Source organism: Schistocerca piceifrons, chromosome 8, assembly GCF_021461385.2.
Source record: "Schistocerca piceifrons isolate TAMUIC-IGC-003096 chromosome 8, iqSchPice1.1, whole genome shotgun sequence".
NCBI classification, from domain to species: domain Eukaryota; kingdom Metazoa; phylum Arthropoda; class Insecta; order Orthoptera; family Acrididae; genus Schistocerca; species Schistocerca piceifrons.
The window spans coordinates 408,338,911-408,597,041 of NC_060145.1; the positions used below are offsets into that span (position 1 = coordinate 408,338,911).

The window sequence follows — 258,131 nt, forward strand, 5'->3', positions numbered from 1 at the left end:
TATACTGGAACTGACGTGTGATTACATTTTCACGCAATTTGAGTGCATAGATCCTGAGAAATCAGTATCCAGAGCAACCACCTCTGACTGTAATAACGGCCTTGATACGCCTGGGCATTGAGTCAAACAGAGCTTGGATGGCGTGTACAGGTACAGCTGCTCATACAGCTTCAACACGATACCACAGTTCAACGAGAATAGTGACTGGCGTATTGTGACGAGCCAGTTGCTCGGCCACCATTGACCAGACGTTTTCAATTGATGAGAGATCTTGAGAATGTCATGGCCAGAGCAGCAGTTGAACATTTTCTGTATCGAGAAAGGTCCGTACAGGACCTGCAACATGCGGTCGTGCGTTATCCCGCTGAAATGTAGGGTTTCGCAGGGATTGAATGAAGGGTAGAGCCACGGGTCGTAACACATCTGAAACGTAACGTCAACTGTTCAAAGTGCCGTCAATGCGGTGACCGAGACGTGTAACCAATGCCACCCCATATCATCACGCTGGATGATACGCCAGTATGGCGATGACGAATACACGCTTCCAATGTGCATTCACCGCGATGTCGCCAAACACGGATGCGACCATCACGATGCTGTAAACAGAACCTGGATTCGACCGAAAAAATGACGTTTTGCCATTCCCGCACCCAGGGTCGTCGTTGACTACACCATCGCAGGCGCTCCTGTCTGTGACGCAGAGTCAAGGGTAACCGCAGCCATGGTCTCCGAGCTGATAATCCATGCTGCTGCAAACGTCGTCGAAGTGTTCGTGCAGATGGTTGTTGTCTTGCAAACGTCCTCATTTGTTGACTCAGGGATCGAGATGTGGCTGCACGATCCGTTGAAGCCATGCGGATAAGATGCCTGTCATCTCGACTGCTAGTGATGCGAGGCCGCTGGGATCCAGCACGGCGTTCCATATTACACTCCTGAACCCACCGATTCCATATTCTGCTAACAGTCATTGGATATCGAGCAACGCGAGCAGCAATGTTGCGATACGATAAACCGCATTCGCGTTAGGCTACAATCCGACCTTTATCAAAGTCGGAAACGTGATGGTACGCATTTCTCCTCCTTATACGAGACATCACAACAACGTTTCACCAGGCAACGCCGGTCAACTGCTCTTTGTGTATGAGAAATCGGTTGGAAACTTTCCTCATGTCAGCACGTTGTAGGTGCTGCCACCGGCGCCACCCTTGTGTGAGTGCTCTGAAAAGCTAATCATTTTTCACATCACAGCATCTTCTTCCTGTCGGTTAAATTTCGCGTCTGTAGCACGTCATCTTCGTGGTGTAGGAATTTTAATGGTCAGTAGAGTAGATGCAGATGGTAGCCAAGCCTGCAAGTTGCTTCGTTGTATTTGATCACTAATGCCACCTGTGCAATATCCTCAATATGTTCCGAGTGACCGAGCGATGTGGCGTAGTGGTTAGCACACTCTACTCGCATTCGGGGGGACGACGGTTTAAACCCATGTCCGGCCATTCTGATTTAGGTTTGCTGTGATTTCCCTAAATGGCTTCAGGCAAATGCTGGGATGGTTCCATTGAAAGGGCACAGCCGATTTCGTTCCCCATCCTTCCCTCATCCGATGGGACCGATGACCTCGTTGTTTGGTCCCAACCCCCAAATCATCCAACCAACCAACGTTGCAAGTGTCAGTTCGTGGTCAGAAGAGTGTTCTGTGTAGTTGTGAGTACATTCTGTCGGTTCTAGGTTACTTCCGACGTGCACAAAATATTGGAGCTTGTGCATCGGGTGCTTTCGTAACCAAGATGTTTCGTATCTCAAGAGGTATCGCAGATTTACACCGAATACAGGGAAAACGGTAAAACACGGACAAACGTGTGTATTGAGCGGTCTTGACGGACAGTCATTCAAGAGGACGCTGACGAAAAATGTGAGAACGACAGCTACAAAAGTCGCTGCAGAATTGAATGTCACGTCGCTAAACCTGTCAGCACTAAAAAAAAAAAAAAGAAATACGAAGGGAGCTCCATAAGCAGGATACTGGAGGGCGAGTTGGAATTCTAAAACCATTCATCAATGATGCAAATAAAACGTGGTCCTGGTGTGGATCGATATCCACGATACGACGGCGTAAATACAACTTCTAAAGTTTGCACTACGACAGATTCCGACGACTGCGCACTCTAGCCGTAGCGGGAGAGCTCTACGAGCTCTGCTCCAGATTCTGCTCATTTGATCAAGAGCAGACGGCCAGGACACTTTGTTTGCTACTAAGATTATGTACTACTCACCACGGGTCTAAGACTTCGCACCTCATTGTAAAGTTATGTATTCTTCTTGGTAGAGTAAAAGTGATTTAAATTCATATTGCAGTTCAAATGGTTCAAATGGCTCTGAGCACTATTCGACTTAACTTCTGAGGTCATCACTCGCCTAGAACTTAGAACTAATTAAACCTAACTAACCTAAGGACATCATACACATCCATGCCCGAGGCAGGATTCGAACGTGCGACCGTAGCGGTCGTTCGGCTCCAGACTGTAGCGCCTAGAACGGCACGGCCACTCCAGCTGGCTCATACTGCAGTACCGACGTGTTTTACCTCACCTGCTCCTACTCGCTTCCTTCATTAGGCCAACCTTTCAGTTCTCAGGAGCAGACCCACGCGCCGCCTTCCAGGCGGGATACAAAAACCTGGACTATGGAGCATCTAAGAATTTCATTTGGTCGGATGAGTCTTGTTTCATACTGTTTCCAACTTTTGGCCGAGTTTACATCCCTACAGCGAAACATGGCGGAAATTTGGTGATAATTAGGGCAGTCATACCGTGAAATTTCATGGGCTCCATGGCTACTCTGCAAGGTCGGATTACTGCAAAGGATTATACGACCATTTAAACTGGTCAGGTCCATCCAGCGGTACAGTGCTTGTTCCCCATTGGTTACGCTGTGTTTCAAGTCGGCAGAGCCTTTGTTCACACAGCTCGCACCATCCAGAACTTGTTTTGTGACCATGTTCCGTCGTCGTTACAGTCACCAGCTCTCACTATTATTCAGCCTTTATGGTCTATATTACAGAAGGCTGCACTATCTCTATCCACCGCCACCATCGTTAGTTGTACTTGCAACCAGTTTGGAGGAAGAGTGACACACTGAAGCGCCAAAGAAACTGGTATAGACATGTATATTCAAATACGGAGATATGAAAACTGGCAGAATACGGCTGCCCTTGGCGACGTCTACATAAGACAACAAATGTCTGGTGCAGTTATTATATCGGTTACTGCTACTAGAATGGCAGGTTATCAAGATTTAAGGGGAGTAGGACGTGGAACGGGCGGCCTTGGAGCAGGAGAGGCACCACAGGACATTTTAATTTGTACTGTCTATACTTTTACAAATAAATTCATAAAACTTTGTCAGCATGACCAGGAATGATTCAAGATTCACACTCATAGCAGTGGAAGTTCAAACAAATAACAAAACAAATTTTTTTACATGTGAAATTTCATCGTTTTTTCACTTAGTATTGGCTGCATTTGTTGCTGTAGGTCCACTTTTCTTCATAAGTAAGAAAGAATCTTCGATGAAATTTGCACAGCATACAAACCATACTTACAGGTGTATGAAACTCTAGAATTTCCCAAATCTGTTAAAAACTGTGGTAAAAATTTAGATAATTAACTATAAAATTCGAGTTTTCTCTAAACACGAAGTTTAAAATTTAACAGCCCATTCACTTTCTCATAGATTAAATAAATTCTAGAGTTTCATGCACATGTAAGTATGGTTTGTAAGCTGTGCAAAATTCATCGAGGAATCTCTCTTACTTATGAAGAAAAGTGTACCTATAGCAACAAATGCAGCCAACAGTAAGTGAAAAAAACATGAAATTTCACTCTTAAAAAATATTATTTTTTCATGTTTTTGAACTTCCACTACTATAAGTGTGAATTCTGAATCCTTCCTTGTCATGCTGACAAAGTTTTATGAATTTATTTGTAAAAGTATAGACAGTACAAATTAAATTGTCCTGTGGTGCCTCTCCTTCTCGAAGTCGGCCCGTTTGACGTCCTACCCCTGTTAAGTGAGTTTGAACGTCGTGTTATAGTCGGCGCACGAGCGATGGCACACAGTATCTCCGGGCTAGCGATGAAGTGGGGATTTTCCCGAACGACCATTTCGCGAGAGTACTGTGAGCATCAGGAATCTGGTAAAACATCAAATCTCCGACATCGCTGCGTCCGGAAAAGGATCCTGCAAGAACGTAACCAACGACGAATGAAGAGAATCGTTCAACCTGACAGAAGTGCAACCGTCCCGCAAATTGCTACAGATTTCAAATCTGGGCCATCAACAAGTGTCACCATGCGAAACACTCAACAAACATCATCGATATCGGCTTTCGGAGCCGAAAGCCCACTCGTGTACCCTTGATGACTGCACACACAGAGCTTTACGCCTCGCCTGGGCCCGTCGACACCGACATTGGACTGGAAACATGTTTCCTGGTCAGACGAATCTCGTGTCAAATTATATCGAGCGTGTGGATGTGTATGGAGACAACCTCATCAGTCCATGGATCCTGCACGTCAGAAGGAGACTATTCAAGATAGTGGAAGCTCCGTAATGGTATTGGGGGGCGCGTGCAGTTAAAGTGATACGGTACCCCTGATACGTCTACATACGATTCTGACAGGTGACTCGTACGTAAGTATCCTGTCTCATCACCTGCATCCATTCATGTCCATTGTGCATTCCGACGTACTTGGACAATTCCACATACCTCACGTCCAGAATTGCTACAGGAACACTCTTCCGGGTATAAATACCTCCTCTGGCCACCAAACTCCCCGGACATTAACATTATTGAGCATATGCCTCGCAACGTGCTGTTCAGAAGAGATCTCCACCCCTTCGTACTCTTACTGATTAATGGACAGCCCTGCAGGATTCATGGTGTCAGTTCTGCATGCTCGCGGGGACCCTACATGATACTGGACAGGTGTAGCAATTTATTTGTCTCTTCAGCGCATTAGAAAAGACTTTTTGATGTTGCTGACCAACAGTCATACAATAATTTTTAAACAAACACACCGCCATTTGTATTGTTATTTATTTAATTACGACCTAGGTTTCGGCCTTTTAGGACATTTTCAAGTGATTGAGTTTATGTCATTAACATATATTGCAGGACAAGCTCAAAATTTAAAATTCAGATTCTGATGTCCTGCAATATATGTTAATGACATAAACTCAATCACTTGAAAATGGCATAAAATGCCAAAACCTGGGTCATAATTAAATAAACAACAATAGAATAAAATGGCTGTGTGTTCATTTAAATATTTTATTAGATTCCCTTGAAAATCAAAGAGGGCCTGTATTTATCCATTCCGAGACGAGTGGAAAGTGCTTTGAATGCTAACTGTTTTCCTGCGCCGTGTTAAGCATGGTAATGTGTTGCATTTTTGGTCTTTCCATATTTTTATGCACACTCTGTACCCGTGTCTCTGGACAGTCCTTGACAGTTCTTCAGTAGGTACAACTCAATAGCTGTAGGTATTAACCCAGTGGTAAATTGTAAATGAATACGCAGCGGTCTAAAATAATGTGACTTTGTTCACAAATTATACAGGTACGCATTTTTAGTAATTAGCATGGGCTACCCGCAAAACCAAACGTGAGTTGTGTCCTAAATACAGAGACCAACGCCTTCACCTTACTCAACCTAAAACCCAACAAATTTCACAAATGAAAATCTGTCAGTTTTGTTTCCACTGATATCGAAAAATCTTTGACGATGTTGATGCACTGGTCTAGTCTTAAAACGACAGATGAACTTGTGGCCAGTCCATTCTGTCTGTTCAGTAGCACCATTACTCCAACATCGTCCTGCACCTTGCAATCAGTCATACCTGTCCCTGCATCTTTCACGCTTCAGCTGACATTCCTCAAGGATTGGACGCTTCTCCTGTACTTTGTATACTATGCACTACAGATATTCCTGCTCCCTGCCTCTTCGTCTTCTACTTCTTCTTCTTCTACTTCTTCATCTACCTTTCACAGAGTAGACACATCGAACTGTTCTGGCCTTATATCCATCTTTTAACTGACCCTTCTATGTCCCTCTTTCCTTTGGGTTTTTATTGTAAGGCCATCTTAGGAATTCTGTCAGAGCCGACAAAGGACATGGAAGATCAATTAAACATAATAGACAATGAGTTTAAAAGAGGTTATAAGCTGAGTATCAACAAAAGTAAAACAAAGGTGAATATACACTCCTGGAAATGGAAAAAAGAACACATTGACACCGGTGTGTCAGACCCACCATACTTACTCCGGACAGTGCGAGAGGGCTGTACAAGCAATGATCACACGCACGGCACAGCGGACACACCAGGAACCGCGGTGTTGGCCGTTGAATGGCGCTAGCTGCGCAGCATTTGTGCACCGCCGCCGTCAGTGTCAGCCAGTTTGCCGTGGCATACGGAGCTCCATCGCAGTCTTTAACACTGGTAGCATGCCGCGACAGCGTGGACGTGAACCGTATGTGCAGTTGACGGACTTTGAGCGAGGGCGTATAGTGGGCATGCGGGAGGCCGGGTGGACGTACCGCCGAATTGCTCAACACGTGGAGCGTGACGTCTCCACAGTACATCGATGTTGTCGCCAGTGGTCGGCGGAAGGTGCACGTGCCCGTCGACCTGGGACCGGACCGCAGCGACGCACGGATGCACCCCAAGACCGTAGGATCCTACGCAGTGCCGTAGGGGACCGCACCGCCACTTCCCAGCAAATTAGGGACACTGTTGCTCCTGGGGTATCGGCGAGGACCATTCGCAACCGTCTCCATGAAGCTGGGCTACGGTCCCGCACACCGTTAGGCCGTCTTCCGCTCACGCCCCAACATCGTGCAGCCCGCCTCCAGTGGTGTCGCGACAGGCGTGAATGGAGGGACGAATGGAGACGTGTCGTCTTCAGCGATGAGAGTCGCTTCTGCCTTGGTGCCAATGATGGTCGTATGCGTGTTTGGCGCCGTGCAGGTGAGCGCCACAATCAGGACTGCATACGACCGAGGCACACACGGCCAACACCCGGCATCATGGTGTGGGGAGCGATCTCCTACACTGGCCGTACACCACTGGTGATCGTCGAGGGGACACTGAATAGTGCACGGTACATCCAAACCGTCATCGAACCCATCGTTCTACCATTCCTAGACCGGCAAGGTAACTTGCTGTTCCAACAGGACAATGCACGTCCGCATGTATCCCGTGCCACCCAACGTGCTCTAGAAGGTGTAAGTCAACTACCCTGGCCAGCAAGATCTCCGGATCTGTCCCCCATTGAGCATGTTTGGGACTGGATGAAGCGTCGTCTCACGCGGTCTGCACGTCCAGCACGAACGCTGGTCCAACTGAGGCGCCAGGTGGAAATGGCATGGCAAGCCGTTCCACAGGACTACATCCAGCATCTCTACGATCGTCTCCATGGGAGAATAGCAGCCTGCATTGCTGCGAAAGGTGGATATACACTGTACTAGTGCCGACATTGTGCATGCTCTGTTGCCTGTGTCTATGTGCCTGTGGTTCTGTCAGTGTGATCATGTGATGTATCTGACCCCAGGAATGTGTCAATAAAGTTTCCCCTTCCTGGGACAATGAATTCAAGGTGTTCTTATTTCAATTTCCAGGAGTGTAAAAACATAAAACAAAGTTAACGGAATTTAGTCGAAAAATTAGAATTAGATTAGAAAATGAGATACTACAAGTAGTCGATGAGTTTTGTTATTCGAGCAGCAAAATAACTGTCGATGGCCGAAGTAGAGAGAATATAAAATACAGACTGGCAATAGTAAGAAAAGCATTTCTGAAAAAGAGAAATTTGTTAACAACCGATTTTTTCTAGGCATATTTGTATGTAGTGAAGCCTTATACCAAAGTGACATGTTGACGGTAAATAGTTCAGACATGAAAGAGAACCGAAGTTTTTGACATGTGGTGATACACAAAAACGTTGAAGATCAGATGGGTGAATCGAATAACTACCGAAGAAGTACTGAATCAAAACTGGTAAAAAATAGAATTTGTGGCACAGCATGACTAAAAGAAGGATTGGTTGACAGGTCACATCCTCAGGAATCAAGTACTCGTCAGTTTGGTAGTGGCAGGAAGTGCGAGTAGGGTCTGTTGTAGGAGACCAGGGCTTCGGCACAGCAAGCAGGATCGAATGCATGTAGGTTGCACCAAAAATGCAGAGATAAAGAGGCTTGCGCAGAATACAGTAGACTTGCGTGGAAAGTTGCATCATACCAGTCTAAGTACTGAATACCACAACAATGACAATGTTTGCATAAAAACTGCATGTGAGCATTATACGACTTTTATGATTTTTAATATTTTGAGTGTGTGGTTATGTTCCAGGAATGTGGTACATTTTGGTCGAAATTCTCGATGTATCATTTGCTTCTCGACTTTCTGTGTTCATTTACGATGATGTTATTGTTTAGCCAGATCTGTGGAAACACGTTGCAAGAAACCCCCAGTCGTACTATACCTCCAGAAATGTCTCAGTTTCGCCGGTGAGCCCGTAGGTGGTAGCATAAGGGGCGTACAGTATAACTGGCCTCGCTTTCCCACCCGAGTTTTGCGACGAGTAAGCCATTCCGTCCTCGAACCGACTTAGTGAGCCGCCACGTAGGAATTCTTCCTAGCTGTTACGTGGAGATGCTCTCGTTGTTTTACGTCCCCTTGCAGAGCCGTGCAGCGCCGTCGGATTCTAAAAGTGCAATACCACCATCTAGGAGTTACGTAAGGGAAGCAGTTTTTTTTTTACATGGGACGCCATTATGGTGCGTTTATTTAAGAAACACCGTAAAATGAACTTGTTCACGCTGATTATAAGCTAACTATTAACTGTACGGGGGCATGGTCTATCATATGGCTAGATTTAAAAGCAGCCTATCGACGACTGCCGATTATGGCGCACTTTCTGTAACTTGGCCGTACAGTCGGTATCGTTCGATTAAGATCGTCCATCTTTAGTTATGCAAAATTATTTATTTATTTACTAATATCAACGTTTCCTTGCATTGTAAAATTACTGAAAGACAGTATTATGACACATGGACTTCTCCTAATGACTGAGTGGCAAAAGGCAACTTTCGTTAGCAAACATTTATTTAAAAAAATACTTTATTCGTGCCATAATAAAACTATTTTCCCTACATATCTCTTTGCTCTAGTGATTTCTGCATCAGCACTACATCCTACTGGTTATGAAAGCGCTAGATGGCCAACCGCTTCTGCTATCTAGAGTCGGAACCTGCCGCTCGCTCCTTCCTCTATACGTATTGCAAGGCTGACACATTCACTTCACATGTGAGAAATACCAAAAGTGGAAATAAGGCAAAATGCGCTCTTATCTGCAAATAATGGGTACCTTACAACGGACAGTATGCATAGTTCCACGTAAATATCAGGTAAGGAAGCTAATCCAACTAGTAAAACGATGTAAACGAAGTACCAGTTATATATTTCTTACAGCTTTGCACCGTTCAGGTAATGTTTGGCAACGAGCACAAATCAAACGGAAATGACGAAAATACAGAAAACAGTTGAAACTGTGGAACAATAATTTCACATTTCAGGCAATTTATATATTTATATTATCCTTCTTTAAAGATAGAAACAAGCGTAGTTTAGTGCAACTTTGACAAGAAAACTGCGCGTTCTGTTTCCACAATAACTTTATAACAATCACTCGAATATTATCATTGGTGTCATACTGATATCAACGAAGACAGTTTTTTTAGTTTGAGTTTTGCGGTGTACAGGTACTGTACTGAATTCCAGCTCTCTTACTCAGTCCATATATGAATTAACGGTGTTCTGCTGCAACATCACGTTTACATCTACATCTATACTCCACAAATCATCTTATAGTGTGCGGCCTAGGGCACTTTGTGTACCGCACTCACTTGATAAAAAGTGGCAACGGCATTCCCTGCTGTGTGGTTTGAACACCCACTATCTTACCCCCAGCCCTGACCGTGCCTAACGCGTCGGATTCTTCCCCTATTACAAGTGTGATTCCACTTCTTCTTCACAATCACAGTGCATAGATTAAGGACAGAAGAGGATTTCACAATTCTACTTAAATAACAGTCGGCCATAGGCACAATTAGAAATGTATATTTCTATAAAGACCCACAAATATATCAGGTTGGTGCGTAAGTTCATAGCCTTTTAAGATAAGTTCAATATGCGCAACAGATACACATAACAGAGAGTTTAGTCATCAATAATGTATTCTCATTCACTATTTACGACAGTTTGCCAAACTTGCGGCAACTTTTAAATTTAGCAACTGTAAAAGTCACGTAGCTTTGAGGCGAAGATTTCATCGAGCTATGCTTGGAGCACATTATCACCCCGAAAGGAAGTTCGTTGAAGATTTTTCTAAAGAGATCGAAAAAGGTGAAAATCTGAGAGCGCAAAATCAAGCGAATAAGGTGGGTAACAGAATGACTTCCCAACCCAGCTACTGTATAGTGTTTTTTTTGTCAGACTAGCAGGATGCGAGCAGGAGTTACCATGGAGTAGCATAATTTCACGCAGTCTTAGTGCACCACAGCATCGCTGCTCCACCAGATGCACAACATTATCTTTTGTAGATGCGCTCATGTCTTTGTACGGGAAGTTGCTGCTTCGTTTGGGCTCAACCATTACTTTCTTTTCCTTTTGCCTCCATGTCTCGTCACCAGTAGTAATACAGAATAGAAATGGTCGGTATCATTCACGAGCAAATTGATGAAGAGCAAGCGAAGATGCACATATGGCCACTCACTGAGTTTTTTGACTTTGGCTTAGAACACGTTGAGGCGTGCGTGACTCGTGTTCCCGCCATCATGTATTTTACACCCTGTTTTTAACGTACTTCCACCTCAATGCGTTAATTTAAATTACTGCTGTCACTGAGTTGCTGCATTGCCTGATCGAGAACGGCGCTAGCAGCGCTTATCGATATGTCCCCTCTCGTAGTATCTTTACTCGACTGCTATTACTTCCCAGTCGTTGTCTGTCGTAAGGGTGTTCCGGTATGCCAGTCAGTTGGAACGCGTCTGGAGCGCAGTCCGGACCTGCCAGTCGGGTAGTTGCAATGCGGCACTAGTGCAGTCGGGTTGCAGCAGCAGTGAGGTCTGCGTCGACATGACTCGCCCGACCATTCCCGCCACAGTCTTGATGGATCGTCGGTCGGTCGTCCTTTCGGACGACGCGTTTTGGCTCGCCGATCGTTCATGAGTTGGCTGTGTGTGTGTGCATCGACTCCCGATTTGTCTTCGTGCGTGCTTAGTTACTGTTGGGTATCGTTCAGGTCTTCGTGCAAGTGTTTGTCAGGTTGTGTGTGTACTTGGTGTTACTTCCACTGACGACTATTTTGGACGTTGTCGGCATTCTGCGGCCAGTCGGTCGGTTGCTGCGGACCAGGGAAGTTATCTCCGCGCGGTGCAGTCGGCTGGGTCCGCTGGCGGTCCCTGCGCAGTGTCGAAAAGCGTGTGTGGAGCTGTCAGATCGCTACGAGCGTCGAGGTTCACCGACCCAGGACGTCAAAGTTGGGTAGTAGTTTCAACTACCCAAGTCACGTGTGTTCATGTTGTGTGGTTCGTTTCGGTGCTCCGCTGTTGGAGAGGTTTTCCTGTGAGCAACACTGAGTATTTGTATTGCTGAAATTTAGCAGCCATGCACTGGAATTAACTATATTGGTTGGCTGCAATTCAAGTGCACCAGCGGACTTTTCTGCTTTGTGGCCGTTAGTGGTTTGGTTACCTGCCCTGGCCACTAACATAATTTCAGGCAGTGTCCTTTCCTCACCTGTTGTCACTGTCCAACACGGTGTGTAGTTTTGACAGCTTAATTCATGTAAGTATTTGATTGTGGACAATTAATTCCGTAACATTTTGTGTCTGAGTTTTCATGTACAGATCGGTGGCAAGCAAGCTGTTTTGTCGATCGGTCCGTGGCTGTCCCTTGGTTGGGTTCCGACGGATCAAGTGTAGTTGGGCTCATCACCTAAGTGAACGAAGGCAGACCGACCCCCTGGAGGCTTCTGAGTGCTGTTGTCTTTACTGTCTTTCTCACTGCTGTGTAATTGTCTGTTTATAATCTATCATCGCAAATGATAAAAAAATTCTTGGTTTTACGGTGTTTTATGTAAGTAACTTTGAATTCCGGCAAGTGGATATTTGCTGAAAGGTTATTGCCGTTGTGTTGTCTTTTCTTTTAATCCGGTTTCAGCTACTTAAAACTTAAGGCTTATGGTTATATTTTTTTTAATTTTGGAAAATAGTGGTCCTTCATTCTTGGAACCTTATTTTTAAAATTACCTTTCAAGCTTAAACATTGCGGCCTTCTGCCTCTGAAAGGTTATGGTAATTTATTTTAAAATCTTGAAAATTTTATTGTGGGCCTTCAGCCGTTTGTATTGCATCTTGTTTGTGTTTGTCTATCCATCCTTGCCTTGAGGCTTTCACCCTAGCTGTGATATACATCTATTTTCATTATTTTATTTGTAATTGTAACTGCGTGTTTTCAGTCACTTGAAATACCTTTTTGATTTTTAAGATTTCTTGTTTGGAGGCCTTCAGTCGTGAAGTATTTGGAGTTTGAAACTCGTAGTTGTAAAAGTTCGGCTATGTGTCGCTTTGGTTGTAAATGTGTTATTAAATTACAATAAATTGCAATTTTAAGGGAAAACTGGCCCCAACCTTATTTGGCCCCTCCCACAATCCTAATCACCTGGTCTGCCCAGCGGGTTTAACTGGCGTTTCACATGTGGTGACCACTCACCCGATTTTTGAACCTTTCCCATTGCATGCAAATGTCGCGCGATGGTGAAATGATCACAGTTCATCACATTTCCCAATTCTCTAGTACAATGATGTCGATCATTGTGGATTAATGCGTTAAATATTTCGATTTCTCCACGAGACACCATATTTTCTAGCGTCCGCAGTTCCACTATCTATCTCCAAATAACAAAATGGCAATATGTAAACTCAAATAGCAACAGTGAACTATAAATCCAAAGCGACAGTCGATAAATAAACCCGTAGTAATCACAATACCAGCATGCAAAACAAAAACGCTACAAGCACACTGAGGGAGAGCGAGGTGGATACTAATAATGGCAGATTACCTCAGCACCAGCACTGGAGCTGCAAGTTTCCATCGTAGTTCCAGAAGACTATTAACAGTTTCTCCGACTAACCGGCAATATATTAGCGGTCCTTCTGGTGCCTGTAAGTCTCAGTTTAACTGTCTCGAGATGGTAAGACCCAGCGGAGACTATAGCTGAATGCACAAGAAAAGGGGGAGGGTGGACTCCCAGTGAGGATGAGCTCTTGCTGTGGGTTTCGGATAAAGTGGCCAACTGCGCTGAGGGGCACTGATTTTCGTAGCCTACCTAACTGTGCTCGAAAGACACTGGTAAAGTCTGCGGTTGTTTATAGATATGTACTTGGCTGTGCTCATTTGCACAGTTTTTGCCAGATTGCTCACTTGATTTGCGCTACAAGACTCTGACTTCTAACGACCAAAACCGCTTCTACGGAAAATACGCTCTCGGAGCTTTAACGATAATCCACAACTCGGTGCAGAAAGCCCCTCTTGCAGCATCTGCCACTGGACTTGACTCAGGATCTCCGTAACACTTTCGTGCTTACTAAATGAACGTGTAATGGAACGTGCTGCTCTTGTTTGGATCTTCTCTATCAACTCTGTGTGGATCCCAGACATACGAGCAATATTCAAGTTTTGGTCCAACGACGATTTTGTAAGCCACGTCCTTTGTGGGTAAACTGCACTTCGTGACGACTCTTCCAGCGAGTCTTCGTCTGTCATCTGCCTCACCTGCGATTAGTTCTATGTGGTCATTCCATTTTAAATCGTTCCATATACATACGCCTAGATACTTTATGGATGATGTGTCTTTGTATTGATGGACAACACATATTTGCTTATGTTGAGGGTCAGCTACTAATCCCTGCACCAAGCGTCAATCATCAACAGGTCTTCCTGTATTTCGCTACAATTTTCTCGCGTTGTGACTTCTCCCTACATAACAGTATTAGCCGTGAAAAGCCTAATGGTACTTCCAACACTACCCACTACCTCATATATATATATATATATATATATATATATATATATATATACAGGGTGTTTCAAAAATGACCGGTATATTTGAAACGGCATTACAAACTAAACGAGCAGCCATAGAAATACACCGTTTGTTGCAATATGCTTGGGACAACAGTACATTTTCAGGCAGACAAACTTTCGAAATTACAGTAGTTACAATTGTCAACAATAGATGGCGCTGCGGTCTGGGAAACTCTATAGTACGATATTTTCCACATATCCACCATGCGTAGCAATAATATTGCGTAGTCTCTGAATGAAATTACCCGAAACCTTTGACAACGTGTCTGGCGGAATGGCTTCACATGCAGATGAGATGTACTGCTTCAGCTGTTCAATTGTTTCTGGATTCTGGCGGTACACCTGGTCTTTCACATGTCCCCACAGAAAGAAGTCACAGGGGTTCATGTCTGGTGAATAGGGAGGCCAATCCACGCCGCCTCCTGTATGTTTCGGATAGCCCAAAGCAATCACACGATCATCGAAATATTCATTCAGGAAATTAAAGACGTCGGCCGTGCGATGTGGCCGGGCACCATCTTGCATAAACCACGAGGTGTTCGCAGTGTCGTCTAAGGCAGTTTGTACCGCCACAAATTCACGAAGAATGTCCAGATAGCGAGATGCAGCAATCGTTTTGGATCTGAAAAATGGGCCAATGATTCCTTTGGAAGAAATGGCGGCCCAGACCAGTACTTTTTGAGGATGCAGGGACGATGGGACTGCAACATGGGGCTTTTCGGTTCCCCATATGCGCCAGTTCTGTTTATTGACGAAGCCGTCCAGGTAAAAATAAGCTTCGTCAGTAAACCAAATGCTGCCCACATGCATATCGCCGTCATCAATCCTGTGCACTATATCGTTAGCGAATGTCTCTCGTGCAGCAATGGTAGCGGTGCTGAGGGGTTGCCGCGTTTGAATTTTGTATGGATAGAGGTGTAAACTCTGGCGCATGAGACGATACGTGGACGTTGGCGTCATTTGGACCGCAGCTGCAACACGGCGAACGGAAACCCGAGGCCGCTGTAGGATCACCTGCTGCACTAGCTGCGCGTTGCCCTCTGTGGTTGCCATACGCGGTCGCCCTACCTTACCAGCACGTTCATCCGTCACGTTCCCAGTCCGTTGAAATTTTTCAAACAGATCCTTTATTGTATCGCTTTTCGGTCCTTTGGTTACATTAAACCTCCGTTGAAAACTTCGTCTTGTTGCAACAACACTGTGTTCTAGGCGGTGGAATTCCAACACCACAAAAATCCTCTGTTCTAAGGAATAAACCATGTTGTCCACAGCACACTTGCACGTTGTGAACAGCACACGCTTACAGCAGAAAGACGACGTACAGAATGGCGCACCCACAGACTGCGTTGTCTTCTATATCTTTCACATCACTTGCAGCGCCATCTGTTGTTGAAAATTGTAACTACTGTAATTTCGAAAGTTTGTCCGCCTGAAAATGTACTGTTGTCCCAAGCATATTGCAACAAACGGTGTATTTCTATCGCTGCTCGTTTAGTTTTTATTGCTGTTTCAAATATATATATATATATATATATATATATATATATATATATATATATATATATAGTGAAAATTAACGTTCCTACAACACTCTTTTGGGGTACTCTCGAAGCTAGTTTAACGTTTGAAGATTTCCATCCCTTGAAAATATCAAGCTATGTTTTGTTTGCTAGGAACACTTCAATCCAATCACACAGCTGGTTTGGTATTTCGTACGCTCTTATCTTGTTCGCCAGGCGGCAGCGTGGAAATCCACCAAATGCCTTCTGAAAGTCAAAGAACATGGCATAAGCGCGGGCAGCGGTATCGATGGGTTTGTAGACCTCGTGGACGAACAGAGTGAGCTAGATTTCACATGAACGTTGTTTTCAAAATCTAGGTTGATTCCTATAGAGAAGATTTTCGCTCTCAGGAAATGTCACAATATGAGAATACAAAACTTTCCAAAATTCTACACCAGATTTATCTCATTGGCCTATAATTTTGTGCATCTGTTGGACGACGCTTCCGGTAAACGGGAATGACTTGCGTTTTTTACCAATCACTAGGAATGCTTCGCTTGTCCAGAAACCTCCGGTAAACTGCTGCTGAAAGACGAGCAAGTTCTTTTGCATACTCTGCGTAGAATGGTGTTGGTATCTGATCAGGTCCGGTGGCCATTCTTCTCTTGAGCAATTATAGTTGTTTTTCCATCCCATGGTCACTAATTTCGATACCTACCATTTTGTTATTCATGCGACGATTTAAAGTAGAAACCACAGAAGGGTCTTCCTCAGCGAAACAATATTGGGAAAGGAATTTAGCTTTTAGGCCTTTCGTCATCCGTTTAAATTCCATTGAGGTGTTGCACAGTAGATCCAATTCCCTGGTGCGCATATAAACTTTTAAAATTATTACTATGTGCTGATGGCAGTGAATCAGGTCTAGTTCATGCCATATTCACAGTGAGTATCTGGAGCATGCAAAGAATGCCACTGTTGCAGAACGCATGACTATTCATAAGACAATGCCACACGGAGCCGAGCCGTAACCGAGGAGTGCTAACTGTACAGTATGACAGCACCCAATGCGTCATTCTGTGAGCCATGCAATACAGCATTATGTAACATGCAACATGCGGACTATGTCGCTCCACGGCATCCTATCACTAGTGGAAACTGTGTAGGCAAGGGGAAATGCCAATAATATAGACAGTACGGTGGGGACAAGTCGGCTGACACATTCAGATAATGAGGGCGAAGGATCGCACTGCCGGCTCTGACGACGTTATGTCCAACTTAAATACCCTCGTTTCAGAAGCCTCACTCTCACTGTCTTGTCATTCCATCTGCATCTCTGATTCTGAGGTAATGATAGTTTAGCTAGTTACAGGATAACTGCCGGCCGGAGTGGTCGAGCGGTTCTAGGCGCTGCAGTCTGGAACCGCGCGACAGCTACGGTCGCAGGTTCGAATCCTACCTCGGGCATGGATGTGTGTGATGTCCTTAGGTTAGTTAGGTTTAAGTAGTTCTAAATTCTAGGGGACTGATGAGCTCAGATGTTAAGTCCCATAGTGCTCAGAGCCATTTGAACCATTTTTGAACAGGATAACTTGGTTGGCGAATCGTGAAGCGCTGGCTGTTGCCTGAGTGAAGACTTCACCTCTGAGACTGGAGCCGGCCGGCTGTAGTGGGACTTCCACATTCCAAGCTACCATTGCTCTCTGACCTTTCCCTGGCAACGGGCCATAACAATTGGGTGCAAACTACCATCTTTGACCTGCTGGGTGAGGCACGTGAGTACTGGCTCCTTCGCTGTATGCTGTGTTGCTGATTCAGCTCCTGGTTTTCCACCTTTATGATATCTGTCATCCGTTATATACTACTGGTACATGCCTAAGAGCATGACCGTCTTCAAAACCGCTGTGGTGGGCCGCATGAGTTGCTGAGTCACTGTAGGTTTGTGCCTGAAGGCTCCATATCCGGCTATCCACACGGTATCACTGTTGGGTACAGAGTGCTGCATCCACGTTCTTGTAACGCATTAAAATCTATGATGTTAAAAATGTGTTTTTGTTCCTTATTTTTTGTGCAACTATGATGTTAGTAGGTTCCACTTACATGGATGTCTGCCAATATATATTTGCAACTCATAAAGGTTCGATGCTTTTCCGCAGAAATTTCTAGACGTACACATGTCCGGTGCGCTAAACATTTTTACGGCTATGTCACCTGGGACAAAAACTGAAAATGCGGCTGACCGTATAGCGGCCGATACCGCAGTAAGTACAGTAGTTCTGCTCTATTACTTTCAAAATCAAACTTTACACTTTGTTCATTAGACATTTTTGTAACAGATTTTTTTCTTTCTTCCATAGAGACGAAGAAACAAACGCGGAGTCTACGATCTTCCTGTATTTTTCGAAATTTCTGTATGCGAAATTACTTAAGTTTAAGAGTAACTCGCCATCTATAGTTCAAACCCTGCTGATCTCTAGCGGCCTACTGTTCTTACTGTGTTTTCGTAATACATTACAAATCAGGAAAGTAGGAAAAAAAGTAAATTGCTTCAATAAGAGACACCAACAGTTACAAAAATGAAATAAAAAAGACAGGTAGTTTAACATACATGCAATAGTGTTGTGAGACAACACGTCACATCACTCAACTACAAAGTAGTTGCCGGTTAGGATTTTCAAAACAGCGATCACTTTCACATTCTCTGGCTGTCGGGCGGTTTTCCGCCACTAGGTTCGATTACATAGCATAGTTTCATTACATAATGGAAAGGAGTGCATTTTATCACAAAACTGTTACTCCCTCTAAAATACGAGCTATTATTATGAATCCAAAGCAAAACGTGGGTCATACTGCATCACCATAAAATATTTAGTTCCACTGCAATCGCATCGAACAATTATCGCAACAGTTTTTCATGTGAATGGTGTCACATACATTGATGTTTGGAAGAGTGGAGGAATAAAATACAGTTTGGTATACAGATACACGGGGAACTTTATAAAGGAGTTAAACAACGCTTGAAACTGGCAACTAATATTATGCTGATATGAACCGTCGTTCTCCCGAATCCGAGTCCAGTGTGCTAACCAATGCATCACCTCGCTCGGTCACTTGGGACGTATTGAGGATATTGCACAGATGGCGTTGGTGATCAAATATAACGACGCAACTTGCAGCCTTGGCTACTACCTGCATCTACACTACTGGCCATTAAAATTGCTACACCACGAAGATGTGCTAGAGACGCGAAATTTAACCAACAGGCAGAAGATGCTGTGATATGCAAATGATTAGCTTTTCAGAGCACCCACACAAGGGTGGCGCCGGTGGCAGCACCTACAACGTGCTGACATGAGGAAAGTTTCCAACCAACTTCTCGTACACAAACAGCAGTTGACCGGCGTTGCCTGGTGAAACGTTGTTGTGATGTCTCGTGTAAGGAGGTAAAATGCGTACCATCACGTTTCCGACTTTGGTAAAGGTCGGATTGTAAGCCTATCGCGATTGCGGTTTTTCGTATCGCGACATTGTTGCTCGCGGTGGTCGAGATCCAATGAGTGTCAGCAGAATATGGAATCGGTGGGTTCAGAAGGGTAATACGGAACGCCGTGCTGGATCCCAACGGCCTCGTATCACTAGCGTCGAGATGACAGGCATCTTATCCGCATGGCTGTAACGGATCGTGCAGCCACATCTCGATCCCTGAGTCAACAGATGGGGACGTTTGTAAGACAACAACCATCTGCACGAACAGTTCGACGACGTTTGCAGCAGCATGGACTATCAGCTCGGAGTCCATGGCTGCGGTTACCCTTGACACTGCATCACAGTGCCATGGTGCACTCAACGACGAACATGGGTGCAAGAATGGCAGAACGTTATTTTTTCGGATGAATCCAGGTTCTGTTTACAGCATCATGATGGTCGCATCCGTGTTTGGTGACATCGCGGTGAACGCACATTGGAAGCGTGTATTCGTCATGGCCCTACTGGCGTATCACCCGACGTGATGGTATGGGGTGCCACTGGTTACACGTCTCGGTCACCTCTTGTTCGCATTGACGGCACTTTGAACAGTGGACGCTACATTTCAGGTATGTTTCAACCCGTGGCTCTACCCTTCATTCGATCCCTGCGAAACCCTACATTTCAGCAGGATAATGCACGGCCGAATGTTGCAGGTCCTGTACTGGCCTTTCTGGATACAGAAAATGTTCGACTGCTGCCCTGGCCAGCACATTCTCCAGATCTCTCACCAACTGAAAACATCTGGTCAATGGTGGTCGAGCAACTGGCTCGTCACAATACGCCAGTCACTACTCTTGATGAACTGTGGTGTTGAAGCTGCATGGGCATCTGTACCTGTACACGCCATCCATGCTCAGTTTGACTCAATGCCCAGACGTATGAAGGCCGTTATTACGGCCAGAGGTGGGTGTTCTGGGTACTGATTTCTCAGGATCTATGCACCCAAATTGCGTGAAAATATAATCATATGTCATTTCTAGTATAATATATTTGTCCAATGAATATCCGTTTATCATCTGCATTTCTTCTTGGTATAGCAACTCTATGGCCAGTAGTGTAGCTGGAGAGGGTAGCTATCATACGTCTGAAGGCCCCAGTTAAACAGCGTTGTCTGGAAACGTATTTATTACTCGTGATTTTACAATGCATATTGTCTTCTCCGACGCGGCGGAAGCCGCGCTGAATTGCACTAACTTTCACTGTTCATTACGTTCCTATGTGGCAAGGATGTGCTACCTAGGCATGATACATTATTGACAATTTAAATTTATTATAGAATTTCCTGATAAAATTCGAACTGCTCGCCGCCACATCATCGCTTTCGTAATGACTTCACACGTGTTACAGCTCGTTTCATCTCTGTGATGGTAATGTTAACGCGTGATGCCCCGGAGGCACTTGTTGCCTGCCAAAGAGTGTAACACCTTTCATTGCCCATTTTATAGCATTTCGTTTGCAGGGAAGGTTCGCTCCTCCCCTCTCACTCGCTTGCATAATTTTTGCGTAATGGTAAAGGATGTCCTTACAAAAGTTATCATACAGTGACCTATTGACTAAATACGTACTGCGTACACCAAACCAGTACAATGGAGAAGACTTGTCGCTTGTGGAACCTACTAACACCTTAAATGACCCAACACAACACGTGTACAGAGAGGTACGATTACACTGTGGAGAACCTACGATATTCAATCGAGTATTCTCTGCCTGTGAGATCAGATGGAGTATTTTCACCTGTAACGTACATTTTCATTCACTAATGTTCTATTGAATAATATTCTGGGGCAATTTATCACTCAGACAAAAAGTATTCATTGCGCAAAATAAAGTATCATTAATTAAATCATGCGAGGGTACACTTATGTACATTTCGCAGGCATCTATTTAATCAGTTTGGAGTATTAACTACACTTCCACAGTGCATTTATTCAACAATGAAATTTGGTGTCAGAAATCCATTGCAGTTTGAAAGGAATAGGAGTATTAAAAAGTACTATATTAGAAAGATAAATGATCCACACTTCCCTCTAATTAATTCACATTTGGCAAGTTACCAAACAGAGGAGCGAGGTGGCGCAGTGGTTAGCACACTGGACTCGCATTCGGGAGGACGGCTACCTTGATTTAGGTTTTCCGTGATTTCCCTAAATCGCTTCAGGGCAAACGTCGGAATACTTCCTTTGAAACGGCACAGTCGACTTCCTTCCCCATCATTCTTTAATCCAATGCAACCGATGACCTCGCTGTTTGGTCCCATCCCTCAACTCAACCACCCAACTAACCGTCTTACAAAGTTGTAGGGTGCATGTGTACACCGGGGAGAAAGTGTGTTGAGAACAATACTGAGTACAACGCTGAGCTACTTTCTTACTAACTGTCAATAGTTTGGAGTACGCTATTTAATTAATAACAAATGCGAACATCAAAATGCGTTTTCCTCAGCGTTAAAGCTTACTTAAAGTAATTTAGTGATTAGTGTGGGGCGTTTGAGCAGTCTTTTCTGTAGCAAGTAACTGACATGTTTACGTCTACTTAGCAATACCTTCTTCCAGCTTAACTAATGATAATAGAGTATTTCAAAATACGTTTAAGAGAATTATATAATTTACAGTTGACAGCCAGAAGCACACAACTAACGTCGGGTAGTTTTAAGAGACTTATTATTATTATGACAATTTAGCATGACAAGAACTGATACGCGAAATGAAAACTTATAACATGGACTGTTCAATGTGTTGTTACTTGTGACCCCGCCGTCACTCCGTTTACAGAAGTGGCTAGTGGACCTATCGAGATACTGCAGCCTCTAAGCCTTGCCTTAAAGCCGCGTTTGCATAAGCAGCCAAAACATGCACATATATCCTCTCACAACGCCCTCCGAGATCGGTAACTATTTTTAATAGTGCGAACTGATTTCTTACTGTTACTCGAGACAGTATCTACTTAAACAAGTCGCAAACGCACAAATGTAATTGTGCAAATTTTAGCTCGAGAGCTCGCAGAAACCACAAGGAAAAGACTATGGTCCTACTAGTTACGTGTATGAAAAGGATTTCATGTAGAAATAACGTCGTGGTTTCCTATATGCTCATAAAATTATTGTAAAAGGACTAAGACTAATTGAAGTAAATGAATGAAACAAATTAATTCTGAATTCCTTTTGAGCTATATTATTATCCGTATACGGAAGTCAGATATACGTACACGAGATGACATGACATTTCGCCTTACGTTTACTAGTAACTCGAAAGAAATTCGGAAAATGCTGCAGAAGCATGGCTGCTGCCCTCTCTGTTCGAAAGTAACCCGCAAATGACAACAGACAACGGTTAGTAGATATTCGTGCGCCTGCGAAAAGATCTAAGCGCGAAGCATACAACTGCCAATACCATACCTTAGCAAAGATCTGTCAGAGAACCCAAGAAAATTTTTGTCCTATGTAAAATCGCTAGGCGGGTCTAAGGCTTCTATCCAGGGACTCGTTCACCAGTCTGCTATGGAAGTTCGTTCACGAAGGAGAATCATGGAAAAATTCCCTCGTTCGACCATCGCACAGACTCCCGATGGACGAAGTAGTTGAAAACAAGTAAATCCCCAGGATTGGATGCAATCCTAATTCGGTATTACAAAGAGTACTCTACAGCATTGGCTCCTTACTTAGCTCGCATTTATCGCGAATCTCTCGCTCAGAGCCCGAGCGATTGGAGATAAGCGCAGATGACTCCTGTACATAAGAAGGGTAAAAGAAAGGACCCGCTAAATTACAGACCAATATTCTCAACATCGGTTTGCTGCACAATTACTGAAAATATTCTGAGATCTAATATAATAAATTTCTTGAGAGCTGGAAGTTTATGTACACGGATTATCAAGTTTATAGAAAATATCGCTCGTGCGATACTCTGCTTGCCCTTTCCTCACCAGATACACTGCGAACTATGGATGAAGGGCAACAGGCAGGTCCCACATTTCTAAATTTCCGTAAAGGAGTGGACACGGTGCCCCACTGTAGACTTTTAAACAAGGTACGAGCATTATAGTGTGTTCCCAGATACGTGAGCGGCTCGAAGACTTCTTTAGTCCGCAGACTGTTAACGAATATACAAACATATAGAATGGGTTCCCACATACGTGAGCTGCTGGAAGACAAGTTATAGAACGCAGTATGTCGTTCTCGAAGGCTACTGTTTATGAGAGACAAAGGTATCGTTAGGAGTGCCTCAGGAAAGTGTGAAACAAACGGGATTGTTTTCAATATACATAAATGGTATGGCGGACAGGGTGGGCAGGAATCTGCAGTTGTTTGCTGATGATGCTGAGGTGTACGGGAAGGTGTCGAAGCTGAGTGTTTGTCGCAGAATACAAGATGAGATAGACAAAATTTGTAATTGGTGTAATTAATGATAGCTGGTTCTAAATGTAGAAAAACGTAAGTCAATGCGGATGAGTAGGAAACAAACCCGTACTGTTCGGTTACAGCATTAGTAGTGTCCTGCTTGACACAGTCCCGGCGTTTAAATACTGTATCTGGCCGCGACGTTGCAAAGTGATATGAAATGGAACGAGCATGTGAGGATTGTAGCAGAGTAGGGAAATGGTTCGACTTCGGTCTATTGCGGGAATTTGGGGAAAGTGTAGTTCATCTGTAAAGGAGACCGCATACAGGATGCTCGTGCGATTTATGCTTGAGAACTGCTCGAGTGTTTTGGATCCACAACAGGTCGGATTAAAGGATTACATCGAAGCAGTTCAGAGGCGGGCTGCTAGATTTTCTACGTTTGAACAACACTAACTATTGCAGAGACGCTTCAGGAACTCAAATGGGAATCCCTGGAGGAAAGTCGGCGTTCTTTTCGTTAAACATTATTGAGAAAATTTAGGAAATCGGCATTTTAAGGTGACTACCAAACGATTGTACTGCCGCCAACACACATTGCGCGTAAGGACCACGAAGATAAGATACGAGGAATTAAGGCTCATACGGAGGTATACAAACAGCCGTATTTCCCTCGCTCTATTTGCGAGTGGAACAGGAAAGTAGCGGTAGAGGGTACTCACTGTCACGTATCGTACAGTGGATTGCGGAGTATTGAACCTTGGATTTATTTTCAAAGAATATTCTTAAAAATTTATTTTATTTACTAGTGACTCATCAAGAACATTAATACATATAATCACACTATGTGAGCGGAGAAGTAGTTGCCAGGGAGTAACTGATGAAATCGTAACCAAATTGCTTTTAACAAATGGGAATTTATTTACTTTAATAGTGTCTACAAGCATTTTTTAAAAGAAACAGAATTAAAATTATAATGAGAAAGCACCCTCCAAGTATCAAGCTACAATTCATTCAGAGACAGAAAGAAACAAGTTTTGACTGTATGAGCTTCCGTGCAGAGAACCTTGCCGCTCCCTTTTGACTCGGCCGTAGTTACGACCGCTCACAACAGCCTCTGAAAGACTACACTCGTGTAAATCTGCAACACACCAGATCACTTTAAACTAAACGTTTTAACAATTTACACAAGCACACAAACTATGCAACCCCGTAGGAGGGATGGAAATGGTACAAAACACTAAAATTAAAATATTAACTTTGCCACGGAAGGTGCAACTTGATTTCAACTTCTAAGATAAGTCTTACGGTGAAAGGGTGGCAACTTTATATACTAAAATGATCATTTAAATAAAATCCCATGAAATGCAATCTTATATGAAATTGTACAAGGTTGGCCAAACAAGCTAAAATGCTCTACAGTACACAGATACCGCCTCTCAAGATGATAGGCAAGATCAAAATATATTTCAGGAATTAGGCCGTTACACTCCAAGCAACAAATTCGTTAACACACCAAATCCGACAAACATAACAGAGGCAGCTCCGAACGACAGACAGACACTAACTGCGTAACAAATACGGACGAGAGACAGACGAGCAAGCTAGGGACGAGAGACACCAAGAAAACAAGTAGGAGTAAATCACAGAACATATCACCAATCACTTAACTTCTAATAAACTGCGGTTTCTCGAGAAGACCTGGCGCAGCACCCCCAAATCACTCTCTCGAACCGCCCGCTGCCAGCCGCTTCAACGGACGCAGGAAGGCGCGCCGATCTCCCGTCTTTCCTGGTCCGCACCAACCGACGGACTGCCCGCTGCTGGTGCGCCTCCCACTCACTTCCAGACAGACGACGGCGGAAACACTGGCTCGGACCCAACCATGCAGAGGAAACACGCCCACTGGCAAAACGACATCCCTGCACCAGGAAAGGACCGAGCCAAGCTCCACAAGATGGTACCTGAAGGGGCCCAGAAGCGCTCGGAGAACGAGATACACCACGGCGTAACAGCTCGCACCAGCCAGACCGATGTCGTGGGTTGACTCCTGTTGCTCTCGTGTCGACTGCGAAGCCGCTACCCCTCGCTATACGGGGCGGCCCACTGGACTCACGTGGCGACCTCACATGCGCCGACGCTCAAAGCGGACAAGTCATCTTGTGTCTCAATGTGCGAACGACCAACCGATCGATCCAACCGCCAATGACCATTGCCCGAGCAACTCGAGCAGACTGGCGGCCTAACGCGCAGACTCAGATGCAGGAACTAAGTCCCTACCGGCGACCACTTACTGGCGGAGTGGAAAGACACTCATTTATCCGGCTTTAAAGGTTGATCCGAACGAAAGACATACTAGCACTCCGGACGACAGACAGACAGACACTAACTGCCTCACAAATTCGGACGAGAGACAGACTAGCAAGCTGGGAGCGAGAGACTGACCCAGACTGACTCCAGACAGACTCTGGACTGGCGAGCTCGTAGTGCCCCTTAAATGCACGTGAACAGGCAACTTTTCCCCTTTCCCGCCAGAGGGAGACACCAAACCTGCGAATGCCACAACGGCGCCACCGCCAGAAACGGTGGGCGACTGCTTCACATTACGCACTGCGGCGGGCCCTTCAAAACAGCAATTTTTATAACGGCTCAAGTATGTATGCACATGTAGATGTAGGCCCATACGCAGCAACATTTACTGAAAGGTCGTTGAAGAGACAGTGTTGATAGCCCCTAGGTTCACCTGGGCGGTCAGTTGCTATTCGCCCGTACACATCTCTGCAGGTGTCGTTCACCCCTGTCATCTATGGTCCATGGTGCACCACAGTTACCTCAGCTCCAGTTATGGATAGCACCATCTTGCCATCACAGTAACTTCCACCCTTTGCCCGAAAGCAATAATCACGCCCTTTTTGGACATCGGGTAAATTGCTCCGTTTCCGCGTTTCCCTGATACACTTTATATACCCGCCGCTGCGGCGTCCTTAGTGAGGAACTCCATTGAGAAAATTTAAAGAACTGGAGTTTGAAGCTGGTTGAAAAATGGTTCTACTGCCTCCAACACATATTTCTCGTAAGGGCCACGAAGATAAAATACGAGAAAGTAAGGCTTATAGGGACGCATATAGACTATAGCTTTTCCCTCGCTCTGTCTGCGAGTGGAACAGGAAAGGAAATGACTGGTAGTGGTACAGGGTACCCTCCATCACGCACCCCAGGGTGGCTGGTGGAGTAAGTATGTAGATGTAGAACTCTGGGACACCTGACACGTTGACACCTTATTATCATTGTAGTACCCTTACTGCAATGCTAAATGCGCAATCTTTAAATATTAATGTGAAATTCTCGCTGTTATTTACAATGCCCCCAACGTGTATTAGAAAGAGAGGCTTTTAACTAAACCATTGTGGTTTAGCTTTTATTTTTAGAATTGTTCAGTATTTCAGTTGCTCACAGATACTGTAAAATAACTGTTTCTTTACTTAATGCATAATCCAACTTTGTATTACTGTGCAAAACCCGTCTTTTGTTTGGTGATTGCACCATTGAGAACACTATTATATTTACATGGGATTTTAACTAGTTCAAAAGTAGCTTTAAGTCTCTGCCGGCACAAATAAATTTTCTGTTTCCATTTAATTGTAATATTTACCTTCGATGACTAAAGTAAAAACTTATTAACATTACACTGACACGAAAATAACTTTACAATACTGAGCGTTCTGCAGTAATGTGAACATCAGTAAGTCCATAACCTCATTACAACATTTTTTGGAATGCTTTGGTTATTTCATATGATGCTGTAATACTTTTTAGATGTAAGTGATTGTAAGGAATTAATGAAAGCTAAAATGAGATTCCTATCTCAAGGTTTAAGAATATTTTTCCGCTTTACAAAGTATTTCTTTACTCAGTAGAAGGCGAAGTCCAACATTCTGTATTAGACTAATTGCTCACCTATACAAATAAACGATTGGAGATGGGCGCCTCTCTTCATCTTGGTGAATGCTGTAGCTCTTAGACGATGGCCCGCATCTCGTGGTCGTGCGGTAGCGTTCTCGCTTCCCACGCCCGGGTTCCCGGGTTCGATTCCCGGCGGGGTCAGGGATTTTCTCTGCCTCGTGATGGCTGGGTGTTGTGTGCTGTCCTTAGGTTAGTTAGGTTTAAGTAGTTCTAAGTTCTAGGGGACTTATGACCACAGCAGTTGAGTCCCATAGTGCTCAGAGTCATTTGAACCATTCTTAGACGATGGTGGGAGGAAAGGAGTTTTATCTTTTCTGCTTCTTATGCCAAATGGTAGGGCAGTGAGCCAGTAGGGTGTTTCTCCAAACGTCTTGCTTGGTTGGAACATGGATGGAGGGTACATGTTTAGTTACTTATTACACTGTAACCTATTATCTAATTTAAACACAGGCTGTATTCATTCTCAAACAAATTACTACTGTCAACAGCTATTTTTTCATATGCATTGACAACTAGTGATACAGTTTGCATTATTACAGCCATCACAATACTACTTTCCATCACCATAACTCTTTATTCATCCATTCATTCATTTCGTATAGGCCGTCTTTGGACTACGTTATTTCAATAATCTTGCTTTACGAGTGCTGATGTTTGCCCAGTGCTCCCGTATTCGTTCTCGGTGTTGCTCCTTCCTCTCCTGGTTCCAAGCCTTTCCTGTTTTTAGTTTTGGTTTTCCTTGGAAACCCTGCCACGCCATAATGTCTCCTTGAGTGGGACACGCTCCAAGATGTCATCACGGATGATCCCCACTTCTTTAAAAGCTTTCTCCACCTCTGTGAACCACACCCATTTTGTTTTCTTCTCCTGAAAGTAGGTGATCATGCGACTGGTGAGTCTTCCAGGGCTCATTCGGGTCATATGTCCACAAAATATAATCCGTTTCCTTTTATCTTCTCTATAAGGGAATATAGTTCATGATTATGACGTCTTCTATATTCCACATTCTCTTGGATGAGACCTAAGATGTTCCTCAAAATCTTCCTTTCCTTGGCCTCCAGTTTTTCGATTAGGCCTTTTTTGTTCATTACTAGGCATTCAGAAGCGTACAAGACCTCCGGACGGATAACACTGCAGTAATGCCTTAACTTTGCATTGAACGATACTGATCTTCTGTTGTAGATGTTTTTGGTTAAATGGAATGCCATTTGCATTTTGTTCACGCGTGATATGAAGGCTTATTTCTCTGATAGGATGGCTGTTATCCATTTTCAGAAATGCATGACCAACGTTTTCGGAATACATGTTGAGTGACATGGCGATTCAGTTCGAGGTACCTCATTATGTTTGAGCTCAGAATAAGTTCTAACATTTTACAACAGATGGCTCTTGATGATACTTCTTGATAGTTCTTTGTATCACTTCTACTATCCTTCTTGTTGATGGGTGTAAGCCGCACTCCCTTCTACAAGTTAATACTAGGTTCAGTGCCTCCAGCACCTGGAACCTTGGTCTGTTGTAGTGATATCAGCTACACTGCACCCGTGAATTCTACTGTAATAAATAATTACGATAAAATAAGAGATTAGAAGCTATCTTTAAACGTTTCTTGTAATTATAAATATAAATATAATTACATTAGTGTAAGTATAATTATATTAGTGTATTCTGGACCCAATTTGCACTTAAATGAGGTGTTGAAGTATGTGATACCACTAACGACACGATCTAAGATGGTGGCCACCTGAACTTGAAAGTGCAAGTGTTAGTCTACATGAAAGTCCAATCTCATCAGTGACATCTTCCTCCTTATCAGTGATGGCACCAATCTATGTCCCCTCTCACCCCTCCCCTCCTCTTTTTCCAACCAATCACAATGCAGTGTTAAAAATGAGTCACCCAAAGAAAAATACAAGATGGCAGAAGTGGCTTAATAAATTATGCTTTAAACTCCATTCCTGGTTCTTCTTCATCTCCAGCCAAGCACAATGATGAAATACTAACATGAGTAAAAATGGTGTTAAGTTACACTATTTCTCTGCTCATACTTACCTCAGGCACAAAAATAGTGTCAAGTTAAATAATTTCTGAAAGAATATTATGAAAAGGAAAGTTGTTACTCATCATATAACAGAGATGCTAAACTGCAGATAGGCACAACAAAAAGACTGCCACAAATCATAAATAAAGCTTTCGGCCAGTAAGGCCTTCATCAAAAATAGACAAGACACCTCCCCCCCCCCCCCACACACACACACTCATGCAAATGCAAATGCAGTCCCAGGCTACTAAAGCCACAATACGAGGAATTGCACCAGAGCATGATGGGAGTGATGACTGGGGATAAGGAGAAGGCTAGGGCGGGGAGGGGAGGGATGATAGGGTAGGGGTGGTGGACAGTGAAGTCCTGCTGGAAGCGTGCAGGGACAAGGTGGAGAGAGAATAGGGCAGCTATGTGCAGTTGGGAAGTTAGACAGTGGGTAGGGGAGAGGTGGGGAGGGGGGCAGGTATTAGAAAACGTGAGAAGTAAAAAAACAGGGTGCGATGGTGGAATGAGGGCTGTGTAGTAATGGAATGGGAACAGATAAGGGGCTGTATGGGTGAGAAAAATGACTAAAAAAGGTTGAGTACAGTAGGTTATGGGAACATAAAAAATATTTCAGGGAACGTTCCCACCTGTGTAATTCAGAAAAGCTGGTGTTGATTGGAAGGATCCATATGGCACAGGCTGTGAAGCAATCACTGAAATGAAGGATGTCATGTTTGGCAGCATGCTCGGCGACAGGGTGGCCCACTTGTTTCTTGGTGACAGTTTGTCAGTGGCCCTTCATGTGGACAGACAGCTTGTTGGTTGTCATGCCCACATAGAATGCAGCACAGTGGTTGCAGCTTAGCTTGTATACCACACGATTGGTTTCACAGGTAGCCCTGCCCTTAATGGGATAGGTGATGTTTGTGACAGGAGTGGAGTAGGTGGTGGTAGGAGGATGTATGTGACAGGTCTTGCATTAGGTCTATTATAGGGGTATGAGCCATCAGGTAAGTGGTTTCGAGCAGGAGTTGTATAGGAATGGATGAGCATATTGCATAGGTTTGGAGGATGGCAGAATACCACTGTGGGAGGGGTGAGAAGAATATTGGGAAGAACATTTCTAATTTCAGGGCATGACGAGAGGTAGTCGAAACCCTGATGGAGAACGTAATTCAATTGCTCCAGTGCTAGGTGGTACTGAGTAATGAGGGGATGCTCCTCTGTGGCTAGACGGTGGGACTTTGGGAGGTGGTGAGAGAGTGGAAATACAAGGCACAGGAGATGTTTTTGTACAAGGTTGTGAGGATAATTACAGTCTGTGAAGGCTTCAATGAGACCTCTGGTATATTTGCGAGAGGGACCGCTCGTCACTGCAGATGCGACAACCAAGGGTGGCTAGGCTGCATGGACGGGACTTCTTGGTATGGAATGGGTGGCAACTGTCGAAGTGCAGGTGTTGCTGGTGGTTAGTAGGTCCGATATGGATGGAGGTACTGATGTAGTGGTGGAGGTCAACATCTAGGAAGGTGGCTTGTTGGGCTGGGTATGATCAGGTGAAGCAAACTGGGAAGAAGTTGCTGAGGTTCTGGAGGAATGTGGATAAGGTTTCCTCACCATCGATCCAGATAGCAAAGACGTCATCAATGAATCTGAACCAGGTGAGGGGTTTAGGATTCTGGGTGTTTAGGAAGGATTCCTCTAGATGGTCCACGAATAGGTTGGCATAGGATGGTGCCATGTGGGTGCCCATAGCCATACCCTGGATTTGTTTGTGGGTAATTCCTTCAAAGGAAAGGTAATTGTGGGTGAGAATATAGTTTGTCATGGCGACTAGGAAGGAGGTAGTTGGTTAGGCGTTGGGAAAGGTAGCGATGAATAGCGGTAAGGCCATGCGCATTAGGGATGTTAGTGTAAAGGGAGGTAACATCAGTAGTGACGAGCAGGACACTGTGTGATAAAGGGACAGGAACTGTGGAGAGTCAGTGGAGGAAATGGCTGGTGTGTGTGAGTTGCGTTTTCGTGAGTGTGTGTGTGTGTGTGTGTGTGTGTGTGTGTGTGTGTGTGTGTGATCAATTTTTGACGAAGGACTTACTTGTCGAAATATTTATTTGTGACACTCTTTTTGCTGTGCCTATCTGCAACTCGGCATCCCCACTATATGGTGAGAAGCAACTTTCCTTTTCGTAATATTGTTGCATTCCATCCTGGACTTTCAATTGTTTAATTTTTGAAATATATTTATGTACCACTTTTCTAACATAAAATGATGTGTAGAAATGGTGTAAAACTACATTATTTCCCAAGTCAAAAATATTGGTGAAAAAATTATGACAAGTTGCATTACTCCTTTGAAAGTCAAAGATATTTGGATAAGACATTTACCACTGAATTTAATACAGTAATACACAGCACAGTTGAGACAGGCTTTTTGCATCTGAACTAGTGCACAGGTAGCGGCCAGAAGGTGGCGTCTCAGTAGAGATAGCAAAAAAGCCTCTGTCACCATGGAAACCAGCGAACACATCTGCAGCAGTCCAAGGATCAAGAGACTCACTAACGTTGTGTTGTGTGAACCATATTAATTATAGATAGGCCGAGAAGGAAAAATCTAAAACAAAAAATACTTTATACATAAATTTATTATATTTCTTTTTACTCATAATGTTTCTCATCTATTTACGTTATTTAAATTTTTAACAGGTAAATACAACATCCACATTACATTTTTACAGATATTTACGTTTTTCTACTTTTTTATATGCAATTTACAGGTACACTATGTGATCAAAAGTATCCGGTCACCCACAAAAACAAACGTTTTTCATATTAGGTGCATTGTGCTGCCATCTACTTCCAGGTACTCCGTATCAGCGACCTCAGTAGTCATTAGATATCGTGAGAGAGCAGAATGGGGCGTTCCACGGAACTCACGGATTTCGAACGTGGTCAGGTGATTGGATGTCACTTGGGTCAAACGTCTGTACGCGAGATTTACACACTCCTAAACATCCCTAGGTCCACTGTTTCCGATGTGCTATTGAAGCGGAAACGTGAAGGGACACGTACAGCACAAAAGCATACAGGCCGACCTTGTCTGTTGACTGACACAGACCGCCGACAGTTGAGGATGGTCCTAATGTGCAATAGGCAGACATCTATTCATACCATCACACAGGAATTCCAAACTGCATCAGGCTCCACTGAAAGTGCTATGACGGTTAGGCGGGAGGTGAGAAAACTTGGATTTCGTGGTCGAGTGGCTGCTCATAATCCAGTAAATGTCAAACGACGCCTCGCTTGGTGTAAGGAGAGTAAACATTGGACGATTGAATAGTGGAAAAACGTTGTGTGAAGTGACTAATCGCGGTGCACAATATGGCGATCCTATGGTAGGGTGTGGGTATTGCGAATGCCCAGTGAATGTCATCTGTCAGTGTGTGTAGTGCCAACAGTAAAATTCGGAGGCGCTGTCGTTATGGTGTGGTCGTGTTTTTCATGGAGGGGGCTTGCACCCCTTGTTGTTTTGCGTGGCACTGTCACAGCACAGGCCTACATTGATGTTTTAATCACCTACTTGCTTCACACTTTTGAGTAGCAATTTAGTGATGGCGATTTCATCTATGAACACTATCGAGCACCTGTTCATAACGCACGGCCTGTGGCGGAGTGGTTACAAGACAATAACATCCCTGTAGTGGAGTGGCTTGCACAGAGTCCTGACCTGAATCTTATAGAACACCTTTGGGATGTTTTGGAACGCCGACTTCGTGCCAGGCCTCACTGACCGACATCGGTACCTCTCCTCAGTGCAGCACTCCGTGAAGAATGAGCTGCCATTCCCCAAGAAACCATCCAGCACCTGACTGAACGTATGCCTGAGAGAGTGAAAGCTGTCATCAAGGCTAAAGATTTTTGCTCCTCACGACTATGGCGGAAATAGCTAGCCAACGAATCCGTTAATCGAAATGGTATGACTTGAAAACCGAGAAGATTTTATTCAATTTTCCATGTGTTCCCACATAAATTTCAATCTTTTTGTACTACCGTTAACATAAACTTTCATTATCTATTTTAATGCCAACCGCAAATGGTATTTTTTAAAAGTTTTCTTGTGATATTGGTTGAATTCCATTCACTGATGTCACAGACAGTGATGAAGGAGTGTTCTTGGTGTTCATATACATTTTCCCTAACCTCATCTGACTTGGGCAATAGGAACCTATGGAGTAATGAGGCATTTATGTGAACTGGTCTGCTCTTCTCTGGCATTCCGTTGGTGAAAAGCGGAGACATGTGGCAATAAACTGACTGGAATCTCTGAATTAAATCTGCCTGCCCATGATGTCAGTACATAATCGATTTTTAAAAGCTGAATCCAAACAAACGCACTCTACACTATAATTACTTCGTAGAGGACTCACCCATCAGTCAGAATTATACAAAGTACTACTTCACTTAGTCTCAAGCTGACAATGACGACGACGACGGAAAACATGATGGCTACTATGTTAAACCTACTGAAATCTTCTTTTTCTTCCTCTGCTTCTGCAGATTCTACACTGCTGCTTCTTGCAGATCTTCCGGCTGCCCGATCAGGAGATGAGGGTACCAGACCACAGATTTCCGCAGATTTTGTAACACTAAGTAAAAAGGAAATATGTCTGAGTTGCATTCATAGATATGAACATGTATAATAAACTATGTCCTAGATAAGAAAAAGAAGACCTACATTTTTGCGTCGAATTTCCGACTCTCTCACTGCTCGCGACGTAGATAGCTATGAAGATCTAACATAAATGACTTCGACAAGTTGAAAGCGCTGCTTGTGGAAAGTGGATTATCCATAAATTTCATTTCTCGTGAGAAACTCATAATAAATATGTTGCTACGAGTTTCCAAACATTTTCAAACCGGAAAGTTGGGGAAACGGGGCTTTCCCGAAGCTTCTTATCAATTCCTGTTTGATCATAGCTTGTGCAAGCACATTCTCGAAGACGCCAGTTTTCCACACCAAGCATCCTTTGACAGGAAAGTCCGACTCTTCTATCATCTTTCGGGAAACAGATAAGTGCAGCTCACATTTCTGTGCCCAGGTTTTTTGCGGGCTTACTGGCTCAACTGTCACTTGAAGCTTCCGGATTCGAAGCAGAACAGGCATTCTGCGTTAAATTAAACACCCACAAAGAATTCCAGAGAAAATAACTCCATCATGATAATGTACCATATGTTGTGACATTATTAAGCAAAGATAAGCTACGGGCGTGTTTCGTGAAAAGCATAATTAAATAATGTTTGCCAACGTGTCATTCGCAATAATGACAGCAGGGGTTCTCTGTATTTAAGAGGCATAGTGTAAGCTATATTGTCGTTTGCTGTTTGGATCTTGAGCGAGAATGAGTGTTTGAAGCCGTAGTTCAGTTCACAGTCAATTGCCTCATACTACTGATTATATAGCATCAAAGTAAGCCCTGCTTTGCATTACATAGTTGTTGAATGAAATAAAGCGTTCAGGGTAGGCACTCACTCACTCATCATCCTAACAGTAACCATTTTCATTACGTTTGGAAGGTTAGTAAATATATAAGAGAGTGAGAAGGAGCTAAATTGACTGCAGAAGATTTGAAAAACGTGAAACGGTTATTTCCGGAGTTTATCGATTAAAAAGGCTACTGAAAAATGTAAAATACCTCGTAGCCCACTGCAAATCAGATTAAAACGTGGGAATATTCGAAGCCGAGGGTATGCACTATTTTGCATCACACAGTTGTCGAACAAAGCCATGTGGTCATCCTGTAAACTAATCTTATCCATTTTTTACGTTTCAGACGGGTAGAAAATGGACTCCATAAGATTTTAAAAAAGCGAAATTAGCTGTTGAAAATTTTGAAATACGTCGTAGAATACTGCAAATCAGATTGAGGAGTGGAAATGAATTAGATCCGAGCCTAGGAAGGAAATGTGTCTTTTCTACTGCACACAACCAAGCTATAGCTGAACGTGATAAAACATCTGAAGCTACAGTGTGTTTGAAAACGTGATCGCCCCCAAAATGCAATTCAGTGTAAGTTCGATTTTATTAAGGTAGTTGCAGCTGTTAAAACTTGTTTACCAGTACAATGATTCACATGATAACGAAATGATACCTATTGAAGAGGACACTGACTGTTGCCTAAAGCTAGCGATATCTTACGCAAATAATAAAGTGAAAGATTCGCTTGCAGACTGGGTTGTTACATATGAAAACATTCCATCGGCTGAAATTCATCCACTAAAAAGTCTTTTCGAAATGTCGGAAAGAGTCTACAAAATTATTACGCGGAATTTTGCAGATTGAACAGCACGAACTAGATTATGAGAACAGAGAGTGAGGGATCATATTCGCTTCTGCAAAAAAATTGAAAATATCGACCGAATAATAGAGCCAGTACTACGTCGGCAGTGCTCAGCTAGCAAGTAAAAGCGCCTGAGAAGTAATGCCCAGGTGGACACGCAGTTTTATCTCGGAAGGTTACCAACAACTATTAGACTTGTCTCACCATATCACAAGATGAAAAGCAACCTTGAATTTTTATGCGCACTACAGATAGTGCGAAAACAGAAAAATACACGAAAATTGCAGAGGGCAGCGATGCGAGCTCTTTTTATCTGTTCCCTAGTCTTTGCGCAGGAGATTCAACAGGCACACGCATGAGAGAGATTGAATTTCCTGGAGGGGGCCGGAAAGGGCGGGGTATGTCTCGGACTTCGAGCTTGTATTCTCTGGAAATACCTAATAAACGAGAATAAATGCTACTAATCACATGTTTTTATTAATAATCATACTTTTGCCTGATGAGTCAGCATGGTGGCGTACTATAAAATTTGTAAGACTCAGAGCAATAGCTCAGTCATTGATGAAGTACCATGGGAGACGACACAATCGTAATTGTATACGCCGTCTTCGCAAAAGTGTAGGTATAACATTCACTACTAATGGAACCATTCTGTACATTTTTCTTATCAATTACTTACTGTAATACATGAAATCGGGAATTCCGTGTCACGTTCGTCAAGGGCGGGAGCGCAGTATTGCACTGTGCAAGTGACGTCGTTGAAGAAGCGGCGGCGACATCCAATATTGTATGCGAGACAAGCAAGTACTAAACTTGGAGTTGCGGTGCTGATTCAGTTGAAAGAGTGCAAGATATATTTACCCTCCAGTCTCTTGACCCGCCCATCTTGACTTTCTCAACAATGGCGTCATGTGTATGACGTAATGTTGAACAACTAATAACAAATACAGTGTCGATTTCGAAAATATTGTCGCCATTTTTCCCGGTGCATGGGCGTGAGGCGACTACGAAGATGGACACTGTGTTTCCGTTACATCCTGATGACGTGGACGACGACTACATCAGCCAGGTGTCAACCAGAGCTGATGAAGCTCGGCAGTTAGCTCAACTCCGCACGCTGCAGGCTCAAAAGAACGATCGCCGAAGGAATGACGCGATCCACCGCCCTGCTGTTTACCAGCCTGGTGACCTCGTCTGGATCTTCTGTTCGGAAGGTTGGTCTCTCTGAGAAGCAGCTCAGGGGCTACTTCTGACCATATAAGGTTGTAAGACAGTTGTCTGATGTTACTTATGGAGTTGAAGATTTCGACCCCGACACAAGACGACGAAAGATCAGAGATACGGTCCACGTCCTTCGAATGAAGCCCTACAAGGATCCTGCAACCCAGGGTAAATTCGAAGCTCCAACGACAGCCAACAAGCGGAAAAGTGACGAAGAGCGTAGCGGCAAAAGAAGGTCTAGGAAGATAACCGCTAGGGCAAGCATCAGTCATCCAGAGTCGGAGTATGTAGGACCGATGAATTCTTCCCGGACTAGGACGACGTAACACCGAAACGCTGTTCTCTTAAGGATGGAGCAGTGGGACACATAAAGCTGAGAAGCACCGTTGTGTAGCGGTTATGATACTAAACTGTTGCATGTACTGTCGTGAGTTTAAAACACACCTGTACTGTGCAATTTTAATTTATATATTTGGTTTGAGTAGATTCTAGAAGTATCCACAGATGTCGAGAATCATTATACTGGAATGTTCTGTAGCTGTATATATACTGTATGTGTTCTGGCGGGAGGCAGTTCGCTCCACGCTCTTCTACGTGCAAGTGCTGAACAAACCTTCGTTAAGTGAAGTTAGTGTTCGTCATTCATCTAATTACACCTTCTTCTACATGACAACATTATTACGTAATATTTGTGAAGAAAGTATAATTTTCTATTCACACAGTATCTATCAGTGGACGAATAATGGATATTAATTTTAGATGCGTAAAAGAAGGCTGTTGCGTCTTCTTGTTTAATACGCAAATGCCTTTAGTTCTCATATAAAGTCATTGGCGATCTAAAACCTTTTACAGAAGTGAATGAGAAAATAATTCACCCGCTGAGTGAGTGAGTTACAAATTCTGAGCACTCTGTTGTTTCTGTAGTGTAGATAGATATGATTGCTTTTGTTGTATAGAACAATTCCTGTTCCAGTGTCCGTCCCCGTTAGCTAAGAGGTCAGCGCGGCGGAATGTCACGCCAAAGGACCCGGGTTGGATTCCCGGCTGGGGCAGGAGATTTTCTCCGCTCAGGGACTGGGTGTTTTGTTGTCATCATCATCATTTCATCACCATCTCCGACGCGCAAGTCGCCCAATGTGGCGTCGAATGCAGTAAGTACATGCCCTCGGCGGCCGAACTTCCCCGAATGAGGGACTCCCGGCCCACAATACCGTGCGCTCACTTCATTTCTGTTCCAGTATAACAAGCTAGATGATTGTTACATTAAGAATAAATTATTCATATTGCATACAGTTTTCCTGCAAACTGCAATTCATTGACATTTTTATTTTATTTAGGCAAATACAGCAGTCAAAACTTGGTTGGGTAATGGGATTTTATCAAATATTTACTCAGATTTTTCAAAAACTACTGTTTGCAGTAGGTGATGTTCTAAAAAGTGTGAAAGACAATTTAGAATGAGTATTAAATTCGTATATTTCAAGTGTGTGTGGCAGGAAAAATTTGCTATGAAAATTTGTTATAACAAAATTAATTTTTGTTTTCATTACCTCTGTAATCCATACATATTATGAAAATGTATAATATATTTGTGTATGCATATGTGTGTGTGTGTGTATGTGTGTGTGTGTGTGTGTGTGTGTGTGTGTGTGTGTGTGTATGTATTTCAGTTCCTCCTAAGCCACTGGACCAAATTCAACAAAACTTCGTACACATATCCGTCAGGCAACAATCGCTGTCTGGGTGAGAATCACCCACCTATCAAGTTCCGGATAGAATGCGTGAAAAAATACCAAATGACGCATGGCTTTTAGTTTTGTGCTACTAACTCAATTCACAATAAATTTCGCAGTAGATATCCACATATGTCGCTAAATGCACGTGCAAAATAATATCATGGTACTGCACATAGCGTCATAAACACTGAGACGCGTGAAAAACTGCCGCATCCTGTACGACGTCTAAATTTATTGCTTCTTTACTACCAACTCGATGCTCAACACATTTTGCAGACAATATTCGTGTATGACGCTGAATGCATCTACAAAATTATATCATTGTATGACACATAGATTAGGAGATATAACGTCATTAACACTGAGATGCATCAGAAACTTCCGCATCCTGCAAGGTGTTTAAATTTATTACTTCTTTGCTACTAACCGAATTCTCAAGAGATTTCGTAGACAGTATCTACATATACCGTTGAATGAATCTTGACCAAAGAATCATTGTGTGACACACAGTTTAAGAGATATGACGTTATAAACACTGACATGGGTGCAAAAATGCAGCGTGATTTATGAAGTTTTAGTACATGAATTCTTTACTACTAAGACACTCCTACAGTTTAATAAACTTAAGGAAATCCCTGACCTGGCAGTACTTTTGGCAGCTTTTCAACGGTGAAGGGCAAATGGCTGTAGGTGGGAACAATAGCCCTCTATAGAACAACCAAGAGGCGTTGCCATAGACTTTTACAAAATCACGTTGTAGGCACGCGAAGCAGTTGTAGTCTATTTATATATTTTCAGATTATGTAAATTTCTTTGTGCTACTGTTTCATAATTTTAAAGTCGTTTTCACGAACGCATGGAAATGAAATTTTTTCTATAATTGACTACAACACACTTCATTTTTTGATTTCGTTTCTTATAGAAAATTGGCAAAATGAATACCGGCCAAAGCTAGGTTTGTCAGCTAGTATATTATAATGATGGGGCATATGTAGAGAGAGAGAGAGAGACAGACAGATAGAGAGAAAGAGGGAGAGAGGAAATTATTACTTTGTATGAGAGAGACCACGAGTGTAGAGTATTTAACGTGAGAAATACAGAGGTGTATGTGTGTGTGTGTGTGTGTGTGTGTGTGTGTGTGTGTGTGTGCTCCATTTTTACGCTGATTAAATACAGAGTTGCGTACCTATAGGCAACACATATTTTTGACTCTGACACGTTATTCTAATGTTACGCCAGCAGCATGCTTGAGTAGGCAACTTTATCTAAATTTCATGGAAATAATATAACTTGACATCATTTTTGTGCTTCATTTTAAATTACGCCAGAAGTATCCAAGTGTACTAAATTTTATATAAATATCAATGAGATAATGGAACTTAACACTATTTTTATGTTACAAATAAAGATTTGTATAGAAATAATGTACTTTGACGTCATTTTCACGCATAATTTTAATACTTCACTGTGACTGATTGGAGACGAAGAGACAGGGTGGGGTGGAGTATAAAACACAACTAAGATAGTTCCGCCACCTTGGATTTTTGATTGGGTGTTTCATTTTTATTACTATGCTGTGATTAATCGGGGAGGGTGAGGAAGGTGGCGTGACTGGATGATGTCACTCATGAGGATAATTACGCCACTGATAAGATTGTGGCGGCATTTAGACAAGCAACTCTAACATTTCCACTTTTAAGGACAAGCTGTCACCATCTTCCATTATGACGTCAGTGGAATCTCATATTTCCAATACCTCATTTAAGTGCAGATTTGCTCCGGAATGCCCATAGAATCCCTACATATAAGTGTTTCGTGTCGTTCGATACATGGTAAAATGATGCAAAAGGTGTATTTTTCTTGTTGCACATACAATAGACATTTTATTCTTGCTATACGAGTGAGAACCGTACAAAAAGAATGTGTCATTGTATTATCGACAGCAGATGTGTGATATGGATAAAGGGGCACAAGCTCGTTTCCAACTTCGAGTGAGGCGACATCTAACACGAGTCTTTCAGGAGCGATGGCTGGGTTGTGGAGGGCCAATACCTTGTCCTGCTCGATCTCCTGAATTTAAACCTATGGAGTTCTAACTTTGGGGAAATGTAAAGGCCTTGGTTATGTGGTCCCCATAAATAATGCGGCTACACTCTGAGAACGTGTACTCAGTGCCTGCGATGCAATCGGCAACAACCAGCACTGTTCCAACGAAGGCATGATTCCATGAGACGTAGGGTGGAAGACTGCATTGCAATGGATGGTGGTCGCATCGAGTACTTTTTGGGAAGAGTGGCGCAGAGTCATGGTGATCATTGATAATAGTGGTAGTAGACCATAGCAAGTAAGATATGGGGTTTACGATGAATGTTTATAGAAACTTTTTTCCTTCTCTTTTTGTTTATTACATCCTCTATAATATTGGAACCTTTTCTGCCGAGCACCCTATATAATGTTCTTAGTCACCTATGTACTGCTTGATTAACTCATGGTAATTTCCCAGAAAAATTGAACTATTCCATTGTTAGAACTCTCTATAAAAAGACTGATTCCAAACACATCGACAACTACTATCAAGTGTCTTTACCTCATTTTCTATCATTTCTCGCAAAGTAATATACTCCATGGTTTCATCCACTTATGCAGCAACGGAATATTAGCTAACAGCAGTTTGAATTTCAGATGGGCCATTCTACTGTCAGCTATTTATACATTTACTGAGCACATAATAAAATCTTTACATGATGAGATATCACCAAGTGAAGTCTTTGGTGACTTACCGAAGGCATTTGGTTGTGTCAGTCATAATATTCTGTTACGGAGGTTGAGTCTTTACAGAATACGTAGATCAGCAAATTCCTCATTTAGTTCTTATTTAAGAAAGTTATCCTAGGCTGTTAGAGTAATACAAAGAGGGACGCCACATCATCTGTATGGGGACAAATTGCAATATCAGTCCCACGGGGTTCGATCATTGGCCCATAACTGTTATTTCTTTATTTTGATGATCTGCGATTTTATTTGAATCAGAAGCAGAACTACTCGTGTTGGCTGATGATACCAGCATTGTTTTGAAGTCAAGCCAAGAAGCATCCATAGAAAACATAGTAAATGAAATTTTTGTTAGAGTTACTTAAAAGTTTTGCACAATTGTGCTAGCTTCAAACTTTGAAAAGAGGTAGTTTAATTAGTTTTGTACTGTCAACAATATTCCGCCTCCGGTTAACCTAGTACGCCAACAACAAATAATAAACAGGGCCGAAAGCTGTAAGTTTTTAGGTATGTATTTTGATGAAAACATAAAGCGGATAAACCTAGAAGACATGCTAAAACGTTTAGGTTCGGCTACTGCGGTCATAAGAATAACTGTCAACTTCTGGAGTATGGAAGCCAGTAAGTTAACGGATTTTGTCAATTTTCATTCATTGATGTCTTATGGGATAATATTCTGGGGTAACACTTCACTTGGGCAAACAGTACTCATTGTATAGAAGAAAGTAATTAGAATTAAGTGCGGAGTTCACTCACGTATATCGTTCAGGAATCTCTTTAAGTAGCTGGGAACAGTAACCACAGCCTCAGGGTACTTTTATCCACATATAACATTTTGTTCTCAGTAATTCATATAAGTTTGAGAGTAACAGAGATATTCACAAGTACAACGATGGAGGAAAAACTCAGCTGCATTACTCCTTAATGAATCTAACTTTGGCTCAGAAAGTAGTGAAATATGCAGCTAAAAAACTCTTTGACAACCTCCTGATGCAAATCTAATGTCTGACAGATGGCAGAAGTGTTTTCAAATGCAGATTAAAGATGTTTCCATCTTCACTGCTGCTTCTATACTATAGAGGAATTCATGAGTAGAGGTAATTAGTCATTTAGAAAAATAAACCTGTAAACAGCCAGCATATAGTCATTTAAGTATTTTTTTGCTGTATATTAAGTATTCTACGTTTTTTTTCTATTTCACATTCCACACCATAATGTTTATCGTGAATTTGATCTATGTAACAAGTGACTAATTCAGCTCTTCCTCAAGGCCACTAATTCTCGCGTTACAGTACTTATGTATATTCCTCTGTAAGTGAACGTTTGAGAGAGTTTAGCTTTTGATTTGTTATGCTCAGCTACAGTTCTTATGTAGTTCGTGAGAGTCTGGGCACAAACTTTGGCTTAATTAACAGTGTTAACATATGCCCAGAAATTATTTGGTTTAATGAAAGAACCGTCGATTATGATTTGCTTCAGTAGTCCTAGAAAATTTCGTATATTTCGCTTTTAACACCCAAATGTGTTTCACTTAACATCTCTCTGCCTGAGCACCATTATTTGTTTTAAGCCCATTATGCAATACACACTGTTTCTTTAGAAGTTTATGTACAGGGACTGTATACCAGTACTGGGTCAGTCATCCTTTTAAACTGCACGCACTAGCTCAGAGCGAAATGGTTCGACTTCCATTGTGAGATACTTATCTTTATCGAGTTTGCTGATCAAATTACCCCTCCTACTTCTTTTATTTAACCATTGTAGAGTTAGTGGACTACTTTCTATGTTCAGATAGCAGAAAGTCAACTGTTCGATCAAAACAATGTCTCATCTAAAGTTAAGCATTCCGAAGCTTGGTTAAGTGAGTTAAAAACGTATCGCTTACACTCAAGCAAATTAATAATAAAATATCTAGCTACTCCGCTATCTACGGAAAAGATGTTTCTTTCCGTAGTAGAAGATGCGTTTGCTAGCATCATACCAGTTAGAAACCGATAGTAGTCATATTTATCCTTAAAAAAGTGGTGTTGTTAGTGAGTTATCTACCATATAATCACGTTTGGACATCCTTTTTTCCAATGTGTATTTTATAAAATTGTTTGCATAGATACTATCAGAATACGGCACGTTACTCGGTGGGTGTTAATATTTCTCACGTATGACTCGAATATGGTGCATATTCAATTTAATTATGTGTTGTTTCTAAAACAAACGTGGAGACACGCATTCACTGTCGCATAGATACAACAACTAGAGTTGTCCAAAGACAGATGTTTAGCAGATTGAGGTCACGTGTGGAGTAAACGCAATTCATACGATTTCCGGCATTCAGCGTGTGAAGCAGGTGTGAATCCTGGGCTTTCATCGCTGTTAGCTACGCTAGTCAGTACCCTCGCCCGGGAAAAAAAGAGGAGCGAATTACGTAATACACGGTACGAACACGGAGTGAAAGTTGCGGACGATGACGTTGAATCACCTGCAGCCTCATATGCCCGATGGGCAAGGAGAAAGCTTTGATTCCCACCTCTCTCTCTTTCTCTCTCTCTCTCTCTCTCTCTCTCTCTCTCTCTCTCTCTCTTCTGTCTCTCTGTCCTTCTGCAATACGCCACAAATGGGAGGTAACAAAAAATCTGTGATAGAATACATAGGTAGGTCAGCGAACAAAACAAATCTCGTTTATTAATCTGAAACGAGTCATTTTCTGCTACAGAATGACGGAATTACTTTACAAACATAGTCCTACTTGCTTTACAAAACATGCACAATAATCTCGCCGATGCTGCTTATTCAGATAGGTTCCGAGCGTTCTACAACATATTTTGAAATAATTGGTTCAAATGGCTCTGAGCACTATGGGACTCAACTGCTGAGGTCATAAGTCCCCTAGAACTTAGAACTACTTAAACCTAACTAACCTATGGACAACACACACATCCATGCCAGAGGCAGGATTCGAACCTGCGACCGTAGCGGTCGCGGGGTTCCAGACTGTAGCGCCAGAACCGCTCGGCCACCAGCGGCCGGCTTGAAATAATTCCTTATGCAGAATGTTCATTGCATGCGGTATGTCTTTAATTTACCACACAGACGAAATCCATATTTACAACTTTGTAACAGATTAAAACCTGACACCTACAAGGCAAAACCTCCGCCTATTTGAGTTTCATATCTTTTGTTTCTTTGTAGAGATAATTTTCTATTATATTTTGACACGAACAACTATGAGTCCAACTGGTCACTACTATGGATTCTCGATGGTCTAGAAGAGTCTCTGAAAATGGTGTTAATCGTCTCAATGACGTAAACGTCTTTAAATTTTCAGCGACCCTATCTACTGAGTGCATTGTTTTCAATAATTGCTCATAATAAGTGCCTTTTCTCCGCATCCTGGCAAGATGGATATGCCCTTAAATTCTGTAAAATAATTTTTTCTTCGCGTAACTAGCCAGAACCGAGGGCGGTAGAGCAGTGGCTTCACATTTGTGATAAGCGGAATTCATATTCCACTAGTGATCATCTTCATTTACTTTTTCCGTAGTTTCTCTAAGTCATTTGCCTTAGACATTTGGAATTATTTCCAGTAATATAATCTTATGTCATTATTCTAGTTTTTGCTACGTACGCTCTATGTCCATTGTATGTGTTCGAGTAATTAGCTTAATAAACATTCTAACGAACATGCACTTTATATTGAATCGTGCATACTTCGATTGCGTTGGTGTCGAAGAGACGCACGCTACCGCTATAGTCACAGTATACATATCTAAATCAAAATACGTAGGGAACACAAGGACAAGGTGACGATAATAATGGTTAACCATTTCTAATAACTTCTTTTTTGAAGATAATTTGGATTTTTTATTTTTTGTAGATATTAAAAGAAGGTCTTTTATCGTATAGTAGCTATTTGTCTATATATTTCTTATAATGTATTTCTTATTGAACGACAGCTTTCCCCATCCCACTACGTGTAGTTCTTGCGACACTATCGGGTCTGCTTGTCGAGGATCAACATAGACCTCATTACATGCAGCACACAATACTATGTCTTTTGAAGTTTTTCTTTGTTGTTTCAAACGTTCTTGATCCACCTTGTGTGCAAGGAACATGAGACCCGATTTAGGTTGAGCTTATTAAAACACTTGCGGTTTAAAATCAATAACACTTTGGCATCTTTCTGCTTTATGGGAAGAGCATTTGTTGAAGATCTTGGTTCTTCATTTTCCTCTACCTGACGTTCATTAGTGTGTCAATCAGGAATTTCTGTCTGTTGGCAACCTCTGCAGTAGGCTTAGTTCTTGCGCGATCCATAACAAGATCACGATCAGTGGTGTTCATCAAAGCGGAATGATGCTCCCTAAACAGAAGTGGGTCACAAAATTCGACCTCACACTCTGGAGACCTTTAACTCTGTTAGCTGCTGCAGCTGCTCGGTAGATGACGAGACCGTCAACTTGCCGCACTCAACTTGCTCCAGTCAACTTTCCCCAGTTAACAAGAATAATACATGAACAAATAGTGACTGTGTAACACATATTATTTGTTCACTCACCTATAAAAAAAGAGTAATCAAATTTGTTACTTGTATTCCTCCAGAACTTACTTTGAATGGCTTGAAAATCATAACACGTCAAGCAAAGTACATGACAATTATAAATCGTACACTCAACTGTAAGCAGCGGTTTCACTGTGCAAACTTTTAGTGTCTCACCATATGAAGCGTTATTAGCATCCAATTGGTGCTGGTAACTGGATGTATGAACCTAGACAGTGGTGCGTGATTAGCCATGTTATCCCACCATCAACTTGCTCCGGTCTCCCCTAGAAGGTGCCCTCATTACTGGACCAAAGTATAATTGTAAACATACATGTGTAGTGCCACCTTTGGTCACGACCTTCAGACAGGACGGTCATGCTCCTCTCCTCAAAACAAGTCATTGTTACAACGGATTCACTGGCTACCAGGCAGTCTCTTTAACCTGTCAGCCGGCCGAAGTGGCCGCGCTGTTCTAGGCGCTGCAGTCTGGAACCGCGAGACCGCTACGGTAGCAGGTTCGAATCCTGCCTCGGGCATGGATGTGTGTGATGTCCTTAGGTTAGTTAGGTTTAACTAGTTCTAAGTTCTAGGGAACTAATGACCTCAGAAGTTGAGTCCCATAGTGCCCAGAGCCATTTGAACCATTTTTTCAACATGTCAGGGCGGCTGGAATGAACGAGATACCAATCAGATCTGACTAGATAAGTGTGGCATCGGCTCTTAAAATCCAAGCAGCTTTGATGAAATGTCTTTGAGTGCCGGCGCGCCAAGACATCCAACAAAATTAGTAAATCGACCTGCTCGCAAAGAACACAACGCACAACTGGTACTAGCTTATTCCCGATTCCTATGCATTCGTTCGAGTCCTAAATGGAAAGCGAGCTTATATATGGCATGGAAAGAGCAGTGGGATGAAACAATGGGGACGTCGGCAGCACTCTAAGTGGCAATTATCTCACTCCCCCTTCTTGGCCATCGGCCCCATTGCACTCAATCTAGAAGACTGTGGTTTGCCGATTACACATGCAGCACATGGCATCAAACATCCAACATAAAAATGCATTTCCATCACATGCAAGGTTCCTACTCACCTCCTCTGAACATGCGTCAGTCTCTCCTCAAGTTATTCATGTGACTCAGTGTCAGAAGGTAATTTAAATCATGTACATTCCTTGTGTGAGTGGTTGAGAGATTGCAGGGAACTCTCACTTCTGATTCGGTGTCATGCCGCTTAATGTTCTTAGGGAAGAAGATCTTTATTACGATCTGACTTCATACAACGTGATGAAATGGTGGGCAGTAGATAACGCTCTTGCTTGTGTGCTCTAGTGAAGGAAAAGTGGTAAGCTTTACCTGCGTTCAAAGGAATAGGGTGCCGATTTAAACGACTGCAGTAGAAGTGTATAGCGACTGAGGGCCGAGGGGAGCGCGTTTCTTCTGCAGAACCTGGGTGAAAACATTTCCGGATGGCCGAGCTCCTCGGTCTCATTGTGCAGACATTTTGGATGGCACCAGTTGGTCGCCGGTCGCACCTAGGTAGGCTGACTAGCGCCGAGAAGTCGCCGCTGCAATGGGCATAGCTTTGAAGATCGGCAATAAAGCAGAGGATTGGCCCTTGTTAGGCAGGAAGTCGATGAGACGACTGTGAGTTTTCTGCAAATAGTCGTGGGACAGGTCACTGGCACCCAGATGTCCAGACTCTGTTACAAAACATATTTGTGAAGGCACGAGGCTTTTAGCAAGTTTATGGCCGTTGTTTGGAAACTTCCAAATGGATGCAACAGGGGAGATAACGATCTTTTTATGGAGGGCTGTGGTTCCATCCTGGTCATGTTGTTAGCAAAAGACATGGTGTAAACATGTGGGAAAGAGGCCGCAAAGTTGAATCTTTTTTCCTTTTCTCTCAATCCACTGGGGTTTCAAGGGCTCGTAGGGAAGTACCTGCGTTCCGAAATAGCCGAACGCGAGACCGCGTACTTGCATTTTTCGGGCGTGCGCCGTTAATAATAGATTGCTGCCGTCCACGGCTCCAGTCGCCGAAAGCATCGTGGCTCCTGACCAGCAGGAGAGTTAAGTATTCGCTACTATGGCGAAAGGCTGCAATATATGTTTCTCAGCACCCTGTTCTTTCGAACCATATTTTTCTTTTTGGAATAGTAGAGAAGCTTGATGGTGGCGTAGTTTTTGTACCATACCCCAGATTCACGTGTATGAAGTTAGATAAAGCGATTAGTGTTCTGGTTAGTGTAGTGTGTCGATCCCCAGCTGATCACATTGACCACAATAGACCCCATATTAGTGAAAGCGTTTGTCAAATAAAAAAATGTTTGTGTAACGTTTCTTTAGCCATTTTTTTGTCTTCTGATGTTAAGAATTAATAAATATATTGGATTTAGATCACAACTCCTCTCTGTGTTCTGATTAACATTACCTTTACCAGAATGAGAGCACTTGCCCGCGAAAGGCAAAGGTCCCGAGTTCGAGTCTCGGCCCGGCACACAGTTTTAATCTGCCAGGAAGTTTCATTACCTTTACCATTTTTATTAAATTCCAGTTTATAAAAGAAAGTAGAATCTTGCATGCTATCTCGGTCAGCAAGTCGCTATGTGCAAGTGAGTGAGCACTTTGCAACACCACTTTCCCCAAAATTGTCATTAATGGCCTCACAACAGGAAATATAACTTATAGAATCATTATGCACAATTAAGAGATTTTAACCTTCATCTATAGTTGAGTATCTGTTGTTACGGAGAACTTTTGTGCAGTCTCATCGATTGCCGTCAGGAAAAAGTGCGGCATCTGCGAATTTCTGAAAGAATCCATCATATGACCACAAGGCAATGGTGCAATTTTGCTTCAGAACATATTAGTGTATTTCTACTATTCTCTACTTTCCTCCTGGATAATCAAAACAAATTGTATGATAGCTAGTTTTTTCTTCAGGGTTCAATCGACCGCGAAATTTAAACCACAATAAAAATAAAAAATGTCTTATTTGAGACATTTAGCTACATCTTGCAGCTATATAAAGTCGCTGCTCCGACTTAGACGTTTGAAGTAACATGGATCAGCTTTCCAATATCCTCATAACAGAAGGCAGCCGCCTGTACTTTCTGACAGTTCTCTATGACAGTCTGCGACTTCTTGTCTATGCCAAAATGCTGTCCTCCCCTTGAGGGTCATGTGAACCAAGACATGAAAATCAGAGGGAGAATGTCCAGGCTGTATGGTGGAGGATCAAACACTTCCCGTCGAAAACGCTGCAGGAGTGGTCGCGGCTGCAGTGTACAGCCGATAACTGTCTTGAAAATGACAATGCATGAAGCACAAATTCCTCTTCGCTTGTTCTGAATTGCGCTTCGTAGACCATTTTAACGAATCGCCTGATCCACCCTCTGAACAAGATCTGTGGTTGACGCTCGCTTTTCTCCCTGACCCCCTGCATCATAAATGTCTGTACATCCTGCTTCAAAGTTCCTGCACCATTGCTACACTTTGCTTTCACACGTTATGTGGTCCGCATGAAATCAGGCGCAACTCCTAACCATGAAGAAATCGAATTGAAGCACAATACACATTTGCTGGAAGACCCTATTGTTCTAGGTATCGTTACGTGCCTATTGCGCCCTCTAAACTGAAAAGCGTGACATGACACGATCGACAGGTATACTATACAGTAAGCAACACATTTTCACAAAGCTGAATCAGATTTGCACTATGGTTATAATTTCGCGACCGACTCGACGATAAAACCAAAATAGCTCTCATACTTTTTGCCTGATACCTTACCATGTTATTATCATCTGTTTCCAGTCTCTCTGTGCTCTGTATGCACTTATACAACATAATTTTAAACAGAAAGTGTGTCATTCATGTAACACGATGTTAGGTGTATGGCATGTACATGCCAATAAAAAATTAAAAAATTGTAAAAGTGATTGCAAAATGCTAACTCTTTGATGTGATACAGTGATACACAAGATTTCAGGCTGAGACTAACTTCTTTTTAAAAGTTATTGGAAGTGAGATGAAATAAACATGCTGAAAATGTTTGCGTGGATGTTCATCCAAGGACATTATAACTGAGTTTCGCTTTATAAAATAAAATTACTCTTTTAAAGAGTCTTTGATCACTCCTCAGCACAGGAAAACGATAGCAATGCAGATTATCTGAACAGGATTCTTCCTGAACAGGAAATCAATGTCAAGTACGCCACCATCTCAGTCGATGTGTTTTAGAACGTAAATGTGAAACTACTGCTTGTGATCTTGGAGTATGATGGCGATGATTTTATCCTGTTCGTGTGGGCAAACTTTACTTTCCATTGTCCAAACAAGTCAAATTATTTATCACTTAAAGTCGTTTCCAAACAATCTAGAGATCAGGATACAGAAACCCAAGAAGGTAAGCTGGGTGTGGAGGGGAAAAACATCATAATTGGAGTATTGCACGACATATTGAGCAAGCAAGCATTAATATCGAAGATATTTATATCAGAAAGAGTCGTTTCCTCTTGTTTAAATTGCAGTGATAAATGAATGGGAAATTCTTCCACTTCTGCTTTATTTATTTTGTTGGTACCAGACTAGTTACTGTATTTTATGACATTTTCACGCGATTTTCTGCGTTGTAAAAATGTAACATATGCACCAAACTGGCAGCGTCATTAAATTTACGCATTCCATTCGTTTTGGTTTACGTATATGATGCCTCGATGGTTTGACAGCTTCACATCTTAATAAGGCGTGAAATAGTACAGTGTCAAGCTGTCAAACCAACAAGACGTCAGATGTGTGCTCCAAAGCGATACAACACACAAATTTTGAAGGCGCTGCAATTTTAATGTATATGGCACGTCTTTCTACTGCAGAAATTCACTTGAAAATGTCCTTAATGGCAGAAACCAGTGGAGTACCAATAAAATAAAAGCAGCAAAAGTGGAAAGATGCCACCTTCACCTGACAAATTTCTTGCTGTTATATCCACGCTAAAGAAAATTGCAGTGTTAGTTTCCCTGGTTCACTAGTGGTCTAGGATTCTAGCACGTGGGTTTTTCAAACTCGACATTATGAAGTTTGTGTGGTTCTCATCTTGAAGAGTATGGGAGCTCCTGTTTCATCTGCTAGAAATGTGGAACCCTTTGTAATGAGAATGTATCGTTTATATCTAACAAACAACAAGCAGTCACCTAATGAATTGTTACATAAACATAGAGATATTCGATAAATGAGATTCGAAGGATCGACAAATTCTTGATAAAACACAATCAAGATTTATAATAGCATACCTGAGGAACGGGAATGAAAAATGTCGCCCACTCTGCGACGATGCACGAAGAGTTTCCCTACGTCTGAATGAAACTAAAATAAGGTACTTTCTACGAAGGAAATAGACTTCCTCAATGGCCAGTCGTCTTTCCTGGCGGGTTAAAACAATACTATAATGATGCCCCAGATACCATGTTTGCCTTTTCCGATACATATACACCGATCTCAGATAAGGTTAACACCCGTCATGACAGTGCTGTACCGTAAGAACACCCGATCGCCTACTGTTTTAGGTGCACACATGTTGATTCTTTCGCCAAGCGACCACGTTAGACATCGATTTGCCGCAGCTACAGACAACTTAAAAGATTACGCAGACGAATTAAATAATGGCTAAGTAAACCTAAAGAGTGAGAAAAGTTCAGTGTCACATACTAAGACAGTAGGACAGCACTGGAAATGTATGAGTACGAAAAAGAGATAAGGTCTGGGCTACTGAAAAATAGCGTATGATTGATTCAGAAATGAAGATTGCCCTTTCACATTTCTGACAGGACTATGATGATCGTTTGTCCACTTCTTTTCCTCAACATTATTGTCACTTCGTAGGTTTGCTAAATACAGCCTAGATTTAACATTTATTTAAGCACTGACACCAGATCTTCTTCGCGTCACGATATCACCATCTTAACAGAATGTCACGCACGATGTATCCTGCCAGTTTTGTGTGTTTTTGCTTTTTAACTGACTGTTTACTGTGTTTCTGAGCCGTAAGTTGGGAAACAGAACGTCAGTTGCTTAGACTGTTTTGGGAAATCGCCTAAGAAACATAAACAGATTAGAGACCAAAAGACTGTAAAGTAGCAAAGTCGCACAAAAACTCAAGGAAATATGAGTAATCCGCTGAATTACATACCCATATCGCTGACGTCTATTTTCGGTAGTATTCTGGAACATATACTGTGCTCGAACATCATGAATTCCCTCGAAGGTGACGTCTATTGCCACATACTGACACGGACTCAAAAAAAAAATATCGTTCTTATGATCACAACTTGCTCTTCATTTGCACGAAATAAAGAATGCTATCGACAGTGGATCTCAAATTGAGTCCACATTTCTAGAATTCCAGAAAACTTTTAACACCGTTCCACATTCTAATCAAATTCCGTGCCTATGGAGTACGGTTGCAGTTGTGCGACTGGATTCGTGGTTTTCTATCAGAAAGACCACAGTACGTAGTAATCGGCGGAAAATCATCGCGTAAAAGCAGAAGAAGTGATATCCGATGTTCCCCAAGGAAGTGTTATAGGCCCACTGCTGTTTCCAACATTTATAAACTATTTAGGAAATAATACGAGCAGCCTTCTTAGATTGACTGTAAATGCTGCTGTTATTGTCCAGAATTTCGCTGGACAATTTCAGAGGAGTTGCTCCTCCGCTGACTGGTCGGACGTCTGAGAACGACATTCATACGGTAGAAAAAAGAGCGTGGCCTCTGTTGCAGGTGGTTATCAGAGGTGAAGCCTGACAAAGACGTTTTAGTTATGAGACAGACCGATGGAAGTTTGGAACATGAGGTTTTTCGAAAACTAACGCACACATATAGATATTTACATAAGAACCCCAACCACCATCCACAACAAAGGAGAAGTGTCATTAACATTCTCGCCGATAGAGCCAAAAGGATTTGAGCGACGGAATACCTGGCTTTCGAGAAAAATGACTGCACTAGGAGAAAAGCGAATACAATTCTACAACCAAATAATGGAAGACCGAAGGACAAGCATGAAAAACAACGATGGAAGAATATAATTCCTAAGTCTTTTATTAAAAAAAGTAACAGATCAGATCGAAAAGATTTTATAGAAACATGACGTTAGGCCGGTTTTTAGACCAACACCCCGATCAGTAAAGGATAAACGCTTTCCTCTGTCAGCATGTGGCATATATAGAACTCCGTGTGCCTGTAGTAAAGTTTATATTGGATCAGCCAATGCACAGTTAAAACAATTTTTTTAGAAACGTTTGAAATTACGAACTAATGCAGACTTAAAATTTTTATTATTTATTACGCAATACTGCACTGGTTACTATGTTTATTTCTGGATTCATTTATGAAAGAATAATCGAAAGTAATAATGTAACAGAAACTAATAGGAATTTATTTGTTAAGAAAAATTGTAAACCCTTTGGAGTATGGTTATTTTCATAAAGTGTGAGAATTTAAGCATGTCTCTCATGTGATCGGAAGTATTTTTGTATTTTGGGCGAACAATGTAATTTCGGTTTTGTTAATGTGAAAAATCAAAAGACTGCATGGTATACTAAAATGTGAGAAAATAGATTTACGTAAAAAAGAAAATCCTGCAACAACAAATTTCGAATTTATTTTGATCAATCAGAACGTCAGGGTCTAAGATGTGACACTTTCAGCTTCAAAAATCAGCCTCCTAGACAAGAAGTACTGGAGCCAACTCTACATGAAAAGCTAAGTAAACTAGAAAGTTTATTTTAATTTTCGCTCCTCACTAATCTTCATAAAAGACTAATATCGACGATAGATGGAATTAGGAAAGAGGGGGGGGGGGGGGGGAGGGAGATTACAGCGACTAGGGAAAATAGACAAGTCGGCTGCAGCAGAGCATGCTCGTCAGTCAGGAAGTCATGAAGTGAAGTTTCCTCAAACAAAAAATTTTATCTAAAACGACGAACTATTATCTGCAGCAATGTAGAGAAGCCACTGAGATATATAAACATAAGGATCATTTTGATGGGAAAGAGTAGATCATGAAAAAGTGATATATGGACAGTAGCTCTGCAGAATCACTACAATGTTTTTTATTTGTGACGACTATCGATAGTTAAGTTTTACCTTTGACGAGGATCGTCCCTTTTCGTACAGTATACATCTCTCTGTCCGACGTCCGAGACGTCAGTCAGCAAGACTCAATGGAGGGGCAACGCCTGTGAAGACGTACCGCGCAATCCTGAACGAAAGGTTAGGAACAGAAGAGTTTCGTGGAATACGACCTTACACCCCGAAAGGTTTACCAGCAGCAGTGCCTCCGACTCATCTGCAGATTATTTCTCTACTGACAGAATGAAGGCTTTCATTTTATCAGTAGAGAAATAGTCTGAAGGCGGTTCGAAGAACCCTCTGCCAGGCACCTAAGTGTGAATTGCACGGTAGTGACGTACTTTCTATACGTAGATGTAGAATCGGACAGATCGGTGTATCAATCTATCCTTCATCAACACGGTGCGAGCACCACGTACTGTGTAGTCCATCCATGTGGCTGGGGAGAAGTTGTACGAACCCACAGCTAACTAATGAAAAACAGCATAAACCGCTGCTGAAGTGACGACTGATGCAACGGCCATGAAACGTTTCCCACATCGTCCACGCCTGCGAAATGGCTTCTCACGAGGCTTTCCCATTGTCTTTACTACGCGCTTATGCAAATGGGAATGGTGTTAATTCACATATACGTAATGCAATCCTCAGTTGCTTCAAGGAGCAGTCGGAGTTGTTTTCATTTACAAACAATGTGCGTACTTTTTATAGAACTGTGTAAGGCCTTGCAACTGATAATGTGAACAGAAACGAAAAAGGCTCAAAATGGGAGCTGAGTGGGGAAGTAGAGTTTCTTTCCATCTTGGGAGAAGAACGCCACGACCGTTTGTAAGTTTTTTCTGAAACAAAGAAAAGCAGTTTTGTTGTTCAAATAGTTTGATTGTACCTCAAAATATTAGCCTTTAGAAAATACACACTTATGCATGCATTAGAATGAATTCTGGAAATTTTTTTTTACTCTGATGTTGGTACCTCAAAAAAAGACATCTCGAGGTGATAAAAATTGCTGTCGACGAATATTTTACAAGACATAAGGGAATTAAAAGGAATCTTTAGATGAATTAGGCGAGTGCGGGAAGAGAGTCATTAATTTCAGGTTTCTCTTGGTCAAGAAATGAACAATTCTTTGATGTGTTATGTAAAAGCTGGCTTTGTTATTATGAAAAGTGAGAAAAGATTTCTATTGTTTTCCGTGATTTCATGCATGATATTTGTCGCCTCTGTACATTAGTTCTAGCTGTTTCACTATTCAATCTAAGGGTCCCTCAGTTAAGAACATAAACGTAACCAGCAGAAAAATGCTCCTGTTGGAGCATAAAAAAGGCGAATACGTTCCTCTTTAAAAGACTCTGAAAGAAAAATGGGGAATCAGCTGCCTCAATCCTCATTCCTTCTTCCTCACAAAAAGTTTTGACATGCGAACATAATCCCCACGCGGAACATACTACACTCCTGGAAATGGAAAAAAGAACACATTGACACCGGTGTGTCAGACTCACCATACTTGCTCCGGACACTGCGAGAGGGCTGTACAAGCAATGATCACACGCACGGCACAGCGGACACACCAGGAACCGCGGTGTTGGCCGTCGAATGGCGCTAGCTGCGCAGCATTTGTGCACCGCCGCCGTCAGTGTCAGCCAGTTTTCCGTGGCATACGGAGCTCCATCGCAGTCTTTAACACTGGTAGCATGCCGCGACAGCGTGGACGTGAACCGTATGTGCAGTTGACGGAGTTTGAGCGAGGGCGTATAGTGGGCATGCGGGAGGCCGGGTGGACGTACCGCCGAATTGCTCAACACGTGGAGCGTGACGTCTCCACAGTACATCGATGTTGTCGCCAGTGGTCAGCGGAAGGTGCAAGTGCCCGTCGACCTGGGACCGGACCGCAGCGACGCACGGATGCACGCCAAGACCGTAGGATCCTACGTAGTGCCGTAGGGGACCGCACCGCCACTTCCCAGCAAATTAGGGACACTGTTGCTCCTGGGGTATCGGCGAGGACCATTCGCAACCGTCTCCATGAAGCTGGGCTACGGTCCCGCACACCGTTAGGCCGTCTTCCGCTCACGCCCCAACATCGTGCAGCCCGCCTCCAGTGGTGTCGCGACAGGCGTGAATGGAGGGACGAATGGAGACGTGTCGTCTTCAGCGATGAGAGTCGCTTCTGCCTTGGTGCCAATGATGGTCGTATGCGTGTTTGGCGCCGTGCAGGTGAGCGCCACAATCAGGACTGCATACGACCGAGGCACACAGGGCCAACACCCGGCATCATGGTGTGGGGAGCGATCTCCTACACTGGCCGTACACCACTGGTGATCGTCGAGGGGACACTGAATAGTGCACAGTACATCCAAACCGTCATCGAACCCATCGTTCTACCATTCCTAGACCGGCAAGGGAACTTGCTGTTCCAACAGGACAATGCACGTCCGCATGTATCCCGTGCCACCCAACGTGCTCTAGAAGGTGTAAGTCAACTACCCTGGCCAGCAAGATCTCCGGATCTGTCCCCCATTGAGCATGTTTGGGACAGGATGAAGCGTCGTCTCACGCGGTCTGCACGTCCAGCACGAACGCTGGTCCAACTGAGGCGCCAGGTGGAAATGGCATGGCAAGCCGTTCCACAGGACTACATCCAGCATCTCTACGATCGTCTCCATGGGAGAATAGCAGCCTGCATTGCTGCGAAAGGGTGATATACACTGTACTAGTGCCGACATTGTGCATGCTCTGTTGCCTGTGTCTATGTGCCTGTGGTTCTGTCAGTGTGATCATGTGATGTATCTGACCCCAGGAATGTGTCAATAAAGTTTCCCCTTCCTGGGACAATGAATTCACGGTGTTCTTATTTCAATTTCCAGGAGTGTAAATCCATTTACCCAGTCTCTCTTTGTACTTAAGCCCTGATTCTCAGTGTATCTCACCTATACAAGGTGGAGAAAAATTGTGTCATGAAATTTTAACCCTGGATAGCTGATACCAGTAGGAACCAAAATTACTAATGTTGTGTAAGTCGGCAACCAACCATCTTGAAACTACGGAAACTTGGCGCCACGCGCTCCGATTTGCCGAGGGATTGCCCTGTTGCTATTCGTCAGACGGGCAGCGCTATGGTTGTCGGTTCACACATACAAACATCCATCGCCCCGTCACTGCCCCATCGTGATACGCATACGTGTCGAATAGGTCTTGGTGTTTGTCTCCATCTCACGTCAGAGGCATTCACACGCAAGCTTCGCTTCGGAGCACACACACGTCGCCTGCGGTTTAGCCATACAGTAAGCATGGTGGCACATGGTTTGAAGAACAACGACATATGGTTTTCGTTTATGGACTAGCCGACGGTAATCCGCATGAAGCTCGACAGTTGTATGAGGGGCGGTACCCAGCAAGACGCCACCCACACCCGCAAACGTTTGCAGCAACTCACCGGCAACTTGGCGAAACGGGTTCGTTAGCGGGATATCATGGTGATGCTGGAAGACCTCGAACACGACGTGATGCTGCATTTGAAGAAACTGATCTCCAGCACTTCGAAGAAGCACCTACGACAGGCACTCGAGCGGTTGGACACGACATGGGGGCCATTCAACGGTTACTCTGGGAGGTTTTGAGGGACGGCGGCCAGCATCCATTTAGTTTCCGCCCTATCCAAGACCTAAATCCTGTGGCGGACTATAAACACAGGCAATGGGTTTTGCCGGTGGTTTCTGCGACGTCTTGCACGATATCCCGACTTCCCCGCCATTGTCTTGTTTAACGACGAGTGCACCTTCCATCGGGATGGCCTTTACAACACTCGAAACGTTCATTACTCGGCAAGGAGAAATCCTCAGTCACGTACGTCCGCGGACGCCAGGAACGATTTCGCTCAACATTTGGGTAGGCATTGTGGGTGACCGTCTGATTGGACCAGTCGGTCTACCTCCTCGACTTACCGGGGCAAATTACCTTCACTTTTTGCAGGAAACTCTACCCAGCCTGCTGGAAGATGTTGCCGTGGACATACAGGTACGCATGTGCTTGCAGCATGATGGTGCGCCCGCACATAATAGTCGTGCTGTGCGCGGATATTTAAATGAACAAGCTGCGACACTGTCGCGAAAAAACAGTGACTCGTATATGTAACAAGTTTCCTTTAATTTACGTCTATGGTCACAAACTTTTTGTTAACAGATTTCCGGTTTCGGTCTTTAATGACCATCATCAGGTCTGTTTCATAAAAGCAAAGTCCTAATGTACTGCAGCCATAGTGGCATCGTCAAATGTTAAATGCGGGATCAGCACCAGCATCGTCAAATACATATGAAACAGATCTGATGATGGTCATTAAAGACCGAAACCGGTAATCTGTTAACAAACATTTTGTGACCATAGACGTAAATTAAAGGAAACTTATTTAAATGAACTCTGCGGCGGCCGGGTAATTGGCAGAGGTGCTCTTACGACATGGCCCCCGCGATCACCAGACCTCAGGCCACCGAATTTCCTGTGGGGTTCTTCAAGGTTCTACTCGTAGTTCACCTACCCAGACGCGAACCACCTAGAAACGAAGAGGAATTAATGGATTGCATTCAACACACTGCCAATCACAAAACACCGTTCGACGTTACCAAGCTTGTGTCGCGTCATAAGGTCGCCAGTTCGAGCACCTGCTTTAATTAAACAATGTCCTAGCTATAAAAAAAAAGGCCTTTTTCAGGGCCGACACAATTTATAAAAGTCTTTCCGTACGCGAACTAATAGCTGTTGACAGGTTTGTTCCCTGTACGTCTTATGCTGAAACTACAATGGATGTGTCGGGACCCCGGTGTTGTGCGTTGTCGACCTCCACAACATTAGTAATTTTGGTTCCTACTGGCATCAGATATCCAGGGTTAAAATTTCGTGACACTTCTCCACCCTGTATACCTCTCTCTCCCGCTGTCTGCTTTTCCTCCCATTACTTTACAGTACATCCCATTGCCACTGTTTCCTCTCTCACTTACACTGTCTCTTTTTGTTATCCTTTCCCACTGCCGCTGTCTCCACCATACCACGGCAGCTCAAAACCTCCTCGGAGTACAACTTACTTTTTCCTCCATACAGACGTGTTCAAAATTTCAGTCCAAATTATATCCTCAACCTATACTTACATGTTAAAATTCGACGGGCTGGGTGGTCCATACCCTCAAGCCTATTTATGGTCTCCACTCATCAGTATTTTTCGTTTTCACTGTATTCTGTCTCTTTTGCTCCGACCAACATCTTCAAAAAAATGGTTCAAATGGCTCTGAGCACTATGCGACTTAACTTCTGAGGTCATCAATCGCCTAGAACTTAGAACTAGTTAAACCTAACTAACCTAAGAACATCACACACATCCATTCCCGAGGCAGGATTCGAACCTGCGACCGTAGCGGTAGCTCGGTTCCAGACTGTAGCGCCTAGAGCCGCACGGACTCTCCGGCCGGCCCAACATCTTCACTCTCTTTGGTTCCCACTGCTGTTGTCTTATCCTTCTCTCTATCTCACTCACTGCCACTTTCTCTCACTGTCTCCTCTGTCTTCCAACGCCGCTGTCTCTCCCCCACTCTCTTTCAGCACAAAGAAGCCAAAATTTTTGGTGACTAAGAATGAATGAGGATTGAGGCAGCTTATTCCCCGCTTTTCTGTCACATCCTTTTAAATAGGGACATATTCGCTTTTTTGTGCTCCGACGTGAACATTTTTCCGTTGGTTCCCTTCTTTTCCCTGCTACAGCAGGCTATGCTACTTATACAAAACTAATTCTATAAGTCACTAAACTTTTGACAGTTTATTTATATACGTCATCACATTTATATACGTTGACACACATAAACAACAAATAAGTCCGCATAATATAAGGTTAACACAAAATCGTTTGCTTCATATTTTTTCTGAATACTTTACTTATCAATGTCAATTCACCGAAAACGCCCGGCTTATGATCTGTATCTTAAAAGAGTTAAAATGTTATTAGAAATATTTTACTGAATTTGCAGTTTTTCCAGTTTTACATAATTTTTGGAGGTCATTTTAAGTTCATTCACGCACGTTCAGATCCTTTTTAGCCCATTTTTGTCACTACAGCACCGCTTAGGGCAGTTTGTATAGGTGGGAAGTGCCAATTATACATAAACTTTTACTGGTAAAAAAAAGCTGATTTAAAACATAGTTTGGCAACTACAGAGCCCTTGAGATGACCAACTACCCTTACGCCTCAGACCGGATATTACGTGCATAATTACGGTAACTTCGAACGTCTGGATCTCGATGAAGTAATGGTTTCGAAATTCCCCGAGAATATCATCTTAAAATCATATGGTAAAAATTTTGACGACTTGCTGTAAATAGAATTTATAGAATTGGTGGCCCCCTCAATTAGAGCATTACGTACCCAAAAATCATGGTGTTTCGCGGTTTTCTCAGGAACGGCCCATGAAGAAATGGTACTTTCATAAGCCGCCCAAGGTTCATCCTAGACCACGACTAACACTACAGAACCAATCGATCTGCTCCATTTTCATAGGCTGGAGGAACTGTGCAATGTTTAATTTTTGACATGTACTGTAGGATAGCAACAGTATGCCCTTGCTTCCGATAGGTATACAAATAGTCGCTAGGCCAATGACTATCCAAAACTATTGATCACTTATCTCTGTGATAAATGGGAACCGAGATATGACAAGCTGAAAATCGTATTTTCGAGCGCGGCTTTTTAGAATACGTTAGTACCGTGCACTGTCGTTGCAAGGCTTTTTATGTGTTTGTATGTTGGTAGCGCTATGCAGCGACCGTAGGAGTCGCGCGGTTCCGAACTGAAGCGCCTAGAACCGTTCGGCCACCGGATAAAGAAGAGCTTGAGGCACAAACTGCACCTGAAATATCACCGCTGAAGTCGTCACTTTGGCTTGAAGGTAGGTTTACTAAAATAAACTGGCATCAGGAGCATTTATCCCAATTTTTTCCAATTTTGTAGTCATATAAGGAGGATATTTGCTACGACGATATTGTAAAATATCTATGTATAGTTTGAAGTGTCTTGTTGTCTCCATTGTGTGACAGCGTAAATTAGCGTTATCGATGGAAGATGACAAATGCTTTGAATTGCAAGATAAAGAGTTTAATTTCTCGAGGAGTCGCTATAATGTTTGGGGACGTTGAAAACAAGTTGAAATTGAATAGTTGAAGGCATAGTAACACTAGTTTCTTACCTATAAGAGTGTGTATTACTTCTGTTCCGTACACTATTTCATCAGAATGTCGTGTAGTGCCCACTGTGTGACAGCATAAGTAAGTCCTTGACAAAGCCCTTTTAATCTACAAGTTGGGTCAGTAGTACCAATAAGCAAGAAGCATGCATTTTGATAAATAGTACAGAAAATCTTTGTTTTCTTTAAATTTATTTCAGGTCAATAATAAGTGCACTACCTCCATACATTTCACGCTAATGTACATATTAAAATATTTAAATGCGTCTTTTCCTATGATATTTTGATAACTCCATAAAAAAAGTACACTCGCCATGCAAAAACTCTTTTTCTGAATAACAAAGTTTTGCACCATGGCTCTAGCTATACAATGTTGTATCCTGTGCACCTATTATTAGCGCAAAAAAAACAAAAACGCACTGTTCATAAGCCTTGATCAGTATCTCGTGTTCTATTCCGTCCCCTATAGTGTAAACGCTTGTTCGCAGATACAAGCGAATGTTTATTAACTCTGTCGAATTTTCTACAAATGATCGTTCGCTTTTTGTGAACTATGAACTGTTTTTTTTTATTTGTCTCATAACGTAATTGTTTCATGTAGAGGCGACACGTCCAATTGTGGTAAAATTTCACCATAAACAAAGAATAGCTGATGTTAACAGACAGCATCATAATAATAATACAATTTTGTTATACATACATACAATAAAATCTGACATTTAATTAGCCCTTACTCAAATGATCATTTCATCCCCTATAAAGTCTTCTCTTCAATAGCAGTATTTCTCCCACATAATCTGCTGTAGTCTCGTTTTTAAAATTTCTGGTTTCATCTTAAATATGTTTTTGCCTATTAACTTGTCGTATATTGTCATCCTCATATACTGTGTGGGTAGCATAAAATTATTTTTATTTCTTGTGTTATATGTATGGTTAAAATGGTTCTCCTCAAATAATTTTTGTCTGCTGTGTAGGAAGATTATAATTTCATAAATGTATATAGCGGGAACAGCTAGAATTTTCAGTTGCTTGTGGTAGCTTTCATTCGCTGTGGTGTAAACCAGGACAAGTCCAACAGTTGTATGACCAGAGTTCATTTTAATTAAGGTTAGTGACAAATTAGCTCAGTGATATTTTTGAGATCCTGTTTTACATTTATCCATTTAATTTTTAAGTTCAGCCAGTGTCACTTTATAAAAGGATTGTCTAAGACGTTTCGACTCATTTCTGTGAAAAATATTCAGTGTTTCAATGTTTAACACTTTCAATTCTCTAAGTGCTCTATTTCCACCCTCCATCCCTATAAACACAAGGCAGATGGGTTTTCACAAAAAGAAAGTTTCACTTTGTGGCATAGTTGTAAAGACTGTGTGACTAATCTCTTTATAAGGATACTGTATGTCACATTTTGCTTTTGAACGTGAACTTCAACGAGTTCCAAACCGATTTCGAGACAGTATGTACAAGCCCGTACCCGTATGAGTAGGATACTACCACATATTCTTACCAACTGGTGGTAAAAACTTGAAAGAGTGATTTTATCATTCTTATTGGTTAGTGTCATGGCCTAAGCCAATAATAGCCCAAAAATTAGATTTCAGTTATATGATAGTGAGACGTATTATTCGAAAAACGCAAGCTACTGTTCAAATTAGTGAAATTAAATTTTATTTTGTGTTTTTTCATGTTTAACAGAAGTGAATGCATGCTGATTACAGGCTGCCACAATTCATCAGTGCTATGGGCTCCGTGCAACCTTAAACTGATCCTAATTAGAATGAGTTCCTATAACTTGAATAGCTGGAAGCAGTGCGACTTCATGCCAAGCAGCGTAACCCACTGCAGAAATACTACCATATGATTCTTCAGTCTAATTGTCCAAGCATAGGCATGCAATGCGAATTTTCAAATAGAAACAAGTTGCAATAAAATGAAATAACAATAATAAGTAAACTGAATGTATTGTACTGAATAACTGATGTAGACAACACCAAAGCGATTTAATTAAATTAACTGATTTATTCAGTCAGACGAATACAGAAATTTCGTTGATAATGCTGGACGCATGCATTTAAGTTCACTTCAGTTTGTAATTATAATGGTAGCGTATTCTACAAATACTAGTTAAATATCACTGGTATGTGGAAAACAAAATCCTTTAATGTTAAACTGTTGTTGTTGTAGTCTTCAGTCCTGAGACTGGTTTGATGCAGCTCTCCATGCTACTCTATCCTGTGCAAGCTTCTTCATCTCCCAGTATCTACCGCAACCTACATCCTTCTGAATCTGCTTAGTGTATTCATCTCTTGGTCTCCCTCTACGATTTTTACCCTCCACGCTGCACTCCAATACTAAATTGGTGATCCCTTGATGCCTCAGAATATGTTCTACCAACCGATCCCTTCTTCTGGTCAAGTTGTGCCACAAACTTCTCTTCTCCCCAATCCTATTCAATACTTCCTCATTAGTTATGTGATCTACCCATCTAATCCTCAGCATTCTTCTGTAGCACCACATTTCAAAAGCTTCTATTCTCTTCTTGTCCAAACTATTTATCGTCCATGTTTCAAGTGTTAAACTAAATACAAGTATTCGTCAGCTCAAAAGTCCACTATCGTGATCGCCATATTAAAACTCTCGAAATCATGAGCAGATTCTCGCGTTCTAACTAGTATTAATCCCAAATCCAACCGAGATAAGTTAAGTCCAATGCTACACTTCATCTAGCAATCAACTCTCAGAGGCTAAGTCTCATTTGGCTCGGAATATTTCTAAGTGTGAAAGAATATTGAAGTACCTATGCAGTCGCCTGCCAAAAAAAATTCTATCACTTCTACAGGTATGAAGACATATTATCTGCTTGCCAGCACTTTACCTCAAGACTGAGGCACACAGGCCGAATGATAGATACGGAATGACCAATATGACGGCTCGCCTGTGGTTTTAAACCTTCGAGTCCCCCTTCAAAGTTCACATCGTACTTAGAATATTAAAAAGGAACACCATTCAGAATATGCAAGTGCATAAATTACAAATAGATCACACGTGTTAAATTAAAGGTCTTTCTCTCCTAGTCCCCCTCAGACCATACATATTATTTTATATATAAAAGTTCAAGCATAATCAATTAAAACACGAAATTTTGCAGATGCACAGTTCGAGAAATAACGAAAAAAAGTTACTAAAACATCTAAAACAATAAAGATGGCCTCGTGCATCTTTTTACACTCTATTCAATGGTGGCATCAAATCATATGGACAAATTATTGCTTTCAAATGACAGATGTCTTCAACACAGGCTGAAATAATATTTAATTAAATAAACTAGAAATTAAGAAATAAAGTAGACATAAGTTACGTGATTAAGTAGGGAGATGTATAAGGATTGCCATTCTGCGTTCATTGCTATGTAACTGTAGAGAACACAATGATCTGAGATATTTACATAATAAATAGGATATAACTCAATAAAATATGTACAAATTTGTGGCTTTCAGGGATGACACTTAATATCCTAAGCTATCATACAACACCTTTTTGTCAAGATTGCATGAAGCGTTCAGCACTTACTAATTTTTAATATCTTTTGTAAAATTATTCATTTCTTCTGATGGCCTAAATTATGTAGTTTTCGTGATATTAACAACATGAAAGTGTAAATACATGCACCTCATCGCTGTGAATATGCTGATGTTGGTTTTGTACTACAGCGAAACTGTAAATTACTACTGAATGTCGAAGTATTTAAAAATGTGAATATTCTGTCATATTGTGAATTCCGCCATTTCTGGAGCCACTTAACGCACAGAGATCATGCTTTCAGATGAATAATCATCTCCCTCAACTCCTGCTACAGAGGTGCATGCTTCAGTAAGTCTTACTTGGCAGACAGCTCGCCTGCACATGCACCATGTTACAGAAGGTAAGACACCGTCGAGTAGCTGAGTTTAGCAGCTGCAGATTATTGTCAGTCATTTCCAGCCACTCTTTTTCCCACCATGCATGGCTCTGTTCTACAATAGAGAAGGGACGACATTTAGGAGTACTGTGTATTGTGTTGCTGTATTACCTATGAGGGGTGGTCATTTAGTCGTTAAATTTTAATCATAATAGTAATAATAATAATAATAATAATAACTTACATGTATAATATTTTGTTTGTTTGTTTTGAGGTGCTTGTCTGCAGTCCTGGTTAACGATGAAAGCCCCGTCATGTGCTGTGCCATTTTGTTTTGGCTTGTGCATTGGCACACAAACTTATATAGCGAGGAGGTGATTTCATAAACAAAAGACGCATCGGTGAATACTGACGTGTACACTTCATGATAAAAAAATGAAGCACTCAAAAGACACGGTCGGATTCGTATGTCCATGTCACTTCGTACACATACACACAATCACCAAGTTCGTAAATGATTAGAGTTGCGATAATGATGGAAGCAGAAGAAGTGAATTAAAATTTGTGCCGCGGCCGGGACTCGAGCATACAAAGCAGAAATGCTAACCATTACACCACCGCAGCATTATGGTCATCCTTACTGCACTAAGTACCCAAGTCGCTGCCCTCCCCTACACAAACTTCAATTCACATCTTCGGCTTATTTTTCCCCCTACATTGTCACTATTGGCAGGGGAAACTGTAATTATAAGATCTATAATATCACCTATGGTACAGGACTTTCCCATTACGTGCAACGCTCGGGTGCTATTCCAATGCCGGTGAGTCCTGGCAATAGTGACATGTAGGGGGGGGGAAAATAAGCTGAAGGTGTGAATCGAAGTGTGTGTTGGAGAGGTCATTAACTTAGGTAGTTCGGGCAACACTGTCGACCATAGTGCTGCCGTGGTGTAATGGTTGGCATTTCTGCCTATAACGAAGAATACCTCGGTTCAAGTCCTGGCTGCAGCACAGATTTTAATACACTTCTTCTGCTTCCGTCATTATCGCAGGTAAAGATGAGACTTAAATGTCTCAGGGAAAATTTTTATTATAAGTTCTATAAGATTAGAGCTGCAATTCTCTGACAGGTAGAACGGCTACCAGAGTGTATTAGTATTGTTGGTGTTTATTGTGTACCACCTCACACACAACAGTAAGGAGAGGTGGGATAAAGAGCGGTGCAGCAGCTGTTGTCGTAGGGAAGCTGGACAGGAGCAGAAATGATTAGTGAACATGTATTAGAATGGTATTCTGCCTTACGACAGGTCTTGTCGTGGATTAAGCCTCTTCCACTTTTGTCTATCCATAGCCAGTCCTTTCATTTCTGGGTATTTGTTTCCTTTGATATTGTCCAGCATTTGATATCTTCTTTTTCCTCTTTCCATTTTTCCCTCCACCATTCCGTCTATTTCTTCCTTCAGTAAACAGTCCCTCCTCAAACAATGTCCACTCCAGTTCCATTTTCTCCTTCTGACGACTTTCAGCACGTTTCTTCAGTTTTAGGCTTCTGTAACTAAGGCACGAGTGAACTGTCGAAGGATGACTAATGTTGGAGACGGCCGAAGACTGCGACTAAGACTGGGCCGTGTAGCTGCCGCCAGTCATCCCGTATCACGGTGGCGGAGGACAATCGTAGTCGAAACCGCTGGAGGCACGGCTCAGCGTGCGCGCATTATTAGATCCACCAGGTCCCCACGCGACCGCTGTTGGCGTCTGTCAAAAATGTGCATTTCAATTGCTGACAGTGCGACGCCTATGAGGGTGGTATCAATCTATGATAAAACTGTGTTTAATGTTGTTACCAGGCCTAGAAGACTAGACAAGGGCGTGAACAGCGTCAGACGTTCAGTAATCATTGTGAAGGACACCAAGGTGCCATGTACTCATGTGAGACAGCATTATCAGAAGGTGACCTCATTGTGGGTCTCCACTTGGCAACTGATCGAATCATGTGATATCCAGATTTGTGAGGCATGACATGATTGTTGAGCTGCATGGGAACCTGAGGGCAGGCACTCACAAGGGAACCTCCCCATCGCACCCCCTTCAGATTTAGATATAAGTTACCACAGTGGATACGCCTTGAAAAATTGAACACAGATCAATCGAAAAAACAGGAAGAAGTTGTGTGGAACTATGAAAAAATAAGCAAAATATACAAACTGAGTAGTCCATGGGCAAGATAGGCAACATCGAGGTTATTGGAGCTCAGGAGCGCCGTGGTCCTGTGGTTAGCGTGAGCAGCTGCGGAGCGAGAGGTCCTTGGTTCAAGTCTCCCCTCCAGTGAAAAGTTTAATTTCTTTATTTTCGCAAAGTTATGATCTGTCCGTTCGTTCATTGACGTCTCTGTTCACTGTAATAAGTTTAGTGTCTGTGTTTTGCGACCGCACCGGTAAACCGTGCGATTAGTAGACGAAAGGATGTGCCTCTCCAATGGGAACCGAAAACATTTGATCGCAAGGTCATAGGTAAACCGATTCCTCCACAGCAAAACGCTCTGATATATTCTATACGACACTGGTGACAGCATGTGCGCCACATGACAGGAATATGTTACTGACCCACGTAACTTGTACACTTGGCGAATGGGTAAAAAGATTCTTCTACCTTACCCGATTTCGGTTTTCTTGTGGATGTGTTAATCACTCCCAAAAAAGTGTTGAAAACATAAGAGTTTGTGACATAAACTGAAAAAAAGAAATTAATGTTTTCACTGGAGGGAAGACTTGAACCAAGGACCTCTGGTTCCGCAGCTGCTCACGCTAACCACGAGACCACGGCGCTTCTGGGCTCAAATTACCCTTGATATTGCATATCTTGCACATGGACTACTCAGTTTGTATATTTTGCTTATTTTTTCGTAGTTGCACACAATTTCTTCCTGTTTTCTCGATTGATCTGTGTTTAGTTTTTCAAGGCCTATCCACTGACCAAACTTATAACTAAATCTGAGGGGGGTGCGATGGGGAGGTTCCCTTGTCAGTGTCAAGGTTCCTGTCGACCACGTCTGACCACTTCAATGGACGATCGCCATATTATGCTCCAATCACATCACTATCGCTTCACATCGGCGCCTGGCGCACATGGACATGTAATGGAATCCTTGTAATATTCTATGTCATCCCACATCACCGGTCAGAGTCTAGCAGCAGCTGGACTACGGAATTACCATGCCATGCATAGGCTGCCGTAAACACCACAATACAAACAACTTTGGAGTGGTGTCGCGACCAGGAAGCATTGACTGCTGATTAATGACGTCTCATTATGTCCAGCAATGAATGGCAGTTCTGCACTGAGATAGATGACCACCGTCGGCGAGTACCACGGTGCCCTAGGGAGAGGCCACTGTTCTGGAGAGGCACAGTGGCGTTACTCTTTGTGTCATGGCGTGATGAGCATGCACACTGCAGCCTACATCCTTTTGAACTTGTTTGCTGTATTTAGCTCTTGATCTGCCTACAAAATTTTTATCCCCCACATTTCCCTCCAGTACTAAATTGGTGATCCCTTAATGTCTTATACTATGTATTCTCAACTGCTCCCTTCTTTTTTCCCGAATTCTGTTCATTATTTTCTCATTAGTTACTTGATCTACTCACTGATCTCAACATTCTTTTGTAGCATCACATTTCAAAAGCTACCACTCTCTTCTTGTCTGCACTGTTCATTGCCCATGTTTCATTTCCATAAAAGGCCTTTTTCCTGGCTAGTTTGAGGCGGCTCACCACCAGTTCATCTCCTGTGGCAACCTCTTCAGCTCTGAGTAGCACATGCAACTTACCTCCTCAAATATTTGCTCGATGTATTCCAATCTCTGTCTTCCTCTACAGTTTTAAGCTTTACTGCTCTCTCAGATACCATGGAAGTCATTCCTTGATGTTTTAACAGATGCTCTATCATCCTGTCCCTTCATCTTCTCATTGTTTTCCATATACTTGTATTTCTTTCAGCTCCGATTCTAAGTAGAACCACCTCAATCCTTACCTTATCAGTCCACATAATTTTCATTTCTGAAAGTATTCGTATGGAGTGTAGCCATGTATGGAAGTGAAACATGGACGATAAATAGTTTGGACAAGAAGAGAATAGAAGCTTTCGAAATGTGGTGCTACAGAAGAATGCTGAAGATTAGATGGGTAGATCACATAACTAATGAGGAAGTATTGAATAGGATTGGGGAGAAGAGAAGTTTGTGGCACAACTTGACCAGAAGAAGGGATCGGTTGGTAGGACATGTTCTGAGGCATCAAGGGATCACCAATTTAGTATTGGAGGGCAGCGTGGAGGGTAAAAATCGTAGAGGGAGACCAAGAGATGAATACACTAAGCAGATTCAGAAGGATGTAGGTTGCAGTAGGTACTGGGAGATGAAAAAGCTTGCACAGGATAGAGTAGCATGGAGAGCTGCATCAAACCAGTCTCAGGACTGAAGACCACAACAACAACAACAACATGAAGTTCATTCAGTTAGACAGCTGATATAATGTTCATCTAAACAAAAATCAATAGTACACATGGTATCGGTTATTTCTACAAAAAAATTTTTTAATGTTTCTATAAAAAAGTTACTGTTAGAAGAGGGTGACCCATTGTAATATCCCCCTCACAAAATTTAGAAATAGGGTGTTTACAATATTTTGTGACAGACAACAAGGTTTGCCAAACGATGTACATGCCCAGGATGGCAGATATGAGTATAGAAGTATCTGATACATAACATATTACAGAGAACATAAGAAAAATATCTACTATATAAATCATAATTTATACAAATATCAGGATATGAAATTCTACACTTTTTTTGCAGTGTTTTATCAACTTTACTGGTATCATATCGTTACTTTGGTTACTCATGTTGTCAGGTAGAGATTGAACACACCGAATGGATTCCACAGCATAACTAACATCATTTATTACAGAAGGAGCACAAAATATATTACTGTCAAAATTACATTTCCTACTTAGGTCTTCTTTCACTTCATTCCCCCAATTTGGATACAAATTTTGATTAACCACAGCTAACTTATTCCAGAATGCACATTTATCTATGTTATCATGAGTTTGGTCCCAAAAAAATCAAAAAGTTTTCAACTTTATTCTCTAGGCTTACAGATAACTCAGCTTTACTGTTTGGATCATTACTCTACATGACATTAATGAAGAACTGCTTTGATTGGACTGGTATTCCATGACTCTCATTTACATCATTATCACAAACATCTCTTACCTTACCTGTATTCGCAAGTAATTCGGAAACTTAATTATTCTTAAACTCCACAGAACCGGATCATCATCATCATATTCTTCCAAAATTACTTCATTAACAATGTCATTAACAACACAGGTTTCATCTCCATCAAAGTCCCTCACCTCACCTACATTCATTTGCAATGAACTACCAGTCTCAGACTTATCAACCTCAGTCATTTCACATCTCTCATTCACATCTATATCAAAGATACCACCTAATTCAGATCTGATACAGTTATCACCTGTTTCACGTACATCAATAACGCTGTTTTCTACCAAGAGAAGAAATCATTAGTACACACATCATCAAAATTTTCATTACTCTCATATTCTGGTTTATAATTAGTACCTACATCATTATAATTAAACATAGTTTTCCAAAACTTTTGATCAAAACATAAACGAGATCTCTGATGTTCCTTCTGTTCAACTGCAAATACCTGTGTCACATTATTAATACTGTTATTATTGTAAGTGTATATTGGGTGTCCTGTACTTGTCGTATTTCCTCACCCCAAAACTGTGGACCTTCATTGAGGCGCAGCACCGTTTCCTGAATAGTTGGCCTCTATAATTGTTTTTCATATTATATTGCCCATAGTTATCCCCATTGTTCCTATTCTGCTGATGTTCAGAATTTCTGTCTCTATTACCATTTTGACTGTGATTGAAGTTACCACTATCTCTATTTCTGTAGTTGTTACCATCGTGATCTCTATCATTTCGGTTATTAAGGTAAATGGTTCTTTCTACTGCCCTATCCAGCCTGTCTACATATCATAAAAATAGTTCTAGACAATCATCAGGTCCATGTACTAAACCCCACAACCACATTTTTGGTAATCTTCTTTTATAGTGCATCAATTAATGTCATTTCGTCAAATGGCCTGTCAAGGTGTGCTAATTTTTAAGTTGATCCTTACAAAATTCTTTCAGTGTACTGCCCCTATTCCTATAATTCGGACCATTCAGAAATTCATTTTTAATTCTCCATTGTTAAGCTTTCGACCAAAATTTACTTAAAAACCTTTTTTTTTTTTTTTGAAACTTTAGTATGTTTCCCACTGACTTAAATTTAGATTTACCCATGACAGAGTTTCACCTTCAAGACGCCTTTTAACAAATTTAATCTTTTGGTCATCACTCATGCCCAACACAAAACTATCTCTCCAGTTGTGTAGAAACTCCACTGGATGTAAATTGTCTGATGGAAAACTTTTGATAGGAATGTTGGACCATGCAATACCATTATTCGAATACAGACTGTTGTGAATACAATTTTCCTGAACTACTGAAATTTTTTGGTCTAAAACATTATTTAGTATACTGTTTTCAAGATTTAAAATTTTTTGATCTAAACTACTAAAGTTCTGTTACATTTTTTCTGCTACGGCTTTCTGTTCAACTCTGATGTCATCAACATTCTTCATTTGTTGTGCAGACTGGGCCACGAACTCAATTTCCAAAACAATAAATTTATTTTCTAATACATCGACTTTTTCATTCACACTTTTTAATCCCTCTTTTAGTTCTGAAACCTGATTACTAAGTTGGTCTATTTGGTATTGTACCCTGTCTATTTTGTCATTGTTCACAGCTTGTGGTCTCACGGTCGTGTTCTCGCTTGCTGAGCATGGTGTCCTGGGTTCAATTCCCGGCGGGGCCAGGGATTTTCACCTGCCTCGAGATGACTGGGTGTTTGTGTTGTCTTCATCATTTCATCATCATTCATGAAAGTGGCGAGATTGGGCTGAGCAAAGGTTGGGAATTTGTATGGACGCTGATAACCGTGCAGTTGAGTGCCCCACAAACCAAACATCATCGTCATCATCATCTATTTTGTCATTGTTTTGTTTTCAGTTCATTTAATTGTCCTTGTAGTGAAGTAAATTTTCCCGTTAACTGATCACTAACCGTACTAAATTTGTGTTTGTTGTATATCTTCATTTTCTCTAATTTTACTAAAATCAACTGCGAAATATTGGTTTTCACTGTTTGCTGACTACACTTTCACTTGGTTCAAACATGTCTAGCCTGTTTGCTACAGCTTTCACTTCATCACCACTATCCTCATCTCTTCATTTTCCTAGCAATTACCCAAGTCTCAAAAAATTGATTTCACAAATGATATTTTCTCATGTCCTTCGTCATAGATGTAAAGTCCTCTTTCGACTGATCCGGTCCATCATTATTGATATTATCTCACTGTTGATACAACTTTTGGGCAGTTCTCAGAACTTCTTTTGTTGAGTGATTGAAGTTCATAACTGCAAATACATAAATCCAAAATCCATTCTCCTTCTGCAACGGACAAAACTTTGTTATCAGTCAACAGATCGTGGCTGATGCTCACACTTATAATCTTACACTCCCACACATAATTATTATTTCTATTAGTCTGTTCATTATTTTCAAAAGCTTTGAGAGGTGTAAGATACACAAAAGAAAAATTTTTCACTTATCTTCATTATTCATTATTCACTGTTGTTGTTGGCTCTAATTCTTGTTGAGTCTATGGTTACATTCTTGAGGCTGTAATTTTATAACATTGTGGGATCCTTGAAGGCGAAATAACTCATGAAGATTTGCCTGGTGCTATGAATATCTTTTATTTTATCTCATTCTTCTAAATCACGATGACTTTACAATTTTCACTTCTACTGCACAACAAATTACATTGTTGTTGACAAACTTAAAAAAGTCTACTTCCATCTGAGGCATGCCCAATACTCTGTACATTCTGCGGCACTCACATTATTCCAAAGAGTTTACAAACTTTCATGATACAAAAACAATAATCACCAAGATGTAACATAAATTTAATAATTTGTGTTTAGATTGTGAAACTAATAATATGAATTTAAGCATACCAGAAATTTCATAGTTTCAAATATTTCTAAAAGAAGAGTAATTTTAACTGCACATACAGAGTACTAACAAATTGATTTTTTTTGCATATTTTAGCCTGAAACATAACACATCATATACAAAATCAAATGAACTTCATTCAGTTAGACAGCTGATATAATTTTCACCTATACAAGAATTGATAGTATTCATGGTATTGGTTATTTCTATAAAAAAAGTTAATGTTAGAGGAGGGTGACCAATTATACAATGAGACAAGCTTTTGAATCGTGTCATTTGCTCTGACTCTCTCAGTGTCCTTCGAAGTCTCTATGTGCTGTACACCACTCATCCCTTAGTGCAATGGGTCCAGGAAAACTGTCACTTGCTCACTCTTGATGGAGCCACTGTGATGTTTATATGAGTTCCTGGTCATGTTAGTCTGGCAGGAAACAAGGCTGTTGGTGCTGCTGCCAAGGCTGCAGTCCTCGTACCTCAGCCCACTAGATCTTATATTCCCTCTGATGATCTCTGTGTTGCCATCTGTCAGGAGGTGGTGTCACTTAGACATTGCCACTGGTCCTCCCTTCATGGGAATATAAGCTCCAGATTATTAAACCTCTCCCAGTGACTTGGCTGACCAGCTCTTCGCCCTCTCGCTGCAAGGAGATCATTTTTGGTAGGTTGCATATTGGGCAATGTCGTTTTGTTAAGTTATAATCCCCCAACACCTTGTCCTCATTGCCATCAACCTTTGTCGATTTGCCATTTCCTGGCTAAATGCCCATTGTTAACCACTTCTGCTCTGATGTATGTTTGTCATCTTGAGTTATCGGCCATTTTAGCGAACAACACACTGGCTGTCATCTGAGTTTTACTTTTTATCCATTGTAGCAATATGGTTAAGGATATTTTATTTTTAGTTCCGAACCTCCTTTGTCTCTGCAGTGTATTTTGTGGAGCTTTCTCCAAGAGGAAGACCTAGTTATTAGTTCTCTTCTCGCATTGATTGGGCTTAATGGGTAATCATTTTTAGTTTCTTTTCCATATTAGTGTTCTATGTTTCTGACATGGGTGCATATGGCCTTCGGCCTTTGTTGTTTTTACATCCTAAAACAGACTTTTTATTGAGTGATAAATTCTATTTTGCAGTTCGGGTAAATATGCAGCTGTGCACAGGTTGTATTAAAGAGGCTAAAAACAGATTTGAGCATGACTTTCTAAACACCATCATGAATTACTAAAAAACCACACAAGAACTATAAAATAACTCTTTCTTTTGAATGATAAATGTTATTCAAAACATGTTAAACTTTCACATTTACAACCATGAAAAACATTCCTCTCGGCATTTGTTTGTACTGCTATAAGTCATAGATAAACTGATTGTTTATAAGAAAATATTTCTCCACTGCTATATGATGATCCATGAAACAATATTTCACTAATAAGTAATCTTTTTCTATCAGAATTCTATGCAAAGTTGACTCTTTTCAATATCTTTATGGTGTTAGTATTTAAGGCAAAATCTACATATTGTCTTTTGTATGTACAAAACTTGTCACTGAATACTATACTACACCCCTTCAATTCACTAAACAAAATCAATATTTATCATCATACTGTTTTCCATGTGTCTAACTGATTGTATCTCTCTGAGTGAACAAGAGTAGAAATGTGGATGATGCCACTTGTTCAAGGTCAGCATCATATTTTTGTCAAAGAGCTGGAAATAATGCTTTTCCATCTACCTTTGTTCAGTAGACTTCAGTCAGGATTTCATACACACATCTGACATATTGTTTTGAAGCTTTCCTCCATAGCTTACCTTCATGTAGAATTGATACTAGCTTTCTTAAGGACACTATAAGAAATTAGCTATTTGTAGTTTACAGCACATGAGAAGCATCTCTACTACTTGATACTTTTATTCTCAATGGTAGCAACTTACACGCACTCAAAGAAAATGTCTTTCAGTATCAACAACAACATGGATATACATTACTTTAATAATATCATGTATTGAAAAGTCTCTCCCATATGGTCTCCTCCCCTCTTCCTATCCCATCTGCATCCCACTGTAGATGGTGCATCTGTGGTGATGAACAATCCCTTGCCCATTATGCTTAAGGTGTTACTAAGGCCTTCACAAACAGGCATAGAATTCATACCTAGTATACAAACAGATTTCCCGTGCCATGTCCATATATGCCCCCAATTGTCTGATCACCCTTATGAACCAGCTACAAAGAAGCACTCCTCTCGTTAAACAATACCACCCTGCCTTAGATTAACTTAACAATACCCTCTGGCAGGGCTTTGATTACTTATAATGCCAACAAAAATGGAACATTCTACTCCAGTGGAAAACTCTGGTGCAAGACTTATCCTATACACCCACCAAACATATACTGTTCTAGTCCCATCAGTGGCGTATACTCTCCTCTCAGAGGCAGGGCCAACCATGAAAGCAGTAATATTGTATACCAGCTCTGCAGTAACTTCTGTGGTCTTTTATGTGGGCATGATCACCAAACAGTTGTCCACATGAATGAATGGTCTTTGCCAAACTGTGGCCAAGAACAGAGTTGACTACCCGATGGCAAAACACACTGCTAAGCACAATATATTTAGCTCCGATGACCACTTCACAAACCATGACATCTAGACCTTCCCCTCCCCTCTCCAATCTTTCCAGCAATATCCCTTTATCTGAATTATGTACATGGAAGTTATGCTTACAACACATGCTTCTACATTGCAAGACCTCAGTCCCCACTATGCACGACACCCACCTCCAACTTTGTCCCAGCCCCCCCCCCTTTCCCTCCCCCCTCCCCTGCCATGGTCTAAACTCACCCCTCCTCTCTGCAGATGACCACTTCCTCTGTTCCAAGTACCCCATTCAGTCCAACCCTTTACACTGTAGTGCATATTCCCCCTCCATTAGTTACAACACATGTTCTGAGACATCAAGGGATCACCAATTTAGTATTGGAGGGAAGGGTAGAGGGTAAAAATAGTAGAGGGAGACCAAGAGATGACTACACTAAGCAGCTTCACATGTATGTAGGTTGCAGTAGGTGCTGGGAGACGAAGAAGCTCGTATAGGATAGAGTAGCATGGAGAGCTGCATCAAACCAGTCTCTGGACTGAAGACCACAACAACAACAACAGATCAGAAGTCCTCTTTATCCTGCCACCGAACTAATCCGCACTATATTTGATTTGACCATATCGATTTCCCTTTTCAAATTTTCTAACTTACCTACCCGATTGTTGTTGTTGTGGTCTTCAGTCCAGAGACTGGTTTGATGCAGCTCTCCATGCTACTCTATCCTGTGCAGGCTTCTCCATCTCCCAGTACCTACTGCAACTTACATCCTTCTGCATCTGTGGAGCGTATTTATCTCTTGGTCTCCTTCTACGATTTTTACCCTCCACGCGGCCCTCCAATACTAAACTGGTGATCGGTTGATGCCTCAGAATATGCCCTACCAACCGATCCCTTCTTCTAGTCAAGTTATGCCACAAATTTCTCTTCTCCTCAATCCTATTCAATACCTCCTCATTACTTATGTGATCTACCCATCTAATCTTCAGCATTCTTCCGTAGCACCACATTTCGAAACCTTCTATTCTCTTCTTGTCTAAACTATTTATCGTCCACGATTCACTTCCATACATGGCTACACTCTATACAAATACTTTCAGAAACGACTTCCTGACACTTAAATCTATACTCGATGTTAACAAATTTCTCTTCTTCAGAAACGATTTCCTTGCCATTGCCAATCTACATTTTATATCCTCTCTACTTCGACCATCATCAGTTATTTTGCTCCCCAAACAGCGAAACTCCTTTACTACTTTTAATGTCTCATTTCCTAAACTAATTCCTTCAGCATCACCCGATTTAATTCGACTACATTCCATTATCCTCGTTTTGCTTTTGTTGATGTTCATCTTCTATCCTCCTTTCAAGACACTGTCCATTCCGTTCAGCTGCTCTTCCAGGTCCTTTGCCGTCTCTGACAGAATTACAATGTCATTGGCGAACCTCAAAGTTTTTATTTCTTCTCCATGGATTTTAATTCCTACTCCGAATTTTTCTTTTGTTTCCTTTACTGCTTGCTCAATATACAGATCGAATAACTTCCGGGATAGGCTACAACCCCGTCTAACTCCCTTCCCAACCGCTGCTTCCCTTTCATGCCCCTCAACTCTTATAACTGCCATCTGGATTCTGTTCAAATTGTAAATAGCCTTTCGCGCCCTTTATTTTACCCCTGGCACCTTCAGAATTTGAAAGAGTGTATTCCAGTCAGCACCTACCCAATTAAGGGGTCTAATATTCCACGCTCTAGTCTATAGAATGACAGTTCTGTTTTTCATAGTGACATCTTTCTGAGTAACAGCGACCGGAGATACGAGTGGAAGACTGTTTTACCTCCGGTATATTTTAGCTTAAACGGTATCAGCATCATTTAACCATACGGTAGAGCTGCATGACCACGGGAAAAGTTCCAGCTGTAGTTTCTTCTTGCTTTCAGTACCAGCACAACAGGGCCATTTTGGTTGATGCTATAAGGCCACATCAGTCAATCATGCAGACTGTTGCCCCTACAACTACTGCCGGCCGTTGTGACCGAGCGGTTCTAGGCACTACACTCTGGAACCGCGCGACCGCTACGGTCGCAGGTTCGAATCCTGCCTCGGGCATGGATGTGTGTGATGTCCTTAGGTTAGTTAGGTTTAAGTTGTTCTAAGTTCTAGGGGACTGATGACCTCAGATGTTAAGTCCCATAGTGCTCAGAGCCATTTGAACCATTTGAACCTACAACTACTGAAAGGGTTGCTTGTCTTCTTCAGGATCCGCTTGTTTGTCTGGCTTCTCAACAGATACCCCTCTATTGTCACTGCGCTTACGTTACAGCTATGTGTATCGTTGAGGCATGCAAAATGGTTCAAATGGCTCTGAGCACTATGGGACTTAACATCTGTGGTCATCAGTCCCCTAGAACTTAGAACTACTTAAACCTAACTAACCTAAGGACATCACACACATCCATGCCCGAGGCAGGATTCGAACCTGCGACCGTAGCAGTCCCGCGCTTCCTGAGGCATGCAAGCTACCCCATCATGACAAGGCTCCTGGTTCAGGTGGTCTCTTGTACGTTTCGTCATTTGGAGCTGTATCACTGCATTACCCCTTATGATATATGGTGGAGTATGTTACGTAATTTATTTCAATTTTGTTACATTAAGTGTCGTTCTCAAATTATTACCAAGTCTTTGTGCTCTTTTTTATTTGTTATATGTTCAGTGCAGAGTCGTGGCACTAGCAGATGGATATTCTAGAGCTATATGTGCAGATTTCTAGGTGCCGGTCCGAGTTACGACCTGATAGCGATTCCTCGTGAGGAGATGCTGTTCCGTTGTGCTAAGAATAGGACTGATCATAATTAAAATTGAAAAAAAAACTGATGCGATGTGTCAGTTCTTTATCAGCTACATCTGCCTGCACATAATTGTTAAATAATGTAACTATATAAAGCCTGTATAAAGTGAATGTGAAAAGATTATTTGGAGTATTGAAACGCGATATGTGTTTCGTGTGATGAATTTTAATGGGAAATCCTTATCTAAAATTACTCAACTTGTTCTGTTGTAAAAGCAATTCTTAATGCATTGTTAAACCAGAAGCAAGACTCACGTCCAAACACGACGGCAGTTTCTGACGATTTTATTATCTCTGCTCTTAAAACCTTCCGGTGGCTTGCACTTGCGACAAAAGATTTTGGCGTTAGGGACATAAAAGATCTACGATTTTATTGTTAAGTAAAGTTCGACGTTTAAGTACTTGAAATGTAAGAAGCAAAAAGAAATACACTGGGGTGACAAAAAGTCATGGGATAGCGAGACGCACATGTACAGATGACGGTAGTATCGCGTACACGAGGTATAAAAGGGCAGTGCATTGGAAGAGCTGTCATTTGTACTCAGTTGATTTATTTGAAAAGGTTTCAGATGTGATTATTGCACGACTGAAGTAAACTGAGTTTGAACGCGAAGTGCTAGTTGGAGTTAAGAGATGTGGGACATTCCTGTTAGGAAATAGTTAGCGAATTCAATATTCCGAGATCCACAGTATCAAGAGCGTACCGAGAGTATCAAATTTCAGGCATTACCTCTCACCAGGGGAAACGCAATGGCCAAACGCCTCCAGTTAACGACCGAGAATAGCGGCGTAGAGTTGCCAGTGCTAACAGACAAGCAACACTGTGTGAAATAACCGCAGAAATCGATGTGGGACGTACGACGAACGTGTCCGTTGCAGCAGTGCGGCGAAATTTTGCGTTAATGGACTATGGCAGCAAATGACTGAAGATCTTTGCTAATAGCAAGACAATGCTTGCAGTGCCTCTCCTTGGCTCATGGCTGTATTGGTTGGACTCTTAGACGATTGCAAAACCGTGGTCTGGTCAGATGAGTCCCAATTTCAGTTGGTAAGAGCTGGCGATAGGGTTCGAGTGTGGCGCAGACTCCACGACGCCATGGACTCAAGTTGTCAACAAGGGACTGTGCAAGCTGGTGGTGGCTCCATAGTGGTGTGGGTTGTGTTTACATGGAATGGATTGGGTCCTCTGTTCAGCTGAAACGATCATTAACTTGAGAAGGTTATGTTCAGCTACCTGGAGAGTATCTGCATCCGTTCATGGACTTCATGTCCCCTAACATATCGCCAGTCACTATTGTTCGCGACTGATTTGAAGAACATTCTGGACAATTCAAGCGAATGATTTGGCTGCTCTGACCATCCGATATGAAGCTGGGCTAACATTTATGGGACATAATCGAGAGGTCAGTTCGCGTACAAAATCATGCACCGGCAACAGTTTCGCAATTATGGACGGCTGTATAGGCAGTATGGCCCAATATTTCTGCAGGGGACTTCAAACGACTTGTTGAGTCTATACCACGTCGAGTTGCCGCACTGCTCCAGGGAAAAGGAGGTCCTACACGAAATTAGGAGGTACTCCATGACTTTTTAACCTCAGTTTATTTAAAAGTGGAAAGACAAATTTGAGTTCATCTGAACAATAAATTTAAACTCAGAGATTATTTGAAGTCGTTGCGCTGAACTCATTTATTATCTGTGGTTCTCATGGCAATTCAAAAAACAACAGAAACTTCTTACACGATGCTGATAAAAAATTTTAATTGGAAGAAGGTGGAAATTATTTTATCCCTAATTCTCTTAACGAGATCTGAATTCGAACCGGCGCCAGTTACTTGTTTTCGAAAACAGTGTGTCATATTGACACATCTGATGGAAGCAAATCATTAAGGAGCCCTCACACGTAGAATATTTAGGCCTGCTGACATTAATACTGTCAACAATATATTGTCAAACCTTCAATTTATTTTAGTGACTCCTCAACCCCCATTTTCATTTGGCGTTACAATTCTGTGAAGACAACACTTCAAACAAGTAGAAAGCGTGTACCATAACTACATTAGAATTGGCTGGCAAAAACAGACAATGAAATAGGAGAAATGGGTTCGTGAGTAGTTAGAGAAAGGGAATGCCTTTTCACACGTGGATCTGTTGACGGAAATCCGAACCACTGACCCGAAAGATTTCTTAAACTACATTAAAGGAAAAAAATCGTAACATTAAAGGATTAATTACTGCAGAATAATGAAATTTTGGAAAAAAAATTGTGTAGGTGATGTATTTAAGTAACATAGCAAGATCATAGGTTAATGTAAGTGGCACTGTAAATGTGAAATGCTGGTACCTTAATAACCGGTGTAAGTGCCCGAATGTTGAATGTAAGCATGCAAACACCCATACATTGTGTTGTACAGGTGCCTGAAGTCAGTTTGTGAGTTGGAGTACCATGCCTGTTGCACTTGTTCGTTCAATACAGGGACAGTTAATGCTGTTCGTGGATGATGCTGGAATTGTGAAATGATACCCCATATGTGCTTGATTGGAGACAGATCTGGTGATCGAGGAGGCCAAGGCCGCATGTCACCATCCTGTAGACCAAGATGCGTTACAACAGCAGTATGTAGGAGAGCGTTATCCTGTTGGGAAACAGCCACTGGAATACTGTTCATGAATGGCAGCACGACAGATCGAATTATCAGACTGCAGTCATGGTGCATACGATAGCCACAAGAGTGCCCCTGCTGTCATAAGAAATCGCACCCTTGACCATAACTTCAGGCGTAGGTCCAGTTTGTCCAGCACTTAGACAGGTTGCTTGCAGGCCCTCAACTGGCCTTCTCCTAGCCAACACACGGCCATCAGGGGACCGAGGCAGAACCAGCTTTCATCAAAAAACACAACAGACCTCCATCCTGCGCTCCAATGAGCTCTCGTTCGACACCACTGAAGTCGTAGCAGTGGTTTGGGGTCTGTGGAATTCAGGCTACAAGGCGTCTGGCTCGGAGACGTCCTTGAAGAAACAAATTTTTAACAATTGATTGTGTTACCGTGACGCCAACTACTGCTCAGATTGCTGTTGCAGATGCAGTACGATGCGCCAGAGCCATACGCCAAACACGATGGTGTTCGCTCTCAGCAGCGCCATGAGGCCGTCTGGAGCCCGATCTTTTTGCGACCGTGCGTTCACGTGGACACCGCTGCCAGCAATCCAGTACAGTGGCTACATTTCTGTCAAGTCTTTCTGGAATATCATAGAAAGAACATGTTTCTAGCAGCCTTATTACACGACCTCGTTCAAACTCAATGAGGTGTTGACAATGGCATCTTTGCCGCCTTAAGAGCATTCTTGACTAATATCAAGCCAACATGTCCAATTGCAAACGTACCAGCGCTCACGTTGTTTACACCGTGTATTTAAAGCAAACCTGATTTGTATCTTCATAGTGGCGCTACTAGCGCCACTATTATGCGACTAGAGCGAAATTTGAATATTTATTAAGATGGTATCTGTTCTTTCGGAAAGATTGTCCGAAAGAACAGATACCACCGGTGACCAAGCAGCTCGTTAGAATGAAATTACAATGAAATGAACACCCTTAGCTGCTTACAGGCGTTGACATACGTCAACGGGAACAGATGAAAATGTGTGCCCCGACCAGGACTCGAACACGGGATCTCCTGTTTACGTGGCAGACGCTCTATCCATCTGAGCCACCGAGGACACAGAGGATAGCGCGACTGCAGGGATTTATCTCTGACACGCCTCCCGCGAAACCCACATTCTCAACGTATTGTCCCGCACTACATCCGAAAGAACAGATACCATCTTAGTAAATATATAGGTAAGGCTCACCGGCCACTTGACCATCTTCTTCTTCTGTGCGTACACAGAAATAGTGCCCGAACTCTTACGGGAATCGGCAACGCGCCGCGAGTACTGAGTATAATGGGCGGGGGCACTACGAATGTAGTGCGGGACAATACGTTGAGAATGTGGGTTCCGCGGGAGGCGTGCCAGAGACAGCCGGCATGGTAGCTCAGCGTGTTCGGTCAGAGGGTTAGCTGCCCTCTGTAATAAAAAAAACTGAGTTAATCGATCAACAACAAACATAAACGAACAAAAGCGAACAAAATGAGATTTAAAAAAATAAAAAATAAAAAAATAAAAAAAAGATGGATAGAGCGTCTGCCATGTAAGCAGGAGATCCCGGGTTCGAGTTCCGGTCGGGGCACACATTTTCATCTGTCCCCGCTGACGTATGTCAACGCCTGTAAGCAGCTAAGGGTGTTCATTTCATTGACCTTTGAATAGATTTCTTTCAGATGTAGAAACACACCTACCAACTTTCGTATATGTCACACAACTCCTTCTTCATGTTACAATTTTTTTCCTTCAGTGTACTTTCAAATGAGCCCTAAATCATATGAGAAAACACTAATGGTGGTACGGAACAAAACCTAAACACAAAATACAATTATGATGGTGCCACATATGCCTCTGTGGCAGTCAGGAAACTAAGCTCGCGGTACTTCGGAGCATAGAGGTCTGACGTTCCTGCACCTGAGCGATGGTACCCTCCGCTTTTTCGGCCTCTTCCGGAAATTTGTTCGCAGTATATTAACTTTTTTTCACGTCTTCTATTTTCGCTTCCGGATATTGCAAGCGATAAATGACTAATAACTGCTGATAGCCCTCAAGCTATTTGTTCCGGTCCATGTTTTACAGCCGCAAACAAAGTTGACACTCGGCGTGGTGGCTGCTGGGAGTTACCGTAAAGGCATTTCCCATTTACAGTCGCTCCCATCAACCACCGCGCCGAGTGTCAACTTTGTTTGCGCGTGTAGTAATCTGTTGACCTTTGATTCCATAGCCAAGGATTATTCCTGTAACATTCAATAAACTGCAACATTAAATGCCCGTGCATTTCTCTGTCTGATTCTCAACGTGGATTCAAGACCAACAGGAAGTGCTGATGCAAACAGAAGTTCTGCGATATGCGCTACCATCTTGCGACTGTTTCGCGAAACGCAGTAAACAACCGAATAGCAAATATTCTTAAATCGGAGAATATTTTTGGGCCCATCAACATTGCTCTGTCAATATTTTCAGTGCCGACAATACGTCGATACTCACTTTCAGATAGTCAGTATATTGGCGCATTGTCAATATATTGACGATAGTACTGAACATGTGAGGGGCTCTTGATATATGTGGGACCAGTTCGGACGTCAATCAGGCACATTGTTGGTGTCGACGATATCAAGGACCAATTGCAACAACTGTGAGACACCCTTCCCACCCATTAGTGCACGCATTCTTTCCAGAGCGAGTGCGTCTTACTGCCAAGTAGGCTGATACCGTCAAGTTCTTTATAAATTTGACTCGATTTATATTCGCGTGATACCTTCTCGACTCGTGAAGTATCATTTCATTCCCTCCTCACGTTCTAGCCTCTTCAGATTTTTTTATTTTTATTTTTTATTTTATTTTTTTTTTATTTTTTTTTATCAGGCAGTACACTAACCAGAGCGGCAGTTGGCTCCCACCCTAGATAAGAGTTGTTAATTATCTCACAGCAAGTGCCTCGTGGTCATTCTTCCCACGGATCCTTGATGGCCTCGTGGCGGACAGCCAGTTTACGAAAACTTGTTTGATGACAGATTGGTTATCCATCTTGCATCGTGGTCATTCTCGAACAATCAAGAATCTGTGCAGCTAATGCCCCATCAGTAGCTTCAACTGAATGCTAAGTGGCGACCTCCCATCCTCAGCACTGAAGCTTGGTATGGAGCTTGTCTTTTAAGCACCCGTAGCCAATCTAACACCTTCATGGTGGACAGCATCGATGGTCTCGAGATCAATGAAGTCTGCATTCATAAAGTACTCAGGATTGCCTAACCATTTATAACATTTCAACAGATGCAACTTGTCTACTCCCCAAGACCAGAATATAAGGCGCTTTAAGATATTCATGGAGACTTGGTCTTCGGGTCTCATACGTGTGCTCATCATGATAGATTCGGATCAAGTACAAGATCGAACAGTTGAAATGTACAGACACACCAGGCTCTTTATCTGATTCCTCCAGCTGAGCAGTTGTAAGTTACAATTGGCGCATTGCTATTCCAGAGTTGGAGGAAAAACAAGAATTTGAAAAACTACATGTAAACAAAGGGCATTATATTAGTCTCCCTACCGAGGACATTGCATTGTTTGTCGCAGTTATGAAGGGAGCTTTAAAATACAACATCAAAAAAAGTTCTGCATCATCCCAGTTTCCAGAACTTCTGAAGATAGACGTTGACTGTGGATATTGTATCACAGACACCGTCCGTTTGACTGTTGAGAGATGTCACTAAACGCGCCCAAAGATGTAAACAACCATGCATGACCAGCGTCTGTTAGATGGAGGGGTCCGACAGCTGACCAGTTCCAGTCATGCAAACAGGTAGGAGGAACACAGCTCGTGTTGTCTGTAGTTCAACCATGCCTAGACGGTCAATACCGCGGTTCGATCGCGTCCGCATTGTGACTTTGTGTCAGGAAGGGCTCTCAACAAGGAAAGTGTCCAGGCCTCTCGGAGTGAACCAAAGCGATGCTGTTCAGACATCGAGGGGATACAAAGGGACAGGAACTGTCGACGACATGCCTCGCTCAGGGCGCCCAAGGGCTACTACTGCAGTGGATGACCAGTACCTACGGATTATGGCTCGGAGGAACCATGAAAGGAAAGCCACCATGTTGAATAATGCTTTTCGCGCAGCCACAGGGCGACGTGTTCGACTCAAACTGTGCACAATTGGCTGCTTGACGCGCAACTTCACTCCCGACGTCCATGGCGACTTCTATCTTTGCAACCACGACACCATGCAGCGCGGTACATATGAGCCCAACAACATGGCCAAGGGATAGCTCAGGCATCACGTTCTCTTCACTGATGAATCTCGCATGTACCTTCAACCAGACAATTGTCGGAGACGTGTTTGGAGGCAACCCGGTCAGGCTGACGCACTGTCGAGCAGCAAGGTGTTTTGGGGTGGCATTATGTGCGGCCGACGTACGCCGCTGGTGGTCATGGAAGGCCCCTTGACGGCTGTACGATACGTGAATGCTATCCTCCGACCGATAGTGCAATCATATCGGCAGCATATTGGTGAGACATTCGTCTTCGTGGACTACAATTCACATCCCCATCATGCACATCTTGTGAATGACTTCCTTCAGGATAACGACATCGCTCGACTAGAGTGGCCAGCATGTCCTTCAGATATGACTGTCGAACATGCCTGGGATAGATTGAAATGGGCTGTTAATGGACAATGTGACCCACCAACCACTCTCAGGAATCTACGCCGAATCGCCGTTGAGGAGTGGGACAATCTGGACCAACAGTGCCTTGATGAACTTGTGGATAGTATGCCACGACGAATACAGTCATGCATCAATGTAAGAGGACATGCTACTGGGTATTAGAGGTACCGGTGTGTATAACAATCTGTACCACCACCTCTTAAGGTCTCACTGCACTGTGGTACAATATGCAAAGTGTGGTTTTCATGAGCAATAAAAAGGGCGTAAATGATGTTTATGTTGATCTCTATTCCAATTTTCTGTACAGATTCCGGAACCGAGGTAATACAAAACTTTTTTTGATATGTGTATTTATTTGAGGGACAACATTGTCTTGCTTAAATCTGTTAGACAATTAGCAGCTCTGAATATAAAACACCGCTTTTATGGGAAGGATCGTGTGAACGGCATTTCAGATAATCGCGAAACCAGCAAATGGGTTGCCCAACAACACTGTGTCTCCCAGCAGATTGGTGCATCTTTCCCACGTCAAAAAATGCTTATTAGGTGCTCTGTCTTCGTATAAATTCTTACTGCAAAGCCATCTCCCGCATGATCAGGTTATCGTTGGCGACTCAATCCTTGCTGGACCTACATCGAGTACAGCTGCAGAGCTTCCCAATCTCAAGGACTCTGACTAGGTGGCGAATGAACATCAGCGCCGCGGCCTTTCTTACACAGCTAGTTAAGGGGGGATGTAACGGAAAATGTAAACATTTATTTAATAAATCAGTACAGCCGTATTTATTAATGTACAAATCTAAAATTTTGCATGTGTAAAGCAAAAGAGCTGTGTTTTAACGGAAAAATATAATAAAATATGCAGGATTAATATTTTGCCAGAATTTTGAATTTTTAATTCTTTTATTGTCTCTCTTATAAAAAGTCATAACTCAAATTCCAATCACGGAATGAATCTGAAAATTTTATTGTAGTGTCCTGTGAAGGTTATAAGACCATTGAAGTACAGTTATTAGTTTATGGTACAAAGCATAGCATTAACAGAGTTTTTAATTTTGCACATCCAAAATTAACTTTTTTTCTACATAGTCATCTAAAAATCAGAATGTAATTGCAGTATCCTAAAAATTTCATAGCATGAGTGCAAATACTTTTTGAGAAAAGGTTTCTAATAATATAAGAAATGTAAAACAGAGAAAATGAGGTTCAAAGATTTTCCTCTCATAATTCTACATATAATAAGCTTACCTCACTTTTAAAATTACTGATACTCCTCATCCTCCAGGTTCCTTCTCTCCCCTCTTCGAATCTGCCAGGCGTGTATTTAGAGGTAAGACACTGATCTGTTAGCTTTCTTGACCCTGCTCTCGTTGATGGTGTAAAATGCTTTCGTTCTAAACACACGAGAATCTATACTAACTCTCTTCAGAACTTCAATTCTGCCATTATTTCCGTTATTGTAACATAAAACTGCATCATAGACACCTATTTTGAGTACTTCAAGTCCACAGAATGTCCTTTTTGAGCATCTAATCCAAATTAAGTTAATGAAGCTTTCATTTGCATTTTGTGTCTTTCTGTGAAGACACTGCCTCAGTAAATTAGGGTTTGCAAAAAACCCGAATGTGGGATTAATTGCATACATAACAGGTTCTGGTAATGCTTGTTTGAATAGTTAGTGGAAAAAAATTGCTCACACTGCATGCCTCATTGCCTCTACATTATGTGTGTTCTTCCTGCTTGCTCACCCACAAAATAACCGAAGAGAATCAATTTCGTTCAGAGTAAGCTTACCTTTTCCTCCTAGCGGTTTTCCATTCTCAAGTGCTTCAGCTTTCTTCTGTTTCAACAAGCGACGAAGCCTACTACCAAGCCTCTTTCGGATGTGGCCAACACATTCCAAATTTTCTATTCTTGTTTTGTACGGATTGTTATCTGTTACAGCTTTGAACGTATTTAGTGTATCTAACACCATACTGGTCCTCAGATCTGGAGAACATCTTCACAACTGCAGCAGCCTCCATACCACCACTTAAGCCACTATAATTTTTAGAGCAGGCTACTGCATCCTTTTCTTGCCATGGTTTCTCCCTGTCTTCATTGTTGGACACTGGTGGCAGTATTTAAACAATTTATACATCTAAAACTTTACCTGAGTCAAAACCATACAGAGATGTGTGACCCCTTTTCATCCAGGTCTCATCTACAGACACACACAGGTCAGTAACATTTGAAGGAGATTCACTGTCATGATTATCTACCCCAGGATCTATTTCTTTTTGGTTTGTTTTCACCAATTCGTTCACTTTTTTCTTCATAGAAACTTTGGCAGTATCGCATACAGCATCAGACATTTCTTAATTTATTTCTTTCAAACCTTGCACAATTGCTTTCATAGGTACCAGTGTCAGTTTTTTTGGAGGAGGAAAATGAAAATTCATAGCCACACAAATTATAACTTAATTAAAATCACAAGCTATTCCCACTCTTCTTTCTTCAACAACAATCATGTATTCCGTATTTTTGCAGCTAACACATGAGCATGAAAACTTTATAGCCTGGCACAGAACCTCTAAATCAATAAGTCAGAATTCAGTGGAATCCACATCAACGTCAATCACGCAACTGTACAATTCTCCTGTCCCAAGTTTAGATGCTGAAGCTGAGAGATTATGTTCTTAATTTTGAGCTGCTTTCTCGTTTTTGTTGGTTAACCGATTTTCATGAAACCTCCATTTCCTAAACACAGTTTATCCACCACCCATTATGCATAATTCTTGACTTCCGCTTAAAGGTTTGCGAATTCAGCCATCCACCTACTAATGTGTGTTCGTATTGTCAAAACGTAAATAAACCATATGCAAGAAAGTTTTCGGGGAAAGATATAGATGACACCCAGAGATATAGATGTCATCCTTAGGTATCGAAAGAAAATAGCCTTTAAATTGACAAACAATTTCCGCTGAAGCAAACAGTTTCCCAGATGTCGGGAAAGGTGGCAGTGGCCGTCATGGCGGAGTTAATGAGTCTAACAACTTAAAGGCATTTCAAAAGCTGCTGTCATGATAAAATTCCCTCACAAAACCTGAAGGCGACACTTCGTAACTAGTGGAGCTGTACGATCCTTCCCTGGTTTGAGGAGGGGCCCCAAAATTGTCAGTTTTTTCTATTGAATAAAGACGTCATCTATGCCGCAACAGACTATTATACAAAACTGGAAGTAAATTTATTCTTGAAGGCTTTTAGAAAATGTGAATCTTCTTAGATCAAATATACTGTAGTCAATGCAAATCGTATTGATGAATAAACTTTTTTTCAAGCAAAATTATTTATTATGTTTCCTTTGAAATTTGGCAGTTGAGCCCCAATACAAACCTTCTTCTGTGCGGTTTCACTCAAAATAGCGACGCTCTTTACAAACGTTAGCGTATTTGGTTCATGACCAGTCTATTTTATACATTTTTTGTTCGATCTATGAGTATGCTGAATAGAAAAGAGGCGAAAACACTTCTTTACTGGACACGGCTTTCAAACTACAGAAAGGAACCATCGAATAATAGCGAAAGGTAGTAATAAAGCTCATTGTAAATACTGGAGATCTTAATTGCATCACCTGAGTATATTTACCAATCAGTTGTACATCTCAAAACTGACATTGCACAAACAGCACTGTCCACGACCGTGGACCAAGAGATATAGCGAATTTACATTTACCAAGAAAGAACAGACATAAATCTCGAATCAGCATTTTCTACCAAGGAATAAAACTGTACAGTAAATTACTCAATGAGATTAAAGAGATGACTAAAGCAAACTTACGTAAAAAAGCAGTTAAAATGTACTTGCTAAGTAATACAATCTACACATTGGAGAATTTTTAAACACAGAATGGAGATTTTGGTAAAAAATGTAACATACATAAACGATATAAAGTGGAAACAAAGTGCGATACTACCTAACTTAAGTTGCAGTCGATATTTCCCTGCCAAGTTTAGAACCGAACAGAAAGTTACAGACTGTGATTCAGCTCTTGACAAAACCAATCTGACTCCTAATTTGACGCCTAAAGAAATTTGACCTAGCTAGTGTTCAAATCCGATGGCCAAGATAGCGACCGATGGACTTCAATGAAGGGCTTACCTGTTGCTTGAACACTGCTGTGCATCTCCGCAAACTCCAGATGCTTATAATAAAGAACTCAGTTTAGATAGATTACGCTGAATGACTCTGGAGCACGGAAGATCCTAGCGACGATGGAGACCTCAATCTCAATTTCCGCCTGTGCAAACTCATGCTTGTACGGCTGAAGGTGACAGGTGTGGCACAGGACGAGTAGGCCCAGAGTGGTTGTGATATAATGCACCATGTCATGGCGCATCTCACAAGAGGTGCTGGAAGGATGGTTGAGGAGTAGAAATACGAAAGGAGATAGACGAAGGGACTGGAGGAGGATAGTTGTTTGATAGTAAAGTGGTGGTAGCGTATTGACATCAGCATATGGACTCGGTCTTACCTGCGTGCTTCTGATTGCCAGATGGGCATGGGACAACGCAGATGTGCACACTAGCAGCCGTCGTGTAGGGGAGCACTGTAACCGTGTGAGCCACGTGAATAGCGCCCCTGGGCCGCGCGAGATTCGAGAGACACGAGGGACTCGAATACCCAGTCCACTAGTGTGGCGCTAGAGTCAGTGTTAGTGTAATCCTTCGTGATGAGCGCTGTACGGGTCGCAGCAGACAAACGTGAGTGCCTGTTCTGAACTAAGAGCTTGCTTGGCAAGACAGTTGGCTCAGCTAGGGCACAGAGGTGTTGCAGGAGCTAGGTAGGTCCCTGTCGGAGCATTCCTCCAAAGTGAACAGTGCCTGAGCGTGCTGCATCTTGTAAGAAGCTATCTGTGTGATGAAGTGCTCTTTTAACTTTGTGTAGCTACCATAGTGTGGAGGATTTGCAGTGATATCGCGATCCTCTGTCGTGACAGTGGGCTCGATTTTCGCAATAGTCATAGTGAACTTTACTGTGATTTTGAAGTCAGCGAAGGTTTCCTCAGCAGAAGAAAACCAAAGGTGTGGGTTGTGGGCATTGAATGCCAGGAGGTGAGCAAAGATTCTGCTCGGCTGATGTGTTAATGAAGGGGCCTGTGCCTAAGGCATAGTGACACTCACTAGATCGATATAAAGCTGGTTTAACCAGGCCGCCTCTGCCAGGAGTGGTCAGGAGGAGTGGATGCAGTATTCTGGCCATGTTATCAGCGCACTTGTGTTTGCGGACTGTTCTGGCCATGTAAACCAGTCACATACGCTGGGGGATTGGGAGGCGTGGGCGCGGATTTCAGACTAGTCGAAGAGTGTACTGATGCAGATGACACTTTGGTAGTGCATTCAGGCTGAATCTTACTGAGAAAGGGCTACGTTTATTGCTCAAAAAGTAGGCTCGGGGTGAAAGTGGTAATTGTTAATGTCGTGCAGAACTAGTGGAGCGACACTTGAAGAGTTGCCTACTGGGGTAGATACACTGCATGTAGCATTCAGGGAACAGGAACGGTAAAAGAACGATAGGCTTGCAGACGACATTTACCCGCCAAGTTTATAATCGAGTGGAATGTGATTGATCGTGTCTCAACTCTTGACAAACCTAACTCCTAATGTGACTCCTGAATAAATTTGACCCAACCAGTGCTGAAATTGGACTGCTGAGCTGCCAACTGATAGAGATGAACGAAGGTGTCACCAGGAAAATGATAGGGCTTACCTATTGCTTGAACACCGCTGCACAGTTCCATAAACTCCAGATGCTCATGCTAAAGTAAACTTAATTTGGATGGATTACGCTGAATGACTATCTCCTCGCCTGAGAAATGGTGCATAGTCGCCCCAGGTCGTCCGATGAATAGGTTTCAGCAACTATCTGAGGCTGATAATTTCCCTGAACCAGATGCAGATGCTCCCCTGTTTCAGAGGAAGCCGCTCGGCCTGCAAGGTCTGGACAATCAAAAAGGAAGGGGGGAGGGGGTTGCTAGTAATTTGGAGTTCCAACGTTAGGTGTGGAATGGGGTCCCTTAGGCATATGGCTGCAGAGGAGGGGAGTCCAGTGAGCACTCCATGTGCATACCTGGTGGAGTCATTCCAGATGTGGAAATGGTCCTTCCAGATGCTATGAAGAGCACAGGTTTCAGCCAGCTGCGGGTGGTGGCTCATGCTCATACGAACGAAGTATGTCGCTTCAGATCAGAAGAGATTCTCTATGGTTTCGGCTGGCTAACTGAAGTGGTAAGGACAGACAGTCTTGCTTGCGAGATGAAGGCAGAGCTCACCACCTGCAGTATCGTCGACAGGACGAACTGTGGTCCTTTGTGAACAGAGCCGAGTGAAGGGTCTGATCAGAGGCTCAGGCGGTTCTGCGACTGTGTAGGCGCAGATTCCTCGACTTGCGTCATCGGTAGGTGGCTTTCCAGGCTACACTTAATAGGTCAGGAGTCCACTACACACAAGAAGCGGCTACACGAGAAGCGGGGGCTGTGTGGAAAGGACTGGGCGATATTTTAGGTTGGAGGGTCTCGGGACACTACAGAAAGCATGTCAGGCCAGAAGGGGGCAGGGCAAACAAAGGCAAATAGAGAAAGGAAAAAAATTGAGACTGTAGTTGTAAATTGTCGTAGCTACGCTGGGAAAGCACCGGAGCTCCAAGCACTAATAGAAGGCATTGAATCTCAAATCGTTATAGGTACAGAAAGCTGGCCAAAGCCGGAAATAAGTTAAGCCGAAACTTTTTCAAAGGATCTAATTGTGTTCAGAAAGGATAGATTAAATACAGTCGGTGAAGGAGTGTTTATTGCTGTCAGAATTAGTTTATCTTGTAGTGAGATTCTAGTAGACAGATCCTTTGAGTTAATATGGGTAGATCTTATATTTGACAACGGGAATAAATTAATAATCGATTCGTTTTACCGACCCCATGACTCAGATGATGCAGTTGCTGAACAGTTCAAAGAAAACTTGGGTCGCCTTTCAAATATGTACCCCACTCATCCAATTTAGTTGGTGGTGACTTCAGTCTGCCCTTGATATGTTGGGAAAAATACATGTTTAATGCCCGCGTCATCCGAAATTGTATTGAATGTTTCCTCAGAAAATTAGTTCGAACAATTAGTTCAGGAGCCCACTCGAAGTGTAAATGGTTGCGAAAACATACTTGACCTACTAGCAATAAATAACCCTGAACAGATAGAGACCATCATGACGGATGCAGGGATTAGTGACCACACCGCAGTTGTAGCGAAACTGAATACCGTAACATCCAAACCTACCAAAAATAAATGCAAATTACGTTTAAGAGAGCAGATAAAAATTCGCTAGACGCCTGTCTAAGAGACAGTCTCCACTCCTTCTGATCTGACTATGTAAGTGTAGGACAGACGTGATTTGAATTCAAAGAAATTATATCTAGAGCAATTGAGAGATATATACCACATAAATTAATAGGCGATGGTACTGATCCCCCCTGGTACACGAAAAGTGTCAGAACACTCTTGCAGAAGCAACGAAAAAGCATGCCAAATTTAAAAGAAAGCAAAATCCACAAGATTGACGAAATTTTGCAGGAACTTGTTTTAGCGCCAACTTCAATGAGAGATGCTTTTGTAGTTTCCAAAACAAGCGTCTGCCTCGAAATCTGCCAGAAAACACAAAGAAGTTCTGGTCATACATAAAGCACACCAGTAATAAGACGCAGTCAATACCTTCACTGCGCGATAACAACGGTGAAGTCACTGATGACAGTGTCACTAAAGCAGAATTATTAAACATGGTTTTCCGAAACTCCTTCACCAAAGAAGGCGAAGTAAATATTCCTGAATTTCGATCAAGAACAATTGCCAAGATGAGAAACTTAGAATTAGATATCCTCGGTGTTGCAAAGCAGCTTAAATCACTTAATAAAGCCAAGGCCTCCAGTCCAGATTGTATACCAGTCAGGTTCCTCTCAGAGTATGCTGACACAATAGCTCCATATTTAGCAACTATATACAACAGTTCGCTCATAGAAAGATCCGTACCTAAAGACTGGAAAATTGCGAAAGTCACACCAATACTCTAAAAGGGAAGTAGGAGTAATCCGCTGAATTACAGATCCATATCACTAACATCGATTTTCGGTAGGATTTTGGAACACATTCTGTGTTCGAACATAATGAATTATCTCGAAGAAAACAATTTATTGGCTAATAGCCAGCAAGGATTCAAGAAAAATCGTTCTTGTGAAACACAACTAGCTCTCTATTCTCACCAAGTAATGAGTGCTGTCGACAGGGATCGTCATATTGATTCCGTATTTTAGCTTTGCAGAAGGGTTTCGACACCGTTCCTCACAAGAGTCTTCTAATCAAATTGTGTACCTATGGAGTATCGTCTCAGTTCTGCGACTGGATTAGTGAGTTCCTATCAGGTAGGTAGTAAGACAGAAGTAATATCTGACGTTCCACAAGGAAGTGTTATAGGCACTCTGCTGTTCCTGATCTGTATAAAAGACATAGGAGACAGTATGAGCGGCCCTCTTAGATTGTTTGCAGATGATTTTGTCATTTACCGTCTTGTAAAGTCATCGGATGATCAAAAACAACTGCAAAATGATTTAGACAAGGTGACTGTACTGTGAAGAGACTGGCAATTGACGCTAAATAATGAAAAGTGTGAAGTTGTCGACAGGAGTGCTAAAGGAAATTAATGTTGTGGATAAAGCAAACCAAAGACTACGATTTTTTGGTAGAGCACTCAGAAATAGGGGAGCGAGTGCAACGGACATGATGTGTGAATTAGGTGGCAATCATTAAAATAAAGGCGATTTTCGTTGCGGCAGAAACTTATCGTGAAATTTCATTCACCAACTTCCTCCTCCGAATGCGAAAATATACTGTAGGCTCCCACCTAATACTGAGAAATGATCATCATGATAAAACAAGAGAAATCAGAGCTTGCACAGAAAGATTTATATATATGTGTGTGTGTGTGTGTGTGTGCCGTCGGAACTCCTTCCCAGTTAACTCGGACGAAGGTTTCAATGTCTTTTATGTTGGCAGGCTCATCCTGTTATTTATGTTATCAACCAGCTACTTCAGCGTTATCCACATTTAATTAATACTGTTTACGTTTGACAGCGGTATGAATAAATGTACTGGAGACTATGTATGGAATTTTGTATTACTGTAGCTTTAGTTATATGGCCTCCATTGTTCGTTTTAATAAGAGTGACTACTCATCTATCAGTACCGCGACCTTGCGATGATTTAGCACCCAACAATTTTGAATCCATCCTTCCATTCGAGCAGACTGCTTTGTATTCTTGAGAGTGGAGGCTCCAGTCTTCATCCAACCATTCTGATTTAAGTTTTTCGAGTTTTCCCTAAATTATACTTCAGCTAAATTCGGGGATGGTTCCTACTATTAAGGCATAAATTTAAATTTCTGTATATAAGAATTACGTTGTTTTTGTTGTTCCCAAATTGCCCCACATCCTTGTAAAAGTGATTTATAGATGAATAAAGCTATTACTGCTATCATAGAGCCTGCCCGGCTAGCTGCGCGGTCTAACATGCTGCTTCCTGAGCGGGAAGGTGTGCCGGTCCCCGGCACAAATCTGCTTGCCAGATTAGTGTCGAGGTCCGGTGTGCCAGCCAGCCTGTGGATGATTTTCAAGGCGGTTTTCCATCAGCCATGTCGAATGCGGGCTGGTTCCCCTTATTCCGCCTCAGCTACACTATGTCAGTGATTGCTGCGCAAACACTGCTCCACGTATGTGTACACAATAATTACTCTACCACACAAACATTTGGTATGAGACGTTCCTGGGGGGGGGGGAGAGAGTAGGGGGGGGGGGGGTAGGGGGGGGGGGTTCCACTAGGGACCGAACCTCACACTAACTCTGTGTTCGGTGTGGGGTGGCAGTGGGGTGGGTGGACTGCTCTGGCCTGTTGTGGAGTTGTGAACCACTGAGGGCTACGGCAGGACAAAGCCTCTCCATCGTTTCTAGGTCCCAGTTTAATACACAACACACTATCATAGACTTCAAGTTTCTCGTAATGACTGCATTATCTACTCATATAAAATGAAATCCTAATAACTTAGGCACTCTAAGTCAAGGAAAGAAATAAAATTTCCGAATTGTCTCATTTCTTTTAACTGAAGACATGCACATGAATAAAATTTCACAACCACAGTAATGCTGAATGCCAAATCTTCTTCATATGTAATACTCTAAGAAATCTCCACATAAATCCAGATTTACAATAAGGTTGTAATGAGTTAGCAATATGAAGTAGCTAAAAAATAAGCATCACAAATGGTATAACAAAAAATACTGCCCATAAATAATAAGACACATGCATGTTTAAATAAAACTTCAATGAAAACGCTCAAACTATCTGTATTAAAATAACCCACAGGTTTGTATTAGCAACACTGAGTATTGTAAATATAAATGCACAGAAAGACTCAGACAAGAAGAATTTTCACCACCTGACTCCCATACATGATGCCTGAGACCACGTACAGGTTTTACTGGATACCATCCAGCCACACATTCGAGGAAGCTGCTGTAGTCTACGTTATGTATTGCACAGGTGTGGTAATATGCACACCATTCATCGCAGTGATCTACAGAATACAAGCCACTGTATAATGCGTCGAAGTAGTGTTTGAAGTAGCTTCCATCCTTCTGAAATGAAAATTTAAACAAATATACGACCTACAGTCAAAATCTGAAAATTCATTATGGATTAAAACTTTTTGGTAAATTAAAACTACTTGTTGGTCCACAATTCTAAGCTAGATCATTGTCTCCTACGTCAGGGCACTTACAAATGTAGCTGTTTTCCATATGCATCATGGTCTGACTGAAAATTTCACTGTGCCAAAAACTTTCTTTGCGGAGGTCAAAAGATTAGAGAGTGCTTTTGCTGAATGGAAGCCATCTAGCATGCTTGGATAGCTGATCTGGCAGTGCAGTACTGATTGCAAAAGGCAAGCTTCTGGATCTGAGTGTCATTCTGGCACGCAGTCTAATCTTTGACAAAGATCAGTTACATTTACCATCCACTGATAAGTGATAGAATCACCTTGAGGATGAGGTGAATTTCTTCAGAAAGTTCACACCCTCTTTGTAGGCTTCATCAATAAATGTGTTTTCAAGATTACACCTTGAGCATAAAATTTTTTGTCGTTCATCGTTTCCCCATGCACTTCTTGGTGACGCTTCAGTGCTATTGAAAGGTTTCCCTTTATTTCACTAGAAAAGGCATTCATTGCGTTGAGATGTGATGTTCGTCAGGAAAATCACTATTTGTGTCCATATTTGCTTCAACAATGAATACTTTCTGAGCATTCCACCTTGGGCTAGCACAATTTCTTTCGACATAAATAGTGAGCTTTCTGCTGAAAATCACCACAAGATAAATACCTAAATGCCAGCATAGGTGTCCGCAAGATGGGACACATGTCCCCTGATGGGTACAGAGATTATTCGTTTCAAAATTCTCACTCTTTACTACCAACTATTGGAGCAGTGCTTAAGTTCAGATTCCCAACAGCCAAGGATAATGGGCAACATTGTATCTTCAGCAAACACTGTATACTTTGGATTTGTTAGGTTGTTACGTCAGTCACGGGATATACTGGTGTTTCGTTGCTGCGACGGCTGTTTTGGCAATCATTTGCAGTTAAGATGAATGCAAACCACTGCAGAACATAGCGGAAATAATGTCCGAAAAATTTTCTTTGTCACTTCCCCGCAGACCCCTTATCAAGGGGTAGAAAAGAACTGGTCCAACACCATGGCACTGATATCCAGACATCATAAACATGTTATACCTGGCCCATATCCATCCAATCCCCGAAAAAGACATCCCTTCCTCTTCTTGCACAGTGAAATCATAATGGGAGATTACCATTTGTCTACACACAAGGAAGACCCCTGACAGTTTATTGACTACGCATTTAGTTACACGCGGCAGAGATACTGCATAGACACTGAAGAACATGGCCACGCAACTACAGGGTGTTCAGAAATTCCCATTACAAACTTCGAGGACTTGTAGTGAGGAGTGAGTACATAATATTTTGAGTAGGAACTCATGTCTGGAAATGTACTGTTTCCGTTCTGGGACAGTTTCAGCTCACATGTGTAACGCTTCCACGTCTGCTGAGGGAGAAACTAAGTCTCAGAGTTGGCTGTCCTGCTGTGCGGTAGGGTAGACTGGATGACATGTACTGCGTCAGACAGTTACATGACGTCTGCCTTGAAAAATTTAATTACTAGACACCTATAGAGACCAGGGAAGATCTGCTGGCTCGAGTTATGGACGTTGCACTAGAAATTGAAGAGACACGAGTTGGGATGGAGTGTGTGTACCAGAACATGCTTCGTAGGTACAATGACTGTAACAAAGTTGGTAGTCGCCACATTGAGCCACTTGCAATGCATCAGTACTGTTCTGTGCATATGGTATGCTGGGTTCTTTTTTGTTTTGGAATGATGTAAACTCTTAATGTTTAAGCGGTAGCACAAACAAATGTGCATAAGTGATAAACAGATGCTTCGTTATGTTTCATTTTGAATTGTTATCTAATAATTGCACTGTGTTACGCCTAATCCAGTTCATCAAGCAGAAGTGGATGAGTTAAACATCTGAATTAAAACCATCGTAGAACAGAAATGGTAGATTTCCGGACATAGGTTGCTATTCAAAATATTATCTACTCAGTCCCCTCTACAAGTCCTAGAACTTCGCAATGGGAATTTGCTAACACACTGTATATAGTTCGTCTATGGACACAAATGCATCAGTCAGGAAGAGAGAAAAGTTGTAAAATTACGTGGGAGAAAAGATGTTTCCTGCATGAACTGGAATCATCTCAAACTCTATAGGTTGCAACCTGGCACAATATGCAATCACAGATGAGTAGTAGCAAATTTTCCAGTCCAGGTGGCATGGCTGCACGGTAGAATGACAAACGAGGACTGCTTCGGTTGAATCGTAGGCTTTAAAACTCGATTATAGCGGCCAGTTTCATATTGATTTTGTGAGGGTTGCTACTGTTATCTAGTTGAAGAACCAAAAGTTGTAGCTTGGAAGATACATTTCGTTCAACTTCAGTTATGCTAGTTAACATTAAATAGCAAAAAGCACGAAAATGAAGTAATAAATTCTTTTAACATATTTACATGTGAAATATTGTAAGCAAACAAACTTATAATTGACATCACAGGTCAATGTTTAAACTCCTAACTGTGATATTGTGTACCTATCAGAGCCCATCAAACATCCCTAGAGCATAGTGGCTAACTTTGCACTTGATAGGCAACAGTCATGGAAAATGTCATATGGATTTTACAACTTATATTGCCTATGATGAAACAATAACTAAATAATTCCAACTTTGAATAACTTGCACAGTAACTACCACACAAGGCATTACAGTAATTGTTTCTCTTCCCTTTGCTATCATGGAACAATCTCTAGTGCCCAGCAACTTGCTCTGAGAATGATATTTTCAACACTCATCTAAAGGTGAGCCTAAAATGGCATGGAAACTAGTCACAGCATTTAACAATATCCATAATGGATTACCTTAATTTGATTTTGTTGTGACAATGCAGTTTAGTACACATAGATTTAAGCCCTTGTGGTTCCCTTTTAAAGTAACATGTGAAGGGAAAAAAATGTATAAAGTTTCTTACCTTCTACACATCTTTGAGGAACATCTCACTTAGAAACAGTACTCACTTTTCCGTGGATGTTTATAGAATGATATTTGACTTTTTTGTGTTACCTTCAGTTGTCTAGTGAAAGTATGATTGCATAATGCTGTTTCGTTGGTTGCAGAAATGTCCTGGTTCAATGCGTTTGCCTCATTTTTAGTGCTTCAAATACCATTTTTCCGAATGTGCTTCCTTCTTGATGTTTATATAAAAAAGCAGTAGAATAACTCATTTTTTCTGGTCACTTGCAAATTATTATAATGGGGACCTGTACATTGTTCCACCGTCACACACCGAGTGTTCAGTGTTTACTCATTCACTACCGACTGACTACAGTCAAAGATGACTCCAGCGTCAAAGACATTTCACACAACACACAAGCTTCCACTTGTATCCAGTCTCTTTGATATTATTTGTCACATCTACTAATATTAATCAATATGCTGTCACTCTCGAACATATAAGCAAATAAGCATAAAATAAGGCAAATTGCAATTCACAAAAAATATTCTGACAAAGATATAAGAAAACATTCACAACCTCCCTCATTAGATTTGGTATTGACAAATTTGGTAGAAAATAACACATCTCCCAGATCCATTACAACTTGTTCATTTACTCATTTGGTAGAGTAAATACATTTCCAGCAAGTGTACTCATCAGTTGTTACCACACTGTCACCATACCCTACATCCCGAAAATAGTGCATCATAGTGACAGTAAAGTCAGCTCTCTGCATGACAGACACATAAGCATTGATACCCACACGTTCCCTAGGCTAAATACGTGGTGACGAACTTTCATCAGTGTGAGAGATAGGGAACTGTTAGTGATCTAACAATTACATCCTCATATATGAAGAGTGAGTTTGTTAACAAACCATTGTGAACTAGGCACTAAAACAAGATGATGACACCGAGCGAGGTGGCGCAGTGGTTAGCACACTGGACTCGCATTCGGGAGGACGACGGTTCAATCCCGCGTCCGGCCATCCTGATTTAGGTTTTCCGTGATTTCCCTAAATCGCTCCAGACAAATGCCGGGATGGTTCCTCTGAAAGGGCACGGCCGACTTCCTTCCCTGTCCTTCCCTAATCCGATGAGACCGATGACCTCGCTGTCTGGTCTCTTTCCCCAAAACCAACCAACCAACCAAGATGATGACTTTGAAAGAACTGTAAAAGAAAATAGAGGAGCTGCTAGCATGCAAGCAGAGAGTGAGCAACAGGCACTCTCCACATGCACAGTCTCTGCCTATCTGGAACCAGCTGAGGAAAATTTCAGGGCACAAGGCATGGCCACACTGACACCTCCCACTGTTATGGGAGCAGCAACAAGCACAGGACGTGTTGGTTGGGCTGTCATGCTTTTGCACCTGTGACACAATCATGTGGTTCAGCCAAGTGTAGGTGGTTTTCCTGAGCAACATAACCTTCAACCTCACTAAATTCAGACATATCTTGAGTCATCTGAAGTGCAGGACATAATCACCACCCCACTGATGCAGTCTTCATATAAGTGACTAAAAGAGGAGTTGATCCAGCAAATTTCATCATTGCAGGAACAATGGGTGCATCAGCTGCTGTGCCCAGAGGAGTGCGGTGACAGGAAGCCGTCTCAGTTCCTTCACCATCTGCAGAGCCTCACACAGTCTGGGGATGGTCCCACACCCTGTTGTGAGCTATTTGGATGTGCAGCCTCCCACCACAAGTGCAAGTGGTCATTGCCAAGCAAACGGAAATGCAGCTGAACATCTCTGCAGACTTGGTTGATGTGCATAATGTGCTGGCAATGGCACCCAATACCGCTGCTGTGGCAGCCTACAATGCCGTAGCCGTGCCAGGTAATATGACTCTTTAGTGAAACGCTTCTCCTGCAGCCACTGGCATAGAAGCTGACCTGCCTCACCTAGTGCAGGACTTGGCCCCACAGCTGGCAGCACTCAGCATGCAGGTCAACTGTGTAGTGCACTCACAGACAATAGGGCAGCAGGTGCTGCAGTGGCAGCAGATCCCGACACTGTCGATCCGGCTTGAGCAACAGGAAGCGCAGTACCAGCTGTTCTGATGGTACACCAACATTGTTAGAACATTGACTCAGTGGGTTTTTCTGGTATCATCCCCACTTCAGCAACGAAGAGGCTGGCCTCGCTGCTTGTATCCAAATGCCAGCTGCAACCAGGCCTAGGCACACCCAGCTGCAGTGCAATATCCAGGCGTCTCTTCATAATCTGTCTAGTTCCCCCCGATTTACGCTAAGAGACCACCAGACGACTCAGGCACTGTCTCTTATGGTGGCAAACAATTCAACAATAAAATGTACACCGCTTATCATCAAAATTTGGACTTTGGACTACATCACATATTCTCATGGACATTTACTGTGGCTGATACGGGTGAGGATTACCTTGGGCACTACAACTTATTAGCCAATATCATGAACACTTTGCTGATTGATTCTACAGCAAATTTGAAAACAGTGAGACAGTGACGGCCAGGGCCTTCTTCAGTGTTAAACCAGTGAAGTCCCTCGGACCATAAACGGCTGTACTGGACAAATTGCCAGAGCTCACTTGCCCACCTGGTGCACCAAGGGATGTCAAACATTTGATAGTTCACCACACTGTGATTACACCCAGCCCACCTACCTCGCGCCGTCCATGTCGACTTGCCCCGAGTGACTTGCTGTTGCAAAGGCTGACTTCAAGGCTATGTTGCATCAGGGCATCGTGCAGCCCATGGTCCTCTTCCCTGCACTTACTACCAAAGAAAGATAATTCATGGTGCCAATGCGGAGACTATCATGCTCAAACAATACCGGACCGAAATCTGGCACCTCACCTGCAGGATTTTAGCTATGCCTCAGTGGGCTCAGTTATATTTAGCAAACCTGACTGCTCAAAGGCATTCACACTGATCCCTAATGACACTTAAAGACATTTAAAAAAATAACAATTATCATACACTTCAGGCTTTTCAAAAGCTTATACATGACATTCGGCCTCCGGAATGCTACCCAGACCTGTCAGCATTTCCTGGATGACATCTTACGAGTCTCACTGTGGCATTCACATACCTTGATGGCATCCTCATCTATTCGAAGTCACCTGAACTCCACCACCACAACCTAACGACCATCTTCCAGCACCTAAGTGCGTCCGGCATAGTCATTACCCCCCGGAAAAATATATTTGGGGTCACAAAAATTGAGTTTGTAGGGCATTTAATCACACCTAGTGAATCCACGCCACTACCAAGTAAGGTCAGGTGATCTTGAATGTTCCACGCCCACAGATGCACGACGACTTATGCTGTTATCTTGGTATGATAAATGTTTATTGGTACCATCTGCCTAATGCCACCACAGTGCTGGAACCCTTGACTGTGATGCTACATGGCCCTACCTTGAAGGGAAGAACTCCTGTTAGCTGGATGGATGCAGAAGCAACACTGCTCACTCCCCTGGTGGACGCTGAACTGGCCCTGGTCATGGATGTCAGCCAGACAGCCATAGGTGCAGTGTGTTAATAATGTGTCAGTGGCAGCTGGCAGCCACTCAGTTTCTTCTCATACATATGCTTTTATAGCTGCAACACGTATGGAACCCTTATGATCGTGAGTTGCTTGTGGTGTTCAAGGCAGTAAGATACTTCCAGCCTTTGGTAGAAGCTTGTCCATTCACAATTTTCACTGACCACAAGCCTCTAACTCACACATTTTGGAACAATAATACTGAGTGTATGCTGGGCCAATTCCAGCAGTTGGAGTATGTGTCACAGTTCTTCACAGACACCCATCATATTTACAGAATTGACAATATCATTGCTGACTGCTTGTCCCACACTTGTGCTATAATCTCTCCTCCTGTGAACTTCAAAGACATTGTCCAAGAACAGGAGAATGATGAATAACTAGACAGCCTTTGGCTACGATATCTCCAGTGGCCTACAGCTTGAGTTAGTGCCCATTCCCAGCTCTGCCTGTAAAATTTGGTGTGACATTTCAACAGGCATGCACCATACATTTCTCCTGGAGAAATTCAGGTGCAGAGCTTTTGACTGTGTCCACTGACTGCCACATCCTGGCATCAACACCACTGTGTCACTCATAGCTGTACGTTCCATCTAGCCAGGACTATGGAAAGAGTGTAGTCAATAGACACAAATCTGCCAAAAATGAGAGGCACACCTATGCACCCATTGGCACTTACCTGATGCGTCGCACGGTTTTGCATGTCGACATTGTGGGCCTGCTCCCTCTGTTCCAAGACAAGCATTATCTGCTGATGATGGTAGACCACTTCACATACTGGCCAGAGGCAATATGCATAATGGATGTCGCCACCAAGACCATCGCCACTGCCTTCATTGACATCTGGGTGGCACACTCCGACTGCCCCAGTCATGTCACAATGAATCGTGGCTGCCAGTTTGACTGTGCACTGTTCATACAAGTCACACAATTCTGTGACATGCAGTTACACAGAACTACAAGCTACCACCTGGTGTATAACAGCACAATTGAGCAGCTCCATCAAACACTAAAATCCACACTAACTTGCCACAATTCCACCTGGATGGAAGCTCTCCTACTGGTAGTGCTTGGCCTGTGAGTAGCACCAAAAGAAGAAAGTAGCACCTTGTGTACAGACAATCTCTTTCCATCTCTGGTGATTTTATTTAGGATGTACCACACCGTGTGATGCATGAGCCCCTGCATTGCCAAACCAACAGCACATCCACATGGCCCAGCTCCAACCACACACACTGAGGTGGCATGGCACTGGCAAAGTGTTCGTACATGCCAAATTAGTGCTGTACACATGACATGCTGTGTACTAATGCAGTACAGCCACCACTCTGGCCGTCACACTCAGGTCCACACTGCATATCACCCACTGCAAGAAAACAGTTCACAGCAAGAACAAATGCAAATCAACCAAAGTGTCAAAAGAACAGATCACGCTGGCTTGCATCTCGACCACTCCCCCCCGCGTTCACTTCATTGACCCAGCAGAAGACCTGTTAATGGATGATGCTTCCTCTACCACCAATCAGACAGAGCCTGCACCTGTGACTGCAAATGACTCACGCATGCCACCAGCGGTCATCATGCCTCCACATACACCACAGCCCCACCCCACCTTGACCAGCCAGCTGGCTCAGCTGCCCAAGCCACACTCACCACAAGCACCCGGGCCAACCCCACCAAGCTGCCAGCAGACTACATCACACGCTGCAACCACTGTGTCCAATTAAATGCCCATGCTGCATCATAACAATGCCCCAGTCATCACCTGCTGTAGACACCCTGTCATCAGTGAAACATGTCATCAGCGCATCATCTCGATTCAAGCTCCAGAAACCATCTCCTGTTTTAACGGGCGGATTGCCTGTTGCGACTCCTGGACTCTCATTCATGTCCCTGAGCCTCTGCCCCATCGAGCATTGAGACCGGATTAACTTCCACAATGAGTTTCCATGTCCTCTCCTGTTGAGCTCTGGACTTCTCCCTCCACACTGCCAGGCTTGTCCATCACAGTTGCAGGAACCACGTTCATGCAACAACAACAACATATTGATGTGAGTGTAGGCACTTTACATGATCGCTGTACCTCTGATTTGCTGAAGCATTGAGCACACACTGAATCTAGAGCCATGCTCCTGTGATTGAGTATGCCTGTGAACTTTGAACAGTGAGACTCATTTTGTTATCTTTTATTATCAGCGGTTTTTTTTTAATGAAAGATGGTACTTTTTCATGTAACTCACAGCCAGCAGTGCCTGCCACTACTGTCACTAGCCAGCTGTGCGAGGACACCACCCACCATTCACCCGTGGGGTGACTTCACACACTACTGCTCAATCATGCCCAATCACCTCCATCATGCTCATGCTGATGTTACACTGAAGCGTGTGAAACCCAAACATCTGTCACACAAGCTGGACACCTGCATCTTCTCACAGCTTCCGAGCTCTGCTCTCCAATGGCGCATCTGTGTGGCATGTGTGCTGCAAAAATGTGTGAACAGGTTGGAGACGCTCACAGCCAGCCCAAGCTAGCTGTAACAGATGTCTGTCAGCATGCATACCTTCTGAAAGGCAAAATTGTGGCAACATATCACGTACACAGATGCAGGTCAGCAGAAAAAGGAACAGCAGTGAGAACTGAGCCACTGTACAGTACAAAGTCTATATTTGAGAGTCTATAATTTCAATCCATGGACCCTGATAGGTTGAGCTTAATGCAAGCTCCTTACTGATGCACATGGAAGTTTGCTCGGTGCCCTCCATTCATTTCCGTCTTCACTTCATCACATCTGCAAAATTCATAGTGCCCCTTGATCATGATAAGAAGGTTCATTTCATTCTGGATGTATGTCCACTGTTCTTCCATGCTCATGTGATCTGGTATCCCACTCATCACCGAGAGTGTACAACCTCCGGTGTCGGTATTCAAGTGGAAATGTTATGTAAAGAAAGTTAACACTATCAACAGTTAATGGACATCATGATCTGATTTCATTTTTGTCATCTGTTCATTTATTCATTTGGAAGAATAAAGACATTTTTGGCACATGTGCTCATCAGTTCTTATTACCACACTGTCACCATACCCTACATCCTGAACAAAATGCATAGGTGCAACAGTAAAGTCGCCTCACTGTACAACTGATGTGTAAGCAGCGATACCTACATGTTCCCACTTCAGTACTAACGCTAAGACTGAAACATAATTTTGTAGTATCAGAAACAATTATGAGCATTTTTAGTAATAACGATACATAGAGTAGAAACAGAAATGCAGAAAATTAGCTTTTTGGTATGCTTTTCTTATGTAATTCCTTTGTTTGAGTTGTAAATAAAGATTTTCACATTTCTGGGACTTACAGTACACCTTAATATAAGTTGTTACTTCTGCTATGAGCACAATTTTCAAATAAGCCATTCTGGGATTTACTTACATAAAAGTATTCTGGACCTATTCCTCCATAACACAGGTACAATTTGTGCACTTATTATGAGGATTCATTGTGAGAGTCCTTAGAACATGTAGTCCATCAACAAAGGAGGTGGCTTACAAAACAGTTGTTTGACCTATATTTGAGTATTGCTCATCAGTGTGGGATCCATACGAGGTCGGGTTGACAGAGGAGATAGAGAAGATCCAAAGATGAGTGGCGTGTTTCGTCACAGGGTTACTTGGTAAGCGTGACAGCATTACGGAGATGTTTAGCAAACTCATGTGGCAGACTCTGCAAGAGAGGCGCTCTGCATCGCAGTGTAGCTTGCTGTCCAGGTTTCGAGAGGGTGCGTTTCTGGATGAGGTATCGAATATTTTGCTTCCCCCTATTTATACCTCCCGAGGAGATCACGAATGTAAAATTAGAGAGATTCGAGTGCGCATGGAGGCTTTCCAGCAGTCATTCTTCCTGCGAACCATACACAACTGGAACAGGAAACGATGGTAATGACAGTGGCACACAAAGTGCCCTCCGCCACACACTGTTGGGTGGCTTGCAGAGTATAAATGTAGATGTAGAACAATTGATTTAAAGAAATGCATTATAAGAGTGTTTATGATGCAGAACCTGTGCCTGCTTCACAAATACTTGTTAACATCATGTACACCACACATTGGTATCACACTCACACTGCCTGGTGAGGAACTATAATGAACTTTTTTTTTCAACTTTAATACTTCCATGAATTTCATGTCTAATACTTATCACTGTCAGATAATTGTGCTACTCAGAAAGGCCACTTTGACCTGACAACCAGTTGACTCAGGCTTTCTTTATTGTTTATTACTTTGCTGTTACTTATCATTAACCTAAAAATCAGTTGAAAGCATCACCCTCATACTTGATTACAACATCCTTCCAACATTATATCTGAATTAGAGTTCTTTCACAGTGAATTGTGTATGTTGTAGAAGTTTATTACATCCAGCACTATTTTTCTGGTCTTCCCACTCTTCCCATAACTTTGTAACTTTTTAAAATTAAAAGTTACAGTGGCCTACGTAACTGCGTCTCTATGATAAATAAGTACAATAATGCCCTTTTCAATATTAATGATTACTGTAACTAATCCTTTATTTAATGAGGTACATTAAAATTTTCATTACCTGAAAATGGTCTGTCATCAGCTTTAGGGAAAGAGACGAGATGTTCTGCATTTTATAGTATTTACTGAAAGAATAAGCCTTCTCCCAGCACTTTATCTCCTTAATATGACATTCTGTCAAGTTTAGAGAGAACTGTGTGTAATCTAGTACCTGTAATCAAATATCTTTATTATCTCTGCTAGATGTAACTCAATAATTTCTACTATTTACTAAATCTTAATCTTAGCCATTATTTCTTGAGTTACTCTATAACCTTAATTAATAAACTCCAAAACAAAGCAAATATGTATAAAAAGTCACTAGATTTTGATTATAACTAGTTTTTAATAGAGTGCTTCATTTGCAGGCACCTATTAAGTAAGAAGTATCCGTTAATGAGCATCTTCATGAAACTTCCTGGCAGATTAAAACTGTGTGCCGGACCGAGACTCGAACTCGGGACCTTTGCCTTTCGTGGGCGAGTGCTCTACCAACTGAGCTACCCAAGCACAACTCACACCCCATCCTCACAGCTTTACTTCTGCCAGTACCTTGCCTCCTACCTTCCAAACTTTACAGAAGCTCTCCTGCGAACATTGCAGAACTAGCACTCCTGAAAGAAAGGAGCACTTGCCCGCAAAAGGCAAAGGTCCCGAGTTCAAGTCTCGGTCCGGCACACAGTTTTAATCTGCCAGGAAATTTCATATCAGCGCACAATCCACTGCAGAGTGAAAATCTCATTCTGGAAATGTCCCCCAGGCTGTGGCAAAGCCATGTCTCCGCAATATATTCTTAGTTCTGCAAGTTTCGCAGGAGAGCTTCTGTAAAGTTTGGAAGGTAGGAGGCAAGGTACTGGCAGAAGTAAAGCTGTGAGGATGGGGTGTGAGTCATGCTTGGGTAGCTCAGTTGGTAGAGCACTTGCTCATCAAAGGCAAAGGTCCCGAGTTCAAGTCTCGGTTCGGCACACAGTTTCAATCTGTCAGGAAGTTTCATATCAGTGCACACTCCACTGCAGAGTGAAAATCTCATTCAGCATCTTCATGTTTTTGCAGAACACTGGCTTATCCATTAAGTTTCAGGTATGTAGCAGCAGAAACTTCATTTTTTCAATTTATATTTCAGCAGTATACCTTTGGGTCATTTCCAGAGTGAGCTGACAAACTGAAGCTGCAGCATTCATGTCTATTCTTTTACACCTGAGTGACATGCCACTGCACATGCAGCCACAGATGCAAAAGGGTCAGGGATGTTGTTTGACAGCAAAGAACTTTGTATTAACTACCACCAAACAGCATCTCTGGTCCTTGTGTGTCTGTGGCCAGAGGTTGGTTAAATTTATGGATGTTGTAATATCAGACCACAACTCACTCAGAAGATGGCAAGAAGTTATATGAGGAAATGGATGTTCTGTGGCTGCACAGTAGAAATCTAATGGACCAGTGTTCATTAATGCTCCATAAGTGAAATGTTCTGTGACTGCTGAGAAGTTCGAGCTAGACTTCCACATAGAATCATTTGATCATCTGTGGCTTTTCATATGACATAACCATCTGTAGAATTAAGTCGTTAAAGTTACCTTTTACTTCAATTTCTGGTTTTACTCCACTACATCAATTTCTGTTAAAGTATAGGTGACACCTGATATATAATGTTTTATTCTTTTTCCCTTACTCAATTATAAAAGGTCCATTTTACAGTAACCTTACTTTCAAAGCAATATTAAACCCTGTTCTGGAAAATGCCAAGATTTACTTTCATTTATATGTCTCATTCTGTACCTCTCATTATAAATTATGTTCTTCAGGCATATTGAACATGTCAGAGAATACATTAATAGAGAGAAATATCTGTAGAAATTAATTCAGATAGCGGTGCTGATAACTGATAATCATTAATCGATTTACTATACTTGTGCTTAACAAGGATTTAAACAAAGAGAATAAAACTACCATGAAAACTACTACTGTAAAAATAAACTGCCATCATTTTAGTGAAGCACTATTGTGGAACACCCGTTTTGAATATTTACAAATTTAACATTTGTTTTTTACATATTAATGACTGTAGTAACATCCATGATTTTTGTAGTCTTCTTATCATCATCATCATCAACAACATCATTGTCAGTGTTGTCAATGTCATTGTTACAATAATAAAAATTATTTGTTTTGTTCCTCAAACATTCATGAATAGAACTACACCAAGTCTGTTTAAGGCAAATGTCGCCACTTTCTAATCTGAGATTATTACCTAAATGGACTTCAAAGAGTTTTATGTGATGTGTTTCATGTAGCATATTCCCACTAATGTCTACTCTTGGTGATAACAGATCATTATTACCAGTCTGAAAATGCATAATCTCAGTCTCTGTGAGATTAAGACAAACTTGTAACATAGCAATTGCATTGCATAGTAATGTGTAAATGTCTTCTCCTCTATTTTCTTTATACTTTCATTAAAAGCATCAAGTAATTTTTTGATAATAAGAGTACTAGCTTAAAAGCTTCACCAATATCCAGAGTTTCACATGAATAAATTATTTACTTTGGACTCCACTTAATGTAAGAGGGATAATGTAAAATGACTCCCAGATGGATGCCTGGATACCTGGAGGTCACATATAGAAGGTAACGAATTGTTAAAAGGGGGAGGGTGTAATACTACCACTGCCATTAGTTATGTGGGTGTGGTACTTGCAAAGGAAAGTGGAGAACATCTCAAAAGTTTCTAGAACAATGTTTGCACAGATACACATTTCTGACAGCTTAAAAGCACATAGAATGGCTATATCAGAGAGGATTCCCAATACTGGTCTACTATGCAATAGATCAAGATATTGCAAAAGATGTAAAATATTTTCAGGAGTTCTTAACCTTTCAGGTTAGGAACTATTTAAAATTAAAAGAAATTTAGTTAAGAACTATTTATTTTAATAGAAATCTAAAGGATGTAATAGAGGACAGTAACCATTGAGTAAGATTCCTCTGTTAAAGTTCATAGGTTTCATTCATTTTTGGACAGTAGGCTTATACCTAATGTGTCACATGAGTGCAGAATCATATGATCAGTGGAAGGGGTCCCAGCTAAGGTGATGATGTGCACAAAATAATGAGTTGCTAGTGGGCTGCCTTAGAGGCAATATTTATTCTGTATGAGTGGTAAATGACTTTGAATGTGTGTGCAAGTATCATTTCCAAATGTGGCGATCTTTAAAATGATGGTACAAATGTGTTTCCTAGTCATTATACTGTCTCAGTATGATGGGTAAGTGATTTCAGCACATGGCTTTGCACTTGCAAGAAGATTTTGTTGATATCAAAGGGCTATCAGTAAATTCAGTAATAATCTTTGATAAGGTGCCTACAGTAACTTCCAGGAAACAAGACATTATTGCCAGGGTAAAAAAAAAAAATCACATACCAGATGATTATAGGAAAGGTGAATTACTGGATCTCATGGCTCAGAGTATACCATTTCTTCCTCTACATGTTGTAGATGAACTGGCACAAAAATATGGCCATAGGGTCCTGTCCTCAGACAACCATCACACTCCTGCCATTTCTACTTCATTAAACTTGTGTGGCCTCAACTTGGGGATTATGTGGCAAGGAACAACAAAAAATGTGATGGCAGAAGTGGAAAAATTGACAAAGGATGATACAAATCAAACTTTGTTGTCAGATTGGCATAATGTTATAACACACTGTGCATCCATTGTTGGTATGATATACAAAAAATTTAGTTCTGCTCACTTCTTACAATTTTATCTGTTTATTTAGATAATTTGTTACTTTTTTGTATGTGTCTGACTGAATACTCATGTTATTGCTGTTGTTCACCTGTAACATGTGATTACAGCATCATAACACAGCATTGTGCTACTATACTCTATTTTCTATGGCTATGCTTACAGAAGCTGTGACTCCCAATACCTCACTCTCTATCACCTACAAAGACAGTATCAACAGCCAGTCAGTCACTTATTTCTTTTTTGCTGCACGTGCAACTATCCACATGAGCCCATGGCATGTTGTGTACAAGCCAGCAACGCTGTACCTCACTACTGCCAGCTGCCAATCTCAAATTAATTTTAATCACAATATAATCATTTAAGCCGTGTGTACTTCCATCTTTCCATGGCTCATTTCCTGAGCGTCGTGTGGAGCCAATATTTTTGGTAATCGACAGTGTTTAGGCGCGATCGGGCTCTAGCATCTTGTTGCTGTCTTTTATTGCTTCGCTTCTATTTTGTTTTTCCACGGTTGTCCAGGGTTGGTCTTTTATGAAGCTCTTTCGTTTGAACTCCCGCTCGTAGTGTACCCACTATCGATTGTGAGTTCTGTCTTTGGTTTACTTAGAAACCGTAGGTTGGTGACACGACTGACTCACGTGTTTACTGCAGTAGACTCTTTGGCCTGTACTATTTATAGGTGAGCGTGGTCACGCTGGAGGAGGTTGTTGCACAGTGGCCTTTGTGTCTGCTCTGGTGATGTCGATATCCTGCCTTCCGCGTACGGGTGTTGTTATAGAACCCGCACTTCTACCCATGGAGGAACGCTGGCCTGGTTGGGCCCCTCTGTCTGCTCTTTGCTGGGTGTCCATGGGAGGCAGATGGCAGTCTAATCATCACCTGTGTCAATGAAGGCAAACAAACAGTAACCATCATGGGGCGGTGGAGCCGCCGTTCGGCGAGGGGTTGAGTCCGGGAACAGTTTGGCTGGGTCGGTGTCTGCCGGGACAACTAGGGATGGCTCAGAATTGTGCACAGCAGTCCCAGACAAAAGACGGAGTATGCCGAGGGAAAGGAGAAAAGAAGTTAAGTGTAATTGTTTCAAGTTGAACGTCCTTTGGGATTGAGTTCATCCAGTCGTCTTTCCCGCCTTGTGGCCACCGCTGTGGCAATCCTCTGTTCTATTCGTGATGCAATTCTGACAGTGCAGATTCCTCCACGCATCATTGCTAACCAGTGTAGTGGTGTATTTTGGTAGTTATTTGTGTACGTTTGCACTTCTGTGTTTTGGTAGTTCATCCTCCCGCTCTGAGGTTGCATAATTTCGGGTGGGGAGTTTGTTCCTTGTCTCCCAAGACCTAGTGCTGAATTATTAAGGTTAATTCTAGTTCAGTCTAGTGTTCTGTTAATCCCTGGGTATATGTGTCCACCATACTATTTGTGCTGTATTTATTCTAAGTGAGTTGCACTGACAGTAGTTGGGAGTTCGAGTCCTGTCACGGAGCTGATAGGGGGTCACATTGGTTTCGGCTTGTCAGTTGGAGGGTGTTGCCTTAGAGGTTTGTTAACATTGGCATGTCAGCATTGTCTAGTGCTACCAGGACCTAAAGAAGAACATTGTGCTGATTAGTGAATGTTGTTACACGTTCTTGTTTTCATTTTGATACCTGTATTTATGAAGGCAACCACACGAAGTAAGATCTGTTCTGAAGCTATGCTGGATCTTGTGTTCTTGGGATTTTTGGTTTTGTTTTGATCCCGACTATTTGGGTGTCAGGAATATGGAACTGTGTTGTTAATGTTTGGCTTGAACAGCAGATACGCAGCTAGTTTAGTCTGTGTGTAGTGACATGGCGTCCCCGTGAAGGCGTTCCCGCTAGATTGCTATTGCGTCTCCTCAAAGTGTAATTTCCGCCTTACTAAGACCCCCTTGTTAAAAGGGAGGAAAGAAACCTTTAGAAATACCTTCTATTTGCATTAACTATCTTACCTGTTGCTTAAGTAAATATCTGCTCAGTGATTAAGCTAATGGGAGCACCTATCCTAAAAGCAACTAGTGCACTTCTGTTATGGTGGCCCTCGTGCCTATTTTGGTCTGAAAGATTGTATAAACAGGCTTACGTGCTCCGTATCAAAATTCTGATGTTGTTTTTTGAGTGATTGTGGATTATTAAAATTTATTATAGTGCAAATGTTGGTATTTTACCAACTGTGCTTACAAGTTATTAATGTGATTGGCTGGACTGTAATACGAAAGTTTTAGGACCATAGGTTGTCCAGGTAGAAATTTTGAAGCCATGCTGTGTTGTGAATTCATGTATTTATGTTTTATATTGCAATGAGAATTTAAATGTGGTAAACCCAAGCTTTGTGATTAATAATTAAAGATTTAAGAGTGCGTTCACTTAGCACTTACTTATGTGTGGTGTTATTATTATTTTTAAAAATTATAATAGGCGTTTTAGTTTCTTAAATTAAAGCCTTTCCAATTTGAAAGTGGTGGCCCTCCCATTTTGGACAATTGTAAGCAATGAAGCAGGATTTACGTAGTTGGTGTTATGTATTGTATGTTATGAATAAATTATTTATGTGTTAAATCACGTCTGATATGCCAATACCTTGGCCCCCTCCACGCCTTGGTCGTAGTCTTTTAATATTAAATGATCAGACCACCGTTCCAGCTGGTAGCAGAGTGTGGTTCTGATCATTGTCTAATTCTGTGACTATCAGACGTGACTGATAAATTGGTTTAGTTATAGAGTTGTCATTTTGTTTCTGCATAGTGGAGTTTTGGAATCGAGCTTCTTGGTCTTGTTTGTATATTCCAGGATGGTTGACAGGATGACAGTTGAGGCAGTTAGAAGGTGTCCCGGAATAGGCTTCTTGAAACGTGAGCAGTTGCTGCATGAACTAGCAATACGGCGCCAATCAAAGGAGGGCAGTGTGGCTGAATTAGCAACACAATTGCGAGCGGCATTGCAATTGCCAGTGGAAATTACACCGGAAATTATTGGTGAGACAAAAATAGCGATTGAGAATTTATTTAAAGCTATAAACATGTTAAGAGAGAACATCTCGTTTTTGGAAGGTTCACAACCTAGTAGTAATCAGTTGGAAAGGTTAAAGGCGCAGATTGCTCATTTTGCAAATTGACTGACAGACCTTACTAAAGTTAAGTTAGATGAATTGGATAACGAGTTAGTTAAGGAATTGGGGGAATTGGTTAATACATTACAATTGGAAGTAACATGTTTGGAATTGGCGGGTAGGAAGTTGCTGGAGCAAGGAACTGAAAGTGGTAGCCTGGTTGGTGGTAAACAAACCCCAGGTCAATCTAATAATGAAATGTTTGTGAAGTTTCCAAATCCGTTGATTAATGCATTTAAGGATTTAAGACAGTTAGATGTTAAGGATTTTGGACAAACCAAGGAAGTGCTATGGCTGCTAGTGCCGAATGGAAGCACATACCCGCGCATTTGGGGTATCACATCAGATGATACTGGGAATTCTGTACTCACACGCCGTGGGAGAATTTGGACGGTTGTTGTCAGAGGCTGTGGTCGGCCAGTGGTCACTTTGGGTTTTATGGCAAGAGGTCATTAATACAAGGTTGAGCCCAGGTGTGTGCAAGCAGTTGAAATATGAACATATTTGGAAGGTCCAGCAGCAGGGAGAAGGGTTACAAGAGTATATGGAGAGAGTGCAGCTAGCATCCTCGGCGTTATTGACTGATATGCCTAAGCAAGATTTAGTCTCAGCGGTGCTAGCAGGTATGCGCTCCATTGATAAAGCCCAATTTGTTTTCAGCAGTTGTCCGTCTATTGGGAGGAACTTAGGAAAACTGTAGTGGCCATTTCAGCCTTACAGATTAAGGGTGAAACGCAGCGGTTGCAGCCAAAGGTTGATAAGGAACCTAGAAGTAAGGGGGCCAATGGGATGTAAGTGAGTAGAATTAATAAAGGGCAACCTCAGTGATGTTTCAGCTGTGGCGCTGTAGGCCATTTGATCCGAGATTGCTCCCAACCACGGTTAGTGCGTTCAGATAAATTATGCCAGAAGATGAGGCGCAAGCCCTTACGTTAGAACAAATCTTGGTGTGCTCGGATAGTAGCTCCATCCTTGATAGCGTCACCCTATATTTGTTCCAGAATAGGTGGAGAACCGATCTGTGCACTGCTTGATTCGAGAAGCTCGTTTTCCTTGTTAAATCTTAACTGGTTTTTGGAATTTCATCATATTTTGAAGCTTGGGACAGTACCGGATCCTGCTCAGAGATGACGGGTCGCCAATGGCCAATGGTTACCTCTGCAGGGCTGGGTCCAGGGCAGTCTTTCTGTAGATGGATTTTTCTGGTTGCTATGTTTTGTCTTAGTCAAAGATTTACCATTTGACTTAAATCTGGGATGTGGCTTTATCAATCAGACGGGTCTGGTATTAGATTGTTCAGGTCATACCTTTTTCTTCAAGTTTGCTCCTGGGCAGAGGTTTAGTCTCTGCGAATGTGAATGGTGTATTAGAAGACCAGGATTCGCTATGGTGATCCATGGAAGCCAGCAATTTGATTTAACTAACTTATCCTATCAACAAGGTGTTCAACTGGGGAAGGTTTTGGAGGAGTTCCCCGAGTTACTATGTGATCGTTTGGTAGTCACTCAGGTTCTGGGATATCAGATTTGTTTAAAAGATTTGTCCACTGTCAGGCAGTCACCCTATAGGTTATCCCCTCCAAAACTTAGGATTTTGAGGTAGAAAATAGATAAGATGCTTAGTGAAGGCGTAATTAGACCTTCCACGTCTGCCTATTCTTCTCCAGTTTCCCTGGTTCCCAAGGGTAAGGGCAATGATTTCAGAGTAGTTATTGATTATCGTAGGCTTAATGAAAAGGTAGTTCTCGAGTCAGTACCCTTACCCAATCTACATAATGCATTTACCTGGTTTTCTGGGGCTAACTGGTTCACGGTAGTTGATCTCAACCAAGCATATTACTAGATCCCTTTGGCCGAACAGTATAAGCATGTGACCGCCTTTTGCACAGACTGAAACCTGTTTGAATTTAATCGAGTTCCCTTTGGGCTTGCTACCAGAGCGGTTGTATTAACGAACCTTCTTGAGAATGTTTTAGGGGATCTAAAGTTGAAGTGTGTGTATAATTATTTGGACGATTTGGTTATCTACAGTCATACCTTTCAAGAACATCCAGAACATATTCAACAGGTTTTCAAGCGTTTGCAGAAGGCTGTGTTAACAATTAAACCAAAGAAGGTTACCTTAGCTAGAGAGCGGGTCTCGTTTCTGGGACATATTGTCTCAGAGCATAATGTCCGGATCGACCAGGAATGGACTAAATCATTAAGAGAACTGCCAGCACCCAGGGATAAGAGGGGAATTGCTAGATTCATTGGTGTGGCGAATTATTTTAGACGTTTTGTACCTAATTTTGCCCAGTTAGCGACTCCCTTAAATGAGTTACACCGTAAAGGGGTGCATTTCGTGTGGGGACCTTCCCAGGAGGCTGCCTTCCAGCAAATTAAACAAGCCATAGCTAATCCCCCTGTTTTGGGAGTACCTGATTTTTCTACGAAGTTCATTGTCCAGACTGATGCTTCAAATATGGGTATCTCTGTGGTCCTACTTCAGGAAGTTGAGGGAGGTCGGCAACCCTTGGCGTATGCTTCGCATAGATTGAGTAATACCGAGCGTAATTATTCAGTCTACGAATGCAAGGCTCTTGCAGTTCTTTTTGCCTTGGAGCAATACCCCTTTTATTTAGAAGATAGGGAATTTGAACTTGAAATGGATAATCAGGCCCTGAGTTGGGTGTTGGCAAGGCCACACAAGACCAGGCGATTCGCTAGGTGAGCCATACACATTTCCACCTTTCAGTTTAAGGTGAAACATATCAAGGGAGCAGATAATAAACTTGCTGATGCACTGAGCCATATGTTTAATGAGTCGATGGATCAGGAGTCTGCACATGAGGAAGAGGTCGAGGAAGGAGCTAGCTGTGTAGTATTAGGTGGGATACCACAACTCTTTGATAACCTGGAAACTCATCAAGAGAAGGATCCTAAGTTGGGTAGATTTAAGAAACGCCTCGAGAGCAGAGAAAAGTTAAATAACTATGTCATTAAAAAGGGCATTGTGTGTGGAAGGCTTAAGCATTTGGAGGCATTTAAAATCTGCATTCCCGAGTCCTTAAGGTGGCCCGTTTTCCTTTATTTTCATGATTTTTTAGTGGGGGGTCACCTGGGGGTTTATAAAACCTTGCAGAAAATTAAGGAACATTTTATGTGGCCATCATTAGATCATGATGTAAGACAAATGGTGAAGCAATGAAGCAATGTCAACAATGTTGTGTGGCCAAACCCAAGAACTCTAGACAACAGGGATTTCTTACCTCCGAGCGTGAGCTGTATCCTCTTGACAAGCTTTTCATTGATTATGTAGGCCTCCTCCCATGAACCAGGAAAGGCAATCAATATATATTGGTAGTTATTGATGCCTTCTCTCGTTTCATATGGCTAATCCCCAGTCGGAGTATGACAGCTTTAATCACCGTGGCCCACCTAACTAATATCTTCAGTAGTTTTGGTCCTCCCAAAAAGCTGGTTAGTGACAATGCTCCAGCATTCTTCTCAGACCAGTTTAAGAGATTCAGTTTTTTAGCGGGATAAAACATATCACCACAACCCCGTATTGTCCCCAGGGATCGTTCGCAGAGCAGGTTAACCATAATCTAAAGTCTGCACTGATAATTTATCACCAAGATTCTCCAGGGAAGTGGTATGAAAGTCTGCTGTGGCTGAGTTTCACCTTTAATACCGCCAGGCATGAAGCCTTGAAGGCCACCCTGGCTTCTGTGATATTTTCTTATTCCATCAATTCGCACCTCTCTAATTTGTGGGAAATACAGGTGTTGTTCCCAGATGCTATTACTCATAGAGTAATTAAAAGAAATTGGAATCGGGCAAGGCAAAATATTATCTTGGCCCATGGTAGACAAGCAATTCGTTATAATCATCATAGACGTAAGTTTGAAGGAAAGCTTGGGGATCAAGTCTACGTTAGAAATTATCCGGGATGGGAGAAGTGAACAGGCAGGTTAAGTAAGTTTACTGCTCGTTTTTTGGGTCCCTGTACCATTGTAAGGATGCTGGGTCCAGTCACCTTGCTGGTCCAGGAAACTGCTTCCAGGAAGCAGTTCCGGGTCCATCTTAGTCAGATTAAAATGGGTTAACGAGCTTGCAGTTACTCACGTCTACCCGGGGGTTATGGTTTGGGCGGGGGAGGTTTAGCTGTGTGTACTTCCTCCATCTCTCCATGGCTCGTTTCCTGAGTGTCGTGTGGAGCCAATATTTTTGGTAATTGACAGTGTCTCTTATTGCTTCACTTCTATTTCGTTTTTCCGCGGTTGTTCAGGGTTGGTATTTTATGAAGCTCTTTCGTTTGAACTGCCACCCGTAGTGCACCCACTATCGATTGCGAGTTCTGTCTTTGGTTTACTTAGAAACCATATGTTGGTAGCACGACTGACTCACGTGTTTACTGCAGTAGACTCTTTGGCCTGTACTATTTATAGATGAGCGCAGTCACGCTGGAGGAGGTTGTCGCACAGTGGCCTTTGTGTCTGCTCTGGTGATGTCACATCCTGCCTTCCGCGTATAGGTGTTGTTATCGAACCCGCACTTCTACCCGTGAAGGAATGCCGGCCTGGTTGGGCCCCTCTGTCTGCTCTTCACTGGGTGTCTGCAGGAGGTGGATGGCAGTCTAATCATCGCCTGCATCAATGAAGGCAAACAAACAGTAACCATCGTGGGGTGGTGGAGCCGCCGTTCGGCGAGGGTTTGAGTCCGGGAGCAGTTCGGCTGGGTCGGTGTCTGCCGGGCCGACTGGGGACGGCTCAGAATTGTGCACAGCAGTCCCAGACAAATGACGAAGTATGCCAAGGGAAAGGAGAAAAGAAGTTAAGTGTGAATGTTTCAAGTTGATCGTCCTTTGGGATTGAGTTCATCCAGTCGTCTTTCCCCGCCTTGTGGCCACCACTGTGGCAATCCTTTGTTCTGTTCACTGGTGCAATTCTGACAGTGCAGATTCCAAAGATGGTGGTTTGCCAGTAATTTTTATCATGCTTCTAATAATTATTAACAATCAGTCTTCTGTAAGAACATAGGAGCTAGTATGTTCTATGTTAAAGCCAGAGATCTGTATGCAAGTACTTGCTTCTAGACCTAGATGCAAGACCAGTCCCATACATTCCCCCACCACCACCTACTCCAGCCCAGTCACAAACATCATCTATCCCATCAAAAGCAGGGCTACCTGTAAAAACAGTCATGTGATCTACAAGCTAAGCAGCAACCAATACACTGCATTCTATGTGGGCATGACAACCAACAAGCTGCCTGTCCACATGAATGGCCACTGACGAACTGTGGCTAAGAAACAAGTGGACCACACTGTTGCTGAGCACGCTGCCAAATATTATATCCTCATGACCGATTCACAGCCTGTGCCATATGGATCCTTCCCACCAACACCATCTTTTCTGAAATGTGCAGGTGGGAACTTTCCCTGCAATATATCCTACATTCCTGTAACCCTCCTGGCCTCAACCTTCATTAGTCATTGTGCTCTCCCACCCAGCCCCCTCTCTGTTCCCATTCTGGCACTACACAGCCCTCATTCTACCATAACACCCAGTCTTTTTACTTCTGTCCTTTTCTGATATCGCCTCCCCCCCCCCCCCCCCCACACATCGCCGCTGCCGTCCGTCTAACCTCCCGACCCTCTGTCTAACCTCCCGAACACACATAGCTGCTCTACCCACCTTCACCACGTCCCTGCATGCTACTCAAGAGGACGTCACTGTCCGCCACCCCTACCCTACTATCCCTCCCAGCCTCCTCCATGCCCCCCCCCCCTCCCCCAGTCACCCCTCCCATCATGCATTGGTGCTACTGCTCGCAGTGTGGCCTCAGTTGCCTGAGACTGCAGTCACGTGTGTGAGAGTTGCATTTGCATGAGTATGTATGTGTGTGTGTCTGTCTTCTAATTTTGATGAAGGCCTTACTGGCCGAAAGCTGTATTTATGACAGCCTTTCTGTTGTGCTCTGCGACTCAGCATCTCCACTATACAGTGAACAGTAACTTCCCTTTTCATATTAATGTTAAATATTCACCTTAATGACGTTCATATTATTTTGTTTGCAGTAACATAATGATGAGATGAATGTTAATAACTGCTCTCATAATCTTACCATTAGGTGAGAGATGACTGCAGATTAGAACTGTTGAGGAATTATTGTGAGAAGATGCAATTATAATGATGTGTTATGATTCTTCGTGAATTAATGTGTTGCTCATGATGACTGTGAATTATTATGAGATATAAAGAGAAATAACAATAAATAATATGATGGTGAAGTTATGGTTGTGGATTAAATATCATGAAATCTAGTGCATTATGTTCATAGAATCATATGGAAATGCAATACATAATTAAGTATGTATGATTTTATGTGAATGTGTGACATTTGCCTGCTTTATTTCTTTGTTGATTTGTTGATTGTCCTCAGTGTCGACGTACTTTGTTGCTATACTGTATACTGGCCGAAAAATGAGGTGGGGGGGGGGGGGGAGGGGGGGGGAAGGTCAACACTAACTACTTTTAATGACGTAGCCGACAGGTGCACACATTTGTGTTTGCAGTTCTTTACTTTCACTGTTCACAACCCCCCCCCCCCTCCCCAAAACATTACACAGTTATTTGGCCATTTTGATAAGTCTCATTAATAGGTTACAGGCAAACTTCAACATACTGCTACAATATTTTACTGTTGAACATCTACGAGCAGTAAAAACCTAGCTACACATTTCACATTCTTTCAAATAAATTGAACAGACACTTTCACTGTTTTAACACATGGCATATTAGTGTTACAGTTATTTCACATTTAAGGTAATGCATTGTTGCTGATCTAACTAATACAGGTTCCTCGCCTCAAATTCAGTGGTGGACTGACTGACTGAGGACCAAAAATTTGGCCCTTATATATCCTCACAATAATAGGCACTCTAACTACACATTGTTTGATTTAATTTACAGAAATTACAATTAGAACTTAATTCATTAAATTAACGGAGTACTTTGAAAAATTCCGTATTTTTAACAGTTTCTTCTTCTGCAATAGTTAGGCTAAATTATTTGTTTAAATGCTGAAATTAGCAGATATCATTATGCAAACAATACTTTTGACAAAACTGTTAATTACTTTGGGATTAATTAAGAGATAGCTTTGCTAACATGTTTTCGAATAGAGCCAAATAGATCTTTTAAGAATACTATTAGTTGTTCCTCCAGATGTTTATAATTAGTACATAATTTATATTTGATTATAAGTCAACATTAGAATTTAAATTACGAAATAATTACTGATTTCACCCTGTAACAAAAGATACTAACTAGGCATAGTCAAAATAAATTAGAAAATTAATTACATTATAAAACTAAGCACAAAATTAGACCTGGTGTTATATTATTTAAAACTGAGGGCCAACCTTTCTCCTTTATGAAAATGCAGGTTATACTCATGTATGTTAATGGGAATTAGAAATGAAAAAATGAATTTTAAGGAGGCAGATGGCAAAACAAGAGGGGAAGTGAAAATATCCCCACTCGCTTTGTCACAAGTGATTAAAAGCATCATCAGTGACATTACAACATGAAATGTAATACTAGTGATCAGTGGATTTTGTTAATAAGAAAGTGTATCAATGCTTGTACAAAACTGTAAACTTTCTTTTGAGCAGAAGTATATGGGATAATGATTCAATGTTAATTTTAAATATAATGTAATTTCATGTTATCCATTTTGGACTGTTGTTAGGAACGGTGACTGTTTACGACAATAAAAGTTTAAATAAAATAATTGTTCACGCCAGTGATCTTTTATTTCATCCCACAATGGATATCAAGAGTCTACACCCTCATCTTCAGGTGAAACATTGATATCGTGCTACACATTTGTTAGCTGTAGACAGCAAGCTGCTTGTTGTGATTTCATTTTGAACTAGTTCCAGTGCACAGAGGCCTATGTTTTGTCATGAATATAGATTTTTATCTTTATTTTTCTCACAACCAATAACATTAACAAACCATAACATCATTATAATTTTTGATTTGTTTATGGGAACTCATTAATGCTGTAGTGCCACCACCATAAAGGATAGGTTAAGTTAGTTTTGTACGATATTCAGAGTACAAGTTACAGCCAGGTGCAGGCTGGATTGCAGTGAGTTCGCATACCAGCAGTCATGAAGGCAAATAGAGGCCACAGGGGCGCAGAACTGCTGGAGAGGGCACACACAGCAGTTTTCATGGCGCAAGTCACAGGCAGAAGGGGCCCACTGGCCAACCTAGTGTCTTATGTGTACGTGATGAAGTGGCGCATTTGGCAAAAACAGAGGCACACTGCCGAGTATAGATAAGTGCTGTTTTCTAACAAGATTCATTCAAGTGTGGCAGCTCTGCTGGACGGCAGGGCATGTCACACCACTGGGCTACACGCAGCAACAGATGGGGTGCCAGTGTCCCAGTCCACGTCAGGTTGTTGGTTCGAACCTCTGAGGCCGACATGGGGTCCACCACAGCCAGCCAGTGGCAGGCCACTCTTTGGTTTGCTACCGTGGGCAGTTGTCTCAGCTCCTGACACACACCGGAGATATCCCGAGGCAAGGGCCACAGATTCAGATGCCGGATCGCGGATCTCAGCTATGCTAGTGAGGAAGAAGCAGCAGTGGGGCTCATCTACGGCTCCCGGCAGAGCAGCGCTGAGACAATGAGGGTGGTGGCTGCTGTGTCAGCTGCTGGTGCAGCCATCCTGCCATTGCTGGAACTCCACTGGTGTACAAGGCCAGCTCGACACAGCATTGCATTGCATGGACCGCTGGGGTGCTTCCGCAGACCAAGAGGAACAAGGGCACTGAAGTTGAAAACAATAAATCACTTGGAAAGTTCTCGCCGAGTTTTAATATGGCACCACCTGGTACCCATCCACTACAATGCATACCAAAAAAAAGAAATGGACCTAGAGTAGAGCCCTGTGGAACCCCATGACTTAGTCCACATGGTTCCAAAAGGTGTACCTTCAGTTAATTGCCATCCATGTATGTAACTTAAATTTACTTAGAGTGACATTCCAAATACAATTTAATCCAGTCATTTATCACATCTCTTGTATCGTTCTATTGAAGCTTTCTCAGCAGCACAGAATGATCAGTCACATCAAAAGCTTTTATTAGATATAATAATAAACCTGAGATATTTCTGTAGTTGTCCACCAGATTTAAGACATGGTTTATTAGGCTGAAAGTGGCTATTTCAGTTGACTGCTGTGGTCTGAAGTCCTGTTGACATTCAGAAATAATATCATTCTTGTTGAATAACATGGTTAGTTATGAAAGGATCACCTTTTCAATAATTTTCGAAAACCCTGACAGTAGTGACACCGATCTATAGTTACCCATACATTGCTAATCACCTTTTTTGTATAGGGTCATTACTTTTGCCATTTTCAGTTGCTGTCTGAAGATACCACTTGATAGAGATGTATCTTGCTGTTATTTTTGTGATATAATCTAGAATATCATCAGTATCACCCAAACATTTACTCTTCAGTGAATGAATGGTATTTAGGAGTTCAGCTGGGTCTAATGAACTAAGGAACATGGATATATCATTTATTTTGATATATGAAAGTTTTTTACAGTATAGTATTGGATGGGTTTCCATATTTTTCCTTCTCTAATTTTCCAGCAATAGTTGTATCATAAGAATTGAAGTTGTTTGCAATTGCCTTTGGATTAGTAACATTTTTTTCCATCATGGATATCACAGTATTTTTGTGAGTTGTCTTCTTCCCCATAAGATCCTGCACAGCTTTCCACATGATCTTAGTTTTATTAGATGACTTCATAATATATTTGTCGTTTTCCTTAATTTTTGCCTTTTTTATGACATGTTTCAATACTAACTCGTTTTTTATTAAATAACTAAGAAGTTCTTGAGTGCTGTCAGATTTTGAGACCAGAAAAAGTTCTCAATTCCTTTTACAAGATACTCTAATGCCAGATGTAATCCAGTCTGTACTTTTGGAAATCTTTTTCCTTTTTGGAAATTCTATATCAAAGCTATGTTTGAAAATCTTTAAACAAATTTCCATCTTTTCATTGCTAATAGAGGACTCATACATTTCTCTACGAGAGTGTTCCCTGATTAGGTACTGGAAGCCTTCAGTACTTTTCTGACTGTAACTCCTTTTATGGGGCCTATACTGCACACTGGTTGAAGTTTGATTTACAGAAATGGTTATTAACCCTTTAACTGCTCTGGATGTGTTACCACATGTGCCTTTGTCCCTGTATGCTCTGAACGTGTTTACGTGCACTACTAGTCCTTCTACCTGGTACTCTGAATGTTTATACGTGTAGACATATTTAGAGTACCAGGTTGAAGGACTGGTGGCACATGTAAACACATTCAGAGCACACAGGGACAGGTACAAAGGCACATGTTAACAGGTCCAGAGCAGTTAAAGGATTAATTGTGAAATGTGGTAATTGTAGCTGGTAACAAAGTTTTCTGATGCATACTTGTCCATGTTTACACATACCTGATGAAGGAGTTACACTAGCGTTTGTTACAAGTGTTGGAGAGCTAACAATCACACACACATTGCATATTCAAGAACGTCTGTGTGTGAGGGCTATGGCTTAGAAAACCAATATTAAAATCCCCACACAGTACCACTGTTTTTCCAGTTTTCTTGAGTTTGCCTAAAGCAGTGACTAGTTGTTTGACGAAAACACTTATATTGTTAACAGGAGATCTGTACACACATAAAATAAGAGTTTTTTTTGGACACAATCTCAGTTTCTGAGATTTCGAGGACTTTTTCACAATACAGTTTGCATACAGAGGGTCTCTTTTAATCTACATTTTATTTTACATGTTTACCAGTTTCTTCGTGTTTCCATTCTACAAAAGCAGTATATGGGATAGTAATTCAACATTAATTAAGAAAACAAATTAATTGAAAATGAGATGATATAATTGCTGTCTGTGATACCTACAAGCAATGTGGAAACAAGCTCTGACAGACAAAATGTTACAAATAATGCTGTAGAATACAATTGGATAGATAAAAAAAATTCTACTCACCAAGCAATCACAGGAGAAAACACATATAACGGTTACAGCATACACATTTCTATATCCTTTACATGTGTTTTTTTTCTTCCTGCACTTGATGAGCATATTTTTTTATCTATCCAGCATGTACTACTATTTAAATATAAGTCATAGAATGTTGTCTGCACATATCTCGAAAAGTACTTACCTGATTAATTTCAAATTTTTATATATCTCTAGTAAAATTCAGACATATGTAGGCTATATATTTTAATATGTATAATCTATAAATATACATGTATGTAAAGGGAAATCATTACCAAAAATCTTGAAAAGTTCTTCACTGATTTACTTCATACATTTACACAATACTCTAAAGAACATTCAGATCTACAAAGGCTACATATTTTAATATATACAATAAATAAACATGCATGTAATATATAAACTAGAATGTTTTAGCAAAAGTCTTGAAAAATTTGTGATTGATTTACATTAAAATTTTACAAGATACTCTGATAAACATTGAGACAGACATGTTGTTAGCAACACTCTCAAAATGTTCTTGACCAATTTATTTCAGATTTTTACACAGTCCAGTAATAAACATTTGGATGGACATGGACTACATATTTTTGTAATATAAATGATAAATATTGTTACTAAAAAACTTGAAAAATTATTGACCAAATTCCTGTAACTTTTACACAATCATGTAATAAATATTTGCATGGACATGGCCTACATACTTTTATAGTAAAGGAAACATTGTTACCAAAAATCTTGAAAAATTCTTGACTGATTTACTTAAAATTTTTACACATAATCTATTAAACATTTGGATGGGTATAGGCTATATATTTGTTTAATGTGTATGATCTACTGTATACAACATGTGTGAGAAAAGTAAAGTTTTTATTTTTTTCAAACAACAGTATCGTCCCCTTCAAAGTACTTCCATTTGGCAGCTATACATTAGCAGAATCATAGTTCCCAGTCTTGGCAGCAATGCTGAAAGGCTTCAGTTGGTAAGGATTTCAACACATTGCTAACATTATTTTGAATGTTCTCCAGAGTCCAAAACAACATCATCTTTTTCAATTTTGGGAAATGGCAAAAGTCATAAGGGCTAAGATTATATGAATTTGGGGGGAGGGGGCGGGGGAGACTGTGGAACAACAGGGATGCCTTTTGAGGTCAAAAATTCCATGATGGAAGTGGTTCTGTGACATGGGGCATTGTCATGATGCAGCATCCACTTGTCTGCAATGTCTGGTCTCATTTTATTCAACTTTTTCCTGAGCCTTGTAAGGACATCTTTGTAAAACACTTGGTTGGCAGTTTGTCCTGGTGGAACAAATTCTTTATGCACAATAACCCTACTGTCAAAAATGCAAGTCAGCAAGATTTTGATCTTTGATTTGCTCATTTGAACTTTACCTTCCAAAAATGATTTGTGTCAGTGAAAAACTTGTGCTTTTGGTATGGAGTGTTCCCTATAGACACGTTTCAACTTTTCAAAGATCACATTCATGGATTCTCCAAGTTTAACACAAAACTTGACTGCATAACGTTGCTCTAAATTCCACAGTTCCATTTTCATAACACACAACAAAAACACAGCTTCACTGATGGTGCTCTGAAAAATCACAGGAACTGTATGGAGCTGAGACTTGGACTCATTATCTGGAAGGGATGAAAACATCTATCTACACAAGTAAAACAACACAGCATACCAATTTTGCTCACAGTGTTGTGAGTATCATTGCTTTTTTCACACACCTCTTGTATATAGTAGGGAAATGTTGTTAGTAAAAATCTTGGAAATTTGTTGATCAATTTACTTCAAATTTTTGCATGATACTTTAATAAACATTTAGGCAAACATAAGATGTAAATTATTTCAAAACAACAATTTACAGATTTTCAGTCAACACCAACTGCAAGAAAGAAAATGCTGTTGTGGAAATGTGCAGTTTTGTTTCCTTTGTTGAAGTGAATTTTAACTATGACAGCAGAGCATTTAAACAATTAGACAGAAGAAGGGGAAAGGAGACAGTGGACAGAAAGAGGAACAGGGGGAAATGGATAGAGAGAGTGCACAGAAGGAGATTACAATGTATATCTAATTCCCATACATAAATAACAATTGTGAAGAATTGCATAATTTTATTATACACTCCTGGAAATGGAAAAAAGAACACATTGACACCAGTGTGTCAGACCCACCATACTTGCTCCGGACACTGCGAGAGGGCTGTACAAGCAATGATCACACGCACGGCACAACGGACACACCAGGAACCGCGGTGTTGGCCATCGAATGGCGCTAGCTGGGCAGCATTTGTGCACCGCCGCCGTCAGTGTCAGCCAGTTTGCCGTGGCATACGCAGCTCCATCGCAGTCTTTAACACTGGTAGCATGCCGCGACAGCGTGGACGTGAACCGTATGTGCAGTTGATGGACTTTGAGCGAGGGCGTATAGTGGGCATGCGGGAGGCCGGGTGGATGTACCGCTGAATTGCTCAACACGTGGGGCGTGAGGTCTTCACAGTACATCGATGCTGTCGCCAGTGGTCGGCGGAAGGTGCACGTGCCCGTCGACCTGGGACCGGACCGCAGCGACGCACGGATGCACGCCAAGACCGTAGGATCCTATGCAGTGCCGTAGGGGACCGCACCGCCACTTCCCAGCAATTAGGGACACTGTTGCTCCTGGGGTATCGGCGAGGACCATTCACAACCATCTCCATGAAGCTGGGCTACGGTCCCGCACACCATTAGGCCGTCTTCCACTCACGCCCCAACATCGTGCAGCCCGCCTCCAGTGGTGTCGCGACAGGCGTGAATGGAGGGACGAATGGAGACGTGTCGTCTTCAGCGATGAGAGTCGCTTCTTCCTTGGTGCCAATGATGGTCGTATGCGTGTTTGGCGCCATGCAGGTGAGCGCCACAATCAGGACTGCATACGACCGAGGCACACAGGGCCAACACCCGGCATCATGGTGTGGGGAGCGATCTCCTACACTGGCCGTACACCACTGGTGATCGTCGAGGGGACACTGAATAGTGCACGGTACATCCAAAGCATCATCGAACCCATCGTTCTACCATTCCTAGACCGGCAAGGGAACTTGCTGTTCCAACAGGACAATGTACGTCCGCATGTATCCCGTGCCACCCAACGTGCTCTAGAAGGTGTAAGTCAACTACCCTGGCCAGCAAGATCTCCGGATCTGTCCCCCATTGAGCATGTTTGGGACTGGATGAAGCGTCGTCTCACGCGGTCTGCACGTCCAGCACGAACGCTGGTCCAACTGAGGCGCCAGGTGGAAATGGCATGGCAAGCCGTTCCACAGGACTACATCCAGCATCTCTATGATCGTCTCCATGGGAGAATAGCAGCCTGCATTGCTGCGAAAGGTGGATATACACTGTACTAGTGCTGACATTGTGCATGCTCTGTTGCCTGTGTCTATGTCCCTGTGGTTCTGTCAGTGTGATCATGTGATGTATCTGACCCCAGGAATGTGTCAATAAAGTTTCTCCTTCCTGGGACAATGAATTCACGGTGTTCTTATTTCAATTTCCAGGAGTGTATTTTCGAACATTGATTATTTTCATTGATAAATAATGAAGTATTTATGAAAGGATCTTTGGGATCACTATTACTGGAATATAAAGAAAATCTTGATTTAAATGGAATAATTTGAATTGTGTAATTAATTTAAATGAGTAACACATTTTTTTACAGTTTAAATTAATACACAATTGCTTTTTGTTGTCATTTGTAGAACAGTCTGTGTATGAAGATACATTTTAATTTTTGTAACAAGTGTGACCCTTATCCAGTACTTTATTAAGAATGATTATGTGTTACACAGAACACAGTTATGACAGATAAAAAAATTCTTGTCTCTCTCTTGGATCAGTGCTCTGGCAAAATTTTAGGCATCATGAGTTTTATACATGAAATTTTGTTGGTGCGTATGATGTAACAGACTGAGAAGCACAGGTTGCCAAATATGACACACATTTAGAATGTGTTACTCAATATAAGGCCTCCAGTGCTGTAATGTATTAAAACTACAGTTCATTACAGTAACATGTAAGAATGTGAGATAAATCAGTTGAAAACATTTCAAGATTTTTTTCTAACTATTCCCTTTTACTGATCGCAACTCCTAATCACTGATACTATTGTCATAGGATATCTTAGAGTTCTGAGTAGTGCACAGTTTTGCAATTCTGAAAATTTAAAGCAAGTTGCCAATCTTTACACCATTTGGAAATCTTATCAAGATCCGACTCATCAAAGTGTTCTATTGACATAGCAAGCATTTTGCATTCTGATTTCATCAAAAATTGGGATATATTTATCATTCTGAGGCTGACAACAGGAAAACTGCTATAGAAAATGTCACTGATATTATAAAATATTGGGACTAGCAGCAGGGTGCATTGTATAATTTGCACATCTCTCTTTATTAACCTGGTGATGGTTTTTAATGGATTACGAATGATTCTTGGGGTGCATGCAAATGTGCTGAGTAGTGGAATTGAGACAGAGCAACAGGAAATGCTTTGGCTAAGCAAGTCAGTAACTAGTGGATGGGACTGCAGTCTGGGTGGTGTAGGATTCTTGGAAGTGAGCTTCCTTAAACCCACAGGGAACAGAAAGCATTATCCTCCCACACCACTACTTGTGGCCAAGGGTGATACAGTGCCACGTGCAAGAGTCAGGGGTGCCTTCCCGTGTTTTGTGACTTCTTCTGAAGATTAGCACCTGCTGCCTGTGACAAGTACAAGCAACAGAAAAAAAACTCTAGCCTCATGCCATTCCTCTCTGAATTTTTTGATCCATTGCAAGGCTATGAACAATGGCAGGAGAATGTGTGACAACAAATTGCAGTGTTGAGTTTCAAGTTGTCACTGGAGGCTGGAAAAGATGCTCTAATATTGGCAGGATTCTCTGTTGGAGGGAATCCTTGTAATTGGCCTATAGTGGTTAGTAATTTTGTGTTTGGTGAATGGCACCTTTTGGTGGCAAGGAATTTGTGTGGCATAAGTGAGCACTGCAACAGAAGCACTTTTTGATAGGATACAAAAGTGTCTGCTTTGACTCAGTGATAGGATGTGAGAGTGTCCAGTTCAATTTTCCAGTAGGACATGAGGGTGTCCTGATCCATGTAGTGTACCAGTGCAATAGAGGCTGCCATATTTTGAGTCACATAAAGATGCTGAGGACTCCATCTTCATGAAGGGAGCAGCAAATCTGCAATGCAGAGCTTGGTGCAGCCCAGTTGTACTTACGGTGAGCATAATTCAGAGCACCGATAGAGTAGTTCAGTTTCATTTTACACTTGTGGAATCTGGAATCCAGGACGGTCACCTGCCTCATCTCCTTTTGCACTTTTAATGAATGTGTGGACTTTTGGATTTTAGTCACCAACATCCAGTCACAGTTCTGATAAAAAATTACAAGATTAAATAGTTGTCAGTTATCTGAACATCAAGAGAGAGTAAATTCTTAAGAGGACAAGAAGTAATTTAACTGATAAGAGAATAATACTGCTCTACATTTAATCTTCATGCAAATTTGGATAGATATAACTGTCACAGGTCTTTGAGTATTCATTTTCTACATTGATCCCATAGTTGTGTTTTTGAATAAATTGGATTATTGAATTTAACCACTGTTTTTGTTCAATCCCTTCATTTTCTTTAAGTTGTACCCTTTTATCTGTGTCCAGGAAGATGTTATCAATCAGGTCGAAATCATATTGCTCCAGTACATGGCATTAGTCTGAGTGAGATGCTTATTTTGTAATTTCCCCACTATGAGAACTTTTACTAGGGCCATAATTTTCATGTTATTCATTTAAATTCGTGGACAAACATTTAGAGATCAGATCTTACAGAGGTGGCCTGTCTGCAATTAGTTTTGGAGGGTTACGGGAAATTGCACACCAAAGGGTTTGGCACTATTTCTATTACTAGGCAAATTAAACATCTAAGTTTCTTTCAATTGTTATCACAAAAAACTTACTTCAAGTGTTTCTTTATCATATTTATAAAGACGAGCTCCAGGGTTAGTGTAAATACAGATTTCTGCAGCTGTTTTAACACAGTTTGGAGCTACAGATGGTGCAAGTAACAGCCAAGAAACTGGGAACTCTAAAAAATAATTAGGAATTAATAATATTACAGGTGTAATCTACTACTAAAAATATAAAATATTAAGACAGTTTGTTTTGCACAGTTTACATAATTCACAAGAAAAATGATAACAATAATGATTATAATGTCAAACAAGATCCATAAAAGAATCAAGTACCTCATTCTGTCAAGTATTTCACAATTTTTCTAGAAATTTAGACTTTGTATGTGACAGTCTTGCTCCATTTAACTGTAGGGTGCTTATTGTTCCACAACAATACGTGTACACAACTTTGAAATAAAGCTTGCCTTTTAATTTAATGGACTGAAGAGCAGACTTAAAGGATCACTTTTTCAAAAAACCATAATACACCCCCCCCCCCCTCCCTCCCATTGTGACACATAGGTTTGAAATTTGGCTCAAAGATGCATATAACCTTCCTCTGTAATGGGGCAAAAGCACCCTGCAGTGTTGCCCTTGGGCTCAACAATGCTTCAAACTGCAAGGTGTTGCTTGTGAAGAAAAAGGCCACAGCTCAGTGGTTCAAGTGATGTGTAAGGTGACAGGTCACATGATGTAAAGATCACCACAGCCCCTCTAACCCAAATTTCACCCCTTCTTTTGACACCTCTGTGACAGAGGCTAGAACCACAACACACAGTGTTAAAATCACACAGTTTTCTTATTAGCAGCCAGGGAAAGCATTCCAGACACACCACCACTCAGAACTGGTATCAAAAGGCCTCAGGTGGTGGCATAAAGGAGCTCAATGAAACCATCCCTTTCCTTGAGGCACTGATTCCCACACAATTAGTGGTCAAAAATGACAGTTGATAGTGCAATGAGCAACATGACAATATTCTTAACAATCTTCGAGACTGCTCACACCCTTAGACATTTCAGCTCATCTCTAACGAAAATGTGGTGCTGCACCTCCATTAGACATGATTGGACCCCTTTGGAGATCAGCACAACCTTAATTTTTGCTGTCATATATAGGTTGCAACTACTAGGAAATGTTTAACACAATTTGACAATATTTGAATGTGATCTAAAACAGCAAAGGGTGCTTAAGTTTTTTCAGTGCTCCTACTTTGCATTGTCCTGTGGTGGGATAGAGGGGGGAGGGGGGGGGGAGACATTGACTCACCCATCCATCCATGAATGAAACAGAAAGGGGTCCTTCTCGGACCCCAGTTCAGCAAAACCCTCAGTGCCATTATCCACCTACCTCTGTTAAACACCTTAACAATGTACCTGCACAGATAAAACTGGTGACAAGGGTACCAGGCACCTGCAGACAGGCTATGCTGCTGCTCTTTTGCTGCTACACTGCTGCTCTTGAGCCTGGTAGTAGGCCATCCAGAACTGAAGAACATAGAATGGGTTGCCAGTCTGCAAAAGCCTAGGCCTTTGGCAATGGTTTTGTCTCTACTGGCATACTTTCAGAATTCTCAATTAAGGTGGGCAGGTACCACCAAGGGTTTTGCCAAACTGGGTAGGGGGGTTGAGGGGGGGAGGGGTTTCTTAGAGAGACCCTTTAATGTTTTATTATTCACACATGTGTCAAAGTCACGTCCTGCCATCATCATGTCACTAGAGGACACAAAATAAGAGTGGTGGAAACGAATAAGCACCCTTAGCTGCTTTGGATCACATTCAAATATCACTGAATGGTCTGAATGTCCCTGTATGGTTCCAGCCTGCACTCTAGAACAATAGTTCTGGTCATAATTTGCTCAAAATGGCTGCTACCATGTTTGATGGGGTTGCAGCCCCAAAATGTCCTTAGAGGGGTGAAAAGTCTGAGGGTTTCAACAGTGTAAAAGGTTCTGAAGAATGTCTTCCTGCTGCTCATCACACTACAAACTGTCGTTTTCAACCACGAAATGTCTGTGTATGAGAATCAGTGCCCCAGGGAAAGGGGCGGTTACATTGATGCTGTTTATGCCACTACCTGCAGCCTCTTTGCACCAGTTGTGAGTGGCAGTGTGTCTGGAATGTTTTCCTTTGTCACTCATAAGAAAAACACGCGATCTCAACATTGTGCACCGCCACTGTTCTAGCCTCCATCACAGAGGCATCAAAAGAAGTGGTGAAATTTGGGTAAGAGGGACTGTGACAGCCCTCTCTTCATGTAGTATGTCCATGGTGGTGTTGCGCAGAATTGGGGTAAGGTTTGGTGCCAGTGTGATATCATTAACCCATCTAACATGTCACATCAATTTCTGAGCTGTGGTCCTTTTTTTTTCCCCATGAGTCAGTACCTTTCTGTCTGAAGCATTGTTGAGCCCAAAGGTGATGTTGTGGGGTGCCATAATTTTCCACCATTACAGAGAAAGGTTGTACACAGCTTTGAGCCAAATTTCAAACTCAAGTGTCACAATGGTTGGGAAGTATGGGTTTTCAAGAAAGTTATCATTTAATTAGAATTTTTATAAATAAGAAATAAATAACTTATGAAAAGATATGTTGCAATACTATCAGTTTGGAAAGCAAACTGTGTAGAGTAGAAAAGAAAGTTCATCATTAATATACAAGTAATTTTTCAGTCAAAAATGTAGTACAAAATATGAAGTCACTGCAGATCATTGTGCAACCTTCAGCCTGCTACACTCTTTTGACAGTTAATATGCAGTTTCAGAGCAATTAAAAACTTACTCCCCTCAAGTTGGAACCCATTCAATAAGATGAAAAAGCATCTGAATCAGTCAATTTGATAAATATCTGCTCTGAATTTGTAGACTTCTTAGATTACTGCCAAAGCATTATATAAGTGATTTAGTATATCTTTTCAGAGTTACACATGGTTAGTCTCTGGTCAGAACCAAACACCTGCCATCTGACTTTTTGTAGCACATTTACTTCTCATTTAAAGCATTCTGTTACATAAAAAAAAATTTAAAAAAAAGTTTTGTGTATATTGTTTGACAGAGACTTGTTCAGTTTTTAACCATACTGAAAATTCAAAATTATTTGATTGGATCAATAAAACATCTACTCACCAAGCAGCAGAAGAACACAAACATAAAAGACTGCTGCGATTGGCAAGCTTTTGGAACCAGTGGCTCCATCTTCAGGCAGAAGTGTTGAAGTCTCCCCTGACCCGTAGTTCTGGATGACTTTCCCAAAATCTGCCCCTTTTCCTAGACCACCCCAGTCCTTTTCCTTCACCCTTCTTCCTTCCCCTTCAACTCTTCTGCCTGAAGAAGGAGCCACCGGCTCTGAAAGCTGGCCAATCACAACAGTCTTTTATGTGTGTGTTCTGCTGGCACTTGGTGAGTAGATTTTTTATCTATCCAATTAAATAATTTGATCAATAATTAATTGTTTTCATTGAAAACTTAAAATTTAATTCATATTTGTAGTTTTCAATAAAGTAATTTATTTTAGAAATGCACACAAAATTTTTCTCCCAAAACATTTTGTGGTTAAGCGGCACATTTCTGTCTTGACTCCATTAACTGCTTTAAACACCCAAAGAACATACTCATTTGTGAAAAGGCATATATCCCTAGTACATACAGTTCATTCATTAGGCATATGGTAATCCACTGTGCACAAGAGATCATATATTGTTTACAATCAGTTAACCTGTTTCCGTCTAGGAAGCCAAGGTTGTTAATAAATGCTTATGCTATGCGACTCAATTTTGAGCTAGCCAGTTCAAATTATGGTGAAGAGAAAAAATTTATCACCAGTATTTGGCCAGTAAGAGGAGGAGAGCTGCTTGCACAAAATTCCTAATATCAGGACTCATTTCAACATCCAGGTTGAATTGCATATCTCTTCACAGTACCACGAGAGTAAGAGTAATAAAGCAAAAAAGGTGATAAAAGTAGTAGCTTTACACAGAAGAATAGGAATTTAAAATGATTTTTCTCACTTTAAATGCTGGAAACTTAGAAGTTTAAGATTAAAAATAATCAGAATGAGAGTCAGTGTCATTAGAATAGTTGAAACACTATGAGTACCTGACTGAAACTTCAGAGAAATTTCAGAGCAAGAAGGTGGAGACGAATTACTGTGTGAAGAGATAATACTGATAGTGATGGAATATAGATCCACCCAGGTAGCTGAGCACGTTAAAGCATCCGCTTATAGGATATGTGAAGACACGCTAGCCCTAGATCGAATCTGCTTCAAGGTCTGGACTTGGTTTTCTTGATTTTTCCAAATCCACCTATGGAAGTACTGAATTGGTTCCCATGGTCTGCCTCATACATGATGCTCAGACACTTAGAAAAATAATGTCACATTTGACCAAGTTATTACATCAGATACAGACAGAAAGGGCACACAGGTTCCTCCATGAGGGGGTGGGGAGAGAGTGGGATGCTGGCAGTAACTTTAAAATTCCTGTAAAAATAGCCTATATATGCTTATGGCTGGTTCTCCATGAAACAGAGACATACCATACCAATCCCAACCCAAAATTGGCTGGATAAAGGGCATTAGAAAGATAGGTAGACAGTAAGAGTATATCACAGGCATTACAAATGCAGCTGACAGAAAGCAGATGTATTGCTGTGTGAAAAGGCACAATAGAGTGTAAAGAGATATGCATTCAGTACAGTGAGCACAAAAGTTACATTACAGAATGACATACCTACCTCAGTTCAAGAAGTTGAGAAAATGGAGAAAGCTCATGATGAACTACACTGAAACACCAAAGAAACTGGTATAATCATGCATATTCAAATACAGAGATATGTAAACAGGCAGAATATGGTGCTGCAGTTGGCAATGCCTGTATAAGACAACAAGTGTCTTGTGCAGTTGTTTGATTGGTTACTGCAGCTACAATGGCAGGTTATCAAGATTTAAGTGAGTTTGAACATGGTGTTCTAGTCAGCACATGAGTGATCAGACATAGCTCTCTGAGATAGAGATGAAGTGTAAATTTTTCCATACGACCATTTCACAAGTGTACCATGAACATCAGGAATCTGGTAAAACATCAGATCTCCAACATCGCTGCTGCCGGAATAAAGACCCTGCAAGACTGGGACCAATGACGACTGAAGAGAATCATTCAGTGTGACAGAAATGTAATATTTCTGCAAATTGCTGCAGACTTCCATGCTTGATCATCAACAGGTGTCACTGTGTGAATCATTCAACAAAACGACATTGATGTGGGCTTTCAGAGCCAAAGGCCCACACTTGTATACTTGATGACTGCACAACACAAAGCTTCACACCTCGCCTGGGCCCATCAACACTGACATTGAACTGTTGATGACTGGAAATTTGTTGCCTGGTCGGACGAGTGTTGTTTCAAATTGTATCAAGTTAATGGACGTGTACGGGTATGGAGACAACCTTTAAATCCAAGGACCCTGCATGTCAGCAGGGGACTGTTCGAGCTGGTGGAGGCTCTGTAATAGTGTGGGTGGAGTGCAGTTGGAGTGATATGGGACCACTGTTACATCTAGATAGGACTCTGACAGGTGACATGTATATATGCATCCTATCTGACCATGGAGCCATCACAATAATGGCGTTTGCAAATGTCATAAATAATGGTATGACAATAACTGCATTTACAAAACATGTCATATACTGCAGATGTTGCATATTATATCTATTTCATACATTTATTACATTATAATATAGAGAATATGTTTTAGGTATTTATGCTGCACAAACATTTCATAACACAAATCTCTATGACCCAGAAGATTTGGTGGTGGATCCCCAATACAATATGACTTCAGTTTTTTTGGAAGTGACCTGTGGTTTACTGAGTCAAATACACTCCTGGAAATGGAAAAAAGAACACATTGACATCGGTGTGTCAGACTCACCATACTTGCTCCGGACACTGCGAGAGGGCTGTACAAGCAATGATCACACGCACGGCACAGCGGACACACCAGGAACCGCGGTGTTGGCCGTCGAATGGCGCTAGCTGCGCAGCATTTGTGCACCGCCGCCGTCAGTGTCAGCCAGTTTGCCGTGGCATACAGAGCTCCATCGCAGTCTTTAACACTGGTAGCATGCCGCGACAGCGTGGACGTGAACCGTATGTGCAGTTGACGGACTTTGAGTGAGGGCGTATAGTGCGCATGCGGGAGGCCGGGTGGACGTACCGCCGAATTGCTCAACACATGGGGCGTGAGGTCTCCACAGTACATCGATGTTGTCGCCAGTGGTCGGCAGAAGGTGCACGTGCCCGTCGACCTGGGACCGGACCGCAGCGACGCACGGATGCACGCCAAGACCGTAGGATCCTACGCAGTGCCGTAGGGGACCGCACCGCCACTTCCCAGCAAATTAGGGACACTGTTGCTCCTGGGGTATCAGCGAGGACCATTCGCAACCGTCTCCATGAAGCTGGGCTACGGTCCCGCACACCGTTAGGCCGTCTTCCGCTCACGCCCCAACATCGTGCAGCCCGCCTCCAGTGGTGTCGCGACAGGCGTGAATGGAGGGACTTATGGAGACGTGTCGTCTTCAGCGATGAGAGTCGCTTCTGCCTTGGTGCCAATGATGGTCGTATGCGTGTTTGGCGCCGTGCAGGTGAGCGCCACAATCAGGACTGCATACGACCGAGGCACACAGGGCCAACACCCGGCATCATGGTGTGGGGAGCGATCTCCTACACTGGCCGTACACCACTGGTGATCGTCAAGGGGACACTGAATAGTGCACGGTACATCCAAACCGTCATCGAACCCATCGTTCTACCATTCCTAGACCAGCAAGGGAACTTGCTGTTCCAACAGGACAATGCACGTCCGCATGTATCCCGTGCCACCCAACGTGCTCTAGAAGGTGTAAGTCAACTACCCTGGCCAGCAAGATCTCCGGATCTGTCCCCCATTGAGCATGTTTGGGACTGAATGAAGCGTCGTCTCATGCGGTCTGCACGTCCAGCACGAACGCTGGACCAACTGAGGTGCCAGGTGGAAATGGCATGGCAAGCCGTTCCACAGGACTACATCCAGCATCTCTACGATCGTCTCCATGGGAGAATAGCAGCCTGCATTGCTGCGAAAGGTGGATATACACTGTACTAGTGCCGACATTGTGCATGCTCTGTTGCCTGTGTCTATGTGCCTGTGGTTCTGTCAGTGTGATCATGTGATGTATCTGACCCCAGGAATGTGTCAATAAAGTTTCTCCTTCCTGGGACAATGAATTCACGGTGTTCTTATTTCAATTTCCAGGAGTGTACTTTTGTCAGGTCTAAAAATATACCTGCAGTCTGCATTCTCTAGTCCAACAGACAGTAAACTTCATGGAAGAACAGTGTAACTGCTGTTGTTGTACTTAGCTCTTTTGTGAAGCCATTCTGAAAATCTACAAGCAGTTTGTGCTTTGTGAAAAAGGCTGTTAGGACAGATAGTATAATACTTTTGAATATCTTACTATAGGTGGGAATTAGTGATATTGGTCTATAGTTGGTGACATCTTCCTTGCTTCTGTTTCTGTGCACTCATGTATAAAATCAGTTTTAGAAAAGTTGTCTCTGCAATATCCTTTCTTTCAGGAGTGCTACTTCTGCAAGGTTCACAGGAGAGCTTCTGTTAAGTTTGGAAGGTAGGAGGTGAGGTACTGGCAGAAGTAAAGCTGTGAGGATGGGGTGTGAGTCGTGCTTTTGTGGCTCAGATGGTAGAACACTTGCCCGTGAAAGGCAAAGATCCCAAGTTCGAGTCTCAGTCTGGCACACAGTTTTAATCTGCCAGGAAGTTTCAGTTGAGTACATGTTTTTTCTAATGCTGCAATTAATGAGGTAAGTTATTGCTACAGTTTACTGATCATATGGAAATTTTTAACTTTTTGCGAAATAAAGTAGATAAAATGGATTGCGAGTTGATAATCAGTGGTGATTTCAGTATTAATTTTCTCACAAATACTAGAAACAGAGAGCCCCTTTTGAACCTTGCAACATTGTATACTTTAATGGCTGAAGTAAAAGCAGCTGCCCAAGTAACAGAAACTTGTGAAACAGGTTTAGGTCAATTTCTGGTCAAGAAAAGTTTACACAACGCTTCACTAAAAATTTTCAATGCTACTTTTAGTAACCATTGTGCTCAAAGATGAAGCTTAAAATTGAAAGGCATTATCATTAACAACACGTCTTTAAGAACCACAAGTAGAAGGTATAAACAGGATAATGTAAACTACTTCAACAGCTTATTACAGAGAGAAAAATGGTCACAGATTTGCAAAATTAATAATATCAATGCAAAATTGAACACTTTCATTAATGCATTAACCCATTTCTTTCAAATTGAATTCCCACTGAAAACTGTAACTATAAGGGGGAATTCTAAAATAAACAGCTGGATCACAAGGGGAATAACAGTTTCATACCAGAAGAAAAGACTACTTCATGAAATGCGTAAATTGAAATTTCCTGACTTGAACTACATGTATACTATAAAAAATACCAAGAAATGTAATAACTGCAGCAAAAATAATGCATACTGCAGAATACATTTATAATTCAGATAATAAAGTGACGGCTATGTAGAGTGTTGCAAAAAAAGAGTATGGTGAATGCAGACCATCATACAAAAATATAACATTATCACAAAAAAGTTAAAAAGTGACAAACTCCTTAAAGGCAACCAACACTTTTTCACAGGTGTTGCTGATAATATGATAAAATCAAACTCACTTAAGAGCACCCAAAGCATTGAATACAAAATAAGAGCTTGTAGAGGTTGGTAATGCAATAAAAGGACTAAAAGATTCCAACTGTGCAGGCATTAATGGTGTCCCTGCAACAATCTTAAATAAGAGTGCATCAAACCTAACTGAAATATTTACATATTTATGCGGCTACTCACTTCAGGCAGGCACTTTCCCTGGTGTACTGAAAACCTCTAACGTCATTTCAGTATATAAAAATGGTGTGGGTAGTGTAAATAACTACAGATCCATAACAATTTCCTCCTGCATTTCAAAAGTGTTAGAAAAAGTTGTGTATGGACAAACTTATGAAATTTGTAAATAAAAACAATATCCTATGCAATGAACGACATGGATTCAGAAATAAGGGTTCAATGACAACTGCTATTTATGAGTGCATCAATTCCATATTAAGCCTGATGGACAAGAAAGAGGAATCAATAGGAAAGTTTATTGACCTGTCAAAAGCTTGTGACATGGTGGACCATAAGATTCTGCTGTCATAGCTTGAAAAATGTTGTATTCAGGGTGTGTCCAACAACTGGATCAGTTCCTTCCTGAGCAATTGTAAGCAAGCGGTATGCATCAGACACACAAATATCCAACTAAAAACTGTATCTGAACATTTATCAGACTTTAAATAAATTAAATATTGTGTACCCCGAGGATCAATAATAGGACACCTTCTGTTCCTTCTGTATATAAATCGTATCAACTTAAAAGTGGATGCACATAAAACAATCATATTTGCAGATGTCTCTGCTAAAAGGAGACAGTAAAGAATATTTACAGTAATCAGTAAACACTGACACAAAACAGCATAGCAGCTGGGCACAGAATAATAAGCTTGTAATAAATAGTAAAAAACCATTGCACTAAAATTCCACAATGCTCCAAACAAGGACATGTTTATTCCATTGGTCTCTATCAATTATGAACTAGTTAGTAACAGTGTTAATCCAAAATTCCTAGGACTTTGTCTAGAGATCTGCGTTAAATGGAATAAGCATATTGAATAACTTAATGCAGAACTGAGCAAGACATGTTGCATTCTTTGCTCACTAAAATCATGCTGCAGTGAGAAAACAGTAATGAATGCATACTTTCATTCTCACCTTAAATATGGAGTCACTGTCTGGGGAACTTTAAAACAGCTAATACCACTTTCAAACTACAAAAAAGGGATATTAGAATCATGTTTAGATACTCCTGCGAACCTCTGTTTAAAATACCTGGTATTCCTCCATTACCATATGCATACATTACAGAAAGGCTTATATTTTTTTTAAATAAATGTAACAAGCAAGGACTGCAGACTGCAAAAAACCTGTAATATACATGATCACTTTACCACAAAAAAACAAACATTTACATACAACCAAGATCAGCACATCTCTGTGCCAAAAAGGTACTTTCCACATGAACATTAAACTTTATAACAAACTTCCTGAAAACACAAAAGCTATTACAGATGTCAAAACCTATGAAAAATCTCTAGAGTCATATTTACAGCATCACTGCTTTTACTCCATTGGAGAATATTTAAATGTATGGAGTCAAACAATGGGAAATCCAGGATGGAATGTACCAATATTGAGGAAAGGGAAGTTGCCACTCACCATATAGTGGAGATGCTGAGTTGCATATAGGCCAACAAAGAGACTATCACAAATAAAGCTTTTGACCATGCGTTCATCAAAAACAGATCTCTCACACACACACACACACACACACACACACACACACACACACACACTCTCTCTCTCTCTCTAAGGTTTCAATTGCCTGTGACTGCACACATGTTTGTGAGTTGCATTTGCACGAGTATGCGTGTGTGTGTGTGTGTGTGTGTGTGTGTGTGTGTGTGTGTGTGTGTGTGTGTGTGTGTGTGTGGGCGCGCGCGCACGCGCGCGCGCTCGCACGTGTATGTGTGTCATTTATTGGCCAAAAGCTTTATTTGTGACAGTCTTTTCATTGTACCTATTTGCGACTCAGCATCTCCTCTACATAGTGAGTGGCAACTTTCCTTTTCATAATATTGTTAATGTACGAATTTTGTTACGCAAATACTTGGTGCATAAAGGGTTTTATTATAACCTTAAAAAAGTATGCTTATAAATCACTTTCAGAAGTTTACTTACAACTTGGACTTGACTTGTTGAATGTCTTATGCAAAAGATGCTTTAGTAGACAAAAGGATCAATAAATACAATACAATACAATACAAAAGTAAAAAAAAATGAGATTTATTTTAAGTATGTCTTAGCAATTGCACTGGGTATGCCATCTCATCCACATGAAAATCTTGTCTTTAGCATGCATGTTGCATTGCATACTTCCTGTTCATTCACTTTCACAAACTGAAACTCAGTACACTGACTTAGGTCACATGGGGTTACTTTACCACCCAAGCATCGATGATGTGGGTTGATTGGTCAACAGAAATAGAGTAGTTATTAACAGTATTACATATAATATTTGGGTTTTTTACAATTTTACCATCATGTCTCATGCTGAATGATTCCATGTCCATGTTTCAGCGACTTTTACAGTACTTGTCTATTAAGCTAACGCAATCCCAACCACCCACCAACTGTTACACTCAAGTTCTAGTCTGCACCGAATTATTCCAATATTGACAAACTGATATTTTAGTCACAGCATTCTACATTTTGCAGGAAATTAACAGAAGTAAAGAAAATATTTTTGCTATCAAAATTCAAAATGGTTGAAGAATCAAGTGCCTCATGGACATGAAAATATTACTCTGATCCACAACAAATCTAGAGTCACTAACCCACAAAAAGTTGCAAATATGTTCAACAATTACTATGGAAGTATCATAAAGAAACTATTACAAACCAACAACAAGACCACACAAAGACAAAACAAAATAAAAACTTCTGTACACACTATATTCCCCTGGGAAACTACTGCTGGCAAAATTATATTAAGTGCAAAGATCCTCAAAAATAAACTGCCATCTAGAATTAATGCCATTCCAAATTTTATCATGAAGAACTACAAGCATAAAATAGCTTTCCCTCTCTCTAATGTGTACATTTCACAACTGTTGACAGGTACATTTCCTCATAGTATGAAAGTGGCGAAAGTTATCCCAATCTTTAAGAAAGGAGAAAAACAGTAACGTGGAAAATTACAGACCCATATCATTGGTACCAGTGTTCGGTAAGCTTCTGGAGAGACTAAATTATCAAAGAGTAATTAATTTTCTGGAAAAGAACAAAATTCTCTCTGAAGCTCAGCATAGTTTCAGCAACAATAAATCAACAACAACTGCTATAAAGAGTGACATTTTCCACCCTGTACAAACTCTAGGGATGGATCTATGAGGGGATATGGAACAAAAAAAGTTTCCATGCAAGAGACCATTTATTCAATCATACTTTGTTACAGAGACTAACGTCTAATGCACGCTGTACGATACAGCCACAGTTACAGTATGCATGGTGTCCTCTTAGAGGGTGGCACTGTTCCTCATGTGTCATGCCCTAGCATCCTCTCCTGCCATAGTAATTGATAATATTGTGTCTGATTCACTTCTCTTGCTGACTCTCCTCATAGTGGATGTGATACAACATTGTACTCAAGGGTTCTGTTTTCGAATTTAGATCTTGCTGACGTGGTGTTTACTTATGCAAAGGCAAATACAATGAGGGGCAGGCAGCAAGACTGTACCAGGAGGCCTATCCTTGTTGACAACAACCACAGCAGTCAATGCTTGTGACTACTTCATCGTTTGTCTGAGACAAGGTCATTTCAGGAAGCAGGAAATCATGAAGAATGTAACCAAAATGTATGGACATCAGAACTGAAGGAAATGTGATTAACACTGTGGAAGGCCACCACTGTGTCAGTACCAGGCAGTTGACCTGCCAGTACAGGGTAAGCCAGATGACCATGTGGAACATTCTCCATGACAATTGTTACTACCCTTATCACTTACAGCATGTACAGGGTTTACTAGTGACAGACTCTCCACATAAAAAGCATTTTTGTTACTGGTTTCTTCACCAGGCAACCATGATTCCGAGATTTGTGTCATCCATACTATTCACAGATGAGGCCACCTTTACATGGGGTGGTATCTTCAGCTTTCATAACAGTCATATGTGGGATAGTATGTGGAATCCCCGCGGTACGGTGACAGCATATCATCAGCATTAGTGCAGCTGGAATGTATGATCTAGGATAATTGGTGAGTATATTTAGGGATCAGTCTTCCTTCCATGTCACCTAACAGGCTGGAACTATTGGTGTTACTTGTGGCTGATTTTGTGTCTCTTGGTCCAGTTGCATGACCTGATCATTCATTGGATCTCAACCAGTGTGATTTCTGGTTGTGGGGCCATCTCAAAAGCCTTGTATATACAGAGCCCATTCCAGATTTGGAGACACTCTAGCAGTGCATTCATGCTACCTTTGACACTGTTCGGATGTAGCCTGGCTGATGTGAATGTGTGAGATAGAACATGCTATGGCACATACACACATGTGTTGAGGCACATGGAAACCATTTTCAGCAGATACTGGAACAGTGGCTGTATGGTACAGTGTGTATTGTACCACAGTCTCTGTAACAATGTATGATTGAATAAATGGTCTCTAGCATGGAAACCATGCATTTCCAGAAATAAGTTTATTAGACTTTTTTGTTCTGTATCATCTCATCAATCAATTCCTAGAGCCTGTACACAATGGAATAAATCAACCTGCATACAAGTACATACACTCAAACCCAGATGCTCTGGTCAAAATCAAAAAAGTTTTTAGGTCTTTCTAGAGTTGTGAAAGGCATTTGATGTCGTAGACCACAAAATTCTATTAGATAAACTGCAGTTTCACGGCATCAGAGGTGCCCCCCTAAATTAGTTCAGGTCATATCTCACAAATAGTAAACAAAAAGTAACAGTAAAACACAATGATCAAGGGTATTTTGAAATGTACTACTCTGACTATGGTGATATTGCACAATGCATGTCTCAAGATTAAAAACTTAGACCAATTGTATTCCTTCTCTACACAAATGACTTACTGTTGAACATTAGTGCCACCACCAGTACACTTTTTGCAAATGGTACTAGTATCTTCATTAGCAGCAGAAATGACCAGGAAGTGCAAGAGGCCATAACTGAAAACTACAGATGAACTGGGTGACTTGTAATGACAGAAGTAACCTGACAGTCAACACAAAGAAAACCAAACTTCAGAACTTCCATCTGAGAACCAAGAAGTTTATGCCCAATATGAATCTGCATAGCTCTGAAATATTCCCCTCATCAGAAACAAGATTTTTAGGCCTGTGGATCCACGATAACTTATAATGGCAAACATACATTGATAGAACTAATAGTAAGATTAATAAAGTGGGCCCTTTACATTATGCATGGTTAAGGGGGAGGGGGGCAGGGGGGGGTGAGGAGGGGGGGGGGGGGCAAACTGGGGTACCTGCCACAGATGGCAATTTCAGGGGTCACCCAATTCATATGCTTGAAGAAAAAAAACCTTGTTGCACAAAGTGCCTAGTGTTCAGAGCACGTTGGTCTATTAATTATTCATATGATTTTGACATGCATCCCTGCTGTTTTCGAACATATTTGAACACATTCCAAGTTGATTTCTGAACAAATCATAAGTTGATTTCTGAATGTGTGCAAAGTGTATATGATACATGTGCCAGGGAAATCCCCATCACATCTAGAAATCAAAAACTTCCCTGCAGACAAAAGGAGACAGGGGTATACAAGCTGAGCCAAATGAACCCCAATGGGTGAATGCCAATTGCTGTTTATGCCTATGGTTGACTTGATGTGTGAATAATCAGCTTCATTATAATTATTATTGAAATACATAGATTTGGACTTCCAGTGTGGAAATAATGGCTATCAGGTTGACAGGTAAGAAAGAGTACATATTAATCTTCTTGACATAGCCAAGACAATGAAATTTTGACAGAATATTTTTGCCAGATCGCTAAACTACTGAGGGTTGGTTGTGCAATCCCTGGTTAGCAGATGCTTAAGTTCTGTTCTCAGAATAATCTGGGAAACATGTTACACAAACACATAATAACACCTAACTGGAGAATAAACACTGTATAACTGAAATGGTGATTTTGACACAGTTGGAGAATAAGATTTGACAATGACAGTAATGGTTGCAGAATTAGTGATGGAAAGATTATTTGTTAGAATGAGGAAAGAGAAGGAATGCGGACACCACACAAATTATATAGAAGAATATGACAATTCAAAATTTATACAAAAATTTTGTAGTACTACTTTTCAATCTCATGCTTGAGAAGCTAGAGTGTATGAATGAAATGTGAAAGTATTTCCTAACGTAAAAATTTTTGCTCTTAGCAGGCCTAATAGACTTTGATATTGCTACTTTGTTAATTATATTCTGTTGTGTTATTTACATAAATGAGGTAGATAAAATGACCATTTGTGACAAAACAGTCTCGCTTATTTGATGTGTGTTACAATTGCTGCAACATTAGAAAGGCTGATTTCATTTTGTCTATCAGACAGTGACAAAATAGACGTAACCAAATCAAGAAACCACACCAATCTTGGGTATTATTTGTATTAACAGCTTTTCCAGTATTAGACAACAACATTTTGATTTTTCATGAAGCAAAACGTTTGACAAGATACTTTCACAGAAAAGAAAGTGCACCATGTAGAGCCGTAGAAAGATTAGAGAGAAGAAAATCTTGGGACATAAGGATTGAAAAAATGTGTACTGTCTTGTGTCTCTATTGTCTTTGCTGGTTTTATGTTTCCTACATCTAGTTTTATACCACACAAAAGAGAAAGTTATTAGCTAATAGGCAATAAAGAGTGCAAATTTTCTAAAGAGCTCTTATTCTCCTGGCTACAAATAATCCCACCCGGTATTAATTGCAAGTTTTTAAATGGGGTAATATGACAAATCCCTCCCTCCCCATGAACCATGGACCTTGCCATTGGTGGGGAGGCTTGTGTGCCTCAGTGATACAGATGGCCGTACTGTAGGTGCAATCACAATGGAGGGGTATCTGTTGAGAGGCCAGACAAACGTGTGGTTCCTGAAGAGGGGCAGCAGCCTTTTCAGTAGTTGCAGGGGCAACAGTCTGGATGATTGACTGATCTGGCCTTGTAACCCTAACCAAAATGGCCTTGCTGTGCTGGTACTGTGAATGGCTGAAAGCAAGGGGAAACTACAGCCATAATTTTTCCCGAGGGCATGCAGCTTTACTGTATGGTTAAATGATGATGGCGTCCTCTTGGGTAAAATATTCCGGAGGTAAAATAGTCCCCCATTCGGATCTCCGGGTGGGGACTACTCAAGAGGATGTCGCTATCAGGAGAAAGAAAACTGGTGTTCTGCGGATCGGAGCATGGAATGTCAGATCCCTTAATCGGGCAGGTAGGTTAGAAAACTTAAAAATGGAAATGGATAGGTTAAAGTTAGATATAGTGGGAATTAGTGAAGTTCGGTGGCAGGAGGAACAAGACTTTTGGTCAGGTGAATACAGGGTTATAAATACAAAATCAAATAGGAGTAATGCAGGAGTAGGTTTAATAATGAATAAAAAAAATAGGAGTGCGGGTAAGCTACTACAAACAGCATAGTGAACACCTTATTGTGGCCAAGATAGACACGAAGCCCACACTCACTACAATAGAACAAGTTTATATGCCAACTAGCTCTGCAGATGATGAAGAAATTGAAGAAATGTATGATGAGATAAAAGAAATTATTCAGGTAGTGAAGGGAGACGAAAATTTAATAGTCATGGGTGACTGGAATTCGAGAGTAGGAAAAGGGAGAGAAGGAAACATAGTAGGTGAATATGGATTGGGGGAAAGAAATGAAAGAGGAAGCCGTCTGGTAGAATTTTGCACAGAGCACAACTTAATCATAGCTAACACTTAGTTCAAGAATCATAGAAGAAGGTTGTACACATGGAAGAATCCTGTAAGTACTAGAAGGTATCAGGTAGATTATATAATGGTAAGACAGAGATTTAGGAACCAGGTTTTAAATTGTAAGACATTTCCAGGGGCAGATGTGGACTCTGACCACAATCTATTGGTTATGACCTGTAGATTAAAACTGAAGAAACTGCAAAAAGGTGGGAATTTAAGGAGATGGAATCTGGACAAACTGATTAAGCCAGAGGTTGTACAGAGTTTCAGTGAGAGCATAAGGCAACAATTGTCACAAATGGGGGAAAGAAATACAGTAGAAGAAGAATGGGTAGCTCTGAGGGATGACGTAGTGAAGGCAGCAGAGGATCAAGTAGGTAAAAAGACGAGGGCTAGTAAAAATCCTTGGGTAACAGAAAACATATTGAATTTAATTGAGGAAAGGAGAAAATATAAAAATGCAGTAAGTGAAGCAGGCAAAAAGGAATACAAACGTCTCAAAAATGAGATCGACAGGAAGTGCAAAATGGCTAAGCAGGGATGGCTAGAGGACAAATGTAAGGATGTAGAGGCCTATTTCACTAGGGGTAAGATAGATCCTGCCTACAGGAAAATTAAAGAGACCTTTGGAGATAAGAGAATGACTTGTATGAATATCAAGAGCTCAGATGGAAACCCAGTTCTAATCAAAGAAGGGAAAGCAGAAAGGTGGAAGGAGTATATAGAGGGTCTATACAAGGGCGACGTACTTGAGGACAATATTCTGGAAATGGAAGAGAATGTAGATGAAGACGAAATGGGAGAAGCAATACTGCGTGAAGAGTTTGACAGAGCACTGAAAGACCTGAGTCAAAACAAGGCCCCGGGAGTAGACAACATTCCATTAGAACTACTGCTGGCCGTGGGAGAGCCAGTCCCGACAAAACTCTACCATCTGGTGAGCAAGATGTATGAGACAGGTGAAATACCCTCAGACTTCAAGAAGAATATAATAATTCCAATCCCAAAGAAAGCAGGTGTTGACAGATGTGAAAATTACCGAACAATTAGTTTAATAAGCCACAGCTGCAAAATACTAACGCAAATTCTTTACAGACGAATGGAAGAACTAGTAGAAGCCAACCTTGGGGGAGATCAGTTTGGATTCCATAGAAATATTGGAACACATGAGGCAATACTGACCTTAAGACTTATCTTAGAAGAAAGATTAAGGAAAGGGAAACCTACATTTCTAGCATTTGTAGACTTAGAGAAAGCTTTTGACAATGTTGACTGGAATACTCTCTTTCAAATTCTAAAGGAGGCAGGGGTAAAATAAAGGGAGGGAAAGGCTATTTAGAATTTGCACAGAAACCAGATGGCAGTTATAAGAGTCAAGGGACATGAAAGGGAAGCAGTGGTTGGGAAGGGAGTAAGACAGGGTTGTAGCCTGTCCCCGATGTTGTTCAATCTGTATATTGAGCAAGCAGTAAAGGAAACAAAAGAAAAATTCGGAGTGGGTATTAAAATTCATGGAGAAGAAATAAAAACTTTGAGGTTCGCCGATGACATTGTAATTCTGTCAGAGACAGCAAAGGACTTGGAAGAGTAGTTGAATGGAATGGATAGTGTCTTGAAAGGAGGATATAAGATGAACATCAACAAAAGCAAAACGAGGATAATGGAATGTAGTCGAATTAAATCGGGTGATGCTGAGGGAATTAGATTAGGAAATGAGACACTTAAAGTACTAAAGGAGTTTTGCTATTTGGGGGAGCAAAATAACTGATGATGGTCGAAGTAGAGAGGATGTAAAATGTAGACTGGCAATGGCAAGGAAAGCATTTCTGAAGAAGAGAAATTTGTTAACATCGAGCATAGATTTAAGTGTCAGGAAGTTGTTTCTGAAAGTATTTGTATGGAGTGTAGCCATGTATGGAAGTGAAACATGGACGATAAATAGTTTGGACAAGAAGAGAATAGAAGCTTTCGAAATGTGGTGCTACAGAAGAATGCTGAAGGTTAGATGGGTAGATCACATAACTAATGAGGAGGTGTTGAATAGAATTGGGGAGAAGAGGAGTTTGTGGCACAACTTGACAAGAAGAAGGGACCGGTTGGTAGGACATGTTTTGAGGCATCAAGGGATCATAAATTTAGCATTGGAGGGCAGTGTGGAGGGTAAAATTCATAGAGAGAGACCAAGAGATGAATACACTACGCAGATTCAGAAGGACGTAGGTTGCAGTAAGTACTGGGAGATAAAGAAGCTTGCACAGGATAGAGTAGCATGGAGAGCTGCATCAAACCGGTCACAGGACTGAAGACCACAACAACAACAACAACAACAACATGACAAATCGGCCAACTGGGAGCAGGAGAGGCACCACAGGATATTTTAATTTCCACTTTCCTGAATATAAGTTTGATGATTTCTGTTACAAAATATACACGTTTGAATTCCACAGAGCAAAATACAGTGGCATGTGACAGAAGAACGCTGTGTGAAGAGGCATGGCACTGCACTTTGGCACACTTAAAACCAAATAATGTGTCTTACATTGCATCGAACATATATGTTTTACAAAGTGAACATATTTTTGAAAACCAATTTTTTAAAGTTTTTGACATCCCATCTCAAATTCTTTGGTGGGGAGAGAGTGGGGACATCACTATCAAGTCTTTGTCCTGGTTTGGAAATATCGTACATCCAGAGCTGTTCACTATGCACAATTTCATTGTACAGTATCATATTCTGGGTAGACTCCACACATAGCTCAGTCATTCTCCTCAAACAGAAGAGAGCTGTGAGGATAATGAGCAGGGCAAAGCAGCAAGCCAGCGGGTGTGTTGGACCTTCCATAGAGCTACAGACCCCCTTGAAGATGTCTCCCGCAGACGGGGACAAAACGTTGGGAATTGAGACAAAATTCATCAACCAACCATGGCATAACAGCCCGGATAATCATAATAGACATGACATTTCTGGCTGTGAAAGTCTACATTTTAGTAACTGCTGTAGATGGTTAGTGGATATGTTGTGGACAGAGGTGTGAGTGGAGCCATCAGAGAGGAGTTCAAAATCCAGGAAGTGAAATGTTGGATTAAGGAGTATCAAGTCAAGCAGATGGATGAGAAGTTGTTGAGGTTATGAAGGAATGAGTATTGGCTGTCTTAGCCAGATAACCACTACATTTCAACTCCAAATCCATGCACTCCTTCTTACACAAAGCTCCCATCAGAATTTTACATCTTTCTATCTATCCCATGCATGGCAAACACTTATGTGCAATCAAATATCCTCCGTCACAGAAATATCCTATTGCCCGCAGCACAATTTGTTCTTTCCTTTTCAGTCCCCCAAACTCATGCTTTGTTATCCAGCTCCCTTTACAACCACTTAATGCTTTCATACATCCATTTCCCATTACATTTCACTTTTTCCTAGCACTGTCCTAACCCAAATTGACCAGTGCTCCATCTATCTGCATCAGTTCAGAAAAGTGTCCCTTTACCTAGTTAAAACCCAGTTCACATCCTTCTCATTAAATGGTACCTAAACCATGGAACCCCCTCCCTCAACCTCCACCAAAAGCCTAACAATAACATATCCCTTTTATGGATCCCAGCCCTCCTTTCACAATGACCTTCAGTCTGCCTATTAGCTGAGTGGTGAGCACACCTGACTGCCATGTAGTACACCTGAGTTTGATTCCTGGCTGCATTGGAGATTTTCTCCAGTTGGGGTTTTTGTGTTGTGTTGCCATCACCATTATTTCAACATCATCGATACCCTAGTCACCCAATGTGGCATCAACTAACAAGACTTGTGACTCAGTGGTCAGACTTCTCCAAGTAGGGACTCCAAGCCATCAATACCACATCATCATCATCATTATCATCATCATCATCAATGACCTTCATCTTTTCAGATTCCACCAGCCCCCATCTCACAAAAACCTTTTACTGTAGAAACACATCGCCATGGCACAGACATTCTAAAATGACCTTTGATTTCTCCCCAAGTTACTGTATCTGTGCAATCCTTATTAAATACACCACATCTCCAAAATTGAAATCCCTGCCCTTCAACAACTCAGACGAGCATTCCAGACACCATCTCCATAAACTGTCCAACTTGTTGACATCGACTTGCACCTTGGAGCACCACTGCCTATTGATACCAATCCTATCCACAGTGAACCCCCCATCAATGCCTTGTAGCACCCAGACCCTGCTAGCTGGCCTTTACAGCCTGTTGCATCTTCTGGAACTCTCTCCCAACACCAAAAAATCCAGAGCCCATCAAAGACAAACCCAAAATACTGTTCTTAACCTTTACAACAAAAACCTCAAGACCACAGAAGTTTCAGTCCTATCCAAAGGACTCAGTCCCAGCCTCACACACACATATAACCATGTTGGATTTGTTGAAAACTTACACTCCTTCTCCCAGTAACTACAGTGGAAATGCTTCTTTGCTACCAATCCCTGTAGCCAAAGCCATCCTAATACCAATTAATACCAATGATGAACCTTTCCTCTTCGAGTTTGTACCTCCATCCAACTACCCAAAATCTGAAAACCCTTGTGTGATTTAGATTCATTGATGACAGTTTTATGATATAGACTCAGCACCAAGACACTCTATCATCATTCCTCCACAGCCTCAACACTTTCACTCCCATCTGGCTCACCTGGTTCTCCTTAACTTGAAGTGTCACCTTCCTGGATGTTGAAATCCATCCATCTGATGGATCCGACCACACATCAGTCTATATTAAACCAACTAACCAACAACAGTAGCTACATTTCTAACTGCTGTCATTCCTTCTGCACCAAAAAAAGCTTTCCCGTACAGTCTGGCCATCTGTGTATGGCATATCTGCAGTGATGTGAACTCCCTAATCCAGTATGCTGAAAGTCTCACAAGGGCCTTCACTGACAGGCTCTATTGCTTCCCCTCCCATCAAACCAAGTCTACAACCAGATTTCCCATGTCATACCCTCAGGCATGTGAAATGTGGTGCTATAGAAGAATGCTGAAGATTGGATGGGTAGATCACAACTAATGAGGAGCTACTTAATAGAATTGGGGAGAAGAGGATCTGTGGCACAACTTGACTAGCAGAAGGGATCGATTGATAGGACACATTCTGAGTAATCAAGGGATCATGAATTGAGTATTTGAGGGGAGTGTGGAGGGTAAAAATTGCAGAGGAAGACCAAGTGGTGAATACACTATGCAGATTAAGAAGGCTGTAGGTTGCAGTAGTTATTCTGAGATGAAGAGGTTTGCATACGATAGAATAGCATGGGGAGCTGCATCAAACCAGTCTTTGGACTGAAGACAACAACAAAATCATCACACATCCTTAATTCTCCCCAACCCCCACCCCCAAGAATCAGCTACAGAGGAGCAACACGTTCATCACTCAATCCCAGCAACCACTGGAACAACTGAAATACATGCTTCACCAGGGCTTTGATTATCTACCATCATGCCATGAACTGAGAAACATCTTACTGAAAACCCTCCCCACCTCTCATACAGTGGTGTTTCATCACCCACACTACCTACTCAACATCCTTATTCATCCCTACACCAATCCCACTCCCGACCCTCTGTGGAAGACCCAGCTGCAAGACCTGCCCAATCCAGCCGCCCATCACACCCTACTCCATTTCTGACACACATTGATCCAACCTCATCAGCAGGATTGCACCACAGGTTGTACTGACTTTTTTCTTGTTTCACTTTGTCCCATGATTTCAGGGGTGCACAGTCAGATCAATCTCCATAACTGACATCAAGCAATTAAGCTGTAGTCAATCGATTGCCAACCATGCCAGCCATCCCAGCCCTAGTCACAGTAGCTACAACTGTGACTGGCCATTGGCCATGGCCATAGCCACATTAGCATCTACATCTACATCTACATCCATACTTCGTAAGCCACCTGACGGTGTGAGGCGGAGGGTACCTTGAGTACCTCTATCGGTTCTCCCTTCTATTCCTGTCTCATATTGTTCGTGGAAAGAAGGATTGTCAGTATGCTTCTGTGTGGGCTCTAATCTCTCTGATTTTATCCTCATGGTATCTTCGCGAGATAGATGTAGGAGGGAGCAATATACTGCTTGACTCTTCGGTGAAGGTATGTTCTCGAAACTTCAACAAAAGCCCGTACTGAGCTACTGAGCGTCTCTCCTGCAGAGTCTTCCACTGGAGTTTATCTATCATCTCCGTAACGCTTTCGCAATTACTAAATGATCCTGTAACGAAGCGTGATGCTCTCCGTTGGATCTTCTCTATCTCTTCTATCAACCCTATCTGGTACGGATCCCACACTGCTGAGCAGTATTCAAGCAGTGGGTGATTTTCGGACTGCATTTCCTTAGGATTCTTCCAATGAATCTCAGTCTGGCATCTGCTTTACCAACGATCAACTTTATATGATCATTCCGTTTTAAATCACTCCTAATGCGTACTCCCAGATAATTTATGGAATTAACTGCTTCCAGTTGCTGACCTGCTATTTTGTAGCTAAATGATAAGGGATCTATCTTTCTATGTATTTGCAACACATTACACTTGTCTACATTGAGATTCAATTGCCATTCCCTGCACCATGCGTCAATTCGCTGCAGATCCTCCTGCATTTCAGTACAATTTTCCATTGTTACAACCTCTCGATATACCACAGCATCGTCCGCAAAAAGACTCAGTGAACTTCCAATGTCATCCACAAGGTCATTTATGTATATTGTGAATAGCAACGGTCCTACGACACTCCCCTGTGGTACACCTGAAATCGCTCTTACTTTGGAAGACTTCTCTCCATTGAGAATGACATGCTGCATTCTGTTATCTAGGAATCTTCAATCCAATCACACAATTGGTCTGATAGTCCATATGCTCTTATTTTGTTCATTAAACGACTGTGGGGAACTGTATCGAATGCCTTGCGGAAGTCAAGGAACACGGCATCTACCTGTGAACCCGTGTCTATGGCCCTCTGAGTCTCGTGGACGAATAGCGCGAGCTGGGTTTCACATGACCATCTTTTTCGAAACCCATGCTGATTCCTACAGAGTAGATTTCTAGTCTCCAGAAAAGTCATTATACTGGAACATAATACGTGTTCCAAAATTTTACAACTGATCGACATTAAGAGATATAGGTCTATAGTTCTGCACATCTGTTCGACGTCCCTTCTTGAAAATGGGGATGACCTGTGCCCTTTTCCAATCCTTTGGAATGCTACACTCTTCTAGAGACGTACGGTACACAGCTGCAAGAAGGGGGGGGGGGGGGGGGGGGGGCAAGTTCCTTCACGTACTCTGTGTAAAATCAAACTGGTATCCCATCAGGCCCAGCGACCTTTCCTCTTTTGAGCGATTTTAATTGTTTCTCTATCCCTCTGTCGTCTATTTCGATATCTACCATTTTGTCATCTGTGCGACAATCTAGAGAAGGAACTACAGTGCAGTCTTCCTCTGTGAAACAGCTTTGGAAAAAGACATTTAGTTTTTCGGCCTTTAGTCTGTCATCCTCTGTTTCAGTACCATTTTGGTCACAGAGTGTCTGGACATTTTGTTTTGATCCACCTACCGCTTTGACATAAGACCAAAATTTCTTAGGATTTTCTGCCAAGTCAGTACATAGAACTTTACTTTCGAATTCATTGAATGCCTCTCACATAGCCCTCCTCACACTATTTCGCTTCGCGTAATTTTTGTTTGTCTGCAAGGCTTTGGCTATGTTTATGTTTGCAGTGAAGTTCCCTTTGCCTCCGCATCAGTTTTCTAACTCTGTTGTTGTACCACGGTGGCTCTTTTCCATCTCTTACGATCTTTCTTGGCACATACTCATCTAATGCATATTGTACAATGGTTTTGAACTTTGTCTGACTGTCAAACAACTAATGAGAACAGTCCGTAAATTTGTGACTGCTAAAGTATGCTTTAATATAAATAAAAATTAAGATAGACCCAGTTTCAGTCAGTGGTTTTGCATCTGTTATTGAAGTGTGACACCACCAACCAAAAATGTTTCAGCATATGAGACTTCACTTCATTGTCTGCTACAGAGAATTTACAGTAACAACACCTGGATAGTACCCTTATACAGGAAGGCATACTTCTAGGTGGAAAAAAATTGAACTGAGCTACTTGATTAGTTTATCTGTGTGTTAGCTTGATTTTAACTTGTTAAATGGACCTCAAGAAGTTTTAGACATTATTTCATTTAGTACATGACCATTAATGTCTACTTCTGGTGCTAGAAGCTAAGTTTCGTTTGTTTGAAAGTGGATAATATGATTATTTGTGAGATTAAATCTGAAACTGCTTATAGTGAACCTTTTATTGAACTGTTTAGTTACCATGTTTCCTGAACCTAGTGATGATGAATTGAGCCCGTTTGTAGTAGCTTGTTTCATTAGTACAATGCAGCTGTTGAAATGATTGCTATAAGGTAAATTATGTAAGTCAATAACAAGAATACCAATTGAAGTTAGTTGTGGTTAGTTTCATTTCTGTGACAAAGTCTGTCACGCTTTGCTTTTTGTTATGAAGGTAAGACATTGTCCATATAAGAGGGACATCATTAACTTCACAACATGTTGTTAACTAGAACCTTGTGGTCCACATAATCATGGGGTTTGTCAAAGTCATAGAATATACCAATGTGATTATGGAAGATCAGTAATGTTGTACATCATTGTGCTGAGCATTTTATCACCTATTTTTGTGTAACATTGTTGACTGTTTTGTTGTTATACTTAAATACATAAACAATTTGTTAAAGCAATCAGCTTGTGCTTCCTTACTTTTGGAACTCAATGGTGACATTTTTGGGGTGCCAACATCCAGGAACTGGGAGTTGGTGGGCTATCTGAACAGTACACTGCCACCTTCTTGCCACTGATGGAGGACCGAGCTGCTAAAACATTAAAAATGTGTGACACAAGTATGTGATGTAGAGCAGGAATGCTATATGGAAGATTACCGACATTGCGCATTGCTTTTGTGGCTGATAAGAAAATCACAGCCCGTGAAGACTGCTGTTGCCATCAGAAAAACATTAGGAAGTGTCTTGTCTAGCTGAAAGGAAGATCACATAGTTGTGTGTACTTTGCACACAGTCTTTTCAATTCATTACTCATAACACATAATTTTACTTGCATGTGCATTTTCAACTAGGCCTAAGTATAAAATTTTTACAATCACAATTTTTTGTAGTTTACATTATTTCTTATTACATTATAATTCATGAGAACTTCTTGTTATAAGGGCATTTTTGAACAAGCCACTGCTAAACTTGCTTTTTAAAATTATCCCCTGTCAATATCTTAACTTCATTTAGTAACAAGTTATTAAAAACAGCTCCTTTGAAATAGGGGATTTTCACTGTTTAATCTTCTGTTAACCATATGAAAGTCTTTCCTATGCCTTGTTTCATAGTTGTGAATATCCATGTTTCTTTTTGTGATCCTAGGGTATTCTTTCACTAGAATTATAGTTTCTAGTCTATGCATGGCATAAACTGTGAGAATATTGTGCCTAATACATATGGGTTTGCCAGAAGTTCTTGGTTTTACTTTTGCTATGATTCTCAAGGCTTGCTTCTGTAGTATGGAAACCTTTTTGATATTAGTTTGGCATGTCCACCATACAGTGCTATTTCATAAGACAAGGAAGGGTACCTTAATCCATAATATACAGTCCTTAGGGTTTCAGAATTAAGATGTGGTGATAATCTTCTTAATACATATAGACTGGGTGTTATTTTTTTACAAGCATAATCAGCTTGTAGCTTCCATAAAAGATGATCATCTAAGCATATACCCAAGAATTTACAATCTGTACAGGATTTTTGGCAGAACATCATCAATCACAGTATTTTGTCAGTTTGGTCCACTTGGTTTTAAATGAATAATATTAGTTTTTCTATGTTTACTTTTAGGTTGTCTCTTTCAAAGTGAGCTCTTGCCTTTTCAATAAAGTTATGTATCTCTTCAACTAGGCTGGGTTCACTGTCTGCATAGCAGACAGCAGATGTATCATCTGCAAACATAGCGCTCAATTGCTTATTGTCAGGAGAACTTGGGAAATCATTTACATAGCTTATGAATAGGACTGGACCTAAGTAGTAAGCACTAACATCTCTGAACAGCAGTGAGTTGCTTCACATAGTCAGCCTTTGCTTACTTTAAATAGTGGAGTATTTTGACATTGCGCATAGTGTATCAGTGTTATTTGAAAGCTAAGAACAATGCCTCTATAGAGTTACAAGGTTTGAAAAGAAAATGATGTCATCAGAGAAGTCTCATCTCATATCTAACATCCATGGCTGAAGATTTTTTAGATGACACACGACTAGAGGATATTTTATATCACAAGAACACTTGGAGGAAGAGTTTTCATTCTCTCACAGCTAGATGACAATTTAAACAATCATATCTCAGACAAGGAGTATAAGACAGACTTAGTTCTTCATTACGAGTATCTTGAAAAGACAAAACATGCAATTTTCAAGGCCGAAAGCTGAGAAAAAATGTCTGTCTACCATGACATCATGTGCAACTGATCCTGTCTTTCCTGTGGTTCAGATCCCTACAGCAATTAAACTGCCATCTACTAAGCTCAGATGATTTTCTGGAAACATTTAGACCTTGCCCAGATTTTGGAAACAATTTGAAAGTTGTATTAATAGGAATGCTTCCATGTCTGTTATTAATAAACACATGTTCCTAAATGGATATCTCATAGGTATAGGTGATCCCAAATAACTGGTCAATGGCACAGCACTGATTGCTTCTACTTATGAAGACTCTAAGCGAATTTTGCAGGCAAGTTAGATTGCAACCATATAGTATAGGTCCACTTAATACTATAGTATTTAGAAAAACTCTGAACCATTTATTTTGTGCTGAATGTTCTAAGATGGCGGAGATGTTGTGTGTACAAGTGAGTAGTGTTCCTGTGAAAAACGAAAATAATATCAGTAAAAGTACAGTGTGTGTGAATTGTAGGGATGAAATTATGAAGTTAAATGAGCGTATTTCTAGCCTTCAGCAAATTGTCAGTGTATTAAGTAGTGAGATGTCAGAACTTCGAAAAGAAATAAGTGAGTCATTAGTCAAACAAAAGGCCAGTTCTCTTCCACAAAAAAACTCTAACGAGTGGACAAATATATCACATAAAAACAGAGGTGTGAATATGAAAGCATCACCAGGGAGTAAAAACACCAAGCAGTTGGCGGTTAAAAACAAATTTCAAGTGCTTTCCGTGAGTGAAGAAGCGGATTTAGGCCTAACATCGGTAAGGGAACATGGACTTTTCAACAAACTTTGAAATCAGAATGGTGATACAGGCTCTGAGTTCAGCATTAACGCAAACAATGAAGGTGTGAAATTGAGCATGCCATCTATTGTACATAATAATGGGACATCTATTGCACGTAGTAATGAGAAAGACACTATCAACCAAAACGTATAACAGTGCAAACACAAAAGTAATGTATTATTTTTAACGGAAAGCCACAGCAGAAAAATGACGAGACTATTCAAAGAAAACACAAAATACGATGCAACAGGTTTTGTGAAGCCAGGAGCAACAGCAAAAAACATTATTGGTGTTGATTTACAAGACAAAATGTTGGGAAAAAATGACTATATCGTGTGTATAGCGGGTGCAAATGATGTTGTGAAAAATGAAGCAAATAACTGTCTCACTGAACTAAAGAAATTCCTGGAACACAGTAAACAAAAAAATATGATAGTTGCAACATTACCACACAGATATGATCTAATGTATCATTCGTGTGTAAACAAAGAAATTCGTAAAACTAACATTAAAATAATATCAATATAATAGAGGGAAACATTCCATGTGGGAAAAATATATTTAAAAACAAAGATGATGTGACTTACCATATGAAAGTGCTGGCAGGTCGATAGAAACACAAACAGACACATACATACACACAAAATTCAAGCTTTCGCAACAAACTGTTGCCTCATCAGGAAAGAGGGAAGGAGAGGGAAAGATGAAAGGAAGTGGGTTTTAAGGGAGAGGGTAAGGAGTCATTCCAATCCCGGGAGCGGAAAGACTTACCTTAGGGGGAAAAAAAGGACGGGTATACACTCACACACACACACACACACATATCCATCCACACATGTACAGACACAAGCAGATGTATTGACTCATATCTATCAAACAGGAAACAAAAAGTTGTAGTAGATAGTCAAGATGGTGTCCCAGTATCTTCAGAATGGGGTACCATCACATGTGGAGAGCCACAGGGCTCAGTTCTGGGCCCCCTACTTTTTATTATATTTATAAATGATATCCCTCTCTCTGCGGAATATTGTAGATTCACCATTTTTGCGGGTGACACTACACTACTTATTGATAAACTTGAGGTAACATCAAATAAGGTTTTAAATGAAACAGTGAACTGGTTCAACATTAATGGTCTTTCTTTAAATTACTGTAAAACAAACTACATTCAGTTCTACAAAACATCCAAAGATGAGGAAATAGTAATAAAAATAGGTGAGCAGACAATAACCAGGGTAGATTCCTCAAAATACCTAGCCTTGCATATTGATAGCAAAAACTGAATTGGTCAAACCACATCATGGATCTATCCAAAAGACTAAGTTCATCAACATACGCATTGCGCATTGTTTCTTCTTATAGAAATATGGAAACCATGAAGTCAATGTATTATGGTTACTTTCATGCAATTATGGCATTTGGAATTATATTTTGGGGAAATCAGCCACTGGATAAAAAAGTACTGTGTGTACAAAAAAGAACGATAAGGATCATGTGTGGAGTCCATCCTAAAGCCACATGCAGGAATCTTTCTAAGAAGCTTGAAATACTTACATCCAGTGCGCAATATATATTCTCATTGATGTGTTTCATAAGGAAAGAAAAATCCATCTTTAAGCTAAATAGTGCATTTCACAGTCACAATACTAGAAAGAAACATGATATCCACTATGAACAGCCAAATCTAAGTATGGTGCAGAAAGGAGTCCATTTCAGTGGCTGTAAGATTTTTAATGCCCTCCCTTCAAGAATTAAGTGTTTGGTAGATGATGATCTCTTGTTTAAAAAAAACCTTAAGGCAGTTCCTATTGCAAGGATCATTTAACAGAATAGAAGAGTTACTGAACTACAGTGTTTAACATTTCTTGTATTGTAAATTGCAAATGTATGCCCAAATTTGTATTTGTAATTCCGAATATTTTTATTGTAAACACATATTTTGCAATATTTATTCCTTGTAACACTTATTATTTTGTAATCTTTATCTATCTCTAAAATGTATTTTTTGTAGTGTGACCTACGTTACTGTTTACTGTTTTTTGTTTTGTAATCTCTATCTATCTCTAAAATGTATATTTTGTAGTGGGACCTAAGTTACTGTTTACTGTTTTTGTTTGTTTTATGTATTACCATAAATTCTGGCCAAAAGCTTGTAAAATTGACACGCTCCATATCCTGTGATAGTGTCACAATCTGCTGTAAACACATCCAAGCTCTGAAATCCTTGGGTGAGGATGTAAATGCATATGGCAAGGTTTTCACACCAAAAATATTGTGCAATTTCCCCATAGACATTTGCCATGATTGAATTATCCATGTAAAGAAGGAGCTACTATCCAAAGGAGACATTATGTTTAATGGAATTTTTAGGGGAAGATATGTAAGGACGTGCCATTCACGTGCTCCTCGGCACATTAATTCCTGCCACAACCCCAATTTCCTCCCAATGCTAACTCTAAGCTAGGTCATTCAAAACACAAAACCACATGTACCATGAAGCCTTGCTGTATTTTTTGTGAACATAGCAATCACTGTGTACAAGACTGTAAGATGATAAAGGATTTTCCAGGGCATCTCAAGATACCGGCATTTTCTTTGTCTTTGTCAAAGCCACACTGTCAAAGGCTGTTCAAAAAAGCAAAGAGCTGCCTGCTTTTAATGGAAAGGGGGTCATCACCAATCAATTTGTGATGATCTGATCCCCCAAGCCATCCCACAAGCAATCTGATTCTCTCAGCATACTCATAATTAGTTCAGTGGACAAGGTTGTCATGGGATGCTCAAGTTTCACGCAACTTAAGGCAGCATGTGTGATTGTAATATGGCCCACAGACAAAATCTGACTCACACATTGAATTTTGGATGTAGAGAGACATCCCACATTCATCTGCCAAAATGTGATTGACAATCTAAACGTACAGGTTCTCATTACTCAGCCTCTGTCAATAACTGCATTCAAATCTTCTTTGATGTCCATTCCTCACAGATTTGTGCATTTCAAGCTAAACAACATATTCAAGAGTGGTCATGTTAGGTTCAGTACTTTTGAGAGTTTGCGTATCTTCATGAAACATTTAACAGTGCCCAAAGATGTCAAGATAAATCAAAATATCGAACATCGACCCCACAACAGGAGAAGGTGATATTCCTATAGAATTGCTTACTGGAGTGAATCACTACTGGGAAACAGTGGACAACACAGTGCCAACATGCATTTCCCCATCTCTAGCATTTTTGCCCTCTAATCTCAGATAGACCCTCAGTGGATGTCAGATGGTGTTTTTGCTAAACATGCAAACTTTAATTTAATTAATTTAGCTGGTGAAGAACCAAATGATGACACTACATGCAGCTTTTGTGATTTAGAATTAATGGGAATCAGCACAAATCAGAAATGATTAACAAGTGAGAAAGAGTCAGTGGTACTGAAAGACTTTCACACAATGTACATGCTAGTAGAAGAGCAGTGAATAGTTCACCTCCCTCGAACATATGTTCTGATTCTACCCAAGAACTTTCCCAATGCTATGATGATTTTTGTTGCCTTACAGAAAAGACTATGCAGAAATGATGAGCTAAGATAAGCTTACAACAGCTTACTGTTAGAATACATTAAAAACAATCATGAAGAGACGGCTCCTACAGAAGACTCTGTGAATTCATTTTATCTGCTTCATCAGTTTGTCAGCTGAGAAATGTGGGGAGCACAAAATGGTGAATAGTATTTGATGGTTCCTCCCACAAGCAAGCACTTTAGAAATTGGGCCTGACAATAGATGTCTTACTAGATTCTTCTGGTGCAAGACAAGCAATAATAAGGTTAAAATTTATAACAACTCAAGACAAAGGACAATTTATCAGCTCTCACTCACATCTTCCTGTTGACATCACATGCAGACCATTTCTGCTTTCAGCAACCATTCATAAACTAGCAGACACTTATCAGTCTCAGTTCCCTGCAGCAGCTGCTTTACTGCATCAGGATATGTACAGTATGACTTTGCTTCAGGAACAAATCAGAAAGCATCCTAGTCTCACTATATTATGAATTATGTTCACTAATGAAGAAAAAAGAACTGACTCTATTGGAGTTGGTGACTAATTCACAATGATTCTCCATAATTTGGAAGGTGGAAAGTAGAGGTATCCAAATGAATGTCATGATTCTCAGGATGATGTGGACTTTGGAAAAAGACCCATTCTCAGTGAGTCAGCAACAAGACACCAACAAATTTTCAGAGATAATTGCAATGAAAAGAAATTTACTGTGAGCAACAACAGGTCTTTATTAACCTGTGGGATTAATAACTCCAGTACCCATAATAAGAAAAATTCTGTTTCAAGACACTTAGCTGCTCAGGCGAGATTGGGATGAACCCTTGCCTCACAACCTATCAGTTACATGGTGCTATTGGATTTCAAATCTTCCTGAGCTACCTGATATTATTATTCCAAAGTGACTCCAGTTGTCAGAGAACGATAGCTCCTATATGTGTTTTCTGTGATGCATCTGAGAAAGCATAGTGTACCATCTTAAATATCATTTCTAGAGCTAAAATCCCCAAACTAGTGAAAAAAAATTGATTAGTGCCCATGATGACAATAACACTTTCTCATCTTGAACTGCTAGCAGTGGTGACAGAAACTGACTACTACACTGCTATAGCAAGGTCACAATCTCTGACCACAGCAGAGTGGAACTTTGGATTGATTCCATTGTAATCCTTGGATGGATAAAGGATAACTTGCCACTTGGAAAACATTTGTGTGTAACAGAGTGATAGAAATGCTAACACTTACCACACCATCTCAGTGGAGACACTGTCCAGGTAAAGACAACTCAGTGGATTTAGTTTCAAGAGGATCCATACCTCAGATGTTGCAGATACAGGACATCTGATGAAATGGACCATCATGGCTATCACAACATCCTAATTTATGGCCGAACAATCATCATGCATCTATTGCACCTAAAATTTTATTGGAAGATAGTAAATTAGATAAATCTTGTCAGACTTTACTCATTCAAGCCCCACAATCACTCACAGTTGCAACCAGATTCAGTTCTTACTGGAATCTAGTATAAACTATGGCTTACTTCAAAAGAAAACTCCTTCAGATAATGAACACATGTGAAGAATTCACTGCAGAACAAACAGCATCCACTTGTCTTCATTAGATTGTAACTGGGTAACAAAAATGTTTATAATCAGAAGTCATTGCTCTAAGCACAGGTCTTCCACTTCCTAACACATCCAATGTAAAATGTTTCAACCCATACTTAGAGGGTGATTCATTACGTTTATGAGGTTGCCTTCATCATGCTGCTGCATCTACTGAAGAACATCATTCCATTATTCTAGAAGGAAGCCACCACTTCACCAAACTTCTGATCATATACACACATATCAGTCTACTCCATCTTGGAGTATGAGTGGTTCTTTTACAATTAAAAGAATCCTTCAGGGCACTAATACACACTGTGTGATCAAAATGGCCCTACGTAATTGTCTTCCCTACAAAATTGCAAATTACATCACTGGCCAACTGATAGAAGTGCCACTACCAACTGATAAAGAGAAATCTCACAACCATTTGAAGTTTTTGGAATTGATTTTGCAGGGCCCCTGCTCTCAAAATAGGGCATCACTACAAATAAGTGTTATATTCTATTAATCACCTGTGCTGCAATTAGGGCAGTATATTTGTAACTAACAAACAATTCCACAAAAGACCACTTCTTACCACCCTTCCAGAGGTGTATATTTCAGTGTGGTATCCCACATATTATGTATAATGAAAACACCTAAACTTTCCACTAGCTAACTGAGACATATCTCTGCTGACAAGAGACACCAGTTCATTGTGCAACAAGGTATCATATGGAAGTTCATCGTGCCAAGAGTGGCTTGATGGGGAGGATGGTTGGCTCAATTAAACAATGCCACAACATGGTACTGAGTTGCTGCAGCATGAATGAAGAAGGCCTAGAAACTATATTTATAAACATAGAAGCTGCCCTCTACTGAAGATGCATCACACATATTGCTACTGATCATTGATGGTGCACACAGGCCACAATGCAGTGCTGTCCTCTAACATTTGAACATTCACTGCCTGATGGCTGGTCCCATGCTGCCTGGCACCAGAGAGTTGAATAGTGATGGCTCACATTGGAACCTCATGGAGTATTGTGATAACAGCAGCAGAAGTGCCAGTGTGTGACATGTGGTAATATGGAGGGTTATAAAGTGGGGGATTAAGTTGGGAAGTCACTTAAAATGATTGTTTAGTAGTAACTAGGGAGATCGTGACTAGAAAAAAATAAAAAATTCTCTTTCAATCTCTCCTGTTGTATTTCACATAACACAGAGTTCCAAATAACACCACTCTTTAATCACTGAGCAGCTCATTTTCTCCAGCCAATTTTCTCTTTTAGCATATGAGATAGCTTCTGTTTACTATATGCCTGAATAGACAATGAGCACAAAATAGATAAGCTAAATAGGAAATGAAGCTCAGTATGTTTTGTTTGCACTTAGAAGTGTCTCTGTTGTGTGCTGACTTGCTTTAATTTTTTGTTCCTCTACAGAATAATCATGATTGTAATGCAACTGAAATCAATAAAATATTTATTTTGCAGGACTGGACGTTCAGCAGATGCCTCAGGAAAGACCCTGGCATTTTCACATTCACTTCACAGCACTTTAGCTACTTACTAACATTTTTTTCCATTAATAATACCCAAGTATGAGTAAAAGCTAAGCAAGCAGTAGCAGATAAATTACACCTATCTAGAAGTATAACTATGAAAGCAAGTTATTCTATTAATTGTGTTATGTTAACATTGTTTTTATAGGCACAAAGACAGCCTAACAGATCATGGCAATAATCTGCTAATATAGCCTGCAGAATAAATCTCTTAAAGGAATTCCCCCCCCCCCCCCTCTTAATTTATATGTGATTAGATCCCTATTTCTAATTGTTCCCTTTGTATTGGAATCATTTGGCTACATAATTTGTACAAATGAATGAAATTAAGTTTCATTTATATGTCTATCATCTTCCTCATATTAAGCAGACATTAATTTAAGTGATCACTGGTTCCACAAATTAGGTAAAAAATCACAAAAATAATATTACTTTTGGGACAATGTTAAGCAATTGACATACAAACTAAGTGCATTGTTGAGGTAGGTGAGTTGTACAAAACTGCCTGCATATTCAAACCAACAGTTTAGTAATTCAGTTGTGATGTCTGTATACAGCAGGTAACAGCATGTTTGTAAATGGGACAACAAATGGTTCAAATGGCTCTAAGCCCTATGGGACTTAACATCTAAGGTCATCAGTCCCCTAGACTTAGAAACTACTTAAACCTAACTAACCTAAGGACATCACAAACATCCATGCCCGAGGCAGGATTCGAACCTGCGACTGTAGTAGCAGCGCGGTTCCCGACTGAGGCGCCTAGAACCGCTCGGCCACAACGGCCAGCAAATGGGACAACAGTTCATAGAAATGAGGAAGAGAGAAGACCACTGGAGTAGCCAACTCGATTGGAGAAATTCAATGTCATATGAGCTGCAATGGCTGGCTAGGGCAAAAAGGAGACAGTCAGATCCATACAAAGTTTTAGGCTAAGAAATGAAAGAGGAAGCCGTCTGTTAGAATTTTGCACAGAGCATAACTTAATCATAGCTAACACTTGGTTCAAGAATCATAAAAGAAGGTTGTATACATGGAAGAATCCTGGAGATACTAAAAGGTATCAGATAGATTATATAATGGTAAGACAGAGATTTAGGAACCAGGTTTTAAATTGTAAGACATTTCCAGGGGCAGATGTGGACTCTGACCACAATCTATTGGTTATGAACTGTAGATTAAAACTGAAGAAATTGCAAAAAGGTGGGAATTTAAGGAGATGGGACCTGGATAAACTAACTAAGCCAGAGGTTGTACAGAGTTTCAGGGACAGCATAAGGGAACAATTGACAGGAATGGGGAAAAGAAATACAGTTGAAGACGAATGGGTAGCCCTGAGGGATGAAGTAGTGAAGGCAGCAGAGGATCAAGTAGGTAAAATGACGAGGGCTAGTAGAAATCCTTGGGTAACAGAAGAAATATTGAATTTAATTGAGGAAAGGAGAAAATATAAAAATGCAGTAAATGAAGCAGGCAAAAAGGAATACAAACGTCTCAAAAATGAGATCGACAGGAAGTGCAAAATGGCTAAGCAGGGATGGCTAAAGGACAAATGTAAGGATGTAGAGGCTTATCTCACTAGGGGTAAGATAGATACAGCCTACAGGAAAATTAAAGAGACCTTTGGAGAAAAGAGAGCCACTTGTATGAATATCATGAGCTCAGATGCTCAGATGGAAACCCAGTTCTAAGCAAAGAAGGGAAAGCAGAAAGGTGGAAGGAGTATATAGAGGGTTTACACAAGGGCGATGTACTTGAGGACAATATTATGGAAATGGAAGAGTATGTATATGAAGATGAAATGGGAGATACAATACTGCGTGAAGAGTTTGACAGAGCACAGAAAGACCTGAGTCGAAACAAGGCCCCGGGAGTAGACAACATTACATTAGAACTACTGACGGTCTTGCGGGAGCCAGTCCTGACAAAATTCTACCATCTGGTGAGCAAGATGTACGAGACAGGCGAAATACCATCAGACTTGAAGAAGAATATAATAATTCCAATCCCAAAGAAAGCAGGTGTTGACAGATGTGAAAATTACTGAACTATCAGTTTAATAAGTCACAGCTGCAAAATACTAACGTGAATTATTTACAAACGAATGGGAAAACTGGTAGAAGCCGTCCTCGGGGAAGATCAGTTTGGATTCTGTAGAAATGTTGGAACACGTGAGGCAATACTGACCTTATGACTTATCTTAGAAGAAAGATTAAGGAAAGGGAAACCTACATTTCTAGCATTTGTAGACTTAGAGAAAGCTTTTGACAATGTTGACTGGAATACTCTCTTTCAAATTCTAAAGGTGGCAGGGGTAAAATACAGGGAGTGAAAGGCTATTTAGAATTTGCACAGAAACCAGATGGCAGTTATAAGAGTTGAGGGGCATGAAAAGGAAGCAGTGGTTGGGAAGGGAATGAGACAGGCTTGTAGCTTCTCCCCAATGTTATTCAATCTGTATATCAAGCAAGCAGTAAAGGAAACAAAAGAAAAATTTGGGGTAGGTATTAAAATCCATGGAGAAGAAATAAAAACTTTGAGGTTCGCCGATGATCTTGTAATTATGTCAGAGACAGCAAAGGACTGGGAAGAGTAGTTGAACGGAATGGACAGTGTCTTGAAAGGAGGATATAAGATGAACATCAACAAAACCAAAATGACGATAATGAAACGCAGTTGAATTAAGTCGGGTGATGCTCAAGGAATTAGATTAGGAAATGAGACACTTAAAGTGGTAAAGGAGTTTTGCTATTTGGGGAGCAAAATAACTGATGATGGTCGAAGTAGAGAGGATATAAAATGTAGACTGGCAATGGCAAGGAAAGCGTTTCTGAAGAAGAGAAATTTGTTAACATCGAGTATAGATTTAAGTGTCAGGAAGTCGTTTCTGAAAGTATTTGTATGGAGTGTAGCCATGTATGGAAGTGAAACATGGACAATAAATAGTTTGGACAATAAGAGAATAGAAGCTTTCGAAATGTGGTGCTACAGAAGAATGTTGAGGATTAGGTGGGTAGATCACATAACTAATGAGGAGGTATTGAATAGGATTGGGGAGAAGAGAAGTTTGTGGCACAACTTGACTAGAAGAAGGGATCGGTTGGTAGGACATGTCCTGAGGCATCAAGGGATCACAAATTTAGCATTGGAGGGCAGCGTGGAGGGTAAAAATCGTAGAGGGAGACCAAGAGATGAATACACTAAGCAGATTCAGAAGGATGTAGGTTGCAGTAGGTACTGGGAGGTGAAGGACTTGCACAGGATAGATTAGCATGGAGAGCAGCATCAAACCAGTCTCAGGACTGAAGACCACAACACAACAACAACAAATAGTAACTTTTCTATTGTTCATACAATATGGCTACATTTTCTAATCCTTACCAATGCCAACACATTTTGGTGTCATAAAAGTAGTTTCCACAAGGGAATTAAACTTGTATGAAGTTAACTTCCCAAGCATGACACAGTAGTTCTGAGCCAGAAACTTGGAAAATCTTTTACATCATATTTACAGCATCACAACTTTAACCATATTGATGAATATTTAAGTGTACCATGTGTTTTTGACAACTGTAATTGCATATATGTGAAGATACAGCTTTGTGAATAAAATTTTCATGTTTGATATTATTATGCAAAAATGTAAGCATCTAAAACAGAGCTGTCCCCAACTCAGACATTAGTTTGAACACTGCAGTGCTTTACTATAGTTGAGTCAGCATAAATTGATCCATGAGAGTTGCAGTGTTCTGGGTGCAGCAGCTTCCCAAGCCTGCCTTAGCCAATAAGATAATACAATTTTGTAAACATCTCTACAGTAATGCCTCAGTGTTGTCACAGCTCTATAGATGGCTACTCTTTTCACTTTCAACCATTAACACTTTGGAGCTGAAAGCTGGTAACAGCACTATGATCTGTCAGGGATCTTCTTATGCCACATCAACTATAGATGTATTCCTGTTGGATCATTATAGGCTGGGTAGTCAAGACACAGATGATGAACATCTACTGTGTCATTGTGTGAGAAACAACATGATAGTGGGCAACATGAGTTTCAAGAAAATTGTCTCTCATAAGATAACAAGATCCAGCAGTGATGATAAAACTGGCACTGTAATGGATTACTTACTGACAAATCCAAAGCTGTGGAAGACCACAAATGATTTCATGGTCATGTCAAGTGAAGATTTAGATGGAGATCACAGACTTTTAGGGTTAAACATTGTACAGAAAAGCTGTTGCAACATTAAAAACAGTGGGAATTCCAACAGTAACACCAGCAACAGCATGAAAAGCAGTGGGAATTCCAGTAACAGCAGAAATTGCTGTTACAACTATCACAAAACCAACAACAGTGTGCACCTGCAGCTGCATCATAATCGCTTCCCTCTCAGTCATTTGTCTGCTTCACCAAGGCAAAGAAGGGTTGTGAGGTCAGTTTATATTGTTTTGTTCTTCACTGCAAGGCAAATCCTGAACAAGAGAGTGTACTCATACTGTCTTGTAGTCATAAATTGCATGAAGTGAAAGCTATGCCCACTCTCTGACTGCAGTAGTTTGAGATTTTCTGGATTCTGTGGTTTCCTGACTGACTATTAGCGTCACCAGACCCACACACAAATACATCAAAATTTAATGTGTTAAGCAATGTACGCAGACATACACAGTATGAGCTGCTGACTTAGAAGGCTTAGCATGTGAGTGTGATTTTTCCCATGAATAGTGTAGTGCCTATTACATGTGGAATCCCTAATCCATGATGTTAAGGAGAACGGAAGTCATCTGATGCAACAGTGAGTGATATGCTGAAAATTCCAAAGCTCACAAGGTGAGAGTACCAGTGTAACTTGTGTTTAACAGTACTGCTGGGGTCGACTTTCTCTGTAGTAGTAGCTCCATTGTGTTCTATGGTCAACTTATGACAACAAGTCAGCTTCATCATCCAGTTTACTGAGCACCAGACTGTCCATAAGCCTGACAAAGGGTGATTAAGTAGTTAGCAATCCACTGCCATCATCACTGGTAGATGGACACAAACAGAGGCACATTGCCATCAGCATGTTACAAAGCAATCAGAAGCTCATTCAAAAGCTTTCTCTGAGCTGTTATTTAAAAGTACCAGGAAAGATAGTACAATTAAATCATGTCTAGATTGTGGACCAAGGCATCAATAACCTCATTGCACATTCAATGATGTCATCTATTTTGCATGCTGTCAAACTGGACATCTAGTAAATGTCTGCCTTGTTCAGTGGGTAATGACTACAGCTACTAGCACCCAGTGCATTTTCATGCTGATGCCAATAACAGCAGCAGACAAGATGTAGAAGCTCATCTCCAGCTGGAAATTAATGGAGCAATGGCAGAATTCCAGTTGTGCTCAGGCATGGTTGTGTCTTTGATGAATGTGGATGTGTGTCAGCTCACCAGCTCTCCACAGCTGTGGAATCCTCAGCACAGAGTGGAGACTGGAGATTCAGTCCAGTTGCAGGGTCAGATTGAAGACCAAGCTAAGTATAAAAATGTAAATTGGTATCTAAACCTGCTTGTAGTAACCTCTAGGACAACAAACATTTTAGGCTTAGGCACTTTTGCACTTCTTGGTTTCTAAATTCAAGACCAAGTGAATTTAGTTTTGGCTGTGATTCCATCTAAAGAACTTAGTAGATCTTGTGCACAATATATGCAACTGCTTGGACCTATTATTATGTCACATGGGGGACCTTTCTCAATTTATATGCTATCTCAAAGATGAGGGCTAGTTCACCTTTCAAAATAACAGGAAAGGTGTTCTGATGTATAAAAAAAGCTGAAATCCACTATCACTCAAAAATATACACAAAAGTGGTCTGTTCAGATGAGGTAAAGTATATGTGTTGTTGCATATCTCAAGATAAAAACACAAAACTCCATGTGAAGCTATTGAGAAATGACATCTTTGATGATAATGTGTGTTCTCATATCAGTAGGTGATGCTTTCATCTTATGATCATGAGACCAAAAAAACCTTCATTATGTTGTGGATGAATGTCTTCAATGGGTAACAGTTTAACACTTGGAGAGGAAGTTTTTCTTTTTTTAAATTTTACTCCATCTGGAACCTGGAAGTGCTTAGTAACTGTACTTATTTCAGTTGGTGGAAGAAATTTCAGCAATGAGTCACAGCTTGTGTTTATTGTAGCAGATCTAGATTTCAGTCATTAAGGGACCTTCTTCAGTGCTTGAGGTAATATGGGACCCTATTGAAATACAATCAGATATATGTTAACAGAAAAGTACAGTTGTAAGACTTTTACATATAATTGGGTGGTACATACCTACAGATAATGACAACACATATCAGCTGTTATTTGGCATCACCCCTTTTGGCCTATACATGTCCAGAATTCAAATTGAACTGAGGCTGCTGTTTAAAGCTATCTCACGACTCAGTGACTAAAGTTCATAAAGGTATATTTAAAACTGTGGCCTTAATCCTCTTCTAACTGCTATCATTAAATTTAATAAAAACCAATATATGTGTAATGTTCCTAGAAATATTTATATGTAATGTACTTCTCTAATGTAATACAAAAAATAATTATGTACATATCGATATCCAAGAACACAAAGTAGTTCATATTACTACCACTCTGACTGTAAAGAATTTTTACAGCTTTAACATCACTCACCTGTTGTAGTCACTCTTATTGTATATCAAAAAACATCTATTTCCTTAAAATTGTGAGCTTTGTGATAAGAAATAACCAAGGACAAATAAAATGCATTAGTGTAACATGATGCATGTACAGAGGGTGACATAGTCATGAATGATGTACACTGAGGCCAGCTGTGAGATAACTGTAAACAGCAGCCTTGGTACAATTTGAACTCTGGACTTGTATAGTCCAAAGAAGAGCTATGCCAAATAACAGCTGAAATATGTTAACTTTATCTGCTGGTATGTACCATTCACTTTTATGTGATATTTATACAACTGTACTTTGGTGTTAACATGTGTGCAATTGTATTTTAATTGGTTCCTGTATTACTTCTGCAAGTGTTGTATTGCTGCTTGAGGTAGTTAAATTCTTCATAGACATTACTTAATCAAATTTTTATCATTATTTAGAATACAGCATGCAAATGTGAGGAATATTATTCTTCACATAAGCTAAATAACAATAACAATTATCTTCACAACTGCTGTTTCCAATTGTTAGCATTGATGATGTTAGAAAACTCGAGCCTGTTTCATAATTTTTAATGCTACCTCCCATCATGCCCTTAAATGAAGAATGTCCTACCCATTATCCTTCCCACCCCTCCCAAAGTGATATTCAGCCACCCAGCGAACTTACACAATATCCTTGCCCATCCCTATTCCCTATTCCGCTCCTGGCTCATATCCCTGTAATAGACCTTGATGCGAGACTTGCCCCCTACATCCTCCCATCACCAACTACTCCAGTCTAGTCACAAGCATCACCTATCCCATCAAAGGCAGGAATATCTGTAAGAGCAGTCATTGATCCACAAACTAAGCTGCATTCTAGGTGGGCATGACAAACAACAAGCTGTGTGTCCCCATGAACTGCCACTGACAAACTGTGCCTAAAAACACCTGGACTACCCAGTTGCTGAGTATGCTGCCCAATACAATATTCTTCACTTTAATGACTGCTTCACAGCCTGTGCCATCTGGATCCTTGCTACCAACACCAGCTCTTCTGAATTGCACAGGTGGGAACTCTCCCTGCAATATATCTTATGTTCCCATAACCCCCTGACCTCAACCTTCATTAGTCGCTGTCCTTCATGCACCTATCCATTTCCCTCTGCCCTCTCTGGTGCTACACAGCCTTCTATTCCACCAACACACTCAGTCATTTTACTGCTCTTCTTTTCCACTTATCCCCTCCCCCTCCCCCACCCCTAGCCACTGTCTAACCTCCCAACTGCACATAGCTGCTCTACTCTCTCTCCACCTCGCCCCTGTATGCTCCCACAAGCAGTACTTTACTGTCCCCCACCCCATCCTGCTATCCATGCCCCTGCCACCTCCTTACCCCCGACACCAGTTTGATTCTCCCATCATGCACTGTTGCTTGCAGTCTGATCACTGAAGCCAGAGACAATGGTTGTGTGTGTGTGTGTGTGTGTGTGTGTGTATGTATGTGTGTGTGTGTGTGTGTGTGTGTGTGTGTGTGTGTGTGTGTGTGTGTTCTTCTGGCTGAAAGTTTAGTTGTTTAGCAGTTTCTTTGTTGTACCTGTCTGTGTATCAGCATCTCCCCTGTATGGTGAGTAGCAATCTATCATTTTCATAATATTGTCATTATTCCATCATGGATTTTCCATTGCTTGATTTTGTTCATGCTTTAATTGTGTGATATACTATGTTCCATGCCTTTGCTAGATTTTGTCATTTTAAATACAACTGCTTCAATTTATATACCAACAAAAATGATAAAAGTTTGAAAATAAAAAATAATTAAATGGGTAAAAATCTAGTCACCAAGAGCTGTTGGGAGAAAACACATATAAAGTATATGGAAATGCAGAAGCTTTTAGAGCCAGTGGCTCCTTCTTTTGACAGAAAAGTTGATGACTTTTCCATAACTCCCTCAAGTTCCTAAACCTTATCAGTCCTTTTTCTTCATCCCTCTTTCTTTCCCTTCAATCCTTCTGTAAGAAGAAGGAGCCACTGGCTTCAAAATCTTCTTCAATTTGTAGTTATTTATGGAGAATTGTGCAGTTTCTTTATTGATATAATATGATTTTTTTTCTTTGCAAGATTAGTGCTAAACTGCATAAACGTATTTACGAATTTTTCACTCAGTAGATTAAAAGGAGATGCTACTTTTCTGGTATGCCGTTAATGTAGTTTACTTGCTGTTGTGTAGTGTATATCTTTATGAAAGGGTCAGTGGACTTAACTGCTACACAATGAATGTGTTTGATCCCAGGTATGGTTAAAAACTTTTCCACAGGGGAGGACTGGAACAAGATACAGTCAGTATCATAAAAATTAAGGCTGGCATTCATGGTCAGGAGAGAGGTGTGCAAAAATTAGGATTCAAACATCCATTTATGATGTAAGATGGCATATACAGCAGTCATCAGTTGGGTTTGCACAATTCTCTGAACCTGATACAGAATTTGTTCAATAGAAACAGCTGGTAAGTAGGCATTGTTATGTTTTGAATAGTGTTACTATTGAGCATGTCCATATCCTTGTTGGATGAATGTAATTATTTCTCTAAATATAGCAATTTATTTTGTTATGAACCTCTTGACATATGGTACTAAGTGGCAAATGCAATCACAGGAGTCATATAGCAAACAAAAATGTTGTAAAAATCATGCTGTAACATAGAAACATACCATTTTTGTTGTAAAAAACTCTGAACGTATCTGTGTGATGGTGACCTGCAAACTGACCCATAATGATATCACGGAATTCTCGAACCATTACAATATATTTCCTATTATGTTTTTGGTGAAACCAGTGGATTCCAGGTATTGCAAGTCCACTTTCAAAGACACCAGGTGGTACAGACATAATAAGGTAAACCTGAAAAAGATGACAATGTTTAACCCTATATGTATAATAGACAAATATGAAATATATGACACATTAAGATGTAAAATTGTAACATTATCTGTGGACTAGTAACATTCCGTTAAAGTGCTGAAAGGAGTTTGTACTGAATACTGTGATCAATAATTTGCTCCCACTCCACATATGGTTGCACTTGAATTTGTCCCATGTAATAAATAGGTGGTCTCAGCTGACTTGTGTGTGAGAGAGATGCATAAAAGAATTTCACTCTGTGAATTCAGACTGTCATTTCAGAATGGTAGACAAGAAGACAGTACAGGTAAATGAGCTAATGACAGGGGTGGCCTGACCATGGAAAACACTATTAATGCCAAAAGTGGTCCTCTACATCTGGATACCATGAAATGTATTACCATTCATTCATTTTGCAAGAAGACAAACTGGTTAGTATGACTGAAAAATTTTTTTTTATCCTTTCTAATGTATAGCCACCTCCAAGCCAAGTGGCAAGCTATTCTGACTCTCACCCTGCAGTGGTACAGTTTTTTATGATAGCAACATGTCTCACTTCCCACTATAGTGACAAAAGATTTTCATGGAGACATTTGATTTTTGTTAGTAGTACAGAGAGTAATGTCTACTGTGTACATGTTTCTTTTTTAATTTATGTGCAGATATGAAAGGAGAAATGTGAACACTGTCCATCAACAAGACATGATGATGAGTGAGTGTCTTTACTTGTGCTGGAAGTGAAGTCACTTACACTTTGCCATCATGGCTTGGGAATGCTGTGAATTCCTGAGAAGAAGAGCTCTGGACTACAATGATCTCATGCAGGAACAAAAGAAGCATGTCATAAGGCATGTTATTATGTGGAACACCTGGATTCAATTTCTGGTACTGCCAGGGATTTTTCCTTAGTGGGAGGACTATAACATAATGCACTCAGCCTCACGATGCCAGTTAAGGAACTACTTGAATGAGAAGTAGTGGCTCCAAGATCTGAAATCTGAAAGTTGACTATAGTTGGGAGAGCAGTGTGTTGACCCCATTTCTGTCCAAACCGCATCTGCATGATGCCACATGGCAGACGATTACGTGGTGACTGGTCAGCTTCATGTGGTCTTCATGGACTGATCACTGAGTTTAGTTTTAATTTTCTAATGTACAAAATTGTCTCTCAATAATCAGTCGTTTCACTTTATCAAGAATTGCATATGCAGAAAATGTCTTGTAAAAACATAAAGCTGCACATGATGTTTGCCAGTCCCTCCATGTAGCTCCAACAGAGTTCTACACAAACTCGCAGAACTGTGTACCAAGTGCACTGAACTGAATGGAAACTGTTGAAGAATGATAGAGATGAGTACCTGTAGTGATATCTTGTATTATGTATTCCAATTTCTCTATTTTTTTAAAGAGCTATGGTAAACAAGAATTTTGGGTTTTATGAAATAATGGTCAAGAGATTATGAACCATGAGAAAACAAGGAAAATGTATATGACACTTCCATTTCATTTTGCTTCCCTCATTTTATTAAACTACTAGTTTATTACTAGCTTTATAATTCTTGAAAGTATTTAGAGAAATACTGAAGCAAAGCCTCAAGTAATTACAGTTTAATTTAGGAGTGTGACAAAAGTTCAGTACTTGATGGAGAGCCTGTTTTTGTTTTTGGTATTTGAAGCAACAGCATTTTGAGGAAGCATCCAAGCAAGCTTTGTGATGAAGCATGTCCCTGGCATTAGGTTACATTATTTGCTCTGCAGTGGGATACTGAGTGTTGCTGTAAAGAAAGAGTTTGTTGGTGGCTGCCCATTCAAATGATACATGAGAAGTAGTCATGCCACGCTAAAACCATCAACAAAACTTAGAAGTTAGTTTGTGAATCATCTGTGTGGTCCTTCTCCATTCACTTCTGTTTTGCTAGTGTGTGGAGTCAGAATATGTAATGCTAATAGGACACATGAAGTATGTTGAACAGTGATGCAGTATGTGGGCAGGGCTGCGACAACATTTGACACAAATAAAGCTAACACAGAGCCCAACAAGTTTAACACAGAAATTGTATCAAGATCAGAACATCACCTTTTGAGATGTTAGGAAGACTTTAGACATTGCCAATCTCATTTCTGTGAACAAATTAAAGAAAACGTACCCTCAAGGTAGAAACTGATTATAAGTTCTTTTCTGCCTTTAATTGTCCAGTAACAAGGTACTCTAAAATACATATACAGACATACTCATGTGACAATTTACTAGAATGTGAATGGCGTAAAAGGCTAGGCAATGGGAGTGCCAATGAGTATCTCACTCTTAGAAACATAGTGAAAGACAGTCAACTAGTTAACTACAGAAAACACACACGCACCAACAAAATATTACACACACATCAAGTTCTTTTTCATGAAGAAAATGATATACGAGTCTATCACTCACATGTTCAATGAGAAGGACACTTACAGCAAATGTGTCATAGCAGTAGACCTTTGTGGGTACCTTCTTTTTATTTCTGTTATAAGGCAACTAGAAAGTTCCATACATTTTGTCATGTGTTATAGTTACCCTTTGAACGTTGACATTATGTCACTTCTTTGCTTATTAGTCATGGCTAGTAAAGTTTCTGGGACACACTCAAGTGAGCACAGGTGATAATCAACTGTGTCCAAATCCAAGTACAATGCAGCTGCCATCATTGGTAACGCAAGTAAATAGGCCAAAGAGGAGCATGCTCAAAAGCCAGTAATGTAGCACAGTTCAATTCGCAGCAATGTCAGCTGTACTACAATACTTGAAGCAGGTAAGATGCAATGAGAATGAGACATGAAGGGGCTGTAGCTGCATAAAGCCACACTTTTATGCAGCTGCACATGAGTTGTGGCACCTAGGGGCCATGCAGTACCTGGAGACCCTGTGCAAACTCTTCATTGTTTTCACATGCTGCAGGTACTAATGTTAGCCTGGGAATGCTCTTGCAGTTATGGTTGACAGTTTCCAAAACTGCCTTCATGTTTTCATATATTGTACATTGTTATCATAGTCATGTTCTAGAACTACCTTCATGTCGATGTCTTTAATTTCCAGTTGGAATCCATGAAATTCAATGAGATATTTGGAATGCCTACACTCTAAATCTGTCCCCCTTTCTCTTTTCCTCTTCTCCTCCTCATTAAGTTTCTTGCTTTTCACATACATTTCTTTGTACAGCATATTCTATCTCCCCCCCAACCCCCCCCCCCCCCCCTTGCCACTCATGCACCTTGACACCCCATCATTTTTCTAAAAGGTCTTTCTCAAATGTATTTTGATTTTGTAAATTATTTAGTAGTAAAGGTAACTACTTACTGAATAGCAGAGGCACTGAATCATCAAAAGGCACATAAACAAGCCTGAAAACTTTGATAGCATTTGTAAAAATCTTATTTTGAATTGAAGTACGTACACACATACACACACACACACACACACACACACACACACACACACACCTCTATGGTTACATTGTGTCAGGGTGCGATTTGTGCTTTTACCAGTGGGGGGGGGGGGGGGGGGGGGATGTCTTAGGGGGTTAGTAGAATTATGTATGTTACTAGCTTGGACCGTGGTGTTACGCATGGTTAAACAGCTATTTATAAACAGATGTTAATGCCGAAACTCACTACTGATCGTATGCACTATCAGAAAAGCCATCCTTTGTTATATCTTTAAAAGTACATTATAAGTAAAGCTTATTTACAAATTCATCTACATACGGGTACAGATATATGAGGGGAATTCAAAAAGTAGAGGCACATTTGTGAAAAGTTGTACTTATTCTGATGATAGAAAACTGAAACATATTAATAGTATTAATAGTAAGACTTATTAAAAACTTTCAGTGCTCGGCTCCACAAATTTAAATTATATGTAAAGTTTTACTCCATTGCGTGGGAAATAAACATCCCAGGTAGGGATGCATAAACTAAAACCAGAGGAGGGGATGTTCTGATGCAGAGGGGGTGGGGGGGGGGTGGGTGTGGGGGGGTGGGGGGGGGAAATCCCCCCAATCCCCCCCTGCAAATCGCACACTGCATTGTGTCAGCAGAATATGCTGTGCTGCAGCAATTCTACAATCTGCTGTTTGCAGCCATGCCATCCAACAAGCTAATCAACACCACCACCAAACCGAAATGTTCCTATCAACACCAAGATGTAGCAACACATCATACCAAGAGCTGGGTGAAAACTGCAACAGCCAGATGAGCAAGGCATTTCTCCACATAAAATCTGGTCCCCAAGAACACTGACCCACAATAAACCTCCAGTTGCAAATACGAGCAGTGGACAAGGTACATCAATATGGAAATTGAAAGACTACACATAACTAAAACTGAATTTCTTTTGTGAACTGCTAATCTGTATGTTTATTTTTGTTATCTCTTTCATTATTCATTTTATGCCTTTGCTGTGTCAAAGTGTCAAAAAATTTCCACTGAACAAATTTAAAATGTTGAATTAACTATCTAAATTTATAAGATTACAATTAATGTTACTTAAAAAACTGTGTTGAGGAGTCATGTCAGGTCGAAGGGGCAAGAGGAGAAAGGACTAATAAGGGAGTGCCGGGGGGGGCTGGTGAACAGGGTCTGATGGTCTGATCACTGGGATGGAATCAGTTGGTGCATGAATAGAAATGGAGGAGGAAGAGAATGTCCATGGGATAGGAATGTGACTAGGGCTCTGGCATTGGTGAGTATAATAATACAGGAGTTGATAGGAAGGGAGGCTGTAGAGAAGAGAGTATGGGTGCAGGATGAGTTAAGTTAAGACTCTGCAGCAGAGTGAAGGTGGGTGGGGGGCAAGGCACTAGTGAAGACTGGAGCCCAGTGAATTACAGGAGCAATGGACCTATTGTGAGAACAACCTCTGTGTATGTAGTTCAGAGAAGCTGGTATTTGGGTAATCGATACAGATGATAAGGGTTGTGAAGAAGCCATTGAAATTGAGCATTTGTGCTCAGCAACATGCTCAATCTGTGGATGGTCAACTCTGGTCTTGGTCACAGTTTGGTTATGACCATTCATTCAGATGAACAGCTGGTTGGTCACATAAACGCTGTGCAAAAATTACAGCAGAACTAGTATAGCACATGACTACATTCACAAGTGGCCCTGTCTCTGATGAGGTAAGTCAGCCTGTGATGGGACTAGAGAAGGATGTGATCAGTGGGTATACTGGACATGTCTTGTACCTGCAAGGAGTGGCAAGGAGTTAGGAGTGTGTGTGGCATGAGGATGGATCAGGAAATTGTATAGATTGGGTAGACAGCAAAATACGATTTTGGGAGGGGAGGGAAGGATTGTGCATAGGATGCTCCTCATTTCTGGGTATCTTGATAAGTAGTTGAAGTCCTGTTAAAGGGAATCATATTGGTAATTATGGTGGTGCTATTTTGCATTAGGTTCAAGGGTGTTGTTGGAGGATTAGGGATTTGTGAGGGAATGGCATGGGAAATCTGTCATTGGACTACATTTGGAGAATAGTGCCTTATCGAGATGTTCAGGGTAGTAGGGAATGGAAGTCTCATCACTGCATATGCACCTTGCTTGGGTGGTTTGACTATATGGGGATGATTTTTTTTTCATGTAGGTTGGATGACAGCTATCAAAATTCAAATACTGTTGATAGTCAGTTGGTCTCATATGGAGAGAGGTATGGATGGAGGCATGAGAGAGGTGGAGCTCAATGTCCAGAAGCTTGAATTTGGGCAGAGAATGACCAAATGAAGATGATAAGATGTTGAGGCTGTGTAGGAATGACGACAGAATGTTTTTTCTCTGGCTTCAGATCATGAAGATGTCATCAATGAACCTGAGCCAGACAAGAGGTTTGGGGTTATGGGTGTCTAGAAAAGCTTCCTCTAGACAGTCCATAGATACATTGGCATAGGCTGGTGGCATGTGGGTCATACGAGAAATCAATGATGGCCTGTACCAGCCCTGCTGCAATTTCTGCACACATCCAAATCTACTCTGCTCATCACCATAACTTTCCTCATCCTGTACCTACAACCTCATCCCACGGTCTTACCCTTCCTCTATTCTGACACCCTCTGCCTATCGACTCATCCATATCATTGTCATCATATGCTGCAAGAACTCTTGCTCACATCACATACCTACCCTATGCTCCTGCAGCCTCTCTTTTTCATATTTCTGTCCTAAGCACTTACTGCCTACCTCAGCCTCCTCTTTTCAATCCTCCTTCCTGCTCCTTTCTTCCTTTCTCCCTTGCTCACTCCTCCTGACATAGTCCCTAACCACAGTCAAGCAACAGAATTGCAGACCCAGCACATGTGTGCAGATGTTACATCATTCTCACTATAGGTGCTTATCTCTCATCCTAGTACCTGAGTGCATTTTATTCCTTTTTAACCTTCACAAGTGGAAGATCAGCTGTTGTGGAACACACTGTGCAGCCAAGAGACCGCTAGATCTGATTTGATAAGACTGAGGTACTGGCAGCCACAAGTGGAATGTATGAAGGGCTTCAGGAGAGGCTATAGAGAGTGCAAAGTACCTCACTAATTTTAATCTGAAACAGGAGTGTGTGAAACTAAATGTTGTCTGGATTCTGGCACTGGAGAAGATGTGGCTTCATGCTTATGCATGGGAGTGTGCAGAAATGGAATTTTACTTCAGTCAGTGGCAAGCCAGGGTGTTCATCAGACCTTCAAAAATGGTTCAATGTCCTTTGCAGATGGGGACAAAATACTGGGTTTCAACGAGAAATTCATCTGACCACAGCTTAATAGCCCAGAATATTTTAATAAGTATCTTAGTAATTTTATACTTCCTTTTTCATCTCCTGAAGGGAAGTACTAGCCAGCAGTTCTGAATTTTCCTAAGGTATTACAAAATAAGTTTAAGAATTAAACTCACAAAGATCCATATTATATCAGTTAAAATGCTGTTACCAGACGTTATATTAAATGCTAAATAGATAGCAAAGCTAAATATGAAAGTAATCCAAATAATTTCTCTGTGTAGCTCCTATTTCACAGAAGAAATTTATTTAAAAGCTTGTAGTTTATCTTGTATTAAAGTCTTGCATACCTACTTTCACAGATTCTGTTTTTCTGTGGGAACTTATCTGTATATGGTCGATATAAAGCCACTATTAAATACAAACTAAGGTGATAACCTTTAAGCTGACTTGCTTCATATCACTGAGATACATCATGTAAGTAATCTGTGAAACAGTAAACAGCTAGCTGAACAGACATTATCCAAGTCACAACAACACAAGTAAAAGTTTTGTACAGTAAGTCCAAAAGTTGAGCTGTGATGCATTTACATTTCTTGATCAATGATGCAACCACATCTCTATTATTCTTTGTGATACATTGAATGTGAAAGATATACATTTTAATTATCAACATATTTCAAGGGCAACTTCATTTATGGAGATTTACCTTCAAATCTTTTTCTCTTGCTTTCAGGAGTTCCATTCTAAGCCAGCTCCAAATTCCTAAAGGATCATCTTCCAAGGCAGCTTCATTTCCTTCTGCAACGAGGTTGCTATTAAAAATCACAAGGACCAGCCTCAGGGTATTATGGACTTCAGAATAACAGCCTGTCTTAGAGAATAGCTTCATTGACTGAAAAAATGAATAAAAAGTAATGTTATTTTCTATTTTTGTTGTCAACAGTTATGGAAAAAAGAAGTATAAGCAGTACAGCATCACTGTAGGTACTGTACCAAAACTAAGAAATTAGTAATTACATTGAAATGGAGAATACAAATTTTTGCAGTGCAAATATACTGATATAGTATTATGTGGCTGGTCAGTGACAGCATTTCACTTGTGATGGAACTAAAAGATCCAGGGATTGAATCCCAGTCAGACCACAGATTTTTGGTTGGTTGGTTGATGTGGGGGAGGGGACCAAACAGCCAAGTCATTGGTTACATTAGATTAGGGAAGGATGTGGAAGTAAGTCAGCCATGCTCCTTCATAGGAACTATACCAGCATTTTCCTTATGCAATTTATGGAAATTACAGGAAAACCTAAATCAGGATGGCTGGATGTGGGTTTGAACCATCATCCTCCTGAACATAAATCGAGTTTGCTAACCACTGAGTGACCTCACTCAGTGTGGATTTTTCAGTCTTCACTTGTACCTATGACTGACCTCTCAAAGACATGGCACTTCACCAGGAATGACATGTGGTTGAGTTTCCACATTAAATTGTAAGATCCCTTCCACAAATTGGATAACTAGATCAGTCAGGAACATGCAAGTCATAGGCATCCAATTTAAAGACACACACCAGGCTACTGAGTCTCACAAATTTATTATTTTTACTTTTAATGTGCTCTTTCATATTTTTTATTTACATCTTTGTGTCAGGTGAAAATGTGATAATGGTTCCAAATTCATATTTTTCCAAATTCACATTTGCCAGAATTGTTGAAAATTTTGGAAAAGGTAATAGTCAAGCAGCATCTTAACCATCTGGCTACAAAGTATACACTGTTGAAATCACAGTTTGGGTTTCTAAAGGTCCATTTTTGAGAAAGCAATTTAGAGTCACAGCAATACTGTGCCTAATTCGTTTGACAACAAATTGCAGCCTGCGAGTATATTCAGTGATCCTTCAAGGCATTTGATTGTATGAATAACAATTGCTGGGCAATTTATTTAAAATATTATGCTATTACAGAAGCTTCAATGAAATTGTTCAAGTCATATCTGTCTAACAGGAAACAAAGTGTATCAATAGGAATAGCCCTATATTAAAGTATCAGTCATTACTCAAGTGCGAACTAATTTCATGTGGTATTCCATGAGGTTCCACCTTTGGGCACTTATTAATTCATGTATTTATTAATAACCTTGCTTCTGTAACAGAGCCAAATGCTAAGTTTATTTTGTTTGTGGATTCATACAAACACTACAATAAGAACAAAACATGGTAATAAATGTAATATGTTAGTTATCAGGAGTAAACAAACTTTTAAGGGGCAAAATTACGTCAGTTTAAAGAAGGACCTAATTAACATATTCCAAGGCCAAATAAGGGAATCTGTTAAGAAAATGTGCTCACTTTTTTCATAAAAAAGGTAAAAGAGCTATATGTAATGAATACAAGGACTCCACAACTATGCATGCAACTGACAACTCAAAAAGCTAACTGACCCATAAGACCAACAGTTAACCACATTAATAGCCTCAGATACAAGTTAAGCTTACACAATAACATTTTGCAAATGAGGAATGTGTTCAGGCATCTGTTTACGGTATGCAATACACAAAAATTAGTACAGAAAATGAAAAATGTCCAGATTCCAATAAATCCAAAATGAGTCTCACTTGATTATAACCAATTTGTATATAAGACTATAGAAATCATATTGAGACTATTAAAATCATATAAAAAAATCTCCTCCAACAGGTGATATGATTGCTGTGTAGGTGGCTGATTTTATTCTCGTGTTAAATTTGGTGCTGCCATACAAATATTTTTAGTTCCAGCAGGAATATTACAATCAGCCTAACACCTCGTTATTGGTTGTTGCCATGGAGGATCATAAGCAAATATTTTCATTAGTCATTTAGAACAATACATCTTTTCCAGATAGCACAGAACAGTGTGGCATGTTATTTACTACTTTCAGTATATCAGTGACACACTAATTCTCTATGAAGACACAGAGGACAGTTTTGAAAATGTCCTAAACCTGTTTAACAGCTTGACCAGAAGATAACTTTCACCAGTGAAAAAGAGAATGACCAAAGAATGAACTTGGACATTACAATTTCTAAGTAGCATGGTAAACATTGATTTGCAATTTTTTTTTAATCGACTACTACTGATGCCATTGTTACCACTGACTCAGAGCACACTAAAAAGTATAACCAAGCATTTTTGTAGTATGATCAATAGATTAATAAAACTCCTACTTGAATATGAAGAAAGACAACATGAATGACAAACCTCAAAAGAAATTTCTTGGCACAATGGATGCTCTACTGTTAGTTGTAGACAGTATTCATAGGATGGTGATGAGGAAACCAAGCAACAGAAATAATGAGATTGCACTTATAAATATGCGATGGGCAAAAGTATACAGTTTATGGTAGTATAACATATTTTAGATCATACCTGTTTAGGAAGTTTAAAGTGTATATAATGTTCAGGGATAATTATACCGTGTTACACAGCAGAAATGTATTATGGACAAATGTAAAATTTTCCCAAAGTTCTCTTTAGCCAGCATGAACTAGGGGCAACCCAGGCCAATCCCCCATGTTGCAGTCAACATGACAAACAGGCAGGAGGTCAACATTGCCAAAACTGGAAAAAACCCAGAGGACATTGCCTCACCTCACACAAGTGAGAAGTCAGAATTGTAAAATCAGGAAAATGACCTCAGCAAGGAGAGGGCATTGTGTCATTCTAACAGCATAGCTTGGTTTCATAAAAAAGAGTAAGAGTTTAATGAGAACATTTATCAGCCTCTGAAATGAAATTTTCACACTGCAGAGTGAAAATTTCATTCCAGAAACATCTCCCAGGCTGTGGCTAAGCCACATCTCCACAACTTCCTTTTTTTCTGGAGTGCTAGTTATCCAAGGTTCATAGGAGAGCTTCTGTAAAGTTTGGAAGGTAGGAGATGAGGTACTGGCAGAGTTGAGGCTGTGAGGGCAGGTCATGAGTTGTACGTGGGTAGTTCCATCAGTAGAGCACTTGCTCGTGAAAGGCAAATGTACTGAGTTTGAGTCTTGGTCCGACACACAATTTTAATCTGTCAGGAAGTTTCACTTCTCAGCTGGCTGAAATGGCAGAAAGGCAACAAGCTGAAGCCCTGGAAGTCATTCTTATGAGATAGAGGGGAGCTGAAGAGTGCTGATGAGCCTGGAAAAATAGGTCACTTTCAGTCATTACTGGCCAGGCATAACATCATTAACTTGGACAAGTAGTAATAAATACTCACACTTCTGAACCTTGACATATTTGCGTTGCAGTACACCAACAGTGAAGCTGAAGCTGTCATACATGAAACTGTTTGTCAAGATGTCTTCTGTCTTCAAGACGCTACCTTTCCGTACTCTAGGGTGTCCATTTCATTTTCATTGAAAAAGGAGACATTTAAAATATATTAGAGAAAAACTTGGGACAATGAAGAAAAAAAACGGGACATAAATATTGTATTGACTAAATTTAATACACATACAAGTTTACCTTTAGAACGTGGACTCAGATGATCCCAAATCACTTTTTACAATTATTCTGCCACACTATCACCATACTTTTCACTTTTATGTACTTTATCAAGAAGTGCATTTTCGTTTGAAATTGTATCATAAAAGTCAGTACACGGTTCACCATTAAAGTGTGTTTTGACAGTGAGTAAGGTCCTCACTGTTTCAACTTACAGTCTGCTTTTTGTTCTCCATCTGACCAAAAAGAATTCACTAATGAAAACACACGTTCCACAGCAGCATTTGACCCAGGAATTGCCAGACAAAACTCCACCAAATAATCATGTTTTTCATGTTAATGTTTTTACTTTTGAAATAAGCAAATATTTTACAGCCACTTTGTAGGGAATTGTGCACCACATGTGCTGGACAGCCAACACCTACTACATTATTCACTGTGTTCTGTTGCAGTTTATAGAACAAATTGTTTTTTCCTTTCCTCTGCTTACCACCAAAATTGGTGTTAGTGTTGTCTGCAGAAACTGCAATCACCTTTCCCTCAAGATCATATTTCCTTAAAACCTCCAGCACGTAATTCTGAAGTAGATCTGCTACAGTATTTCTGATGCACACTAACAGCTGTGGCCCCAGACTAATAATTGCAAGCAGTCATCAATATCTCCAACCTTCCTTGGTGGAAAGACTATGCTTTGGCTCATCTCCACATCATTCAGAGCTACTGAGAGATTACCTGAGCACACCCCTTTAATGGTCATGAGAATGCTCTGGTAATATACAGTCAATGTCCTTGGCAGTAAAGCCCACTGTACAGGCTATGCCAGCTGTCAGCAATGCCTACCAGCCACCTAAAAGCTTGTTTGCGTGAACCATACGCTACTGGATGATGCTCTCTGCACTTGTTGAGATGGCGTCAGCATTTTACAAGACAGAATGCTACAGTGCCACTGACCTTGGAGCCAACAGACAGAAGAATACATGATTGTAAACTTTTACGTAACAGATTCTTGTTCTGCTAATGTTGTACCATTAATACCCAGCGCATTGACTGGCCTCTTCATTTGCACTCCATGGTTCATCATGTCAACAGCACTAGGTGCCTCAACCCATATCCCTACAACAGGGTGATTATAATTAAAGTTTCAGTTCCAAAATGCTGTAAAAAAGGAATCATTCCTCAGAACAATGTCAGATTTGCACTTAATATTATCAAAGAAGTGAGAAGTATTATGGAAACAAAACAAACCTAATGAAAATTTCCCCACTAGATGACAATGTAAACATCATAATGTAAATGGGTTCAGTCACAAATGACAGAAGAATCTTAATATGACAGATATGATGTGAGTTGTACATTAAACAAACCATACTGTGCAATGTGCATGATCACACTAGTTTGACATGTGACAGCTGTGTCACAACATTTCAATCCCACATTTCACTGTCAGGTAAGGCCACCCACCATTGCAAGGTTGTACCGCACTGAATGGAAAAAAATGGTTTTTAATTGCCCTGTGGGCAAAAAACATATAAAAATAACAAAAACTAGTTTTTAACCTTTAACTCCTGAAATGTGATCTTTCAATCGATGCACAAATTTTCCAACTTGCTCTATGTATTCAATTCAGGTGGAATGCTTCTATACTTCCCCAATTCTCTTTAAACTGCCAACCTCACACTGTTTTGTTGTCAGTTGCATTATCACCTTCTTTGTCAGTTGTTGATAAATGTTATCAACGTGTGGTGGTGTTTTCCTTGATCTCACCTCGTGAACCACATACCTGTTTTCTTCAGTGTAATACAAAATGTATTTACAGGAATGTGCAAATGTTAATGGTCCTAAGTTTGAGCAAATTGTTAGTCAGTGGACGGAGGAAATGGCAGTTATATAGATCAAGAAATATACAAAAAAGATGGCCTTTTTTAATAAAAAACAGTGATTGCAGTTCTTTTAGTGAACAAGAGGGACATTCAGATGAAGAACTTCAAGACAAGTGTAATGGGGAACTTTCTGTTTCTCCAATAAAACACTTAAACTGTTAGTTAAAATTAAATGTGTACTGAGCAGTAATACAAAAAAAGTAGACACCAGTAATGAATGTCAGTTTTGATGACTTTCTTTTTTTACCTATTAAGTGCAATTTTTATGTGATGGTTTAAACCCTGGAATTTAATTTTATATGGAAATTTACTTGCTACAGAGATACTACAATTTTACAGGATTTATAACTCAGTTCTCTGACAGTATGTTTATGTGTACTATTTACAAAAACTGTACAAAAGTATTTGAGTTTGTGTGATCAAAAGTAAAATGCTGCAGGCATTATTTAGTGCAATAAGTTCAACAAGTAGTCATTGATTAACACTGACATAATTGTAAAAATAAATGCTATGTAACTTCAGTTAAAATTTTCATATGATTTGCACCTTAAAACTCAGTTTAAACATAGAAGTCTCATGGACCCCACCTTGCAATATATATTACAGGAAAGTCACCTCATTAATCAAGGGTTAACACATTGAAACTGATGGATGTACTAGATACATTCACTATGTTTTAACCATAAAATCCAACGGACGTATGTCATACGTTTGTGGCGCCGATGAGGTCAACACCAGCATCGATATGCGTTCGTCTTTGGACTGTGAGCAATGTCTTTGGACTGTGAGCATTGTCTTTGGGCTGTTCCGCCATGTTAAGTTCTTTGTGAGCCTTGAATGCGTTTAGGTGAATAAATGAACTACTGCAAAATGGGTGTTGTTTGGTGTAACCTACCCGAACCTTCCCCTCACAGGTGACCCCGAGTTGTAACGTCTTCCGTTTTCGCAATTTTACTGTGTCCGCAACCTCCACGTCGGTTATTTTTGCGTGTATTACATTGACACAGCATTCAAACAATGACTTCGGCCCAGCGCCTAACGCTGGATTTTGTGATCGACATGCATCATGTTGTGGGCAATGTACACCCACCAGGACTGCAAACAATGCGTCTCACTCAACGATTACGCCAATTTCACCAGACATTTTTGAGCCTGCAACAATAAGTGAGGTTAGGAGTGTGCATTACTCTGGCTATCAAACAAATTTGTTCCCACCACATGTGCCCTCCCTCATCAAATGTGGTTGGTTACCTCTTACGTATCTCCGTGCAGTGCGGAGCCAATGCCGATTTCTGCAAATGCTTCGGTGGATAACCTACCACCACCAGGACAACGATTTGCCATGCCGCAATCCGTGCAGTACCAAGTGGATACCCGCCATGTGGCTGGAACTGCTTCGTTCACAGGTGTACCTCCTCAGTATCCAACCACGCCCACGCCTGCCTTGGTCCAACATTAGCACATGCCTTCCTACTTCCAAACCTCGGCCTGAAACAGGAACAATAACTTGTTATCTGTGCCTGACATCCTTCTCTGTGCCACCGCCTCAGTGTTTTGTGCCACGACATTCACCTTATCCGCACACCGTTTTGAGTGGAGCGACTAAGAACAGTGAACACTCACACATTCCATCCCACGTTCGACATCATTTCCCACACTGTGCTTCTGAACAGCCTGCATCTCCACAGCCTCCCTGCAACACAGCTGGCCCTGGCTCTGATCATACATCGAGCTTTCCACGGACTAACACGCGTTCTCAAACTTTGAACTTTTTCTCACCTGTCGCCCCCGTGCCGGCTCCAGTCGAGCTTCCACTACCATTCTCGGCACATCTCAGTGCCTCATCCATGTTGGTCTTCCGCAACGCACCAATCCAAACACACCTGCAATGTGTTGAGCTTCCGCAACCGCAATCGACACATTACGGTGTCTCACCTGCGTCGGCCTTCCGCGTCACGACAGATCACGCTCAACCACAATGTATCGCCTTCATGCTGTCACCCAAACAGCCGTTGTTGCCACATTCCCTGGAGGCACACTCTCCTAGAATATTACAGCAACAACAGCTCGATTCAGGCAGTGCCCCATCGAACTCGACTCATCCTGTTCACGCTTACTGATGCTGCCGCCATTTAATCCCAACAGAGCAACAATCTCATTCAAAATTGTGGATGAAGTGTTCGACCATTACAAACTCGACGAGTCAACCAGGTTTCTGTGGACTTGATTGCTGACCTGGTTGATGCCCCGGACTCATCTGCATGGTACACTCTAGCCAAAAAGACAGTTCTACGTTGGATTGCACGCTCAACTGAGGCAGCAATACGGCAAGTGCTCCACGTTGAGCAACTAGGCAATGACAAACCTTCCCAGCTCTGGAGATGGCTACGTGCCCTCTCCTTGCCATCTGGTCAGATAAACTACCTCCTCAGATCCGCTTTGCTCTGGCTCAAAGGTCTCCTGAACCTGTTGAGCAAACACTGACAATTGCTGACAAACTACACAACGCATCACTGCTCTATTTCGCCAGCAACTGCCTACCTGACAAGTCTCAGATTCAGGCTCATCGCCCTGCAGCCGGATGCGGCCGGGGCCATACTGTGCCGACCGTTCTGCTCACTCAGGGAAGCAGTAAGCTAGCAACTGGGACGTCACCGGCTCTGCCCACCGTCATGCCCCCTCCTGCAACCGAACCTGCTGTGGCTACCAAACCTCGACCACCGCCACTGGCAATGAAGTTTTCGTAGGAAATGCAGCCACACTACTGGTACTGTTACTTCCACACACGGTTTGGTGAGGCGGCACGGAATTGGAGATCACCCTGCTACTGCCCAAACGCCAATTGCAGGTAGGTCCAGGTGCCGCCTCCTGCACACAACATGACAGGTATCCCCCAGTGCTCCATTCTGTCCAGGAATGACCGGATAATTGCAGACGACTTTACATTACAGACATTTCGTCGAGATACCTTTTCCTAGTGGACACAGGCGCCGATGTTTCACTGCTGCCTACGTCCTTAGCATTGTCGAACATCCACCCTCATCATACTTCACTGCAAGCCGTGAATTCAACTAAACTACAATGCTCGGGTTCAACTTCCCATGTCGTCTCACTCTCCGCAAACTGCAATCTCCAAACTCGAGAGGACTTTTTTAGTGCGGGAAATTGACAAACCTATACTAGGCATTGACTTCTTGTAAGACCACAAACTTTCACCTGACCTAGTGCGAAACACAGTGTTTCATCATCCGTCCAAGACTCACTTCCCCTGTGCTCTGTCGAGCAACCCCTCCCTTGATGCATCGGTCCAGGCTCATCTCATCCGTACATGCTCGTCTCTGTCTACAATGTTACAAGTAACACAAACAAACACAAACATACACACAAAATTCAAGCTTTCGCAACAAATTGTTGCCTCATCAGGAAAGAGGGAAGGAGAGGGGAAGACGAAAGGAAGTGGGTTTTAAAGGAGAGGGTAAGGAGTCATTCCAATCCCGGGAGCGGAAAGACTTACCTTAGGGGGAAAAAAGGACAGGTATACACTCGCACACACGCACATATCCATCCACACATACAGACACAAGCAGACATATTTAAAGACAAAGAGTTTGGGCAGAGATGTCAGTCGAGGCAGAAGTGTAGAGGCAAAGAAGTTGTTGAAAGACAGGTGAGGTATGAGTGGCGGCAACTTGAAATTAGCGGAGATTGAGGCCTGGCGGATGACGAGAAGAGAGGATATACTGAAGGGCAAGTTCCCATCTCCGGAGTTCGGATAGGTTGGTGTTGGTGGGAAGTATCCAGATAACCCGGACGGTGTAACACTGTGCCAAGATGTGCTGGCCGTGCACCAAGGCATGTTTAGCCACAGGGTGATCCTCATTACCAACAAACACTGTCTGCCTGTGTCCATTCATGCGAATGGACAGTTTGTTGCTGGTCATTCCCACATAGAATGCGTCACAGTGTAGACAGGTCAGTTGGTAAATCACGTGGGTGCTTTCACACGTGGCTCTGCCTTTGATCGTGTACACCTTCCGGGTTACAGGACTGGAGTAGGTAGTGGTGGGAGGGTGCATGGGACAGGTTTTGCATCGGGGGCGGTTACAAGGATAGGAGCCAGAGGGTAGGGAAGGTGGTTTGGGGATTTCATAGGGATGAACTAACAGGTTACGAAGGTTAGGTGGACGGCGGAAAGACACTCTTGGCGGAGTGGGGAGGATTTCATGAAGGATGGATCTCATTTCAGGGCAGGATTTGAGGAAGTCGTATCCCTGCTGGAGAGCCACATTCAGAGTCTGGTCCAGTCCCGGAAAGTATCCTGTCACAAGTGGGGCACTTTTGTGGTTCTTCTGTGGGGGATTCTGGGTTTGAGGGGACGAGGAAGTGGCTCTGGTTATTTGCTTCTGTACCAGGTCGGGAGGGTAGTTGTGGGATGCGAAAGCTGTTTTCAGGTTGTTGGTGTAATGATTCAGGGATTCCGGACTGGAGCAGATTCGTTTGCCACGAAGACCTAGGCTGTAGGGAAGGGACCGTTTGATGTGGAATGGGTGGCAGCTGTCATAATGGAGGTACTGTTGCTTGTTGGTGGGTTTGATGTGGACAGACGTGTGAAGTTGGCCATTGGACAGGTGGAGGTCAACGTCAAGGAAAGTGGCATGGGATTTGGAGTAGGACCAGGTGAAACTGATGGAACCAAAGGAGTTGAGGTTGGAGAGGAAATTCTGGAGTTCTTCTTCACTGTGAGTCCAGATCATGAAGATGTCATCAATAAATCTGTACCAAACTTTGGGTTGGCAGACTTGGGTAACCAAGAAGGCTTCCTCTAAGCGACCCATGAATAGGTTGGCGTACGAGGGGGCCATCCTGGTACCCATGGCTGTTCCCTTTAATTGTTGGTATGTCTGGCCTTCAAAAGTGAAGAAGTTGTGGGTCAGGATGAAGCTGGCTAAGGTGATGAGGAAAGAGGTTTTAGGTAGGGTGGCAGGTGATCGGCGTGAAAGGAAATGCTCCATCGCAGCGAGGCCCTGGACGTGCGGAATATTTGTGTATAAGGACGTGGCATCAATGGTTACAAGGATGGTTTCCGGGGGTAACAGATTGGGTAAGGATTCCAGGCGTTCAAGGAAGTGGTTGGTGTCCTTGATGAAGGATGGGAGACTGCATGTAATGGGTTGAAGGTGTTGATCTACGTAGGCAGAGATACGTTCTGTGGGGGCTTGGTAACCAGCTACAATGGGGCGGCCGGGATGATTGGGTTTGTGGATTTTAGGAAGAAGGTAGAAGGTAGGGGTGCGGGGTGTCGGTGGGGTCAGGAGGTTGATGGAGTCAGGTGAAAGGTTTTGCAGGGGGCCTAAGGTTCTGAGGATTCCTTGAAGCTCCGCCTGGACATCGGGAATGGGGTTACCTTGGCAAACTTTGTATGTGGTGTTGTCTGAAAGCTGACGCAGTCCCTCAGCCACATACTCCCGACGATCAAGTACCACGGTCGTGGAACCCTTGTCTGCCGGAAGAATGATGATGGATCGGTCAGCCTTCAGATCACGGATAGCCTGGGCTTCAGCAGTGGTGATGTTGGGTGTAGGATTAAGGTTTTTTAAGAAGGATTGAGATGCAAGGCTGGAAGTCAGATATTCCTGGAAGGTTTGGAGAGGGTGATTTTGAGGAAGAGGAGGTGGGTCCTGCTGTGACGGAGGACGGAACTGTTCCAGGCAGGGTTCAATTTGGATGGTGTCTTGAGGAGTCGGATCATTAGGAGTAGGATTAGGATCATTTTTCTTCGTGGCAAAGTGATACTTCCAGCAGAGAGTACGAGTGTAGGACAGTAAATCTTTGACGAGGGCTGTTTGGTTGAATCTGGGAGTGGGGCTGAAGGTGAGGCCTTTGGATAGGACAGAGGTTTCGGATTGGGAGAGAGGTTTGGAGGAAAGGTTAACTACTGAATTAGGGTGTTGTGGTTCCAGATTGTGTTGATCGGAATTTTGAGGTTTTGGAGGGAGTGGAGCTGGAAGTGGAAGATTGAGTAGATGGGAGAGACTGGGTTTGTGTGCAATGAGAGGAGGTTGAGGTTTGCTGGAAAGGTTGTGAAGGGTGAGTGAGTTGCCTTTCCGGAGGTGGGAAACCAGGAGATTGGATAGTTTTTTGAGGTGGAGGGTGGCATGCTGTTCTAATTTACGGTTGGCCTGTAGGAGGATGCTCTGGACAGCCGGTGTGGAGAACAGCATGCCACCCTCCACCTCAAAAAACTATCCAATCTCCTGGTTTCCCACCTCCGGAAAGGCAACTCACTCACCCTTCACAACCTTTCCAGCAAACCTCAACCTCCTCTCATTGCACACAAACCCAGTCTCTCCCATCTACTCAATCTCCCACTTCCAGCTCCACTCCCTCCAAAACCTCAAAATTCCGATCAACACAATCTGGAACCACAACACCCTAATTCAGTAGTTAACCTTTCCTCCAAACCTCTCTCCCAATCCGAAACCTCTGTCCTATCCAAAGGCCTCACCTTCAGCCCCACTCCCAGATTCAACCAAACAGCCCTCGTCAAAGATTTACTGTCCTACACTCGTACTCTCTGCTGGAAGTATCACTTTGCCACGAAGAAAAATGATCCTAATCCTACTCCTAATGATCCGACTCCTCAAGACACCATCCAAATTGAACCCTGCCTGGAACAGTTCCGTCCTCCGTCACAGCGGGACCCACCTCCTCTTCCTCAAAATCACCCTCTCCAAACCTTCCAGGAATATCTGACTTCCAGCCTTGCATCTCAATCCTTCTTAAAAAACCTTAATCCTACACCCAACATCACCACTGCTGAAGCCCAGGCTATCCGTGATCTGAAGGCTGACCGATCCATCATCATTCTTCCGGCAGACAAGGGTTCCACGACCGTGGTACTTGATCGTCGGGAGTATGTGGCTGAGGGACTGCGTCAGCTTTCAGACAACACCACATACAAAGTTTGCCAAGGTAACCCCATTCCCGATGTCCAGGCGGAGCTTCAAGGAATCCTCAGAACCTTAGGCCCCCTGCAAAACCTTTCACCTGACTCCATCAACCTCCTGACCCCACCGACACCCCGCACCCCTACCTTCTACCTTCTTCCTAAAATCCACAAACCCAATCATCCCGGCCGCCCCATTGTAGCTGGTTACCAAGCCCCCACAGAACGTATCTCTGCCTACGTAGATCAACACCTTCAACCCATTACATGCAGTCTCCCATCCTTCATCAAGGACACCAACCACTTCCTTGAACGCCTGGAATCCTTACCCAATCTGTTACCCCCGGAAACCATCCTTGTAACCATTGATGCCACGTCCTTATACACAAATATTCCGCACGTCCAGGGCCTCGCTGCGATGGAGCATTTCCTTTCACGCCGATCACCTGCCACCCTACCTAAAACCTCTTTCCTCATCACCTTAGCCAGCTTCATCCTGACCCACAACTTCTTCACTTTTGAAGGCCAGACATACCAACAATTAAAGGGAACAGCCATGGGTACCAGGATGGCCCCCTCGTACGCCAACCTATTCATGGGTCGCTTAGAGGAAGCCTTCTTGGTTACCCAAGTCTGCCAACCCAAAGTTTGGTACAGATTTATTGATGACATCTTCATGATCTGGACTCACAGTGAAGAAGAACTCCAGAATTTCCTCTCCAACCTCAACTCCTTTGGTTCCATCAGTTTCACCTGGTCCTACTCCAAATCCCATGCCACTTTCCTTGACGTTGACCTCCACCTGTCCAATGGCCAACTTCACACGTCTGTCCACATCAAACCCACCAACAAGCAACAGTACCTCCATTATGACAGCTGCCACCCATTCCACATCAAACGGTCCCTTCCCTACAGCCTAGGTCTTCGTGGCAAACGAATCTGCTCCAGTCCGGAATCCCTGAATCATTACACCAACAACCTGAAAACAGCTTTCGCATCCCGCAACTACCCTCCCGACCTGGTACAGAAGCAAATAACCAGAGCCACTTCCTCGTCCCCTCAAACCCAGAATCCCCCACAGAAGAACCACAAAAGTGCCCCACTTGTGACAGGATACTTTCCGGGACTGGACCAGACTCTGAATGTGGCTCTCCAGCAGGGATACGACTTCCTCAAATCCTGCCCTGAAATGAGATCCATCCTTCATGAAATCCTCCCCACTCCGCCAAGAGTGTCTTTCCACCGTCCACCTAACCTTCGTAACCTGTTAGTTCATCCCTATGAAATCCCCAAACCACCTTCCCTACCCTCTGGCTCCTATCCTTGTAACCGCCCCCGATGCAAAACCTGTCCCATGCACCCTCCCACCACTACCTACTCCAGTCCTGTAACCCGGAAGGTGTACACGATCAAAGGCAGAGCCACGTGTGAAAGCACCCACGTGATTTACCAACTGACCTGTCTACACTGTGACGCATTCTATGTGGGAATGACCAGCAACAAACTGTCCATTCGCATGAATGGACACAGGCAGACAGTGTTTGTTGGTAATGAGGATCACCCTGTGGCTAAACATGCCTTGGTGCACGGCCAGCACATCTTGGCACAGTGTTACACCGTCCGGGTTATCTGGATACTTCCCACCAACACCAACCTATCCGAACTCCGGAGATGGGAACTTGCCCTTCAGTATATCCTCTCTTCTCGTCATCCGCCAGGCCTCAATCTCCGCTAATTTCAAGTTGCCGCCACTCATACCTCACCTGTCTTTCAACAACTTCTTTGCCTCTACACTTCTGCCTCGACTGACATCTCTGCCCAAACTCTTTGTCTTTAAATATGTCTGCTTGTGTCTGTATGTGTGGATGGATATGTGCGTGTGTGCGAGTGTATACCTGTCCTTTTTTCCCCCTAAGGTAAGTCTTTCCGCTCCCGGGATTGGAATGACTCCTTACCCTCTCCTTTAAAACCCACTTCCTTTCGTCTTCCCCTCTCCTTCCCTCTTTCCTGATGAGGCAACAATTTGTTGCGAAAGCTTGAATTTTGTGTGTATGTTTGTGTTTGTTTGTGTGTCTATCGACCTGCCAGCGTTTTTGTTCGGTAAGTCACCTCATCTTTGTATTTATATATAATTTTTCCCACGTGGAATGTTTCCTTCCATTATATTGATATCATTAATTTGAATCCAACAATTACGTTTGTTATTGTCACTGTTGCATTTCGAAATCTTTTCTGTCGTCTTATTTTCCTCTTTCTGTTTTTGCCAGTAGTTTCACTTTGGTTTCACTTTGAATTCACCTTCTCCTTTTTACCGTAATCTGCTATACTATTTTATCCCGCCTATATATATACTCAATAATACGTAACCCACTTCCAAACCATAACCAAAAAAATTTTTTGCCGCTTTCAGCACTACCGCCGCTATAATATCCACCGTTTTCTAGTTCACAAACAGCTCCTTTCACCTTTTAAACAACCATTTCGGCCAGTTCTAATAACTTTCGCTTTATTTCCATCTCCGTTTTTCCCACACCACTGATCATTTTTAGCCGCTTCCCACAGGTTTTAACGCGATTATTTCTTCGTCAGACAATTGTTAGTCTCATTTTCATAATCTGCCACCACAATACCACTCCTTTTAATATACTACACGCAGTTTTTTCGAAATTTTCCCGAATTTCTGCGTCCTTTAACGTGTTTTGGCGGCAACAACCACCTAACCTTTATGCACATCGTTATCTACCAACCCAAGTCCAACATAGCCCAGCTGTAACCAACACCTTTTCGCCTTTTTTCATTCCAGATCTCCTGTTTCTTTCCGGTTCACCTTTATCTCTCCCCATATATTTTTATTTTCATTTTCATTTCACCTCATGTTAACACTTTCCACCTTCTAATACCATGTCACCCTCACAACACCCCCACAATGACCCCATTAAGTTTTATTTACATTCCCTCCGCAAACATGCCTTCGCCCTAGCCAGATTACACTCCCATATTCTATTTTCTCAGGCTTGTCTGACATTTGGCATCACCCCCAAAGGCCTTACACTTAAAGTTCCCATCTCTGGCTGCAACCCTTCCTTCCATCAGTCCCTATACCAGTTCCAAACTGAACAATCCATTGCCCTCACCCACCTAATCCTTCACCTACACATCAACTCAGCCAAATAAAAGTCCTTAATCTTTCCTCTCCCACATCCACACCGGCTGTCCAGAGCATCCTCCTACAGGCCAACCGTAAATTAGAACAGCATGCCACCCTCCACCTCAAAAAACTATCCAATCTCCTGGTTTCCCACCCCCGGAAAGGCAACTCACTCACCCTTCACAACCTTTCCAGCAAACCTCAACCTCCTCTCATTGCACACAAACCCAGTCTCTCCCATCTACTCAATCTTCCACTTCCAGCTCCACTCCCTCCAAAACCTCAAAATTCCGATCAACACAATCTGGAACCACAACACCCTAATTCAGTAGTTAACCTTTCCTCCAAACCTCTCTCCCAATCCGAAACCTCTGTCCTATCCAAAGGCCTCACCTTCAGCCCCACTCCCAGATTCAACCAAACAGCCCTCGTCAAAGATTTACTGTCCTACACTCGTACTCTCTGCTGGAAGTATCACTTTGCCACGAAGAAAAATGATCCTAATCCTACTCCTAATGATCCGACTCCTCAAGACACCATCCAAATTGAACCCTGCCTGGAACAGTTCCGTCCTCCGTCACAGCGGGACCCACCTCCTCTTCCTCAAAATCACCCTCTCCAAACCTTCCAGGAATATCTGACTTCCAGCCTTGCATCTCAATCCTTCTTAAAAAACCTTAATCCTACACCCAACATCACCACTGCTGAAGCCCAGGCTATCCGTGATCTGAAGGCTGACCGATCCATCATCATTCTTCCGGCAGACAAGGGTTCCACGACCGTGGTACTTGATCGTCGGGAGTATGTGGCTGAGGGACTGCGTCAGCTTTCAGACAACACCACATACAAAGTTTGCCAAGGTAACCCCATTCCCGATGTCCAGGCGGAGCTTCAAGGAATCCTCAGAACCTTAGGCCCCCTGCAAAACCTTTCACCTGACTCCATCAACCTCCTGACCCCACCGACACCCCGCACCCCTACCTTCTACCTTCTTCCTAAAATCCACAAACCCAATCATCCCGGCCGCCCCATTGTAGCTGGTTACCAAGCCCCCACAGAACGTATCTCTGCCTACGTAGATCAACACCTTCAACCCATTACATGCAGTCTCCCATCCTTCATCAAGGACACCAACCACTTCCTTGAACGCCTGGAATCCTTACCCAATCTGTTACCCCCGGAAACCATCCTTGTAACCATTGATGCCACGTCCTTATACACAAATATTCCGCACGTCCAGGGCCTCGCTGCGATGGAGCATTTCCTTTCACGCCGATCACCTGCCACCCTACCTAAAACCTCTTTCCTCATCACCTTAGCCAGCTTCATCCTGACCCACAACTTCTTCACTTTTGAAGGCCAGACATACCAACAATTAAAGGGAACAGCCATGGGTACCAGGATGGCCCCCTCGTACGCCAACCTATTCATGGGTCGCTTAGAGGAAGCCTTCTTGGTTACCCAAGTCTGCCAACCCAAAGTTTGGTACAGATTTATTGATGACATCTTCATGATCTGGACTCACAGTGAAGAAGAACTCCAGAATTTCCTCTCCAACCTCAACTCCTTTGGTTCCATCAGTTTCACCTGGTCCTACTCCAAATCCCATGCCACTTTCCTTGACGTTGACCTCCACCTGTCCAATGGCCAACTTCACACGTCTGTCCACATCAAACCCACCAACAAGCAACAGTACCTCCATTATGACAGCTGCCACCCATTCCACATCAAACGGTCCCTTCCCTACAGCCTAGGTCTTCGTGGCAAACGAATCTGCTCCAGTCCGGAATCCCTGAATCATTACACCAACAACCTGAAAACAGCTTTCGCATCCCGCAACTACCCTCCCGACCTGGTACAGAAGCAAATAACCAGAGCCACTTCCTCGTCCCCTCAAACCCAGAATCCCCCACAGAAGAACCACAAAAGTGCCCCACTTGTGACAGGATACTTTCCGGGACTGGACCAGACTCTGAATGTGGCTCTCCAGCAGGGATACGACTTCCTCAAATCCTGCCCTGAAATGAGATCCATCCTTCATGAAATCCTCCCCACTCCGCCAAGAGTGTCTTTCCGCCGTCCACCTAACCTTCGTAACCTGTTAGTTCATCCCTATGAAATCCCCAAACCACCTTCCCTACCCTCTGGCTCCTATCCTTGTAACCGCCCCCGATGCAAAACCTGTCCCATGCACCCTCCCACCACTACCTACTCCAGTCCTGTAACCCGGAAGGTGTACACGATCAAAGGCAGAGCCACGTGTGAAAGCACCCACGTGATTTACCAACTGACCTGTCTACACTGTGACGCATTCTATGTGGGAATGACCAGCAACAAACTGTCCATTCGCATGAATGGACACAGGCAGACAGTGTTTGTTGGTAATGAGGATCACCCTGTGGCTAAACATGCCTTGGTGCACGGCCAGCACATCTTGGCACAGTGTTACACCGTCCGGGTTATCTGGATACTTCCCACCAACACCAACCTATCCGAACTCCGGAGATGGGAACTTGCCCTTCAGTATATCCTCTCTTCTCGTCATCCGCCAGGCCTCAATCTCCGCTAATTTCAAGTTGCCGCCACTCATACCTCACCTGTCTTTCAACAACTTCTTTGCCTCTACACTTCTGCCTCGACTGACATCTCTGCCCAAACTCTTTGTCTTTAAATATGTCTGCTTGTGTCTGTATGTGTGGATGGATATGTGCGTGTGTGCGAGTGTATACCTGTCCTTTTTTCCCCCTAAGGTAAGTCTTTCCGCTCCCGGGATTGGAATGACTCCTTACCCTCTCCTTTAAAACCCACTTCCTTTCGTCTTCCCCTCTCCTTCCCTCTTTCCTGATGAGGCAACAATTTGTTGCGAAAGCTTGAATTTTGTGTGTATGTTTGTGTTTGTTTGTGTGTCTATCGACCTGCCAGCGTTTTTGTTCGGTAAGTCACCTCATCTTTGTATTTATATATAATTTTTCCCACGTGGAATGTTTCCTTCCATTATATTGATATCATTAATTTGAATCCAACAATTACGTTTGTTATTGTCACTGTTGCATTTCGAAATCTTTTCTGTCGTCTTATTTTCCTCTTTCTGTTTTTGCCAGTAGTTTCACTTTGGTTTCACTTTGAATTCACCTTCTCCTTTTTACCGTAATCTGCTATACTATTTTATCCCGCCTATATATATACTCAATAATACGTAACCCACTTCCAAACCATAACCAAAAAAATTTTTTGCCGCTTTCAGCACTACCGCCGCTATAATATCCACCGTTTTCTAGTTCACAAACAGCTCCTTTCACCTTTTAAACAACCATTTCGGCCAGTTCTAATAACTTTCGCTTTATTTCCATCTCCGTTTTTCCCACACCGCTGATCATTTTTAGCCGCTTCCCACAGGTTTTAACGCGATTATTTCTTCGTCAGACAATTGTTAGTCTCATTTTCATAATCTGCCACCACAATACCACTCCTTTTAATATACTACACGCAGCTTTTTCGAAATTTTCCCGAATTTCTGCGTCCTTTAACGTGTTTTGGCGGCAACAACCACCTAACCTTTATGCACATCGTTATCTACCAACCCAAGTCCAACATAGCCCAGCTGTAACCAACACCTTTTCGCCTTTTTTCATTCCAGATCTCCTGTTTCTTTCCGGTTCACCTTTATCTCTCCCCATATATTTTTATTTTCATTTTCATTTCACCTCATGTTAACACTTTCCACCTTCTAATACCATGTCACCCTCACAACACCCCCACAATGACCCCATTAAGTTTTATTTACATTCCCTCCGCAAACATGCCTTCGCCCTAGCCAGATTACACTCCCATATTCTATTTTCTCAGGCTTGTCTGACATTTGGCATCACCCCCAAAGGCCTTACACTTAAAGTTCCCATCTCTGGCTGCAACCCTTCCTTCCATCAGTCCCTATACCAGTTCCAAACTGAACAATCCATTGCCCTCACCCACCTAATTCTTCACCTACACATCAACTCAGCCAATGAACACACCCGTCAACTCCTATCCTTAATAAAAGTCCTTAATCTTTCCTCTCCCACATCCACACCGGCTGTCCAGAGCATCCTCCTACAGGCCAACCGTAAATTAGAACAGCATGCCACCCTCCACCTCAAAAAACTATCCAATCTCCTGGTTTCCCACCTCCGGAAAGGCAACTCACTCACCCTTCACAACCTTTCCAGCAAACCTCAACCTCCTCTCATTGCACACAAACCCAGTCTCTCCCATCTACTCAATCTCCCACTTCCAGCTCCACTCCCTCCAAAACCTCAAAATTCCGATCAACACAATCTGGAACCACAACACCCTAATTCAGTAGTTAACCTTTCCTCCAAACCTCTCTCCCAATCCGAAACCTCTGTCCTATCCAAAGGCCTCACCTTCAGCCCCACTCCCAGATTCAACCAAACAGCCCTCGTCAAAGATTTACTGTCCTACACTCGTACTCTCTGCTGGAAGTATCACTTTGCCACGAAGAAAAATGATCCTAATCCTACTCCTAATGATCCGACTCCTCAAGACACCATCCAAATTGAACCCTGCCTGGAACAGTTCCGTCCTCTGTCACAGCGGGACCCACCTCCTCTTCCTCATAATCACCCTCTCCAAACCTTCCAGGAATATCTGACTTCCAGCCTTGCATCTCAATCCTTCTTAAAAAACCTTAATCCTACACCCAACATCACCACTGCTGAAGCCCAGGCTATCCGTGATCTGAAGGCTGACCGATCCATCATCATTCTTCCGGCAGACAAGGGTTCCACGACCGTGGTACTTGATCGTCGGGAGTATGTGGCTGAGGGACTGCGTCAGCTTTCAGACAACACCACATACAAAGTTTGCCAAGGTAACCCCATTCCCGATGTCCAGGCGGAGCTTCAAGGAATCCTCAGAACCTTAGGCCCCCTGCAAAACCTTTCACCTGACTCCATCAACCTCCTGACCCCACCGACACCCCGCACCCCTACCTTCTACCTTCTTCCTAAAATCCACAAACCCAATCATCCCGGCCGCCCCATTGTAGCTGGTTACCAAGCCCCCACAGAACGTATCTCTGCCTACGTAGATCAACACCTTCAACCCATTACATGCAGTCTCCCATCCTTCATCAAGGACACCAACCACTTCCTTGAACGCCTGGAATCCTTACCCAATCTGTTACCCCCGGAAACCATCCTTGTAACCATTGATGCCACTTCCTTATACACAAATATTCCGCACGTCCAGGGCCTCGCTGCGATGGAGCATTTCCTTTCACGCCGATCACCTGCCACCCTACCTAAAACCTCTTTCCTCATCACCTTAGCCAGCTTCATCCTGACCCACAACTTCTTCACTTTTGAAGGCCAGACATACCAACAATTAAAGGGAACAGCCATGGGTACCAGGATGGCCCCCTCGTACGCCAACCTATTCATGGGTCGCTTAGAGGAAGCCTTCTTGGTTACCCAAGTCTGCCAACCCAAAGTTTGGTACAGATTTATTGATGACATCTTCATGATCTGGACTCACAGTGAAGAAGAACTCCAGAATTTCCTCTCCAACCTCAACTCCTTTGGTTCCATCAGTTTCACCTGGTCCTACTCCAAATCCCATGCCACTTTCCTTGACGTTGACCTCCACCTGTCCAATGGCCAACTTCACACGTCTGTCCACATCAAACCCACCAACAAGCAACAGTACCTCCATTATGACAGCTGCCACCCATTCCACATCAAACGGTCCCTTCCCTACAGCCTAGGTCTTCGTGGCAAACGAATCTGCTCCAGTCCGGAATCCCTGAATCATTACACCAACAACCTGAAAACAGCTTTCGCATCCCGCAACTACCCTCCCGACCTGGTACAGAAGCAAATAACCAGAGCCACTTCCTCGTCCCCTCAAACCCAGAATCCCCCACAGAAGAACCACAAAAGTGCCCCACTTGTGACAGGATACTTTCCGGGACTGGACCAGACTCTGAATGTGGCTCTCCAGCAGGGATACGACTTCCTCAAATCCTGCCCTGAAATGAGATCCATCCTTCATGAAATCCTCCCCACTCCGCCAAGAGTGTCTTTCCGCCGTCCACCTAACCTTCGTAACCTGTTAGTTCATCCCTATGAAATCCCCAAACCACCTTCCCTACCCTCTGGCTCCTATCCTTGTAACCGCCCCCGATGCAAAACCTGTCCCATGCACCCTCCCACCACTACCTACTCCAGTCCTGTAACCCGGAAGGTGTACACGATCAAAGGCAGAGCCACGTGTGAAAGCACCCACGTGATTTACCAACTGACCTGTCTACACTGTGACGCATTCTATGTGGGAATGACCAGCAACAAACTGTCCATTCGCATGAATGGACACAGGCAGACAGTGTTTGTTGGTAATGAGGATCACCCTGTGGCTAAACATGCCTTGGTGCACGGCCAGCACATCTTGGCACAGTGTTACACCGTCCGGGTTATCTGGATACTTCCCACCAACACCAACCTATCCGAACTCCGGAGAAGGGAACTTGCCCTTCAGTATATCCTCTCTTCTCGTCATCCGCCAGGCCTCAATCTCCGCTAATTTCAAGTTGCCGCCACTCATACCTCACCTGTCTTTCAACAACTTCTTTGCCTCTACACTTCTGCCTCGACTGACATCTCTGCCCAAACTCTTTGTCTTTAAATATGTCTGCTTGTGTCTGTATGTGTGGATGGATATGTGCGTGTGTGCGAGTGTATACCTGTCCTTTTTTCCCCCTAAGGTAAGTCTTTCCGCTCCCGGGATTGGAATGACTCCTTACCCTCTCCTTTAAAACCCACTTCCTTTCGTCTTCCCCTCTCCTTCCCTCTTTCCTGATGAGGCAACAATTTGTTGCGAAAGCTTGAATTTTGTGTGTATGTTTGTGTTTGTTTGTGTGTCTATCGACCTGCCAGCGTTTTTGTTCGGTAAGTCACCTCATCTTTGTATTTATATATAATTTTTCCCACGTGGAATGTTTCCTTCCATTATATTGATATCATTAATTTGAATCCAACAATAACGTTTGTTATTGTCACTGTTGCATTTCGAAATCTTTTCTGTCATCTTATTTTCCTCTTTCTGTTTTTGCCAGTAGTTTCACTTTGGTTTCACTTTGAATTCACCTTCTCCTTTTTACCGTAATCTGCTATACTATTTTATCCCGCCTATATATATACTCAATAATACGTAACCCACTTCCAAACCATAACCAAAAAAATTTTTTGCCGCTTTCAGCACTACCGCCGCTATAATATCCACCGTTTTCTAGTTCACAAACAGCTCCTTTCACCTTTTAAACAACCATTTCGGCCAGTTCTAATAACTTTCGCTTTATTTCCATCTCCGTTTTTCCCACACCACTGATCATTTTTAGCCGCTTCCCACAGGTTTTAACGCGATTATTTCTTCGTCAGACAATTGTTAGTCTCATTTTCATAATCTGCCACCACAATACCACTCCTTTTAATATACTACACGCAGTTTTTTCGAAATTTTCCCGAATTTCTGCGTCCTTTAACGTGTTTTGGCGGCAACAACCACCTAACCTTTATGCACATCGTTATCTACCAACCCAAGTCCAACATAGCCCAGCTGTAACCAACACCTTTTCGCCTTTTTTCATTCCAGATCTCCTGTTTCTTTCCGGTTCATCTTTATCTCTCCCCATATATTTTTATTTTCATTTTCATTTCACCTCATGTTAACACTTTCCACCTTCTAATACCATGTCACCCTCACAACACCCCCACAATGACCCCATTAAGTTTTATTTACATTCCCTCCGCAAACATGCCTTCGCCCTAGCCAGATTACACTCCCATATTCTATTTTCTCAGGCTTGTCTGACATTTGGCATCACCCCCAAAGGCCTTACACTTAAAGTTCCCATCTCTGGCTGCAACCCTTCCTTCCATCAGTCCCTATACCAGTTCCAAACTGAACAATCCATTGCCCTCACCCACCTAATTCTTCACCTACACATCAACTCAGCCAATGAACACACCCGTCAACTCCTATCCTTAATAAAAGTCCTTAATCTTTCCTCTCCCACATCCACACCGGCTGTCCAGAGCATCCTCCTACAGGCCAACCGTAAATTAGAACAGCATGCCACCCTCCACCTCAAAAAACTATCCAATCTCCTGGTTTCCCACCTCCGGAAAGGCAACTCACTCACCCTTCACAACCTTTCCAGCAAACCTCAACCTCCTCTCATTGCACACAAACCCAGTCTCTCCCATCTACTCAATCTCCCACTTCCAGCTCCACTCCCTCCAAAACCTCAAAATTCCGATCAACACAATCTGGAACCACAACACCCTAATTCAGTAGTTAACCTTTCCTCCAAACCTCTCTCCCAATCCGAAACCTCTGTCCTATCCAAAGGCCTCACCTTCAGCCCCACTCCCAGATTCAACCAAACAGCCCTCGTCAAAGATTTACTGTCCTACACTCGTACTCTCTGCTGGAAGTATCACTTTGCCACGAAGAAAAATGATCCTAATCCTACTCCTAATGATCCGACTCCTCAAGACACCATCCAAATTGAACCCTGCCTGGAACAGTTCCGTCCTCCGTCACAGCGGGACCCACCTCCTCTTCCTCATAATCACCCTCTCCAAACCTTCCAGGAATATCTGACTTCCAGCCTTGCATCTCAATCCTTCTTAAAAAACCTTAATCCTACACCCAACATCACCACTGCTGAAGCCCAGGCTATCCGTGATCTGAAGGCTGACCGATCCATCATCATTCTTCCGGCAGACAAGGGTTCCACGACCGTGGTACTTGATCGTCGGGAGTATGTGGCTGAGGGACTGCGTCAGCTTTCAGACAACACCACATACAAAGTTTGCCAAGGTAACCCCATTCCCGATGTCCAGGCGGAGCTTCAAGGAATCCTCAGAACCTTAGGCCCCCTGCAAAACCTTTCACCTGACTCCATCAACCTCCTGACCCCACCGACACCCCGCACCCCTACCTTCTACCTTCTTCCTAAAATCCACAAACCCAATCATCCCGGCCGCCCCATTGTAGCTGGTTACCAAGCCCCCACAGAACGTATCTCTGCCTACGTAGATCAACACCTTCAACCCATTACATGCAGTCTCCCATCCTTCATCAAGGACACCAACCACTTCCTTGAACGCCTGGAATCCTTACCCAATCTGTTACCCCCGGAAACCATCCTTGTAACCATTGATGCCACTTCCTTATACACAAATATTCCGCACGTCCAGGGCCTCGCTGCGATGGAGCATTTCCTTTCACGCCGATCACCTGCCACCCTACCTAAAACCTCTTTCCTCATCACCTTAGCCAGCTTCATCCTGACCCACAACTTCTTCACTTTTGAAGGCCAGACATACCAACAATTAAAGGGAACAGCCATGGGTACCAGGATGGCCCCCTCGTACGCCAACCTATTCATGGGTCGCTTAGAGGAAGCCTTCTTGGTTACCCAAGTCTGCCAACCCAAAGTTTGGTACAGATTTATTGATGACATCTTCATGATCTGGACTCACAGTGAAGAAGAACTCCAGAATTTCCTCTCCAACCTCAACTCCTTTGGTTCCATCAGTTTCACCTGGTCCTACTCCAAATCCCATGCCACTTTCCTTGACGTTGACCTCCACCTGTCCAATGGCCAACTTCACACGTCTGTCCACATCAAACCCACCAACAAGCAACAGTACCTCCATTATGACAGCTGCCACCCATTCCACATCAAACGGTCCCTTCCCTACAGCCTAGGTCTTCGTGGCAAACGAATCTGCTCCAGTCCGGAATCCCTGAATCATTACACCAACAACCTGAAAACAGCTTTCGCATCCCGCAACTACCCTCCCGACCTGGTACAGAAGCAAATAACCAGAGCCACTTCCTCGTCCCCTCAAACCCAGAATCCCCCACAGAAGAACCACAAAAGTGCCCCACTTGTGACAGGATACTTTCCGGGACTGGACCAGACTCTGAATGTGGCTCTCCAGCAGGGATACGACTTCCTCAAATCCTGCCCTGAAATGAGATCCATCCTTCATGAAATCCTCCCCACTCCGCCAAGAGTGTCTTTCCGCCGTCCACCTAACCTTCGTAACCTGTTAGTTCATCCCTATGAAATCCCCAAACCACCTTCCCTACCCTCTGGCTCCTATCCTTGTAACCGCCCCCGATGCAAAACCTGTCCCATGCACCCTCCCACCACTACCTACTCCAGTCCTGTAACCCGGAAGGTGTACACGATCAAAGGCAGAGCCACGTGTGAAAGCACCCACGTGATTTACCAACTGACCTGTCTACACTGTGACGCATTCTATGTGGGAATGACCAGCAACAAACTGTCCATTCGCATGAATGGACACAGGCAGACAGTGTTTGTTGGTAATGAGGATCACCCTGTGGCTAAACATGCCTTGGTGCACGGCCAGCACATCTTGGCACAGTGTTACACCGTCCGGGTTATCTGGATACTTCCCACCAACACCAACCTATCCGAACTCCGGAGATGGGAACTTGCCCTTCAGTATATCCTCTCTTCTCGTCATCCGCCAGGCCTCAATCTCCGCTAATTTCAAGTTGCCGCCACTCATACCTCACCTGTCTTTCAACAACTTCTTTGCCTCTACACTTCTGCCTCGACTGACATCTCTGCCCAAACTCTTTGTCTTTAAATATGTCTGCTTGTGTCTGTATGTGTGGATGGATATGTGCGTGTGTGCGAGTGTATACCTGTCCTTTTTTCCCCCTAAGGTAAGTCTTTCCGCTCCCGGGATTGGAATGACTCCTTACCCTCTCCTTTAAAACCCACTTCCTTTCGTCTTCCCCTCTCCTTCCCTCTTTCCTGATGAGGCAACAATTTGTTGCGAAAGCTTGAATTTTGTGTGTATGTTTGTGTTTGTTTGTGTGTCTATCGACCTGCCAGCGTTTTTGTTCGGTAAGTCACCTCATCTTTATATTTATATATAATTTTTCCCACGTGGAATGTTTCCTTCCATTATAATGTTACAAGTAACCACGCACAAGTGCCTTGTTGAGCTTGAACATGTCACTCACCTACAGAAGGAAAACTTCAAGCTCTCCCTCCGGCTCCAAGAAACACAGCTCCAGCTCTCCGATGCAGCAAAGAAATTACAGACACTACAGCAAGGACAAAGCAAGGTCAGTAAGTGCGCCAAATCTGCTTGCAATCCCAGCAATAGAGCCTCTGTGTGTTTACCTCCCGATACCCCTCGCAACTGTGCTATCAAGACTGCCATAATATGTACTGATAGTTCTGCAGGGCCACACCCCCCCTAACAGGGCAGCGTTTGACACTCGGCCGGACACAAGTGCGCATGCGCGACGAGCATCACATGTTCCCGAACTGACGGCTCCTACCCCGCCCCTCGTGGACAGCACCTCAAACTATGCAACTTCGGCTCCTGCGCACCACCATGCGACTGCCACTGACAACACGAACAGTGCACTTGCGCCAAGTGTTTTGCCCACGACCATGCTGCCACAGGCCGCACCCTCAGACAATCAACTCACTAACATCTCACAAGCTCTACCGAGCTCACCCAACCACAGTGTCACTGCTTTGGGCTGGCGGCCATCTTGTCACGTCAACAAGGACTGCCAGCAATGGGCACGCTCCTGCGTCGCGTACCAACACTGCAAAGTACACAAGCACACTTCACCCCCCCTCGGCGCCTTTTCGATCCCTTCTGGGCGTTTCCAGCATATTCATATTGACATTGTCAGCTCTCTCTTCCCCTCTAATGGCTTTCGTTATGTTCTCTCGTCTATCGACCGAACAACTAGCTGGGTCGAGGCTGTCCCCCTCCCCAATATTGCGGCAGAAACCGTTGCTCGAGCTTTCGTCGTGTCATGGGTATTGCGTTTCGGATGTCCAGCTATCAGTACTACTGACCAGGGCAGACAATTTGAGTTGGCTGTGTTCAATCAGATTTGTAACATTTGAGGCATCCAACGCATCCATACCACAGCATATCACCTGCAAAGTAACGGGCTAGTTAAGTGCTGGCACCGGCTCTTCGATGTCACGACTCTCTATGGACAGAGGCCCTTCCCCTTGTGCTACTCAGCATTCGTGCAATCTATAAGGAAGACCTCAAAGGCACAATAGCCGAGTTCATATACAGGCAGAACATTGTTCTCCCTGGCGAACTTGTGAGCCCTTCCGCTTCTCTCCCTCAGTCTGACTTACCTTCCTTCGTGGACCGCGTCAGACGCCACTCCATCAACCTCCATATCCCTCCGCCCTCCAGCCATTCCCACCCTAAGGGTCACGTCCCAAAATCTCTGGACAATTGCGAGTACATCATGCTTCGAGATGACACTATCCGTGCTCTCCTCCAACCTCCATATACCGGCCTGTACCGAGTTCTCTGGCGCTCAGCCAACATCTATGACATCCAGATGAAAGATTCAGCTGTTACAGTCTCTCACAACAGACTTAAGCCTGCTCATGTCAAGCCTTCTTCTACCCCCCTTCAGGCCACGCCCACGCCGCTCACTGTCGTGGCTAATGACACTCCGACTACTCCTTCCACGTTGGACTTATACACTCGATCGAGTGACTTTCATCTCCAATCGTCGAGTTCTCCTCCAACCTCACCCTCTACTCTGGTCTCACGCACTCCGTCGAGTGACCACAGGCTCCCCACGTTGAGCTTACCTATGATCATTCCCTCGCCGCCAGACCCTTCGCCGGTCCCTTTGACCTGTCCATCGTCGCCTGCCTCATCCTGTCGAGGTTTCTCAACCCACCCATCTTGAACGTGCCCTCACTCAAGGTGTATGTGCCTGTCCCCCTGGACATAATCCACGACATCTCAATAATACTGCACAATGATACACTGTTCGTTGTGTGTTTCTCCTCATCCAGTGCTCATGACACAACCTCCACCATTCCCTGCCACCTGGTGAAGTGTGTTCCCCTCCCGCCCGACGTCAACCTGGACATGCTTCGTGTGTTTGCCACACCCACTGGAGACATCATCGTTGTTGCTCCATTCCACTCGCAAACCACCGGCCTACCTGTCGCCACATGACCAGCATGCCCAGTGTGACACCCGGCTCGCTTCAACGACTTCCAGGTTCAATGGCCGAACCTTCCTTCACGACATCTACCCACACAGTTCCCTGATGATGCTGTTGAGGTGACCGTGGTTTGGCTCCTGCGGACTACCCCTGCTGATGCCTTAGTCACCCCCCCCCCTCCCCCTCACCAGCCTCTCTAGAGTACTCCGTACTGCAGGGGGGAGGGCTATGTGGTGCCAAGGTGCCAATGAGGTCGACACCAGCATCGATATGCATTCGTCTTTGGACTGTGAGCATTGTCTTTGGACTCTGAGCATTGTCTTTGGGCTGTTCCGCCATGTTAAGTTCTTTGTGAGCCTTGAATGCGTTTAGGTGAATAAATGAACTACTACAAAATTGGTGTTGTTTGGTGTAACCTACCCGAACCTTCCCCTCACGTTCTTCACTTCCTTCCAACTTATTTATTTGTGATTTAAACGTATGTTTTACATTTGTAAGTGGCAAGATTAATTGTTTGGCTGTCGTAAGTGCATTGTTGATGGCTAGCATCCACCAGTCTCTCGTAAATGGTACCAGTGTTACACGAACTACACGTGCTCTCAGAATATTGTTAAAGGTTGTTTTGTTCTATGTTGGCTGTCATGTTGTGCTATTGTGTGCCTCCTTTCCATGTGTAAAAACATATAAATAGTGAATATGGCTAACAGACATTGCTTGTCAAACTTAAAGATTGAAGAACTCTTGAACAATGGCTCAGAAATTGATGATCTTTTAGATGACATCAGCAATTTTTCAGAAGACGACGATGATTCACGTGAGCTGGAGAGTGAAACCTGTGCTGCTGATAGAAATGATGGTAGTGAGTATGAAGAAGCTACTGCACAAGTTTCTATTAGTCAGGTTTGTCATTCAGTTCAACAGCCTGCCCCTCATAATGAAAGGTGTCATTTTGATGCACTCCCTGAATTACCTCTATTTGTAGAAATGAGTGGAATTCAGGTTCCTGTTGATGCATTATCAACAGAGCTAGACTGTTTACTGGAATTTTTTGATCACAGCATGTTTGTAAAAGTAAAGTCACAGGCTAATTTATATGCTACTGATTCTATTTCTGAACTTCATTGTCAGAACAGAATCAAACCAAAATCTTTATGGAAGAAATGGAGAGCCGTGAGGATACATGAAGTATATCAATATGTGTGTTGTAAAGAAACCGAAACTTAGGGATTATTGGTCTGAAGACCCTGTGCTTGCTTCATCATTTTCTTCTCAGCTAATGCCATGAGACAGACTTTTGCCATATTCAGAATGCTGCATGTGAACAATAACATGTTATAGATACTGCAACAAGAACCAGGCCATGGCCCTTCGCATAAAATAAAACCTGTTTGAGACTTTTTCACAGAAAGATGCAGAAAAGTCTTATCCACCATGAGATGTGACGTCCTTTTTGAGAAAGAATTGGATTCCATGTTCATATGAAAGACAAACCAGGGAAATACAGGATAAAACTGTATGTTGTAAGTGATGCTCAAACATGTCACATGTGCAATGCTGAAGTTTATACTTGGGGAAAAGGAAATACTGAGAATTCTGTCAAATCCCTGCTGCTGAGACTACGTTCCTCTTACTTGGGAAAAGGACATATGGTATACTTGGACAGATTTTATACATGTCCTGCAGTCCTTGAAGAGCTATGGGAAAGAAATACATTGGAAGTTGGAACTGTGATGAAGAACAGGATAGGTTAGCCTAGAGACCTGATAAATCAAAAACTAAAGATAGGAGAAATGATATTTCATCACAAAGGATGCCTTTTCTGCTTGAAATGGAAAGACAAACATGGAGTAAACATGTTGCCAACACAGCATAAGATGACTGCTTTACATGTCAGTGTAAAATCCAGGATATATTGAGGTAGTAAAGCCAGATGACAACTTGTCTAAAACAGGTGTTGACAGAGGAGACTGGCTGATCAGTTACTATCCCTTGTAGTGAAAGACTGTAAAATGATGGAAAAAGATTTTCTTCCATATTTTTGTGAGGGCAGTTGTGAATGCCAACATTATTTACAATATAAAAAAATTGTGCATTAGCAGATTTCATTTGTAGATTAGCAAAGCAATTGGCTCAAAAAGGAGGAGCAGAACTAAATAAAGACATACATTCAGCATATGGAGTTGCAAGTGCAAACAGACTCACAGCACATCGTTTTCCTGAGAAAGTGCCACCAACAGAAAAGAAAACATGCACAGCTAGAAGATGCAAGATCTGTTGGGAACAAGGGAAAGCTGCAGGAAAGGTAGTGAGAAAAGAGACAGGTACTGTAGGCCATGTAACACAGGCCTTTAAGTTCCGAGTGTTTTTGTGGATTTCATACCCAAGTGAAGTTCTCTAATTTGTAAGAATGAGAAAAAATTCACACTAAAACACTTTACCTATAAATGAAGCATTTGGTATTTCCTTCTGACAAGTGATTTTAAATCAACAATCTACAATTGCCTTTGACTTAAGAAAATTTTGTTCACTTCGGGTAAAAATAAAAATGCTGAAAAACAGTATCTTTAGAGTAATATCTACAAATCCCTTTATAATTCATTTGTGCTAAATGTATACATATTCATAAAGAGGAAGGATGGAAGGTTAAGCTGATGTACTGCCTAAAGAGGTAAGTCGATTAGTAAATTTATTAAAACAATGAAAATTGTAGCAAATTTCCTCAGGGTCTGGGTATTAACTGGATTGCTGACCCATTAGGCTCCAATGTGTTAAGTGTCCTGAGGCCAAAAATTGCATAAAAAGCAACAATGAAATCAGTTTTTTGTCATGATACTGGCACAAGTCATATTCAATATGCTGTCTCTCATTTTCTATCATACATTGAAATCGAGAAACAGGATGTTCCACAACAGGTTCGAGTGTCTCAGAGTTCACATTCAGAATGTGTTGTGCAATGCATGCCTTCAGTTCAGCTACGTTTGTAATTGGAGTACTGCACATAGCATCTTTCAGATAACACTAGAGCCGGAAGTCACGTGGATTAAATCGGATGATCTGGATGGCCAGGCTGTAGGGAAATGATGACTGATAATTCTAGCATTTCCAAAATGCATCTGCAGCAGCTGCTGTGCAATCCACAGAAGAGCACCATCTTGCAGAAAAATTATTCTCTCCACACATCAACACTACTGAAGGGTTGGAATAACATTCATGTGCAAAAGACTTTCATATTGTTCACCAGTGACAGTACTGGTAACAAGACTCACAGGCCTCACCTTCTTGAAAAAATATGGGCCCACAATAAACAGTGCCATCAACCCGCACCACACAGCTACCTTTGCAGAATGAAATGGTATCATTTGATGTGCGAGTGGATTTTCCATTGCACATATCCTGCCACTGTGTATTGACACATCCTTGGAGATAAAAATAGGTTTAATCTGTCCACAGAATGTTCCATGGCCATTCACTGTCTGCCTCTAAGTGAGCAAGAAATTCTACAATAAATGTTTGTCCGCCTTGGAGGTCAGCATGAAGTGATTCCTGAACAATGGTAATTTTGTATTGGTAGCAGTGCAGGATGTTTTGTAAAAATCCTCACAGAAATGTACAAAGTTTGGGAAAATCCCCATCATTGCATGTTTTGCACACCACCACTCGCCTCTCCTGCAACACTGTTGCTATATCTTCTACTAATAACAGATCAATTGTTTTCCTCCCTTTACCACATTCCACTTCTAAAGAAACTGTCTTTGAATTTGTAATCATTTTCCTCAGATACTTGGCATCAGAGCAAAATCTTTTTTCATACCCTTGTGGGTCTGTAACTTCTGCAGAGCTACTGGCACTCAGTCACCAGTCAGCAGTACATGATGCTCATTGAGACAGTCATATCGACTATCTGAGATGCCACCAACTGAGGAACGGAAATGTAATGTTTGTCTTTTACTCTGCATATTCTGCTGTCTACTATGCCTTCCTTCCCCCCACCCACCACCGTCCTACCTCACTCAACATTTTCCCCTTTTTCAATAATATTCTGTTGAAATTTGACATCATGCTGAGTAGCTGTTCATATTTGTTTACAGCATTTGATATTGGAACTTTAATTATAATCACCCTGTATACTGAATCATTCAGTGCAGAAAATGTCTCCCTTACTATGTTCTGTTGTATATAGAGTGCAATGTGTTGATTGCAGTATGAGATACATTAGCCAGATTAGATTCAATGAACCTGTGAAATTAAATGTAGTAAACATTCCATTTTCAAACAGCTGCCAAATGTTAAAAGTAACATGGAGGTTTTAATGTCATAGACAAAGGAGCAACTTCGAACATCCTTGAAAAATTAGAAATATTCATGCAGTCCCTGTGAAATCCACATTTACTGATAAAATATTGAACATATTAAAAAATAGAGGATTCTTTAATCTGTTTACAAATATGAATGAGAACGGCAATATCCTACACCTTAAACCTGAATTATGCCAGCAGGTAACATATGCCGACAGAAAAAAAAAAGAAAGAAATTGCAACACCAGAAGGAGTAGAGTGACATAAATCAATGTTGGTAGGTGTGTTTCTACATCTGAAAGATTATGTCTATTTAGATTTTGTGCCAATTGCATAAGAGTGGCGATACTAGCACCACTATGAAGAAGCAAGTCAGGTTGCTTTAAATACATACTGTAACAGTCATGAGCATTAGTTACCTTTGAGACTGGTTGCACTGAGTTGACATTATTCAAGAATGCCTTTAAGAAGACAAAGGCACTATCAGCATCTCACTGAGTTTGAACAAGATTGTGTAATAGGACTACAAGAAGCTGAATGACCCTTCTGTGATATTGCAGAAAGACTTGGAAGGAATGTAGTCACTGTACATGACTGCTGGCAGTGGTGGTCACTGGAATGTATGGTCACAAGAAGACCGAGCTCCTGACAGCCACATAACACTAATGAGAGGGAAGACAATTGTGTGTGGCATATGGTTTTGGCACATCATACTGGATCAGCTCTAGCATTTTGAGCAGCAGTTGGCACCACAGTGACACAACGAACTGTTATTAGTTACTTGAAGGACACCTCAGAGCCAGATGACCTTTAGTGTACATTCCACTGTCCGTAAGCCACCGCCATTTGTGACTTCAGTGGTGTCAATCAAGAGGTCATTGGAGGCCAAGGTGGAGGTCTGTTGTGTTTTCTGATGAAAGCTGGTTCTAGCTTGGTGTCAGTGATGGCCGTGTGTTGGTTAAAGGAGGTCAGTTGAGGACCTGCAAACAACATGTCTGCTTGTTAGACACACTGGACATACACACGGATTAATGTTCTAACTTTTTCACAGGATAACATTAAATGCAGACAGATGGGGTACACAAAATTTAGTCAAGGAAGGGGGGGGGGGGGGGGGGGGGGCAGCGAAGACATGAAAAAAAGCCAGAAAAAATAAAAGGAGAAGAAGAAAAGAATAGGAATGAAAAATCAAAAAGCAATCAAAGCATTTCATGTAAATTTTATTCAAAAGACTGTGTTATAGAAATAGTTATATACTAAATTAGTAGATTAAAATCATCCTATTGTTAGTTCACATCTTATTTTGTCAAAAAATACATTTGTTCAAAAGTGATTGGTGTTAGAACAGGTTTTCTGGAAACTTCTTCTAACCCAAAAATGCAATTTTTTAAAAAAATTACTATTGTTGCTGTTTAAAAAATGGAAAATCCAGGTTGTAATGTAACAATATTATGAAAGGAAAGTCGCCACTCCCCATACAGTGGAAATGCTGAGTTGCAGATGGTCACAACAAAATGACTGCCATAAATAAAGCTTTCAGCCCATGAGGCCTCCATCAAAAATAGATCTCACACACACACATACATACACACACACACACACACACACACACACACACACACACACACATTACTGCACTGTCAGGCAACTGTAGCCACAATGCGAGCAGCAACACCAGTGCACAGTGTATGATGGGAGTGGTGATTGGGTGGAGGTAAGGAGGAGGCTGGGGCATGGAGAGGGAGGGATAGTAGGTTATGGGTGGCAGACAGAGATGTGCTGTTGGGGAGCACACAGGGAAAAAGTGGAAAGAGGGTAGGGTAGTTATGTGCAGTTGAGTTAGGTGAGGGGCAGCAGAGATGTGGGAAGGGGGCAGGGAGGCGGAAGCAGAAAACGGACAGCAGTAAAAAGACAGGATGCAATGGCAGAATAAGAGCTGTGTAGTGCTGAAATGGAAACAGAGAAGGGGCTGGATGGAAGAGAAGAGGACAATGACTAACGAAGGTTGATGGCAGGAGGGTTACGGGAAAGTAGGATATATTGCAGAAAATGTTGCCACCTGCACAATTCAGGAAAGCTGGTGTTGGTGGGAAGGATCCATAAGGCACAGGCTGTGAAGCTGTCATTGAAATGAAGTATGTCATGTTTCGCAGTGTGCTCAGCAACTGGGTGGTCCACTTGTTTCTTGGGCACATTTTGTTGGTGGCCATTCCTGTAGACATAAAGCTTGTTGGTTGTAATGCCCACATAGAATGCAGCACAGTGGGTGCAGCTTAGCTTGTAGATCAAATGACTGGTTTCACAGGGATGTTTGTGACCAGATTGGAATAGGTGGTGGGGGAGAATATATGGGACAGGTCCTGCACCTAGGTCTATTATAGGGGTATGAGCCACAAGGTAAGGCATTGGGGTCAGGGGTTGGGTAGGGTTGGATGAGTATACTGTGTAGGTTTGGTGGATGGTGGAAGGCCACTGTGGGAGGGGTGGGAAGGATCGTGAGCAGGACATTTCCCATTTCTGGGCATGATGAGAGATAGTCCAAACCCTAGCGGAGAATGTAATTCAGTTGCTCCAGTCCTGGGTGACACTGTGTTATGAGGGGGACCTTTCTCTGTGGCCAGACAGTGGGACTTTGGGAGGTGGTGGGAGGCTGGGTAGGTAAGGCACAGGAGATTTGTTTTTGTACGAGGTTGGGAGAATTATTACGGTCTGTGGAGGCTTCAGTGAGACCCACAGTATATTTTGAGAGGGACTGCTCCTCACTGCAGATGTGATGACCATGAGTGGCTAAGCTGTATGGAAGGGACTTCTTAGTGTGGAATGGGTGGCAGCTGTCGAAGTGGAGGTTCTGGAGGAATGTGGATAGAGTGTCCTCACCCTCGATTCAGATTGCAAAGATGTCATCGATGAATCTGAAGCAGGTGAGGTATTTAGGCTTCTGGGTATATAGGAAGGATTCCTCTAAATGGCCCATGTATAGGTTGGCATAAGATGGTGCCATGCAGGTGCCAATAGCTGTACCCAGATTTGTTTGTAGGTAATGCCTTCAAAGGAGAAGTAATTGTGGGTGAGGATATAGTTGGTCATGATGATTAGGAAAGAGGTTATTGGTTTGGAATCTGTTGGGCATTGAAAAAGGTAGTGTTCAATAGCAGTAAGGCCATAGGCATTAGGTATGGAAGTGTAAAGGGAGGCGGTATCGACAGTGATGAACAGGGCACCATGTGGTAAAGGGACAGGAACTGTGGAGAGTCAGTGGAGGAAATGGTTGGTATCATTTATATAGGAGAGTAGGTTCTGGGTAATAGGTTGAAGGTGTTGGTCTACAGGGGCAGAGATTGTCTCTGTGGGGGCACAGTAACCGGCAACAATTGGGTATCTCTGGGTAGTTGGGTTTATGGACTTCAGGAAGCATGTAGAAGGTAGGAGTGCGGGGAGTGATAGTGGTAAGCACAGAGATGGATTCTGGGGAGAGATTCTGGGATGGGCCTAAGGATTTGAGGAATGACTGAAGATCCTGCTGGATTTCTGGAATGGGGTCACTGTGGCAAGGTTTGTAGGTGGATGTATCTGACAGCCAGTGGAGTTCTTCTGCCAGGTAATCCTTGTTGTTTAAAACAACAGTGGTGTAGCCTTTATCTGCAGGTAGGATTATAAGGTCAGGATCAGTTTTTGGATGGTGGACTATGGTTCTCTCTGCAGATGTAAGGTTAATTTGCATGTTGAGGGATTTGGGGAATGATGGTGAGGCAAGGTCTGAGGTTAAGAAATTCTGGAAAGTTAACAGGTGGGGATTTGGGGGGAGTGGGTGTGAATCACAGTTGGATGGAGGAGTGAACTGAGTTGGGTAGGGTTCAACATTGGTCTATGGCTGAGTCTGGTTGGTAGGGTTGGTGGCAAAAAAATGTGTCCACTACAGGGACCAGCAGGAGGACATTCTATGCTACATCTTATGCATCTGCAGCTTAAAACAATAAGTCAAGTGCATTTAAAAAATCATGGAGCTAAGGATCCTGTCATCTTAAATTAATCTTTACATCAATAATTTAAAACATAGTAACAGTGGAATACATTAGACTAAATATCATACACTTCATGTAATAATACAGTATAGAGTATTAACTGAATGAAACAGTTTTTTCTAGTCTTGTTTCACAAACTTTATTATTATTATATGACCTAGGTTTCAGGTTATAAGCTAATTTTTTAGTACCCAACGTATCCTATGGGAAGCAAGAAAAATACATCAACTTCTCAACATATTGATTCTTGAATTAAATTGTTAAAGGTACCTCTGTTGATAATTTTGACACAACTCAAAAACTGGTAGGTTAAGAAGATGACATATGTATCTTGACATCTATACTTGCATCTACATCTGTATGCTGAAAACCACTATGAGGTGCATGGTAGAGGGTACAGCCCATTGTATCAGTTATTTAAGTTTCTTCCCATCCCGTTCATAAATGGAGAGTGGGAAGAACGATTTTTTGAATGTCTCTGCATACAGTAATTATTCTAATCTTAACATCATGATCCCTATGGGAGTCATATATAGGGGATTGTAGTATATTCCTACAGTCATAAATTAAAGCCAGTTCTTGAAGCTTTGTTAACAGACTTTCTCAAAATAGTTTACACCTATCTTCGAGAGTCTTTTCAGTCCCTTCAGCATCTCTGTGCCACTCTCCCCTGGGTCAAAAAAAAAAAACCTGTAGTTCAATATCCTCTGTTAGTCCTATTTGGTATGGGTCCCACATACTGGGTCAGTATTCCATAACCAGTCGCACAAGTGTTTGTAAGGAATCTCCTTTGTAGACTGACTGCACTTCCCCGGTATTCTACCAATAAACTGAAGTCTACCACTTGCTTTACCCAGGACTGAGCCTATGTGATTATTTCATTTCATATCCCTACAAAGTTTCATTTCATATCCCTAGACTCAGATATTAGTATAAGTTGGTAAATTCAAACAGTAGCTTATTGATATTACAGTTGTATGACATTTTTTTGTTTTGTGAAGTGCATAATATTACATTTTTGAACATTTAAAGCAAGTTGCCAATCTTTGCACCATTTTGAAATCTTATCAAGATCTAGCTGAATATTTATACAGCTTCATTGTAGATAACTGTATCATCTGCATCTGAGGTTACTATCAACATTGTCTTTAAGGTCATTAATATACAGCAAAGACCCCAACACATTTCCCTCAGGAAAACCTAAAGCTACTTCTTCATCTGATGATGACTCTCCATCCATGATAACATGCTGCATCCTCCCCATCAAAATGTCCTCAAACCAGTCACAAATTTCACTTGATATACCATATGATCGTACTTTTGACAATAAGTGTAGCTGTGGAACTCAGTCAGATGCTTTTCAGAACTCAAGAAATACTGCATCTACCTGACTATATAGATCCAAAGCTTTCAGTATGCCATGTGAGAAAAGTGAGAGTTGGATTTCACACAATCAATGTTTTTAGAATCCATGCCGGATGGCGTTGTGGAGGTCATTCTGTTCAAGATATCTCATTATGTTTGAGTTAAGAATATGTCCTAAGGTTCTACAACAAATTGATATCAAGGATATTGGATGGTGACCTATGCCTTTTCCAAGAACAGGGCATAGTTTTTTGTTCAAGAGGTCTACAATAGATTATAGTTGTAAGAGAGGCTAACTCAACTGCAAATTCAGTATAGAATCAGGCAGGGTTTCCATTGGTCCCTGGAGCGTTGTTCAATTTTAATGATTTCAGCTGTTTCTTACCACCACTGATACAATTACTTCTTTCATTCATGTGTTAAGTGGTATGAGGATTAAACTGGGCCAACTCTCCCAGGTTTTCGTTTGTAAGCATTTCAGCTTTTGCTTTGCTACCATCAGCTTCATTTCCTGTCTCATTTGCTATGGACTGGACACAAATGTTGGTGCCACTAAGAGCCCTTTCATACAACAGGAATTACTTTGTGTTTTGCGAAATAAAATTTGACAGTATTCTGCTACAGTAGACACTGAAGGCATCAACTCTTTGCTCTCCTGACAGCCAAATATTTTCCATGCAGTATCTCTCTATCTATGTCCCTAAGCTTTGTGTTACACCTATTATGTAGTAATTTCTGTTTCTTTAGAAGTTTCTTTACTGTGACTGTATACCATGGAGGTTCCCTCCCATTATGAACAGTTCTATTGGGTAGATATCTAGTGCATGGTCAACTATTCTTTTAAACTTGAGCCAGAGGTCTTCTAATGCTCCTGCCCTTTGCTAAAAGTTTAAAGTTCCTCAATGAAATGGAATTGAGCATTTGACGTCATTGGCCAGGAGGCCCCTTACGGGGCAGGTCCGGCTGCCTTGGTGCAGGTCTTATTACATTTGACGCCACATTGGGTGACCTGGGTGCCAAATGGGGATGAAATGATGATGAAGACAACGCAGCACGCAGTCCCCGAGTGGAGACAATCCCTGACCCAGCCAGGAATCGAACCCGGGCCCGTAGGACAGCAATCTGTCACACTGACCACTCAGCAACCGGGGCGGACTGCTCCTCATTGAGATAAGTCACTACTGAATTTTTATCTAGTTTACTGAACATATATATATTATTACTGCTTGTTGAAGTTGTCATTTATACTGTGGTAATCATTGTTGCCACAACCACATCATGGTCACTGATACAATTTTTGATGTGGACGTCTTCAGAGAGGTCAGATCTATTTGTTGCCATTAGATCCAACATATTTCCATCATGAGTTAGGTTCCTAACTATCTTTTATAGGTAGTTTTCAGAGAAGGCTTTTAGTAAAGTTTCACAGGATGTCTTATCACACCCACTGCTAACAAAACTTTAATTTTTTTCCAATTAATTGTAGGATGTTGATTAAAGTCTCCACCTCTGATTACAGTATGACTAGGGAACTTATGTACAGGTGAACTAATGTTTCGTCTGAAGTTTTTGGTTACATAAAAGTGAGTCTTGTGTGTGACATAAGCATCAAATTATCATTTTATGCTCTTCCTCTATACTGCATCTTGCCCAAAAATCTCACATACACCTTCAGTTTCTATCAAGGTAGATTTGAGTTTGCTGTTTACTGTGACAATACACTATTTACATTCCCCATTTGCCTTTTCTTTCCATATACCCTTAAACTTTCCTAAAAAATCTCATGGCTATCAACTTCAGGTTTCAACCAACTTTTTGTACCTGTTATTATGTTAGCTCCACTGCTTTTCATAAGTACTGGTACTTTGTTTGAATGCCTTGGCAGTTAACCACTAGGACTTTAATACTCTCACCTGTGGGAGGCTGTTTTCTTTTCTTATAATTGATAGTCCTAGGTTTCCTACAGCTATCATTATCTGGATCGGATGGAGAGTTGCCTAATCTAAAAAACCAATGTGTGCACTCCACACACAGTCAGCTGCCTGAGTAGCAGCCTCTGATGTGAAGTGCACACTAAGCCCATTTAGAGGGATGCTACAGTTCTCAAGCCTATGGCACAACTCCAAGAAGTCACACCACAACTTCTCACAGAACCTTCAAAGTCTCTAGTTCTGTCCTTCCATTTCATTCAGAACCAAAGGACTACTATCAATTCTGGGGATAATGCTACAAATTTTGAGTTTTGTTGAAACTCCATGCACAAGCCTGGCCTTGTCAATCTTCTCTGCCAGCCACTGGAATATTCCTAGTATGACCTTAGATTCCACACAAATGGCATAATTTGTTCCAGTGTTCACCATAATCTGCAGTGGCTTGCACCCTGTTCCCTCAATGGCTGTTGGAATAGCCTCAACATCTTGAATAAGGCCCCCAGGCATACACATTGAGATCACTTGGTGTCCTTTGTTGACCTTTGCTGCCATTACCCTTAGGGACACTATCATTCACAGTATGTTTGGACTACCAACAATTATTTGACCCCTATCCCATTGTGTTTGCCTCCTCTTGATGCCACACAAAGCAGGTTTCCCAAAACAGGCAAAGTGAGTCCCACTGGCTCACCTCCAGTTTCAGTGAAAGACAGCACCTCGAACTTGTTGGTTAGGGGGAGTGGTGCAACACCCTCAGTCCTCACTGGTCCCTGTTGACACGCCACTCACAGCCAAGTGGACAAGTGATCACAGATCCTGTACTTTCTGCAGATGACACAGGATCCACAGGAGAAGATAGTACTTGAAGTATTTCTGATACTAGTATCACAGGTACACAACTCTTGGGAGCTCTTCCAACACACTAATTTGCAGCAATTGCCAATCATTTGATTGTAGTCAGGGTACTTTCCAGCTGCTTACTAATGTCAATCAACTCATTCTGTGTTTGACACCAGCATTCAGAGTGGAGCTGCATTTTAGCTGGTGCAATGTATTACAGGACATTGAACAAACAACTAAATTAAGCTCATTGATAACTTTTAATCTGTTGAGATAAAAAGTTGCAAATTCCCTATAAGAACTAATACAAACACACAAAATGAGAATCCTATTGAAGCAACACATCAACCTGTGGTAATAAATACCAGTTTTCTAAAATATTTTGAGGTTAATTGTCGTTGTTAGCTAACTCAAAAACTGAGTTAATTTATGATAAATGCGCTTAATGTATAGGGCTACTCCTCTTTAAGAGGAAACTAGGTGTAACACAGTATCTTACTTAGAATATCTGCTACAGTAATTGAATCACAAATGCTGATTTACTACTAGTTGTGTGTAGATTATGAAAAGGACAATGGTAGTTTCCAAAAATTCTCAAAAATGCACATTTATTTGTGTTTATATACAATGAAAATCAGGGGTACTGTATTCTTTGGCAGAACTGTGAACCACAAACTCTAAAATAAGTTATGTGTCTAAAACACTCATAACAGTAAATTTTGAAATATAGTTTTATAAGTTTTACAACTACGTCTATACTCTGAAAACCACCATGAGGTGCATGTCAGATCATGTGTCGCATTGTACCAGTTATTAGAGATTCTTCCTGTTCCATTCATGTATGGAATGTGGGAAGAATGATCATCTGAATGCCTCTGTGCATTCAGTAATTATTCTAATCTCATCCTCATGATCCCTATGTGAGTGAAGCATGCGGGAGGGTTGAAGTATATTCCTAGAGTAATGATTTATAGCTGGTTCATGAAACTTTGTTAATATACTCTCTTGGGATAGTTTACATCTTTCTTCAAGAGTCTTACTTTTCAGTTCCTTCACTATCTCTGTGACAATATCACATGGATTAAAGAAACCTGTGACATCTAGTGCTGCCTTTCTCTGCATATATTCAAAATCCCCTGTTAGTGCTATATGGTATGGTTCCACTCACTTGAGCAATATTCTAGAACCGGTTGCATGAGTAGTTTGTAGACTGATTGCACTTCCCCAGTATTCTACCAATAAACCGAAGTCTACTATCTGCTTTACCCACAACTGAACCTATGAGAGCATTCCATTTCATATTCCTACAAAATATTACATCCAGGTTTTTGTATAAGTTGGCCAATTCAAACAGTGACTCATTAATATTACCATCAGAGGAAATTTTCTTGTATTGTGAGGTTCACAATTTTACATTTCTGAGCATTTAAAGGAAGTTGCCAAGCTTCACACCACTTTTAAATCTTATCAAGATCTGACTGAATATTTATAGAGCTTCTATCAGATAGTACTTAATTATACATAACTGCAAAAAGTCAGAGGTTACTATTAATACTATCTGTAAGGTCATTAACATACAACATGAACAGTATGGGCCCAAACACACTTCCCTGGGGCACACCCAGAATTACTTCTACATCTGAAAAAGATAACATGCAGTCCTCCCTCCAAACAAGTCCTCAATCCAGTCACAAATTTCACTTGATATCCAACATGATTGTACTTTTGACAATAAGTGTAGCTATGGAACTCAGTCAAATGTTTTTCAGAAGTCAATAAATACTGTATCTACCTGGTTGGCTTTATCCAGAACTTCCAGTACGTCATGTGAGAAATGTGCAAGTTGGGTATCACATAATCGATGTTTTCAGAATACACGCTGGTTGGCATTGAGGAAGTCAATCTGTTCAAGATATCTCATTATGATTGAGCTAAGAATACTTTCTAAGATTCTACAACAACTAAATATCAAGGATACTGAACAGTAATTTTGCAGATCACTTCTACTACCCTTCTTGTAGACAGGTGTGATCTGTGCCTTTTTCTAATAACTTGGCAAGGTTTTTTGTTCGAGGTATCTAAATAGATTATAGTTATAAGAGGGGCTAACTCAGTGGCAAATTCGGTATAGATTCAGGGAGGGATTCCATTGGGCCCTGGAGTTTTGTTTGATTTTAACCATTTCAGCTGTTTCTCAACACCACTGACACTATTACTTCTTTCATTCATCTGTTCAGTGGTACAAGGATTAAATTGGGGCAATTCTCCCACGTTTTTGTTTGTAAAGGAACATTTGAAAATTGAGTTCAATATTTCAGCTTTTTCTTTGCTACCCTCAATTTCATTTCCTGTCTCATTCACTAGGGATTGGACACAAACCTTGGTATGCAGTAATCTCTGTTTCTTTAGATGTTTGTTTACAGGGTCTGAATACTATGGAGGTTTGCTCACATTATGAATTTAAACTTGAGCCAGATTACCTCTACATGCTCCTACCCTGTGATGAAAATTTAAAGTTACTCATTGAGAAATTTCATTGGCAAATTTTTATCTAGTTTACTGAACACACACACACACACACACACACACACACACACACACACCTTGTTTTAGTTGTCCTTTGTACTTTGGTAATCATTGTTGCCACAACTACATCATGGTCACTGATACCATTTTTGATGTGGACATCCTCAAAGAGGTCAGGAATATTTGTTGCCATTAGATCCAACATATTTCCATCATGAGTAGGGTTCCTAAGTATCTGTTGTAGGCAGTTTTCTGAGAAGGCTTTTAGTAAAGTTTCACAGGATGTCTTATCATGCCCACCACTATCAATGCTTTAATTTTTTCCATTTAATTGTTGCATGGTTAAAGTCTCCACCAATGATTACAGTACAATTGGGGAACTTATGTACAAGTAAACTGATGTTTTGTCTAAAGTTTTCGGTAATGTCAGGAGATGAGTGTTGTGGGTGACAGAAGGATCAAATTATCATTTTATGCCTATCCTTGATATTGAGTCTTGCCCAAACAATCTCATATGCAGCTTCAATTGCAATCTTGGTGGATTTGAGTTTCCTGTCTACTGTAACAAATACACCACCTCCATTTCCCATTTGTCTATCCTCTCCATACACATTTATATTTTCCCCAAAAAATCTCCCTATCAATTTCATATATCAACCAGTTTTCTGTACCTAGTATATGTAAGCTTCAGCGCTTTTTATGAGCGCTTCTGACTCTGGAAATTTGTTGCAAATGATTTGCAGTTTACCATTAGGATTTTAATACTCTCACCTGTAGGAGGCATTTCTTTTGATTTTACGCTGCTGGGTTTCCTACAGCCATAATTACCTGGATTGGAGGGAGAGTCACCTAATCGTAAAAAAAAACCTTGTGTGCTCCCCACACACAGTCAGTTACTTGAGTAGCAGCCTCTGATGTGCAGTACACACCTAATCTGTTTAGGGGAATCTTACGGTACTCAATCCTGTGGAGCAAGATCCAGGAAGCCACAGCCTAACTGCTCACAGAACCTTTGAAGTCTCTGGTTCTGTCCTTCCCCTTTACTCAGAACCAAATGGCCACGATCAATACTGGGGACAATGCTGCAATTGCGAGCTTTGTTGAATCTCCAAATGCAAGGCTAGTCTTCTAAATCCTCTCTGCCAGTCACTGGAATGACCCTAGTATGATCTCAGAGCCCAGATGACAGGTATCATTTATTCCAACATGTGCCACAATCTGAAATTGGTTGCACCCTGTTCCCTCAATACAAATTGGTGTTGATACAGTCAATGAAAATATGTGAATCTAGAACTTCAAACAGTAAACAAAAGTTGTACATGCAGTCTCACACATGGGCTTGTAACTCAAAACACATGCCACACAGTAATAAAAAAGTATGTGAAATAAGCCTAAAAAGTGCGTGTTTAGTTAATACAATGCACTGAATTTCACCAAGAACCCACAGTGGAGTTAAATTAAAATGTTATATAGCTTATTTTGCTAAGGGTAGGAGGAAGGGAAGGGGATGGGTGAAGGGGAAGAGCTAAGTAAATGACATAGGGGAAGGAGCAGCAGATAAGACTTTGGAAGTATAGTCAAAGATTGAAAGTTAGAGTGGAGGGGAAGTGAGATACAAGACATAGGAAAATTGTGAAATTTTGCATATTGTCCCTAAAAGCCTGATGATGAACAGCTTAGAGGGGATTCAAATGTGTACTCACATGAATGGACAAAGAAGTTAGTTACTCAGTGATCAGACAGAAATTAGAAAAATGCAATTCCTAGAACTATCTACAGAATGGATGTAAGGTTGCCTCATCAGGTTATTTGCTGGATAAACTTCTGATACATGGTTTAAGGATCTTGTCAGCAATCCTTCCCTCCCTCCCTAACTTTTAATCAATAAATCTTCTACACAAGGGATAGTGCAGTAAAAGATTTATTGAATGAATGTGGCATTTATTCATCACTTAGATTGTTATTTCTTTATTTTCACTACAAGTTTTAGCATGTCAAGCCATTGTCTATTGAATACCTCTTAAATTTGTGAAATATCTAAACAGATGGAATTTTCAAAATCTGTATCTCAATTTATATAGGTTTACAACTGTTCTAGGTGTTTTGACAGTTTTGGCATCTATTTTATGACTATAGGATGGTAAATATGTGCACGTATCTGTGAAAATTTCCTGCTTTATATACACAAAATAAATGTCAAAACACGTCGGCCAGTCTGTAAACCAATACAAATTGAGACACAGATTGTAAACACACAGGCAATTTAAACATTTGGCAGAGAAAATAAATTATAGCCTAAGTGAAAAATAAATGTTCCACTCATTTAATCTTAGACTATATTTGTAAAGTTTTATATGTCTGTCTTTTTCCCTATGTCATTTATTCCACTGATTACTATGTTTTAAATTATTGACATAAAGACTGATTTTAAGATGATGATGTTTTAAAAGCACTTGACTTGCTGTTTTAAGCTGTAAATGCACAAGGTAACTATGGACATAAAGTGGTCTCCTCACTTGTAGACACAGAGTGCCACCAGGTTTAGAACATAAGAGTTGCATTAAAGTGGCACAATAGGATAACATTCATAGCATGATATGTTTGTTTTGTGGCTGTACTTGTGCTGGCATAAGCTGGCAGCAGCACACTGGTCGGCAAAGAGGTTGCAAGAAGATCAATAACAGGCACTGAATCAAATGAACCTTCAGGAAAGAGGCCAAAGACAGACTCAGAAGCAATGCACCGCTAATGTACTCTCAACTGCCAGCATTTAAATTGCCGCTGTGGACCGGAGGACACAGTCAGTCATCCAGTGAGTCACTGAGTTGAGTCATCTGTTGCAGCCCAATCACTTGCAGTCACAGGCATGATCAGAGTCTCAATCTCAGGCAGCACATAACGAACAGAGTTGGGTGCATAGTGGGACTTGTACTTCACCAGAAGTTAGGCTAATGTGGACTATTATAGAAGAGCTCGTACAACAACACGTGGACCAGCTTAAGACAGGTAGCTTCTTGTTTTGTTAATAAAGAACCCAGTTAATATATGTGTGCAGTTTGTGTTGTAGAATGAGGATACTGTCCACCAAACATCATCTTCTCCTTGCTTCGCACAGTACAAACCTGCAGTGCCAATGGGATGACACAAAAGTGTTGAGTATAATTCAGTGCAGATTTTGCTTGCTTCTCTTGTGTCCTAGCTTGCAGGGGTGCTCATTTCTCTTTACCAACGTGTTGTTGTGTTCTTGCATGTATTCCAGGAGGGGAGCCACAGAACTAATCAAAATTCTCTTTCAAAAGGCTTTGCTTGCTTTTTGCTATAATGTATTTGTGTAAACCATGGCTACCCCACCCCCTCCATTCCCTGCCCCTACACCTCAGCCACAGACAGCCAATGTGATGGATCCAACACAGGCTTTTCAGTTTCAGACCAACAGACTGCGACCTTGCTGATGACAGTACAGCAACTACTGGCTGCACAAGCTGTGTCAGTCTCTTAACAAACAAACCAACCAGCCCAACAAGTGCCACCAACTGGCAAACCAATGCTCAGGTAATTTAATGACACAGAAGAGAAATGGCTTGAATACCTGTCACAGTTTCAAGCACATTGTCAAGTTCATCATGTTAAAGGTACTGTAAAGCTACAATATTTTCTTTTGATTGTGGGAACCCCAGGGTTGAGGTTAATACAAAAAGTATTCCCAACTGCATCTCCCAACAAACTCAGTTATGATCAAGTAATTGCCACATTAACTCAATATTATGAGCAGCGAGTCCAAGTAGCTGCAGCCAGATATCAGTTTTCTTGCTTGCATAAAAAGCTGGAAGAGATGTACCATCAGTGGTACACAGGCATGACCAGGAAGTGTAAATTTAAGTGTAGTTATGGTAACACCCAGTGTCCCAGATATTAGAATCTGATCCTAAAGTAATCTCATTCGTCACTTCCCTAAGTATTTATTTTTTATTTATATATTTATCCAGCTGTAGGCAATAAATATTGTATGGATGTTGTCCAAAATTACATGTAAATTTATGGAAAACAATTTATGGAAAAGGAACATACAAAGTTTTATATTGAGTTGTGCAAGGAATAATACATACAAAATTGTACAAAAAAAGTACAAAGGATAATACTTGGTCATACAAGACACAGTAAGACTACTTTTTATACATGTATTCTAACAACATTGTAACTGCATAGACTGTTTGCCCTAAGGCTTTATTTTTGTCTTCCCTAAACAGGAAGCCCTTATATTCACTACAATGATTCAGTAAAGATTTTACCACACTCAACAGCTGTCCGTCAGATATACAAAGTTAACAGAAAGGGAATAAAAGACAGTGTTTTCAGTTTTGCCTTAATATAAACATTATAAGAATTATTTATTGGCCGAAATAGTAATTTACCAAGTAAAAACATTGTTCAAATAGAAATTCTTTACATTCTCCTTTAAATCTGTTTTCATCCTTTAACATTCTGATGTTGGCTGGTAGTTTGTTGTAGTGTTTTGTACCAATATGGCTCACATGCCTTTGTGTGTGTGTTCTTTTCGTTTGCTGAGTATGGAGTGCTATGCTATTTCGGCTATTGTAGTTATGCAAGTCAAGATATTGTTAGAACTTTAAGCTTGATAAACAAGGGTTTTCATTGTGTCTGTGGATGACTGTGTGTTATAATTCGGATAGCCCTCTCCCTCTTCTGTAACAGAAAGATTTGTTTTAGACAGCAAGTGGTGGAAACCCAAAATATTATTTCTTATGTTGCAAGAGACAGAAAATAGGCAAAATATGCCATCCTGGCACCCTCTGCAGTACAAATATTTGCAATAATTCTAAGAGCAAAACAGGCTAAATTGAGTTTCTGCACAAGTTTCATTACATGGTCATTAAAATTAAGATTTTCATCTACATGAATCCCCAGCAATTTTGTTGATGCCACTCTGTCTATGGCCTTGTCACCCAACAACAGATCAAGATTTACATTTTGACTTATTTTCCCAAAATGCATATAATTTGTTTTATTTGCATTTGATGTCAACCAGTTTGCATTGAACCAAGTGTGGAGATCCTTTATTACTTGATCAATAGTTGTTTTGCAGCAATTGCTTTGGTGAACCTATTGTCACACTAGTATCATCTGTGAATAGTATGGCCTTTGCTGCTCCATGTGAGGTGTGAATGTCATTTATGTAGACGAGGAAGAATAAGGGACCTAGAATGCTGCCTTGAGGCACTCCTACTTCAACTTTTTTGCATCTGATATTAAATTTATTTTGTGGTTGGAGTAATCTGACATCAGTCCTACAATCTGTGTTCTGTTTTGTTGGTCTGATTCAAATCACTTTTTCCCAGTCCCATTAATACCTAACACTTCCAGTTTTTCTAAAAGATTGCTATGATCGACAGTGTCCAATGTTTTGAAAAGATCTACATTTATTCCTACTACACAATTGTCTTTTTATAGATTTTTGATTATTTGTTCAATGTAGCACACTTCTGCTCTTTCTGTATTTTTATCTGCCTGGAAGCCATGCTGATTTCTATTTAGTAACTTACGGCCATTTAAATATTTGTTGATTCCGTGCTTCATTAATTTTTCTATTATTTTGGAAAATGCTGGAAGGAGGGATATTGGCCAATATTTTTCTAACTTATGCTTGTCACGATTTTTTAATAATGGCTTCACTTCTGACATTTTTATCCTTTCTGAGAACACTCCTTCACTAAATGATAAGTTGGCTACGTATGCCAAGGGCCTTGTGATTTGTGCAGCTGTGATTGTTATGATATAAACAGGCACCTCATCTACTCCTGCTGACATTTTAGGTTTTGAGCTTTTTATTACTTTCAACACTTCATATTCATCTGATGGATCCATCCTCATGCTACAAGCAACTTTTGGAAATTCTGGTTTTTCTTGGTTTGTAAATTTTGAGCTTATTGCAAATCTTATAGTAACATGATTTGGGTGCCATGGCAGCCAGTAAGTTTGACCAGACCTCGGTTTGTCCAGTCAAGTCACCCTTTGCTCATGACTGCCCCAAGCAGAGACAACAACGAGCGCATACACAGCCATGTGAACAGCCACATAGACATGTAAGCAGACCTGTTAACTTAGTGAAGTCTTTCCCTAGATGTTTTGCTCACCATAAACGACAGGATTCCTCTCACATAATGCAATGTGTTACATGCCTGGAAAAAAGGCCATGTCCAAGCAGTTTCTCTGCAATGGCACAAAAAGGCAATTTTGCCTGCTCCCATAAGAAATGGTCTCATGCAAATGCAGCGAACATTTTGTTTTCCAAACCTACACCAGGTTCTGACAAAAGTAGGGTTAAGGTTGTGTGCCTCCTTCTCACCCTAGTGCTGTGGAATAATGTTATAACCAATTTTTTGTCTCGTTAGTCATTGCTGGCCATTGTGTGAACTTTCAGTTAGGCACAGGTGCCTCACTAACTTTGCTGAACTGTGTCATGTATGAACAGGTAGGCTCACCATGCCTTTCTAAATAGCAAGCCACTTCACTGCTTACAATGGACAGGAAATTCCAGTGCTCGGACAACATAGTTTGCCTGACACTTACTATTCTCACACTAGGACAGTGAATTTCACTGTGCTGAAGTCACATGACAGTGAAAACATTTTTGGTTTAGAAACCATTGATTTGTTTGGACTTAGCATCCACGAGAATGTACTTTCCATATCAGCTTTTGGATCAAAAGACAGTGTCACTAGCTAGCTTAAAGAATTTCCTGAACTATTTTCAGAAGGAATGGGAAAAGCTAATAACTTTGTAGCTCATGTTATGTTACATTGAAAGACAATTCACAGCCTAAGTTTTTCCAGGCCTGCCCCATTCCATTTGCTGTAAGAGACAAAGTTGCCAGTAAACTGAAAGAATTGCAAAATAATGGTGTAACTGCTTCCATTCAAACTAGTCAATGGGCAAGTCTTCTCATTTTGTTGCCTAAGCCTTCTGGTTGCATTCACATTTGTGTTGACTTCAAGTCTACAGTCAACCCACAGACAGTAGTTGACACCTATCCATTACCTCACCTTGCAGTACTCATGGACAAGCCTGATGCAGGACGTTGCTTTTCTAAGATAGATTTGTGTGATGTCTACTTGCAAATTCCATTGGATGAAGAATCACAGAAAGTTTTTGTCATAAATACACACTTAAGACTGTTCAAGTATTTGCATTTGCCCTTTGTCAGTGCTTCCCACACCCACCATTTTAATGTTACTTGGAACAGCTGACTACAAAAGTGCCATTTTGTTCAAACTACCTTGATGATATTGTCATCTGAGGTCATACACCAGAGGAACACATTATCAATTTGCATACTCTTTTCTGAGTGTTGTTAGGAGCAGGATTCAAGTGTCATCTCAAAAAATGTGACTTTTTTCAAACTGAACTACAGTACTTAGGTCATGTTATAAACAGTCAGGGTGTGCACCCCTCTCCAATCTCATCTACTTGTGATCCATGACCTGCCTCTTTTTTGCACTGTGTCTGAACTGCAGTTAGTACTAGGCAAGATGACACGTACTTCGTACCTACTGCCTCTCAGATCATGGCTCCATTGCATCACCTGCATGCAAAAACGTGCCTTTTGTGTGGGCTACAGACTGTCAAGATGCATTTCAGAAACTCAAAAATGCTTTGCTTAGTGACAGATGTTTAGTGCATTTTGACTCTGCCAAGCGAGTAGTTTTGCAAGATGACGCTGCTTCTTATGGAATTGCCACTGTGCTTTCACACAGAATTGGTGCACAAGACAGATCTACTGCTTTTGCCTCATAGATGATAACTGAAACTCAGTGCAATTATTCTCAAACAGAAAAAGAGGCTCTTGCTATTGTGTATGGTGTTACCAAATACCACCACTATTTAGTTCTATTTAGTGACAGATCACAAGCCTTTGCAATCCTTGTTTCATCCATCAAAGCCAGTTCCTACATGCATCACTTAAAAATTGCAATGCTGGGCTTTGTTGCTTTCACAGTATCAGTATGAAATTGTGTACAGACCTATGGCAAGGTATAGCAATGCAGATGTCCTACCTATACTTCTTATTGGTCCAGACTTTGATTTTGATGCATCTGCCACATCTTGTTGACAAACTGATGTGCAGGACTCAGAATTTCTGGGATTTTCTCCCATACACTACAGAAAAATTCCACAGCCCACATAAACAGACCCTAGACATCAAGATTTTGTTGCATAACATTCACATGCCTCGGCCTCATTCATTGAACAGTATCCAGAACTCAGTTGTGCGCCAATACTTTGCTCGTCGACATAACCTTTCAGTACAACAGGTTGTGGTTCTAGTTCAAAATGACAGTGGACAATCCTGTGTGCTTATTCCCAAAGTGTTCCAAAAGGTGTGCTGTGATTGCACCACCAAGGACATTGAGGAATTGTTTGCACTAAACAGTTAGTTCACCAGCTCTGTACTTGACAGGGCACGGACACACACATTGAAAAAATGACATCACAGTGTTGCACATGCGCAGAAAACCAATCTGCTCTGCCACAAACATTCTCGTCTTGGCCTAAGACTCAATTTCCATGGCAATAAGTGCACATAGACTTTGCAGCACCATTTTGGAACACTCGTTGGCTCATAGTGATAGACTCTTTTAGCAAGTTCCCATTTCTGGTGCCTATGAACTCCACCACATCATGTAACAGCATTCGAGCATTGTACTCAGTATTTTGTGTAGAAGGTTTGCCAGAAGTACTTGTGTCAGACAATGGACCACAGTTCACTTCACATCATTTTGAACAGTTTTGTGAATGTAATGGCATTCATCATCTCACAAGTGCTTTGTTTCACCCACAGTCCAATGGAGAAACAGAACACTTTGTACACACTTTCAAATAACAGATGGCTAAGCATCACATCACCTACACACAGGAACAGGTGCTGTGACTCTTTCTCATCTCCTACTGCTCCCACCCACAAGATGGACCATCACCAACAGAACTTGTGCACGGCTGCTGCCATCGGACACTGCTACACTTGCTACACCAACCGCAGCATCCCGTGCTGCCAATGGACCACAAGTATTGCTTTACACCACATGATCTTGTTCTTTTCAGGGTTAATAGCAACTATGGGCACTGGAAAAGAGACATGATCCAGGAACGCATAGGCTTTTATATGTATTTGATTGCATGTCCCGATGGCGTGCAGCACCGCCAGCAGAACCAGATTTGCTCATGTCATTTGCCCCGTCATTCTCCCAGTTTTCTTCCCCCAGATTCACAGCCTCACTGGACCGCATTGCCTTCGCAGCTGCCCACTGGTGTTGCCAGGCCACCCCAGGATGAATGGATGGACGATGCGCCCTCGCCCCCACTGTTCCCACTAGCCGACCCAATGGACCTGGACCTGCCATTGCCATCGCCATTGCTGTCATCACTCCAGGACATGCCCTCAGGCTTGGATGTGTGCCCTGGCAGCAGTTTTCTGGAGGATGTTCCTGTTGCCTTGCAAGCCAGATGGCGGGGTACAGTCGGAAGTACACCTTCCTCCACAGTCACAGCTCCCAGCTCATCTCTACATCCAGCATCCTGCCTCCCTCCCCATTGTCATTCGCAGCCTCACTACATGACATTGGTGTGGCATTTCAGAGGAGAGGAATGGGCTGGCGCAAGCTGTTGCCAGCACACCGGTTGGCAAAGAGGTTGCAAGAAGATTGTAATAGGTAATAGGTGCTGAATTAAGTGAGCCTATCATGAGAGATGCCAAAGACAGACTCAGAAGCAGCACATTACCAATGCACTCTCAACCACCAGTATTTAGACTGCTGCCATGGACTGGAGGGTCCAGTCAGTCATCCAGTGAGTCATCGAATTGAGTCATCAGTCTCATCCCAGTCACTTGCAGTTGCAGAAAGTCACAGGTGCAATCAGAGTCTCAGTCTCAGGCAGCACATAGTGACCAGAGTAGGATGAATAATGGGACTTGTACTTCACCAGCAGTGAGGCTAACATGGACTATTACAGAAGAGCTCATACCAAAACACATGTACTAACTTAAGATGAGTAGCTTCTTGTTTTGTTAATAAAGAACACTGTTAATATATGTGTGCAGTTTGTGTTGAAGAAAGAGGGTGCCAGCCACCAAACAACATCCTCTCCTTGCTTCCCATGGTACAAGCCTATAGTGACAACAAGACAACACAAAACTATTAGTGTTGTAGTCCTTTGTAGTCTTCCTCTGATACCAATGCCCGTCAATTCAGCAACTCACAACTGCATGTTATCTATGGGGAATGATTAGCATGGTTGTAGTGGGTTGTTGAACTGTGGCATGCTATGGAGGAAGCGCAATGCACCACCACCAAGAGCCCCAGCATATACATGGACACTGCTTGAAGAAACATAACTGTAAATATGGCCAAAGACTGTCGACTGACCGTTGCAGACTAACACATAGCCACACTGCACAACTATTCCCCCTGTATGATGGACATCTTTTCAATAAAAACAGTTTTTTGTTTTATATATAATGCTATTATTATGATGACACTCACTTGATCAAAATAATTATAGCCAGATCAATATGTTAGTAATAAAGATAATGAATGTTAATAATGGTGATTGTTTTATTTAAAAAGCTTTAAGAGTTTTCACACAAAAATTTCAGAGGCATTACTTTCCAGCACACCCTCATAATGTCTTAAATTTCATATTTTATGCTGCTTTTATTCTTAGACGTCTTTTACAATTTTTGTTTTGTTTTTTGTTTGAGGAAAAATGAAATCTCTACATAGGAAGTGCTCTTACCAGTGTTGACCCCAATTTGCATCTTTGTAAAGTTAAGGGAAGGGGAGACCTACACATTTAAAGATTGCACTCTGTGCCATGTGATTGCTATCCTAGAGAAAAAATAAATCTTTTGTAAATGTCTCTTACTTTATTATTTTTGCTGTGTACTGGGATTATTTGATCATACAACGGCCTGAGGATGGTAATATGTACCAGAAATGGTAATCAGTAAGCAAAATAGAAATTTGCAACTATAGACTGAAAGATATATTTTTGGGGGGTAGAAAGGGTCAAACATGAATAAATCCTTCAGAAACCTCTTTAACTGAATTTTACTAGTAGTTAATTTTTTTATGGCTGCTGGCATGGAGTCAGCACACTGTTGCCACATCGGTTTTTCTGACCTGGAGCCACTAATTCTTAGTCAAGAAGCTCCTCAGCTAGAATCATGAGGCTGCAAGCAACCTGTTCCAGTCTTCCTACCAATGAAAAATCCCTGGCAGTATGGGAATCAAACTCAGGTCCTCCTTATGGCAGTCAACTGCACTGGCCATTCAGCCATAGTGGAGGACCTGGACCAAAGTAAATGGTAAATATTTATGAATATAATTCTTATTCCTAGTATTGATCCTATGAACTGTGCTATTGGTCTGAAAAAGAGATATATATTTAATACCAAATTTCATAAAGGAATAAACATAGTGGGCAGCAGTAGATAGTATCTCTAGTTCCCTAAACGGGCTTCTGTAAGATGTTCTTGAGTTCATACCATTAATTTCTTACTAAATGCGTTTGGATTCAGAAAACTTTAGCTTGGATTGATGAGTTACCCCAAAAATCATCCTGTATGACATTATGGAACAAAAGTAAGCAAAGTATGTTAGCTTTTTTTACTTTTATATCACCTATGTCTGACAACATTCGTATTGCAAATAGAGATTTGTTTAGGCACTTCAGCTGTTCTGTGGTGTGCTTCTCCAAGCTGAATTTGTCATTAACCTGTAATCCAAAGAATTTAAAACTGCCAACTTCTTCTATCTGACTGTTATATACTTTACATGTATACTGGCAGGAAACATGATACATATTCTACACTGCATCTTCATGTAGTGTGCTTTGTCAAAGTTTAGTGACAGAGAACTGGCTAGGAACCATTTATTAATGTTCATTAAAAAATTGTTAGCCAAACTTCCTAAGACTATATTTAATTTGCTATTTATTGCAATGTTTTCATTACCTGCATACAAAACAAACTTACATCTGGTAATTTTACATATTTTATTTATTTATCAAATACTTTCTACAGAGTTAATTTCATAATTCAGGTGTAACACAATTTTGTACTCAGAATTATACAAAGTTGTCAGAAGATGTGTATTATAAACAAAATGCAAACGATACTGAATGTTTAATGGTGATTACAATATTTAAACATTAATTATGGTCTAGTTTCTATAGCACTTAATTTTCAGTGTGTGTCTGCTACAATGTGATGTCCAGTGTGTTCAGCCATTCAATTGCTCCAGTGGTTGTTTTTAGCAGACATAGGGTGTGAAGAAGTGTAATCAACCACCAAAATGACAAAGATGAAAGGCCATTGACACACAAAAGAAAATATATGAGCCCTAAGATGGAATATTGTGGGACACCATATGTAATTTGTCACCAGTTGGATGATGCCTGTTAGCTTAATAGGCTACATATCTTGACAAAAATCCAGTTGGTTAAATGCACACAGTTGATAAAATGCATATGGTTGATAAAATGCACCCAGTTGATAAAATGCCAACAGCTGACAAAATCCTGATACCATCCACGCATGGTCATGGTGAATATGACTCTCGCATGCTTGCTACAGAGCACTATGCTTCCAGCGGAGTGTTGACACAGAGGCAGCGGGCACACTAAAAAGTTACCTACCTTGCTGTTGGATGGCATTTGTAATACAAGCTAAATGATCACATGATGTGCTTACAAGCAATGAATAGTGATGCATCAGAAATAAAGGCAGATTTTTCAAAGTGCCCAATATAACAATTATGATATCACCTGACCATACGTATAAAATTACTTTGGGCTTATGCACCATACAAAATCTGTAGTAATTACATACTGTGTGATCACTGACAGTGAGGAAACAACAGAAAAAAGTAACCTATATGTTTAATTAACAAAGCAATGTGACACAAAAAGAAAACGACGCTGGTGCAAGCACAAATGCTAAACCAGGCAGACCTGGAGCGGTCTTACCAATTATTGCTCATGGATGGGGGAGGGGGGTACTCAAAAGTGGATCTGTCACCTCTACATTAGCATTCTGCTGTTAGCTTAGTGCTATGTGGCATGCCTGTGACAGTAATGTTCTCTGCCAACGTGCATAGATGGTATGAGGATTTTATCACCTGAGTGCATTTAATCAACTGAATTTTTATCGAGATACGTATTTGTGGGAAGCACCTTATATGCTTTGACTTCATGTAATGTAACACGGCAATTTTTTATCAATAGGGTATTTAATGTGTGCTGATTTAAAAAAAACTGTGCTGCTTTCAGTTACTTGGAACCATGTTACACTAGATTAATTATGGAATTATCAGTGCTTCTTGAGCTATTTTATATACCTCCCTGCACAGAATTTCTTCATTCTTATCAGTAATAAATTTTTATCCTTATATTTTTACACCTATTCCATATACCTACACCCCCCCCCCCCCCCCCATGAACCATGGACCTTGCCGTTGGTGGGGAGGCTTGCGTGCCTCAGCGATACAGATAGCCATACCGTAGGTGCAACCACAACGGAGGGGTATCTGTTGAGAGGCCAGACAAACGTGTGGTTCCTGAAGAGGGGCAGCAGCCTTTTCAGTAGTTGCAAGGGCAACAGTCTGGATGATTGACTGATCTGGCCTTGTAACAATAACCAAAACGGCCTTGCTGTGCTGGTACTGCGAACGGCTGAAAGCAAGGGGAAACTACAGCCGTAATTTTTCCCGAGGGCATGCAGCTTTACTGTATGATTACATGATGATGGCGTCCTCTTGGGTAAAATATTCCGGAGGTAAAATAGTCCCCCATTCGGATCTCCGGGCGGGGACTACTCAAGAGGATGTCGTTATCAGGAGAAAGAAAACTGGCATTCTACGGATCGGAGCGTGGAATGCCCGATCCCTTAATCGGGCAGGTAGGTTAGAAAATTTAAAAAGGGAAATGGATAGGTTGAAGTTAGGTATAGTGGGAATTAGTGAAGTTTGGTGGCAGGAGGAACAAGACTTCTGGTCAGGTGACTACAGGGTTATAAACACAAAATCAAATAGGGGTAATGCAGGAGTAGGTTTAATAATGAATAGGAAAATAGGAATGCGGGTAAGCTACTACAAACAGCATAGTGAACGCATTATTGTGGCCAAGATAGATACGAAGCCCACGTCTACTACAGTAGTACAAGTTTATATGCCAACTAGCTCTGCAGATGATGAAGAAATTGAAGAAATGTATGATGAAATAAAAGAAATTATTCAGATTGTGAAGGGAGACGAAAATTTAATAGTCATGGGTGACTGGAATTCGAGTGTAGGAAAAGGGAGAGAAGGAAACATAGTAGGTGAATACGGATTGGGGGACAGAAATGAAAGAGGAAGCCGCCTGGTCGAACTTTGCATAGAGCACAACATAATCATAACTAACACTTGGTTTAAGAATCATGAAAGAAGGTTGTATACATGGAAGAACCCTGGAGATACTAAAAGGTATCAGATAGATTATATAATGGTAAGACAGAGATTTAGGAACCAGGTTTTAAATTGTAAGACATTTCCAGGGGCAGATGTGGACTCTGACCACAATCTATTGGTTATGACCTGTAGATTAAAACTGAAGAAACTGCAAAAAGGTGGGAATTTAAGGAGATGGGACCTGGATAAACTAAAAGAACCAGAGGTTGTACTGAGATTCAGGGAGAGCATAAGGGAGCAATTGACAGGAATGGGGGAAATAAATACAGTAGAAGAAGAATGGGTAGCTTTGAGGGATGAAGTAGTGAAGGCAGCAGAGGATCAAGTAGGTAAAAAGACGAGGGCTAGTAGAAATCCTTGGGTAACAGAAGAAATATTGAATTTAATTGATGAAAGGAGAAAATATAAAAATGCAGTAAGTGAAACAGGCAAAAAGGAATACAAACGTCTCAAAAATGAGATCGACAGGAAGTGCAAAATGGCTAAGCAAGGATGGCTAGAGGACAAATGTAAGGATGTAGAGGCCTATCTCACTAGGGGTAAGATAGATACCGCCTACAGGAAAATTAAAGAGACTTTTGGAGATAAGAGAACGACTTGTATGAATATCAAGAGCTCAGATGGAAACCCAGTTCTAAGCAAAGAAGGGAAAGCAGAAAGGTGGAAGGAGTATATAGAGGGTCTATACAAGGGCGATGTACTTGAGGACAATATTATGGAAATGGAAGAGGATGTAGATGAAGATGAAATGGGAGATATGATACTGCGGGAAGAGTTTGACAGAGAACTGAAAGACCTGAGTCGAAACAAGGCCCCCGGAGTAGACAATATTCCATTGGAACTACTGACGGCCGTGGGAGAGCCAATCCTGACAAAACTCTACCATCTGGTGAGCAAGATGTATGATACAGGCGAAATACCCTCAGACTTCAAGAAGAATATAATAATTCCAATCCCAAAGAAAGCAGGTGTTGACAGATGTGAAAATTACCGAACTATCAGCTTAATAAGTCACAGCTGCAAAATACTAACACGAATTCTTTACAGATGAATGGAAAAACTAGTAGAAGCCAACCTCGGGGAAGATCAGTTTGGATTCCGTAGAAACACTGGAACACGTGAGGCAATACTGACCTTACGACTTATCTTAGAAGAAAGATTAAGGAAAGGCAAACCTACGTTTCTAGCATTTGTAGACTTAGAGAAAGCTTTTGACAATGTTGACTGGAATACTCTCTTTCAAATTCTAAAGGTGGCAGGGGTAAAATACAGGGAGCGAAAGGCTATTTACAATTTGTACAGAAACCAGATGGCAGTTATAAGAGTCGAGGGACATGAAAGGGAAGCAGTGGTTGGGAAGGGAATAAGACAGGGTTGTAGCCTCTCCCCGATGTTGTTGAATCTGTATATTGAGCAAGCAGTAAAGGAAACAAAAGAAAAATTAGGAGTAGGTATTAAAATTCACGGAGAAGAAATAAAAACTTTGAGGTTCGCCGATGACATTGTAATTCTGTCAGAGACAGCAAAGGACTTGGAAGAGCAATTGAATGGAATGGACAGTGTCTTGAAAGGAGGATATAAGATGAACATCAACAAAAGCAAAACAAGGATAATGGAATGTAGTCTAATTAAGTCGGGTGATGCTGAGGGAATTAGATTAGGAAATGAGGCACTTAAAGTAGTAAAGGAGTTTTGCTATTTGGGGAGCAAAATAACTGATGATGGTCGAAGTAGAGAGGATATAAAATGTAGGCTGGCAATGGCAAGGAAAGCGTTTCTGAAGAAGAGAAATTTGTTAACATCCAGTATAGATTTAAGTGTAAGGAAGTCATTTCTGAAAGTATTCGTATGGAGTGTAGCCATGTATGGAAGTGAAACATGGACGATAAATAGTTTGGACAAGAAGAGAATAGAAGCTTTCGAAATGTGGGGCTACAGAAGAATGCTGAAGATTAGATGGGTAGATCACATAACTAATGAGGAAGTATTGAATAGGATTAGGGAGAAGAGAAGTTTGTGGCACAACTTGACCAGAAGAAGGGATCGGTTGGTAGGACATGTTCTGAGGCATCAAGGGATCACCAATTTAGTATTGGAGGGCAGCGTGGAGGGTAAAAATCGTAGAGGGAGACCAAGAGATGAATACACTAAGCAGATTCAGAAGGATGTAGGTTGCAGTAGGTACTGGGAGATGAAAAAGCTTGCACAGGATAGAGTAGCATGGAGAGCTGCATCAAACCAGTCTCAGGACTGAAGACCACAACAACAACAACATATTTAAGTAGTACAACATACAATAAATAACTTAGAAGATCATGTGTGCTTACTGTAAAAACCAAAATGCCTGAAGATGAATCAGTAAGGTCTAAAATGTCATCATGTAAAATTTAAAATAAAGTTATTTTTGTACTGGGGGCAAAATTTATATATTCATTCAAATATTTACTCAAGAGAAGAGTAACTTAAGTATGAAACTGGCTGACTCAGTCAGTGAACCACCAACAGGTATAAACACTGATAAAAGCAGGACAATAAATACTATGATCAAGATCAGATAGAGCATGTTTCATTATTGATAGCAAATGGTGCCATTAAATGATGTGTAATGAATGGGCAGCATCAACAAGCAATAGTAATGTGTGAGACGAGATGCTGTGGATGCTGGGCAGTCCATGATCTAAACTGCTGTTAGTGATATCATAAGTGAAAACAGAGTTGTTTGCTGAATAGTGTAACATATCTGTCAGATTTCTGTTAGTGAATTGTGTCCTGGATGGAAGCTTCAGCTGGTGGCTAAGTAAAACAAGTGAAGTACTATGAGTCAAGGTAGTTGGGTTATTCCTACTGATTTTCACTGCAAGAAATTGCTGTTTACAATATGATGAGTGCAAACAGTATGACTTTTTTGCTGGTGAAAAATGCAGAAGAGAGGAATGGAGCCACAAGCTGAAGTTTCCAAGGACTCAAGTCCATTATTAGGGCTTTGCTATTGGAAATCAATGCTAATGTCTTTTGTTGTCAAATTGGAGCCGGATGCATTTCACTAGATAGATGATATCATGCTTTGATTATATCTCATTTTCATTATCACTGTCACTGGGAAATACCATGTATTGTTACTACAAGTTTACAAAATTATGTAAATAAGTTGAACTGTAGACTCATTTTAATATTTTATCTTGTTCATGTCTATGCTTACATTATTATTTTCTTCATACACAACCAAACTTGGCTCGACTTTTTGTAGAATATTTCTTATTTTTGATACACTGTCTCTTAGTATCAAATTAAAGTGATGCAATATTTGATGCTTTCCACTAGACTGTTATTTCTTTAAATAAAAATAGACAGAAATGGTGGTACTTTTCTGTAATAAAGATAAGTGAGTGCCTTGAGATTAGACTGAAGCAATGAGAAAAAATTTGCAGTCATACAATCTCAAATAAGTTTTGCACCTACTTTGGCCTGGATTCTGATTCTAATGTTACTCTGGACTTAAGTCTAGATCAGAACTAGCAGGTGGTGCTTCTCTACTACTCAAAGGTAGGCAATACATCTGTTTTACAATGCCAATGGGATGACACTTGCATATAATAAATGAGAGGTGAGAAAAGAGTCAATGAATTTCTGGTGCTGAAATAGAAAGCATTCTGTTCTTTGCTGTAGTCACACTGACTGTTATTCTTTTCCAAATATCTCGTGAATTAGAATGCTGTGGCTCAGTAGGGACTTGATAGCATAGCTTCAGTTGCAGCATCTACATATTTGTGACATGCAAGGCTACAAATTTCCCTGTGCAGCCAGGAAACATATAATCTTGCTCATCACAAATATTAATCTTGCTCGTCACAAATACTTGTCAATTTTCTCTTTTATATGAATATGTTGTGATTTACAAGGGTGTGGTTAGGCTGGGACCCAAAGGCAAAGACTAAATTATAATGTTCATTGCTATAAATAAGCTCTAAAAAAAAATGCACTGTGAATGAGTGCAAATAGGTCTCCTATTTATATTGATACAGGTATTGATGGAAAATTCAGAACTGTAAATTTTGGTGGCTGATGGATGAATGTGTAATGCTGCAATGTAACTTCATCCACAACTAGCATGGATAGTAAAGTGGTAACATGTTTATACGAGGTGTAATGGGACACACTCTGCCCTCTGCTAACATTATTTATACGTGGTGTCCCAGCTATCTTGTCCACCCAAAATATCTCTGGAACAATAACAGCTATTGGAAAACGACTTTCACCGGTATCAATGTAGCGCTGGGGCCCATGAATGTACATATTTGGAAACATTCTAAAACTTATGTTTTTTTAAATGGACCTCCTATATTTTTTCTTCAGCAATCCATAGCATGACAAAGCACATACACAATGGCGTTGATTGCATCGCAATATTCCCATTACATCCTGAGATATTGGGACGTGAAGTTGACACTTGAAACACCCGACACGTGCTGCTAGCGCACGTCTGGAGGCTCAGGCGTGAACCCCATGCTGCCCGTAATCGCGATGTGATTGACATTCGTAATCACACTTCCATACTTATCAAGAGGTCCGAAGCACATAATGGTTTCCCTCTTGCACGTTTTACATATCTACGTACAAAATATGAACCAGTACCGATTGGTGTACACCCGTCAGGTTGTCTTATTTATCCTGCACACCCAAAATAAGGTTTATCTAATGCGTTATATGACCCATTGTGCCTGTCGTGCAGGGCCTGGCTCTACCTAGTCAAGTGTCCAACGTAGTTCCCAAATAATTGGCGTTCGAGGGTGCCATCCTGGTACCCATACCTGTTCCCTTTAATTGTTGGTATGTCTGGCCTTCAAAAGTGAAGAAGTTGTGTGTTATGATGAAGCTGGCTAAGGTAATGAGGAAAGAGCTTTTAGGTAAGGTAGCAGGTGATCGACATGAAAGGAAGTGCTCTATCGTAGCGAGGCCCTGTACGTGCATGATATTTGTGTATAAGAAAGTGGCAGCAATGGTTACAAGGACAGTATCCGGGGGCAACAGATTGGGTAAGGATTCCAGGCGTTCGAGAAAGTTGTTGGTATCTATGATGAAGGATGGGAGACTGCATATAATGGGTTGAAGATGTTGATCCACGTAGACAGAGATCCGTTCTGTGGGGGCTTGGTAACCAGCTACAATGGGGCAGCCGGGAATTTTGGGAAGTAGGTAGAAGTTAGGGGTGCAGGATGTTGGTGAGGTCAGGAGGTTGATGGAGTCAGGTGAAAGGTTTTGTAGGGGGCCTAAGGTTCTGAGGATTCCTTGTAGCTCTGCCTGGACATCAGGAATGGGATTACCTTGGCAAACTTTGTATGTAGTGTTGTCTGAAAGCTGACGCAGTCCCTCAGCCACTACGATCAAGTACCACAGTCGTGGAGCCCTTGTCAACAGGAAGAATGATGATGGATCGGTCAGCCTTCAGATCACGGATAGATAGGAAGTTTGGTGTTATACCAAACGAAAGTGTTGGTATGTTGATAGAGACACTAACAAACACAAAAACACACACAAAATTCATTCGCAACCAACGGTTGCTTCATCAGGAAAGAGGGAAGGAGAGGGAAAGATGAATTTTCAGATATATTTTTCCCATGTGGAATGTTTCCCTATATATATATATATATATATATATATATATATATATATATAACACAAACATACACACAAAATTCAAGCTTTCGCAACAAACTGTTGCCTCATCAGGAAAGATGGAAGGAGAGGGAAAGACGAAAGGATGTGGGTCTTAAGGGAGAGGGTAAGGAGTCATTCCAATCCCGGGAGCGGAAAGACTTACCTACATACAGGTATACACTCGTGTATGTGCGGATGGATATGAGTGTGTGCGCGAGTGTATACCTGTCCTTTTTTCCCCCTAAGGTAAGTCTTTCCGCTCCCGGGATTGGAATGACTCCTTACCCTCACCCTTAAAACCCACTTCCTTCCGTCTTTCCCTCTCCTTCCCTCTTTCCTGAATGGCAACAGTTTGTTGCGAAAGCTTGAATTTTGTGTGTATGTTTGTGTTTGTTTGTGTGTCTATCGACGTGCCAGCGCTTTCATTTGGTAAGTCACAACCAACGGTTGCTTCATCAGGAAAGAGGGAAGGAGAGGATAAGACGAAAGGTTGTGGGTTTTAAAGGAGAGGGTAAGGAGTCATTCCAATCCCGGGAGTGGAAAGACTTACCTTAGGGGGAAAAAAGGACGGGTATACACTCGCGCACACGCACACACACACACACACACACACACACACACACACACACACACACATATCCATCCACACATATACAGACACAAGCAGACTTGCTTGTTTCAGATATATATATATATATATATATAAAAAGAAAGATGATGAAACTTACCAAACAAAAGCGCTGGCAGGTCGATAGACACACAAACAAACACAAACATACACACAAAATTCTAGCTTTCGCAACCAATGGTTGCCTCGTCAGGAAAGAGGGAAGGAGAAGGAAAGACAAAAGGATATGGGTTTTAAGGGAGAGGGTAAGGAGTCATTCCAATCCCGGGAGCGGAAAGACTTACCTTAGGGGGAAAAAAGGACAGGTATACACTCGCACACACACACATATCCATCCACACATACACAGACACAAGCAGACATTTGTAAAGACACTCCCTTAAAACCCATATCCTTTTGTCTTTCCTTCTCCTTCCCTCTTTCCTGACGAGGCAACCATTGGTTGCGAAAGCTAGAATTTTGTGTGTATGTTTGTGTTTGTTTGTGTGTCTATCGACCTGCCAGCGCTTTTGTTTGGTAAGTTTCATCATCTTTCTTTTTATATATATATATATATATATATATATATATATATATATACACTATCAATTCTTGTATAGGTGAACATTCTCAGCTGTTTCACTGAAATAATTTCATTTAATTTTTTTGTATGATATATTATATTTCAGACTAAAATGTATAAAAAGAAATTAAGTTGTTACAATCAATATAGCTAAAATTATTTTTCTTTTAGGAATATGTGGCATACTTAAAATTCATGTTATTAACTGCACAGTCTAACACTAATTATAAAATTTATTTCTGGATTCATTTATAAAATAATGTCATATCTTGGTCAGGAAAGTTTTTAAACTCTTTTGCTTTGTAAGCACCTTGGAATATTGTGAGTACCACAGAATGTAGTAGTAGTGGGTATGCCTCTGATGGAGGCAGATGTTTTGTTTTTTTTATGATTGACACTAACGATGTAATTTGGAACATTAAGTGGAAATTGTAAAGATGGTGTGATATTTAATAATGTGACAAAGAATAAAGTTCAAGAAATATAAAGGCAAATCTTCATCAGTTAGTCAGTCATCAGGAACCCACAATGTTAAATCAAAATTTCAGCGGCAAGAATGTACCCCCAGACGCAAGACTTGGAGCCCACAACAAGAAGAGAAAATGAAGATAAGTAAAAATTTTTTCTTTTGTATATCTTACACCTCTCAGAGCTTTTGAAAATAATGAAGACACTAAGGGACATTAAACTGTGATATGTGAGAGGATAAGATTACAAGTGTGTGCATCAGCCATGATCCGTTGACTGATAACGAAGTTTGGTGTGTTGCATAAGAAGAATGGATTTTGGATATGGGTCATTTACAGTTTATGTATAAATGAAATTACAATCACTCAATCAAAGAAGACCCGTGAGCTGCCCAACAAAGTCATATCAACAGTGATGAGATAATATCAACAATGATGGACCAGATGAATTGAAAGAGGACTTTACAAATACAATGAAGGACATCAGAAAAGATAAGTACAAACTATCTGTGGAATTAATATTTCTGGTGGACTCGTGTGATTGCTAGGAAAATGAATAGAGACGAGGTTAGTGATGTAGATGTGAAAGCTGTAGGACCAAGCCAGAACATGTTTGAACCAAGTGAAAGTGTAGTTAGCAAAGAAACAGTTAAAACTGATGTTACGCAGTTGATTTTGGCAAAATAGAGTGCAGTTACAGATCAGTTAACAGAAGTACGAACTGAAAACAATGATAAAATGGACAGGGTACAATACCAAATAGACTAACTTAGTAATTAAGTTCGCGGCTGAGAAATAGGTTGTCAGATGGATTAAAAAGTGTGAATGAATAAGTTGATGTAATAGGTAATAAGTTTATTGTTTTTGAAAATGAGTTAGTTGCACAAGCCGCAAATCAGGATAAGAATGTTAATGATGTCAGGGTTCAACAGAAGGCCATAGAGGAAAAAATGGAACAGAACTTTAGGAGTTTAGATCAAAAAATTTTAAATGTTGAAAACAATATGCTAACTAATGTAAATGTTATAGATCTTAAAATTTCAGTAGTCCAGCAAAACTGTATTCACAAAAATCTTTATTCAAACAATGGTATTGCATGGTCCAACATTCAGTAATTTCCAAGAATGTTTGCCTATTGGAGCCGCAGGCTCCAAACGATTGGTATCAAACGTGTGATTCTAAATCCACCATGCAACTGTGATGGCAGGCGTCATGAGATGCTAGGAAAACCCAAACGATTTATGATGGTAGTGTGTGGGATGTCTGGTACTGCAGACGTTTCTTTGGCCGATTACATCATGTGGAAGAATCTGACAACACTGCTGCACAAGACATTTAAGTACGCTACTGGCCCAGAGCTAGACTTTTACCCTACTCTGTTATTTACCCATTGTTATTTTTACTAGTATACTGATACTCCTCTTCTTTAGGCAAGTGGCTCTGCTCTGTGTTTCCAGATAATGTCAAGAATGAAATACAGAAAAACCTCTAAAAGGGCAGAAATAATGCTTGACTCATTTATAATCCTTGACAATGCTGAGACTTCAAAGTGATCCACTGCATTCCATTAACTGTACTCTACTCTATTCCCAGCTGGAGCTTATCACCACTAAACTGACAAAAACAGTCCACAACTGACAGACAGATTATTTACAAAAAAAAAAAAAAAACAGCATTTGAGATATCTCAGAACTGTTCTACAAAAGACCACATGCATAAAAATTAAATTGAAATTCCAGATCTATTTTAAAAATGCAGGCAGCCTTTCTTACTTCATTTGTCAATGAGTCTTTAAATAGTGGTGCAATATTTGAATAGAATTTCTGCTCAGTTATATTATTAGTATTATTCCATATGACTGTAAAATCTTTCCAACCAAGAGCAGGGTAGATTTTCACGTGTTTTAAATGTGCAAGCTCATGGTAGATATATTCCAGTGATTGAAATACTCCAGAGAAGGTGATATCTTCATCTGATGAACCACTGCTGCTGCAATAGAGTGATAGAAATATTGTAGCAAATTTTGAACACCATTATCTTCATGCAGTGCAGAAGATAACAAACAAAGATATAGAATTTTGGGACAGAATTGCTGGTCAGGCCTTACCTTCAGACCCCTTTCCTTCATCCCAGGTGGGTCCCTCTCCCCCTTCGATCCAACTGACCTGCCCTTCCTTTTTAACCTTTCCTGACCTGTGCCTCTCTCCTCCTCACAGAAGGAACTATTGGTTGCTTTGCTAAAGCTAAGACAGTGTATGTAATTTTATGAGTGTCTATCAACAGTACTGAATTTCTCCTGACCAGCAATTCTGTCTCATGATTTTCTTTTTGATAAAACTATTCAAACAGAACCATTACGTTTGTGGAGCACTAATGTCAATGAATAATGCAGCTTCTTTCAATAGAAATTACACAATAAAAACAATCTATCATTAACTTTTACACTAATCTTTTAGTATCTGAATTTGTCAGATAGTTTCAGTAAACTCTCTTACAGCAAGCCTCCACGTAGTCATTTTAAGGATATAGGTCACATAACAGCATCCTAGCACCCTCACTTTTTTAAATAAAAGATCACTGATTGTAAACTGAATAAATATTACAACACTAAAACTAAATTAATAACAGGAATAAAAATTCTGGAGAAAATGTAAGACAGAGTAGTTATTACAAATACAATATAAAAAATCTGCGAAATGAAAGATATTGTATGGTCACACAATGAGAGTTAGTGGGTTAGAAAAACTGCTAATTTCAATCCTTATAATTTTAGGGATGACATTATGGGCAAACATTCATACACAGTTTTGCATGGTTTATTTCATAACCTGAAACAGAAAGTACGTCACCATTCAAATGACTGATTACTCTAACAGAAGTCAGCTGAAAGAAGTGCTCCTCTACAACATAACCAAAATCATCACACCTTGGTGAATCCTTTTTGCTGAGAAGGAACTCATGCCTCTATGGCAGAATCAAATTCTGAGGTATATGTACAATATATCTTGGAAAATCACAGGAGCAAATCAGACAAATCAAACTGACCATATGTTAATCACAAACCAGAGGGTGACTTTTGCTAAAAATGGGGATATTTTTTGAGAAGCTAATGGTAACTTTGACTACTGTCTAGTGGGTGGAAATCAGAAACTCTCTGCAGTACTTAAAAGAAAGACTGTCAGCACAAAGAAATACAATGTGAACAAACTTAAGGATAAATTTGTACTACAGTGATACTGACAAACTTTGGCACAAATGCTACATCATCAGGAAGTAGGAAAATAATACATAGATAAGGAATGGAGATACATTAATTACTGTCTTAGTGACCATGTAGGTAGTGGGGAGCAGGTGTGGTAATTGCAACGCTAAATAATCACTCGCACTCCCGCCACTTACTATGGATACTTTTATTCTTGCAATGTATACACAATACATGTAGCATAGAGTGCAAACTACAGAGAACTGATCTAGCAAAGATACAGTTGTTCTTGCTGTGGTATGGCAGCGATGTTATTGGGATTAGAGCCAGTGGTTCTATGCCTCCACAAACACTCAAACAATATTCAACAATGGGTTCCACAAGTGTTCTATATGCAGACTCCTTTGCAGAATGAAAAGAAGACTGAAGTAGCAATAATATCAGACAGTAGAAAAGAAAAAGAGAACTACTAACAAAGCAGACAGAGGAGATGCCAGAGAATTATCACAGTAATGAAAGTGGTAAGTCCTATAAGAACTTAAAAGAAACAACCCAAGAATGACGACAAGGTAACAGTGAATAAGGATAGTTATGAAATCCAAGTATCAAGAGTTAACTGAAAAACAGCAAGAACACTTCAAAGTTGTTCAGATGGCAAAAATATTTCAATAATATTTCAAGGAGATCCTCAAAGTGATAGCTGGGAGGACAAAAAAACTTCTGCACTTCACAGCAGAAACACAGACTGGTGAACTATGCTCCAAGAAATGCAAAGGATCATCTCATGTTTGAAAAAAAAAAATGGTCAGCTGTGTGTAGGACTGAGGGTTCCATAGAAGCTTAATTATGTTTAATATATAGGCAGTTCATCCATGCTGGGAATCAGATACTGGCTATATGCCACTCCCAAGAATCCCAAGACTTTTGAAAATGTTTTAATTTTAATTCTGAACTTGAATAACAAATACCAAAAAATATATTTTTTTCACACCACATGGCAGAGTGAGAACACACATACAAAAGATATTACATATGCAAGTTCTCAGAGCTTTTATGTATATGTTCTCCTGCTACCACTCGGAGAATAGATTTTTTATCCATCCAATTATATCATACTTTCAAATTTGTGCTGAAATATTTTTTCATGTGATGTAATTACAAATTAAACAATGTAAATTCCAGGTAGGAATATCAACAATGTAAAACCAGCTCTTAGTCACAGTGATATAACAGGCTTTGTGGAGAACGGCTTCTATCAACTAATCCAGTAAAGGCTGACATGGGGACACTGCTCAACTTACATTACTGGCCATTAAAATTGCTACACCATGAAGATGAGGTGCTTGTTGTTGTTGTTGTGGTCTTCAGTCCTGAGACTGGTTTGATGCAGCTCTCCATGCTACTCGATGCTGTGCAAGCTCCTTCATCTCCCAGTACCTACTGCAACCTACATCCTTGTGAATCTGCTTAGTGTATTCATCTCTTGGTCTCCCTCTACGATTTTTACCCTCCACACTGCCCTCCAATACTAAATTGGTGATCCCTTGATGCCTCAGGACATTTCCTACCAACCGATCCCTTCTTCTTGTCAAGTTGTGCCACAAACTCCTCTTCTCCCCAATCCTATACAATACCTCCTCATTAGTTATATGATCTACCCATCTAATCTTCAGTATTCTTGTGTAGCACTACATTTCGAAAGCTTCTATTTTCTTCTTGTCCAAACTAGTTATCATCCATGTTTCACTTCCATACATGGCTACACTCCATACAAATACTTTCAGAAACGACTTCCTGACACTTAAATCTATACTTGATGTTAACAAATTTCTCTTCTTCAGAAACGCTTTCCTTGCCATTGGCAGTCTACATTTTATATCCTCTCTACTTTGACCATCATCGGTTATTTTGCTTGCCAAATAGCAAAACTCCTTTACTACTTTAAGTGTCTCATTTCCTAATCTAATTCCCTCAGCATCACCCGACTTAATTCGACTACATTCCATTATCCTCGTTTTGCTTTTGTCGATGTTCATCTTATACCCTCCTTTCAAGACACTGTCCATTCCGTTCAACTGCTCTTCCAAGTCCTTTGCTGTCTCTGACAGAATTACAATGTCATCGCCGAACCTCAAAGTTTTTATTTCTTCTCCATGGATTTTAATACCTGTTCCAAATTTTTCTTTTGTTTCCTTTACTGCTTCCTTGATATACAGATTGAATAACATCGGGGAGAGGCTGGAACCCTGTCTCACTCTCTTCCAAACCACTGCTTCCCTTTCATGCCCCTCAACTCTTATAACTGCCATCTGGTTTCTGTACAAATTGTAAATAGCCTTTCGCTCCCTGTATTTTACCCCTGCCACCTTTAGAATTTGAAAGAGAGTATTTCAGTCAACATTGTCAAAAGCTTTCTCTAAGTCTACAAATGCTAGAAACGTAGGTTTGCCTTTCCTTAATCTATTTTCTAAGATATGTCGTAGGGTCAGTATTTCTTCACGTGTTCCAACATTTCTACGGAATCCAAACTGATCTTCCCCAAGGTCGGTTTCTACCAGTTTTTCCATTCGTCTGTAAAGAATTCGTGTTAGTATTTTGCAGCCATGGCTTATTAAACTGATAGTTGGCGTGACTCTAATTTTTCGAATTTTCTCCTCGTAGTCAATACGCGAGATGTATGTGGGGGGAAGTAATATGTTGTCTAACTCCTCAGTGTATTCTGGCATCTGCATCTGGAGCAAATCTCGGAGATGACAGGATTCCATATATTCTTTTATAATGGAGTCCCAAAATCATGTTGCTGCGGCCAAAATTAATTATCTGTCATACCACAATGAATGTCTATTGGAGATACAATGCAATTGCAGACTTGCTGGGTTGCAGGAGATGAGTGCAACATTTATGTTCCATGCAAAATTCTTCCACTGTGTGTGTTGTTTGTCCTATATAGGCCATACCACACAGGTAAGATATTTTGTAAATTCCCACCATCTGCAAAAACAATTTATCTTTCACTGATGCCAGTAGGTCCAAAATCTTATGGTGGGCAGAAAATCACTTTCACCTGAAAATTATTAAGGAGTCTAGCTATTTTGAGGGAAATATTTCCAAAGAAGGGAAGAAAAGCTAGGTACTTTTCTGGTGCGTTCTCCTCTTTATCCACTTTCTGGTTCTTGGTTTCAGCTGAGAATGCCCTGTTAATTCGCCGGATTGAGTATCCATTGTCTCTGCACACTATCCTTAGATGTGTTTCACACAAACCTTTGACCATTCATGCTGCCCTTCTCTGTGTATGTTCAATATCCCCCGTTAGTCCTATCAGTTTCGGGTCCCACACATTTGAGCAATATTCTAGAACTCATTACAAGAGAGATTTGTAACCAATCTCCTTTGTAGACAGATTGCACTTCCCCAGTATTCTACCAATAAACTGAAATTTACCACCTGCGTTACCCACAACTGAAACTATGTTATAATTCCATTTCATATCCCTACAAAGTGTTACACCCAAGTATTTGTATGAGTTGGCCAATTCCAAACAGTGACTCTTTGACATTATAGTCATAGAATACCATGTTTTTTTTGTTTTTTTTTTTTTGTGAAGTGCACAATTTTACATTTCTGAACATTTAGAACAAGTTGCCAATCTCTGCATCATGTTGAAATTTTATCAGGATCTGTCTGAATATTTATTCAGCATCTCTCAGATAGTACACACATCAAAAAAAAGTTTTGCTCACCCAGGTTCCCAGAACTCCAGAAGGTAGATGTTGACTGTGGGTATTGTATCACAGACACAGTCCCTTCAACTGTTCAGAGATGTCACTAAACCAACCCAAAGATGTAAACAACCATGCACGAGCAGCACCTATTAGATGGAGGGGGTCTGACAGCTGATCAGTTCCAGTCATTCCACCAGGAAGGACGTACACAGCTCGTGTTGTCTGTAGTTCAATCATGCCTAGACAGCCAATACTGCAGTTCTGTCACATCCACATTGTTACTTTGTGCCGGGAAGGACACGTCCAGGCATCTCAGAGTGAACCAAAGTGGTGTTGTTCAGACAAGGAGGGGATGCAGAGAGGCAGTAACTATTGATGACATGCCTCGCTCAGGCCGCCCAAGGGCTAATACTGCAGTGGATGACCGCTACCTACAGATTATGGGCAATGCCACCATGCTCAATAATGCTTTTCATGTAACCACAGGATAATGTGTTACAACTCAAAAAGTGTACAATAGGCTGCTCCCAACATCCATGGCGAGGTCCATCTTTGCAACCACGACACCATTGTTGTACAGATGGGTCCAACAACATGCTGAATGGGCTGCTCAGGATTGAAATCACTTTCTCTTCACCGATGAGTGTCGCATATGCCTTCAACCAGACAACTGTCGGAGACGTGTTTGGAGGCAACCTGCTCAGGCTGAACGCCTTAGACACACTGTCCAGTGAATGTAGCAAGGTGGAGGTTCCCTGCTGTTTTGCGGTGTCATTATGAGGGGACAACGTACGCCGCTAGTGATCATGGAAGGTGCATGTGTACAATACGTGAATGCCATCCTCCGACCCATAGTGTAATCATATCAGCAGCATATTGGTGAGGCACTTGTCTTCATGAACAATTCTCACCCTCATCGTGCGGATCTTATGAATGACTTCCTTCAGGATAACAACATCGCTTGACGAGAGTGGCCAGCATGTTCTCCAGACATGAACCCTATCAAACAGGCCTGGGATAGATTGAAAAGTGCTGTTTATGGAAGATGTGACCTGCCAACCACTCTCAGGGATCTACACCGAATCGCCATTGACGAGTGGGACAATCTGGACCAACAATGCCTTGATGAACTAGTGGATAGTATGCCACGACGAATACAGGCGTGCATCAGTGCAAGAGGATGTGCTACTGGGTATTAGAGGTAGTGGTGTGTACAGCAATATGGACCACTGAAGATCTCGCTGTATGATGGTACAAAATGCAATGTGTTGTTTTCCTGAGCAATGAAATGGGCGGAAATGATGTTTATGTTGACCTCTATTCCAGTTTTCTGTACAGGTTCTGAAACTCCCAGAACTGAGGTGATGCAAAACTTTTTTGATGTGTACATAACTGAATCATCTGCAAAAAGCCTGATTTTACTATTAATATTGTCTGCAAGGTCATTAATACACAACATGAACAGCAAGGGTCCCTGGGCCATACCAGAAGTTACTTCTACACCTGATGATGACTTTCCATCCAAGATATCATTCTGTTTCCTCCCTACCAAAAAATCCTCAATCCAGTCACAAATTTCACTTGATATCCCATATGATTGTACTTTTGACAATATGTGTACATATGGTACTAAGTCAAATGCTTTTAGAAAATCAAGAGATCCTGCATCTACTTGACTGCCTTGACCCAAAGCTTTCAGCATGTCACGCGAGAAAAGTGCAAATTATGTTTCACATGAT

At 41.5% G+C, this 258,131-nt stretch overlaps 2 protein-coding genes and 1 long non-coding RNA gene across 3 annotated transcripts; 1 reads left to right on the forward strand and 2 right to left on the reverse strand.

Moving 5' to 3' along the window:
• Positions 1-96,687: 96,687 nt before the first annotated feature.
• Positions 96,688-100,370, reverse strand: LOC124711861. The gene is made up of 2 exons (XR_007005536.1): positions 100,041-100,370; positions 96,688-97,019 (listed from the first exon to the last, which is right to left on the reverse strand). It is a non-coding gene; the product is annotated as an uncharacterized LOC124711861 (long non-coding RNA).
• Positions 100,371-104,389: 4,019 nt separating this feature from the next.
• Positions 104,390-105,317, forward strand: LOC124712390. Its single transcript, XM_047242686.1, has 2 exons — positions 104,390-104,667; positions 104,906-105,317. The coding sequence occupies exons 1-2, from the start codon at positions 104,390-104,392 to the stop codon at positions 105,315-105,317; spliced, it is 690 nt and encodes a 229-aa protein (XP_047098642.1).
• A 3,195-nt stretch (positions 105,318-108,512) lies between these two features.
• LOC124712391 (acid sphingomyelinase-like phosphodiesterase 3b) lies at positions 108,513-213,204 on the reverse strand. The gene is made up of 5 exons (XM_047242687.1): positions 213,076-213,204; positions 183,861-184,046; positions 176,229-176,418; positions 132,136-132,263; positions 108,513-108,539 (listed from the first exon to the last, which is right to left on the reverse strand). Exons 1-5 carry the CDS (start codon positions 213,202-213,204, stop codon positions 108,513-108,515), a joined length of 660 nt encoding a protein of 219 aa, XP_047098643.1.
• Between the last annotated feature and the right edge of the window lie 44,927 nt (positions 213,205-258,131).

Excerpts from the sequence above, each read along its gene's own strand:
- LOC124712390 (XM_047242686.1), top strand. The coding sequence starts at position 104,390 with ATGGATGTCGCCACCAAGACCATCGCCACTGCCTTCATTGACATCTGG. Across the intron at positions 104,668-104,905 it reads CTACTGGTAGTGCTTGGCCT|TACAGCCACCACTCTGGCCG; the intron begins GTGAGTAGCACC and ends GTACTAATGCAG.
- LOC124712391 (XM_047242687.1), bottom strand. The coding sequence starts at position 213,204 with ATGCTAGCCATCAACAATGCACTTACGACAGCCAAACAATTAATCTTG. Across the intron at positions 184,047-213,075 it reads AACGTGAGGGGAAGGTTCGG|TCAATGAAGCTATTCTCTAA; the intron begins GTAGGTTACACC and ends TCATTTTTTCAG. Across the intron at positions 176,419-183,860 it reads CAAGAGAAAAAGATTTGAAG|GTTTACCTTATTATGTCTGT; the intron begins GTAAATCTCCAT and ends CATCTTTTTCAG.